This window comes from Lepus europaeus, chromosome 6, assembly GCF_033115175.1.
Source record: "Lepus europaeus isolate LE1 chromosome 6, mLepTim1.pri, whole genome shotgun sequence".
NCBI lineage: Eukaryota > Metazoa > Chordata > Mammalia > Lagomorpha > Leporidae > Lepus > Lepus europaeus.
In genome coordinates, this window is record NC_084832.1 from 101922852 (window position 1) to 102140764 (window position 217913).

The 217913-nt window shown below is 55.7% G+C and overlaps 1 protein-coding gene across 3 annotated transcripts; it reads right to left on the bottom strand.

Moving 5' to 3' along the window:
• Nucleotides 1-2027: 2027 nt before the first annotated feature.
• On the bottom strand, nucleotides 2028-195441 carry TSPAN9 (tetraspanin 9). Of its 3 annotated transcripts, XM_062194801.1 has the most exons (9): nucleotides 195368-195441; nucleotides 189726-189792; nucleotides 78215-78294; nucleotides 6176-6367; nucleotides 5806-5880; nucleotides 5229-5330; nucleotides 4383-4517; nucleotides 4126-4209; nucleotides 2666-2842 (listed from the first exon to the last, which is right to left on the bottom strand). In XM_062194801.1, exons 3-9 carry the CDS (start codon nucleotides 78275-78277, stop codon nucleotides 2771-2773), a joined length of 723 nt encoding a protein of 240 aa, XP_062050785.1. In that variant the 5' UTR covers nucleotides 78278-78294; nucleotides 189726-189792; nucleotides 195368-195441; the 3' UTR covers nucleotides 2666-2770. The 3 variants fall into 3 exon arrangements, with proteins under 3 accessions (XP_062050784.1, XP_062050785.1, XP_062050786.1); XM_062194802.1 differs by lacking the exon at nucleotides 189726-189792 and having other exon boundaries at nucleotides 195368-195428; XM_062194800.1 differs by lacking the exons at nucleotides 189726-189792; nucleotides 195368-195441 and having other exon boundaries at nucleotides 2028-2842; nucleotides 78215-78616.
• Nucleotides 195442-217913: the final 22472 nt, after the last annotated feature.

The following is a 217913-nucleotide window of genomic DNA, read 5'->3' on the forward strand; positions in this document are numbered from 1 at the left end:
AGAAAAGTGCATTGAAACCAACCAGCGTGCGTTCCCGGCTCTCCCGGGCTAGGTGGCAGCAGACCCCTGAGGCCTCACTGCCTCCAGGAGCCCATTGGGTGGAGAGGGGGAAAACGGGAGAAGGGGAGCCCAAGTGGGGCCGGCCAGACTGCAGGACAAGGGTGGGTCCCCAAGCACAGGCACCCAGCCCCTGGCCTGTGCATGTCCCTGCTGTTAGCACCTCCACCAGACGGTGGGCAGGGGGCAGGGAGGAGGGGACAGTCGCCTCCATCCACCTGGACGGCTCTTTGGCCACCAAAGCCCACAGCGGTGGCCACCTAGTTCCAAGCCAAACCAGAACATGTACAGGAGGGTCTGGCCGGAGGGAGGGGCGGGGGTCATGGGGGCTCCGACACCTGCTGCCAGCACATGAGGGCGCTCTCGGCCCCTGCCCACTCACCCCAGCCACGACCCAGCTGTAGGGAAGGGCCGAGTTCTGCAGACTTCCGGAGGCCTGGGGGCCTTCTCTGAGTCCGGTCTGCAAGGTGCCTGGGTCACTGCCGATTGAGCGCTCGCTCTGGCTTTGGCGAGGCGGTGCAGGTGATGGGATCCACTCTTCCGAACTCTGTCCCAGTGAGATCGCAACCGGGAGACACGGAGTCACAGGGCCACCCTCACTGGCAGCACCCGGTGTGGCCTTCCAGGAGATGTGGGGACCACTCTGCAGGACGAGCGAGGGGCTCAGACCACCCACCCCATGCACAGAGATGCTCCCACAGTAGACTGTGCATGAGATGAGGCCGGAAAGCAGTTTGGGGACCTGCAGATGAGGCTCTCCATCAGATGGGTGAGGTGGGGGCTGCCCTTGAAGCACTCGGGAAATGAAACAGTGCACTGGGCCTGCTGCTGATTGGAACAAAACCCAAACCTGTGCTGATGGCATCAACCACGCCCCTTCCCCCCAACGCTCGTCTCCAGCCAGCTCCCTCCATGACTGCACTGGGGGCTTCCTGGGGAGGCATAGGAGGGTGGAGGGGCCAGTTTACCCAAACACCTGCTTGTCCCCTCTTCCTGTCTCGGGGCAGTGGTCTGCACTCTGGCCCCCTGGCTGAACCACCCTCCCTCCTCTCCACTCCACTCCTCACCAGCTGGCATCTTGCGCACACCCCGAGTTCTGTACCCCTGGCCCCAACTGGCACGCTACTTGGGGTGAATGCAGGAGCTGCAGGTTGGCTGGGCAGCCCTGTCTCAGCTCTGGGAGCAGACAGGCACAGGGCAAGGGGTCAGGGAAGAGACCAGGCCCGGCTGGGGAGGCAAGGCGAGGAGCCACACAGTGGAAGGAAAAGGCAGCGACCCCCAGCAGGGCCCCCTCCAGGGCTGCGTGTGAGACCCCAGTGAGCCAGCGCATGGCCTTTCTGAGCTCAGGCCTATGGATTCTTGACTTCCAACTGTAAAATGTTAAAGGAGCTGACCCCACCGCACCTATGGCTCAAGCGCCCAGGGCTGTGTCCGTCAGGACCCGGGGGGCAAGATGCAGCTTGGGCTTTCTAGATTTCTTCTCTTTGGGATCACCACCCACCCAGGGATGCCCCTGCTGCTGGCAGTGATGCCCAAGAAAGGAGCTGGGACCGGCACGGCCATCGCTCCCTCTGTGCCAGCAGCACCATCAGGCAGCCGTAACCGGGGCGCCGCCTCCCCCTCCTGGTGGCCACGGGTCCTCTGCCGCCCTCTGAGCAGCCATGAAGCCGGGAGTGCCTCCCCTTCCAGAAGCAAGGAGACCCAGTGAGCAGCATGTGAACTAGAGAGGTATCTGTCCAAGAGTTTCTAGCAGGAATGTCTGTGAAAATACCGGGGTTTGCAGAACCTGTTGCGGGAAAGCCCGCGTGGGGTGGAAGAGGAGGCAAAAGGGAAAAGTCAAAAGCTGCTCATAGGGGAAAAGCAGGAGGACCCGGCCAGCTCCCGCTGCAGCCGCCAGCTGCCCTGGAGGGTGCCCTGCCAGCACCCCCACCCCCCGCCCCGGCCCCTCGGCCCTGCGGGATGCTCCACCTGGCCTGCTGCACCCCAGCCACTGCCTCGCCCCTTCCAGGCTCTGGGCTGCAGCCGCCAGCCCCTGCCCCCAGCACCCCGGGGGGTGCATCCTGAGGGCGGGCCTGGCCCAGCTCACGGGGAGCCTCCTGAGTCCTCTCTCCCTGACCCCCACCCTCTGCCAGAGAAAAACCAAACCATTCAAGAAATCAAACACAGTAAAAAGTTATAAATCAGAATCGCTAACCCTAAACTTATCTGAGATAATATTCCTGAATGACCGTAATCAGAGTAAAATAAAATTAAAAAAAGAAAAAGTTATACTATAAGGTATAAAAAGCCTGGGCAGGATGTTCCTGGCGCAGACAGAACCCCGCCCCTGCTGGCTCTCCCACGGGTGGCCACGGGCAGGCTTGGTGGCCTCCGCCGGGGGCCATCACCCCGGCTGAAGCGGGGACCAAGTGTCAGTGTGAGGAGGGGCAGGGGGCTTCCTCCTCGAGCCCAGCCCCAGCCCACCCTGTCTTTGGCAAATACACAGGGGCAGCAGGTGCGGGAATCCAGGGCCTGGGGTCAAGGTCTCTATGCAGCCCGCTTCCTGGACCTTCGCCCCGCCCCACACAGTCTGAGGCCTGGACGGGGGTGGGGGCAGGGCGGGCTGGGGCTGGGGGCAGGGGTCTCGGTCTGGAGAGTATGGGCTGGCCACACGAGGCACAGCTCCTCTTCCCTGGCGGTGCCCAGGCGGGGGCCGGGGGCCCGGCGAGCCGGCTCACGCGTCATACTTCTTCCCCGTCCGGTGGATGTGCTGGAAGAGGGTCATGGAGAAGGCCATGCCCAGGATCTGAAAGACAGCAGGGAGGGCTTCACAGGGGGGCCCGGCAGCCTGCGATGAGTGAGGCCTGGGCCTCGCAGGCCGCAGCCCCGAGTGCGGTGCACACAGGCCCCTGGGGGGAGCTGGGGTTCAGCCCCACAGAGCTGTTTGTACAGAAAGCCACGGAGCCTGGGTGGGGCCTCCAATAGGCCGACTTCAGAGGCCGCTGTGAGGACTGGACGCCGGAAGGACCATCCCTAAACCTTGGGTGGGAAGGAGGGAGGTGGCCGAGACCACCAAAACCTCCCGAGTCACTTCTGTTTGCTCTGGGAATGTACGAGGGAGGGGTCTCACCCATGAGGCTGTGCTTATGCCCGTGGGACTACGGAACAGTAACTTAGAAGTGGAATGAAACCATGGGCTGGGGCCGGCGTGTGGCACAGCAGGTGAAGCCACTGCTTGCGATGCCAGAGTCCCTATCAGGGTGTGGGTGGGAGTCCCAGCTGCTCCGCTTCTGATCCAGCTCCCTGCTAATGCTCCCGGGAAGGCAGCAGAGGATGGCTCAAGTGTTTGGGTCCCTGCCACCCATGTGCGAGAACTGGATGGAGCTGCAGGCTCCTGGTTTCAGTCTGGCCCAGCCCTGGCTGTTGTGGGCATTTGGGGAATGAACCAGCAGGTGGAAGTTATCTTTCTCTCTCTCTCTCTCTCTCTGTTGCTCTGCCTTTCAAATAAATGAGTAAACAAGTCTTCTGTAAGACTTATTTTGGTGAAAAATGTTTGAATACCATGCATACAAGAGATCTTCACAAAATTCATGAAAATGCATATAATGAAGAAAATCATATATAGATTCAAACATTTTTAGCACCAAAATAAACTTACTTTTAATACCATTTCCCCCCAAACTCTCTACAGTGCCCTCGTGCTTGTCTGTGTCCCTAGAAGGAAGGGGGCGGTGGCCCGGAGAGGAGGAGGCAGAAGGAAGCAGGTGGCCCTGGGTCACTGCAGATGGTGCCAGGGCACAAGTGGTGAACGCAGCGACCAGGCCGCAGTCATGCACCTCCCACAGCTCCCACCGGTCAGCGCCGGGGCACAGATGGCCTGCAGAGCTGGGTGACTCCAGCTCCAGCCTCCTGGTTAGGCCCGGTCACCCTGCGATGAGCCCCATGGCTGCCAGAACCCTGCCTAGGTCAGGCTCTGCAAACCAGCACCGCTGGGCTGGGAGGCGCCTAGGGACATCCCAGACACGGCACGCAGGGGGCATCTGGGCTCCCCCCACCCCAAGGTCAGGTGCAGCCGGACACGCCCCTTACCTGCATGATGAGCACGCACATGCCCACAGTGCCCAGCACGTGCTTGTTGTCATCAAACCACATCTTCACCTTCTCGTAGCAGCCCTGGGGAGCGAGGGCCACGGGTGACAGTCCTGCCAGGACAGCGCGCACCCTGCGGCCCAGCCCCTGCCCTCCCTGCTCCTCCTCCCCCCCTCCCCAGCCCACCCAAGGTTCCACCTGCAAGACCCGGCCACACAGCCTCACCCCCATCCCCTCCCTGCCCCACCCGGCCTCACCGTCTTCCACAAGGCGGTGGTGGTGGCATTGCGCCCGCAGCCCTGGGAGTTCTCCATGCAGCAGCGGTCGGGCACTGTGTTCTCCCCCAGCACTGGGTACCAGTCTGTGTAGTCGGTGACGCCACAGCACCGCATCTGCCAGGTGGGGACGTAGAGGGCCATGGGTCACACCTGCCCCGCCCTCTCCACGGCCGTCTTCTGTGCCTGCCTGGGCTTCAACTGGACTGCAGGGGAAGGCAGCGACCGGGAGAGGACCAAATGCTGCCCCCATACCAGGCAGGAGAACCCAAACCCTCCACCTGCTGGCCTGCCCCTCCCGCTCATGCACCACTGGCTGCCGGCCCCCCTGTTGCCCTGCCCCGGGGCTTCACACGGGGCATCAGGAACACCAGCTCGTTTCCCCCTTGGAACCGGATCCCCTCACCCAAGCCAAGCACCACAGGGCAAGCCTGGTGCTAACATGAATGCTGGGGGCGGGCATCTGGCCTAGCGGCCAAGATGCCCGCATCACACCTCCAAGTGCCAGGGGTTTGAGTCCCAGCCGCAGCTCCTAACTCCAGCTTCCTGCTAATGGGACCCTGGCCTGGGCTGCAGGATCTGGCCTGGCCCTGGCCACTGCGGGCATCTGGAGAGTGAGCCAGAGTGGGCAGGAGTCTGCCCCGCAGCCCAGCTCGCTCGGGCTACCTGCTCCATGCCCAGGTCCTGCTCCCTTCCTGCACTCTCTCCCCCACCCCTCCCCGGCTGGGTCCTGCTCAGGCAGTGGCAGTGGGGCGGCTCCCACTGCTCCCCACCCCACCCTCGGCTAAGCTCCGGAAAGGCCAGGTGGCCGGCGGGCCCGGCCCTCACCTCGGCCTGAATGATGTTCCAGGCGTTCTTGAGCCCCACGTTGTTCTCGGTGTTGTACAGCAGCAAGCCCTCCTTCAGGTCCTTCTTGGCATTCTCATTCACCTACCGGGGAGGGGCAGGGCTACAGGTTGCCAGGAAGTACCTCTTGTCCACCCCTTCCCCCAGGACCACCAGGACAGCTGGCACCCAGGAGCGGAGAGGCAGGTGGTCTGGGGGTGGGGGCAGGCTGGAACACTACAGGTGAAAAGGCCGTAGCTGTTCCAGGTGTCCTGGTCCCAGGCCAGCTGCGCACACAGCCACCACCACCCCAACACCTCCCCAGAGGGCCCCTCTCGATGCATGCTGGTCACACAGCTGTGCTCAGTGACACCCACACAGTCCACTGCCCGCCCTGGGTAACTGGGTAACGAACTCCCCCAGGCCCGTGTTCCCCTCGCTGCCCCACCACAGCCTTCCACCTGCGTCTCTCCACCTGCCTCTCTCGCAACTCTCTGGGCTCCCATCTCCTTTCCTCACACAAGGAAAGGATGCTGGCTCGCCCTGGCCCAAGCCCAAGGGCACCTGGCTGCAGGGTTACCTTGTCCATGTAGACGAAGAAGAGGATGAGGAGGATCAGTTCTGCCAGGAGGATGGCCAGCAGGACGATGAAGAACTGGAAAGCAAAGGTCAGGGCTTGGGCACCTGGTGGTGCTGGTGGCCGGGCACGAGCGCAGAGGAGCAGGGTGGGAGGCAGGGAGCATGTGGCCCCAAGCAGGGCTTCCAAGGAAACCCACACACCTTACCAAGGGGTGGGAGGGACCGCCAGGGGCAGGACTGACCAATCACGAGGAAGAGGGGCGTGGTCAGACAGGAAACAATCCAGGAGCACCTCCCCTGGGGTCAGGCTGGGCACCCAGTCAGTTGAGGGCGGGGAGAGGCAGGGTCAGGGGGTTTGGGGCCCAACTTACACTGAGGAGGAGGCACTTGTTTTCCTTGATGGCCCCCAGGCAGCCCAGGAAGCCCGTCACCATGACAATGGTGCCCATGGCGATGACCAGGTTGGCTGCAGACAGCGAGGGGAAGCTGGGGGAGAAGGTGGCGAAGTTGCCCTGGGACACGGACAGCCAGATGCCCACTCCAAGCAGCCCGCAGCCACAGAGCTGGAGAGAGAGGAACGCCCATCAGCCCAGCACAGCCCTGGCTCCACCTCCTGGGAGAGACCACGCGCCCGGCAGGACTCCAAGATGCAGACCAGGGGAGAACCGGGCTGCGGCCAGGTAAGGTCCCACACCACAGCGTACCAGCTCAGCATCCAGGCCCAGTACCTCTGTCTCTGCACATGGCACTTGACCCAGCCTGGAGAGGACGGAACTGGTGCCCACAGGTGGGGCAGATGGGATTCCAGGGGCTTCACCCCAAGGGTCAAATTCAGTGAGACACAGGCAATGAGGCCAGCGCTGTGGAGTAGCAGGTAAAGCCAACCGCTACCCATATGGATGCCAGTTCAAGTCCTAGCTGCTCCACTTCTGATCCAGCTCTCTGCCTATGGCCTGGGAAAGCAGTGGAAGATGGCCCAAGTGCTTGGGCCCCTGCACCCACGTGGGAGACCCAGAGGGAGCTCCTGGCTCCTGGCTCTGGATGGGCCCAGCACTGGCTATTGCGGCCATTTGGGGAGTGAACCAGCACAGCAGATGGACAATCTCTCTGTCTCTCCCTCTCTGTAATTCTGCCTTTCAAATAAATAAATAAAATAATTAACAATAAAAAAGGCAAAAGCCCGTGACAAACACCCGAGGGACCGAGGGGCAGCGGTTCCTCTGGGGAAAGGTCTCTGGGGTGGGAAGGGACTCTCAGGGTCCGATTTCTCCGGAGGCTGAAGGGTGAACTTCCCACAGGTAGAGAAGCACTCATCAGGCAGGTCTACAGCTGCCTCGGCCATCGATCCAAGAACGGCAGCCATGGACATGACTGGCTGGAACTCAGCTCTCCCAACAGCACCCCTGGAGCTGCCAACCCCGCCAACCTCACACGGGAGAGCTTCCGTTTCACCGGCTGCCGATGTCCACGTCGGAACCGTTTCATGCTCCGTGCAGCTGATGCTTGCCTGCCCCGTCTGCCAGCCCCGGGGCCACATGTGCTCTTAGGAGCCCACCAGCCAGTCACACACCTACATCATACAGCAGCTTGAACCACCAAAGACCACCACCACTCCGAGGCCGGCTTCCAGGCCATCTGCTCTGGCTGCATCCAGTCAGCATCTACCACAGTATACCCTGGTGCCAAATAAGTGCTACAGGGGTTCTGGGCAGAGATGCTGGCTGGAGGAAGCAGTCCCAGAAAGATGGGGGCATTCATGAGCAGCTGAGGGCCAGCTACTGAGCTCCACGAAGGGTGGAAGTGAGTGGCACCATGGGAGCCACGGGAGCAGGTTCCCCACGCGGTCCTGCCCGGCGACATGATCTGCTCTGGCTGCTGCTCATCAAGGAGACCAGTGGAGGGCGATGGGGGAGCCTGGAGAGCAATTAGCAAATGTTGCAGGCAGCGCGGAGGGGCGCGGGGGTGCCCACCCCGTACCGGTGGTTATCAAGGGCAGCAAGAAAACCATGCAATCGGAGATACACCTTGCAGGTGTTATTGACAGGGCTTGCTGAGTTCTGAAGAACAGGTGAGATTTTGATAAACGGGAGAACTGAGGGCTGGCCCAGGCTGTGCCTGGAATAAACTGAGCTGACTTCCCTATATTTCTGAGCCAGAGATGACAAGGAGCTGCAGGGGACTGGTTAGGTAAGAGGAGCGGCTACCTGGGTCCCCCACACTGTTGAGTGGTCCTAGTCCCCCTGACCCTGGGGCAGCCCCAGGTAGGATCGGGTCAAGGCTTCCAGGAGACGGGTGCCCTCAGTCCAGAGCAACACCCAAGTGGGGCATCAGCAAGCTCTGTAGGGGGAACAGGGGCCACCAGCTCTGGCAACCACAAGGTGGCGCTCCAGGCCGGCTCAGAGCCCTGTGGCTTGCAGGGGACACGTGGAGCCTTGTGTGCAACTTGTCCCTCTGACTTCCCTCACTCTGCTCAGTTTCTAGGCTGCCCGTCTCAATTTTTCTCTCATTAATCACACCCTGGGAAATTCATGATCTCCATGCTGAAGACGTTGGCTGTGGAAGCCAGGCCCTGGAGTGAGTAAGCGGGCAACCCGCTGCTGCAGACGCTCGCGACAGGTGGAGAAGCAGCCCACAGAAGAGGCTGGCTCTGGGACCCCTGGGGCTGCAGGATGGAGCCAGTCTCGGGGAGGACGTCCAGGGCACCCCAGACTTCAGACCTGGGCCCTCTCAGGATCTGGAGAAGTTCTCACAGGAGCAGGGGCCTGGTGGAGACACACTTCCGGACCTCACTCTCCGCTTCCCTGTCCCAGGGGAGATACTGCCGGCACCAGAGTGGTCAGATCCAAGGGCCAGCCACCTCCCTCCCAGCCAGTGCTCGGGGCTCACCCTGCTGTCCTGCAGATTGGTCCTCGAGCTTCCCAAAGACCCAGCCCCGGGAGGACGGAACTGGTGCCCTGTGCTGCATCCCCTCTCACTGCCTGTCCAAGGTCCCAGGTAAGATCTGCTGTCCACAGGTAGGACAGCCCCATCAGCAGCCTGTCTCAGAGCCCCCAGACTCGCTGCTTGCCCCAACCCAAGGATGGCTGCTGAGCCATGAGGCCCAGCTAGGTGCCCCGTACGCCCGACTGCCTTGCCTGTCTTCAGACGACCCAGCACCTGCGCAGCCTCCAGGCAAGAGGGAAACCTCAGCCAAAACCACAACTGGACCTTTATTTTATGGACAAGGGGACTGAGCAGGGGTGTGGCGTCCCAGCCATCCTGTGGGATGGTGCAAGATCCTGGCTTCTGGCCACAGGTGCAGACTCCCAGCCACGTTCCCCAAGAGGCCCATGAGCGCTCACGGAGCCCTTGTCCTCCTGGTGCACACCCAGCATGAAGGGACTGAGTGCACCAACCCGCCCGGCCCCGAGCCGGCACCCAGCTCCCGGCTCCCACTGCCCTCCCTGCCTCCGGCTTCCGTTTCCAGGGCAGAGTTTGGTTGTCACCATTGAGGGGAGGGGGACACGCGTTACTGGCATTAGGCAGGCGGAGACCAGAGATGCTTCATGCACAAAGGACTCCCCAGCCCCAAACGTCACTGGGAGTTGAGAGACACTGCCCTGGACTCCCTCCCTGGGCCAGGCACCCGCCCTCTGGCTGTCAACTCTGGAGATCACAGCTCCTGGAGAAGAGCCTGTGTGTCCCATGCAGGTCTGAGCAGGACAGAAGCAGTTAGGGGCTGGGGAAGCAGCCAGAGGAAGGGGGAGACAGCAGACATGGAGCTGCGGCAGAGTCCTGGGGAGCAAGGCCTGCCCTGGACAGGCAGGTGGGCGAGGCAGGAGGCTGACCTCCGAGGGCTGAGCAGACACAGGGGGAGGAAGGAGCAGGGCAGGGGAGCAGCCCTCAGGTGGCCAGCGCCGAGCAGAAGAGGGAAGCAAGGCCAGGGGTGGCACAGCCGAAGCTCGGTGCCGGCGACCTCGGCTGGTGGCCTCTGGGAAAAATTCCCTTCCAAAACCAGAGGGCTGTCTCAGCTGAGATGACCAAGCTGTAACCGAGTCCAGGGCAGGAGCGCGTGGGGCGAGGCTGGGTGACTCAGGCGACTGGGACCCAGCCAAGGTTCGCACTGCTTGGCCCGAGGTCATGAGCCACCCAGGCCTGGGGGGTGGCCCTCGCCTGAGCGAGCCTCTCCCTCCCCACTGCTCCAGTAGAGGGGGACCCCGAGCACATTTCAAAGTGGCTTTCATTCAGGGCTCTCGATGAGCCCAGGTCCAAATTTGGAAGATGAACCCTGATCCCTTTCGCATGGCCTGCGGCCTCCCCTAAGAGCTGGGACTTGGGTCTGTTTTGTTCCGGGTTGAATTCCCAGAGCTCAAGGAAGTGCCTTGGCCCTGGCCATGTCTCTGGGTTCCCCTTCTCCAGGGCTACCTCGTCTGGGCCCAGCACTGACCCTGCAGAAGGAAGAAGGGAGCACGCAGGCACAGCAGGTAAACCGAGGCAAAGCCGGGCTGTGGACATGCAGCGAGCCGGTGTTCCGGACTCGTCTTGTATATGAAGCCTGTTGTGGTGACCCTAACACCCCCATGGCACTTCCCCGTCTCTGGTTATTTTGTCACTTTATGCCTGTCCTGGGTGTGAAACACGATGAGGACCCCTGGTGGGTCAATCACACGGTGAGTATCAGACAGGGATCCTCACAGTTCCCCCTCAAGCCGCCCTCCCTCCTGAGCTTCTGGGCCCACGGACACCCTGCTTAGAGGGTGGGACAGCTGCCACCCACACCACACCCACATTCTCTCCCTGCTGCGGATCAGGCCCCTCCCAGGGCCTGCCCCTGAGCCAGGGCTGCACCCAGAGAAGCACATCAGGGGTCCTCCCCACCCTGCCCCAAACACCAGCACCACCAGGACCCAGGACCCTTTCTCTTCCTCCGAGGGGCCCAGAACGCGCCTGGAATACTACTAGCCAAGTATGTGTTCAATGCGTGAATGAACAAATGAATGAGAGGACAGGTGCGGAGGTGGGGAGCCAAGGAATAGGACCAGATGCAGGAATGCAAATACATCTTAAAAAAAAGAAGCCCCCTGTGCACCTTCCTCCCCACCCCCGGACCCCCGTACACCCCATCCGAGTCACTCACCTAAGCTGCCCTGAGCTCCACACTGACCTGGGAGAAGCCGCCTGCTCCCCCTGTCCCAGGCCCCGCCCTGGGAACCCATCACAGCCCCTGGTGTCCCTGAAGACCCCAGCGGGACACCCAGTCTCCTGGGCCAGATGCCACTGGCGGCCCCCAACCAGGTCCCTTTCCCCGCCCCCCACATCCCTTCTTTGCTCGCAGCTTTTCAAGGGCCCGGTCTCAGCAATCCCTGGTGCTTTCGGTAAGCCAGGGCCAAGCCCAACATTTCATGGCATTTAATAAATTAGTGGATGCGGAGAAAATAAGAGAAAACCAAAAGGGCTTTAGTTGCGCAGCCTGACATGCTGGCCGGTAATGAACTGGCACAGCTCTGGCCTGCCGGGACCCTCGTTGGGGGAGTGCAGACCATCAGTCAGTGTCAGCAGTGGGGCGACTGCTCTGCATTTCAGAGCCCTTTGCCTCCAGGGGCCCTCGCAGCGCCCGAGAGCACTTCCGATTCTGCACGGAAGGAGGTGAAGGGACAACATGACAAAGTCACACGCAGCAGGCAGGGGGATGGCAGCCCGGTGAGCCACTGGGGGAGGCAGCCGGGCGGGCCCCTGCGGCTAGAGGGTTCACTGTCCAACACTGCACCCCGCTCACTCTTTTGTGCAACCCTCATTAGTCAAGAACCCACATCCCGTGGCCAAGACCCGCACCAAGAACCAGCGTGATGCGTGGGGCTGTGAAGATCTGAGGCGTGGAGCTTACATCTCTCTTCCCAAGTCTCCTCGGGGCTGCATGAAGGGCCCTGAGCTGTGGCACCACTGAGCCCCCCTTCACTGCTCACCTGTGCCTCCAACTCAGAGCCAGACCCCGGCTGCAGGAGGGGCAGCCCCAAGAGCAGAGGCACCGCTGGCCCTCCCTGCTCTCGATGACCACCCTGAGCCCGTCGGCTGGGCCTTGCTGACCCACGCACACTGGGAAGCCGAGCAGCCCCACGGCCTGACTGCTCTCTCCTTGACCTCCAAGCTCTCTCCCGAAGCCTCCGGCATCTTTGCAGCTTCACAGTCCCCGACACTTGCCAGCTCACATAGGTGAGGATCACATCCATGTGTCTGGGCCTAATTTTCCTCCCAATAAACACTAGGTAAGGCATTTGCATAACGACAACCCAGTTACATCTTGATGGTTCCAGAATGGGGTAGGTTTACCCCAGGGGATGTCCACACACGGCCAAGCTCATGGGCTATCATATTTGGTTTTTTGTTTGTTTTTGACAGGCAGAGTTAGACAGTGAGAGAGATAGAAAGGTCTTCCCTCCATTGGTTCACCCCCAAAATGGCCACTACGGCCAGTGCGCTGCGCCAATCCGAAGCCAGGAGCCAGGTGCTTCCCCCTGGTCTTCCATGCGGGTGCAGGGCCCAAGGACCTGGGCCATCCTCCACTGCACTCCAGGGCCACAGCAGAGAGCTGGACTGGAAGAGGAGCAACCTGGACAGAACCAGCGCCCCAACTGGGACTAGAACCCGGGGTGCCAGCGCCGCAGGCGGAGGATTAGCCTAGTGAGCCACGGCGCCAGCCAAGCTATCATATTTGTGAGTCGCAGTCTCTGGGGCCAAGAAAGGACCCACAAGTGCCAGTTGTCTCCAGCGAGTTCTGCGATCCACTCCCCCACCCACCATGGAGAGTGGTCCCGTTACAATGCCTGTGCCTCTCACACTCCAAAATCCTGCCGAGTAGTGGGGAGACCCCATCTGAGACTCAGAACCACCCTCCAGTAAACAGGGAGGGGTGAAGTCCAGTCAGCAGCAGCCCAGGCCCTCTGTGGGCTACACAGGGGGCTTGGTGGCCTTGATCTGTTTGGGCTTCCTGGGGGACACAGGCCCTGCCCTGGGCACTTCCTTCCAGCAAGGCGTTGCTGGGTCTCTAGGGTGGCTCAGCCCCAGGGGCAAAGAGAAGCTATGTCAGTCCCTGGGTGTCAAAAACTAAAGGGCTTGGCCGGCGCCATGGCTCAACAGGCTAATCCTCCACCTTGCGGCGCCGACACACCGGGTTCTAATCCCGGTCAGGGTGCCAGATTCTGTCCTGGTTGCCCCTCTTCCAGGCCAGCTCTCTGCCATGGCCCGGGAGTGCAGTGGAGGATGGCCCAGGTGCTTGGGCCCTGTACTCCATGGGAGACCAGGAGAAGCACCTGGCTCCTGCCTTCGGATCAGCGCGGTGCGCTGGCCGCGGCGGCCATTGGAGGGTGAACCAACGGCAAAAGGAAGACCTTTCTCTCTGTCTCTCTCTCACTGTCCACTCTGCCTGTCCAAAAAAAAAAAAAAAAAAAAAAAAAAAAAAAAAACAAACTAAAGGGCCTGGGTACCAAGAGACGGCAACTGATGCCTTGGGAGCAAAGAGTGAGGTGAGCAATCGGGAAGGGTGGGCCTACCTGCTCTGTCCCGAATGCACCCCTGCATGGCTCAGGCCTCCGCTGGGAGAAACGGCTGCAGAGCAACGCAGCGCCCTCCCGACTCGCACCTGCACGCTCATCCCCTAGGCCAGGCAGCCTGCTCACACCTGACAGAGGCCCGGTCAGACTTCTCCCACTCAGGGGGACCGGACGGGTGGTGTGGCCAAGCTCAGAACCCCTAAAGGCGCCTGATGGATGGAGGGCTGAGGCCAGCAGAGGGGCACCCCACCACAGCCCACCAGAAGGACCACAAAATGACATGTGGCTGGAAAGCTAGAGCAGTGGACAATGCAGAGCACCTGTCAGCCTTGCAAAGCAGGAGGCATGCTTCCCCAGTCGGTGCCTCCCAGGGCAGGGCAGGGCAGGGCAGGCCATGCGTGCCTGGGCAGCATGGCATGCTCTTCCCAGCAGGCCATGTCATGGGCCAGTCACACACAGGATGCAAATGAAATGGGGTGTGGATAGGTGATGGAAAGAATACACACACAGGGCACGCTTGTGTCTTGGGGTCCCCAGGTGCCCACCAGCCTGTCCAGCTCCAGGACACAGCCACAAGACCACGAGATTCTGCTCTGCACCCTGGATCAGTCACAGAAGGAGAGGACACAGCTGTTTCCCACCAGACTGGGGCAAGGTCACAGGCAGGCAGGGGGAAGACCTCCTAAGAGGGAGACTCACGATCCATGGAGAGTCTGTCCTCTGTGCTGGCCAGACACGGGCCCTTGGCTGGGGGCGCGGGGTGAGGGTGTGCACACACTCACAGAAGGCAGTGTGGAGTTTCAGCCACCCATGCCCAGCGACACTTGTAGCCCGGTGCTAGTGTGGGAAGGGGCTCTGTGCTGGGGCATGGGGCAGGGGACACAGCTCCCATCATCTGTACCCCAGGGCCCAGGGAGGAGGCTGAGGGGACAGCCTGGGGCCATGTGTAAGGTTTGGTCTGTGCCCTTGGGCCCCTGCACATAGGGAGAGAAGTGCCAAGTACATCCAGGAGTTTGGCTGGGACGCCTGGAGAAAGAACTTCCCCACCACTAGCCTTGTCTCTGCCCTCCTGTGTTTGTTTTCGCATGTCCACCTGACAGCATCAAAGCTCAGGGCAGCCGAGGGAGGCAGCGTGGGCAGCCACTGGGCTCCCGAGAAGGGCCAGGGAGGGCGAGGCCATGGCACCACTCAGAGACGTGCGCTGCCCAAGGACTGTGGGAGGGAAGGCGCCTCCTCAGCGCCAGTGAGGGTACAGACGAGCAGGGCTGGGCCAGCCCCGTGCTCTGCGCTCCCCAGGGTGTGAAGATTGCACCAGGGGTCGCCCTGTCACTCCAAGCCCTGGGAGAACGCAAGGGGAGGCACGACAGATGAGGAGCACGTGCAGTTATGGGACATCACCTGGCAAAGAGGGTAACTCATCCGTGGGGACCGCGCTGCTTTAGAAATGAAGGCTTCCCTAGCGGCGCAGAGAGGTGAGCCCCTTCCTGGAAGCACCTCCTTCCTGGAAGCCTTTTGGCTTGGCCACGTGGCCAGCACTTGCCTGTCATGGAGCTCTTCGTGGTGTCCAGGGGATGAGCATCTACAGCTCGGGTTCAGTGAGTGACACCCTATAATCACACCTATAGAGCTGGGACTAAGCATGGCTGACAACCAGGGCCATCGCTGACCCCAGGACAACCGCCCACGCCTGCTTGTGCTGTAACCCTTTCACATGCTGACCCATGGTCTCCTTTCTCTCTAGGAATACAATGCCCTCTGCCTGTGTGCGCCGCCAGCCGGGAGCACTGTCCACCCACGCCAGGACAGTGGCATTTCTAGCACGCTCTGTGGAAGACACAGGGTGCTCAAGCCCAGGTCTCTCTGTCAGACATGGTCTTAGCACCAGCGTGAGTTGCAGCCTGAGAGCCCTCCCTGCCCTGTGCCAAGCTCTGCCCACCTCCTGGGTCTCCTAGAATGGGAGGTGAGTGCCCACTCTCTGCTTCTCAACGCAGTGCTACAAATGAAGGGGTTCTGCCTAAAGCCACCTGGCCACAGCGTCACCAGACAAACCTGTCCGAGGTCACAGAGCTCTTCCTGGAGGTGCTGGCTGTGCTCACAGCACCCACGCCCAGGGCCTGGCATCCCCTCCACCCTGCTCAGCTGCAGGGGTGGGAATGCACCAGCGATGGACCATGGGCCCAAGCTGCTCTGATGTATGCCCAGCCCCCACTGCCCACTTAGTCCAGTGGACACAGGAGCTATTTTTATCCTCCCCATTTTACAGGTGAGAGGACAGAAGCTTAAGAGGTTAAGTGGTGAAGGAGCCTCGGAAACCTGACTCCAAAACCACCCGTTGACCCACTGCACCTGAGACATCCCCCGGAGGCCAGGACAGCAGCAGCACTCAGACACAGCCCCACCGTGGCAGAGGCATCTGGTGTGGCCGGCAAGCCCTTGGCCTGGAAGTACAGAGCAGGGCAGGACGGGATGCAGGAGCTGCACTGGTGACAGCAGCGATGGTGATGAGGGTGGTGACGCTGACGACGCAGCTCGCACTTAGCTCGCCTGCTTCACAGGCCAGGAGCTGGTGCGAGCCCTTCCCGTGAGAGCTGGACGAGGTCATGCCTATGGTTCCCCCGACGTTACAAATGGGAAAAAGTAAGACTCAGAGGGTCAGAGAATCTGGGCAGAGCTCTGTGGCTGGCAGAGCTGGGCTTTGAATCCAATGTGTTGTGACCTCCATGCACCTCCTATAGACCTAAGGAAAAGCATCTAGGCCGGTCTGCGTTTGGGATGGTGGGACGGCCCGTCAAAACGTGGAGGGGGCAGGGGCCACCACCCCAGGGGAAGGGAGGGAAGGAGACAGCGAGCGGAGGAGATGGCCCCAGGGTCTGGTCTGTGGAGAGAATGGACGGGGTGCACACATGTGCTGGGTGCAGGTGGTACAGGCCCAGCTGAGGTCTACCTACTCGGCAGATCTGGAGCTGTGAAGATTGCTGACTGCATCTCTGCCAAAGGAACAAAGTGAACGAACAAGAGCTCCACAGGGCGCTCTGCTCCTGCATCTCCATCACAACGGGGAGTCTGGGGAGGTGAGGACAAGCCTGACAAGCCTTTGTCCTTCGTCACCCACTCGCTACTGTAAACCTGCACCTCCTCGGCCGGCCGGTCGCAGCCAACGTGGGGACATTTTATCGATGATGAGGTCATTGGAGCTCTCCGGAGTCCAGCCTTTATCTGTATGGTGCCTGCAGCCAACCGATAGGGAAAGCAGGGACATTAAAGAACATCCGCGACTCAACTACAAGGACACAAGGCCTCACAGCAGCAGCCCTGCGGCTTTTCCTGTTCTGCAGAGAAGGTCTCAGTGGAAGCCTGACTGGGAACGCGCTCGTTGGACCGCTGGCCAGTTACGTTCTCCGGGTGCATCACATACGGCCTGCTCTGAGCTCATCGTGTGCCATCTTGTGTAACACACATGTCCGGGACAGGGTCCCGCCCCCAGAGGCCCAGACAATGAGGCTACTGCAGCAGCCACGACGGCACTGGATGCCGTGCATGGGTAAGGGAAGACATGGAGAGCTCTGGCCTTGGAAGCAGTAGACCAGGTTCACGTTCCCTCACTTACCAGCTGGGAGGACCTCCAAAGACCACTGCTGGGGTGGGCGCTGGGGTGCAGTGGGTTAAGCCACCACGTGCAACACCTGCATCCCAGCGTGGGTCCCGGCTCCTCTGCTTCTGATCCAGCTCCCTGCTAACGTGCCTGGGAGGCAGCAGGCGATGTCCCCCAATTACTTGGGTCCTTGTACCCACGTGGCAGTCACAGATGGAGTTCTGGGTGCCTGGCTTCCACTTGACCCAGCCCTGGCTGTTGCAGTTATTTGGGGAGTGAACCAGTGGATGGAAGACGTTCTCCCCTGCCCACCTCGTCACTCTGCCTTTCAAATAAATAAAATCTTGTATGTCAAAAAAATTTATTTTAAAAAAAGGCATCTTCTCTAGTGCTTGTTTTTTAAGAGGGAGATTCAGAGGACCTACCACAGTTATGGCCAGGGCTCGGGGCCATTCATGAAAACAAACTCCAGAGCACAGTGCTCTACACACAGCTAGAAATGGGAGCCATCACTCACCCAGCTCAGGGACAGCCCCAAGCCTGCAGCCAGCAGTGGAGGGAGACCAAGAGGTCCCGCGGGCTGCCCCCATGCCAGGTGGCGGCTGCGTTGGCCTCATTGAGCCCTAATCCACCCAGATGAGCCTTGCTCGCTGCTGCCCCCCTGCCCCAGCTCTGGTCCCCAGCCACTCATCTCCGGGAGGCGTCTCGCTTTCCAGATTGGAGAGCATGCTTTCTCTTGGCAGGGAGCTGCTGCTGTCTGTGCACTGGACCGTAAAACAAGTTTTCATCAATAAATTAAGATAAGCGGAAAGCCGGCTCACGAGGAGGCGGGCTGAGGCGGGCAGCGGGTGGGCAGAGGTTGCCCTGAGACCCGGAAGCAGCCAGATCGAATGCATGGCATGACTGGGGTTCCGTGTCCCTCTCCTTTGGTCCCCGGTGCCTCTATTTGCCCGGGATTCTCAGGAAGGCATTGCACCTCCCTCTGGCCCTATTACACCCCGGGGCTGAGTCAGCCACAGGTCAAGGTAGGGGCTTTGCCAGGCACTGTACTGTGGGAGCTCACTCACTCAGACACCTGCTCACCCGATTACTGACACCAGAAAACCTCCTGGAGCAAACAAGGAAGCCTCCCCAGCTCCAGTGTGAGCCAGTTCCCCTGGGGTACCTTCCACCTTTGGCCTGGGACCTGGCTCACAGCACTTCCCCTACTCCACACACTTTCTCAGCCCATTCCAGGCCTCAGGGCCCAGCCGCTCCTCCAGGCACCCCCCTCCTGCTGGGCAGTGAACCTATCTGCAGCGCTGGGCAGTGCGTATTCCCCCACTGTGAGTGCTGGCCTTGGCCAGGGGCGCACTCTGCCTGCAAACAGCCGCACCAGGGTGGCGGTCTACCTGGGGAGCTCTCCGTGCCCATCCCCAGCATGCGGCAGCACACGGCCCAGAGGGGCCCTCGCTCGGCAGCCGTCGAATGTGGGCCATCTGGGCCCCAGCGGAGGAGGGACGCAGGGACACTGAGGCAGGCCAGAGTATATGGCAGGAGAAAGGCCATCTGTCTGTCCGCCAGCATCCACCAGAGGCGTGTGCCTCTGCACATGCCACCTAATGGTGAGCCCTTAGATAAAGCAGCAGGTACGGTTGCCAGGCGCTGCTCACCAGCCAGCTCCCTCCTCCAAGTCGTCCCATCTATCAAACAAAAGACGGACACCCTCCTCATCCTCCCCTGCTATGCTGTGTACACTGGCTTGGATGTCCAATGTCCCCAAAAGGCCTGTGTATTAAAGGCTTGGTCCCCAGAGTGGTACTTGGGGTGGGGAGGAGCCTTTAGGAGGTAAGCTAGCGGAAGGCCCGTGGGTCATTGGCAGGGGGAGGGGAGTGTGATCTCAGAAGGCGGTTCTTACAGGAGGCTGGTCATAAAAGCCAGTGTGGGGCCCAGCCTCTCTCTGCTTCCTGGCTTGCCAGGCCACCCTTCCCTTTCTTTCTTTTTTTTAAGATTTATTTATTTATTTGAAAGTAAGAGTTACAAAGGCAGAGAGAGAGAGAGAGAGAGTGAGAGAGAGGGAGAGAGAGAGTTCTTCCACCTACTGGTTTACTTCCTAAATGGCTGCAATGGCCAGAGCTGGGTTGATCTGAAGCCAGGAGCCTGGAGCTTCTTCCAGGTCTACCATGCAGTGGCAGGGGCCCGAGGACTTAGGCCATCTTCAACTGCTCTTTCCCAGGCCACAGCAGAGAGCTGGATCAGAAGTGGAGTAAGTGGGACTCGAACCAGCGCCAATATGGGATGCCGGCACTGCAGATGGCGGCTTTACCCACTACGCCACAGCCCTGGCCCTGGGGACCCTTCCCTTCTATGCGCTCCCCCATCCACATGAGTCTGAGCCTCTCAAACTGTGAGCTAAACAAGCCCTTCTTCACTTCTAAGTAGGTTGTCTCAGGGGGTTTGTTATGGTGGCCACATCTGACTAACCCATCTCTCCTGCTTCTGAGATGGGCAAGGTAGCTGCTATGAGGCCATTTCACAGGCAGGCATGCAGAGCCCCCGCTCCCCCCAGGGTAAGTAACTTGCCCACAGATCTGGGGGGCTGGAGCCAGCCAACCCCTCACCACCTGCTGAGGATCAACCGCACAGTTCTCAGGGAAGGAAGGAGCAGAGAGGAACCAGCATCCCCTAGGTGCCAGGTAAGCTGGGCCCAGGAGTGCTGTGCCATGTACCCTTCACTCCCCTGTGTGGTGACATCACCACCCAAATCCCCAGGTAAAAGGAAATGAGGCTCAGAGCAGCCACCAGCCTGGAGTCCGATGGTCACGGTCTCGGGCCACCTCACGCTCTGCTCGGCAACTCAGAGAGAGACGATGGCAACGATTCAGGCCACGATGACATGAAATCGAGCTGCTAATTATACCCCAACCTGGACAGCCAGCAGAATCGATCACGTCTGCGTTCGGCACTTCCCATATCTGGAAAGAGTGAAGTCACGTGAGGCCTTTGATCCAGCACAGGCTGGAGACAGAGGCTCGGGGCTCGGGGCCCTCAAGCAGACCCCTCCTTCCACCTCTCTCATCTCCCACTCCTTCCACCGGTGCCTGGAGGGGGAAACCATGCCAATTTATAGCCGGCAAATGGTAGGGTGGGGGCAGGGATCTGCCACTATGTGCAAATGTGAGCTGGGGTGGGGGGAGCCGAGAACAAAGCTCAATGAACAAAACCGAAACATATTGACAAGACCAAAAAGAAACAATTACTACGCATTTTCATAGGAGATCTAAGGAATAAATTTGCTCTTGCTTTTGCTTATTCAACAGAAACGAAAAAAAAAAAAAAAAGCAAGTGAGAGAGAGAGCAGGCAGTAGCCAGAGAGATGAGGACAACGGCGGAATGCAGACGTCTGCACTTTGTGGTCCAACATTTCCCTTAAGCTCTCAAAAGAATGTTTTTAGAGATACAGGCTGGCATTGCAGTCAGAAGAAATCACATTGTAAGCAGAGGGCTTTAGGGTCCTGCCCCCAGGGCACCCACAAAATAGACACTCCCGGGCTAGGAGGGACGGTGCCATTCCCAGCCGGTGGGCAGCCTTGCATCTCTAAAGGTAGAAATTATTAAAGGGGAAAAAGATAACTGATTTTACTTGTCACTGGCTGCTCAGGGGAGCTGGAGTCTGGCCTTCTTTCAGGGAAAGTCGGACCTCTTTTGCAAAAGCATACCTGTGAGGCAAAGCTCCGGATCCCGCCCTTCCTGCCCACGGCGAGTCACCAAGGTCCACAGGGGAATGTCCAGCCAGAGCCACGTCAGGGGTCCCTACCATCACACAAAGCATTGTGTGAGCAAGACATCGTGGGAGGGACCGGCGCCATGGCGTAGTAGGCTAAGCCTCCGCCTACGGCACCGGCATCCCATAGGGACACCAGTTCATGTCCTGTCTGCTCCTCTTCTGATCCAGCTCTCTGCTGATGGCCCTGGAAAGCAGTAGAAGATGGGCCCCTGCACCTACTTGGGAGACCCAAAAGAAGTCCCTGGCTCCTGACTTCAGAGTGGCCCAGTTCCAGCCGTTGCAACCATTTGAGGAACCAGTGGATGGAAGACTTCTCCCTCTCTCTCTCTCTGCCTGTAACTCTGCCTCTCAAATAAATAAAATCTTTAAATAAAAAATCAATTTTAAGACACCGTGGAAGCCAGAAACACAGGCTATGGTCAGGACCTCACCAGCTGCACCAGGGCCATGTACCCGAGGACACTTCAGATCTTCCTCCCGTGCTCCTTGGGGCGGGGATGGTAACCACGGTTTCCTGAACAGGATGCCTGCTGCTTCTCGAGCCCAAATGCCCCCTACCCCTCACTTGTGCTGATGTCAGTATTTCCTCCCCAGGTGTCACACACACCTGGGACAACATCTGTGGACTCGGGGTGCCACGCATGCATGTGTTTCTCCACCTAGTCTTCCAGCCAGGTCAGGACCCCAGAGGGCTCCTGCAACCCACAGACCACGGCTTGAGCTCCTCAGGACGGTCATTGAGAGCTCCCCCAGGCTCCTCCTTTTCCGTGTAGTAGCCTGCCACCCAGAGCACTCGCCCCTCTGGTCGCTTCTAGCCCTGCACCAGCAGCACGTGCTACCCTCCAGCCTGCACCCCTCTGCGGTGCCCACCACCAGCCCTGCCCCCACCCCTCCACGCCCTGGAAGCACCTGACACACTTTGCCCAACAGACACCCACTCCTGATCGGACTTGTCTGTGCCAACTCGGAAGGCAGGCCTGTGGCTCACTCCCAGAGACGTACTACTTCCAGTTGAACTCTGCTTTCAAACAACCCAAACTCCCAGAGGCAGGGGGCCACCACGTTCCAGCTTGGTCTATGCAACACCCGGCTGGCACCCGGGGGGAGGACTCCAGGTATGGTGCTGAGGATCATGTGGGCCCAGCCAGGCCCGCTTCCATGCACACCACACATATCCAAGTCTTTCACTGGCACAGACCACACTGCTGCATCAAATGGGAACAAATCCCCACCCCCACCCCGAGGCACCTGACACCAGGGCCACGGCTGTGCTGCCTCCGGGGAGCTCGGCGGTGCCACCCCTTCCTTTCTTCCCACTGTCCTTTAGATCTGCTGCCTGTGGCAGAAGCCAGAATGCAGCAATGCTGGGCAGCTCCTAGTAGGGTCCATTATGTGCGACTGCCACACCTGAGGAGCACTGGGCCCTGGGGCATCCATCGGCAAGACCCACCAGCTGCCCCCTCAATCCCATCCCCAGTCCATCTGTTCCTCCCCACCCCCACCTCTTCTCCGAGCCTCTGCAACCGGGCTGTTCTCTGCCCACCACTCTTGCCCTTCTTTGCAGGGCACCCAAAATGGTCCCTGCTCAAATTTCTCCTGTGGTTTTTCCCTTGCGTGTAGAGCACAGCCCAAACCCCTTCCAAGCCTCCTTCCTCAGCTCCTCCCTTGTCTGCCCTGCCCAGTGGCCTCTCTGAGGGCTTGAGGCACGCTCCACTGTTTGGCACTTGGCATTTGCTTTGTCCAGAATGCTCCTGCCCTGGGGTCATCGAGTGGCTGGCTCATTCTCACCCTTCCAGTGTGCCCTCCCTCCTTTTCCATCTTTTACCACAATCTGTTATTACTTTAAGTGTGTGGACTACTGTTTGTCTTCCCTGCTAACATGTGAGCTTTGTGAAAGTAGAGATCCTGGCTTGCTCCTTGTCTGTCTCCAGCCGGGGCCCTGCACCAGGCCATAGCAAAAGCTCAGCAAATCCCCATGACAGCAGGAGACAGCCCCCCGAGACCCTTTGTCCCGGAGCACTTTCCTCCACAGTGGCATCTTCCTGGAGTATCTCAGGCTCCTGGGAGCTGGCACAGGGAGCTGAGTGACAGCCCAGACACGTGGGTGATGAAGTCGGTGGTCGTGCAGGAGTTAAAAATCCCTGCCCTGGCCATGCAAGTTTCGGAAAGTGACTTCACTTCTCTATGCCTTACTTCGTCACTTGCAGAACAGAGGTACCAGCGCCAGCCTCACAGGTTGAATAAGCATAGTACAGGCCCACAGTGGACACTCACACAAAGTGACTTCAAAGACGCTGGGGTACAGACCTATGCTCTTGTTCTAATTCAATCAGCTCATCCCATGGCTCTCCTGGCATTGGTGTACCCAGGTGTCACCACCAAGTGTATGTTGGCACTTCCTTAGTGCGGGATCTCACTTCTGGGACGAGGAGCAGTGTGGGGAGAGGAGGCGGCCAGGAGGAGCCTGCCACGCTGTCCACGCACACCTTACATGGGCAGAGTCCCATGAAGCTCTGCTGTGGGTGGCTCAGGAAAAGTGGGTCATGCCAGGGGGTTATTCAGAGCTGCTGGGGCTCAACTGTTACCCCACGCTCCCTGCAGCCTTGCTGGGAGGGGCAAGAGGAAGATGTGAAACAGCGACCACGAGATTGCCTGACGCCTTAGTCTCAAGTGCCCAACAGCTGCTCCAAGCCCAGGGCAGCAGTCCAGGCCCAGCCGCTCTGCGCTGTTCCCTGCAGAAGATGACCGCTGCACCCCATGGCCAGAAATGGCCCCTGAGGACTCCAGGACCAAGGGCCTGCCTGTTCCCTCCCCATCTCAAAGGAGAGGACGTCAGGGGGACCCTGGACCCCAGGGTGGAGAGGCCATGTCCAGGACCCACAGATACAAAATAAATCCGGCCAAGGTTCTCCCTGTGTGAGCCCCCAGAGCCTGTGGGTTGGGACGGGTGGGTGCAGACTCAACCCAAGACTGACTCGAGCTGCACCTGCAGGTGGCTCGACTCTCGACTTCCCCTGAGACCCTCTGTAGTTGGCAGCACCATCCCCTTCCAGGACTCTTTTTTTTTTTTTTTTTTGACAGGCAAAGTGGACAGTGAGAGAGAAAGACAGAGAGAAAGGTCTTCCTTTGCCATTGGTTTACCCTCCAACGGCCGCCGTGCTGCAGCTGGTGTACCACGCTGATCCGAAGCCAGGAGCCAGGTGCTTGTCCTGGTCTCCCATGGGGTGCAGGGCCCAAGGACTTGGGCCATCCTCCACTGCACTCCCGGGCCACAGCAGAGAGCTGGCCTGGAAGAGGGGCAACCGGGACAGAATCCGGTGCCCCGACCGGGACTAGAACCTGGTGTGCCAGCGCCACAGGCTGAGGATCAGCCTATTGAGCCGCAGCGCCGGCCCAGGACTCTTTATACAACTGCTTTGTCATTCCAGGAGTGCCCACTGCCCTCATGGGACGTCAAACCCTCTGGCCTGACATCGAGGTCATGAGCCGACCACAGGTTCACCTCCCAGCATCCGCCACTGTGAACCATTTCAGTCCAGCAAAACAAGGAGGGGCACTTCCTCATTCCCTCAGAGAGGCCCAGTTCAGGCCACACCCCCGTCTGGAAGGAAAAGCCTTCTCTGATGGGTCCTGCAGGAAAGTCAAGACCTGCCTCCTCCCCACATCTTCCTCTGGTGAAGAACACAAAGGAACAGGAGGAACGAAATCTGATCTTCTCTGCGCCCAGGCACCTGCAGCCAAAGCCCTCTGCCTCCTGTCGTGCTGGGTGGTTGGAAAGAGCTATGTCCAGGGTACAAGAGGGTGCGAGGAGATGGCCAGCCAGCGGGCACCCTCAGGGAACCTGCAGGGACACCAGCAAGAAGAGCCCGGCGGGGGCACAGAGGGGCCTGGCTTTTCCCAGGGGAGCCTGCTGGGGATATTTATTCCCATGGGATTCAGCTGGTCACGTCTGTAAGGGCACAAGTGGTCACTGTTGTTCTTAGATGCTTCGGCTCTGTGCCGCAGAGCAAGGATGGTGCAGCGGGGGCCGCAACACTCCACAGGGACCACGTTTTACAGCCCTGGAAAGAGAAGTCTCCAAGAAACCTGTGTGCACTGCCTATACATCCCAGCGGGAAGGAGGGCAGGCTCCTCGTCTTGGGAGGAAGAGGGGTACAGCCTGGGGGAAAAGAGACCAAAGCCCCGGGCACCTGAGGGACAGGAGCAGAACACTGCCCACCGATGCCCCAAGACCCCTGCGAGTGAGCAGGGCTGAAATCTACCCTTTTCCTTTGCAAAGAGGATGTGAGGTCATGCTGCAGCAGGCCGGAATAACCTCTGTGCTTCTGGTTACAAGGCTGGAGAAGGGTATGAGCAGCCTTGGAAACTTGGCGGGGAGGGGTCTCCTACCTCCCTAGACCAAGAAGGGGTCAACTGACAGGATGTGTTGAAGGAAATCCCCACCTTCACTGTGGCCTGCCTGGTACCCTCCACCCAATTCACTCTCAATAGTCAACCAAGCCAGCTGCTCCCAGGGTCTCAGCTACTCCTCAGGGGAGAAGCAGAGTTTTTTTCTTCATTCGCTGCAGGGCTGTCTCAGAACGGCCCTCCCTGCAGGATGGCCTGGTGGGAGGGTCTGAGCCCACTGTGCATTTCAGGAAACGCCCCCCCCCCCACCATGAACCCTCTTGAACCCCAGCTCCCTGCTGGCTTCTTTGTTTTGGGCAGCGGGGAGGATAGTCCTGACTGTGAGGCTCTTCTGCAGTGCCCCTTGCAAGAGTCAACCTGGCTTCCAAAGTCAAGATCAGGGGCGCCGCTAGGGAGCTTATCTGACCTCCTGAAGGGATTAGCACCCTGCTCAAGAAATGCCAATCAGCCAACGAGGCTGAATTTAACCTCCTGCATGCCTCCCAACCCCGGCCAGGGCACTCCCAAAAACGCCGATTACGCTAGCGGCAGCTCTCCTGCTGCCCGTCATCAGCTATTTATAAGCCACTCGCCTTCTGCGGGGAACTAAACACCTCCCATTACAGCACTGTGCCAGTGCCCCGTGCCCGGCCTGGGGCCCTGGCCTCAGGGGCTCTGGCCAGGCTGGCCACCCCTGCACAGGACCCTTCGGGATGGGGGGGAGGGGGCTCTGCCAGGTCCTGTCCCTCTGCTGTGTAGAGTAACCCATTCTGCAGGGTCTTTCTCTTCCTAGACAGCTCCACTGGAGACCCCAGGGGTACTCTGGGCTGGAGCTAGATTGCTGTGGCCTTTCCAGTAAGCTCTCTGCTGGGGTTCAGGATCAGGCTGCCTGCATTCCCCTCCTGCAGTCGGCAGCCTCCACGGCTCTCCTCTTTCTTATCCCTTCATCGCCTCCTTGGCTCCTGCCAACCCAACAAAGCCACAGAAAGGATAAACACCAGAAGGGCCAGGAGGGGAGCCACATATGTCAGTGTTGGATGGGTCTGTTCCCGGGGGCAGTGGGTGCCCCACTTGGGAAAGAGGTGGTGACCCCACTACCAGCCCTGGTGCAAGGATGGAGGGGCAGGAGGAAGACTGCTCTCCAGTGCAACAAGCATCCTCCAACTATGGCACTTGATGCACAAGAGACACTGAGAGGCAGACTGGCTTGGCACCCGCATGTCTCTGCAAAGCCTTGTCCGCTCACCTGACCGTACAAAGACTTACCCCAAACCTATGTGTCCCAGGGTACCTCACCCTGTCCTGAGGGTAACCTACAAGCAGAAGGTTCTGTGGCCTCCAGGGGTACCAGCCAGATGCTCCAAAAAGTTCTGAGAAGCCCCTCGGCCATCCTGGGTGGGTCTACGAGATAGACAGAGGCCCTTGGACTTCCCTCCCCGCACCAGCTGATCCCGGCCACACTCCCGTGGGGTGGCACCAGGATGCTGTCACAAACTTGGCAGCAAAGGGCTCAGTGGAGGAGAAAGTGGAAGAGAAAAGGTTAACAGCAGAGCGGGGCTGGGCACAGGTTTCCTTTTCCAGTGGCCCTGATCGGCTGCTCCCACTACCAGGCAGCCACGGGCAGGGCAAGGCAGCGGCCTGGGACGCTCAAACCCAGGTCAGCCCCCAGGGGCCCGTCTCCCGAAGCCACCTCTGAAGAGGATCCACATGCCACAGTCAGATGAGGCCCGCTCAGGCTCGCCTAGCATGGCCTCTCTATAAAAAGCCCAGAGCTGGCGGGACAGAGGCAGGCCGGAAGCCCCAAGGGTGACCGTCGCTGTCGCTATCGGCCCTCCGGCCCAGCCATGTGCCAGCCCCTCATTGTTTCTCCTGACTGCAGATGGCTGCTATTTTGGGCTCTGGGGGACAAAAGGGAGCCGGTCACTGCAGCAGGAAGCCCCAGGGTGGGCAGGGTGGCGTCAGACCAGCTCCTCCTGGCGACGGGGCAGCTGCTGCCCTCTCTCCAGCCTCTCCCTTTGGTCCCCTGGAAACGGACAAATACAATGCACTCAACAGTCAGCTCGCACGCAGCCATGAGGCATCAACCCCACACAGGGGTTATGAACTACAGAGAAATATTTCCATGTGAAGGCACAAGCTGAATGCCTGCAGGTCGTGAGAGTCCTGCTGTCCTTCCCACTGCCTGGATGCCCCCACGCATCCGTCACATCCAGCATCCCCTCCAGAATGAACACCGGCTGAATCCCATCTCCAGTGACAGGGCCCAGCCCCCACTTGCAGCTCTGGCTTGGAAAAAAGGCAGCCTGTGTCCCCTCCGAGCTGATTCGGGGCCTGTGGGTAGCCAGTGCTGAGCTTAGCTCTGGCATCACTGCACTTGCAGGCTGGCTAGGAGGATGCTCTCTGTAAACCCCACGAGGCCACCAGTGCAGGGGCCAAGGTCGGGAATCGAATCTGTGGCAAGCACCTGCCCTTACTGCCAACGATCCCACTGCACCCGCAGCACCATCTGCCAGGTGGGAATTGCCAACATCGCCACTCACAGGCGAAGGAACTGGGGCTCGGAGAGAAGTGGACACTCGCCCGTGCGGGCAGCTCAGCAGGGCAGATCCAACACGTGGACTCTCCGTGCCAAGCTGTACCGCATCCTTCATGGACGGTCATCGTGACTTTGCTCAGGAGCCGGCTGGCAGCCTCATAAGTAATTGAAAGCTTTTATTGCCTGTTTCCTATCATCTTTTCTGTGGTTTCCGGAGGAACTTGTGTCTGCTTAGGGCAAGCTTTGAGGAGAAGGAGGGAGCAACTGTACTCACAGCAAATGAGGCAGGAGGATAGGGCCTGTGCCGGTGTCCCAGGATAAGCTGACAGCCACCCACGCTCATAGGAGGGGCGGGGCAGAGCGGATCCAAGGGAGCCCGTTCCCCCATGGAGGCATAAAGAGCAGTGTGCGGGGCTGGTGCTGTGGCGTAGTGGGTAAAGCTGCTGCCTGCAGTGCTGGCATCCCACATGGGCGCTGGTTCAAGTCCTGGCTTCTCCACTTCCCATTCAGCTCTCTGCTATGGCCTGGGAAAGCAGAAGTCCTTGGGCACCTGCACCTGAGTGGGAGAGCCGGAAGAAGCTCCTGGCTCCTGGCTTCAGACTGGCGCAGCTCCGGCCATTGCAGCCAATTGGGGAGTGAACCAGCAGATGGAAGACCTCTCTCTCTCTCTCTCTCTCTCTCTCTCTCTCTGCCTCTGCTTCTCTTTCTGTGTAACTCTTTCAAATAAATAAATCTTTAAAAAAAAAAAAGAAAGAAAAAGAAAAAGAACAGTGTGCAGCCCCCATCCAAGCACAAACAGCAATGCAGGACGGGGCAGCAAAGAGCCCTGGGACAGCCTGTGTCCCACTGCGGCCCGCCCCTTGCCCTCCTGGCTCGCAGAAGGAGAAGATGACGAGCCTCCAAGAGCCCACTCTGCCCACGCACGAAGGGTCCCTGGCTCTCTGCTCCCTTCGGTTTAAAATAGGCCATAGGGATGCCTGCCAAGATCCAAGGCTCTTGGCAAACAGGAGGGTTATATTTCTGGCTGCGCCCCGTGAAACACTGGCCCAGGGAAGGCTTCCCAAACCAACAGCTGACTGAGGCCGCGATGACAAGACGGTCCTGAGTGAGTGGGCCCCGGGCCCAGCTAGCGGCAGGCTCCCCACATGAGTACAGTAGGAGGGGGCTGCGTCCCCGCCACGGGGCTCTGCAGGGACAGCTATATTAGGGCATGGGGCTGGGGGGGAGCCCAGGGGCTGGGGTTTCTCCCTGGCCCCGCGCAGGCCTGTGCACACACCTGCCGCGGACATTCCTGCATGCCATTCCCCAGCCTGGAATGGGCTTCCCCACCTCGCTGCCATCGGATACCTACACCTGCTCCCACAGCCCGGTCAGGGGCCCCGCCCCTCCCCAGCCACGCCACAGGGGGCCAGAACTGCCCATCAGGATCTGGGATGGGGCCTGGGAGGCCTTGGGCCATGTGGCAAGGAACACGGCTGCAGGTGTTACGTGGGGGCAGGCAGGACCACCAGAGTTCACAGGGGCTAGGTTTATTCCATGAGGTGCAGTGGGGCAGGACAGGGACTGAGTGTCAGGACCCTACAGGTAGAAAAGAACCCCTCAACCTCGCTATCCCGGAGACCCAGAGCTGACCACAGCAGCGGCTGCACAGTACAGTCCCTGCCGTGAGGGTCAGGTAGAAAGCCCCAGGACCTCTGTGCTGAGCAGGGCGCTATACTATGGGGGCTGCTATGGTCCCAGCCACTTGCCACTCTGTTTCTGCATCACAGGAGCTGGTCCCCTTTCCAGGTGAGCTCTCCCACCCGCCTCTGAGTCCAAGTGTGGTGCTACCGGCTGCCCGGTGCTGCAGGGGTGGATGGCTGGTGCTAGCAGCCAGAGGTGGGGGCTCCAGGCCACCTGGAACACTCACCATCCTCAGTGCTCTTAAAACCGGAGGTGTCCAAAGCCCCCTCCCCTCCCACAGTGAGATGCTCACCCCATGGAGGCGTGGCTGCTCTGCATGAGGCACTGTGAGTGATCTTAATGTACATCCATTTGCAGCTCTGCCTCTCCCAATACCCTCCAGTGACTGGGTACCAGTTCTACCTGCAGAAGCATACAAGTGTTCAAAGAACTGACTTCCTGGCTCCCGCTCAGACACACCCTTTGTGGGTCAGGATCAGCATCCGAGTCCTCTGCCCTGCCCCCTCCTCTTTCGCACATGCCCTGGGACCCTCGCACCGGCTAGGGAGAAGTCAGAGTGCTGGAGAGGACGTCACCCACAGGGCCACTTGCCGACGTGAAGGGACAGTGCCAACAACCCGGAAATCCTGCGGTATGCTGACCTTGGGAGGGGCTGGTATGAGATGGTGTCCAGAACGGCGGAGAAGAGGAAGAGGAGGAAGAAGAAGAGAAGGAAGAGGAAATCGAGAGATGAGAGTGCAAAGGACAAGCACGGTGCCATCCCCACAAGCCACAGTGTCCGCCTCGGTCCAAGCCCCTTGTCCAGGCAGGCTGACATGCCCATCACGGCCATTAACCTGGCTGTGCCCAGGGCCTGGCAGCCGGCGGCCAGAAGCCCGAGCGGCAGGCTCTGCATTCCTCGGGCGCTCCGTCATCGCACCAGGAAAGGGTTCGTGTCACAGACCTGGCACCCGGAGCCCGTCAACCTGCAAGGCTGATATTTGTGGCTGCTGAGAAGCTGACCTCAGCGTGGGCCGCTCGGGCCTGGGTGCGGGAGCAGAGGTAGGCGTTGCTTGGGTCATCTGTGCAGGGGGGGCTCTCTGTGTGCACCGGCCACAGGCAGAACCGGGGACACGGGGGACACTGGCCCTGCCCTCGGGGGCCCGGCTGCTACGGGAACACTCATGCCCACCAGTGAGCCATGAAAGGGGCCTCCTGGAAGGCCATGGACTACACACTGGAAAAGCAGGGCTGACAGGAGCTCATCAGAGTCTGCACAATCATGAAGGATGGTGACAGGGCCACCACAGACCTGTCTGACAGATGCTGAGGCTTGACAGAAGTGGGTGAGGGTACAGGAAAAGTGTTGGGGGGCTCGTCACCCTGCAGGGTAGGACAGGATGGAGACATGGCTGAGATCGGGAGGACTCAGACAAACCACAGCGAGCCAGGATGGGCATGGGGCTTGCTGGAGCGCCCACCACCTTCATAGGTGGCCCTGGGGAGAACACCCCAGCCCTCATACCATCAGCGCCCCGATTTCTTCAGGAAAATTAGAGAAGCATTCACCTCTTTAAAATGAGGGCCTTACTTAAAGCAGAGTCCTTCAAGCAAGCCCTGGCCACGCATAGGGCGAGGGGACAAGGAGCAGGCAGCTGAGCTCAGCTACTCACACAGTAGACAGCGCGCAGGACTGACGCCAGACGCTCGGGGCTCCTGTCCAGGCTCCAGCACTCCCTGGGGGCTTCGGGTCCTTTACTTAACCTCTCTGGGGCTGCTTCCCAGTCATCAGACCATGCTGAGGGGAGTGCCCTGCAGTGCTGGTCTGCAGATTGAGCAAGCTCCACATGCTGGCCCCTCGGGGGTGCGCGGCACATGGCCACTAACCACAGCCCGTATCTGCAGAGTGAACTCTGCTCCCAAGACCAGCAGACATGCATGCCAACAACCACAGCACAGACCAACAACTCAGCACACACAACCATGGCACAGACCAACAACCTCAACACACACCAACAACAACGGCACAGACCAACAACCATGGCACACACCAAAAACCTCAGCACACACCAACAACCATGGCACACACCACCACCAACAGCATAAGTCAAAAACCATGGTACACACCAACAACCACGGCATAAGTCAACAACCATGGCACAGACCAACAACCTCAGCACACACCAACAACCATGGCACCAACCATGGCACACACCACCAACCATGGCACACACCAACAACCACGGCACAGACCAACAACCTCAACACACACCACCACCAATGGCACAGACCAACAACCATGGCACACACCAACAACCACGGCATAAGTCAACAACCATGGCACAGACCAACAACCTCACCACACACCACCAACAATGGTACACACCACCAACCTCACCACACACCACCAACAACGGTACACACCAACAACCTCACCACACACCAACAACAACGGCACAGACCAACAACCATGGCACACACCAACAACCTCAGCACACACCAACAGCCACGGCACAAGTCAACAGTCCTAAGGACTGTGGGAGAGAGAGCAAGTCTGAGAGCAGTGCAGAGGTCTGCCTACAGGAGTTGGGAAACATTCCGTGGATGATGTGGCATTCAAGAGGCAACCACTGTGCTTCCCACGGGCATGTGGACCTGAAGGTACGTGGCCCTCTTCCAGCCCCAGAAGCTGGGGTAGGGGCTGGTGGGGAGGATGGGGGGAAGGGCCTTCTGCAGGAGAGCAGAGTGGCTTCTGCTTCCAGCCCGGCAGTGTGGAGCCCGCAGTGGAACAGGCAGTCCAGGGGGCTGCCACTCCTACACCTCGCCCTGTGCAGACACTGCACACAGAGCGTGACGGTGGGGGCTGGGTCAGGTGCCAGCACGGCAGCTCACAGGACTGGGACCTGAGCCAAGCCTGTCCTCAAAACCAGGAGGCCAGTGTGAAAGGAAGACAGTAAATGGCCTCTGAGCACCTGTAAGTCCCCACAGGTGAGCTGCTCCTGCTCCTCACCACAGGCGGACATGCATGGGTCCTTCCACCCATCTGCCCAGGCCACACTCCTCAGCTCACCCAGCCATGAACACGACCCCTGCTGTGCACCCTGCCCACCTCACCCAGAACACCACGGCCCTGGCCTGGGCTCATCCCCGTCCTCTCTGCCTGCAGGAAGCAGATGAAGCCACCAGGCCGTTTCTAGTCTTAATGGCGGGCTGGCAGGAGAGCCAGGCAGCACTCAGAGAGGGGAGCTCCGGAAGACGCCAGATTGCAAGGGCTTGCTCTGCCCTTCCCCAGATGAGGCTATTATTAGGCCCGGGGACGGAGGGTCCTGGCCAGGAAGGGCACAGGCACACTGACCCAGACGGCGCAAACCTGGAACAATCAGGCTACTGTTCCCTGGCATGAGGAGGGCCATGGGCTTGGAATCCCAAACTTCCCAGGGAGAAATTCTGCCAGATGCCCATCTGCCTCCTTCCCTTCCTATCCAAGAACTTCTGGCACAGGCGGCTGCAGTTCTCCTGACCCCAGGGTGGCCGCCATGGGCTCGCTGTAGTCCTGAGGAAAGGCGGGGAGGAGGCAGCAACTGCCCGTGGCCCCACAATCAGCAGACAGGGTGAGGCGGGCAGCCCCCACCCTCCCTGCACTTCTGAGGGCGGGAAACGGGCTCAGCATCTCCTAGGGCTGTGCCACTGGCTGGCAGGTGTGAGAAACGTGTCCTAGTCCAGGAATCTGCTGGCTCACTTGGCCGCCCCAGGATGGTCCAGCCAGAGCACAGCTGAATTCCAGAGAAGGCGGCAAAATACTGCACAGCAAAAACCCCTCAGTGCAAGTCACTGCAGGTCTCCAGCAATACACAAGATGCAGAAAGCAACCTGAAACCGGCTCTGCCCGCCACACCCAGGTGGCGAGAGCAAAGGCCGTTTGAGGGTCTGGAGCAGCTTAGGCCCTCGCCAGTCCTCTCCACACTGCCACGGAGGCCCTGGCGCCAACGCACTGCGGCAAGGCCAGGTGGAGAGCTGGGGGTGGCAGCCCTTCCCTACTCAGCTTACTGATGGCTCTGTCCCAGAGCAGTGGTCCAAGGTCACGCAACAAGTCAAGGGCAAACCCTGCCCCTTGCTTCCTTTGGTTCCCTCCCTTGTGTCTAGGCTGCCACTCAGCTTGTTTCCTTCCTTTATTGCACGCAAAAGGGGTCTGCAAAAGAGACGATGGAAAAACGTGCCCCCGTCTTGGCAAGAGCCGGCTTTCCCTTTCCATCTTCAGGGTGGAAGGCCAGGAGCAGTTCCGAGGACATCCTTCTGTGCCCCCTGGGCACCTCCCTGGGCAGACGCCCGAGGGCCGGAAATGGGCTTGGCGCCTCCCAGGGCTGTTCCACCAGCTGGCAGGTGCAAGAAACGTGCCTGGGTCCAGGCATCTGCTCGCCCACTTGGCCGCCCTGGGATGGTCCGGTCAGAGTGGTGCCGAGTTCCAGAACCGGGCGCTGCCAGCACAAGTGACAGAAGTAGCATCTGCCTGGTATGGGGGTCTGCTTTCCTGGTTCTCCCCCTGGAACTCTTGACACCAGAAGAGCTGGGCTACAGCACACGGACCTGCCGTCCCCAGGGTCTCCAGAGAGAGCAGGACGGCTCCTGCTAAGGCGCTGAGGAGAGTTGGCAATAGCAGATCCCCAAGGCAGCAACATGTGGTGCCAGGAAGAGCCTGGCCAAGAAGCCCCTCAAGACTCTGACCCCCACACGCAGAAGGTTCTGGAGCCTGGCTGGGATGCCGCCAACCCAGCGGGCCACACAGCCTCGCTGCTCTGCTGTTGCGCCCCAGCAGGACCTGGCTCTTGCCAGCCCTTTCTGCCCATTACTCGGCTCTCACATCCGTGACTGAAGGGGCCCACGGCCACATGGCCCCTTGAGGAGGTGGCCGGGGCTCGCCATCTGGAGGGACCTGCTGCCACCAGTGCGCTGTGAGCCTGAAGAGCAGGGAGGGTGGGCGCAGGCTGATGCAAGGGCAAAGTCTCCCAAAGCGGACCCCATGGGCCCCTCCCTGGGGGCCCTCTGCCATGTGTGTCGCCTGCCTGCATTGGGGTGTCTCGTGCCATCGGTGGGGAGGGCTGGGACCAGCACAGAACTAGAGCCTGGCCTCCCCTGGCTGGCACAGAGAGGTAGCAGGTGTGGCTTCATGCACAGCACCTCCCAGGATAGCGACAGGCATGGAGGGCACTGTGCAGAGGCTCTGCAGGTCCAGGGACAGAAAGGGAGGCCCAAGAGGAGGTGGCAGAGGAGACCTACCCAGATCGACTCCTTCCTGGGGACCAGCATCCACACGGCTGACTCTCAAGAAGGGGCTAAGAATCTGGGCCAAGAAGAGTAAGTCCCAAAGACAGTGCCCAGCCTGGGGAGACTGCTGGGGTCAAGACCACACCACGTGAGCACCTGTCACCTTGGAGCACCCGACATGGCTCCGTGGCTAACGCTCAACCCAGCAGTCCACGACGGGCCAGATGAAGGACACAGCCTTGTCCCAGGGCCCGCGCCCCAGAGAGCTTGTGCTGAGGGCCAAGCGCTGGCCGGGAAGCCTCTGGTTCTCGAGAATGCAGAGCTGGAGGTCACGTCGGGGCGGAGGAGCCCCGGGACAGCTGGCAGGGGCAGCACAATCTGAGAAGGCTTCTCAGAGGCAGCGGCCTTGCGTTCTGCCACCTCCTGCTGCCCTGCCCCCCCATCCCAGGTCACTGGGCCTGGCTCTGCACCTGCCTCCCTGACAGCCCATATCTGCAGAGACAGGAAACCAGACACGGGCAGGGCCAGCCCACAGAGAGGGAGCAGGGAGAAGGTGGCAAGGGCAGGGGCCTCGTGGCTCCCCGCCCCCACCCCACAAATCCCCACCACTGAGATCTCCTTGATGATGATCTGTCTGGCCCTAAGCAGCTTAGCCAACGGCCCAGTCTCCACGGCTAGGGGCTCAGCTACGCGGGGAGGAGGGGAGTAGGGCAGCCGTGCGGGGAGGGATCAGCCTGGAGTCAGACAGGGGCGGTGCAAAACTTCCCCCAAAAACCCCAGTGCATTACTGACTTCCAAGAGCCTCCGTGCACAGAAGGAAGGACAGCAGCGGCCTCGCCTCCTGAGGCACAGGGCAGCCAGGCTGGCACTGATGGGCGAGTCCAGCAGGCAACGAGACGTGGAGCCCAGCAGGCAACGAGATGTGGAACGCAGCTGTCACACGTCAACTCAGGGACGAGACAGCAGGCAGAAAAGCCCACGGAAAACAAGACCAGCCCGGAGGGGCTTGGGGGACACCCTGCTGATTCCTCTGTGCACCATGGACCTCAAGGCCCCCTAGCGGGGGGATGCCCCTGCTGCCGCATCCCAAGCACGCCGGCTCTCTTAGGCTGGCCCAGAGGCTCAGTTCAGAGTACTCGGTCCCCTGCAGAGTTCCCCCTTGCGTGAAGGCTGCAGGGTCCCTCTAAGTGGGCACGGAGGATGTGCTGAGAGCAGTCCATGCTGCCCAAGATCCCATGAGGAAAGGGTCCTTGGAGATCTGCCAGAGCCAGGCCCAGAGAGCAGTAACTTGCCCAAGACTCCCGGCACAGGCAGGGCAGGGCTGAAGCTCCCACGACAGCCCGGAGCTTTATGGGCCACGCCCCTTGTCCACTTGCCTTGTCCTCTGCACAGAGCTCTATGCTATCGGGGAGTCACAGTGAGAAGGGCAGTGTGGTTCCAACTTCGGACAGCTGACAGGCAGAGGAGAAAGGCAACACCTGGCCGTCAGGGGAGCCGGATGCTCCTCTGGGCTCTGCCCAGAACCCGCCACGGGGGCAAGAGCGGGGCCATCTGACATGTCCAGGCTGCCACTTGAGAACAGGAGCTACACTAGCCAGAGACCGAGAATCTGTGATTCCCCCTGGAGATGCAGCGTTAGGGGAGAAACTTAACGCGCGGGGGCAGGCTGGCTGGCGGCCCAGGGCTCCAGGCAGAAGGCAGAAGAAGGCAGGTCCAAGGCCGCAGCCATGCCCACTCCAATCTGGAGAGCGACAGGTGGCCGACTGCCCTCCTCCACCCAGCTCAGAGCAGCTACCAAGTGCTTGGGCCAGTTACACACACGGGCGTCTCCTGCCCTGCTGGGAACCAGTTAAGAGTAAAGCCACCCCCAGAGGCCCAAGGAATCCCTGAGAGGGGACCCCTGAAGCTGGCCTTAGGATCACAGAGCTGGCAGGAAGACAGCCAGTCGGCTGGCCCTGCCCAGAAGAGGGGGAGAGCGTGAGTTTCTCCATCCCTGGGGCTGGCACCCTCTGTCTTCAAGAGTCCTGAGGCCCAAGCAGCTGCCTGGCAGGGACCAGCAGGAGGGGGCAGGGGACAGGCCTTTGCCCTCCACTGATCTGCAGCCAGGACACGGCCCCAGCGAGCAGCATTCCATTCTATACTGAGCTGAGTGACACACACCAGGGCCCCTGCCAGCCCACCTCCCCAGTCATCCTGGGCACCCTGGCAAGGCCAGGACCTGCACCCAAGGTCAGGGCCTCGTGGCACTGACCACAGCTGGGCCAAGGGCATGATGATGTCAGGGCTCCTGGGAGCAGCTTCACTGAAGCCCCGGGAGGGAAACACCTGCTGCAGAGGAGAGGGGCCACCTCTCCAGGGCCACACAGCTCCATCAGCTTCCGACGCTGGCCTTCCATGCGTGAGCCCCCATATTCACATGCATGTGGTTTTAGAATTTAGGACCAGGGGCTGGTGTTACGGTACAGTGAGCTAAGCTGCCTCCCGCCAACTCAGGCATCTCATATCAGCACTGGTTCGAGTCCAGCTGCTCTGCTTCCACACCAGCTCTCTGCTACAGCCTGGGAAAGCAGCAGAAGATGGCCCAAGTGCTCGGGACCCTGTCACCCACATGGAAAGACTCGGATGGAGCTCCTGGCTCCTGGCTCTGGCTTGGCCCAGCCCTAGTCGTTATGGCTATTTGAGGAGTGAACCAGCGGATGGAAGTCAGTCTCTCTCTTTCTTTTTATAACTCCGCCTTTCAAATATGTAAATGAGCCTTTTGAAGAAACATACTGGATGCTGTTTTTCCTCACTGACAATTACGCTGTGCGGCGGCAAGCACGTGACTGTGTTTCGGAACTCAGAGAACTGTGCATCCGAAAGAGTGAATGTTTCAGCACACAAAATGTAGCGCACTCCCCACTCCACTGCATCACTCCCAAACTCACTCATCCACACATGCCTCCGCCTTTATTTAACTGCTTCCCATAATGTAGGACACGAAATTGCTTTTAATTCCCCTTCGTCATAAATGGCCCTTTAATCAGCACTGTGACACATGACGTGTTTTCTTGGGACTGAAGCTCAGGCGCGCAGATTCATCAGACGGACGCGGCCATTGTCAAGGCTCTGGGCAAAGCTGTTTCCCACCCAGGTTTGGCCATGCTCGATGAGGTGGCCACGTCACACTGGCCATTCATGGTTTTAAAATCTGTGCGCTTTTGCAAGGCAAGAAAATAGCACTCTGCTGCTGCCGTCCTTTGGATTTCTTTGATGGGGAGCCGGTCCGCATTGTTTCTCGGTGTTTGCTGATCAATATTATCTCTAACCACAGCAACAGCCAGCACGCCCCAACTCTCACGTGCCCGTGCCATTTCCGTGCTGCTGTCGTAGTATGTAAAATACCCATTCAGTCACAGGAGCTGACGCTGTGCAGGAGCTACAGACTGGCATAGGGTAAGGAGCACTACATTAGGAGTCAGACGGCCCACTTCCTGCTCGCACTGGCTGTGTGACCTTGGGAAAGTGACATAGCCTCTCTCACCCTCCGATGTCAGTGGCTGCAGGGCCATCAAATGGACAGGGACTGCCCTTCAGGGTCCCTGTGAGAATCAGGCGAGGGGGGTACAGGTGAGGCATTCGGTCCACGGCTCACACCTATGGGAGCCTGGCGAGCAGCAACAGGGACCCTGAGTGCCACTATGGAATGGCACAAGGAGCCGGGAAAGACACCAGGAATCCTGGGAGATGCTAACCATCGGCCCAGCCACCAGAGAGGGCCTTTCAGACAGTCTCCCCACAGATGCACATCACACACACACGATACTCGCCCACCCTCTAGGGGCCATCTGCAGGCAGGCTCAGAACCCCAAGCTCAGCACTGCCGTGGGACTCAAAGGTGGCGGGGTGGGGGTGGGGGGCTCACGGGTAATGTCCCTGCTGCCCAGGAGGTTCCCAGCCTGCGGGGAGAGAGCAGGCGAGAGGGGCCAGGATGACCCTTTCCAGGGGAAGGGCAGCAAGGCGCTGGCTACTGAGAGAAGCACAATACAGGAGAAGCCCGCATGCCACCCCAGCTCTCTGGGCTGGCGCTGGCTTCCTCTCCATGTGAGAGCTGACACCAGAAAGCCCACCTGTCTCCGCCTGCCAGACATGCTGCAGCCCCAAAGCCCCAGCCGGGGGCAGGAGCAGGGGCGCCCAGTCAGCCCAGACACAGCAGATGAGGAAAGACCCCCGGCTGGGCACGAGGGCACCAGGGCCCTTTGAGCTTCAGTGTGCACGTGAGCAAAGCAAGCACAGCTCTCTCCTGCCAGGACCCCGGGCTGCTCCCAAAGCCACAGCCTGGCCCCCGAAAGGCAGTGCAACAGCAGACAGCAACGAAGACTTTGCATTCAAACCCCGGTGTCTGCGGTGCCAGCTGCGTGAGTCCCCATCCACATCCATCAACTGGGAAGGACGACAGGACCTTCTCCAGGGCACTGCCGTGACCAGCAGTGAGGCCAAGCGTGACAAGTACCCAGAATGACTGCTGGTCCTCCCCACCCCCCGCCTGCTCCTGAGGCTGGTCTCACACTCTGGCCTTCGCCCACAGTGGGGCCCTGTCACTCCAAACACGCGCTTCAGAGAATCACTACAGTAGCCCTGGGGGACAGGACATGCAGCGTGGGATCTCCCTTATGACACCCCAGAAGGGAAGGGCAGGGAGAATGTGGGCAAGTGCACAGAACGAAGCGCTGTGCCTGGCCTGCCTTGTCCAGCCGCCTCCCTGCACCTGTAGTCTCGGGGCGCCTCCCTTCTGCCCTTGGGTCTTTTTCCCATTCCCAAATCCCCGGGTGTCTCCCCCCACCCCCAGCTCCTTTCCTATCTCCCCCTCAACCCCCTCCCCATCAGTCCCTAGCAAACTCCCAGAGCCCTTTCCAGAAAGCCAAGTCCCAGGCAGCGGACGGGGACAGCAGGACACCAGGTTTCCTCTCCGCACCAACCAATGCAGACAGCCTCCACCCAGGTCACATCAGCAGGGCCAGCAGAGAGACTTACAGAAGCCACAGCCACTGCTGCTCCTAAGTGGGGGCAGGGAGGCAGGGGGCCCCTCTCTGTGAAGTGAACAGGATGTCCCTCACCCACAGAGGGGCTGGGGAAAGGGGACAAAGTCATAAAGATGACCACATTACTGAGGATCAAAATCAAAACCGGGAGGGGCAGAAGGGTCCCCTCTGCACGGCATGCGTGCTTTCCCCAGGCGGCAGGCTCTGGTCAGGGAGGCAGCACCCCAGGCAGGCCCGGACCAGCAGGGTTGTGAAAACTGAGACCCCTGCACAGCACCCTGGCGCCCACACACTGACCCCCTCCCTCATCTCCACAGGGTAGGAGGGAAAATGTGCTGCCGGTCAGACAGCAGGATCAAGGGACAGACTGGCAGCCCTGGGCTCTAATTCCAGCCACGTCCTGCCCTGCTGGGTGCCTGTGGGGAACTGGCCTACTACCATCTCTGGGCTGGGGAGTCAGTGACCTGCCCCTGCTCTGCAGAGGTCATGAGCTTTGGGGAATCAGAGAGAAAAGCAAGCAAGCAAACACCTAGGGGATGAAGGTACAATCCAGGCACAAGAGCCTGTGCATAGCCAGCATGCGAGGGCCACAGGCCATCAGCGTCCAGGCTTCCCTGCAGCAAAGCACTAAATGGTGCACCTGCTGCTGGCAGCAACCAGGCTCGGGACACTTCTCTCCAGGTGCCCTCCATGGCCCCACTGGGACTAGGGTTTGAAGAGGTCATCTCCGTTTGGCTTTGGGATCTAAACCAGGAGTCCTCACTCCCAGCCCCCCAGGAGACGTGGGAAGCCTGGCAGAGGTATCTGGGGCCAGAGCACCATTTGGGGCTGGGTTTTTCAAGCTAGCGAAGGAGAAGCAGCCAGCCCTGGAAACTCAATGACATTCACAGAGGGCACCGTGGGAACAAACCAAAGCCACAAACCGCAATTCAGCACAAAGTGGGCTGGGCCGCGGCAGCTGCAGGCTGCGCTCAGCCCAGCGCGTCCCCAGGGTGCAGCAGGGGAGGTCTCCAAGAGATGCTGGGGAAGGAGTGGGCCACACCAGCCTGATCGCGGGGGCTCAGTGGGGGCAGGCTCAGGTCCGGAGCTCGAGGCTCGGCTCATCTGCTTCTAACCATGACCCTCGGGCACTTCCCTCGGTTTCTTCGACCCTCAGTTTTTCTACCTGTAGGATGGGGCTAACGCACGTTGTCTGCAGGAGAGAGCAAAGTGCTTTGTAAACTTGAAGCAGTGTGAAACCAATGAAGGAATGTTCTAGTCCCCTCCTGAGGACAAGAGCGGGAGGGGAGGAGGGAAAGGAGGAGGGGAGGCAGCTCCCAGGCTGACACTGAAACCCAACCTCCTGGCTTCACAGCCAAACCTTTTCATCATCGCAGGAAACTCAACCTGCAGCAAATGTACGCTGACTTCATAAACATGATTAAAAAGGTTGTTTGCAAAATTCATACGAGCGGAATGAGCGGCAGATGGCAGCGTGGTGCCCTTCCACGGTAGGCGGCAGCTGGCTGTGTGGACCCGGGGACAGCTGGAGGGAGCTGTGCTCATGTCCACCTCGGGCTTTGCAGGGGGAGGGGGGTGAGACCCCTCCCCAAAGCTGAAACCCGAAGCCATAAAACTGCCATATATGCCAGAGAGCTCCAGCTAAGAGTAGGAGCTCCTGCGGTAGGAGCCCGCCTCGATGGGGCTGGGGCTGCAGCGGTCCCTGCACTCCAGCTCTGGGAGGGAAGACGGAAGGACTCTCCCAGCCACGAGGCCTTCCGAGAGCAACGGGCAGCCCTGGGACAAGGAGCAGAGGTGGGACGTGCTGGCCCGGAACCTTTCTGTCCCACAGCTCTACAGAGTGCGTTGTGTGTCATGCTCCGTGTAAGCTGGCATCGCTCTCTCTGATCACAAGCTGCAAGGAGGCAGGATCCCAGGACTGCCTATGACATTAGCTTCTGCACAGAGCACCCAACACAGCAGCCTTCAAACATGTGATGAAGAGACTGGCATTGTGGTGCCGCGAGTTAAGCCACTGCCTCGACGCTGGCATCCCATGTGGACCAGCTCGGGTCTCAGATGCTCAGCTCCTGCTCCAGCTCCCTGCTAGTGCACCCAGGAAAGCAGTGGGAGATGGCCCAAGTGCTGGGGCACCCATGTAGGAGCCCTGGATGAAGCTCCTGGCTTCTGGCTTCAGCCTGGCCCAGCCTCAGCCATTGCAGCAGCTATCTGGGGAGTGAACCAGTAGATGGAGGATTCTCTCTCCTTCCTTCTCTCTGTAACTCTGCCTTTCAAATACATAAATCTTTTTAAATAAATAACTAAAAGTCCGGGTGGGCATTGGGCTTTGCAGTTAAGATGCCGACGTCCCACATCAGAGGGCCTGGGTTCAACACCAGACTCTGGCTCCTGACTCCAGCTTCCTGCTGAAGCAGATCCTGGGAGGCAGCACTAACGGCCCAGGTGACCGGGTTCCTGCCACTCCCATGGGTGAGTTCCTGGCTCCTGCATTAGGCACTTATGGGCATTTGGGGAGTGAACCACTAGATGAGAGAGCTCCCACAAAAAAAACGTTTTTTTTATTTTTAATAAATTTTAAAAAAAAATGAGATGAGAGGAAGCTGATCAGGATCATGAGGACAATGAGCCCTGGCCAAATTTTAAAAAGAGGCCCCTCTCTCCTGTTGTATATCACATGCTAGGCTGGGCACACAGAGGCAGACACACTAGGCTCTCCTCCACCCTCCGCCCTGTTCTCTCTAGGCCACGTTCTACATCAGCTGCAGCTCCACCTCCTCCAGGAAGCCCTACAAATCCTCATGCCATAGTGCTCACGCCTTGACGGCTGCTCGCCCGTCACTGCCCGTGTCTGGCTGACAAGCAGGTGCTCCCACAGCAGGGCCGCATCTGATGACATCCCTCACAGGTTCCCTGAGCTATGAGGAACCCAGAGTGTCCACGGTGGGACCGGAGCCTGTGGCCTTCCCACGAAGGTGCAGGAGGCACTGTGGCCCCGCACCTCCTTCCCCGCTCCCTGCTGAGCATCCCCTACCTCCACCTGCTACCAAACTATGCCAAGGCCTGCACTCCCAGAGGGTTCCCCTGCAAAGGCTGGGGTGCACAGAGCCAGACATACTAGGCTCTCCTTCACCCCTGCCCACTTCTCCCAGCCCCCAAGAAAGCCTCGATTGATCTCTGGGTAAATACCAAGGGCTCTGTGAGAGTCAGATCCGGCGCTCCCCACATAGGGGCTCACTGACTGGGGAGGCTCCAGGGCGGCAGGCAGAGGCAGGTGCTGGTGTGCATGCGCTGTGCTGCCTGGGCAGGTCACCTAACCTTGCTGAATTTCAGCTGCCTAATCACACACTGGCGATCACACGGCCCCCTCCCAGGTTTGCAGCAGGGGTAATGTTTGTGTAAGTGTCGGCGAGGCCGCCAGCAGGTTCAGAGAGTACTCGATAAGTAATGATTAACATCTGATTATTGCATCGATCCCTCCAAGTGGACACGACTGTCTCCTCTCTGCTGACGGGGAGGATGAGGCACAGAGACACTAAGCTTCTGGCTCGGAGTGACAGACTTCAGGAGGCAGAAATGGGGACTGAAACCCAGCTCTGCCGACTTGAGGCACATCATTCTTCCCCCAGCACCACAGGCCCGCACGGGGCACCCCCGGGGCAGGGAGAGCAGCAAGGTGTGACCTCTGCCCTGGGGAGGTCTGCAGTCCCAAGTCCCAGGGACAGTGGTTGTGGGGCCCTGGGTCAAGCCCCTCCACCTCTTCTCAGCTTCATCAGCTCTGCAGGAATCCTGGGACACGAGCAGTGGCCTCAGCGAGTCCCTGTGGAAGAAGGCTGGCTGCTCCTCCCACGTTGAGGGCTGTTGTGGGCAGCTAGGCCAGAGCCCCCCCAGCTAATCACATTGGCACCTGCTCTCCTCACATAGGCAAACCAAGAAGCCAGCTGTCGGCCTTCACACCTCCTAGCTCACAAACTCGGGCTGCAGTGTGAACCCAGGCTGCAGGGACACCACCTGCTTTCTCAGGCACAGGAGCAGGGAGCTGGGTCAGAAGTGGAGCAGCAGCCGGGACTCAAACCAGCACCTGTATAAGATGCTGGTGTTGCAGGCAGTGGCTTTACCCCGCTACGCCAAAAGCCGGCCCCAAAGCCAGTGTTTTCCAAATTAAAACTTGCTCAATGCGGGAAATGACAAGTACACATGTTGCTTGTCATCCACAAAGACCCCAGGTACCTGAGACATGGGACTTTCCACTGCCTCGATCCCCTCCACCACCCTGGGGACGGCATGCCTTCACCCATTATACCGATGGAGAAGCCGAGACAGCATCGGGCAATTTCCCCAGTGTCACACAGACAGTAAGGGAAACGCTAGGATGCAAACCCCATATGGTCAGAGCTCTTCCCGCTAGGGCATGCTATTCACCTGCACTCTCATTCATTCATTCATTCATTCACTCACTCATGACCCCAAGCCGTTTGTCCACAACAACCTTCTGCTGCCTCCCAGGACCTGGGGGCTGCAGCGGTATCTTCCTATTCCCAAAGCTGCCACCACCCAGCTCTTCTCCGAGCCTGACCCGCCAGCACTGTCCACTTAGAACTCCACACCGGTGCTGGTGTGGGCTACACCCTGCTTCTGCTCCCACCGCACACCCAGCCTGGAACCTGCCCCTCCAGCAGCAACAAGCCTTTTCCTAAAACACACCTGAGTCTTTGAAAAACGTGGCTCTAGGAATGTTCTTTAGGGAGGCGGCAAGACGAATCTGCAGCCTGTCAGGTGGCTCCAGGCAGGTCCGTGTGGCCCGTGGGAGGGTTCACTGAGTACCTGCTGCTGGGACCAGTGCAATGGGGGAAGAGGAAGGAAGAGTCCCCACAAGGCCAGGACACATAGACCCCACCCTCGCGGGGCTGGCAGTCTGGCTGAGGGAAGGGGACAGGGACGTCTGGAAGGAGGACCATGGGCTCAGGCAGGAAGCACCCGGTCTCTCTACCACACCATCAGTGTCTGCGACAAATACTGAGGAGGGTAAGGCGCCCGCCAGTGAGGACAAAAGATTTCATTCAGACCGTGGAATCAGAGGCTAGACGCCGAGGGACGGCCAGCACTCCAATCAAGTGCAGAAGGCAATTACCCAGACTACCTTCTCAACGTCGCAGCGCGTGTGCCGGCCTGCCTTGATCTCTCCTTCCCCGATCTGAGCTGAATATTTCATCTTCTTTATAGGCGCCGGCAGAGACTTCAGGACGGGAAAGCAGGGCCGTAAATAAGATGTGCGAGAAGATCTCCGCCCGGCTCGACGCACGCGCTCACACGCACTCCAGTCCGCCCTGATGGCACAGCACGCGGAGGCCTCAGCCGGTTCCTGGTCCTCAGCCCTGGGGTTACCCCCACAGAGACACGGCTCCTCCAGACCCCAACAGGTGCACGACCTCACAGGCAACCACACGTCAGTCAGCCCAGCCAGGATGACTTTTTTTTTTTTAAGATCTGTTTCTCAAAAGATAAAACTGTCCTTGTCCCAGAACCCAGAAATGTCACTCCTAGGCTTATGGCCTAGAGAAATTCTTACACGTGTGCATGGAAGAAACGCTCGCAGCAGCTTTGCTCGTCACAGCAAAAATCTTCTAACAATGAACCCACAATGAAACATTAGGGGGCAGGGAAGATGAGTGAACCCCGAGCACTCACAGATCTCAGGGATATAACATCACTGGAAGAAACGCAAGCTGCTGAAAGCCACGTGGAGCGTGAGACCACTGCGCACAGCTCCAAAGCGAGCCACAGTCTGCATGCATTGTTCACGGACATATGAGTAGCAACAGCACCAAAAAGGGCAAGACATTGATTATTTTTTAAATGCCCATCAGGAGAAGGGTCCTCTCTGCGTGGTGAGGATGGGATGAGACAGAGTGGAGCAGGACTAGAGACCATGAGCTGGTGACCATCAGTCTCAAGTTGGGTGGCAGATTCCACAGTGCCACTTATGTCATCCTTTTTAACCTGCATGGTTACAACCTGCATGGTTGGAGGAAGTGCCATGTGCTTGCTAATTTTTTTTAAAAGATTTATTTATTTATTTATTTATTTGAATGGCAGAATTACAGAGAGAAAGAGGAGGCAGAGGCAGAGAGAGAAGTCTTCCATCCACTGCTTCACTCCCAAGTTGGCCACAACGGCCAGAGCTGTCTTGATCTGAAGCCAGGAGCCAGAAGCTTCTTCCGGGTCTCCCATGCAGGTGCAGGGACCCAAGGACTTGGGGCCATCTTTCACTGCTTTCCCAGGCCACAACAGAGAGCTGGATCAGAAATGCAGCAGCTGAGACTCGAACTGGCGCCCATATGGGATGCCGGCACTACAGGCAGCAGCTTTACCTGCTACACCACAACGCCAGCCCCAGTGCTTACTAATTTATTAAGGAATGCTATATGACTGTGAAAGCTTGAAAACTCAAGAAGCTTGCTGATGGCTACTTAGAGAAACAGAGAGAAACAGACAAACTGCTCCCAGCTCTGCAGTGAGTCCCTGTTCCCACCCTGGTCGATCTTCCTCAGCCTGTGGCAAGGTAAAGGCAGCTGAGATGAATGGGAGGTAGGAGGCATGGAGACTGCACAGGAGGGGCCAGCTCTCCCTGAATAAGAAGCCACAGAGAACAGAATGGACAGGGTTTGGGGATGGCTCTGGGGAACCAGAGCCAACAAGAAGGAGCCTCCCACAATGACAACTTTCCCCAGCAGGAGGGAAGCCCCCAGCCTCGGGCACCACCCAGAAAAGCTGGAGCTGGGAGAGGCCAGAGCCACACCAGAGCACGGAGACCAAGTCCCACTCCAGGAGCGGGAGGCTGAGCAAGCAGACCGCAGGCCCCACTGCTGGCCACTGAGCCCAGTGTGAGCAGGCAGCTGCCGACTGCGTAGCTCTGCAAGCTCCCCAGGGGTTCTGATGCGCGGCTGGGCTCAGCACCACTGGACACTGCATCCTTGAAACATTCCCTGAGTTCAAGATTCTGAGAACCAATGGCAGGGAGCAGAGAGCAGGGGAGGGAAGGGGTCAGGGTGGAGGAAGTGCTTCCAATTCTCAGTGACCCTGAGGAGCCCACCCAAAGCCTTCTTGCCACGTCCTCACCCCCCTCACTTCCTCTTTCGTATTCCTTCGTGAAAAAAGAAAAAATTTTAATTGGCTTTGTATCTTCTGGTTCTTAGGATTTTACAAAATAAATCTCATGATGAAAAGGGAAGAAAAAAATCTTGTAGCAGAGACTGGAGATGCAGAGACAAGAGTATCATGGCAGAACCGTGCAGGCCCTGAGAACAGGAAACAGGCTGTAAGAGCAGGTGCCCGGTCAGTTCACATCCAACACTGGCCGGCGGCGGAGCCGAGGGAGAGACCCAGCGGGGTCAGAGGCGCTGCAGAGACCCACCTGCCACAGCATATAGGACTGGACCCTTGTGCTCCAGACGTGGGGATGACCTGGGGACAGGGACGAAGCCGCCGGAGCCTGCAGTAGCCCCACTGAGCCAGCCCTGGGAGCAGGGAGCTCGCGGTGGCACCCGTGGCGGGGGCTGAGCAGCCAATTCCACAGCCCAGACACACTTGCCACGGCGGGGGAAGAGGCAGTGGTGGGAGGAATGCTGGAGGCCAGACGGCCCCCAAAGTGAAAGGCCCTTCCCAGAGCCAACGAGAAACCCGAGATCTTCTCAAAGTGCCGCCCGCCCGCAGCCTGGAGCGAACCCCAGCCGGGCTCCAAAACGAACATCTGTCAGCCTGGCAAGGGGGCCGGCCAATTCCACGTGAATTTCCACCCGCCCCACCCTCCCGGCTCAGGCTCTGCCCCTTCGGGTTGACCTCCTTAGGGTGGGCTGGCAGGGGGCGCCAGGGCGGCTCAGCTGCGATGCAGGATTTGGTCGGCTGCTCCCCTACTGCCCCACCAGCCCACACCCACAGCATCTCTCCCCAGCAAAGTGGGGCTGAGGCCAGACCTATCCAGGCCAAGGCCAAGGCCAGGCCCAGCCTGGAAGTGCCATCCTCACTGACTCCCCGTCTCAGAGCATGCTTGCTGTGGCAATGGTGACAGCAGCATGGGAACCTTTCACCTGGAAGGCTCCTCAGGGTCAAGTGCATTGACTAGAATCCTGAGGCCCGGAGACGGGGCTGGGGTCACACCACACACCAAGGTCATGGTGATGGAGGACTGGGGCCGGCCCCGCGTCCCTTCAGCCTCACCTGCTGCTCTCACTCCCGCACCTCTGTTCTGCTGCCTTCTGCAGGGTAAGAGGCTACCCAGGGTAGAGACAGAAACAATGTAAAGCATTCTCTGGTGAGAAATTAAAATTATTAAAAAAAAAAAAAACACAATCCTTACACACCCAGGCACACTCTCTCTTGACTAAGCACTGTTCCCAATTAGAGGCAGCCTTCACTTTGCGGGCAGGAGGCTTATGTAGGTCACGCCAGGCCCTTTTTAGCACACACCCCCCGGCCCTAGTTTCCCAGCCCTCTCTCTGCCCTGCTAGGCAGAAAAGGGACTCGCGGAGAGCCTGCTGCTTTGGGGCCTCCAGGAAAGGATCAGGGAAGCCCAGGGAGTCCTTGAGGGGTCTCCAGGGAGACCAGGGGACAGGTGAGCCTTCCAGGAACGGACTCTCCTTGGGAGAACTCTGAAGGTGGGGAGCAGGCACTGAGCAGCACAGGGAATAGGGACTTGCCGGGGCTGGAAGGAGAGCTGAGGGGCAGAGAGCGAAACAAAATGAGAGGGACTCTCTCAGCCCGTCAGCTCCCAGGCAGCCTGGGAGACCCTAGGGTGGGAGGCAGAGTCTGCAGGCGCTCAGGAAGCCCTTGGAGAACCACAGGGGGGCAGGTGTGTTCAGCTGGCACCTGTGCTGGCAGAGACGAGTGGCTTCCTGTTCTCCAGGGACATCGGTGCCGGGGCATAAAGGTCAAGTCCCTGGTGGACGCTGCCCTGCAACAGAAAACACTGCCTGGTTGGCGGTGGGGAGAAGAGATGGTGAGATACGGACAGAGGGGATGGTGGGGGAAGCAGTGGGGGCCCAGGCTCATAAGGGAGGGAACAGTTTGTCTGAGGATGCCGGCTTAGGGACAACAGGTATTTTCACCTGCTTTCCCAGCTGAACACCAGGAAGGCCCAGGAATCACACCTGCCTCCTGACCTTCAAAGATGTGCAATCCACACTTCCCATAACCTGCCCCCAGCCCAGCAAGCAGGCTGGGGCAGGGGGCACTTTGTGGGGAGCAACAGGTGCTAGGGAAGCATTTGTGGCTCAAGGGCCCAGACCCCATGCAGGGAGTCATCTTCCTGGTTCTACTTGCCACCTCTTGCTGGGAGGGCTGGTGTTCTTATAGCCCTCACCAGCCCTGGGTCCGAGATGGGTCCAACACCTGCCTCCACCATACCTGTGCAGTGGGCTGAATGGTGGCTCCAAAGACACATCTGGGCAAGGGTTTAAGCCAGCGGTTAAGACATAGGTTAGGGGGCCAGCATGTGGCACAGTGGGTGAAGCTGCCACCTGCAACACTGGCATCCCACATCAGAGTGTCTGCTCAAGTCCTGGCTGTTCCACTTCTGATGCAGCTCCCTGCTAATGTGCCTTGGAGAGCAGCGGAAGACGGCCCAAGTGCTTGGGCCCCTGACACCGATGTGGGAGACCTGGATGGAGTTTCCGTCTCCTGGCTTTGGCCTTGTTCAACCCGGGTCATTGCAGCCATTCAGGAAGTGCACCAGTGGATGGAAGACAGTGGAGGGAACACAAGAACACAGCAGAGGAGCACTGCCCCATAAGGTGAGGAGGCCCAGCTGCTTGGGAAGGTCCCAGATCCCCCTCTCATCACTTGCTACATGGCCACCCAGAGTCTCTGCACCTGGGCTGCCTTGTGGGTCAGGTGGGGGTGGTACTGGTACCGAGTCACAGGTGGCTGGGAGCAGGTGCAGGTAGAGCGCTGGGTGCAGTGCTTGGTGAGTGCCCCTTACTCAGTAAATATCAGCTTGCTCTGCTACGCCCTTGCAAAGGGGGCCATGTGGTACAGATGAAGACGTCTGCTGAACCAGGAAGGCACAGCTGATTGGTAGTCGCTGTGACCAAGGCGGGGCCAGGCTCTTGGCCACCGCAGCCCACGCCACACCTCAAAGTCACCCCACACCTCAAAGACCTGACTCCAAGTCCCCCAAGGGCTCCAGACCCCAACTGCAGGTTCCACGGCTCACACACGGTTGGCACAGCCAGAGCGAGGGCCACAGGAGAGGCAGCTAAAATGATGAGGGAGGTGGGGTGGGCCTGGCATACAGGCCAGCTGGTTACCCAGGTACCTGACTCCCTGGGGCTGCTGGCAGTGTGCTCCTGTTCTCTGTGCACTCTGCAAGTCTTCCCTCGCCCGGGCGACTCCCCACTAAAAACAGTGCTGACCCTTCAGGCGTCTGACCTTGATGTCTCGAGGAGGCCAGGGAACGGGGAGCATCTGGTGCAGCAGGGGGGTCTCTGCTGGGGACACTGCACCCCGTATTGGGGCACCTGACTCGAGTCCTGACTCCTGCTCTTCTGGTCCAGCTCCCTGCTAATGTGGACCCTGGGAAGCAGCAGCAACGGCTCAAGGTCTTGGGAGACCCAGCGTGAGTTCTGGGCTCCTGGCTTTCAGTCTGGCTCAGTCCTGGATGTTGCAGGTATTTGGGAAACAAACTAGTAAAGAATCTTTCTGTGTCTGTCTTTGTCTCTCTCCCCTTAAAAATGAAAAAGAATTTTTCTTTTAAAGGATGGAAGTGAACCGGCAGGGGCACCACCCCTAAGACAGGCAGCCCCAGGGTCACTCAGAGGCCGGCCCTGGCCAGGAGGCTCACGCAGCCCCCACAGCCTGTTGCCAGCCCAGGCGGCACATCCAGGCGGCACATCCTCGGGGGACACGTTCAGCCCCAGACACGTGCGCGGCAGATGACTTCTCACGCTGCTCTGCGGCTCAGTCTCCCTGTGTTGGTTGAAACTGCCGTTGGCTTTGGCTCTTGCATTTAATTTTTCACCACTAAACAATCGTTTGGATTTGCCCGCTGTGGTGTTTACAGCCTGTGTTTGGAGGGCCAGATACAGCGTGGCACAAGGCTTGCTGTAGCTCCAGGCAGAGACCAGGGGCTAGGATGCTGCCTCTGCTTACCCTTCCAGACAAGAAAGGCCTGTCCCCACCCCGTACTGAGAATTCAGCTTGGCAGTCCAGGGTAAGGACCCCCCTCCCCGTGCCCCAGACTCTGAGAAGCAGAACCCATGTGAAAAACACCGCTCTGCCTCCCCAGATGCAACACAATTACTCCATTTCTGTCTTCCTGCTAGCGTTGAAGGGAGGGGGGCTGTTTCCCCACCCCCTTTTTCAGCTCCGGAACGGAGCATGAGTCAGGCAGTGCGCAGGGCTACACATTGCTCATCATCCCGAGAGGATGCGACCAGGGGCCGGCATCCCACAGAGCCCGACAGCTGTCTGGAAACGGCCCCCAGACCTGGGTGGTGGTGGGGACACGTGTGCCTCCTGTTCTGCTTGGAAGCAGCTGTGCCTCCCTCCCGGGCTTCCCATCTCTGCACTCTTCAACTTCTCTAGATTTCTTTCTTTTATTTGAAAGGCAGAGTGACAGAGAGGGAGAGAGATTGAGATCCTCCCTATGCTGTATCATTCCCCAGCCAGCTCTGGGCTAAGCTGAAGCCAGGAGCCAGGAGCTTCATCCAGGTCTCCCACATGGGTGCAGTACTTGGGCCATCCTCCACTGCTTCCCCAGGTACAGCAGCAGGGAGCTTGATAGGAAGCTGAGTAGCTAGGACTTGAACCAGTGCTACAATATGGGATGCCAGCATCACAGGTGGCCACTTAAGCCGCTGCGCCAGCCCCTCTGCAGTCCCCACTTCTAAGGAAGGCACAGGAAGTGCTGTTCACCTCCAGGACCAGGGCCGGCCTTCCTGTGCGCATCTGCATGTCTGTCTGTCTGTCTCCTCTCAGCTTCCTCCTCTGCTGGGCTTCCTAGGCAGGCCTAGGGGGTGCTCAGAAGGGCCCAGAGACAGCAAAAGAAAAACACAGGTCTGGCCCCAAGTCACTCACCTCTGCTCGCCTTGGTCGGATGAAAGCCTCCCAGGGTTCCTCACTAGGCCGGGCGCCCCCTCCCCACCCGACCCTGGGTACTCCCGTGGCTTCCTTCATCGAGCTCTAACACAGCTCTCTCCCTGCCGCGACAGATGGCTGTGTCCTTGTGTGCCAGCCTCCAAAGCAGGAGCTCTCTGACCACAGGGCTCCGTCCCCTCCCCGCACCAGGATCACTGTGCCTCGCATGGAGCCAGGTCAGCGAGCAGCAGCGCTCACAGGCTGGGGGATGAATGAATGGGAGAGTGAGTGAATGAGTCACCAAGCTCGGAGAGCCCCCAGGGATGAGCCTCACTGGGCGTGGCTGATGCGTCACCCTGACCGCAGCTCTGCTGACCACATCCTGAGCCCTGCCCCACTCCCAGGGTGGGCTCTAAGGCAGCCCTGCCCTCCTCAGATGCCAACGCCGCTGCTGAAGCGAAACTGACAGAAGTGAGGAAATCTGTCAGGGGCCTGCACTGACGTCAAACCAGACCCGACAGCTGTCATTCCCCCAGCCCATCACGCGGCCATCCTGCTGTGTGTGTGAGTCTGGGTGGGTGTGGGTGGAAGCTCAGCCCCCTCCGAGATCCAGGGCTGCTGGGGCTCGTCCACAGGGGCGCTGCCGTCCCCGGAAACAGGATCCAGGGACAGCTCCTCCCCAGCTGGGCTGCTGGGGGTGGAAAACAGCCCAGAGTGGGCCTGGGTTCTAATCCTGCCTCTGCCGTCAATTTGCTGATTTCCTGGTTGCTTCCCCGACTGTAAACGCAGAAGGCCAGGCTCACTGGGCTCCGTGTGCCCCCCACGTGCTGCGGCTCTCTGAGAGCTCTGGCTCCACCTCACAGACTGGGCAGGGCAGGACACTCCTCGGTGAGGCGGCCACAACGCCCCGCAGAAGCTTCCTGGTCCTGGTCTGAAGCCCCAAGTAAGCCCTGGTGTGACCAACAGAACAGTGCTGCCTGATGCCCACCGCCCAAGGAGGCGGAGGGGCTGGCAACCCACATCTCAGCTCACAGAAGACGGGGCCAAGTGTGAAGTCGTAGGGATTCTAGTTAGATGGAAAGAGGAACTTCCTGCCTGTTAACTCAGGGGGAAAAAAAAAACGTGTATTACACTGACTAGGATGGATGCCCCCTGAAAGAACGGACCCATCAGAGGACGGAGTGGGGAACCAGGCAGTCCATCTCGGCCTTGGCTCACGCTGGAGGGTCCCCTGGGGAGCACATCCTGGGGCCCAGGACGCACCCCACACCAGGACCGCTCAAGACTGTACCCGGCATCGGCGTTTGTCGAGAGTCACCATGGGCCTGCGACGCACAGAGGTCTCTGGGAAGCATCCAGACGCCTGGCCACCCTCCAGACCAGCTCCCGCCGGTGCTGCCGTCTCCAGCGCCACGGGACTCGCACGCTCCAGCAAGGAAGAAAACATTCATTTCTCAGCCAGCACTCAACTCAGGGCCGCGGGCAGCGCTCTGAAAAAGGGAACGAATGGCCTGCTGGCAAGGGTGGGGGTGACCACGCACAGATACTCCCTCGCCCGCGTGCTCGCTCGCTTGCTCACTTTCTCTCTCTCCCCTTGGCCCTCTCTCCAGGCCCAAGCCACACTCTCGCCACGAAAGCCGGGGGATGGCAGGTGGTGGAACTGACCACGAAACACACATGGGACTTCCACCTGATGGCTCCCAGCCCCGCTCCTGATAAACCCATTTGTGACCAGCTGCAGCAGGGGCAGGCCCTGGCCGGGATGCAGCATTCAAATTAGCCGGGCACAGGGCGCGGAATTTCGCCGTAATTGGTTGCGTTTGCTCTGAGGATGACGACTATAGCACATTCCTCATGTTAATGTCGTCCAACTACCCATGTACTGCAATTACTCCACATCGATTTTAAAGCCGACTTAGCACAATAGCGGCTTCTAATTTGTAAGCAAAACCACGGTGGCATAAATCAAACTGTTAGAGGTAACGCCAGCGCCGCATGCTAATGGAGAGTTAATAGGCAGGGGAGGGCAGCCCAGACACTGTGCCTCTGCAGGTCCTGCACCTGCCCACACCCTGGCCTGATGGGCACTTCCCCATGGTGGACCCCCAGGCTTGGCTGGCTAGGGCCTCGATGTGGGGCAAACCCCACCCACAGTGAGGCCACGAGGCTGGAGGGCGCCTGGTCCTCCACCCCAGCATGGGCCTAGGGGATGAACTGAGGGGAGGGCTATAAATCATGGGGAGAGGCCAGCACAGGTGAACACCGGTCTCTGGTCCTCTGTCAATCACGGATACTGAAGACCCACCAGAGGCCCTCAGGCATGCTCTTGGCAGGAGTGAGGGCCTCTGGCACCAGGGGACAGAATGAGCCATCCATCACACGGGACCCCACCCGCCACAGATTGGCACCCCCTCTGGGCAGCAGCAGGCACAGGAGAGAAGCAGCCAGCTTTAGGGAGCAAACACAAGGCTAAAAGCCAGGACTCCCATGGATCCATGCAGACACAACTCCACCCGGGCTATTAGCCTGGCGAGGGAGGGCCTCGGGCCTGGGGACTCGTGCTGCTGAAGCCCCATCCCTCTGCCACCGCCACGTTCCTTCCCGGGGAGCAGTTTCTTGGCCTGCCAGCTGCCGCCTCTCCCAACTCTGCCGGGACAGGTCACACACCCAAGGCCGACGAGGCCTCCCCTGAGACGGAGCCAGGGCCTGATGGCAGGAAGAGGGGTTCCTCATTCATGTGTGCCCTCTTCCCAGCGGCAGCCAAAGCCAGGCCCTTCCTCCTGCATTCCAGCGGCGCCAAGCCCAGTGCTGTGCTGTGAGCCGAGTCCAAGTTCAATGCGGGTCTGCAGGAAGAATCTTCAGGAAAAGCCGAGAGCACGGCCTGCACGACTCCGGGGCACTGTGTCCCCAACGGAGACCCCGAAGCACCTGTTCACCATCGTTCCATGCACACCCCTTCCATCTGCCTTAAACATCCTGCCGTGTGACGTCAAAGGAGTGCTCCCATGGAGGGCTCACGTATATTTAACACAGAAGGGGCCGGCGCCATGGCTCACTAGGCTAATCCTCTGCCTGTGGCGCTGGTACTCCAGGTTCTAGTCCTGGTTGGGGCGCCGGTTCTGTCCCGGTTGCTCCTCTTCAGTCCAGCTCTCAGCTGTGGCCTAGGAAGGCAGTGGAGGATGGCCCAGGTGCTTGGGCCCTGCACCCACATGGGAGACCAGGAGGAAGCACCTGGCTCCTGACTTCGGATCGGCGCAGTGCGCCAGCCGTAGCAGCCATTTTGGGGGTGAACCAATGGAAGGAAGACCTTTCTCTCTGTCTCTCTCTCTCTCACTGTCTAACTCTACCTGTCAAAAAAAAAAAAAAAAAACACACACAGAAGGACCTGCCTTCATGGGTCCAGGCCACCTCGTTGTGCCTAGGGAGGAGCTGTTTCAACTTTGGTTTTTTTCTGCTCCCAACAGGAGGACACTTCCCAACAACGGCCCCGCCATCACAAGAGAGAGCCCCAGAAAGCTGTGGCTGTGCGCTGGCGGCCGGCGAGTCCCTTGGCCCCGTGGCTCCTCTCCCGGCCACCCCTCAGAGCCAGCAGGCTCGCGAAAGGTCAGCCCAGCGTGGAGTCTCCGGCGCTCTCCCGTCACGGGGCCATAAAAGGCAGCATGAAATATCGCTCTGCGTCTTTGCGGCAGAGCAGCGGGTAAAGGACGGCTCCCGACTCAGGAGCCGGCGCTGCAGAAGTGCTCCTCACCCGGGGTCCGCCTCGGGCAGGGCCCCATGCTGGGAAGAGCGGAGCTTCTGCTAAGTGGCCTTCTTCCGCTCTCTGACACTGAGACAGGCTGGGACAGCAGCACGGACTCTGCTTGGGGCCTCTTGTCAGCTGTAGCCAAAAACACACCCCGACCTGTGCTGCGGTGTGGCGAGGGTAGGGCTCCCGGCTCCTGCGGACAAGGACTCCCCGAAGCCATAAGTGAAGGGTGCTCAGAGAGCCGAGACTGAATGCAGTGGTGGCATCTGGGAGGCGGGCCTGGGTCCTTAGGTCTACAGGGCAGCTCTCAGGAGAGCCTGCCTTGGGCCCTGCTGCTCTGGCTGCTCCCGGGCCCCCACGGGATCCTTCCTCTGCAGCCGCTCCACTACTGCCATCCGCCAAACCAACAGTGCCTGCCCCACCTGCAACTGTGCATCTCCAGAACTGGGAGCTGTAAGACAAGCTCCTTAAGTACCTTGACTCAGGCACTTTGTTGCAGTAACAGAGGTCTGATACAATACAATCATTCTGGAGACCTCCTCATTCCCTCGCCCACCACCTGCCAGCAAATGGCCCAGGCTCACCCTGATCAAAGTGCCACTTCTGGCGTAGGCGTTTAGCCTGGCGGTTGATTCCATAGTCCTATATAGGAGTACCTGAGTTCAACACATGGCTCTGGCTCCTGGCTCCAGCTTCCTGAAAACACAGTACCTGGGTCCCTCCCACCCACATGGGAGACCTGAAGTGAGCTCCTGGCTCCAGACTTCGGCCTGGCCCAGCCCTGGCCACTGTGGGTATTTGAGGAGTGAACCAGGCAATGGGATCTATCTATCTCTCCCCATCCCCTGTCTCTCAATTAATTAACAGAGTGTCGTCTCCATCACGCCACAGAAGCCGAGACACTGGCTGAACTCCCCTGTGCTATACCCGTGTCATCCCACTGGAGAGACAGGGTCCCCCCTACCAGCCAGGTGCTCACCCAGCCCAGACCCACGGAGGGCATCTGGGAGGACATCTCAGGCCCTGTGAACCCAGAGAGTGCTCTACTCCGAGTCAGACTCCTAGCAGAGGGATCAGGAGCAGGAAAGGAGTCTGGCGTGAGCTGGACGAGCAAGCAGGCCGGGACAGGTCACTCAAGAGCTCAGAGTTGAAGACCTCAGACACCGTAGCTGCTGCAGGCCGCCGTCACACAGACCTCTCTCCAGAAACTTCCACATCATTCCCCTTCCTCACCCCTTGCCCACCTTCCCTCTACTGGACCCTACTCAGCCGCATTGCCAACCCCAAAGCAGGCTGCACAAACAGCAGCTGTGGTTTTCAAAGGGAGCTCGGTGTGGGGCAGCTTCCTGTCTGGCTGGTTCCTTGTTTGTTTGTTTGTTATTTTTAAGATTTAATTTATCCACTGAAAGGCAACGGCCAGGGCTGGGCCAGGCCAAAGTCAGCAGCCAGCAGCTTCTTCTGGGTCTCCCACGTGGGTGCAGGGGCTGGAGGACTTAGGCCATCATCTGCTGCTTTCCCAGGCACATTAGCAGGGAGCTGGATCAGAAGTGGAGCAGCCAGGACTTGAACCAGCGTCCACACTGGCACTGCAGGCACCAGCTTAACCTGCTCAGCCACAGCGCCGGCCCCTGGCTCCCTGCACCCTCACAAAGGCCAAATGCCCACACCCAACAAAATCATCATCATGACAAACAGCACTGCCTGCATGTGCCACTCAGCAACCCCGAGGTGGGCTGCACAACCCTGGCATCACTCACAAGAGGAAACAAGGCGACAAGTCATAGTGCCGTGGCTCGTGCTCCTGGCCACCTTCAAGGTCAAGGCCACTGCACCCCCCAGTGACCCCTGGCTGCAACAGGTGCAGAACCCCTGTCTCTGGCACGTGGCTCTCCCTGTGGAGTTCCCTTCACGGCATCATGGACACAACAAAAACCAGACATCCAACAAGAGAGGCCGGCTACACGGCCCTCACCCCTCTCGGGGTGGTTCCTGCCCTATTCTGGGGGACAGACTGCCGGAGGGTGAGGCAAGAAGAGAGAAACCAGGTTGCTTTGTAATGACCCAGATTCCAGCCAGATGCGCTTGTTACTGGCAGCGCACAGCCAGCTGAGCTGGGAACGCAGGCAGCCTGTGATGTCTTCATCACCGTGGAGAGGGGGAGAGGGCCTGGGGCACACACCCAGGCAGGCTCAGCCATCCAGGGCTGGTGACCCAGGGCATCCGCCATGCCTGCCTGCACCCCCGTGCCCTCTCCTTCCTGCCCCCTCTGCCTCGCCCTCTCTCCCATGTTCTGCTTCTCTCTTTCACTCTATCTCTACCAAGGTCCTAAGCAGGGTGGCCAGTCTCCCCGCAGGAGGGCCTGAGAAGGTGAGGATGCCCCGGCCATCACAGCTCCCTTGGCCCCAGCCCCCAGCTGGCCTGGCTAAGGCAGGCCCCAGGCAGCACCTCCTGGTCTCCTCCTGAGAGCTCAGTAAGAGGGTTCCAGTCTGGTTTAAAGAGGCAGTCCTGGGGGAGCACCCCAAAAGCACAGAACAACCCCCCTCCCCCGCTGACTTCCTCTGTCTTCCCTCCACCGGCTGTGAGCTCATCCCTCTTCTGCCCCTCTCCCTGCCCTGCAGGCAGCTGTGGCCGTGGGGGCGGGGAGGAGAATGGCTCATTCTGCCGGAGAGAAAGCCAAAACAAATCTAGGGAAGATGAGGAAGCAGGGGCCGAGAACAGTAAGCAGGCACCCACACCTAACGCTGAACACATGTTCCCCTGTCGCCCTGCCAGGGAGCGCAGCCGCGCCACCCAGCGGGTATCAGCTGCCTACGAAAACTCACACCCACCACGCCTCAGACCTCTCCTAGCGGCATTTCAGGCACTCCTTGGACCAGCCTTGGAAGCAGCCACTATTATCATCCCATTTTACAGATGGCATGGTCAAGACGCTAAACACCTTGTTCAGCATCACGCCCACAGTAAAAGGTGATGCCAAGCAAGTAATCCACCCGTTTGTCCCCAGAGCCAGGGCTCTCCCTACCTCATTACCTGTTGCTTCCCAAACCAGGCAGCCAGAGACGCCCTGGAAGAAGGGATCTGACGCTGGGGGCCAGGGGCCAGCAACGCTAGTGGGCGACAACCGAAGCCAGGGGAGTTCAGTCCCTCTCACCCAACCACACCCCTCCCCAAAGGAAAGGGTCTCTAATTTCCCAGGTACCATGCAAGGCGGGTGGGGAGGGGCTGCAGCTGCACAGCAGTGTAAGGCCTGGAGCAATGGCCCCCTTACTCCTCTCGAAGACCAGGTCCCCGCCTACCAGGGGCTCCTCGCTGCTGCTCCATTGGTAGAGGCCTCCAGGAGTCACCTGCCCAGCACATGGCGGGGGCTGGCAGGGAGCACGTTTCGCTCGTTTTCAAGCAGGATCCCTCTGGACAAAGACCCCACAGCCAGACCGGCCCTGGACAAAGTGCATGCTGGATGTGTGGGCTGCTCCGCCACCTGCCTCCCCTGGATGTCAGATCCAAGCCCAACCCCTAACCAAGCCAGCTGCTGTGGTCAGGACGGGACCTAGGGTTGCCCCACACACCCAGACCCTGGCACCAAGGGCAGGGGTGTCAGTCCCAGGGGCAGGTGAGGGCTCATCTTCCTGGTTTTGCCCTAAATTCCAGGAGGAAGAGGAGAGAACCTGGAAGGGACACAGTCACCAACAGGAGCTCAGACCCCGAGAGAGGAAAATGAGGAAAAGCAACTCCGGTCAATGAACCAGCCGGGCAGCAGCTGCCCAGCACGCGCCTGCAGCTGGCCACCCCAGCCCCTCTCCTCCCGCCCTGCCTCTGCCCAAGCTCACAGCAACACTCTAGGAGCTCGGCTCCCCCCAGCACAGTGGATCTTAGGGTGTGGCCTGGCCTGGACTCTCACACAGGCCCAGTAGAAGAACTCAGAACACAAAGGCAGAAGGCTACGCTTGAGTCCAAAGGCCAGAGACTGCGGTTCGGCACAGAAGACTCCACAGGGGTCCTCCTACCACAGGCTGACAGCCCAGCAGGCTTCATTCCTGGTGCAGCCCAGGACCTCGACCTGTCACCTTCCCTCTCTGTGACTCAGTCTCCCCTAAAGCAGAAGGCGGCAGACCCTGCATTTGACAAGTCCTCGGGGCAATTTAGAGACTGGCCAAGGACAGGACAGAGCCACAGAAGGCCTCCCGTTCGCCCCCTCCAGCCCTGCCTCCACAGGGAGCCCCCTCAGGCAGGGTGGGTTTGGACAGCTCTGGGGGGAAGGCCATAGATGTGGATCCACTGTGATGTGGACAAGGATGAGAGCCCCCCTCAACCCGCTGCCCCCTCAACCCTACTTCTGCATCCTCATGGCTAAAGCAGAAACCAGAGGATGATGGCTGGGCCAGGGGGTCCCCACAGGGCAGATAAACCCAAGCAGGTGGGGCTGGCATTGTGGCACAGCAGGTTGAACTGCCACCTGAGATGCCTGCATGCCATATGAGTAAAGGTTCAAGTCCCCGATGCTCCACTTCTGATCCAGCTCTCTGCTGTTGCACCTGAGAAGGCAGTGGAAGATGGCCCAAGTGCTTGATCCCCTGCCACCCACGTAGGAGACCCAGAAGAAGCTCCTGGCTCCTGATTTCGTCCTGACCCAGCCCCGGCTGTTGCAAATTTTTGGGGAATGAACCAGCAAACAGAACATATCTCTCTTTTTCACTCCCTATTGCTCTGCCTTTCAAATAAATAACTAAATGTTTAAAAAAAAAAAAAAAAAACAAGCAAGCAAGCAAATCTGCTCGGACTCCCCGACTCAGAGATGCTCCCCAGGGCAGGAGTGGGTTGGGCAGAGCCCTGGCCATGACTGGGGCTACTTCCCAGCCCAGGATTCTTGAGGGAGCAGGGGGAGGAGGATGGGGACAGAGACGGGCTCAGCTCTCTGGGATCGGGGGTACGGAGGGTCTTCTGTGGTCATCTCGGTAAACCTAACAGCAGGAAGGAGCCCTGTCTCAGCATGGTGTCATCTCCACTGACCAAATCCTACCCCGACCCACCCAGAACCTCAGGGACATGGGGAGGGGCCGCTGCAGGTAGCAGGAGCCCCTCCCCTCACACCTCCAGGACAGCCCTGGAGTGCAGTCTCTCTGGGTGTCCAATGTGGTGGGCAGGTGCCACGACAGACAGCCACAGAGACCGTGACCACAGAAAGTCGCTCGCCAACGGTGGCCGCCCTGTGGGGAAAACATCGGGGGACAAACCCCAGGGCAGGGTTAAGACCCTCTCCGAAGAAACAGGAGGTGACAGAAAGGAGAACGAGATGCAGTCACCCAGTCCCCATCAGCAGGGCCCTTGGCAGGGGTCAGAGATCCCTCCTGAACGTCTCTGTGTCGTGTCCCCTGACAACTCCAGATGGCCAGCCGAGCATTAGGGTTGACTCCCATTTGACAGACTAGAAGCTCAAGTCCAAGATGCCCCCAGGGAGGCACGGGCAGAGCTGGGGCCCAGGCTCTCCGGTGCCTGCTGAAGGCTCCGCCCTGCTCCCCATGCTCTGAGAGGCCAGGGGAGGTGCAGCCAGCAGTGGGGGAGAGCTGGGGTACACAGGGCCCCAACAGGAAGGAGCTGCCCTGAAATGAGTGAGCACCCTCACCCCACCAGAGGAACGGGAATGGCTCCTGAACTCACAGCAAAACAATCTGGAGGGGGAGCACCTGCCAGGCTCGGGTGCAGGAGGGGGAGCAGGAGGTTGTGTGTTTCTTTTTTATTTTTTATTTTTTTTGACAGGCAGAGTTAGACAGTGAGAGACAGAGAGAAAGGTCTTCCTTTTTCCGTTGGTTCACTCCCCAAATGGCTGCCACGGCCAGCGCACTGCGCCGACCCGAAACCAGGAGCCAGGTGCTTCCTCCTGGTCTCCCATGTGGGTGCAGGGCCCAAGGACCTGGGCCATCCTCCACTGCCTTCCCGGGCCACAGCAGAGAGCTGGACTGGAAGAGAAGCAACCAGGACAGAATCCAGTGCTCCAACCAGGACTAGAACCTGGGATGCTGGTGCTGCAGGCGGAGGATTAGCCAAGTGAGCCACAGCATCGACCCGGTTGTGTGTTTCTAAAAGGGTGCAGCTGGGGTACAGCTGAGGCCGGGGAGGGGGCTTAGGGAGGCATCCTGGATAGACAGGCAGAAGGAGGGGCAAGCACAGGAGGGCGGTGGAACGGCCCAAGGGACGGTACTGTCACTGCTCACTGCTGGGGTGGGGGGCGGCAGGAGAGGGAAGGAGAGAGCAGCTTCCTAATGATGACTGCTGGAGGGGGAACTGGAAGACTCATAATTAAGGCTTCTAACAATAGGAAGGGAGCCCAACATTGTGTGTGTAGTCAGGGTGCTAATAAAGCAGCCGCCCCCTCATTACCTGCTCCGCAGGCGGGCGTGACAGCACCCCACCCCCTCCATGCAGTCTCCAAAGGGGGTCACCCTGCCACTGAGCAATGGCCACTGAGACCTGAGTCACAGGCCCAGGGGATGTGTCCAGCCGTGGGCCCTGCAGCTCCTGGCCCACAACTTAGCCCTGCGGGGAACACTGCCCACTGCCAGGACCGGGCGGCCCAGGACACAGGCAGTCCCTGATGCTGGGCCTTAGCTCCCCCACCTGAGAGGCAGAAAGGAACCATCCCTGGTCCCTTACTCTTCAAAGGTAGAGATCTTGGTAGTCATCAGCTCGCTAAAGACAAAAGGGAACAAAAAAAAATGCATCAAGCCACAGAATGTCAGGTAGAGCCAAACTGTGCAAGTGTCTCACTTCCCAGATGTGGAAACTGAGGCCTGGACAGGGATGTGATTCGCCCAGGGTCACAGCCAGCCAGCAAGATCCACAGGACGAGAGCCCAGGTCCCCGGCCACACCCCCTGCTCTTCCCCACTCCGCTGCTGTGACCCAGGTACACCTGCGAGTCCCATGCACATCACAAGTGGCAAGTGGGGCACCCGTACTTCCAAAAGTGGGGAGGAGATGCAGGAGCAGAGGCTGGGCACCCCTACTTTGTCAGCTGTCCGTGTGGGAAGAGAGGAACCTGATCAGCCCCTGTGGAGCCCTGGCCGTGCTGCTCCCGCAGCCAGATTCCCACAGTGGCTTCTGTGCCACATGCGCTGTTCAGAGGCTACCCCTCCCAGCAGGCCGGCTGAGGAGGGGGCAGGGAGGGGAGGCAGGAAGAGGGGGGCCAGGGGCTCCTCCCCGATCTCTCTGGCTGCCATAAAAGGTAACAGACGCAGCACCTTGTGCACCCCGCGGCTCCTCTCCCATTCCCTGCCCCCTCTCCTGAGGGTCCCCAGCCTCCTCGGCAGCCTGGCCTCCAGGCCCCAGGGACCGGTCACAATGGGTGTCCTAAATGGCTCAGACACCACAGAGCTCCTGCCCACAGCCCGGGCTCATCGGCATGACAAGCTGTCACTCTGATTTGGATGTGACCAGCTCTTGCCAACAGCGCGGAGGCCTCCTGTGAGAGGGTGTGGGGCGGAGCCAGGCTTCGGCACACACCTGACCTGGCTGTGTGGAGAGCACGAGGCACAGGTGTTACCCCTGGGACTGCGGTGTCCCCAGAGGCCCTGCAGAGGCTCACGGGGCCCACCTCCCTGGCCACAGGACCTGGGTCCTCCAGACCTCCCTCCCCCTGGCAGCCCTGGGCGCCCCTCCTGTGCCACCACTCAAAGGGGTCTTCTCCAGCGAGCACTGCGCCACACAAGCAATTGCCTGCATGCCTGCCTTCTCTCTGGCTTCCAACATCACCTCCCTTTGCCCGTCTCTCCTTCTCCATGCTCCCCGGCTCCCTCAGCCTGCAAACAACACCATCACTCGCAGCATTCCTGCCCCCATCCCTGCCAGCCCCCACTCCTGACCTTCTCCTTTCCGCCCTCCAGATGCTGCCTGCCCACCCACCCCCATCCCCGTCAGACGGCAGGTGGCAGGTGCTGCATGTGCAAACTCTGACACCGCGCCCCCGTGCTGAGCAAGGGCTCCCAGCAGCGCACCTGGTGCTCACGCCTGCCACGCCCATGCTGCCAACCTCAGGCTCCCCTTCTGACCCAGGTCCTCCTGACAAGGCTCGCTCCCTCTCCTACATCGAGGATCAGCTTCCACAGAGAGCCTTCCCCTCACCTGGCCCTACACCTGTGCCGCTTCCAGCCCGTCCGTCTTCTCACCATCACGCCATGAGCCTTTGTTGTCGTGGTCATTGCCTTCACCTGCAAAATGGCCTTACAGAGAGACCCGGGCGCCACAAGCCCACCAACACATGATGAAACAAACAAGACCCTACTGACTACAGAAAACTGCTTCCTTTCAAGAAAAAACCTAGCATGGAGCCTCCCAGAGGCCAAGGCAAAAAGCGAAACACCCTGACTCTGTAAGAGTATGCAGTGCCTATGAGTGTTGCCTGTAAGAGACGCGGTGACAGGAACTCTGACATAAGCCGTCTCCTATCAAAGCCCCTCCTGCCATACGGTATAGGACAAGGAACCCAAGGATGAGACTGAGGGCCTCAGTAAAATGCACTGACCCTGACGGGCTGCAAGCACAGGGGCTTTCTGATAGGCTACACTGCCTTCCTGAACGCTTGCGTGGTGAAGGGCTGGGCCCTCCCACCAAGACTGCAAGCTCCCCCGGAGGAGGCACGGGGTGAACTCCTGCTGCCCCTGCCATGTGCAGCATGGTGCACACCGCACGTGCACTCGTCAGGACGCAAGGGCTGACCACGGACATCACGAACCCCCAGGGCAGGGCTGGAGGAAGGTGGCGGCGGCACTGCCCAGCACCCTCACCACAGGGCATCAGGGTGCTGGTCAGGAGACCCAGAGGCTGGCCCCAGGCCAGCTGTGAAGGGGCAAATGGCCCAGGATCCATAATCTGCGGCGGAGGGCTATCCTGGCAAACCTGCCCCCAAGCAGCTCTGACAGAACCTCTACGGCACAGGCAGGCATGGAGTGCAGGTCAGGGGTGCACCTGAGCCACCGTCTCTCACGCCAGAGGTGCTGGAGGGCCTGGGCCCCAGCCTCCCTGTGCACTCCTGCGGACACTCTTGCCGAGGTTTTGGGGCGGGGGACTACGCCTCAGTAGATACGCAAATTCCAGCAGCAGCAGCAGCAACAACCGGCACTTGGAAGGAAGACGCTCCAGCAGGCGTCCAGCTGCCCCCTCCGCAGCTCTTGGTCTCAGCAGCTCTGGTTTCTCTGGGGGAATTCGTCTCCCCTCCAGGCCACCAGAGAAACACTAGAGACTGGGTATCTGTGTGCCCAAATTCGTGTCCTGAAACCCAGCGCCACTCTGGTGGTGTGAGAGAGAGGAGCATGAGAGGCAACAGGTTAAGGACTAACAGGATCTGTGCCCTTATCTAAGGGACTCTTCCCCACCCTATGAAGATACAGGAGAAGGTAGCAGTCTGGACCCTGGAGACAGCCCCAACCAAAACCACGGTGCAAGCAGCCTGAACTCAGATTTCCTTCTTCCAGAACAGGGAGGAATGCAGCCCTGCTGTTCATAAGCTGCCCAGCCCATGGGGCTTTGTCCCGACAGCCCGCGTGAACCAAGACACACAGAACGCGTGTTCACACACACACAGGGCATGCATGCATGATGCATCTGCACAGAACTGTGCATATGTGTGCATGTGTGTATACACGTGTGGATGCATGCATGATGTGCACATGCGTCTTGTATGCACATATCTGTGTGCATGTATGAACTGTGTACAGTATTTCTGTGTGAATGTACATCTCGGTGTATGTATGCACGTGTGTCTCCGTGTGTGCATATGCGTGTCCCTGTAATACATGTGATACCCACACGTATCTGTGCGTGTGTATGCAAAGGCATGGGGCTTGGAAGTTCTGAGCTCTTACAATTTGGGTGTCTGAAGGGAGGGAGCAAGTGTGGAACCGGATCAGTGGGAGATGAGGGGGAGAAAAAGCTCGGGTACTCTCTCTGCCCGCTGCGCTCTCCACAGGCACTGACACACACCCCATCCCTTCTGGCTCTTCCCAACAAAACACATCTGATCTGCAACCACAGGGCCCCCGGCTGGGAGGAGAGGGGTGGGGCCAAGCGTGCAGCCCCACACTGCCCACTTCCGCACAGGACATGGGCAGCCATGATGAGTTAGGCACAGCCCTGAGCCTGCCACACGGCCGGGTTGGGTCCTGGGGAGCCGGGCAGGGGTGAGGATAGGGTCTGTGGGGTGAGGCAGTTCCCCCACGCATGGCCTCACTCTCTGACCTGGAAAGAAATCCAAGGAAATCCTTGCTCCCACATATCCATTTCCCCCGGCAGAAAACTCTAAGCCAGTCTCCTTTCCCAGTGTCTGCTTTCACGGGTGAAGTGCAGGAAGGGGAGCTGAGGCCCAGAGCAGCGGAGGGGCTCTGCCACATGACCATCAATCACAGTGGAGGGAGGGAGCACTGGCGACCAAAGGCCTGCCCCAGCCAGCTCACGGGGCAAAGCGGTCAGCCCAGTGTCCGTGACCTCCCACACCGCAGATCCTCAGCCCCTCTAGTACTGCCACGGAAGGAGACGGCGGTGTTTCCCAGACTCGCCAGGAGGGAGCTCGGGACAAGAACACACGGATGCAGGATGCCCCGCGGGAGTCTCTGCCCCCCCGGCGAGTCCGGGGCCTGTAGGGATCCTGTCTGGCTAAGTGAGGTACCACAGCTTAGAGCCACAGGTCCTCCCTCTGCCACATCGCCTGGAAGGCTTAGCCTGCCCGAGGCCCCACCCTCCCACCATGTGTGCATCCACACATGTGTACACACATGCATACATACGCACAGTTCCATGCAGATGCACCACGCATGCCCTGTGTGTGTGTGTGTGTGGACGGTGCAGTCCACAGTGCACAGCAACTCATGCTTACTCAACACACACTATAAGCAAGCAAGGCAAAGATGAACACACAGAGGCCCCTAGGCGTGCACCGCCGCTTTGGGTGGCACAGGCCTGAGTCACTGCCCACAGCCGGTCTCACTGTCCACCGGGGGGTACCCAGGGTGAAAGCGCCCGGAAGCAGCTAGCAGAGGGCAAGACGAGACAGCAAACTACAGAAGCCCAGGGCAGTCAGAAGCGCGATCCGCAGGCCTCGCTGTGGGGAGGCTGTGAACAATTTTCAGTCCGTGGTACCCTATTAAAGCCCAAAAATAGCTCCTGCAACTTACACTGAACGCCACTGAGCACCTGCTGACCTGACAACTGTGACCACTGTCATCACAAGGCAGGTACGCTCCAGGCCGGAAGTACCACCTGCCAGCTGAGTCCCATAACCCCAGTCCTGTCATCGTCACACAGACACCCTGTGCCCAGCTGAAAGCACAGGGTGAGAGCACAATCCAACGTGGGCAGGGGGAGGGGCCTGCCTCAGGGCACTCCCCAGAGAAGGGCACAGAGAGAATAAGGCCCTGGCCTCTACTTCTGGCTCCGTCACATCCTTGGGAGCAGAGTTCCCACTGCCACCTCCATGTCTTCAGGGGCAGGATGTGAGATGAGCCCCGCCTATCTGCACAGCAGGTGCGGTGGAGAGCAGACGAGGTACCCCAGGGCGACACTGACCATGGGCACGTGTCCTCCTCGCCATCACGGCACCCTGCACGTCCTCTGGGCGCAGAGAGCTCAGCTCAATCCTGCGGGCGCAGGCGGCGGTGGCCCAGGTTGGACGATCTGGAGTCTCTACACACCGCAACATGCCCAGAGACCCTCACACAGAAGGTTATGGAGTTCCCGGGAAGACAGTAAAGAAGATGTAACGTGGGGAGAAACGGACCGCGTTCCTGAACACACGCACATGAGTGGAACACACCTGGTGCTCATGGACAGAAGCACGAAGCTGGTCATGGGTTCGATGAAAGGACACTCAAAACACCCCCAGGGTTTGTGGAGAGGAGGGCTGTTGGGGGGGATTTTGATGGAACTAGACAAATTCACTCAGAAATGTATGCAAGAACAAAAAGGCCGAGACCAGACAAAAATAATCTTGAAAAAGCCTGGGGTAGGGGGATCTGCCCCACCAGACATGGAGATTCACTGCGAAGGCCTCGTCACGGAGACAGTGGCCTGGCACAGACGGTCCAGGGGTGACGCCCAGGCACGCAAGGACACGCCTGCAGGGAATGGCGGACCCGTGGGAGGGCAGCACAACTGCAGCCCTGTCTCACGTCACGCACAAATACGAAGTCGGGGTACACTGAGACTTGAGTATAAAAAGAAGGACTCAGGGGCAGGTGTTTGGGGTACCAGGAAGGATGCTGCTTAGGGACCTGACTCCCAGATCAGAGTGCCTGGGTCTGAGCTCCAGCTCCGCTCCCAATCCCAGCTTCCCGCTAATGTGCACCCCGGGAGGCAGCAGTGATGGCTCCAGTACCTGGGTCCCTGCCACCCACACAGGAAAACTGCACGGAGTTCCTATCTCCTAGCTCTGCCCTACGCCAACCCTGGCTGTTGTGGACACTGAGGGAGTGAACCAGCAGATGAAAGATGTCTGTCTCATTCTGCCTTTCAGATAAAGAAATAAATAAGTATTTCTTAAAAATGAAGACAGGGGAGCCGGCGCCGCGGCTCACTAGGCTAATCCTCCGCCTTGCAGCGCCGGCACACTGGATTCTGTCCCGGTTGCCCCTCTTCCAGGCCAGCTCTCTGCTATGGCCAGGGAGTGCAGTGGAGGATGGCCCAAGTGCTTGGGCCCTGCACCCCATGGGAGACCAGGAGAAGCACCTGGCTCCTGCCATCAGATCAGCGCGGTGCGCCGGCCGCAGCGCGCTGGCCGCGGCAGCCATTGGAGGGTGAACCAACGGCAAAAGGAAGACCTTTCTCTCTGTCTCTCTCTCACTGTCCACTCTGCCTGTCAAAAAATTAAAAAAAAAAAAAAATGAAGACGGGGGCAAACGATACAGCATAGCAAGCTAAGCTGCTGCTTGGGGCGTCCATGTCCCATAGCGCAATGCCTGGGACTGAGTCCCACTTATGCTTCTGCTCCAAACGCACACCCTGAGAGGCAGTACTTGGGCCCCTACCACCCATGTGGGAGATCCAAAACGGAGTGCCTGATTCCTGGTTTCAGCCGGGCCAAGCCCTCTGCTGTTGTAATCATGTGAGGAATGAACCAGCAGATGCAAGACCAATCTCTCTGTCTCCCTCCCTCTCTTGATCTGCCTTTCAAATAAAGAAGGAAAACTTTCAGGAATAAATATAGGATCTCCCGTAAGTCATTTACTCACTCATCCAACAATTCCTAAATGTTTTTATTGTGATGGCATTGTCCTATTTATCATCAGGATAGAAAGGCATCTATGAGATATTATCTATTTTTAATAAGGAATTTCCATTTATCAAAACAAGAGCCTATGAAGACTGTGAAAAAACAAACCACACACTGTGTTTGCAGTACATGTAACTGACAACAAATTTGTATCTAAAACATTAAAAAAAATCCTAAAAGTTAGAGGGGAAAAGCAAACAACTCGGTAGAAAAATGGACAAAAGACATAAACAGGAATTCACAGAGGCGGCAGGAATGGCGAATAAACATATGAAAAGATGCTGAATAGTAATCAGAGAAATGCAAATTAAATCCATTATAATATGGCATTTTATATCCAGTGTATTGAAGAATGCCAGAAACTTTCCATTTCCAACTGACATCCCACTGGTGGAAATGTCAACTGATGTATCCACACGGCTGAAATGCACATATTCCTACAGCCTAGCAATGAACGCCATTCCTTGTCTGTACCGGAGCAGAGTTTCTCAACATGTGACTTAACGCTTGGAAACTTCCGCAGCGGCCCTGCCGTGGCCACAGTCAGGTAAGCCACAAGTGGTCTGAGCTGTGCACTTGTCACGCACAGCAGAACCACCTCTCAGAACTGGAAACTGAAAAGTGGGTCCCTCACCACAGATGTTTCCAGAAGCAGTGTCCTAAGGACACACACAAGAACGTTCAGGGGGAATGAACCCAAATGCTCGTTACAAGAAGACACTGTGGCACATGCCAGCGACGTAATACCAAGGAGCAATGAAGATGCATGCGCTATGGCTCCGTACGTCAGCATGAACAAATTCAGCCTAATACTGAATTTTTAAAAACACATTTTGGGGGACAGGCATTTGACATACACAAATACCATTGGGGATGTCAGCATCCTGTATCAGGCCATCTGGATGCAAGTCCCAGCACTACATCCAATACCAGCTTCCTGCAAATGTGCACCTTGGAAGGCAGCAAGTAATACCTTAAGTAGCTGAGTCCCAGGCTGTTGTGGGCATCTGAGGAGTAATCAGCAGGTGGAAGATGTGTGTGTGTGTGTCTCTCTCTCCTGTCTCCCTCACTCTGTGCACATTCTTTCATAAAAATGAATAAATAAAAACACATTCAGAGATGGGTGCTTGGCCTCCCAAGTGACCATGTTGCCTGGACATCCATATCCCATACTGAATGTCTCAGTGCAAGTCCTAGCTTTGCTCTGCTTCCAGCTTCCAGACCCCGGCAGGCAACAGGTGACGGCTGCCTCCAAGGGAGACCGGGATTGATTCTGATTCAGCTGCAGCCTGGCTCGGCCCTGGCCATTGCAGGCATTTGAGAGTGAAGCTGTGGACGGGAGACCACAAGCATGCGTGCACACTCTCGCTCTCTCTCCTTCTCTTTTAAATAAATAATTAAAAACTTAAAAATGCATGCAAAACGATTCCATCTATTGAATGTGCAAAACTGCAGTCATCCCTTGCTACCCCATAGGAGACTGGTCCAGGACCTCCACGGACACCGGAATCCACAGATGCACCAGCCCCTTCCACAAAAGAGCAGAGTTTGTGCACATCCACCTGTGTACTTTAAGTTACTTAGGATGCCCACTGCAATCAAGTGTCATATAAAGAGTTGCTATGCCGTATAGTCTGGGGACACTGAACACATCCGGTACACACATAATCATTTTTCTGATGGGCGGTTGGTTGGGCACCCAAATGCGGAAACTCCAGATACGCAGGGTCAGCTGAGAGCCACGTCAAATGAGGCAGTGATGAAGCACCCCTGCCTGTCTGGAACACAGTCCATGCAGAATCCAAAGGCATGGCCCTCTCTCAGGAGACAAGGGCAGAGTCCTGGTCTAGCTCCCGAGCGAGTTAGTGGGTGTCATTTCATCCTCTCCTATGCTCTAATGAATTTGTCCATGACCAGTTTTACAACTTGAGAACAACCGCAGTGACTGCACACCTGGCTGGTGAAGTGGCCTGGACCCAGCATACCAGGCCCTTTCTCTTAGTGAGCCCAGGCTGCAGCCCACGTGGCCAAAGTCTGTCCCTATGAGGGACCTGCCAAGGGACCACCTGTCCAGGTGATCCAGTCCCAGCTAACTCGCTACACCCAGAGCAAAGTGAGCAGGAGAGTGGTGTGGACCACTCTCACCGGGAGGGCCACAGGAAATGTAGAGCGTGGCAGGTGCAGCTGCCAGGACTGGGGTCAGAGACCAGTGCCCCTCCTCACTGTCTTCTACCTGCACCCCCACTCGTCTCCCCGGGGCCTCCCTACCTCCCCTATCTTTCCACATACCCTCAAGGTCAGACGACACGCAGGACGATCCGCAGCCTGAGTGACCAGGGACTCCTCTCAGGGCTCCGAAGGCCCGCCTGGCATTGTGCTCCCGCCTCAGGCCTCTCACTTCCTGTCCATATGCTCTGGCTGTAGGACTGCAGTGACACTCCCAGCAGCTGCTGGCCACGGAGTCCAATGTGCCAGGTGCCTGGGAAGCCGCACCCCTACACCGCGCCTCCCTACGGCCCCATGAGTGCCTTGGTAACACTGTGACGCCGTGCCCCCTTCCCAATGCCTTTGCTGGAGACTGAATCAGGACCGAGAGCAGCTCTCCCTCTGCCTGACCAACTCATTGCATTAAGGGAGTGGCACAAGGGCAAGGTCAGACAACCAGGAAGACTCAGCCCTCCCTCGGGCTAACATTGCAACATGGTCTCTATGCTGAGAGCTTCACAGGAACACGGGGACCCTGAGCAAACCCACTGTGCAGGCTGGGCCAAAAAGGACCCCGATAGACCCCAACCAGATAGGAGCCCACCCTTGCCATAGAAAAGAAACACTCTCTCCGCCTTGCGGCGCCGGCACACTGGGAACTAGTCCCGGTCGGGGCGCCGGATTCTATCCCGGTTGCCCCTCTTCCAGGCTAGCTCTCTGCTATGGCCCGGGAGGGCAGTGGAGGATGGCCCAAGTGTTTGGGCCCTGCACCCGCATGGGAGACCAGGAGAAGCACCTGGCTCCTGGCTTTGGATCAGCACGATGTGCCGGCCGCAGCGGCCATTGGAGGGTGAACCAACGGCAAAAGGAAGACCTTTCTCTCTCTCTCTCTCACTATCCACTCTGCCTGTCAAAAAAATAAATAAATAAAATTAAAAAAAAAAAAAAAAAGAAAGAAACACTCTGGCTCCTCCTCACTGACCTATCAGAGGAAGGCCACGTGCACTGTGGACCAACCAGAGCCCCAGCTGCACATGGGTCGTGCACCATTCAGCCCCCTCCCCCTCCCCAGGGTCCAAGATTCCCTGCTCTCAATCCCTCGGGGAGTCCGGGAATTGAGCCACAGCTGCCTGCCTCCATGCTGAGCCCCTCCCCTCTCCCACCACCCTGGGGTCGGCAGGTACCCTGCTGCATGTCGGGTGGGCTGGCCCACTTTTGGGGGTTCTGCAACAATTTCTCTGACAAGTTTTGGGGGTGTTCTAACAGTCCCAGATGAGGGAACCCAGGTACCCAGAGGTGAGGACCACCTGCAAATCATAGGCCTTACTCCTAGAGACTCCCCCACAGCAGGCAGCGGCAAGATGAGGTACAGAAGCCATTTGTGCAGAGGCTGCCTGGCCAGACTAGATGTACACCCCAGAGAGAGACTCCTGGGGTCCAGAGAAAGCGCGCTCTCCAGGGCAGAGTCCTGCCACTCTTCTCTGTGGCCAGTCTCCCACACTCATCAGCCACTACAGCAGGCCTCCCCTGCGTGGTGCTGGGCAGTAAAGCCGCCCAAGGCAGGGGACACGATCCGGAATCCTGCCGCTCTCCCCAGAGCCTGCAAAGCTGGCGGGGGCCAGGCCCACTGGGATGCAACCAGGGGCTCAATGGACCTCCCTGGCAGTGCCCACGACGTGGCCAGTTAGGCAAGGAGTGGGGCTTGGGAGGCAGACCTTGACCTAGGGCTGCTGCCCCCTGCAGAGCTGCTCTCCCGCCTGAGTTCTGCAGGTCCCTGACAGGGGCAGCCCCCCACCCCCACCGTCGCTGCTGCTGGCAGATTAGCTTCCAAATGTGAGCAGGGACAAAGCTGGCTCAGGAGACTTAACTCTGCCCGACGGCTTTAGCTCAGCATCAAAGCTTCCTAACTGGAACCAAACAAGCAGCGGGAAGGGCAAGGCCGGAGAGGGGGCGAAGACGGGCATCTCTCTAAAGCTGGATTATCAACGGCGACAGCTTGCAGCCGTAGCACCACAGCGGGACCTGCCACGGTGGTCACCGCCAGAGAAACAGGGCAGCCATCGGAGCCACAGCAGCCGGCAGCCCCTGGCACCAGTGCACAGCCTCCGGCAGGCCAGCACCACCTCGATCTCAGAACTCCCACTCCGCAGCCCTACAGCCACTCCAAGGATATCACCCGGACCAACACGACACTGCTGTGTTCAGCTGGTTTCTCAGGTGCATGGGCTCCTACCCCTCCCCTGGCATCAGCTCGGGACCAACTTGCTCTCTCTGTCCCCTCCTCACTTGCCTGGAACCCCAGCCTCACCTCTCAGCAAACTCCTATTCACCCTTCAAGCGCCAGATGTCACTGCTCCGTTCACCCCTCGCCCTGCTGCTAGCCCGAGGTAAGGGCCCTGTTAAGCAGCTCTGTCTCATGGCTGTCTGTCTGTTGGAGGACACCTGCAAAAGCGCATGGAAGATGGACTGTGCTTGTGCACTCTCTCTCCCTCCTCCCATTCTCTGCCTTTCAAGTAAATGAATCTTTTTTTAAAAGTTGATGGAAAATGTGCATTATGAAAAAAAAAAAACTGCATGAATTTCAAAAATTGTTTCTGCACCAAAATAAACTACCTCCCGGTTTCCTTTTTATGAGTGTTTTCTACAGTACTCGCACAGGTCTCCCTCACCAGGGAACTCGGAGCGGCTCAAGCACTCTGCTTACCAGAGGTGCTCAATAAGTGCACGGGGTACACACTGGCCACCGAGCATCCATCAGCCCTCCCAACAGAAGAACAGCAGAGAACTCACAGGATTCTCTAAATCCTCGCTGCCAGACTACAGGGAGGATCCACGGGTCGTGTCAGGGGCAAACGCTGCAGCGAGGGCGAGGAAAGTCAGGACGCAGGGTCCAGGCCTGCTGCGGCCCCACCCTCAGCAGCCCCATGTCCAGAAGTTCAGCACAGGGCGGGCCAGATGACCTCTCGATTCCACGACTTCCTGGCACGAGAAAACTGATCCGGCCTGAGCGAGCCCAGTCAGCTCCTGTCCTCACAACTGGACGCTCCTGCGCACGCCGCGGGCATTCAGCGAATACTTGTGGCATGACCAGCGGCCTCGATTGGGGCCCCAACACCCTAGTGAGCCACAGAAGGCCTGGGGCCGCGCAGCCCGCCACCAGGTTCAGCCGAGGGCAGCCGGGCGGAGGGCGAGGCCCTCGCACGCCGGGAGAGGCCAGTGGCCAGGGTGCCCTGTGGTCCAGGCGAGAGCTGCGCACCCCGTTTCTGCTGGGGCTTTCTCTTCTCGGCCCTCCTCCTCCCCACCCCCTCCCGACTGACACCAATGGCAGCTCTGACATGATTTAAAAATAGATATGAAGACAAGGAAGTTTAATTTTTAATGCTTCGGAAAGGAAGTGAACACACAGCTGGCATTCCCTCAGGGCCACGTTCCTGGGGCCTCGGGGTACGCGCCAGGCCCTTCATCTGTCCCCGACCCAGGCAGAGCCACGCCTGGCCCCTGAGCGCTCGGGGAAGCTGCTCGGGGCCTCTTGCTCCCCACCCCCTCTGGCTCAGTCTGCATTGTCTCTGCCAGGAGAGGCCAGGTCTGAACCCACACTGTGGGTGGGACCCCCGGAGCTCACCACCTGCATCCAAAGGCAGTGACTGGTCTCGGCCACGGCCCGACCCCACTTACGAGAGGTAAATCAGGGCCCCAGTCCACACCTCTATCCTGCCCCGGCTCCCTGTGCCAGCCTCACCCCTGCTCGGGCAGGCACCCTGAGCACAGCCTCTTCGCCTAATTGGCCTTTATGAAAGGAGCAATCCCCAAGGGCCGGGCTTTCCGGTGGGGCCGCAGTGTCACTGCTCTGCCAGCCCTGATTAACGTGATGGGGCAGCTCTGCCAGCCGGCAAGAGAAGTGACCGTTATCCCAGGTGGCAATCATGCCAGCAATCCCAGCCCCTCCACCCCTCCGCATCACACACAACTGGAACTGGGCACAGAGGAGCTGGCTGGGATTGCGATTTGCTGCCAAGGAGGGGACAGAGGTACCCTGTCCAGCCCAGGCCTGTACACCCCCTCTCCTCTGCTCACAGTCAAAGCAAGGGGCCCAGACTCCCTCACTCTCTCCAAGAGTACTCCCCCAGCCAGGCCAGGGGATTCTGACACAGGGCTGAGCCGGGGACAGTAAGATGCCCCCATGGGTACCAGAGCTGGGGGACAGGACCCTCAGTACAGGGAAGCTCTTGTCCCGATCAGGCCTCCCGTTCCTCACTGGCCAAGCTGCCCGCATCTGCTTAGGGCCTTGAGACCCAAAGTGGATGGAGCAGAAGACAAGGCAGGGGCGGGACAAGGCTGGATGACCTCTGACTCCCTCTCCCCCACCTTCCTCCTCTATATCAGGCACCCCACACCCCCACAGTGCACTGCGGTGCCAACGCGGCTGGCACTGGCCAGCCATAGCTGAGGGTGCCGGGAGCATGCCTGGACCCCTTACCACCACCAGCAGGCAGGCGCCGAGGAGCCGAGAAGGTACTTGCCCTTTCCTTAGCAGGCTCCACTTCCCACGCTGTCCCCCAGGGAGGTCGCCTGAGCCCCCACCAACACGGACGTGGCAAGACCCCACCTGCACGTACGCACACCTCCAAGGAGGTTGCCGAGTGAGCCAGCTGCACCTCTGCCCTACACTGGGAATCCTCCCAACAGGCTCAGGGCAGATAGGGGGTGGGGCGGCAGTGGAGGGTCTGGAGAACAACGGGGGGTTGTTGGGGGGGGCTCCACTATCTACACCAAGAACTCTACTCCCTGCAGGCCTCAAGTTCAACTCCAGGGCCCCAGCAAAGCCTCCGTTGGGGGTCTCAACCACGAGACCAGATAATTCCCAACAGTTGCTCCTGGTGCCAGGGTGCTGGGCTTGACCCCCACCCCACCCCTTCACCTCCCTGTGCACACAGCAGCAACAGAGGCTTCCGGGATCCTGCCTCAGACACCCTACCTCCTCATTCAGCTCTCTCCTCTGCTCCTTCCCCCGCGCCCAGGTGAGCGCCGCCTAGCCGGCTCCTCATGCCCAAATCCTGGCCAACTCCCCAACAATCAACAGTGGCCAGCACTCCGCTCAGCCACACACCCACTTCCCTTCTGCTGGGTCACTCTTCTTCCCTGAGGTCTACGTCTTATTTCACCACCTCCAACGCCACTAGCATAAAAGATCTGGGTCTTGCAGACTCAATTTTTCCCCGCTCTTACTTGCCATGGGAATCCTGAAAATATTAAGCAATAAGAAAAATCAGAGACAAGGAGAGAGGTACGAAACCTGGTAAAAAGAGTATAGTCGGTACTTTTTAATTAGGAAGAGACGGCACGCTGTCTTGCTGTACACCTTAAAGGAAGGATGTCTCACTAACTGGCTCATTAGCTTCTGCCGGGCTTTTCAGGAAGGGTCCCAGCTAAGGGGCTGAGCCATCATCAAAGGCAACTTTGATTTCTAACTTCTCTTCCCAAGCAAGTGGGTTGTGGGGATCCCTACCACGTGGTAACACGCTGCAGATTCACAGCTCTGACCTCCCACTCACTCACAAACTGAACGTCACTGCCTGCAATGTGCAGGCAGGCTATGGAGTGCTGTGCTGGCCTTGGGAGACCCTCCCCAAAGCAGGCCAGCACCATCCTGAAGAGAAGGCTCCTACCAGCAGTTATACCAACTACGGCCAGCAGGTGGCGGGGTGGGGGTGGGGAGGAGCCGGCAGGCGCTGCCGAGTAGGAGTTGCTGGCCCAAGGCACAGAGTAACCCCAGGTCTCGCTAACAAGTGTGAAGTGTTTGCCCAAGATGAACAGAGAGGTCGGCCGAAGCTGTGAACAGGAACCGGGAAGGCAGCTGGGAACAACGGAACAGCCTCGTAGATCCAAGGGGCACCAGAAAAACGCAGGCCAGGCCTCTGCACAGATGCTGGCGAGTGAGTCAGAGGAGCAGGAGGCACTGGCCCACAGGCGGCGACAACGCCATTCCTGGCATTCCAGTGGCGCAAGGATGAGAGGATCTGCCCAGCCTCTGCAAGCCACCACCGCCCAGCAGTAACACCTAGCAGTGGGGGGCCTACAGAGATGCCGAGGCCAGGTCCTCAGCCCAGTCTCCCCGGGAAAGCAGCAGCGGCCCCTGCTGGGGTGGGGGTAGGGAGCATTCCCTCCCCAGACACCCAGAGAGCCAGAGAGCACTAGAGTGCCCGTGCACGGCATTCATGAAGCGAGGACAGCGGGCAAGGCAATCCCAACAGCCCCTGCCCCACTGGATAGGGGTGGGGAGTAGGGGGAGAGTGGGGGGCATGGGACGCGCAGTCCTTAAGGGGCCTGGTGTCTTGCCCAAGGTCTTAGGGAGCTAATGCAGAATTAAGAGCCTGGTCTTTGCCGGCCTGAGCGCTCCCTTTGATGGGCAAGTCACGCCTTCCGCACACACACCCCAAAAAGTTTTGCAGCTAAAGTGGGTCACTCTACACTCGAGCTGAACACCAACTGCTCCTGCCTACCCTGCCTCTCAATGACCATCCCCTGCTCCAGGGCTCCTCCTGGACCGTGGGCGGCGGGGCGGGAGGAGAGAGACCCTGGGGCACGGCCAAACATCTGTGCGGACTAGGTCTGGGCTCTGGTGGAGGGAGGCAGAGGTAGCAGCTGGGACACAGGGGAAACAGAGACGCACTTCAGAAGTCTGCAGATATGCCCAAGTAGGACTGCTCACACACGCGCGTGTGTGTGCCCGCCGCCTGGAGACTCCACGGAGCGCAGAGTGCCAGCCTCAGCTGCCCCACCCACTGATACCTTCTCTGGAAAACAGGCTCTCACCAAGGACTGCCCCATTGTCCCTCCCAGGCCCTGAGTGTGTGCAACAATGGCTCCAAAGCCCCAGCCACTGAGGGCAGCACCCCCTACGCCCCTCCTTTCCCACATAAGCCCCAGCTTGGGGCCAGCAACTGAGTCCACGGGCTTGGGACACCGGCTCCTTCCCCTTCTAGTATTCCCGGACAGGAGTGGGAGGCAGCGACCTCCACACACACCCCCATCCCACTCCCATAAAATGCTGCAGTGTGCATCCTGGTGCATCCAGGAGGAACCCGGCAAGAAGCTCACAAAGCCCTCCTCCACGTGCCTATCTGCAGCCCGGGGCCACAGCTACTGACCCGCTGCGGGTTACCGGGGCTGGCACGTCTAGCGCCGGCTATCTTAAAGGCGGAGGAGGTGGCGCAAAGTTTGCTGGCCGCAAGTTGGAGCCTCCACCCAGCCGCCGAGGAGAAAGGAAGAGGGCGATGCACGCGAGACCGCGGCTCTCACGGTCGTGCGGAGCGGAGCCATGCAGCTCGCTCCCGAGGCGTTCGCGCCGCGGTGAGCAAACGGGGGCCCGCGGCGAGCGCAGGGACTTACCCAGAAGATCAGGTTGAAGAGGAACATCATATACTTCAGGCAGCAGAGGCAGCCCCTGGCCATGTTGCACTTCTTAAATTCTAGGAGGAACACAAAGGACAGGTCCAGGTAAAACACCACGTACTTGCTGCCTTTGGGGGCATTGTACTTGTCGGTCTTCACGCCGGCCTCGGCGCGGCTCTGGCCCCGAGAGCCCGCGGTGCCGTAGAAGGCGCCGGCCGTGAAGCCGCGGCCGAACGGGCGGCCCGAGCTGGACGGTTTCGCAAAGTCCGAGTCCTTGCTATCCAGAGACGGGCTCCGGTGAATGGAGGAATCCTCGCTACTCGACTTCTCCATGCTCGCGTCTTTGCCGGCGGGCGCGAGGGGCGGGGGGCATCGCTCCCACGGCGGGACGGAGGGGGCGCCCCAGGCGGGCGCGGGCTGCGGGCGGGTCGGCGGGGCCCTGCCCGCCCCCTCTCCGCGCCGGGGCTCACTCCCTGCCGAGCCCCGCGCCCCGCGGCCGCTGCCGCTCGGACGGCGCCCGGCGGCTGCGGGCCGGCCGACCCGGGCGAGCTCTGCGGCGCGGCGCGGCTGTGTGTGCGCTCGCGAACTTGGCGTCTCAGGGGCGGCTGCAACTGGATTTCTCTTTCCGGGGCGTCCGCTCGGCTCCCCGTCGCCCCACGCGAGGCAGGAGGGCGCCGGGATCCAGGCTCCCCGGGCACACCTCTCCCAGCCCCGCTCCGGCGCTGAGCCCGTGCACTTGGCCGGCGCTCCGCCTCCTCTCGCTCCGCCACTTTGCGGAGCAGCTGCCGGCCCTGGGCTGCCCGGGCGCGCGGCGGGCTGTGCCGAGGGATCCGCCGCAGCTGCAACCGCGGGGCTTCCCCTGCGAAATCCCAGCCCCGACTCGCGGAGCTGAGGTCGCTCGGAGCCCCCTCCCCGGGCCCCCGGGCCCGCCCCCTGCCTCGCATCCGACCAATGGGCGCGAGGCCTGCCCGCCCGGCGGGGCGGGGGGAGCCACCCCCCTCCCCAATGACACAATATCTTTAATAGGATTAGCGTTCTGCTTGTGCCTATACAAGTGCCCGCGAACCCTAGCTAAATGTCAAGGGCTCCGGCGCTCGGGCTGAGCAGAACCCTCACCGGGAAGCGCGTGGGGAGGAAGGGGATGACTGCCGGTACCCCAGGCAAGGGCTGCGGGCTACTGCAGCGGGAAGAAGCCCGGCCACCGTCGAGCCGGCCGCCGCCCCCTCTGCGCACGGCCTCCCCGCGGTACCCACAGCACAGGCAGCGCACACGCGCACACGTGGGACCGGCTCCGGCGGGCAGGGAGAAGGGCCCGCAGGGGAGGCACGAGGTGTGCGTACACGCGCTCGGGGCCTCCGCGGGGCGAGCCGCCCTCCCGCCCCCTCCGCGCGCCCGCGCCCGCGTGCACACGCGCGGCTCTGCGAGGCTCCTGCAGCTGCGCGAACCCCCGCCCCCGCGCTCCCGGGTGGGGCGCCGCGCCGGCTGGGCTGCCCGCCAGCCAGCGAGAGAGGCAGGTGGCTTCAGGGGGGTCCTGCCTTGCCCCTTCCTGCCAGAGTAACGCAGGGGCGCTCTTGGCCGCAGGCTGGACCGTCTCCTATGAGGAGCACACGAAGGGAGGTGCTCAGAGAAACCGCGCGGGCAGCACCGGAGCAGCTCCTCACCCTGGCGTGAAGCGGGGCAGCGAGGGCGGCCTCCCTTGGGCCAGCGCAGAAGTCTGCACAGCCGACCCGGGGGCCCGCCACCCCTTGCAAAAGAAGACTTGAGGGCCAGGGGTGGGGATCCCGCCTCTCCTGCCATCATCCCTGTAGCTCAGCGGACAGTGCTCAGAGCAGGAGCCAAGTTTTGCTGGCGCAGCGCCCCAGCACCTGAGACGGGGCTTGTCTTCTGGAAGGCGCTCCACAGGGACTGCCGGATGCAGAATTCGTGCCCTGCCTGGGAGTGTGGGTGGGAACATGCGCTCTGGGCCCCGCAGGCCTTTATTCCACACCTATGCCATGTGCCGGGTGGCAAGCAGCATCTGGGGCCCTTGAGGGAGCAGGCACCCTCAGTCTTCCTGTTTTCCCCAGAAAGACAGGAGGGCATCAGGCAAGGCAGATGGACAGCAACAGAGCCACCCCAGCTGGCCGGGGAACATTATTCTCAGCCGGAGGGACTCCAGGGCCTCATCACAGGGCTCCAGCGGCGGGGCCTGCATTCTCGCTGGCCAGGGCACTAGGATTCCAGACACAGCTCAGAGCCTGCATCACTTGCCCCATTCGAGCCCCTCCCCAGCTCAGGAGGGCAACCTGCTCCCTCCTGATTCTGCACAGTGGTCCTGCTGGTGCTGTCTACAGATGAGAGGGTAGAGGTCTGGTGGGCTGCTGATGGAACCCCATGCCTCCTGACCGGAATGGCGAATTCTGTCTCTCCCCACCCGGCTCTCCTGGTGGCTCAGGAGGGGCTCACAGCCACCCTTCATCCTTCCCACCTCACTTCTGTGCTGCAGGGGGAGGCCACTTACCAGCTTTGCTGGGATTCACCAGACCCCTTCTCCCTCAGTTCTTTCCAGCGGTGTGATCGAGGGTAGGGGAGTTTGCCCTCCTGAGCTCTTTCCTCCTCTTTAACATGGGGGTGAAAAGAGCCTTGTGCAGAGGGCCATGAGCAGGCAGAGCTGGGGTGCAGGACCCCCTACGCCAACGACAAGGTGACGTCCTGCCTGGTCTCCGGCAGGGCACCAGGGCCCTCTCGGGCTGACCCCTACTCTCTAATCTCATCTCCGCGTCTCAACCCACACCTGCTCCAGTCAGAATCGTCTCTCCATCGCCCCTGGCTGTTCCACCTTCACTTCTCATTATGGATGAAACTGTGCCACCAGCTCGGTCCTCAGAAGTTGGCGGGTCTGGGGGGCACAGAGGCAGGGGGACAGCAGGCTGGTAAGAGTCTACCCAGTGTCACAGTTCTGCTCCCTCCTGGTTGCACCTGTCAGTCCACTCACACAGCTGCAGGCGGGTCCCATCAGGGTCCCTGGCTGTCACCATCAGGCTAACAGCGACTCCTGTGGTATAACTCACTTTTCCCAGGGCCCAGCCTCCTACAATGTCACCCCCATGACATCCCCATGAGCCGCTCACCATCCCTACTGTACGGGAAAGGAAGTGGTGTGCTTTCCAAGCCTACACTCTCTACTTTCTTGGACTCCACACATAGTTCCTGCCCTGGGGAATCTCCCAGTCTAACAGAATCTTAAAAAGGGGGTGGGAGGGCGGCATCCCATATGGACACAGTTCAAGACCCGGCTGCTCCACTTCCAATCCAGCTCTATGCTGTGGCCTGGGAAAGCAGTCAAAGATGGCCCAGGTCCTTGGGCCCCTGCACCCACGTGGGAGACCCAGAAGAAGCTCCTGGCTCCTGGCTTCTGACTGGCACAGCTCCAGCCATTGTGGCCAAATGGGGAGTGAATCAGGGGATGGAAGATCTCTCTCTCTCTCTCTCTCTCTCTCTCTCTCTCTCTCTCTCTCTGCCTCTCCTCTCTCTGTGTAACTCTTTCAAATAAATAAATAAATAATTTTTTTTAAAAAAAGGGGAGGGAGACCATGAAATATCATGGACTGCAGTGAGACCATTATCTAACAGAACCCCAGTGAGGGGCGAAAGGGAGAGATGCAGCCAGGTGATGTCTCTGGGCTGCTCATCAGCAGAGTTCAGGATCTCACAGAGGTCTGCAGGAAGGGAAGCGATGCAGGGAGAAAGCAGTGTGGAAGGCAGGCAGCCAGTCCTGTCTGAGGACAGGTGTAACCAGAACACAGTCCTTTCGCAGGCCATCCATGGTAGGCCAGCCACTGAGCAAGGACCCAGAAAGACACACAGGTGAACAAGACAAGGCCTTCCGTCCACCTCAGGAAGCTCAAAGACCGAACCTAGAGAAGCAGCAGGCAGTGACGCCTGGAGCACCCACTACCAGGAGAGGGCTGGCACCAGGCTGCCCCTTGAGCCCTCCCCATGTCCAGTGGCCCTTGGCAGTAGTTGGCAAGGAAGAGACAGGGAGGGTGGGCATTGCCAGGAAGGTCTTGTTGTAAGTATATCCGGGAAGCAGTGGGGAGACAGGGCTGCCCAAGTGGGAGAGTGTGCCTGGGAAGCAAAGTGAGCCGCTCTGCAAGGCCTCCTGTGACAGGTGCAGGTGCACACTCAGCCTGCAGAGTCCCAGGCAGTACCGGCACACAACAGAATCGGTGCCCCAGGTTCCTGAGCCTGGCAGCAGCGGGGAGATATAAGAGGTGCAGAGACCAGCTGCTTCAAGTGCTTAGACCTGGGGTGCAGAAGGCACACGCAGGCAGGCCAGGGACGTGAGACACTGTCTCGCCATGCCCAGGAGAGCCGGGAGGTACAAGCTGTCCTTGAAGGATCTCTGAGCATGTGAGCAAGGCAAGGCAGCCTTTGCTTTCCTTTTTTTTTTTTTCTTAAACAATAAAAAAAAAAAAAAAAAGTGAAGCCAGTAGAGAAGTCTCAGAGGGGAGGAAAAAAGTGAATCAGTGAAATCAACATGCAGCATCTCTGCTGACTGGCAACTGGGGAGATGAGGGTTTCAGGGTAAATGCCAGGCTCTCTCTGCCTCTCCATGGATTTCTCAGGCCTGCAGCGGCAACACAGCCCGGTCTTTGATTCCTCCCTCACCCACACACAATCAGAGCTGGCAGGCAGACCTGGCTCCCCTTTCTGCCCCGTGCTGAATATTGCTGGTATCTGTTATTGCGCACAGCTCGTGCCCCTGAACCCAAAGAATGCAGCCTCAGGGTCAAGGTCAGACACAAAGTGATGCTCGCTGCACAGAGGAACCTGAGAGATAAGCCCCTGCTGTCAGAGAAGGGAGAGGTTCTCACCTGGCCCTGATTTTGTTTTTAATTTTTATTTATTCATTCATTCATTAATTCATTTGAGTGGCAGAGAGGCAGAGAGCGCCCACCTGCTGGTTCATGCCCCAAATGCCTGAAACAATCTGGGGCTGGGCCAGGTCAAAGCTTGGAGCCGGGAACTCAATCCAGGTCTCCCATGCGGGTGGCAGGGATTCAAGTCCTCGCGCCATCACCTGCTGCCTCCTGGGGTCTGCACTGGCCGGAAGCTGGAATCAGGAAGGGAGCTGGGACTCAAAGCCAGGCGCTCGGATACGGAAGGTGGGCGTCCTAGCAGCGTCTTGACTGCTTAGCCAAATGCTCAGCCCCAGTTTTTTAAACTCCGAATTTGGGATCTTCTTCAGCTGTGAAAAACATGGTTTCATTGCTAAGGGAAGCATTTGCCAATGTGAAGAGGTCCCTCGCAGGGCCTCCATCTTCCGGATGCGTGCAGCAAGACCCACAGGCAGGGCCAGCGCTCTGCTTGCTAAGGAAGTCAAGCAGCCAGCGTGGTATGTGGTACATACCCAGCACGGTTCACCACCCAGGACTCAGGGAAGACAGTGACAACGATGGCGAAGGCGCTGGGTTACCTGGGATTTTGTAGCTTCTCAGAGCAGCGAAGCAACAAAACCAACAGGGTTTGGTTTAGCGGTGAGTTCCCAGTTCCCAGTGAGACGGCAGATGAGCTGCTCAGAACGTGCTAGAAAGGGTGGTCGGGGGACCGCCCTCTCTGGAGAGAGGCTTGCTCCTGCCTCCTCCTCAGCACTTTATTTGGAGCGCAGTGACAGCTTGTCCACCTGCCTCTGCTCTTGTTCCCGAGCTTCTAAAAGAGGACAGGGGCTGTGTCCCTGTTGATTCAGCCCCAGTGACCATGGCAGATACTCAGAAAGTGTGAGAGGAGGGGCCGGCGCTGCTAAGCCATCATCTGTAGTGCTGACATCCCACATGGGGGCCAGTTCATGTCCTGGCTGCTCTGCTTCCAATCCAGATCCCTGCTAATGGCCTGGAAAAACAGCAGACGATGGTTCAAGTCCTTGGGCCCCTGTACCCACGTGGGGGACCCAGAAGAAGGCTCCTGGCTCCTGGCTCCTGGCTTCAACCTGGTCCAGCCCTGGCCATTGTAGCCATCTGGGGACTGAACAGTGGATGGAAGATCGATCTCTCTTTCTCTCCCTCTCTCTCTCTCTCTCTCTCTCTCTCTCTGTGTGTGTGTCTCCTCTTTATAACTCTTTCAAATAAATAAACAAATCTTTTTTTAAAAAAAAAAAGAAAGAAAGCAATAGAGGAGAAAAGGAGAAGGAAGACCACCATGCCTGAGAGCCCCAGGCTCATTAACCAAAGGATGAGACCCAAGCCAGAAATCCACAGAATGGTTCCTGGAAAGCAAGCCTTCTGAGAGCATCAGAGCCACGCGAGGGAGCCAAGTACATACAGGCACCCAGCTACAGAGAACGCGGGGTAAATGCTGTCAGGTCAACCATGTTGTTCACAGCCGTAGCCCCAGCACACGGCATAGCCTGGAATGGATGGATAAACAGGTAGACAGACAATTAAACTAATGGACCCAGAGAGCCACTTTAGAGGAAGAGCTGGGAAAGACAGGAGATTGAAAAACAAGGAGGAGGAGACAGGAGCCAGCCAGCCAGCACCGCCCAACCTGAGGGGCTGAGCTTTGGGGGAGACTAAGGACAGGGCAGGAGAGACCTCGGGCTGTACGTCTGCATCCCCCTGTCAAAGCATGCACCAGTGCCCCTGCACAGGTCAGCTAGCTCAGCTCAGAGGAGGCAGGGTCGCAGCCACGGACCAGCTGCAGCACTGCTGAGCCAGCCAGGAGACGGAAGATGTGACTGCTTGACCAGGAGGAGCCAGGTGGGAAGTGTGGATGAACAGTGGCAAAGCCAAACTCAGCTCCCCCAGGGCAGCAGCTGGGCCGTTTCTGGGAGGATAAATGGCCAGGTTCAGACACCTTCACTGATCCTGTGCACACCCCCCATCCAACCCGACCACAGAGCCACAGAACAGAGGCTGGGCAAAAGAGCACAGTGCAAACTTCTGGGCTTTGGGATCAGATGGACCTGTGTTCAGATCCCATTTGAAGTAGCTGCCCCACTCCTGGGTAACTGAAGAGTGGCCATGTGACCACTCTAAAATTGGAGATAATAGTGCACAACTTTTCAAGCAGTATGTAAAGGGGGAGGGAGGGAGAGTGAGAATGAGAATGAGAGAGAGAGATCAAGGTCATGAACACGCTGCACTTGGCACAAGGGCAGGACCACAGAAATGCTCAGTGAACCAGGCTCTCATTATCAACAAGAACAGTTACGACAGCCAACACGGCCCCAGCCCCTGTCGAGTTGTGATACAGCTGACAGAGAAAGCAGCAAAACAAGACACATCAACAGGACATTCGGAGGCTCAAGTTCTAGGGTGAACGCCACAGCTCCTCCTCCTCCACGCCTTCCTTGGGGAGGCCCTCGTTCTTCGCTTCAGTCCCGCATTCCTGCACTTGGCCCCCTCATCCCTTCCAGGGCTGTCCGTCTGCACCCCCACGACACCTAAGCGACACCTAGGCGTCTGCCTCACCTGCCTCCCAAGCCCCGAGCACGCACACCCATACCCACCTCCTGCCGCTCTCCCCCACTTGGCTGGCGCGCCTGCAGCTCCAATTTCACATGCCCCAGAGGGACTGACCTTGCCCCAGACTTGCTCCGGTGGCACTGCCCTGTTCCTCTCCGAGAGAACCAAGCACACACTCCCATCGCTTGGGCCAATTGCCCCAATCACACAGAAGTCCTCACCAGCACATGTCCCTCTGCCACTCACCTCCTCAAATCCCAGACACTGCTGTGGCCCACCTGACCCCCGTCTCTCACCCAGACACAGCCCCCTGCAGCCACCCTGCCCCCAAGTCCATTCACCATACAGAGGCCAAGGTCACTGTCTCACTCACAGCCCTCTCGACTTTAACCTTTCAGTGGCCTCCCAGTTTACTCAGATTACAACTCTGTGTGTGCACACATGAGCACATGTGTGCATGTGTGTTTGCAAATCCACTCTTCTAGTGTAATCTTACCTCTTAAAATAACCCAGGAGGTCTGGCATGACTGTTCCTGTCCACCTCCCCAGCCCTGTTCCTGACCACTCCCCTCCTGTTCATCACCCACCTGTTAACGAACTCCCCATGGTCATCCCTCCTCGAGCCTTTGCACATGCTGTTCCCTCTGCCTGAATGCCCTAACCTGCTAGGCTTAGGTTCCCCGTGTCTTGAGGATTCTCCAGAATGATCTTTCACGGCTTTCTGGCTGTCCGCGCCCACCAGCATACATTCCCATGGCACCATGTGCCTTTTCCTCCCCAGGCACTCATGAGCACTGGGAAGCACACGGTTCTCTGGGTGACAACTTTCCGCCTGATTCTCCTACTGGACCATACCCTACAGAGCAGCAGGACCCGGGGCTGTTTTCCTCTCTACTATACACTCAGGACCCAAGTCTGTGCCAGACCTGCGGTGGGGTCCAACAGATATTTGGTGAACACAGGAACCGGAGCTCCAAGGAGGGTATGCACAGGGCAAGCCAGAGTTGTCAGGAAGGGCCTCCTGGGCCTTTAAGGAACAAAGCCTGAGGACACTGGTGACCTGTGTGACCTCTAGCTCCTCAGCCACCAAACACAGAGGGTGAACTAACAGGTCCTCTAAGATTCCCCAAGACCTGAACTTCCCGCCCTCTGAAATGGGTCATGGGGGACGGGTGGCACTAGGTGGGCAGAGGCAAGAGGGGAGCACCCTAGGCAGACTCCAGGCTCACGTGCCCAGTCCCAGTGAAGCTGCCTGGAAGATGAACTTGAAAGGAAGGAACACTGATCATGTCAGATGTTGGCTAAAACCCAGCATAGCTGCTCCCCCTACCCCCACTCCCTCCAAAAAACCCACCCCTGCACCTTTCTGGGTCAACTCTCACAGCAAAACAAACCCCCTGCAAATCCTCCTCACCTCCTGGCCTTTGCTCTCACCACTCTTTCTGCCTGAGAGTGCCTCTCCAACTCCCAGGCCAGGGAGCACCTACAGCCCAGTCAGCATCAGTGTGAACATCACTTCCTCCCCACCGTCTCCCTCCCTGGAGCACCCTGATGCTCCGTGTTCGCCCCCTCCCCCCACCCCATAACCCAAGCCCCTGAGGGCAGGGATGTGCCCATCGCCCTGTCTCTAACACCCAGCACTGTGCCCAGCACACGGGTGCTCTAACACCACTGCTGAAGGCATGAATGTCAGCAGGGAGGTCCTCTGAGTGAGTCTTCCACAAGGCCAAAGTAGGTCTTTAGAAAAGGCAGCCAAAAAGGAAGAACTGCTACTGCTACCAGATAATCACCTCCTCTTCAAGCAGATTGGGGGGCAGGGAGGGGATGTGAGGGTGCTGAGGGCTGAGGGACCACCTGGATGCAGGGCTTGCAGGTCGCTTTTTCCAGAAAAGTCCTAAAGCAGCCCATCTTTCATCCCTAGGCCAACCCGCGTACCTCCTGGGTCCCCAGGTCCTGGTGTGCGGGATGCTACACTGAACACAGACATACCTGCACCTGCACACATGCACACACAGCCATTCACTGGTGCGCAATGGGAGAAAGCAAGCATTTGTACTTGGACTTATCAAGGAGGGCAGGCGGCTTCGGGAGGATGAGATAAGGCGCCTGCCGGCACAGGGAAGCACGATGGAGCCTGAGGTTTGTGGCTGAGCGCTGTGTAAATTCCTGACCCAGCAAATCAAATATTCCTAACCCTCCTTGGAGTGCCTTGGCTTGCCGGCAGGAGCCCACACAGCTGGGACCCCCTGCCGACTTCAGGAGCTGGGCCTGCTGCCTTCCCCCTCAGATCCTGAAGTGGAAGCGCCATGGCAGGCAAGGGCGGCGCCTGGGTACCCCAGAGGTGCTCTACACTTGAGGATGGAGAACTGCCCATGTTGGAGAGAAGCCCGTTCCTACACCGCCCTCGCTTACAGGGGGAGGGTGAGCATGGGCGGCAGCGAGACGAATCTGCACATCCCTACTGGGTATCCTATGACCCTCAAGTCAGAGTCACTGTGCTCCCTGACCTGCAGGGGCTACTCTGCAAGATGAGGCAGGGGTTGGGGCCAGCGCTGTGGTGCAGCGGGCTAAGCTGCCGCCTGCAATGCCAGCATCACGTATCAGAAAGCAGGTTTGAGTCCTGGCTGCTCCACTTCCAATCTAGCTTCCTGCTGATGTGCCTGGGAGGGCAGCAGGAGGTGGCCCAGGGCAGAGTTCTGGCTCCTGGCTTTGGCCTGGCCCAGTTCCTACCACTGTGGCTATTTGGGGAGTAAACCAGTGGATGGAAGATATTCTCTCTCTCTCTCACTCTGCCTTGCAAATAAATAAATTTTAAAATAAAACAGAAGACGAGACAAGGACACCAGCCATACCTCCTTTAGCCTCTCCTTCCACCTCGGGCAGGTCCAGGACCAGAAGTCCCAGTCATTCCAGCTGCCTCCAGTTGCAGGAGGTCTCCTAAAAGCACCATATCCAGCCCAAACTTGGAGGCATCTCTGCTCATCTCCAGGGCCTCGGGCTACCAAAACAGTTACAGTTCTAGAAAGTTCTTGCTGAAGTCTCTCTTCAGCTATTCTGGCAGACTCAGTCCTGCTAGAACGCAACCAAACCTGATGTGCAGTTCACAGACCCACACTTCCTACACATACACATGCATGCATGCAGCCCGTGGCCGGGACACACATACATCCCCCATCGCAGTCTCCGTGCTGGCTGCCCTGCCCTATGATGCCACCATGATGGTCCCCGAGACAGATGCCAGGACATACCCCACAGTCTCCCTCATCAGCAAAAGGCTTCACTGGCTCCCCGGGGATTTAAACACAAAGCTCCAGCCTGTCATCCGAGACCCCTCCACGCTGCACTTGTCAGCCTGATTCCCTACAAATCCCTGACCTGTGCCCTCTGCTTCCGGCAACTGGAGCTGCTCACTGCTCATTCCCACCCTGCCGTGGCCTCCTGCATCCATGCCTGCCTTTAAGGCTCCTCTGTGAGGGGCCCTGTTCTTGTTCCAAATGTCTTTTGTGGGTGCTGATTTGACTCTGCCTGGGATCATGGGTATTTGCATAAACGTCTTTCCTTCACAGAAAATGGGAAGAAGCCCCACGAGGCAGAACCCACCCACGATCCTCTTGCATCAGCAAGCCCGGCTTCAGAGAGGCAGATGCATGAAGACCGAAGGGAGTCACCTGGGGTCTCCCACAGCGCCCAGACCCCCAGCCTCACCTCCACCCAGGTGTAAGACACCCCCAACCCACCCACTAGGCACTCACCCACCACTTGTCCTCACTGGAGGCCCTCTCCAGGGTCACCCACCAGATTCAGCCAGCTACCAAAACCACGGAGGAGCTCAGATGCCCAGCCCAGCAGAGCTCCAAGAATGTGGCCAGGCTCCGTGAGGCCCAGTGTGTCTGGGTGGCATGTGTTACTCATCCCCTGAGCTCCGGCCCCAAGAGGTGCTTCCATATCCCAGTCGGGCTGGGCGCCAGGGCACACCTGCTCTTCCCCTCCCCCACACTGTGGCCAGAGGAAATGCCAGCCCGCAGCCTGGGCAGGGATAGGCACGGAGCTGACCCTACCCTTCCTCTACCACCCAGGCCTGAGCCAGACCAGTACGCTGGCCCATGCCCCATCCTTCCATAAACGCACATCCAGACGAGGCAGAAGGAAGAGCTGGGGTCCCAGCCCCCATCTATGTGACCCGAGAAAGAGACTCACGGTTCTCGGAACACAGGACACATCTGCCGAATTAATGAATGAATGAATGAGCATTTTTCTGTTTCCACTTCTGTAAAATGGTGTTAAGATGAGGCAGAGTGAGGCCAGAGAATCAAAAGGCAGAGCAGATGGGGTCAGCGTGTGGCTCAGTGTGGAAAGTCACCACCTATAGCGCTGGCATCCCATATGGACGCCAGTTCAAGTTCTGGCTGCTCTGCTTCCAATCCAGCTCCCTGCTACTGAGCCTGGGAAAGCAGCAGAAGATGGCCTGGTACTTGGGCCCCTGTCACCCACATGGGAGATCTGGAGAGGCCCAGGCTCCTGGGACTAAATGGAGTCCCAGCCCTGACCACTGGATGAAAGATCTCTTTCTCCTTGTCTTTCCCTATCTCTGTCACTCTTTCAAAGAAATCCTTTTTTTTTTTTTTAAAGTGGGATAGGGGTGGTGGTGTGGGTGAGGCAGCCAGGGTGACAGAGGGCCCAAGCCTTAGAACAGAGCAGGCAGACTCCACATCACACCTGCATGGGGTAAGCCTGCCAATCCTGGGAAACACGGCACTGCTTCCTCATCACACACACTCCTGTGTTCGCTTTGACTGCATATAGCATGAATGTAGGTGCTTTGCCAAATGGAAGCAAACAGCGTTCCTGCCCTCAGAAACCAATGCCCAGGTACCCCAGCAGTGGGCTGGGGAAGGTCTAACCACCAGCTCTCTGGAGGGGAAGCCCTGATGTGCAGTGCTTGCCAACTGCCCTGGTATAAATGCCCCCACCACAGCTGATTTCAAGCCACCCATGGCTTAACAACTGGCTGGCAAATTTTCTGGTTATTTACTAACAGGCCAAAGCAAGAAGGTTCCAGCAAACCACTGTAACCAAGCCAGCTCCCTTCCCTCCAAAAGCAAGTTGGAGACAGAGAGCAGCAGCCCAGCACCACCCTGTCCCCTACTCCGCTGGGCTTAGCACCGGGGATGGGAGCAGATCGATGCTACCACAGGGCAAGGATGGGGCAGCTCTCTGGCTCCCGGGCCTTCCTAATAACCACGAAAAGGGAACAGGAATCAGCTCGTACACCACGCTCATCCTGTCATGGAAGTCAGACAGTGACAGCAGCCTGGCAAAGCCATCCAGCGGCTTCCAACCCCTCCAAGGGAAGACGAGGCTCTTAGAAGGTTCTGCACAATTCTCACATATGCACACAGACACACTCACACAGTCTCATCCACACACACACACTGATCTCATACCCCTTCACATATACACACAGTCACAAACTCACTGACACACTCACATGTATATACAGTCTCATACACACATCCCTTCACACAGTCACACACAAACTCTTGACACTTTCACACTCACGTGCACGCACACATATACACTTAGGCACACAGTCTCATCCACACACACTCATACTCACATACATCCCTTCACACAATCACACACATTCAAACTCACACTGACACCCACACTCACACATACACAGACATGGACACGCACTCACTCACACACACCCCTGAGCCACCCGCTCCACTGCAGACACAGCGGCCTCTTGGCTGTTCCTTACACAGGCTCCTCTCCTCGGCAGCCCCTCTCCCTGGAAAGTTCCCTAGAGGGCTGCACTGCACTCTCTCGTCTCCCTTCAGCCCCTCCACGAGGCCTCACCACCACCCCACTTAACACTGTACCTCCCCAGCACAATCTCTTACCCTGTTCTGTAACACACACCCCACCATACAACATAATTTACTCCCATGTTATGTGGACTTGTAAACATCTTTTAAAACTATTTCTTTGAGAGACAGAGAATAGAGTCCCCACCTTCTGGTTCAGTCCGCCAAATACCTACAACAGCCCTGAGCCAGGGGGTGAAGCCACGAACTCAATCCAGGTTTCCCCATGTGGGTAGCGGGGAAGGAACCCAGACACTTGAGCCATCACTGTTGCCTCTTAGGGTCTGCACTCATGGAAGCTGCAGTCGGGGGCAGGGCTCGGCATCAAACTCGGGCATTGTGACTGGGGACAATGGGCATCTCAGCTGGCGTCCCAACAGCTAGTCCAAACACCTGCCCCTCATCTGTCGCCTAGGAGGTCTCCACCCACAGGGTCAGGCTTCCTGAAGGCGGGGTTTTGTTCTGTTTCATTCATCGATGTACTTCCACGGCCAAGAACAGGGCTCACATGTGGCAGGTGCTCAGTAAGTACTCTTTGAATGAAGGAAGGAAGGAACGAATGCCTGGAGGTCTCTGCAGACTCCCTCAGGCGACATCCTGGGTCTCCTAGAGGAGGCAGCTGTGCAGCCTGAGTGCCCAGCGGCTGGTGCCCATCCGTGTTCTCACTCTGGCCGTGTTCTCACTCTCGCCCTGCACCTGTGACCTGGCACGGCCGCACCTCCACCCCAACCCTGCACTTAATTTTCTCTCCTGGTTTAGTCTGTAACAGGACCCTACACGGCTAACCCCGGGGAAGTACCACGGCCCAGGGCTAAGGCGGAGCAACGTGCCAAGTCAGAAGGCCTCTGAGCTGTGCAGTGGGAGGCTGTGAGGTCAGGTCCGAGGCATTCCCTTAAAAGGCCTAGGAAATATTAGCCGTCTGTGTCCCCTGTGCCCCAGCCGCACCTGAACTTCCAACCACTTCGACGGTTCCCCAGATTTGGGCCTGGAAGAAACCCCCCAAGGAAGGTGCTCCACCAGGTGGTATGGGGCCTTGCAGTGGAGCCCCAGCTCCGGGCGGCCGCCTCACCATGCCTCAGGAGGGCTCCCCACAGGCAGGGCGGCCAGATCATCCTGCTATTTTAAGCTCTGTGGGCCAGGCTGTAGCACGTAGCAGCCCGAGCGGGCTGGCGGCCCAGGGTGGAGGTGAAGCGCTCACCCGCTGCTCTTCGCTGACCTGGGGAGCTCCAGAGGGGTGGAGGGAGTGGCCATCCCCTGATAACCAGCAGGGACGGGAAGCCCCGCCCGCCAGCCTTGGGGAAAGTGAGTCAGGCACCCCGCTGGGCGTGCCCAGATTCCATTTCTGACCATGACCCCCTGAGTCTCCGCAGCAAGACGACTCCTACCCCCACCCAGAAATTCCAACAAAGCCAACTCAGTGCCCATCCTCCAGGTCCTGCAACAATTCTCAGGGCTGTGCACTGGGCAAGGCACAAGGCCACGCTCCAGCCGTGCCCCCTGACACTCACCACCTTTTGCCCTCCTCCTCCTCGGAGTTACGACAACAGTAAAGGCCTTGCCACGTGCAGGGTGCAGGATCCATGCCTGGCACACCCCACACTTAATAAATAGTAGATAATAGTTCTTTTAATTATCATCAGCAGCATTATTCTGGCTCATGGAATTTGTTCTTCCCCACGGAGCAGTAAAGTAGAGGCCTCATTTCCCTCCCAGGTGCTGCGTCTCACACATCAGGAACCAGCGTCTCGCACCCTCCCCCTCTCCCCAACAAACACTGCCACCTCTCTCCATGGTCAGCCTTGACACGCAGCCCACGAGGCTTCCCTACCACCCCTGACACGCAGCTGCAGACCTAAACACAGAGCCCTGGCCTCCTCTAACTCCACCCTGCGGCAGCTCCAGATCCCACATCCACACCCAGCACACCACGGGTGTGCAGAAACACCAGGGGCAGAGCAGTCAGTGAATGAGCTGGAATCCGAAGACTGCCGAAGGCGACCGGCTGGGTTGTTGTATTTCTATCACCACAGCCAGCTCCACAGCCCTACAGCTCAGGCCCACAGACATCAAGCCAAAGTTTGCCTGCAGCCAGAGCTCCGTGCTTTCCTAAACCTCGGTCCAGGACTTCAGCAACAGGTGCACCTGGAAACACTTGCCCTTCGCCTTGTTTTGCTCTATGATTACCATGCTTCTGTGTTTAGCTCTTTCTCTCAACTTACAGATGATCATGGGAATCTGGCACTAGGATGCATGGGAGAGGTTATCAAGTTCAATGCCCTTGCTCCTCTAAATCCAAACAAGGAGACTGACACCCATGGTCCCATGGTCAAGATTTTATGATTTTGTGGCAAACCCAAGGCCTGAGCCCTGGGCTCCTCCTCCCAGCGCAGACTATAAACCTGCACTGAGCACTCACCTCGTGCAGGACGCTAGCATCACCTATCTCCAGTCCTCAGAGGAACCCTGAGGGACAAACCCTGCCCTCCACGACGGACCGGTGAGAGAACAGATGGTTTAGGGAACTCATCCCAGGGTGCACAGATCCTGAGGACTTGGCCAAGCCAGGAATACAAGGGCACTTCAACATGCTCATGGGAAAACAGAATTAAAGACGCATTTATTTTGGTGCAAAAAATAAGAGTGTCTTTCAAATCCGTGCATTGTTTTTTCACCATTCACATTTTCCAAGAACTTGCTGAAGACCCCTAACAGAACTTGCTGTCTTCCTCCCAGAGCCCAGGCCTGTGGCCCCAAGTCCAGAGACCATGGGAATGTCTCCAGCCAGGTGGCTGACAGTGCGCCCACAGTTCTAAAGCTACAGTCATAATCTTCTGCTCCTGGTACCCGCCTGTGCCTCCTCTGGTGTTTCCTACTCTGTCAGGAGCATCAGCCTCAACTTAGAACCTAGATAGAGTTCTCAGACTCTGTCCCCACAGAATCACGCAGGTTCCATGCCCAGAATCTCCCCCACCCCCGCCTCAATGCCCTTTCCTTGGCAACACCCCTCACTCCGTCTCCTTCTGACTTCTACCAAAACTCCTGCCTGCTCTCTTTCCCCAAAATTCGCCAGCTCCTGAACACCTTCTACAGTTGCCCTTGCACTCATCTTTCTAAAAGGAATCTGACCTGTGTCACCCCAATTTAAAAACCGTGTTGGGGGGCCGGTGCTGTGGTGTAGAGTAAAGCTACTACCTGCAGTGCCGGCATCCCACAGGGGAGCCAATTCGAGTCCCAGCTGCTCCACTTCCAATCCAGCTCTCTGTTATGGCCTAGGAAAGCAGCAGAAGATGGCCCAAGTCCTTGGGCTCCCGCACCCATGTGGCAGACTTGGAAGAAGCTCCTGGCTCCTGGCTTTGGATCAGTTCAACTCAGGCCACTGAGGCCATTTGGGGAGTAAACTAACAGATGGAAGACCCCTCCCCCCCCCCACTGCCCACTCTCTTTGCCTCTGCCTCTCTGTAACTCTGCCTTTCAAATAAAAATTAAATAAATCCTGAAAAAAAAAAGTGTTTGGAGGCTGCTACTGTTGTACAGCAGTTTAAGATGCTACCTGTCAACTCTGGCATCTGGACTACTCCACTCCCAATCCAGGCCCCTGCTAATGTGCCCGAGAAAGCAGCAGATGATGACCCAAGTATCTGGGGCCCTGCCACTCATGTGGTACACCTGGATGGAGTTCCAGGTTCCAGGCTTTGGTGGCCATTTACAGAGTGAACCAGTGGATGGAAGATCTCTCCCACACCTTTCTTTCTCTCCCTCTCTCTCTCCCTCCCTCCCTCCCTCCCTTCCTCCTTCTCTGCCACTCTGCCTTTTAAACAAATAAATAAATCTTTTAAAAATTAAATAAAACAGAAAATACCAGAATATAACTCATATAGGAAGAGTATCATTTCATGAAACATTTTTTCAAATACAGTTATTTGTGTGTGTGGACACAAAATTAAGAAACACAGCCTTGGATCTTTAATGGTGACGTGGAAAGCCCACAAGAGTCTGGGGGTAGGGGGTGGCACTGTGGCATAGCTGGTGAAGCCGCCACCACCTGCAGTGCTGGCATCCCATAGGGGCGCCGGTTTGAGTCCCTGGTGCTTACTTCCTATCCAGCTCTCTGCTGTGGCCCGGGAGGGCAGTGGAGGATGGCCCAAGTGCTTGGGCCCTGCACCCACATGGGAGACCAGGAGGAAGTACCTGGCTCCTGGCTTTGGATCGACGCAGCTCAGGCTGTTGCGGCCAATTGGGGATTGAACCAACGGATGGAAGACCTCTGTCTTTCTCTCTCTGCCTCTCCTTCTCTCTGTGTGTAACTCTGACTTTCAAATAAATAAATACATCTTTAAAAAAAAAAAAAAGAGTCTGGGAACAATGGGCGACTTCCCATGAGAACAGGTACCTTCTAGACAAGAAACACAGGGCTGGCTGCTGGCTGCTGGCTGCAGGGGGCCACACCTGGCCAGAGAGGTTTACCCAGCTGCAGGAAATACATTTGGATTCCCTCTCCAGAATGGAAATGTGCTGAGAGGCTGCCAAAAAGTTACGTGCACCATGAGAAGAGACAGAACAACCCCGTCCGCACGGCACCGTGTCCCCGAGGCACGTGACCCAGCAGCATCACCCGTCACGCGTCACCCTGGCTGGGAACCAGGCAGAAACGGGCAGAACAATGCCCCAGATCGCATGTGGACTTAGCACGGACTCTTTATTCATGTGTTCATCTCTTGATTGCTGAAACAAATCAAAGTTGGTTTTAAAAAATGCATGATGTTAGCTCAGCACAGAACTATACCTTCCTAACCTATTAAACGAGAAAACCAGTCCTAAATTGAGCCAATATTTCATCCGTTACAAATGCTGCTCGGCTGCCTGCCTCCCGTGCCCCCACCCCACCCCCACCCCGCCACGTCCCGCTGGTCGTCCCCGGCTGCAGGAAAACACCAGGTCCTCACGCACAGAAAGGCCCTGTGCAGGGAGGGCGATGACCACATCTCTCATTTCATTTAGGGCAGAATGAGAGGAATGGGCTTAAAATGCAACAGGAAGCCTGCAGAAGAGGCTGTTAAGGATGGGAACAGGTGACTGAAGCAGGTGCTAGCTAACCAGCTCCCCCCACCCTGGAGCCGCTCAGACCCCGCCCCACCTGGAGTGCACGCGGGGCCCAGTGTCAGGGTGTGTAACACAGCCAGCACAGGCCCTTCCTTCCTAGATGACTTTGGGAGGTGCCTGCCTGTCTGCGGCATCCTCGGTCCCAGGATGAGGCAGGATGGTGGCTGTGGGGTTGCCACAAACAATCAGGCTCCCCCAGGGGCCCCACGGCCTATTTCCAGCTCCTGATGGTTCCTGTCTAATGCCAATGTCGACGGAAGAATCCAGGGCATTCTGGGTCCAGCATTGTTCCGATCGCACATTCCACTTCATAAAAAGCTACTGAATAACTCTCATTCCTCCGCCCTCCCAGGGGAAACCACATCAGAAGACGAGCAACCAGATCGCCGTGCATGACGGGGACAAGCAGGACGGCCAGTGGGAGCCGTCTCCACCACTGTCCATCTGATGGCCTGCAGTGGACGTGCAGGCATGCCCAGGAAGCCACCTGCCCCTGGCCACCAGCACGTGTGAGCTTCGCCCTCGGCAGGGACGTGCCACTGTCTGGGCACTCATGTTTGCACATCACAAACCTCCCTGCAACTCAACTCTCAGGGACAGGGAAAGTGACAGCTGAGGACAGCAGTGCAAACAGAAACAGCTCCAAGATTATGCTGAGCACTGCGGGGAGAGGTGGGACAAAGGGCCTGGGAAGGAGGAAAACTCAGGAAGAAAGATGAGAGAGAGAGAGAGAGAGAGAGAGAGAGATGCATGGGAACTGCAACAAATGGAATTTTGATGCTAAGAAGTCTGAGGTCCACAGGCACATTTTTCAGAGCACACTCTCTCCTTGCACCCTGTGAAGAGGTCCTCCCGCAGTGCTGGAGGCTGGCGCTGCCCACCCCTACCAGACGCTACAAGGAAACACCAGGGCTCCATGAACCCACGGCACTGAGCCACCTGCAGAATGAGGCCAAGCAGACAGAAGCTCACACTCTGCCCAGAGATACCCCAGGGCCAGACGCCGTCCAGATACAGGCCCCCCCCATACTAGGACATTTCCCACCCATGGGGGCTCCCCTAACCTCTCACTCCAGGGAGAGGAGGGAATCTCACAGCTTTGTTTATTAGTTGCAAGAAACCTTGGAGACATTAGAAGTCCATCACTACTTACCTATCAGACTGGTCAAAAATGCACCCACAGCTCTCCGATGCTGGCCACAGCGTGGCTCAGGTCAGGGTCTCCACACCTGCCCCTAACTGGCCCCACACCCTCTCCTGCTCCGCCCTCCTCTCCTCTCCAGAGTAACTGTCACACAAATGTTGAATGTCTTCCTATTTTTAAAAACATTATTTATTATTTGAAAAGCAGAGACAGACAGACAAGCAGACAAAGACCTTCCATCTGCTAGTTCACTCCCAAAGTGCCCACACACAAAGTGGCCAGGGCTGGGCCAGACCAAAGGCAGGAGCCAGGTACTCCACTGGGTCTTCCACATGAGTGGCAGGGGTCCAAGTAATTGAACCATCACCTGCTGCCTGCCAAGGTGGGCTTTAGCAGAAAGATTAATCAGAAGTAGAAGAGCCAGGACTCGAACTCAGGTCCTCCAACACAGGATGGTTAAGTGGCAGCTTAACCAGTTCCCCAAACGCCTGCCCCCAATGCCTCTATCTACACTTAGGTGCGCTCATCGCACTGCACGCCGAAACACCCTGACAGCAGCCAGCCTTCACGGAATAGTTGGAGAAAAGCCGGGGCAAGGGAGTGTTCATTAGAAGATGGAGCAAGACTCAGGAATGCACAGCCGCGGCTGGAGGGCGGGTGTGCTGTAACCGCGCGAGGAGCCTGGCTTCAGCTTTCCTTGACAGATACCCCCTCCACCACGACTAGGCCCTAGGCCCAAGTCCAACTCACCAAAGGCGAAGGAAGGCAGTCTCGGCGGTGCTGAAGTTAAATTATTTTGTCTTCTTTTAGCTTTTAACTGTGATCAGGCCAGAAAACAAAGTATTTTAATCCATCTGCAGACATTGATTGAGTACATTCTCGTACCATGGGAAATGGAAAGCAGAGCCTTGCACCTTACCACCCACCACCCCCAGCACACGCCAGCTGCTTGTACGTGGCATGCGGGACACGCTCCCTCACGCCTTTGCACATTCTGTTCCCTACATGGAATGCACTGCCCTCCCTGGGTTTTCTCTGGGAAGCCTCTTTCTGCCCCCTCCCTCCAAGAGGGGAAAACTGGACATTCTTTCTCCACACTGGAACTCTCCGTCTGCACCTTGTGGTGCAGGTCCTGCTGCTGAGGCCGGGGAGAACTGGGGACAGGGCCAGGTTCCTAACAGGTGACACCTGAATGAATGAATGAGCTCACTCTGGGCAGAGAATGCGCACAGAGGTGAAGGCTGGGCCAAACCCCATCCCGCGGATCCCGAGACCCCCCTGAAGGCTTGGGTGGGCCGTATGTGATCAGGAGAGAGAGAAAGGAGCGGCGAGCAGGGCCTCTCCAGGAAGTGGCCTGGGTCTCTTTAACATGCAGCGTGTAGACGCCCAGAAATCAATGCTCATTTTTTAAAACACTGCTGCCCAGAGCCGCCCTGCTCGCTTGAGTCTGGGCTGGTGTTAAGTATCTTTCTATTTATAAAGTGACTCCACTGCAGTGCTGCAATGCCAGGCCCACTCTCAGCCACAGGGGCAGGGCAGAGCGGGGCGCAGGAGAAACTGAGGCCTGGGAACAAGACGCCAGCAATGCAAGGGCTCTCTGCACCAAAGAGAGACTTTCCCCGAGAGCAGAGCTTCTCCCAGGATGCTGGGGCCTCTCCCAAGCGGGCCCCGGGACCCCTAGGCAGGGCAGCTCTTTCTCTCAGCTCCCAGACAGGCTGGCCCTTTCAAGGCAATTGTACTCAGTACTCAGGGAAATGAGCCCAGGGAGACAGGAAGCACGAGGAGTCTGGCTCCCCGCACCCAGGCTCCTGCCTTTCCTGCCACACGCCAGCTCCCTGTCCCATCCCTTCTCCCGGACAGCCATATGCCAGCTCACAGGGCTCCCCAGCCTGGCAGGCCCCTGCCTTGGCGCTGACCTCCCAGCTCCCCTCTAGAAGCCCAGGCACCCTCAAGGTCAAGGCCGAGGAAGACTCTGATGCCTCCCGTGCTACTCTTGGGTCTCCCCTCCAGCCACAGAACACCCTCAGGACCAGCTCCATCTAGCAGGAGGCAGAGTCAAGAGCACAGAGAAGTCCCAGGCTTGTCCTGGGTCCCCCTTCACATCACACAAGGCGCAGGCTGGTGACTAAAGCCTTCCCACCCCCTGGCCACTTGCTAAGACAATAAAGAGGGTGGAAGAGGGCCAGGGGCAGGAGGCCCGGGTTGCCCGCAGCCCCAAGGATGCTCTTTGGGGCTCGCACGAGTCGATGAAACCACAGCTGAGAACGCAGAGGGCTGGGTCCATACTGGAAGAAGGCCCTGTCCCCAGGCACAGCAGGACACAGACACGGGGCATGAAAATGGACACACAAACTCTGCTGCACTTGCCAGCACAGAGAGGCACAGAATGTCAGACTCAGAAGGCAAGGTGGATGGGGCCAGCGCTGTTGTGTAGTGGGGAAACGTGCCACCTACAATGCTGGCATCCTGGCTGCTCCTCTTATAATCCAGCTCCCTGCTAATGGCCTGGGAAAGCAGCAGAAGATGGCCTAAGTGTCTGGGCCCCTGCATCCACGTGGGAGACCCAGATGAAGCTCCTGGTTTCAGACTGGCCCAGCCCAGGCTGTTGAAACTATTTGGGGAGTGAATCCGCAAATGGAAGATCACTCTCTCATTCTCTCTGTAACTCTTTCAAATAAATAAAAAATAAATCTTGTTTAAAAAAAATAGTAATTTATTTTTTAAAAGAAGAAGAAGAAGGCGGCAACCTGGAAACCACTCAGGAGCCAACTCTCTTCTCAAATGCGAAAAAGGGGTAGGCACTTGGCCTAGTAGTTAAGATGCCTGTGCCCCACATCAGAGTGGCCAGGTTTAATGTCCAGCTCTACTCCTGACTCCGGCTTCCACTAAAGTAGACCCTGGGAGGCAGCAAGTACTCGGGTCCCTGCCGCCTATATAGGAGACCCAGATCCAAGTTCCTGGCTTCTGGCTTCAGCCCAGCTGTGGCCATTGTGGGCATTTGGGGGCGCATCTGCCAGGTTCTCCCCAGGGATGGCCGGGAGCCACTGTAGTTAATCCGTGCAGGTGGGGTGGGCATTCCCCACAGATCAAGAGCGTGTGATGAGGTGAATGAGCACGGCCACTCTGTGGAACAGCACACTCAGGCAGCTCACAGCAAGACTGGGTAACACGACCAGACCCACGGAGAACACGGCAAGACTTGGGAAGCACCATGCCAAGACTCACTAACACACGTCAAGACTAAGGTAACACACGTCAAAACTCAGGTAGCACATGTCAAACACCTACAATTGGAAAACAGGATCAGAAGGCAACAGGAGGGCCAGCGCTGTGGTGTAGCAGGTTCAAGTCCCAGCTGCTCTGCTTCTGATCCACCTCCCTGCTAATGCACCTGGGAAAGCAGCGGATGACAGCCCCAAATACTTGGGTCCCTGCACCCACGTGGGAGCCCCAGATGGAGTTCCAGGCTCCTGACTTTGGCCTGGCCGAGCCCCGGCTATTGTGGCCACTTGGGGTTAGACCAACAGATGGAAGATATCTCTATCTATCTATCTATCTATCTATCTATCTATCTATCTATCTTTTTCTCTAACTCTGCCTTTCAAACAAATAAATAAAATAACAGCACCTGGGTGTGGGGGGCAAGAGCAACAGCGGAGAACACCTGCTGAATTCCTGGCAGCCCGGAAGGCCCAGCAGGTGCTGACGCACTCCCCGAGACCAAACTCCATAAAATGGAGCCGCCAGCCTCGTGCGGCGGATCCACGAGCCGAGCCTCTGTGCCTCCAGGGCCCCAGCCAACATCTGCAGGGCAGAGAAGCACACTCCCAAATCCAAATGAAGCCACGCACAGGGACAGCGCCGAGGGATATGGTATGGATATGGCCCGTCTCACCGCCTAACCCACGGCCCAGCTCGCGCGGCCTTTTGGACACCAGTGGTTCTCAGCCAGGAGCATCAGGAGCCTCGTGGGCAGGGTCTGTGAGACCCGACTCCTACAAGGCAGATTCTGCACACCAGGCAGCGACTGTTAAGTCTCCTGGGAGGGTAGGCGTGTGGCCCAGCAGTTAGGTCTCCTCTTGGGACACCTACATCGCACACTGGAGTGCTTACTCGAGTCCTAACTCTGTTTCTGACCCAGCTTCCTGATAATGTGCACCCTGGGAGGCAGCAAGAACTTGAGTCCCTGCCACCCACCTGGAAGACCTGGATCGAGTTCCTGCCTCCTAGGTTCAGACTGGTGGTCCAGCCCTGGCTGTTGCAGCCATTTGGGAAGTGAATCAGTGGATGGAAGATCTCTCTCTCTCTCTCTCTCTCTCTCTCTCTCTCTCTCTGTTTCCCTCTGCCTTTCAAATAAAATGAAAATAAATAAATTTTTGTTAAAAAATCCCCCGAGTGGCTCCAATGCTTACATCAGACTATGAACCACCAATTATCATATCCTCTAGCGTCAGAGACAGAGAACCAGATCTGCAAAGCTAAGCCGTGGTCCACAGCTGAAAACGGCCACAAAGGTGAGGCCTGCCCCTGTCCACGCTGGGCTCCCCACAGAGCTGGGCAGAAAGGTGGGGTAGCACCTGCATCCCACAGCCACTGTGCATCCCGCATGCCACAGCAGTGTGCAGACAGCAGGGCCGGGGCGAGGGAGGGCCGCATGATGGATGGGTCCTGCTTTCCCGGCTGCTACCAGAGGGCCTGGGAGGACGAGGAGCAGAGAACAGCCCGGGAGATATTTTCCCTGTGATTTGTGCCGCTTGAGATGCCCTGTAGCAATATTTATCCTGCAGCTCTGTCCCACTTTCGTTTATTATCCAGCTTAGTCTGAGCTATCACAACCAGGGCAGGGCCCATAAACTAACCACCCGACAGCCTCAGGACTGGGTGGTGTATTTTAAACATCTCAAGATGCAGCTTCAACCCTCCATGAACGCATAAAGACCTATGTGTGCTCCTCCTGCCCCAGGGACAGGGGCTATCTGGATGAAGATGTGGGGGCCCCATCCCACAGACTGCTGCCCTCAAACAGGCTCCCCCAGGGGCCCGCACTGGCCACACCCCCATGCCCAAGCCACCGGTACTGGACCACCATCTGGCCAGCATCCTTCCTCCAGGCCCATAAGACACACCTTTGAAAGGCCCAGATTGGGACTAGATTCTGGTCATCTGTCATCAGCAAACCATTAAAACGCATATGAACGAATTCCGGAAGTTCTGGGCATCCTCTCTCACCTACTAGGTCTACACTGAGCGAGAGCAGGTTAGAAGTACAAAACAAAGCCCCCAGTTATCTTGTCTATCAGGTCTATTCACAGGGTCATGGGAAAGGGCAACCAGCAATACAGGAATGACAGGATGGCTCTGAAGGGCTCAGTGAAGAGGGAGCTATCAGGACACCGGGGCCAGGGGAACCCTTGGAGTTGGGTCTGGTCTCAAGGAGAACATGACAAGAGTGTGGACGGCAATTCCTAGACTGACGATTACAGACTGGGGTAGGCGTCATGGAGTAGCAGGTTTAGCTGCTGCTTGAGACACTGGAGTGCCTCTTGGAGTCCCAGCTACTCCGCTTCTGGTCCAGCTTCCTGCTAACGTACCTGGAAGGCAGCAGACACCGGCCCAAGGATCTGGGCTCCTGCCACCCTCATGGGAGACCTAGATGGTGCTCCTGACTCCTAGCTGCGACCTGCCCCAGCCCCAGCTGTTGTGGACATTTGAAATTTAGGGAGTGAACCAACAGAAAATATTCCTCTCCCTCTGTCTTTCAAATAAATTAATAAATCTATTTTAAAACAATGAATGTTATGGATTATGTGATCTAGTTACCAGGTTCATGAGACACAAAACCAGAGGAAGAAAAAAAGGCCCTCATGTGGCTTACATCCTGGTGTGAGGGCTTAGAGGTGACAGTGAAGAAAGAAGCTTAAAAATACCTATGCCTGATGTGCTATGAAGAAAAATAGGGAGCAGGAGGAGCAGGAACACACAGGGTGGGGGCAGGGCTGCCACTTTAAACAGAAAGGTTAGGGAAGGTGTCAGTGGTACCCAGGAGCAAGGCAGAGCAGGGAGGCAAGCTGGGGAGCTGTTAGGAGGATCCGAGTGAGAGATGAGGCGAGGTGGCTGGGATGCAGGCTGCAGGAGCACTAAGATGAGGATGAACCCGGCTGGAGCCGGGCTGGTGCAGAGACCAAGCACAAACAACGGAACGCGTGCTTCCAAGCCACGAACACCACTGCCGGTCATCCAAAGGGCAGGTGTGGACCACGTGGTCTTGTGAGTGGAAGAGCTTTTGATTCAGAAGAGATTGGAGAGAATTAACTCAGAAGTCCTCCCCTGGCAGAGAGGGATGTGATGGGGCTCTCGGAGTCCCCTTGGCAGCTCCTCAGCAGATGCCCTGGTCATGCCGGCCCTTGCACACTCCACAGGGGCTCACATCCTCGTCCCCAAGACTCCTGGCTGGTGCTGCTGAGGTGGCCTGAGCTATGCAGACATCTCGGTCTCCACGTGGGGTTCCCCAAGGTCAGGGTAAGCCATGCAACTGGCCCAAGGCCACTCCCCACCTGGCAGCAGGGCTGAGCTTGTGAGCTCTTCCCCACATCACACAAATCCACCAAATTAGATTTTGCTTCCAGTAATGTCATTTTGATGACATGGGGGAGGGAAACAAAACTCTGTGCTTACAGGTGTTCTCATAAAACTTGCCTCTGGAGTGTGAGCTTTTTCTAGAAGTGCCTACTACATGCTATGTGATGCCTGGATGCAAACTGGACCCTGACAGATATGTTCAATACAGAAATGGAGATCACAGGTATAAACACGGGAGAAGTACAAAGTCTGTCTTCCTTGAACAAGAAGGAAAACACTGAGCCTGGACCTGGAGCGATGTGTATGTGTCCAAAGTCTCTGGAATATTCCCTGCAAACACCGTGAGATGGATGGGAGAGAAATTCAGATTTAAGTGGCGTTATTGAGTACCTTCTATTTCCAGGCTTCACTCAATCCTCACAGTAACCCAGCAAGACAGGTATTGTTCCCGGATGAAGGATGTGGAGCTCACAGGAGTAAAGGAACTCACTCAAGGTCCCAGCAGAGATGGGGCTCAGGACACCTCCACCCCATCCCAAGGCACTGACTCCTAAATCAGAGCTCTGCCCATTGCCACGCTGCCTGGGCTGCTGGAGGGAAGACGGGACCCCACAGTCTGGGTCAAGGGCTTGAGTCTGACTCTCCAGGCTGCCCTGTACCCTGCACCTCCACCTTGCTCTGGAAACAGGAAGTCACCCTGCCTGCCGAGAAATCTAACATGGTCATCTTCCTTCCATCAGACAGCATTCAAGAACAGTAATATCCTTCATCCAGGCTTCCGAACTCACATGCTTGGCTGGACCTCTTTCAAGGAGCTCATGGACTCGGAAGTACCCCCTGGATGCTGGGCTCTGCACACCCTGAGCCCCGACACCTGCATCGACAGACGTTTCCAGCAGCAGTTCCTCACATCCCACTGACAGCTATGTCTCTGCACTGTAGGATTTATGATTAACAACGATCTCCTCCTGTCATCCTGCACACTGCACTTTCATACCAACTCACACGGTCCTTACCGCCACGTGGGTGGCAGGGAGGGCAGGCACACACGTCACCAGCTGATAAGCAGAGAAACTGACCGATAGGGATAAAGGACTTTTTATAAGGACATCGAGCGAAGGAATTTCTGAGCCAGAACTAGAAGTCACTGCTGGACCAGAGGTTTCTCCACCAGACCACACAAGGTCCCTCTCCCCGCACCACTTCCCACAGCAGGGACTTCCTCCACGCCTCTTCCCACAGGGTGCCGAAGTCAACAGGACCTCCCCCACCCAGGCGAAACAAAGTGAGGAGCCAGTGCGCGACACAGGCAGAGGAGGCAGCCATCTGTGGAGGGTCTCTGGCCCCCACCAATGCTCCAAGTCTGGAGGCTGGAATGGCAGGTGGAGACGGAGCCAGTGTTCTCCTCTCTGACGACACCCCATGAGGAGTCCGTCCAGGAGGACGGTTGCCAGGGCCCTGGATGAAGAGAGAATGACAAGATAAGCGTACACACGCTGCATGTTCCGGCTCCGTTTAATGCCACATGAGATCACCACCTTCTATTTCTCCACTACCTTCCTCCTGAGTCATGGCCAAACCTGAGCTCATCCATCTGCACGCCAGCACTGGCCAGGAGAGGGGGCGGGGCGTCCGAGCCCACATCTTATTCATTCACTGGCTCCACAAGTACTTTATCAAGAGAGAGAGAGAGAGAGACAGACAGGGAAGAGAACCGAGGTTTTCCAAATCCAACTCTTCCCTAGTGCTCTGAACCTCTCACAAGCCAAGCATTGGCAAAGAGGTTGACCAGCACCTGAGTGATTCCCAGACAGAAAGAGGGGGGCAGAGACAGAGAGGAAGCCTGTGCCTCCTGCGCACCATGCTCCCCCCTCAGCCTCTGTCTCGAGCCAGCCCCTGCACTCATGGATTCATGGATTCTGTTCTGTGCGCTGGATGCCCACGGGCAGGCCCCTGCAGCACGTGGCCCACAGAGGAGACTCCTCCATGCTGGCGCCCCTCTGGCTCTGCAACTGAAGGAGGCACAAGAGAGGGCAGACCTTGTCAATGGAGGCAGTGGAGCATCTGGAAGGAGCTGGTGGAGCACAGAGGGCTGCAGATGTTTCAGGTGATAAAGAAGAGAGAGAAGGGTGACTGCTACTACCCCTGCCTTGCAGGATGCCGGGATCAGTGGGGTTGCAGAGACCCCCCAAGTCTGGGCTTCCATGGCACTTAGGGTGTCCTCCATGTGACAAAAGGGCTGCCTCCTGCTACGGCTCTTCCCCTGGACTACAGGCCATGCCTTCATCCACAGGGGCCTGCAACCCCCAGCTGCCTCACTCTCCCCAGGGGTAGACGCTCATGACCTGGCCTTACAGAATCAGGCCCAGAGCTCCCAAAGGAGCCACTGGGATGGGCCAGGTGGGTGCAAGTGCGCAACCTGCCACAGATGAGGACTCTGCAGGTCCAGCCCCAGCCCCTGTTGAGTCCTATCAGCCAAGGCCCCTGGAGGAAATCCATCCAGCCCCGGCCCCTGTATTCCAGGCGGATAGCCTCATCTGCCACGTGGCAGCTTCCTGGCCATCCTGAGCTTAAAGAGAAGCCCACAGGAGGCCACGCTCACATGACTTAGGCAGCAGCTGCCTGGACTTGGAAGGGCTATGCATGCCCCAAATCTGGCTCATTGTAGGCTTGAAGCCCCCACATGCAACCCAGCCCATATCCATCATCCCTCTCTAGCTGCACCTTGGGTTGACCCCACCCTCCCCTTAATGGAGCACCTATGTGCCTAGTATTACCCCAAAAAGGAAGGTGCAGAAGTATGCCAGATATAACCCCACCACTAGGGACTTACAGGTCTTCTCATTCTGAGCTGACCAACACTGCACTAAAGTTACACGTTTGCTCATCACCCCTAAAATATGTCCTAGGATATCTGTGTCTACATTGGTGGGCACACAGCAGCTCCCTTGATAGAAACACTAAACACGCAATCTGTGCATTCCTGGCACTCAATTTCACTATTCACCAGGGAAATCAAAAGTCTAACTAGGGTTCTACTATACCCTACGCGGATGGCTAAAACAAAAATAACAGAAAATACCAACTGCTGGATCAACACAGGCCGCCCACAACTTCCACGTATCGCTGCTGAGGAGTGCTAATTGGTACAATCAAAAACAGGTAACAGCTATGAAAGTGGAATCTATCCACATTCTATGTCTCAGCAATTTCGATCTCCGTTATAAGACAAAATAACTTGGTTTTGATGAGAAAGTGTATCAGAATGTTCACAGAACCATTACTGTAAAACAACCAAAATCTGGAGACTACCCATCAACAGGAGAAAGACTGAATCGGTTGTGGGACAGCCTCGTGGTGGAATACTGTTCAACAATAAAAATTAATGAACTATAAGCACTTCCAGAGACACAGTTTGTTTTTTTTAATATTGAGAAAAGTAAGCCAAACACAGACGAGCACATACTGTACGATTCCGCTTATGTGCAGCTGAGAAACCAGCCTTGCCGACCAGGAGTAGAAGCAGCGGTGGGAAGGGAGGAGGCAACGACTTCCGAGGGGCCAGCAGCGCTCTGCTTCTCAACCTGGGGGCTTCTGCCCTGAGAGGGTCCACTTTCTACACATTCACGGCATGCCGCATTCTTAGGTGTGATACCCACCAGCGGAACTTTCCATTTCTGTCCACCGAGGCACCCTTGAAGCTCTCTCAAACGCTGAGACAGGGCTATTCGTGAAAAATACATCACTGATCAGGACAAGCGCCTGGGCTTGCAGTAAGAAGCAGGTTGAGAAGCCCATGGCCCACATCGGAGTGCCTGGGTTCAATTCCCGGCTCCGGTTCCTGATTCCAGCTCCCCGCTAATGCACACCCTGAAAGGCAGCAGACAATGGAGCAAGTAGCTGGTCCCTCACCACCCATGGGGGGATGGGAAACCTGGATTGAGTTCCTGGCTCCTATCTTTGGCGGGGCCATTCCTAGCCACTGCAGGCATTTGGGGAGAGAATCAGTAGATGAAAAATATTTCTCCCTCCCTCTCTCTCCCTCCCTCTCTCTCTCTTTCCCTTCCTCCCCATGTGTGTGTCTGCCTGTCTCTGTCTCTCTGCCTCTCAAATATAAAAAAAAAAAAAAAAAAAAACACTGATCATCTGTATGTGCAATAACTAGTGTTTTTTCATCTCTAAAATGAAGAATATGAGATCATCTCTAAGGAAGCTTCCAGCTCTGGATAGTATGATGCTTTTGATCCTATTCTTAGTAAAACCTCATTAATGGGTAATAAGAAATCCTCCCCAAATTAGTGAGAAGTGCAAAATATGGAACATTTGTTTAAAGAAGTGCAGTGTTACTGCTTTCAAGAGCTAAGCCCATTACAAATTAAAATATAAATGTCTACTGAATCGAAGTTAATGAGAGAAAGTACAATATACCTTGGGCTGTCGCTACTTAATATTGCTGGGGTATTATTGCAATCCAGTGTCTCGCCCATGTGAGGCCCTTATTTCAACCATTTTCATCAAGAGGAGTCACGAATGCCAAATTACGACCTCTGCTGTATTACAAGTGGCCGAATTACAGAGCAGGGAGGATGACATGGACTCAGGCACCAGCCACGCCCACATCCCCGGCCACCCGCTGGACTGCAGTCTCAGGCCCACACTTCGGCCCCAGCGCCCGCCCCACTCCTCAAGACGGTGCCCCGCAGGGCGCTGCCTGCAACCACAGCTGGACAGTGGCACACAGAGTATGCAGGAGACGGAAGGCACCCTTGGGAGCTGAGCAGCACCCGGGTGGGCAGCAGAGCCCAGCAGGCAGCAGGGTGGGGAGTCTAGATGCCATCGTAAATAAAACCTCTGCTCAGAGGCTGATCTCACGGGCGCCTCACAAACACACAGAGACGGACTCAGGCTCACTCGTGGCCTCGAGAGCTTAACCGACCCAAGGCACCGCCCTCCCAACTGTCAGCAGAATCACGGCTTGGCGGGCAGCTCTCTTAGGGCCTCTGCCTCCTCCTGTACAATGGGGGGAAGAGCTCCAAGACCCTCACCCTGCTCCATAGTGGAGACTAAGGAACCAAGTCGCCAACATTTTAAATGTTTCTGGGCACCACCCCCGACCCCCAAACAGGAGAGCACAGAGAACAGCGTCTCCAAGGAAGGCACTTCCTGAGGGTTGTGTTGCAAGCCCCAACAGCAGTGACTACCCAAGGCACTGGCCTTTGATGACGTGTACTGAAAAAGGAGTGAATGGACCAATTCCCTGGCAACCCCCCTTCACCAGTAATAAGACCCCCGTGCCCCCCACCAACAGGCTCAGCGGCCACAGGGTTGACTGGGGAGAGAGCATTCACAGGGTTGGGCTTCTCTGCTGAGCCCCAAATGCACTTGAAGCCTGAAGACCTTCACCCCAACAGGAAAGAGAGAGCAGCTGAGTTAGGCCTCCCTTCCCCCAGCTCCAGGCTGAGTGAGCTCCCCTCCTCCAGGCCCTGCCACCTGTCTCTGGACCAAATATGGATCGCAAAGAGGCATTTCCTGAGCTCTGCAGGCTCGCTGACCCTGGGGGTTAATCCTGCCCCTCTGTGGACAGCCCGCAAGACCATGAACCTCTCTCCCCCAGCCAAGGGAGCCACAGAATCCTAGAATTTCAGGACCATAAGGGTCCTTAGCAACCAGGAAGTTCAAGGCTCCAAAATGTCTAGGGATTATGCTGAGGTCTCAAAGCAGAAACAGAGAGGCCAGGATTCAGGGCTGGCCTAAGGCTTGTTTCCATACTCAAACCAACAGCTCACTTGGCATCTTCCATGCCCTGGTTGGCTTACTGGGGTGGCGGCCAGGAGTACTGTATGGAGCATGTCCCACGGGAAGGGTCTGGGTGACCGAAGCAAGGGTGCTGGGACAACCTGCAGAGGAGGGAATGGCGAGAGCATTTGCCCCATGCCACTAAGCCGCCAACCATCCCAAGAGCCACCATCCAGAAATCTCTGAGTGTCACTCTCCCTGTGCAGGCCTGGGCTGAATGCAAAGGCCAGGGAGAGTAGCCTCTGGAGAAGAGAAGAAGTGGAGTCAGAGGGGCTGACCTGCCACCATGGGTTAAATCACCGCCTACATCACCAGCACCCCACATCAGAGCACTGATTTGAGTCCCAGTGGCTCCACTTCTGATCCAGCTCCCTGCTAATGGACCTGGGAAAGCAGCAGAAGAAGGCCTAGGTGCTTGGACCCCTGCTGCCCATATGAGAGACTCAAAAGAAGTTCCTGGCCTCAGCCTGACCTAGCAACAGCCGTTGCAGCCTTTTGGGCAGGCAACCGGTGGATGGAAGATCTCTCTCTCTCTCTTTCTCTGGCTCTCCTTCTCTCTCTCTCTCTTAACTCTGCCTTTCAAATAAATCAATAAATCTTAAAAAAAAAAAAAAAAAAGCTTATTGAGGGTGGGTGTTTTGGGGTAGCAGGTTGAGCCACCCATCCCATATCAGAGTGCTGGTTTGAGTCCTGGCTCCGCTTCTGGTCCAGTGGCTAGTTAATGCAACCTGGGAGGCAGTGGATGCTGGCTCAAGTGCTTGGCCCCTGCCACCCACATGGAAGCCCCAGAGTTCCAGACTCCAGACTTTGGGCTGGCCCAACCCTGGCCACTGTGAACCAGCAAATGGAAGATCTCTTTTTCTCTCTCTCTTCATCTCTCTGTCATTCTATAAAATAAATCTTTTTAAAAATGAAAAAGAAATGGAGTCAGAGAGTGAGAAAGACTTGAGTGAGCTGAGATCCAACTCCAGAAAACTTCACTTCTATTGCAAATCAACCATTAGCCACTGAGTGCCCACTGTCCACATACCAGCGACTAGGTATGACACGCGCACAGAGCCTCTCCTGCCCCGGGTGTGACCTCAGTCACGTGTCACCTCCCTGTCTACACTGCAGACTCCGAGTCTGAAACAGAGACAGACACCCCTCCCAGGATGGCGAGAGAATGAAAAATGAAAAGTCACGCGGCGGGGCACCAGGAAGGAGCAAGCCCTAAGCAAGGGCAGGGCACGGCCATCGTTTGTGTCCCCTTCTTTTCTCCTTGAATGCAGTGAAAACTGCAGCCTCAGCACCCCAAGTACAGCCTGGCCTTCCAATGCCCCCCCTCCCATTGCGCCTCCCACCCACTCTGCCCCAGCTCCGGGTCAGGGACCACGGTAGGGGCACAGCAGACAGCAGAGAGGATGCGCCCAGCGGATGACATGATGACAGCAGCTGAGGCTCTCCCAGACCCGGGCAGTGCCTCACCGTCCAGGTCCTCTGCCTGCTCCAGGCACAGCCAAGATTACACTGATGTGCCTGCCACAGGCTCCGGTCCCTCCCGCCAGGCACCGAGCACGATGCCTTAGTAGCACCCGGCACGGCACGGCACGGCACGGCAGACACCCAGAGGGAGGGAAACCACACCACCCAACAGACAGGGAAGGCCACACGCTGCCACCTGCCTCTCAGAGACACCTCCTCCTACAGGCTGTGAAGCCCAGAGAAGCCGCTGGGCAGCGGAAGGCGTGGGGCAGAACCCCAGCCCCAGCACCGTGCCCCAGATGCTGTGGCTGAGCCGACTTCACAGAGCAGCAAGCATCTGTAAAACGCCACCCTCTGGGTGACAGAGAAGGGAGCAGACACAGAGTCACACACGGGATGAAGTTGTGGTCCCTCTCACGTGCACAGTATCGAGGTTCTGGGGTGAAGACACAGACAAACATTTTGGCACTGGGCAGGCATGAGAAGTGGCAAGATAGAGGGAAAAGCAAAACAGCAGATGCAAAGAGGTTGGGGGGCCGGCACTATGGCATAGTGGATACATCTGCTGTCTGCAGTGCCCCCATCCCATATGGGCGCTGGTTCGAGTCCCAGCTGCTCTGCTTCTGATCCAGCTCTCTGCTATGCCCTGAGAAGCAGTAGAAGATTGCCCAAGTCCTTGGGTCCCTGAACCTGCGTGGGAGAACTGGAAGAAACTCTTGGCTCCTAGTTTCAGATAGGCCTAGTTGCGGCCATTTGGTGAGTAAACCAGCAGATGGAGGACCTTCTCTCTCTCTCTCTCTCTCTCTCTCTCTCTCTCTCTGCTTCTCTGTAACTCTGCCTTTCAAATAAATAAATGTTAAAAGAAAAAGAAAAAAAAGAGGTCGGGGTGGGTGTTGTGGCAGAGCAGGTTAAGTCACCCCCATCCCACATCAGAGCACCAGTTTGAGTCCCAGCTACTCCATTTCCCATCCAGATTCCTGCTAATGCCACTGGGAAGGCCATAGGTGATGGCCCAAGTATGGGGGCCCCTCCCACCCATGTGACAGAACCACATGGAATGCTAGGCTCCCGGCTTCTGCCTGGCCCAGCCCTAAATGTCGTGGGCACTGGGATGGAAGATCTTTCACTCTGTCTTTCCCTCTCTGTCACTCTGCCTTTCAGATAAAATATTTAAATTTTTTTAAAAATAAGAGATTGGGGTTGAGCATTTGGTTTACAGGTTGGGATACTGGCTAAGATGCTCACAACCATGGTTCGAGTTCTGGCTCCATAAGCTCTGGGCTCCAACTTCCTGCTAATGGGGGGCAGCAGGTGGCTGTGCAAGTTGCTGGGTCTCAGCCACCCATGTGGGAGACCCAGATGGAGTTCTTGGCCCCCAGCTTTGGCCTTGACCCAGTCCTAACCATTGAGTGCATTTGAGAAATAAACCTAGAGAATGGGAGCTCTGTCTCATTGCCTTTTAAATAAAAGGGAGGAAAAAACAATTATTTGTTTTAAAAGAAGAGACTGTCATATTCAATTATGGGGCTGATGGATGAGCTATTTAATCTGGCCCTTGCACTGCTGGCAGGCTTCTGAAGACAGCCAAGGGGGATGAGGAATGGGGTGAAGGGAGCAGCTTCAGTTAAGGGGAGAACAACATTAATTCACCCATTCACACACTCAGCAACCGCTGCTGGTGTCAGGCAGGCGGGAGGTGCAGTGAATGAAACACGCGAGCATGGGAACGGTTTGGAGCCAGGGACCCCCAGCGGGGATGGGAAGAGAGGGTTGGGGCTCCTAGGGAGGCTTTGCCAACAACCAGCATGACCCTGCCCCTCCCCACCGCTCACCAGGGAAGAGACCCTCCCCCTGAAGTGCCCCTGCCCTCGCACTGGGGCCTCCACCCCATGGACCGCCCTGTGCCCCAAGGTCCGCCTCAGCTCTCCCAGTGGGGAGATGACAGCCTGGGCAGCAGGGGGGCTGTGACGCCCAGACCCTGGGCTAAGTGCAGCTTATCTCAGTGACTCCCCTTAAATCCTGCCAGGGGAACCATCAGCTCTGCTGACAAAGTGCCGAGGGAAAAAGAGCCCTCACCGAGCCCCGAAGCAGCACTGGACAGGAGGAGGCGGGAAGCTGAAGACGCTCTCTTCTCGCCTCTCCACACCCTCACTAGCTCGGGCCCCAGCTGTCACGGGTATCTCCTCCCCCGCCCCTCTACAGACTCGGGCCTGCAGGGGAGCAGAGGACCCCCCCACTGTTGGTCACGCAGGTCTCTGGAGGGTGGACCACCCCTGCCGTGATGGACGCCCACATCCTCTTGTTCTGACCTTCACCATCACCCGGATCAATTATTCAGCATCCAGCTGCACACAGCACCGTTCTGGGAGTTGTGAAGAGCAAGTTAAACAAATGCAGAGCCGTAAAATCGCAACACAAAAGGCCGTCTGGCAGAGGGGGCTGCTGCCACAGGACATCGAAAGGCCTCCAGGAGCTCCTTTCCCAGGGCAGGCCCAGGCCGGTGTGCCCCACCCCACTGTCCCCGCAGATGGTGGATTCAAGGGTCCTTTACAATCCCATCCATCAGAACAGTGGTCTGCAAATCCACACATGCAAGAAATGAAGTAGGACCCCTACCTCACGCCACTCAACTTCAAATGGACCTAAAGGTAAGAGCAAAACCCATACAACTCATAAGGGGCTGTTGGTGTGGTGCATGGGTTAAGACATTATTGTCATTTCAGGCATGCAAAGCCAAGACACTGTGACAAAAAAATGTCCTACATGAAGGACCTCGGTGGGTGAGACCCCAGTGGAAAGAAGTGGTCATCAAAGAAGGAGGTACTTTTCTCTGAAGGGAGGAGAGAACTTCCACTCTGCTTATGGCCATGTCTAAATACTGATGGAGTCTGTGGATTCAAAAAGCTTCCATAGCCTAGGCAGCTCATGTCAAGAGCCTCAGGTGATCAATGACTTAATACATAAGAGCGTTAATTATTAAAGTAATAACAGGAGTCACTGTGCACTAACTTCCTATGCAGGACCTCTGTCCTCAAAGAGTTGTATTATAATTATGTCTAAGTACTTCCAAAAGACTATCATTCTTGGGTGCTTCTTTAAAGTTAATTAAGTTTCTAAAGAAAAAAAAAAGAAGTGAAATTAACTTCAAGATGCAGTGACTTTGAACAGCCCTTGTCTCAACTATTGAGGAACAGGGTTTTTTTAATACAAATTGTTTAACTCTTTACTTAGTATAGAGTTGGTTTTCTGTGTATAAAGATCATCGAAAATGGATCTTAGTGGAGAATGGGAATGGGAATGGGAAGGGGGGGGTGGGAGACTGTGGGGGTGGGAGGGCGGGTATGTTGGAAGAATTACTATATTCCTAAAGTTGTACTTATGAAATCCAAAAAAAAAAAAAAGAAAGAAAGACACTGCTTGTGACATCGACATCTCTTATCAGAGCACCGGTTCAAGCCCCAGTTACTCTACTTCCAATCCAGATCCCCACTAATGCACCCAGAAAGGCAGCAGCAGAAGACCCAAGTCCTTGAGCCCCTGCCACCCATCTGGTCGCCCAGGGCTGGGGTGGGAGAAGGGCTGGAGGGCAGTGGGGAGTGACTTCTGATGTATACAGAGTTTCTTTTGGGGGATGATGAGAATGTTCAAAAAACCAATGGTGGTGACGGTTGTGTGACGCTGAACTGTAGCACCAAGCGGTGTGTTAAGGAGGGGCTGCCATAACCAAGCCACACAGCCTGGGAGGCTTGAACAGCAGATCTCAATCTCACGTGATTCCAGAGGCCCACGTTCAAGTGTCAGCCGGACCTGTTTCATACTCTGTCCTTGGCTTGGGGGTGCCCACCTCCTCCTACGTCCTCCCGTGGTCTCCCTCTGAGTGTGTCCTAACACCCTCTCCTTACCCAGACATCACTCATGTGGCTCAGGGCCCATCCTGGCGACACTGTTTAACCTCCATCACCTTGTTAAAGATCCCACCTCCACACAGAGTCACATTCTAGGGTGCAGGGGTCAGGACATCCAACACAGGAAGTGGGGGAAAGTCAGGTCTAACTAAGAATTTCTTGGTATACAAACTACTCAATAGAACGTCTTTTGAAAAACCCCTTGCTGTGCAGGTGAGGAACTGAGGCCTAGAGAAAGGGAACTATTTCTCCAAGCACAGTCGGTGAGGCGGAGTGGAAGCCAGGACTCCTACTTCAGTCCACGTTCTTTGTCCTAAATGTGACTGCTCAGAAACTGCACAATGATGGGAAAAGTAAGAGGACTTTAAGCTGCAGAAGAAAAATGCCTAAGCACTTAGATCATGTGCAATTAAAGTGTGAAGACGTTCCTTGGTTGGGGGTTGGGGGGGCATGCTCAACAGCTCTCAAGAGGCCCTGGAGGAGATCCATGCATGGACACACAGGGGGTCCGGGAGCAAGTTCAGCATCCATCCCACGTGTGCCCCTGCCAGGTACAACGGGTGCGTGCTCCTCAGCAAGACGTAGTCCACACCAGAGCTGGCACCTGGGCTAACCCTTGAAGAATGGGCTTAATTCCACCAGGAGGAGAACCTTCCAAGAACAAGGGGCCACGTGACCGAAGGCAGGTAATTTGCAGATCTGGTCAGGAAACAGCAAGTTGGCCGGTACAGTAGAAGCATATGTTTGCTGCAGGGGACAGTGGGGGGTAACAGAGCAAGGCAGGCTGAGGTCTGCAGAGCCTTCCATGCTGCACTTAGAAGCGTGGCCTGGCTGTGTGTCACAGGGAGCCCCTAAAGGTTCTGGAGCATGAGGGTGACCTGGCTCTACCCACAGGCAGCTGCTGCTTCCAGGCTCTTTCTGAGGCATTAGTAGGACAGGGGAGGATGCTAAAGAAGAGAGCTCCAGCGCGAGACAGCAGTGCAGGAGGCCCTCTGTTCCAGGGTGTCCAGATGTACCTCACTGCAACTTAGCCACAGAGAGCGGGATCGGCGATGTCTGTGCAGGCACTGAGAAGCCGCCAACTCCCGGAGCCCGTGTTGTGATCGGCGCTGACAGCCCATCATCCCTTGCCGTGCCTTTTTCTCGGGAGATAAAGGGAGGGCTGGGAAGGGGAGACAGACACAATGGAGCTGCTCGGGGAAACAAAAGCCCTGCTAGGTTTTCGCTCGAGGTTTTTATCAGGGTGTGCAGCTCTGTCGGCACCCCGTAATCATATGCGAGGAGGCGGGGACTCGGCCAAGATGTACAACTCAGCGGCCGCCTGCCGACGTCTGCCAGAGTCCACCAGCCTGGGGAGGTGAAGGAAGGGCCAGGGCCGCACGGAGGACGGGAGGGCATGGCCTGCAAGGCTGGGGACCTTGGCTCAAGTCCTGGCCGTTTCCTGTGTGACCCTGAGCGAGACCCATGCCTCTCCTGGTCTCTGCGTCTCAGTCTGCGTCGACAACACTGCAGCTGCATTGAGTACTCACGGCCTCCTGTGTGCCAGGAACGATGCTAGGAGTGGGTGTTTTCCCAAAAAAAATTTATTTATTTATTTATTTGAAAGAGAGATGGAAAGACAGAGAGAGAGAGATATCTTTCATCTGCTGGTACATTTGCTCCCCAAATGGCCGCAACAGCCAGAGCTGGGCCAGGATGAAGCCAAGAGCCAGGAGCTTCATCAGGTCTCCCACATGGATGCAGGGGCCCAGGGACTTAGCCCATCCTCCACTGCTTTCCCAGGAGCATTAGCAGGGGTCTCGATTGGAAGTGGAGCAGCTCTCATAAGAGATGTCGGTGTCACAAGCAGTGTCTTTCTTTTTTTTTTTTTTTTTTTTTTTTTTTTTTGGATTTCATAAGTACAACTTTAGGAATATAGTAATTCTTCCAACATACCCACCCTCCCACCCCCACAGTCTCCCACCCCCCCTTTCCCATTCCCATTCCCATTCTCCACTAAGATCCATTTTCGATGGACCTGCTGTCCAGATCTGGAACGCTGGTGTAACAGGCAGCAGCTTCATCTCCTGTGGCACACCAACCAGCCCTATCTCTAGGTCTTTCTCCCTTACAAAACATTGCAAAAGGGAAAGCACCGGTTGTTCACTCTACTGATATAGAAACCGGGGTCCACAGAGTCAAGAGATTAGTCAAGGTCAAAAGGTCATAAGTCTGTGCTTGCATCCAGTTCTACCTTGCTTCAAAAGCCACGCCTGCCTGAATGAAGTGGAAATCAAGAAATCTGCCCTGCCCTCCTGGCTTGCAGGCTACGAGGCTCAGTGGGCAGACTTCACATTTAGTACTCCAAGGGGATTGTGCTTATAAATTCTGCAGCTACACAGGGTCACAATGTGGTAGTCCATGGCTAGCACTGTGGCACAGTCAGTTAAGCTGCCACCGGTGATGCAGGCATCCCATATGAGCGCTGGTTCAAGTCCTGGCTGCTCCACTTCTGATTCAGCTTCCTGCTAATGAGCCTGGGAAAGCAGCGGAAGATGGCCCAAGTACTAGAGTGCCTGCCCTGATGTGGGAGACCCAGATGGAGTTGCAGGATCTTGGCTGCAGCCTGGCAAAGTCCTGGCCGCCGTGACCATTTGGGGAGTGAACCAGCAGATGGAATCTCTCTCTCTCTCTTTCTGTCTCACCCTCTCCCTCTGTCACTCTGCCTTTCAAATAAATAAATGAATCTTTATTTTAAAAATTATGACAGTCCGTAAGTGAGGTAGACCACACAACTGGGGCCCTGGATCAGGCCTGTCTCCACCATGGAGCCCAGCCCCCCACCCTGACCCACTGTCACCTCCTCCACCCACCATCAAGATTGCCTTAGTGCACACACTCCGCTCAATCCTTAGAAACAAAGTCTGAGGTTGCCTTGATTCCCAACTCCAAGAGCCTATCAGGAGGAGGCGGGGCGTCTCCATGAGCACCCCACCTGCTGGCCCCATCCAACCAGTCCTGGAGGGGGTCACAGGGAGGATGCAGGGGCCCTGACACTGGGACAGCCGCTTCCCCTGACTGCTCTTCACAAGTCCTGGGCCCTGGCACTGCCTGCCCGTGCCAGTCTTCACTCCCATTTCCCCCTTCCTTGAGGAGTCATCCCGGGCCCCGGGCAGAGAGGCTGTCGGCCTGTTATTAATGGAGGAAAATTGGACCTGACGCTGTCAGTGATCTGAAACCTCCCAGCTGAGAAAAGCTTTGCTTTTTAATAAATAATAAATAAGACCGGGTGTTTATTTCCCCAGCAAGTCGTATTTCCCAAGTGTCACCGGGCTGGCGCGTGGAGCCAGGTGACATCTCCGCTGACTCCGCCCCTTCCGGAGGAGTCCCAAGCACTTCCAAGGGCCCCCCTTCACCCTCCCCAGAGCTCTGGGCGCGGAGCAGGCCGGGGCCTGTGGTAACCACCTGCTAACTGCCTAAGGGGTGCAACTGCCTCACTGTACAGACAGGAAAGTGGAGAAACCAAGATATACTCGCTGCCCACCCACTCCCCACTTTTGACTCGGGGCGTCTCACGGCTCTCATTCAAAGCCCAGCTCTCGCCAAAGGGATGAGAAGAGGAAGATGTGGTGTCACACTGGGTGTCACAGACCCAGACACCCCCAGCTGCTCACTGATCACAACGGCGTACAGCGGACACTTGGTAACATCTCATGCTGTTCTAACAGTGCTGCAGGAGCAGCCTCCACAGGACGATTTTCCAGCAGCTTAGGAGACAATCAGATGGCCCTGTCTGGGCATTCCCAGGGCAGCCTGTCTGTGTCTCGCCAGTGCCACTGAGATGGACTGTGTTATGCTTTGCGTAGTAATTCTATTAACTGTTATGGACCATTGACCTTTGAGAAATTCCAACTGTCTCCATCAGGGCTGCAAAGGGCTGGGGAAGACCAGAAAAGGGGCCCACTGTGTCCACGGTCACAGCAGCGGCACCCTGAGTCTGTGCGTTGATTACTGGGGGAGGGGATAATGATGCCATTGCAGGTGCAGGGTGAGGCAGACTTGGGAGTCCAGGAGCTCGTAGGATGGGAGCCACAGAGCTGAACCGTGTTAAGTCTTTATTTATGGCAAGAGCTGTGACTCCCATTCGTACGGCAGCACGAGCTCCTCTTCCACACCAGCATTTGCACCTCTGTTCCATGTTGGGTCTTCTACTATGAAACAATAAAAACTAGGCAAGGTTGGGGGCAGGAGCTGGCCAAATCAGGCTCATGCGCTGCTGTGATAACAGCCAGCTGGAATGTGTTCAGGTGGGAGACACAGCCTTCAACTTGTCACAGACCCCACTAGGCTGGCCCACGTCACTCACCTGAGCTGGCAGCCTTGCGTAGGGCTCACTGAATGCCATGGAAGGCATGGTCACCTCAGATCACATGCTCCTGAGTATAAGAGCCGAACCTATTCTTGCTGCTTTGAAGGGGGCCAGACGAGGGAATACACACAGGAATCACTGAATGAGTGACAACACACCGGACACCTGTGGCCAGCAGCTTGCCAAGCCTGAGCCATGATGGACACGCAGCCTCAACACTTCCCGAGGATAGTCTGTGAGTCTGACAAACCGCGACCAAGCTCTGAGCAGAGTCCCATAAATGGGTCTTATTTTACTTAGTTGTTTTCACTTTATTTGAAAGGCAAAGAGACAGAGAGAGATCTTCCATTCATAAGTTCATTCCCTCAAAGGCCCACAACAGCCAGACTGGACCAGGTCAAAGCTGGGAGCTCAGAGCTCAATCCAGGCCTCCCCTGTGGGTGGCAGGGACCCAGTGATGTGGGTCATCACCTGTTGCCTTCCAGAGTGTACCTCAGTAGGAAGCAAAGGAGCTGGGACCAGCATATGGGATGCAGGCATTCCAACCAGCATCTTAGCCATGCAAGCACAGCCTCCTGTGAGCTTCCTGAATTGTCCAAAGGACATAATACAAAAAAAGGAGAAGACAGGTACACAGATACACACACACACACACACACAACACTAACACAACAACATATATTAAGGCAATTTCCCACATGATGATTTAAGTAAATAAAATTATGAACACAGTAAATGTTCAACAATGGGAAAACTGACAAACATTCAATGATTCCTTCGTAGCCACTGGAAAGTTTAATTGTGATGATTATGTAGCTTGTAGTAGAATATTAAATAAAGCAAAGAGAATGCAAAGTCTCATCTACATTATGACTACAATTGTGTGAAAATTATGTTTGCAAGTAAATCTAGACCAAAGGCATCACAGAAAATGCAAAGTTGATTTGTGGTGATGGCAGGTTCCTGGGGTGTTTTTTTTTCCCCTCTATTCCTTTGATTTGTATTGTTATCATACAGCATTTTTTATACGATATGCATTTGTTTCGAAGGCCCAGCCACTCCTGACCCTGAAATACACTGGCACAATCCAAAACCAGATGACAGGAAGGGCCAGGTGGGAAATGCCAGCTATGGGAGTCCCACGGGGTCAGGCACGAAGTAACTCAGTTTGTAGACCTTGGGGGGTGGGGGAGAAGGTGCTTGCTGCCCCACCCTCACTCCTGGCACACGCACACTGTAAAAGGAAGCCCAGCATTCCTCGCTGGGCACAGACGTGGCCCTGTGGCCCTCACCCACTGTGCATATGGGACCGTGTGCTGCTCCGTCACCTGTGCAGTGGCCCAGGGTCCCCATCCTGTGATGCAGTGTGAGGGAAGGTGGCTCTGGTCATGGCCCCCAGGCTGGACACGGCCCAGCCAGCAGCCTCCCCCAAGACTATCCTTCACTCACTCTCAACACACGCTCCATCGTGACCATCACTGGGGACCGAGGGGCCTTTTCATGCCCAGGGAGGCAAGACTCTCCCCAAGAGAGGGCTGGGGGATGCTCTATCCCAGCCACCATGGCCAAATCCCACAGCAGAGCCCAGCAGGTAGGGTGTTAGGGTCACAGGGACAACCGGAGGCCGTGACCCCATGGCGGCCTCCCCAGCACCAAGCAGTGAGGGCTGTGAAGTGGCTGTTGTGCCGGAGAGCTGGTGCTTGAAAGAGAGAGGGAGAGAGACTTCCTTGCACAAGGCTTCCAAGCACATCAGACTCCCCAGGGAGTGATTTCCTGCTATGAATTCCCCACAGGAGGGAGAGCCGGGGAAGGAAAACCCTCCTGGGAGAGTTGCTGGAGCCAAGCAGCCGGATCATAGCCCAGGCCCGGCAGGGCCTCCTTTCCGGGGGAAACTCACTTACCCTTTGCTGCTGGGTTTTACTTTTCAATTCCAACACAAGGGGGAGGGGAACGAAGGAGAGAAGGAGGGAGGGGGCATTTCATTGATTGCTGTCCCGTTCTGCTAAGCGTCAGGGTTGGCAGAGGGAGCCCCAGGAACGGGGCCACTGTGGCAGCAGGCAAGGGTGGTGGAGGGCAGCCGAGCAGTTCAGGTCCAGAAACCACCGAGGGGCACGTGCAGCCTGCGGGCTGCCCAGCTGGCCGCACCTGCCTTGAGGGAGGGAAACGCTGGCCATGGCCAAGAGGGTCCAAATGTGCAGGCCCCTCCTCCCAAAAGCAATCCACAGCCACGGGGTTATTTCCAGGCACTTTTTCCTGTGAGAAAAGAATGGGAGGAATGCAACCCGGCCATTACCCAAATCCACCCCACGGCGGGCATGGAGCCTGATTATATAGGGTGGGTGCGGGGAGCCCTCCGCTGCCTGGAATCAGAAAAGCCACTTAAGAAATTCAAACTGGCAGCCAGAAACCAGCGACATAGGTAATGCAATACGAAGGCCTCCCTTAAAGCCAGAAGCACACAGTACACACAGAGACACATGTGCAGATGCACAACTACACACGCACACACACACACACACTCTCTCTCCACGGGCATGTGACAGTGCAGTCCTCACGGAAAGGTGGCCAGAAACACTCCTGGATTTTTATAGCTCTCCGGGGACCTGATCTCCAGGAAGTGCTAGCAATTGCAATGCAATTGTGTCCCTGGCTGGAGACGCTGGCTGGAGACTGGGGACCGTGCAGGGGAGGAAGAACTTCATTGGGAAAAAATGTTGACGGAGTTGAATGTGAGCGGAAGGACAAAGGCTTGGATGAAGGAGCCTCACTGAGGAATCGGGCATGCTCCAGCGATGTGCGTGGAGCTGGGCAGGGGGTATCGAGTTAAAAGGCACAGGAAGGGGGGGCTGGACTCCCCAAGGCCAGGACCAGCGAGGGGTGAGGAAGGGGTAGCTGACACGCTCTCTCTCCTGCAGTGCCTAGAACTTGGCAGGCTGACATCAGCCCTTTGGTGGGAACTGGCTAAGGCAACCCCCAGCTAGAGGAGAGCTCAGAAAGTCTAAGCCCCCAAAAAAACACATGCTCTTCACTAGAGACCAAACAAAAGAGAGAAGAAAAACTAGCATTCACTGAGCACCAGCACGGACACAGCATAGGATATCTGAGAACCGGCAGCAAAGCTGGCAGATTAGCTCGGACTGCAAAGAAACCTGGGAATCAAAGAGACTCAGCCTTGGGCTCATGGCTGAAACCAAGACTGTGGGCACCCCAGGGTCCAGGTAAACCACACTCCATCTGGGGTTTCATGATGTGGATTTTCCAAAGTGAACCCTGTCCATCTCAGGGAACCCCCCCCCCAAAACAGCAGCAACAGAAACACCAGCTCACTGGGTGGCCTGTCCCTTAATCTCTCTGGGCATCAGCTGAAGCCCTGAACAAGAATAAGGGGTGACTGAGGTCCTGGCTAACGTCCCTTTTGGTTCAAAATAGCTTTCCAAGTAAGCCCGTGACTCTGACAGAGGGGCTGAAATGTACCGGATGGTCTGGACACAGCACAGTCCTCGGAGCCCCAGGCAAGTGGACAGTCCCAGCGAGGGTGTCCCACCCATCTCCTGCCACCTCCTAACCGCTGCTCCTCTTGCCTGTCTCCCAGCCGGACCGCTCGCGCTCCTCTGCTTAGCCCAGTGCCGAGTACACCACAGACGCTGCGTGGCGGCTGGCTGGATCAATGAATCAGTAATGAGCAAACGCTCCTCCAAGCCGGGCAGGCTTCAGAAGGAAGCTCTTGTGAAAATCTGTCCGCCAGCAGATTTCTCCTCCAAGGTGCGAGCGCTGCACCTCCTCAACCCTAATGGTGCAGGCAATCAGTCTGGAAAGCTTCGTAAAATACAGATTTCTACTCCCAATGCCAGAGCGCCAGGCTCTGAAGACCTGGGGCAGGGGCCCAGGAGTCAATTATTGAAGAGCTCCCCAGATGTCTCTAACTCAAAGCCGGGTCTGGAAGCGCTGCTGTGTGACTTGGCTAACACGCACTTAGCCGGTGTCGGGACGAGATGAAGCTAGAGCCTCTATCATACACACCTGCTTTGCACACCGTGCTGCTGCTACCTGTCGGGTGGCAACAAGTGGCAGCGCTGCTCCCATTCTGCAGGCTGGCAAACTGAAACCCCACCAAGAAGGAGTTCTGTTTTCCTCTTTTCATCTCTCCCTTGAGCTCCTGAAGAAGGCAAAGTAACCAGAGCCTCCAAGGACTCTGCAGGATCTCAGAAGAAAGTGAGCACAGGGCCAGGCACACATCTGGATGTGGACAATGCTGATGCCCGGATGGGCACCTCTCTACCTGCCACACAGAGCCCCACAGAGCACGCTTGTCCTTTCCCAGCTGGTACAGCCCACGTCCGACCCCCCACAGACTCTCACCAGACCAGGAGGAAGACACCCCCGCCCCCCCCCATGGGGTAGCTGAGGGGCCATTCATCGATTCATGCATGAAAACTACATCAAGGCTAAGACACATTAGTAGAGCTGGATGGAAATGAAGGCAGAACTTCACGACTCTTTTCAATGAGAGAGGGGGCCAGGACACCAAGGCCAAGGGCTGAAAGCTGAGCCGCCCACACCCTGCGATTTGCCCAGGAACCAAAGTGGGTGGCAGATACCACCCTGAGCCCTTCCCTCAGCAACTGGGTGCACCTCCACCCCAGCCAGACAAGCCCAAGAGGCCCCTGCTCTCCCCACCCCCCTCTTCTCCCCCAGCCTTGGACGAGATTGATGGAGCTGGGACAGCTGCAGCAGCGGGGGGAAGGGGGGAGGCGGAGGGAGGACAGCAGCTGGACAGAGGGAGGCCCTTCCCCCGCCCGGGCAGAGTCCCAGGCAGAGCGGAGAGCAGGGAGTGGCTCAGGTCTCCTCTGCGCCTTCTCTCCTGGGCGTGGAATGAGAACGCTCAGCTACCCCTGACCTTGCTCCCTGTCCCTCCTGGTCCTTTTCAGGGGTCTCTGAACTCCATAAGCAGCAGGGCCACTCTGCAGTGTGCTCCCCTAGTCTGGGCCTTGGACCAGCAACCCACATGGCCATGGCTCACGCCCCCACACACATTCCACACCCCTACACATGGGCCTGAGACCCCACCAACACTCCCAGGCCCCGGTACTGGAGGAAGCAACCCAGGGCCCTAACCCAGTTTAGGATGGCAGAAGGCGCTGGCAGTGTAGACGCTGGCCTGAGGGTCCGCGGACACAGTTACATCACAAGATGAAGCTGTGACTCTTGACAGACTTGGGACCAAATCCAGGTCCGACTCAAACGCTTCGTCCAGTTTTGTCTGCAAAATGAGGTAGATGGTACCTCTCCTTCACAGTTCTCAGAAGCATCGGTACCGTATGCTGGTCCACGATGGGCACCTTTGAGTCTTCTGTCCTCCCATTCGCCTATCCAGACCCAACTCTCAACTCCCAAACATGCCCAGATCTGACCGCCAAGGGCCACCAAGCTGCACCTCCCACGTCTCCATACTCCATGCAAACAGCTCAGCGACCTCCTACTAAGAACAGACCACTCACTCCTAACACATCTCATGACAACAGTGACCCCCAGTGTGTGGGCAGCATCGCAAGTGAAAAACACTTGTCTGGGACAGCACCATCCAATATGGCAGCCCCTTGCAGTATGTAGCCATTTAAATGGAGATGTCCATCAAAAACTAAATGAAATGCAAAACTCAGCTCCTGGTGCACTAAGCCACACTTCACCTGCTCAATAGCTTCAAGTCACAGAGACTGCCGCCCTGGACAGCACAATGGAGAAGATGCCCATCCCCACAGCACTAGGCTGGCACACACCCTCTCTTCAGGGGGCACAGCAGGCCCTAGGTGGCTCCAATGGAATCAGGAAGGGGATCGAGAGGGATGGGGTAGTGGCAACCCTGGAGGAAGAAGGGACCACTGCCTTGCTCTGGAGAGATTTCGGGCTCCAGCAGGCCCACCATCCACACCTCTCAGTGAAGCTCATCCCAACACCCGGAAAGATGCAGCAGGCAGCTGTCACACCATGCTTCATTTCTGGGATGCATAGGATGCTTGTCATTCTCTTAGGCCCCTAGTGGACTCCTGGTCCTTCCTAGCACCTGGCCCCAGGGAGCACTGCCACCTTTTTGCCACCCAGCAGCTCTCCACACCCAGCCTATGATTCAGGCTATAGAGGACCTACACAGGGCCAGGCCTCCCCAGCTTCTAGCCCAGATTCAGACACAACCAGCTGCAGAGAGGGCTTCTAGTGAAGACACTCACGTCCATATCGGACTGCCTAGGTTTGATTCCCCGCTCCAACTCCTGACTCCAGCTTCCTCTCAATGTAGACCCTGGGAGGCAGCAGTGGGTGGCTCAAGTGATTAGATTCCTGCCATCCACAAGATGATGAGACTAGGGCCCAAGAGGGGAAAGGGCTTGCCTGGGGGCAGGATTTCACTCCAGAGTGAAGCAAAGTTTCCTAAGCTTGACGACGGAAGGCACCACCAAGGCCCAGGCACTGTGGCTCACTCACGGGGCCAGGGCAGTACCTGCAGCCCATCTGTCTCTTCGGTCTGCCAAGAGGCCTCCTGTCCCCTGTGCCCCGCGTTAATGAGGTCCACTGCAGGTGATTTCGGAACATTGCACCAGGGGGAGGCTTTGCTGGCCACAGCACCAGACCTTTAATTTCCGATTTCCCAGCCTGACACCCCTAATGGCCTGAGCCCTCTCTGCTCCGAGCCCCATGTGGGCATACATCACCTTGGCCGATGCCAGCTATGCCTTCCCCCAGCCATCTGGACAGAGAAATGAGGAAAGAGCAGGACAGGATGATCCTGGCAGAGAGGACTACTGGGAGGCCACAGACACCTGCTCCCTACCTTCCTGGCCCTCGCTCTGTATGTGCTGTTGGAATGCACTTTCTCTTTTCCTGGGTCTCAGTTTCCCCAGGGATCTTCTGCCTCCAACTCAGCAAGCCGCGCTGCGTGAGATGGGTGTTCCTGTGCCCCCAGGTATAAAACAGAGAAAACCCCTAACCAATCCGAGTTGAGCCAGGTCTGGTAAAGGAGCTCTCAGTCAAGTTGGTCCAAACAGATTCTCAGGAAAAGGCCACTTCCTAAACAAGAGCATGGCCAAGTGAACAGGCCAGAGCAGGGGCACCAGGCCTGGCCTCTACTGCAGACACACAACAGGAGAGAGCCTTCAGCTGGGGCTGGAATACAGACGTGACTTCAACAACAGAGAATATGAGACAGTGTGGGCCCTGCACACAGGGTAACTGTGGGTCTAATTGGAGCACCTCACCATCCAAGGTTTACCCACCATGAGTAAACACGCCACCAACAAAGGATGCCCAGGCTGCCGCATGGGCTGCGCTCACAGGGGAGTCAGGTGGGAGATAGAAAAGGAGCCCTAGGGATGCATTTGATGTGTGGAACAAGGAGGGCCATCTGCAAGGAGATATCTTTGAGCTAGATCACCAGAAATCCTGGGAAACAGAGATGAGGCCTAAGTAACGTTATCAGCTATGGCTCAAAACCCAAGCCCTTTGGCTGTTCATTTGGCCCAAATACAAACTGCCCTGCAGGGGAGCTCTGGCCATAGCTGGCCAGCTGAAGAACCTCTGCCCCTACCATGCCTGGATGCTGCCAGGGCAGCTGGGGTCAGAGGGGATGGTCTGTGCCTCAAAGAAGCTGAGCACAGCTGGGCGGGGGTTGGGAAGCCACACCCACCAGCAACTCCAGCGAATGAACGAGTGTTCCAGGGCTGCCACACAGACAGCTTCCAGGAGAACCTGAGGCCAGAGGTGCAAAATCAAGGTGCCAGCAGGGCCATGCTCTCCGCACAGGCTCAGGAGAGGGTCCTTCCTGGCCTTGTCCTGGCCTCTGGCAGCTGTGGGCCCTCCCCGGCATGTGCATCACTCCGGTCTGCCTCTTCCATCATGTGGGGCTCCCCCTGTGTGTTTCCGTGTCCCATCTCCCTCTTTGTGGAAGGAAAAACCTCACCACGTTGGGGCTCAGCAGGACTCCATCCCAACTCGATCACATAGCAAAGACCCTACTTCCAAGTAAGATGGCACTTCCAGCACTCAGGCAGAAGTGAATCAGGGAGTAGAGGGGAACCATTTAGCCCAGCACATCCACCCATGGCCAGAAGATGCCCTTGGAATCCAGGTGGTGGGGAGAAACCACAGCGGCCATCCAGAGTGCTGAGTTCCAGCCCCAAATCCACCTGTGACCAGCTGAGTCCCCAGAGCCAGGTCCCCAGGCCTCTCAGTGACTGTCCTGAGTGATTCCACAGGGTCCTCCCAGCCAAAAGACCACCAACCTAAAAGCAAACGAAAATCAGTGCTAACTCATAATTTTAAAAACAAAGGCAGAAGTAAATGCAAGTGTATATGCTTGTGTGTGTGTGTGGGTGTGTGTGTGTGGGTGTGTGTGGGTGTGTGTGTGTGTGCAGGCAGGCATGCATGAACAGGCATGTCTGCTTTTCCTGGCTTTGTTCTCTGAGAGCACTAGGAGGCAATGAGCACATCTAGCACCTGAATTTTGGGCTCTAAACACCATTCTCCAGCAAAAGGAATCAAGGATCCTTAGAGAGCCAAGGAATCCAAGGCTGGAACAGGAAAAATAAGAAGAATTCACAAGAATCTGGAGCATTCTGTGGTCCCAGGAAGTAAGGGATGCTCAAAAGTAAAAGACAGGAGGCATCCAAAGGGCCTGGGAGCCCAGCTGAAAGGAGTTCCAAAGGCTAAATGTGGAGGAATTTCAGTAAAACATAGCTCTGAATTGTGACTAAAATCCATAAAATAAAACAAACAGCATGTTTGTTATATACCATGGACCCACACATTCATTTTCTAGTGTACGTTTTCTGAGTTGTTAACGACAAAATGTGTGGGAAGGGATGGCTCGTCCCTCCAGGAGAATCACAACAACGCAGAAGAAATGAGGGCAACAGGAATTACTGTTAGACAGACACCACAGCTACCACTGCTGCAGGCAAATCCCACAATGGGGACGGTGGGTGACGCGCCGGTGTTCCATATGGGCACTGGTTCGAGTCCCGGCTGCTCCACTTCTGGTCCAGCTCTCTGCTGTGGCCTAGGAGAACAGTGAATGATGGCCAAAGTCCTTGGGCCCCTGCACCCCATGTGGGAGACCCAGAGGAGGCTCCTGGCTCCTGGCTTCAGATCACCCTGGTCTGGCTGTTACGGCCATTTGGGGAGTGAACCTCTCTCTCTCTCTCTCTCTCTCCCTCTGCCTCTGCCTCTGCCTCTGCCTCTCTGTAACTCGGCCTTTCAGATAAATAAGTCATATATATATATATATATATATACATATATATATACATATATATATATATATATACATATATATATACATATATATATAAAACAATGGTTCTTCTAAATTATAAAGCAAAAGTTGTAGGGGAAACAAGATATCTGAATAGTCTCAAAGTGCCTACCCTCAAAACATTTTACCCACAAAGAAAAAAGTAGTAACTTCACAGTGGACACACCTGACTGAAATCACCTTCTCGGAGCCATCAGGTGTACAACCACCAGAATAAGCTACACTGAGGGGAGGGCACTGGGCACAGAGGTCAGTATGCCACTTGGGATGCTGCGCTCCATCATCAGGGTGTCTGGGTTCAAGTCCCAGCTCTGCTCCTGATTCCAGCTTCCTGCTAACGCACAACCTGGAGGGCAGCAGTAGTGGCTCAAGTAGTTCGGTCCCTATCCCCCAAATGGTAGACCTGGAACGAGTTCCTGGCTCCTGGCTTTGGCCTGGCCCAGTCCTAGCTGTTGTTTGCATTTGGAGAGTGAACCAGAGCATGGGAGATCTCTATCTTTCTCTCTGTCTCTCCGCCATTCAAATTTTTAAAAAATGAACATGAAATTAAACATGAGATTATTTTTTTAGAAAGGGCCAGCATTGTGGCACAGCAGGTTAAGCTACTGCGTCTTGTAACACCAGCATCCCACGTGAGTGTTGGATTGAGTCGTGGCTGTTCCACTTCCCATCCAGCTCCCTGCTAATGCACCTGGGAAAGCAGCAGAAGGTGCCCCAAGTGCTTGGGCCTCTGCCATCCATTGTGGGAGACCTGGATGGACCCCCAGAATCCTGGCTTCAGCCTGCACCAGCCCTGGCGGCTGTGGCCATTTGAGAAGTGAGCCAGCAGATGGAAGAGATCTCAATCTCCCTCTCTCTCTTTTTCTTTCTCTATCCCCCTTCTTCCCTCCCTCCCTCCCTCCCTCCCTCTCTCTCTCTCTCTCTCTCTCTCTCTCTCTCTCTGTAACTTTGCCTTTCAACTAACTGACTAAATAAATCTTCAAGAAAAGCAGACACACTGATGTCACATACTCCTTGACACAATGCGCCAAGCAGGTCACTTCGATGGTATTCTTGCCAAAAATACCTCACCTCAGTTTAATCGTGAGAAAACACTGGGCAAACCCAAAGGCAGGACAGTCTACAAAGCGACAGGCCAGTGCTCTTCAGTATGGTTAAGGCCATGAAAGACAAGGGAAAGCTAAGGAACCGTCACAGGTGGGAGGAGCCCAGGGAGACAGGGTAATGAAATGCAACGCAGGATCCTGCAGCAGCAAAGGGACACTCCTGAGGCATGTGGGGGCAGCCTTACTACGACACCACGTCAACGTCTTGCTTTTGACGTTGTGCTACAGTTGTGCTAACATATGATTATGTTATGATGCTAACGACAGCCCCAAAAAGCACAAGAGAGTGTGTATGCCTGTGTATGCCACACACACGAATATGAGGATATTTTAAAGAGTTGTGGAAAATATCCATACAGATGAAGAGCCTTCAGAAAGTTCATGGAAAGTGTGTATCATGGAAAAATTTTATGTGGATTTCAGAAAAAAAAGTTTTCACACCAAAATAAACTCATCTTTTGGAGCAGGCTCATGGCACAGCAGGTCAAGGCGCTACGTGGGACATGCACACCCCATTATCACAGTGCCTGACTCTGCCTTCTAGCTTCCTCCTAAAGCATCCTGGGAGGCAGCAGGTGATAGCCCAAGTACTTGGAACCGTGTCACCCATGTGGGAGACCCGGATGGAGTTCCTGTTTCTGCAGGCATTCGGGGAACAACCAGTGGATGGAAGCTGGCTTCTCTCTCTCTCTCTCTCTCTCTTACTCTCTCACTCTCTCCTGCTTCTCTCTCTCCCTTTCAAACAAATAAGTAAACAAAACTTGTAAAAATTTTAAAAATAAAAAAACTCATACTTCTGTCTTCCATAAGCTTTTTGAAGTCACTGCATTCAAACTCCCTAGGCACAGCAGTGCAGGTCCTGGGAACACCAGGACGCTGGAGACAGCACGGTGGGTGGGGGTGGGGGGCAGGGAAGCGGAGGGCGGGAAAGGGCCCTTGGCTGCTTCTGGCTGCGTGCTGAGCCTCGGATCCGATTCTCACAAAAGGATTACTAGATTACATTCTTTACCACAGGCAGCTGTCCCTGTCAAATAAATAATCATCGCCTTCCATTTATATATCACCTTTCATCCTACAGCCCTTTTCCTACATCTAGGAGCAGCCTGGGAAAGGTTTCAGGCCTTCCCAGGCAAGGGGGCGGAGGGAGCAGCAGGGGACGAGGCCAGCCCATGCAGGGGAGACTAACCTGAGCCCCTGCAGGCTCCAAGAACCGGAGGCTGGACCCTGGCCAGGGTGAAAAGGAAACCCCGTCGCAAGAGGGGAGTTCAGTGGCGCAGGCACCTGCTGTGATGAAATCATGGCTGAGAAGGGAGAGGGCAGTAGGCAGCAGGCTCCCCAGCTGGGCACCTGGGCTCGGCAGCATGACCAGTTCTGACTGCCGATGATGTGTGTGAGGCTGGCCAAGTTCCTCACCCTTTCTGTGCCCTTGTCTCTTCCCCTGTGAAATGCACATATCAATGGGGCTAGCACTGTGGCAACACTGCGACACTGGCATCCCAATACAGAGCTGCACTCCCAGTCCAGTTCCCAGCTGACACACCTGGGAAAGCAGCAGATGATTTCTCAGACTCCTCGCTTTGGCCTGGTCCAGCCACAGCCATGGTGGCCATTTAGGGAGTGAACCAGCAAATGGAAGCTCTCTCTCTCTCTCTCTGTCTCTCCCATCAATCTGCCTTTCAAATAAATAAATAATTTTTTTTTAATGCACCGATCTCAAGATTCTGGTGAGAAAGCTCTGAGCATTGTTGCTTACCTGCTGGCCAGGTGGGAGGGGATAAGATGGAGAAAGTGAGCTTTGGGGTACTGTGAAAAAACATTTTCCTGTGTGGCCAACTGTCCCCTGCTGGGCAGCCTGGGATGGAGTCCTCAGGTCCAAGCCCTGGGTGGCCCCGCTGGCCTTTGAGGGGTGTGGGACTCAGGGAGCAGAGGCAGTGCTGGGAGGAAGGGGCTGGAACGGAGGCCAGGAGATCTCAGCAGGCTGCAGAGGCAGGCAACACATCCATCACCACGGCCGTGAGGGCGAGCGTCGCGGGGAACGGCTGGAAAAGCCATCTGGAGTTGTGCAGAGAGAGGCTGGGCCTGCAGGCTCTCGGAGGATGCACCCGTGGGCACCCACAGCATGGTACAACTGCTCTTGGGTGGGCAGAGCTGGGGCACATCAGGGAGATGGAAGGTTCTAGTATCGAGGAGCAAGTTCTAAGTGGACAGCCTAGGAGATCTCTTTAAACTTCCAAGTTACACAGATGTGTGCAAGTCAATGGAGACTGCAGAGGCCTAGGTCAACATGCGTAACACACAGCAAGCAGACCCCCTTGGGCCAAGAGCCCAAAGCCCCTGAGTCACCCACCTGACTCTCACAACTCCCCTCGGGATCCCACATTTCTCCCTGGCCTCCGCAGGGAACCCAGCAGCCCTGGGATCCCTCCCCCCACCGAGCCCCAGAGCTTCCCTTCGGCCTCCCCGGTAAACCCGAAACCCCCTTTACCCCAAACACATCCAGATTTCCTTCTAGGCTTCCGAGCAAAACCCCAAATTTCACTTTGGCCTCCCTGATGAACCTCCCACCCTCCATCAGTGCACACCTGAACTTGCTCTTCCCTCTCCCTCCCTTAGAAGCCCCATGCTTCACACGTCCCCACCTGGGGGAGCCCCAAAGTTGCACCTGCCCTCCATAAAGACCTCCTTGGGTCTCCCATACCTATCCCCAGACCACCCCTCTGCCCTTCCACCACAGGCTCGAAGCCCCTCCAGCTAGCTTCTCACCTCAGCCTGAAGCCACTCCTCAGCCCAGTGCCCCCACGAAGTCCCTGACTCCCCCATCCTCCACCAAGCCTCATCCCCAGCCCAGCACTCCCTCCAGTTTCTCCTAGGGAACCCTCAGAAGCCCACGGCTTAGCTGCCACCTGCCCCAGCCCCACACGTGGCCCTGTTGTTCCAGATCAACCCACACGTGACTCTCCGGGAGCTCTGAAGGACACCCACGCTGGCCCGCACCCTGGTCAGGACGACGAGGTGTTCCACGAAAGGGCTTCCTGTTCTCCACCACCAAATTCCATGACTGCCCTAGAAACACAGAGCAAGCGAGGCCTGCGGGACTGCACTGGCTACGGAGGCACCGCCAGCTACCTCCTCTCCCCTCCAGCGCCCCTTGCTGCAGGTCAGCCACGTGCCGTCCACAGCTAGAGGCTGCCCAGCATGCCCTCCCAGGTGCCGGGTGACGAGAGCGAAGGTGCCACATTGCAAGTCCTGCAGCGGGGGAGGGTGGGCCCAGCCAGGGACCAGCTGGTGCCTCCAGGTGTCACACTTCAGGGTGGGACGGTGAAGGGACAACGGCCACTGAGCCCCCAACTGAGTGAAGGGTGAGGGGATTCCTGAGGTCAAACGCTGCAGCCGGCGCCGTGGCTCAACAGGCTAATCCTCCGCCTTGCGGCGCCGGCACACCGGGTTCTAGTCCCGGTCGGGGCACCGATCCTGTCCCGGTTGCCCCCCTTCCAGGCCAGCTCTCTGCTGTGGCCAGGGAGTGCAGTGGAGGATAGCCCAAGTGTTTGGGCTCTGCACCCCATGGGAGACCAGGATAAGCACCTGGCTCCTGCCATCGGAACAGCACGGTGCGCCGGCCGCAGCGCGCTACCGCGGCGGCCATTGGAGGGTGAACCAACGGCAAAAGGAAGACCTTTCTCTCCGTCTCTCTCTCTCTCACTGTCCACTCTGCCTGTCAAAAATTAAAAAAAAAAAAAAAAGAGATAAAAAAAAAAACAAAACGCTGCATACACGAGGATGGGGCTTCTGAGGATGGACACAGGGGCTGGCGCTGTGGCCTATGACAACGCCAGCATCCCATAATCCCATATGGGCACCAACTTGAGCCCCAACTGCTCCATTTCCGATCCAGCTCTCTACTAAAGCACCTGGGAAGGCAGCAGAAGATGTCCCAAGCGCTTGGGTCCCTGCCACCCATACGGGAGACCCGGATGGAGTGCCAGTCTCCTGGCTTTGGCCTGGCCCAGTCTCGGCCACTGCAGCCATGTAGGGAGCGAACCCGCAGATGGAAGATCTGTCTCTCTCTCTCACTCTGGCTTTCAAACAAATAAAATAAATCTTTAAAAAAGGAAGGACATGAGGCAGGGCAAATTAGAGACTCCCATGGTCTCCCCAGGGATAAAGCTCCCCACACACACACACACACACACAAGCACTGCTAAGTGAGGTGACATGGGGGCATCCAGCCTTGAGGGGGTGGGGGAGGAGAAGGCGGAGGTGTGAACAGAAATGCGGGAAATCAGGCTGGCTCCTGCGCAGCCACCTGCTAAAAACCAGAGCTCCCAAGACAGAGTGAACGGATGGTGAGCAGCCCTGCCAAAGCTTCCCCTGCACGGCCTCAGATAGATGAAGGCAGGGAGGGACGAGCCGAGCCTTCCAGGACACCCCCAGCCCCGGCCCCACCCCCCAGAAAAAGGCCCGGGAAGCCGAAACCTGGGAAGACGCCAAGGGGAGAACAACGCAGGCCAGCTGTGGGCAGGGTGGGGGCAGGGCCTCCCTCCTCGGGTCTGGTGCTGTCCTGGAGACCCCCCAGCTTCCTGGCTCCCCAGAGCAGGGGTCAGGGGAGTGGCTGTAGGGCTGAGAACTCCAGAGTGGCCCAGGCGAGAAGGATGGAGAGAAACCACCGCGAAGGGAGCGGGGAGACGGAGGAAGGCAGGACCAGGGAGGGGACAGCAGGCACAGGGCCTGTGACAGCAGCAGCAGAGTGGCACAGCCCGTGTGAGTGACATGGGGGGGGGGGGGGCACTGTCCCTGTCACCACACATGAACAGCAGCCCAGCCCAGAGTGGAGGGACCGGCCTGGAGGTCACACCTCCAGTGAGGGCAGAGGCAGGACCCGGACACCTGCGTCTCAGCTCTGTGCTCTCCCCACTCCCACACCACCTTCTTCGGAGGCCTGCAGCCAGCCGCAGCCCCTCCCTCAAGCACCAAGGGGGCTGGGACAGGAAGAGGAAAGGAAGTCAAGCCCCCCAAAGAGCTGAATGCAGAAACCCATGTGACAAGAGCTGGAATTATTTCCCCTGGAAAAAAAAAAAAAAAAAACCTTAATAAAAAGCCCTCCCTTACCAGACCCCAGGGGTATTTGGCTGTGGCTGACGTAATAGAGAAAGGAGAGGCCAAGGGAAGAGCCCCCCCCACCCGGGCCCTTCCCTCCCTCCCCAGCAAGCCTACTGCCAAGGACACAACAGGGAAGCTGCAGCTGGAGCTGGGATGGGGAGGGAGGGCTGGCCCAGCCAAGCAGGATGCTGGAGCCTGGGATGCCGTCCCTGACCGGCTGCTGGCCAGAGAGCTGAGGCCTCTGAACTGGAAAGCCAGGGCAAGGAGAAGTCCCCAGGGGCCCAAATCCTTGGGCATGGGGTGCCCGGAGCAGGGTGCATCGGAGATACCCGTTGGGGCTCTGAAGGCAACACCTGCTGGGAGCCAGCCAAGCAGGCAGTGGGAGGCGGGGTCCTGGGAGCAGCAGGAACACAACAGTGACTTGGGTTCCAGAGGCAGACACTCGGGTCTTCTGGTAAGAGGAGGTGGGGACCTGGGGCAGCCAGGAGACGGGGACCCAAGGCAAGGTCACCCAGTGCTGGAGCTGCAGTGAACCGCTCTTGGAGAGGGAAAGAGACAGGGAGGGGCCAGGAGCCGTCCCCACAGCCCTCAGTTTGGAAAGCTCTGCACCAAGGAGAACTCCAACTGGGAAGGGAGGGGGTCCCCGGCAAGGACCCCTGGCCTCAAGCCAGCTCTGAGCAGCAACAGTCCACCCTGTTGAGAACCACCCTGCCCTTCCACACCCAATGTTTTCAGGACACAACTGGACGGTGGAAGGTTCTGGCAGCCGGGCCCAGCTGGCAACGCCCAGGGCACAGTGTGGGTTCTTTCTCCAGCCCCAGCTTGGGGTCCTCAGAGGTGGGACTCAGGGAAGGGGGTCCCAGCCTCAGGCTACCTCCTCCCCATTCTCCTCCACTCTCCACCTCTCCAGATCCTGTCCACTTACTGGCTGGAGGCTCACACAGGCACCTGCACACACATCCCTCTCCTGGAGAGGCTGGGCAGAGACCAGGAAAACTCGGGACAGATGTTCCAGCACCTAGGAAAGTGATGCTCTCCCTCCTGCCAACCCTACAACATACCAACCTGGTGCTCTGCAAACAGCGATGCAACGAACAAAAATGCCAGCAGACTCAACACCTAATGAAGGGGCTGAGCATCTGAGCCTCAGTTTCCCCACTGTGAGACGGGGACACCAAAGTCCCCAACACAAGGGGTATCCGGAGGACTGAGTGAAGCCCAAGAAGGTGAAGAGGAGCCGGGTAGACGGGGGGGGCAACACACCTGCCGATGACAGTGACGGCACCAGCCTGCCTGGACTGGAACCCGGCTGGCCATGACCGGCTGTGCGAGATGGGGCTGCAAGCTCCCCGATACAGGGGCTGCTGAGAAGTGGGGAGGGAGGGAACTAATGTCAGGGAAGGAGCCATATCTCCCCAGCCCACATGGTGCTTCAGAAACCTGCTGCTGGGTCTCAAGACCGATGGGGGCCCACCCCTGGGCTCATGCTGCTGTCCCCTAGCAGGAGCCCTCCTTCCCCCTTCTCCACTACCACATGCACCAGGGTCTGCACAGGCTAGAAGCTGGAGACTCCTGGGAAGCAAGGGGACAATCCTCAGTGACACTGCAGCTCAGATCCTGGTCCCTTTGCGGCACTGAGAGGCCAGCCGGGCCTGGGAACAAGACTGTCCTAGCAGGCAGTTCTGCCCCAAGGCTCTGGGCCACTTCACAGGCCCTGCGTCTGAGCTGAGACAGCTGTCTCTCCGGCATGTTGTAGGAAGATCAGCTACTGGGGGTCTCTGGGAGCTGCCTCGGCACCCTCCCAGACCTTCCTCACACCCATCCTGGAATCAGGGCCACATGGGGTATGAGGCCCCAAGCCAGTCAGGAAGTGATGGCTGATTCCAGGCCAGAGGGCTTGACAGGAACAAATGCAACAGGAGAGACATTGAAAGGGTTCCTAACGCCATCTAGTGGCTGCCATGAGCCAGAGCAGCCAACAAATCCACATCTCCGTGATCAGGACCCCAAACTCCTACAAACCTGGACCGGGGCCAAGCTGGGCAAGGCAGAACGTTGCAAAAGAAGGATTAAAAAGGTGCGAAATGGGGCAGGCATTTGGGACTATGGGTACAATAGCTCCCATCCGACGTGAGAGAGCCTTTTAGAGTCTCTGCTCTGCTTCCTATTCTAGCTTCCGGCTACAGTGCACCCTGGAAGGCAGCAGATGATGCACGGCTCAAGTCGCTGGGTCCCCGCCACCCACACAGGTGACCCAAGTGGGGTTCCTGGCTCCTGGTTTTAATTTGGCCCAGGCCCAGCTGTTGTAGGTTGTGGGCATCTGGGAAGTGAACCAATAGATGGAAGATCTCTCTCTCTCTCTCTCTCTCTCTCTCTCTCTCTCTCCCTCCCTCCCTCCCTCCCTCTGTGTGTGTGTGTGTGTGTGTCTGTCTGTCTGTCTCTTTCTCCCTGTGTCTTTAACTTTCAAATAAAACTAAAATACACAAAAATTTTTAAAAGTGCAATAAGATCCACCAAAAACTGCCAAGGGAGGACCACAGCCACCTTCCCGGGAGCCTTTCCTCTTCCCATCCCTGCTGCCTCCACAGCCGTGACCCATCACAGACGTCAGCCCCTGGGCCTGCCCTACTCATCCTTCCCTGCATCCCCTGCCTCTTCCACACCTGGACCATTTCCTACGCAAGTAGCACCACCTCTTCTACAGCGCACACTGTCCCTGTACGTCCATCTCCCTACTACCCCTGCTCTCGGCTAGCGGTGGCAGCCACAAGGAGGCCTGACCAAACTGGACCCCAGAGCCCCAAATGGCCACCTGCCACACCTCTGTCCCCAGGCCCCCCCCCCCAGCCCTCCAGAAGGCTTGTCCGTGAGCTGAGGCAGCACACCCAAGCAGAGGGACGCAGGCCCCTCACAGAAGTTAGGCTGCTGCTCCGGTCAGATCAGCAGGACATGCAGAATTGAGACACTAGCTCCAGCCTGGACCAGCCCCTGACCAGCTGAGTGACACGCCCAGCACATTTCTTCCTTCCTTGAACCCTGTACAATGAAGGATCACCTCTCAGATCCCTCTAAGGTCCAAATACCAAGAACACTAACTACAAGGCATCAGTGAGCACCAAGAGCTAAGTGTGCGACCACTGCCATCAGACTGCCACCTTGCCAGGGACCAAGTCTCGGCCGTTCCCCTTGTTCGTTCACACAGTGGGGGCAGCATCTCTATTTTTAGCAACGCACTTGCTCAGCTCTGAGCCACAGCCCACAAGGGAAAAGGCCAATGGGGAAGGCCCAGGAACAAGGGACAAGGCTGACCTGACACAGGACGGAAGGCACCGGCCCGCAGCCCAACACCCAGCGCGGGGCAGGTGGCAGCTCTCCAACGACACCTTCTGCCCCCCGCCACCACCACCCCGTATCCACCCCTCCCAACAGCCCTGGTCTTGACCCTGTTCTAATGGCAGAAGCTTCAGTAACCTACTCTTGCCCAAAGTCAGGAGACCAGTGTGCTGCCAGGAACTGAACCCAGGCAGCTGTTTGGCTCTCACCTTGGTGCCATAGGAGGTGACCCCAAACACCAGTTCCTCCTTTCCTCCTCATGGACCCATTTTTCCTGGGCTCTGATTCTTGAAAAGCTCCCCTCCGGCTCCGGCATATCTTTGCTGCCCCTCTCACTTATTCTGCAGCCCAGATTCCCTCAGCACCACCTGGGGAGAAGCTCCCCACCCCTACCCCAGCTTGTCCCATCTCAGGCAGCTTCCTGTCTGGGCATTGTCTGAACTGCTATGGGGGCCACACTCAGCATGATGCTGTTATCTGTCTCAGAGCTGCCCTGGGAGGATGCATTGGCACCAAAGACCCTGCGGGAGAGACAAGAGCCCACCCCAGCTCTCCCCTGTCATTCCCTCGGGGCTGGGCCGGGGCTGAGGCAGGGGTGTGCAAAGACGGAGAGCCACTCCCATTTTACTCTGTTACTTTGATGCTATTTGTTGCTGCAAGGACATGTTCGTGTAATAACCGAGTTGTTACTGTAAAGTAAACTAAGCCCTTCGGGACAGATCAGAGGCAGAGGAGACCCTGTCCTTGCAAGAAAGTGCCTGGCGAAGCAGGCCAGGGCCCAGGAAAGGAGATGGGGCCGTGCGCTCTGCAGGATGGGTGGGGTCTGTCTGGGGCAGATGGCGGAGAGGTTTTGGAGCACAGTGCCAAACTCTCTGCCCCCCAAATACCTTCCCCATCTGCTCACTCATGCCTGGGATTCCTTCACGGAGAGGCAGGCTTTGACTCCAAGGTCAGAAATAGGCCTGAAACCATAAACCCGGCAGAGAGATGCAGAACGGTGCCTCCAGGCACACTCGGAGGGGACCAGGGTGCTGGTCTCGGGGAACCAAGGCGCTCAGGGTAATCCCACCGACGAGATGGGAACACTGGAGCCAGAGCCGCTGTCAACCAGCCTGGATGGAGGTATCCATCCTCATCCCGACAGTCCACTCATGCAGAGTGCACCCACTGACGGGCAGCAAGAACAGGGCTGAGAGCCCCACGGCCACGATGGACGAGACAGCCAGAGCCTGAGGTCGGCAGAGAGGGGCGATGCCAGCAGGAGGCACACGAGCAGCGGCCGCCTCCCAGCCCCGAGTGCAGTGGGCATCTCCCAGCCCCGCCGCTCCCAACCCAGCGGGGATCTGGGCCTCTGAAACAGGATCCAGACAAACGCAGCCAGAGTCTGAGCAGCGTGAGTAGAAAGATGGAAGAGACTGAGAAGCGGGTCAAGAGAAAGCAGGGACGTTAACACGGAAGGAGGGCGGTCCCGTGTCACGAATCACCGGGGAGGTGCAAACCAAAGCCACACCGAGACACCACTGCACACCTGGGATGGCCATAAAAAAGTTTTGCTTCTGAAAATGAAAAATAAGGGTTGGCACAGATGTGGAGAAATTAGAGCCTCGCACCTTGCAGGAGGGAGCGCTGGGCTGTGGAAAGCACTTTGGCTGTTCCTCAAAATGTGAAACAGAATTACCATAGGATCCTGACTATTACCCAAAAGAACTGAAAGCAGGTGTCCAAACAAACACTTGTACATGAGCACTCGCAACAGCTCCCCCACGAGAGCCAAAAGGCGGAGGCCATTCCGATGTCCACCAGCAGATGAAAGCACACACAAATTGTTCTACACACGCACACGGGATATTACTCAGCCCCTAAAAGAAAGAAGTCCTGGCACGTGCTCCAACAACGGGTGAACCTGAAGATGCTACGCCAGTGAAATTAGCCAGACACACACGTTCACGCATGGTATGACTCTGTCAACATGAAATGGCCAGAAGAGACAAGTGCACAGGCAGAAGGCAGGTTAGTGGCTGCCAGTGGGGACGGGGGACAGGGGAGTGACAGCCAAGGGCTACGGGGTTTCTGTCTGGGGTGAAGAACAAGTTGTGGAATGAGGCAGTGGTGACAGTTTCACACCATGGCAAACGTACTCAGTGCGTTAAAAGGGTTCTGATAGCACATTTTATGTTATTATGTCATTTTATTTTTCATTTTTTTTTTTTTTACATTTTTCACTTATGTATTTTGTGTGTTTACTGGAAAAGCAGAGAGACAAAGAGAGGTCTTCCATTCCCTCACTCACTCCCCAAATGCTTACAACAGACAGGGCATTTGAGCCAGGCCAAAGCCAGGAGTCTGGAACGTGGCCATTAGGTTCTCTAACGTGGGTGGCGGTATTCAAGCACTCGGGCCATCATCTGCTGCTGCCCAGGGTGCACATAGGCAGGAAGCTGGATCAGAAGTGGAACGGGGGGGGGGGGGGGGGGCAGTGCTGTGCTGTTGCTTGTTAAGCTGCCGTCTGCAACATCAGTATCCAATATGGGCACTGGTTCGAGTCTAGGCTGCTCCACTTCCGATCTAGCTCCCTGCTAATGCACCTGGGAAAGCAGCAGAAGGTGGCCCAAGTATTTGGGTCCCTGCCATGCAGGAGACCCTGATGAAGCTCTTGGCTCTTGGCTGATTCTGGCACCCCCGGTAACCACTGTATCAAGAGCCAGCCCCTTTTTTCATTTCATTTGGAAGGATGGACAGACAGAGACAGATAAAGAGATCTTCCATACACAAGCGCACACCTCAAGTGCTTACAACAGCTTAGGCTGGGCCAGGTGGAAACAGGAGCCAGGAATTCAATCCAGGTCTCTCATATGGGTGGCAGGACCCAAGCACTTGAGCCTTCACTGTGGCCTCCCAGGATGTCTGTTAGCAGGAGCTGGGACCGGAGGCAGTGCCCGGACTCACACCCAGATGCTCCAACACGGGACTCGAGTGTCCTAGTGTCACCCTGAATGCCAGACCAAATGCCCTCTGCTGATATGTGTATATTACCACAATAAAGTGAAATGTTTTCAAAAGTGGAGCAGATTTTGGGAGGGACATGGTATCTGACATCGAGTATCTGAGGGGCTACCCCACAGTAGTCAGGGTACAGAACCTCCTGGAACCTCACTCCCCTATCACCACATCTTCATAGCCACCACATGTCGGGCACGTGTCAGAGCCTGGCCAGCACCACAGCACCTTCCCACGCTATACACACAACAGCGCTGCTGGTATCCCCATTTCCACGTGAAGAATCTGCGGCTCAGGGCAGGTGGGCCCCCGGGCACGCAGTGAGTGCAGGAGCTGAGATTCAAACTTGAGCACCTGTGTAACCACGCCAACCAATGAGCCCTTGGCAGAGAAGGTGGGCTGCAGCTGCAGTGAGCCCACGCATGACCCAGGCCCACACATGACCTCTGGCTACCGACTCCAGCTTGCAGTGCCTCAGTCTCCTCCTTGGTGACAACCGGAATGACACCGTCCACCTCCAAGGCCTGACCGGACGATGAAAGCAGACAATGGAGGGGCACAGCAGCTCCGGGCACATAAAGGGGCAGAAGAAACATTTGTTTCTATTACTTTTTCCCAGAGAGTGGAGAAAACGACAAAGATCAGGTCAACAGTCTCAGCAGGTGAAGAGCACCTGCCAGCTCAGAGGAGGTGGGGAAGTGAAGGCCGATGAGCTGGTCCAGAGGCAAACGCCACCTAGAGGACCTGGAAGGTTCGGCCGTGAAACCTGATGTGGCCATCGTGTTAGGACCTTCCCCAAGCACGGGTTTCACGAGAGGACACTGGGGAGCAGTTCAAGGGCACCAGGATCCTGAAGGAATCAGAGTTACCAGGAAGAAGGGAAGGTATAAATAACAGAAGGCAGGGATCAGCAGAAATCACGACTCCCCACTAAAGGAGAAGCAGCTATCACTCCTGGAGCATCCTCACATGAGCCGGACCTGTGCTAAGCATTTCACATAGGTTTGCTCGTTATCGCACTTCCCCATGGGGCAGGGCTACCATTATCCCCATCTTACAGCTAGGAAGCAGAAGGAGCTTAAGAAGCTTGCTCAGGGGCCGGCATGGGGGCACAGGGGGTTAAGCCACGGCTTGCAGCACCAGCAACCTCTAGCAGAACACCAGTTTGAGTCCAGCTATTCTGCTGCCGATCCAGCTCCCTGCTAATGCACCCGGGAAAGCAATGGAAGACGGCCCAAGTGCTTGGGTCCCTGCGCCCATGTAGGAGACTTGGAAAGGAGTTTCAAGCTCCTGGCTTTGACCTGGCCATTGCAGCCAAGGTTGAAAAGCTAATGGAAGATTCTTTCTTTCTCTCTCTCTCTTTCCCCCCACCCTGCCCCCTCTCCCTCTCTCTGTCACTCTGCCTTTCAAATAAACAAAATAAATCTTAACAAAAGAAGCTTCCCTATGGTCAAGTCCCTGGACATGCCCTCAGTGCCACCACGCCACAGGCCAGTGCGCATGCCAGTTTAGAGAAGCCCGATCACCTGACTGTGGGGGAAGACACCTGCAGATTCATCTGCCCAGCCCCAGGGCCTCTGCCCTCAGTCTCACCTGGAATGAGCCCCTTCCCCACCCTCTGCCTCCCTGAGGCCAGGAAACTGAAGCTATAAGCTGACAGTAATTGTATTTATGGAAACCATAAAGTTTGCATTCCTTAAATAAACGATTTCTTGGGGTGCGGGGGTGGAGAAGAAACTGTGAGAGGATACAGTCAGTATTCAGGAGATGCTGTTAAATAAAGAAACAGGAGAACCTCCGTGTTCACCAACCCCAGTGGCTTCAGGCAGAAACCACGGCCGCTCCGCACAGCTGCCACCTGCTGGGCTGAAAGCCACTGGAGCGTGCTCGGGTGGGCAGGAGGGGCTCCAGTTTGCAAGATGGCCACCAGACACATGACTGCTGGTGCAGCAGCCTGTGGAGCCAGGAGCAGCAGGGCAGGGACCCCCTGGCCACCTGACAGTCACTGCCGCTCGAGGCCTGCCGTGTTGGCAAGCTCACCCCGCCGCTCAGTGGCCCGTGCAAGAAGAGGCCGCAGGGACGGCAGCACAGACGTCCCAGGAGCAGGTGTCTGGCACAGTGGTTAAGACACCCCTTGGGACACCTACAGTCCATGTCAGCGGAGTGCCTGGGATGGAGTCCTGGCTACCTTGTGTCGGATGCAGCTTCCTGCCAAGCACCCTGGGAGGTAGCAGGTGATGGCTCAAGTCGTTGGGTCCCTGCCACCCATGTGGGAGACTTGCATTGAGTTCCAGCCTCCTGGCTTCAGACTGTTCCAGCCCTGCCTGTTGCCGGCATTTGGGGAATGAACCAATGGATGGAAGTTCTCTCTGCTCCCATCTTGCTTTTCCCTCTGCCTTTCAAATAAAGCAAATATAAATACATAATTTGAAAAAGAAGTCTTAGGAGCCCAGCACACGCCAGGTCTGCCCACCTGAACAAGGGTGGAAGGCACTGAGGGAGACAGTTCGGGGCTAGCAACGAGCAGGGCTCTGACTGCCTGGTCCCCACTGCTGCTGCCCGCGACCCTGGGATGCTAATCCATTCAGTGGGACTCACTTGCCTTCCTCTTCAGCCACCCAACAAGGAACCATGGGGATGAGAGAGGCAAATTCAGAGACGTTAAGATCTTCTTTTTTTTTTTTTTTTTTTTTTTTTTTGACAGGCAGAGTGGACAGTAGAGGGAGACAGAGAGAAAGGTCTTCCTTTTGCCGTTGGTTCACCCTCCAATGGCCGCCGCAGTAGCGCGCTGCGGCCAGCGCACCGCGCTGATCCGATGGCAGGAGCCAGGTGCTTCTCCTGGTCTCCCATGGGGTGCAGGGCCCAAGCACTTGGGCCATCCTCCACTGCACTCCCTGGCCACAGCAGAGAGCTGGCCTGGAAGAGGGGCACCCGGGACAGGATTGGTGCCCCGACCGGGACTAGAACCTGGTGTGCCGGCGCCGCAAGGCGGAGGATTAGCCTAGTGAGCCGCGGCGCCGGCTAAGATCTTCATTTTTTTAAGCCAACATTTCAGGGCTGTCAGTCGCTCAGTTACTATGCTAAGCCTGCTATGTGGATTCTCTCATATCATTTTCCTGCAATCCTCCAAGGTAGTTGGCTCCATCGCCATCATTTCAAAAGTGGACAAATTGCAAGTCAAAGGGTAAGGGAGGGGTGGCATCAGGACACAAAGCTGCGTGGTCTGACTGCAGAATCCACACCCCACACCGATCCTTTACCATTTCCCACAGCAGAAAGGAGCCACAGCGAAGGTCATTAACAAAATCCCCAGCCTCACAGCACACCCAGCCTCCCAGGAGAAACGGAGAAGTGGATCCATGAATAGGAAAACCACCTGTGAGTATACACGCATTAGCACTGCAGATGTTCTCCATCACCTCAATTATGCAAAGCCATGCACGTGTGTGTGCGTGTGCTGGGTCCACACATACACGTGACAGCCACTGTATGATGGGAAAGAGGACAAGGGGTTTCATTCTAAAATACGATGGTGCACAACAGCCAAAGGGGGGATCAACCAACGAACAGATGAATGCATAAGTAAAATGAGATCTACACACGCAACAGGGTATTATTATTCATACCAAGCAATGGAGTTCTGACACCTGCTACAACCCGGATGAACACTGAAGAGATTATGCCAAGTGAAATAAGCCAGTCACAGAAAGACAAATACTGTGTGATTCCACTTCTATGAAGTGCCAGAAATAGACTGATTCGTAGAGCCAGAAGGTAGGAAAAGAGTTAGAAAGGGCTGGGGTTCTGGGAGATGCAGAGTTACTATCTAATGCGTGCAGAGCTTCAGTGTGAGTGGTGAGAAAGTTCTGGAGATGGATGGTGGTGAAGGTGAACAGTGTGAATGCACTTAATGCCACAAAGCTGGCACTTTTAGAAATAATTTATTTGAAAGACAGAGTTACTGAGAGACACACACAGAGAGAGAGAGAGAGAGAGAGAGGCCTTCCATCTGATGATGGTTCATTCCCCCAAAAGGCTGGGACTGGGCCAGACGGAAGTCAAGACCTGAGAACTACACCCTGGTCTCCATGTGGGTGGCAGGGGCCCAAGCACTTGAACCATCCTCCACTGCTCTCCCAGGTGTACAAGCAGGGGACTGGAACAGAAGTGGAGCAGGAGGGACTCAAACCAGCACCTATACAGGATGCCAGCATCACAGGTGGCAGCTTAACTCACCAGGACACAATGCCAGCCCCCAAGCTGGCACTGTAACCGACAAGGAACAACACAGTGGACAAGAAACCACAGGAAGCCAGGAAGGCACTGCTTGGCAGAGGGGTTCTTCTGTGTTTAAGGTGCCCTTGAAAGACCATCTGAAAACAGGCCTTGTTAAAAGTGCACCCTAGGGACTGGCACGGTGGTGTAGCAGGCTAAGCCTCTGCCTGCAGTGCCAGTATCCCATAAGGGTTCCGGTTTGTGTCCTGGCTGCTCCTTTACCAATTCAGCTCTCTGGTAATAACCTGGGAAAGCAGTGGAGGATGGCCCAAGTGCTTGTGCCCCAGCACCCACACGGGAGACCCAGAAGCTTCCGGCCCCTGGCTTCAGCTCGGCCCAGCTCCGGTGATTGCAGCCATTTGGGAAGTGAACCAGTGGATAAAGGACCTCTCTGTCTCTCCCTCTCTGTGTAACTCTGCCTCTCAAATAAATAATCTTTTTTTTAAAAAAAGTGCATTCTAGACTGAGTTCAAATGTCCATGAAAACAGATGGGGCCAGGCCTTTCTGTGTCTACAGATTCACAATGAAGAGCAATGGGACCCACAGGCAGAGCTGGGAGAAAAAAAGGGGGCCAGGGGCCTGGATCCAGGAGACAATGGGCCACGGAGCCACACTCCTGGCTCAATCTGCCACCCACGCAGTTGAGAACTAAGATGAGATGGAGACACATGCCACCAAAAATTATACCATTAATATTTTAGTATCAGTAGGGTATTTACTGATCCCTTAATAAGCATTTCATAAGTCCTATGTTGTTAAGATTTATTTATTTGAAAGGCAGAGTTACAGAGAGAGAAGGAGAGACACAGAGAGATCTTCCATCTGCAGGTCCACGACCAAATGGTTGCAACAGCCAGGGCTGGGCCAGCCTGACGCCAGGAGCCAAGAGCTTCTTCCAGGTCTCCCATGTGAGTGCAGAGGCCTAAGCACTTGGACCATCTTCCACTGCTTTCTCAGGCCATTAGCACGGACTGGATCAAAAGTAGAAGAGCCAGAATCCGAACCGGCACCCATATGGGACATCAGCATCGCAGGGGGCAGCCTTACCTGCTATGCCATGATGGCCCTTTTCTATTTAAAAAAAAAAAAAAAAAAGATGGATTTATGTATGTATTTATTATTTCACAAGCAGAGCAACAGACAGAGAGACAGCAGGGGAGAGAGATCTTCTATATGCTGGTTCACTCCCCAAATGGCCACAACAACCTGAGCTGGGCCAGGCTGAAACCAGGAGCCAGGAGTTTCATCCGGGTCCTCCACACAGGCAGCAGGGGACCAATCATTTGGGCCACCTTGCACTGCTCTCCAAGTCACATGAACAGCAAGTCAGACTGGAAGTGGAGCAGCTGTCACTCAAACCACCTGCTCATATGGCTGCCCATATGAGATGCCACCATGGCAAGCAGTGGCTTAGCCCGCTACACAACACTGGCCCAGGCCCTGGCCCACTTAATACTTCCAGCGTTCCTATGAGGAACTATTCTACAGAGAAAGAAAGTGAGGCTCCACGTCGTTAAGTGTTCAGGGCCCATGCCTTGGTACAAATGGAGCTGTCGCCTGCAGTGCCTACATCCTGTATCTGAGCACCAGTTCAAGTCCTGGCTGCTCCACTTCCATCCAGCTCCCTGCTAATGCACACTCTGGGAGGCACCAGGTGATGGCTCAAGTACTTGGGCCCCTGCCACCCACATGGGACACCAAAATGAAATTCTAGGTTCTTGGCTCTTGCCTGGCCCAACCCTGGCTGTTGTGGGCATTTAGGGAGTGAACCAGTAGATGGAAGATCATCTCTGTCCCTCTGCCTTTTAAATAAAAATAAAAATGTTTAAAGTGCTAATTATAATAATCCATAGAACACTAATAAGAAGGTTTCTCTTGAATGATCACAGGAGTTCTCTGGGCTCACTTGAAGGTCAGGTGCAAACTTACCAAGCTTCATTAAGACAGCGAGCTTCATCAACCCTTAAGGCATTCTGGTCTGGCTGAAAAGTCCAGGGGAGCATTTCAGGCATGGAAAGCCAAGACACTGGCGCAAAAAATGTTCTACTTGAAGGACCTCTATGGGCGAGACCCCAGTGAAAAGCAGCAGCCACCAAAGAAGGATGTACTTTCCTCTGAAGGGAGGAGAGAGCTTCCACTTTGCCTATGGCCTTGTCTAAATACTGACGGAGTTTGTGGATCCAAAAGGTTTCCATAGCCTAGGCAGCTCATGTCAAGAGCCTCGGGTGATCACTGATGTCATACCTAAGAGTGTTAATTGTTAACAACAGGAGTCACTGTGCACTAACTTCCCATGCAGGACCTCTGTCCTCCAAGAGTTGTATTAGGAGAGCTAGTAGCAAAACTTGCTCTTAAAGAATTACTTCATCTTAGTGTATTAAGTGGAGGATATTCTTATAGCTCATAAATTATAGTTATGTCTAAGTGCTTGCAAAAGATGTATCATTCCTGGGTTCTTCTTTAAAAATAATTAAGTTTCTAAAAAAAAAGCGAAATTACCTTCAAAATGCAATGACTTTGAACAGCCCTTGTCTAGACTGTTGAGGAACAGTTTTTGTTTTTTTTTTTATGTTTTCTTTTAGGTTGTTTTGCTTTGTTTTCTTTCTTTTTCTTTTCCTTCCTCATACAAAGTGTTGAACTCTTTACCTATAATAGAGTTAATCTTCTGTGTATAAAGTTAAATGAAAATAGATCTTAGTAAAGAACAAGATTGGGAACAGGAGAGGGAAGAGGAAGAAGGGTAAGATTGTGGGTGTGAGGGCAGGGATGGTGGGAAGAATTACTATGTTCCAAAAGTTGTATTTATGAAATGCATGCAAATAAATAAAAATAAATAAATAAAAAGACAGCGAGCTCCCAATTCTGCTGCGGTGACACCAGACTGGCCTGGATGACACCCAACAGGCACAGCAATGAAGCACCATGAAGCAAGTGGGCTTTCAGAGGGCATTTAAGGCAGGAGTAGAAAACTTTTCTACCCGACAAAGCCCATCTGAATCAGACAGAAAAAAATCAATTGAGATTGCATGAGTGGAAAGGAACTTAAACACAGGAGTGAGAAATACAAAATGTGCCTCCTGTCACAGTATCCAGGAAATGCAGCCAATAAAAACAGTGCATATTTTTTAAAAATCATTCTTCAGTTGCAAATTTACATCCAATTAAGGGAGAAAACTTGAGGGAAGAATGTGCTGGAGAAAGGAAGGAAGAAGCAACTTTAAGGCAGAAACACAGCCTCCCTGGACACACGGGGATGTCTGTTTTGAAGATTTACTTGAAAAATTTGGGGAGAGAGAGACAGAGACAGAGAGAGAGAGAGGAGAGACATCTTCCATTGACTAGTTCATTCTTCAGATGGCTGCAAAAGCCATAGTTGAGCCAGGTCAAATCCAGGAGGCAGGAGCTTCATCTGGTCTCTCACATGGGTGGTAGGGGCCCAAGCACTTGGGCCATCTTCTGCTGCTTCTCCCAGGTTGTTAGCAGGGAGCTGGATTACAAGCATAGCAGCCAAGACTCGAACCAGCGCCCATATGGGATGCCAGCACTGCAGGTGGTGGTTTTACCCGCTACGCCACAATGCCGGTCCCAACACAGTTTTTTAAGTTGTGGCTTTCTCTTTTTTTATTTACTTTAATTTTTTTTTTTCAAAGGCACAGAAACAGAGAGCTCCTATTCCCTAGTTCATTTTCCCAAATGCCTGCAATAGCTGGGGCTAAGCCAATCTGAAGCCAGGAGCCCAGAACTCCATCCAGGTCTCCCATATGGGTGGCAGAGGCCATTATCGGATGCCTCCAAGGGTGTGCATTAGCAGTAAACTGGATCAGAAGTGGAGGAGCCAGGACTCGAACCCAGCTACTCTGATATGGGATGCAGGAACCTCAAGTGGCATCCTAACTGCTCGTACAATACCCATCCCCTGACTCCAGAACACATTTAATCCCTCCCTGGAAAACACTGGAGCCTCACTTTGCAAGGCAACAAAACACCCAGCATCCTCTGAGACTCCCAAAATGTTTCTAATTCCTTTGTTGTTATTGTTCACTAAAGATATCTTAGGAAGTACATAATATAAAAAGAAAATAAAAATCACTAGTAATCACTAACCACTACTAACATTTCTGGCGTATTTCCTCTAGCCATCCTTCTTTACCTTTTAAAAAAATTAGGATTTAAGGTCCAGCATTGTGGTATAGCAGGTTAAGCCACTGCCTGTGATGAGTACCCATATGAGTGCTGGTTTGAGTCCCAACTGCTCACTTCCAATCCAGCTCCCTGCCAATGGGCCTGGGAAAGCAGTGGGGGATGGCCCAAGTGCTTGAGCCCCTGCATCCACATGGGAAACCCAGGAGTTCCTAGCTCCTGACTCTGGCCTGGCCCAGCACTGACCATTGCAGTAGACGGAAGCATTCGCTTGCTCACTCTCTGTCACTCTGCCTTTCATACAAATCAATCTTTTTTTATAAATTGGGATTTAAAGTATATATGGTTTTTTATCTTATAGTATTTGCCTGACATTTTTCATAAGCATATTTTGAGTCATTATATGTAATGTTTGAAGACATGATTGCTTAAAAGGCCATCATATGGATGCATGAAAGTTTATATAACTAACTTCCTATTGTTAGATGTCTGGTACGCTTCCAGTTCTTAGCTATTATAAATAATAGCTCAATGAAAATATATAGATATGTACATAGATGAGCACATATAAATGGAATTACTTCCTTAGTATAAATTCCAAGAGACATCATTATGAATGAATATTCCTAAGGTTCGTGATATAAATTTCCAAATAACTTCACTAAAAATAATTCACAGCCATGTTGCATTTTTTTTGCAACTCGAGATGTAAATGGCATTGTGGCTCAGAGTTTCCCACATGGACCAGTTTAAACCATGCTGACAGCTGAACCAGTCCTGTGGGCCAGGAATTTCCCACTTCTGATCTGAAGTGTCTCTTCAGCTAGCTGCTCATCTCGGAGCTGAAAAGCGGCCTCCAAATTGCTCTGGCAGTGCGACTGTGAGCCCCCATCACACCCGCATCAGCAGAGTTAACGACGACAAGCCCGTCTCCTCCACACTGCTGTATCTCAGGGAGCCCCGGGCCAGGCCCTGCCCCCTCCCCCACCACCTCCCTGCACACCAGCATTGTTGGTTTTGGTTTTTTAGAGAAAGTTTATTTATTTGAAAAACAGAGTGATAGAGAGAAAAGGAGAGACAGAGAGATCTTCCGTTTGCTGGATCACTCCCTACATGGCTGCAACAGCTGAGGTGGGGTCAGGCCAAAGCCAGGAGCCAGGAGCTTCATTCAAGTCTCCCATATGGGAGACAGGGGCCCAGGAACTTGGGCCATCGTCTGCTGCTTCCCCAGGGGCATTAGCCAGGACCTGGATAGGAAGCGGAGCAGCCAGGACTCAAACCAGTGCTCAGATATGGGATGTGGATGTTGCAAGCAGCAGCGTCACCCGCTATGCCCCAGTGCCGGCCCTGCAGCCATCTTTTCAAGTAACTCTTCCATACACGGCCGTGTCCCAGACTTTGAAGGGAGAAGAATCTGAGGCTCAGGGCAAATCCCTTAGCCTCTTGTACTGCAGCTTCCTCATCTGTAAAATGGGGGTACGACAGCTCCCTCCGAGAGGAGCTGGAAGGATGAAGTTAGATCATGCACGCAAAGTGCTGAGTAACCGTGACAGAAACCTAGAAAACACACACAATAAACAATAGCACTTTCCTTGGGGAAGAAAAATCATAACACATGATAACAAACCCACCAAAAAATTGTTTAATCCTGTCCCCACTGGGGGGGATTAAAGAATCACACAGCTGCCTCGCTCTCATTTGAGGCTCATCCAGGCCCTGTGTGCCCTGGGAGACACTCAGAACCTTCTGGGACTGCGCCAGACCCGCTGAACCTCAGACCGAGGGCAAGGGAGGGCTGGCAAAGCCGGGCTTGGATGGCAGGCGGGCAGCTGGTCAGCATGAGGCCATGGAAGCCACACGTCAGCTGTGCCCAGAGAAGGGGTGAGGACTAGCCAGAGGGAAACCAAACAGCAACAGCCTGAAATGAACGCAACCCGGGCAGGGCTCTGGGGCACCAAGCACCAGCCAGGAAGTGGTCCAAGGTGCCACAGACTCCTCCCGACTGGGAGCCTGGGAGCAGGTGACTGCTCCGACAGCCACTCCCTCACTGACCCTGGACAAATGTGCTATTGTTCATAGATGGGGCTGGAGTTGAGTCACCGTGGCATTGTCCACCAGCTCTATCAGGAGGAAACAGCTGGACAGACCAGCACCAAATGCAGGAAACCTCAGCCTCCACTGGATCTCCCCTGGGGGCACCCCCTCCCTGTTCAGGAGGCCTTAGTATCCTGCCTGCCTATCCCCCAGGCACCCCGACCAACCCCCAGGCATCCATACACAGAGCAGATGCCCCCATGGCTGCTTCCACTTGCCTGCAGCATTTCAGCAAATTCTGCCAGGGGTGCTGTGTTCATTTTTCCAGCATGCAGACATCAAGGTGCCAGCAAATGGGCAACCATCAAAAACAGTGAGGTTCAGGAACACAGAAAGCACTCGGTGAGGAGAGAACTTTCTGTATATGAAATCCCAGGCAAAGGGAAGCCACCTCACTGCACAGCGCATTCCAAGGTGGAGTGCCCTGGAACGTTCCGGAAAATGGCATCCTTGCAACTTCCTTGTCTGGGGACTTGACCCAGTCTCCTGTGCCCTAGGACTTGGAAGCACTCAGAAAAGCTGCAGAGCGGTTCACGGATCTAAAGTTAGAGCGACCCACGTTTGAATAATCCTGCCTCTCTTAACAGCCATGTGAGTGACTCACATCCCATCCTTCAACCAAGGTTGCAAACTCCAGTGCCCACAGGAGCCGTCAGGGGTCAACTCATGGAGCCAGCTGCACAAGGACAGGTCCCTACACTGTGCAAAAACCCAGGGGTCAGGAGAGTCCATGTGACCGCGGTGGCTGGGACTCGGATCCGGCCAGTTGCTGCTCCGAGCGCTGCAGGCTCAGTGTCACAGGACCTCCCCAGCTCCCTCCTTCTGTAAACCTCTCCAGTGCTTCCATGTTGGCGCTCATCACCCACAGCATTAGCTGGGCCCGGATGGGAGCTGGGGGCCCCCAGATCACAGGCTCAGCTCTAAGCTATGAAGCAAGAGCGAGGAAAGAGCATGGGTGCTGGGAGGAGCCCGTGCTTCAGGCCTGCCCAACACACAGCGAGTGCTCGACAGGTGGCAGTGCGCTCGACAGGTGGCAGTGCGAGGCTCCCCCCCACCCCGCCCCAACCTCATTCTCCAGAGGAAAGCTCGGCAGCAGCCCCAAGTCGGAGCCATGAACTGCCAAGGAGCAGGGGGGCAAGAGTCACCTGGGACCCAGGTCTCACGTCTCCATCCATAAACCCAAGCAACCGCTCCCAGCAACAGCCTCAGGCTATCACGTGTCCTCAGGAAATGGCACTCAGGAAGGGTTGTGCACACTTCTGTTCCAGGCATGAGGCAGGTGATGAGGGCTCAGTCAACATGACTGACTGACCCGAGGCAGCGCTCCCCACCCCTGCACTCCCTGCAGGCTGTGTCAAGCGTGGCCTCCTGTCCCAGCCAGCCTGGACGATAGAGGACACAGCAAAGGAGGAGGTGACACCAACACCCAGAGGACAGGGAGGGCCACAAGGCCAGAGTGGGGGACTAGGGTGGCTAGTTGGCGGGGAGGTGGGAGTGTGGGCTGGGAAGTGAGGATGGGTTGCCCAGGAGAGGGGGCTCTGGTCCTGCTGGCCTCCCAGGGAGGGGTGGGGTCCTGCCAAGTGGAACCAGCAGGTTTCAAAGAACCAAGCTGTGATCCCCAGGATCCGCTTTGAATTTGTTCTTACTCAGAAACTTTCCACCCTCGAGGGCTGAGTGAGTTATGGCCTTGGAATACTTGGAATACTGCGTGCTCGCTCCAAAGCATACATTAACACTTTCTCATTAACACCCGCTGAAAAGTAAACATCAGCCGGGAAGAGACCACTGGGGAGAGAGCGAGCAGTGCCTACCCTGATGCAGCCATTTCTCACACAGAAGGAACAAACCCCTCAGCTTACAGGAGGCACCAGGCCTACAACAGGGCCGTGACGTGCCCAAGGCCACACAGCCAGTCAATGCAGACGGACCCCAGATCCCGGGGCCCCAGGCTGCCAGACAGGGCGCCATACCTCCTCACCACAGCTTTCCACTGAAGAATCTTCTGGAGCCACAGCATACAGGTGTCTCACTTCCCTGCCCTCCAACCCGGGTCTCAGAAAATCCACTTCTAATAAAAGCCTGAGGTCACCCACACCTTGTGGCACAGGTGCCTCCTACCTGCTGATGGTTCGGCCTCCTCCCCATGTGGCAAAGGTAAAGTGAAGGCAGGGAGGAGAGAACGGGGTGGTGGTCGTGGCAGAGAGATTCTCAGGTCACATACACAGCCCTGCCAGGCAGGGGCTGGGCACAGGGAGGAAGGGCCAGGGAGAGCAGACGGACTCCCCGCAGCAGGAAAAGTACACACATGCCAAGAGGGAGAGGGCTCTCCCGACACTGGAGAAGAAAGGCAGAAGAGGGCCTTGGGAGGCCAAGCAGCTCCCCAACCCGTACTGCGAAGACAGAGCCTTTGGAATCCCGCAGATGTGAGCTTTAAGCATCTCCTGACCAGATGACCTTGGTAAGAAGGTAATGAGCCCCTCTGAGCTTTGTTCTGCTCATCTGTAAAGTAGATGCCTCGCGCGCACCTGCCCCACAAAAGGTAGGGCGCCAGCTGCCGCCCCTGCGCATCAGCGACTTTCTGCCCCGTGTCCACACCACCGCCTGCCACCTCCCAAGCACCCAGAGGTCAAAAAGCACAGCTCCAGCTCCTGTCTGGGGTCAGAGACTAAGCTTCGAGAATATTCATTTCTAAACAACACCCCACCCGTACTCAAGCGGGCTGTCCAGACCAAGCGTCTGCACCTGCTAACAGTATAGTCCAAGGTGGGGAAGGTGAGGCTAAGACCCGTTTTCATCCTGCTCTGAACCGTGCCCCAGTTCTCCTACACCGCCCACCAGGTCCGCCCATCTCTGTACCCTGCCTGCTATGCTGTATGGACATCCCCTGACCTGATTCACAGCCCTGCAGGGGGCTGGAGGGGAAGGACAGAAGAGAAGAGGTTTCCCACAGCTCACAGATGAGGAGACTCAGGCAGGGGAATGAGATCTTCCTGCCGCCCAGCAATCAGCCCGAGGCTTGCTCTCACACGGTGGCTGGGAGCAGACGTGGCAGTCGGAAGCGGCGGTGGGAAAGAGATGCTGCAAAGCCTAAAGGCTGCAGGTGCAGTCAAGATGAGCCCAGGGGGAAGTGTTCCCAAGTCTGTCAGTAGGCACACACCAGGTACTCTTGTTCCATTCAACAGCAACAAAAAGTCGGGTCAGCAGGAACTTGGCACAGTGATGAAGACGTTGCTGGGGACATCCACATTCCATAGTAAGAGTGCCTGAGTTCAAGTCCAGTCCCCTCTTCCAATTCCAGCTTCCTGCTAACGTGTACACTGGGAGGCAGCAGGTGATGGCTCAGATGCTTGAGTCCCTGCCACCCAAGTAGGAGACCTGGATGGAGTTACCAGCTCCCAGTTTTGGCTGGCCCAGATCCAGCTGTTATAGGCATTTGGGAAGTAAACCAACAGATGGGGGATCTCTCCCGCTCTCTCTCTCTCCCTTTGAAATAAATAAAAATAAATTAAAAATTTGTTTTTGTTTTTTTTGTTTGTTTTTTTGTTTTTTGACAGGCAGAGTGGACAGTGAGAGAGAGAGACAGAGAGAAAGGTCTTCCTTTGCCATTGGTTCACCCTCCAATGGCCGCCGCGGTTGGCGCGCTGCGGCCGGCGCACCGCGCTGATCCGATGGCAGGAGCCAGGTGCTTCTCCTGGTCTCCCATGGGGTGCAGGGCCCAAGCACTTGGGCCATCCTCCACTGCACTCCCTGGCCACAGCAGAGAGCTGGCCTGGAAGGGGGGCAACCGGTACAGAATCCGGTGCCCCGACCGGGACTAGAGCCCGGTGTGCCGGCGCCGCAAGGCGGAGGATTAGCCTAGTGAGCCGCAGCGCCGGCTGATAAATTTAAAATTTTTTAAAGAATGACAAGGATCAGGGATTCCATCAGGAAGGACAAACCGTGATAACCCCTTCCTCAAGCCCCATTCCCCCACCACCAGCCACGCAGAGCCTTCTCCATGCCAGGGAGGGTTCCGGATGCTTTGACACAGGAGCTCGTTTGCTATTCAAATACCCTTGTGGAACGAGCCCTCTATTTCCCCAGGAAGCTTCCTGTGCCTCCAGGTCACCCCCTCCACTGCCCAAGCCATGGGGCGACAGCCTGGCAGGCTGGCTCTCACTCCACACGTTCCAGAACCCACAGCGCCTGCCTCCCAAGGTGCCGCCACCGACTGCCCGAGTCCTGAAGCTCACATGTGCCCCGCGAGCTGTGCAAGTGCTCCGGCTCTGGGTCCTGAGTCCAGGGCGGGATCCAGCAGAAGGATGAGAATACTCAGAATCCCAGAAGAACGGATGGACGAGGGCATTTCCGAATGAGTAATTAACCACAGAAGATTAAGTTACATACATCAGCCAGGAACATGGAATGAAACCAGGCACCGGCTTCACAAACTCGGGCTGAGGATGTGGGAACTGGCCCAACAGTATGTGTCCTCACCACCCTTGCCTGGAGACTGGCATGGGTTTCTAAACTGCTCCCAGTGACAGAAGTACATGGTCTGTACCCCAGAGGCAGCAAAGGGACTGGGAAACACACCACAGATTCTTCCCACTGACAGGGGAGAGGGCCCTGGATACAAAAAGCAGACCAACACAGGAGCAAACTCTGCTGCCATTCTTTCCCCTTGTCCTGTTTTTGGCAGCAGGTTGTGGGCCACCATCTCCCTCCAGCAGTGCACCAGACGGGACGCAACAATGGGTCAGCGGCTCTGCCCCATCAGGATGGGAATCCACCTTGGAGAAGACCCTTCCAGGCATGAGCTGCCCCAGCGACATCATCAACAAGGCCAGAGTCGAGGGCCTTCAGCGCGCCCACCCGGCTGAGCTGGAACACGGGAGGGGAGACTGGACGGCCATGCTAGGATTTCAGTTTCTCTTTCCTGCTTCAGCACTTCATTCCATGGAACCACCCTGCCAGGACAGGGGACCACGTGGCACCCACAGGCTTACAGGTCACTGCAATACCAGGTCACTGTCTACCCCCAATGGGGACGTCAACCCCCACTCCCACCACCAACGCACCAAGAGGCTGAGTCCAGGAAACAAAAACTGGAGTGTGTCCAAAGACGGCCACAGGGCAAGAGGCCTAGAGGTGACAGTGAATGACAGCCGACAGAGTAGTGTCAGATACTCCTGGTGCTGCTCGCTCTCCTGGGCCCTGATGGTAGAGGCCTGGCCACAGAACAGCTCCAGAAGAGCATAGCTGAGAACCAGAGCAGCCCAGCAATGGAGCCGGGGGCAGGGGAGGTCTTCTCAGTGGAAACTTCCAACAGGGACTGGTCGCCCGACTGGGTCCCAGTACCACAGGCACATAGCAGGGGCAACCCATGAGAGTTGTGTGTCTTTGAAAAAAAAATTATTGCTTTGAGAGGCAGAGTTACACAGAGAGGGAAGGAGAGAGAGAGAGAAAAAGAGGAAGGGGGAAGGAGAGAGAGGGAGAGACACAGAGAGAGAGATCTGCCATTTGCTCGTTCACTCCCCAAATGGCCACAACGGCTGATGCTAGGCCGATCTGAAGCCAGGAGCTTCTTTCCAGGGCTCCCACGTGGGTGCAGGGGCCCAAGCACTTGGACCATCTTCCACTGCTTTCCCAGGCCATTAGCAGGGAGACGGATTGGAAGTGGAGCAGTCGGGACTCAAACCGGTGCCCAAATGGGATGCCGGCACTGCAGGCAGAGGCTTAACCTACCACACCACAGCACCGGCCCCCAAGGGTGTGTCTTTAATCCACAATGGTTACAAGCCAGAGGCACTGGTGGCCTCTGCAGGGAAGGTGCTCTTCACTAGATTTTGTTGCTGTTATGTGTGAAGAGCCCATATTACATCAGCAGATCACACGACCCTATACAGAGGGAAACCAAAACACTCTGCTAAGAGACTACTGGAACTCATAAGAGAATTCAGCAGAGTTACCAAAAATTTTAGGTATCTCAGGATAAATTTAACCAAGGATGTAGATACTCTCTACAGTGAAAATAACAAAACATTAAGGAAAGAAATAAAGAACACACATGCACACACACACAAACAAAATGGAAAAATCTTCCATGTTCATGGATTGCAAGAATTAATACTATCAAAATGTCCAAAATATACAAATCAATTTACAGATTCAATGCAATCTCAAACAAAATACCAAGGGCATTCTTTCCAGATCTAGAAAAAAATTATCCTAAAATTTATATGGAAACACAAGAGACCCCAGTTTAGCTAAGGCAGTTTTAACAATAAAAACAAAGCCAGAGGCGTCACAATAGCAGACTTCAAGACATGGTACAGGGCAGTTATAATCAAAACAGCCTGGTACTGGCACAAAAATAGACATGTGCGTAAACGGAACAGAACAGAAACCCCAGAAACCAATCATGCTTCTACAACCACTCATCTTTGACAAAGGAGCTAATGGAGAAAGGACAGTCTCTTCAACAAATGGTGCTGTGAAAATCGTATCTTGGCCGGCGCCGTGGCTTAACAGGCTAATCCTCCGCCTTGCGGCGCCGGCACACCGGGTTCTAGTCCCGGTCGGGGCGCCGGATCCTATCCCGGTTGCCCCTCTTCCAGGCCAACTCTCTGCTGTGGCCCGGGAAGGCAGTGGAGGATGGCCCAAGTGCTTGGGCCCTGCACCCGCATGGGAGACCAGGAGAGGCACCTGGCTCCTGGCTTCGGATCAGCGAGATGCACCAGCCACAGCGGCCATTGGAGGGTGAACCAACGGCAAAAAGGAAAACCTTTCTCTCTGTCTCTCTCTCTCACTGTCCACTCTGCCTGTCAAAAAGAAAAAAAAAAAAAAAAAAGAAAAGAAAAAAAGAAAATCGTATCTCTGCATGCAGAAGTATGAACAAAGACCCCTATCTTACACCCGATACAAAAATCAAACAACCCAGTTAAGGAAAGATATGAACAGGCATTTTTCTAAGGATGAAATACAGATGGGGCGCCGGCATTGTAGTGTAACAGGTTAAGCCACTGCCTGCCACACAGGCATCCCATATGTTCAAGTCCTGGGTGCTTCACTTCCAATCCCAACTTCCTGCTAATGTGCCGAGGAAAGCAAATGAAGACAGCCAAAGTCCTTGGGCCAATGTGGGAGACCTGGATGAAGCTCTAGGCTTTGGCCCGGCCCACCCCTGGCCCTTGAGGCCATTTGGGGAGTGAACCAGCAGGTGGAAGATCTCCCCCCCCTCTTTTTATCTCTCTCCCCCACAACTCTGTCTTTCAAATAAATAAAATAAATAATAAAAAAAGAAATACACGGGCCGGCGCCATGGCTCAACAGGCTAATCCTCTGCCTAGCGGCGCCTGCACACCAGGTTCTAGTCCCGGTCGGGGCACCGGATTCTGTCCCGGTTGCCCCTCTTCCAGGCCAGCTCTCTGCTATGGCCTGGGAGTGCAGTGGAGGATGGCCCAAGTGCTAGGGCCCTGCACCCCATGGGAGACCAGGAGAAGCACCTGGCTCCTGCTTTCGGATCAGCGCGGTGCGCTGGCTGCGGTGCGCTGGCTGCAGTTCGCCAGCCACAGCGGCCATTGGAGGGTGAACCAACGGCAAAGGAAGACCTTTCTCTCTGTCTCTCTCTCTCTTACTGTCTACTCTGCCTTTCAAAAATAAAAAAATTAAAAAAAGAAATACAAATGACCAACAGATACAAGAAAAAATGTTCAAGATCACTAGCCATCAGGGAAATGCAAATAAAATTGCATTGATGTCTTACCTCATCCCAGTTAGCCAAAAAATAACAAATGTTGGTAAGGATGTGGAGAAAAAGGTACCCTGATACGCTGCTTGTGGTAATGTAAACTGGTACAACCATATGGAAGACAGTATGGAGAATCATAGAAATCTAAATCTAGATCTACCATACAACTCAGCCATCCCACTCCTAGGAATTTACCCAAAGGAACTGAAATCATCTTATGAAAGAGTTACTTGCACCCTTATATTTATAGCAGCTCAATTCTCCATAGCTAAGATAGGCAGTGAACTCAGACGTCCATCAGCTGATGACGGAATAAAGAAAATGTGGTATATATACATGATGGGATACTGCTCAGCCATAAAGAAGAATGAACTCATGTCTTTTGCAACAAAATGAATGCAACTGGAGATCACTATGCTTAGTGAAATAAGCCAGATACAAAAAGACAAATACCAGGTTTCTCTGATTTGTAGTAGCTAATATATAGAATACCAAAAAAATATACTATATATGAGTGAAAATTGACATCTTAGGATTTGAAGAATGTTTACAGCCCTGGGCTATATTCCTGTTGAGCAGTGGGCTTTTTTTGTTGTTGTTATTGAACTCTTTCTATATTTATTTACTTATTTTTACTTGCTGAACTCTTTAGTGCAGCATTAAACTTACAATTATAAACTAAATTAAAAATGTTATTACAAAAAGAAGAGGAGCGGGAAGTGGAGGGGAGGGGATGAGTGGAGGGGGGAGGGGGGAGGGGAGAGGAGGAGGAAGACACTTGTGAAAAGGCACTGAAGAGGGAGGACACGCGGTCCACACAAGGACTAGAAGGAGCCGCCAAGGCTGCAGTGCAAAGTGAAGGCTGGGGCTTGCACGGCAGCTGGCAGCCCTGAGTACAGGCCACCCCTTCCACCCTCTGGAGTGGAGTCACTGGGCAATGTGGACACAGAGCCAAGAGCACCTGAGAGTGCTGACTGTGTGCAAACTGTGCACCTGGTGCCCCAAGAAGATGGGATGTGGGAGAATCCAACACTCAAAAAATATGCATGGTGGCTGGTGCTGTGGTGCAGATTAAGCCACCACTTGTCACACCAGCATGCCCTGTCAGCATGCTGGTTCAAGTCCCTGCTGCTGCCCCACTTCTGATCCAATCCAGCTCCCTGCTCATGCATCCAAGAAGGCAGCAGAAGACAACCAAGTACCTGGACCCCTGCTACCCATGTAGGAGAGCAGCAAGCAGTTCCTGGCTTCTGGTTTCCACCATGCTGTTGCAGTCAAGTGGGCAGTGAACCAGCAGGTAAAAGCACACTCGCTCGCTCTCTCTCTCTCTCAGTGTCTCTCTCTCTCTGTTGCTCTGTCACTGCTCCCAATGTCTGGAAAGTGTCTCCACAGCTACCCTAGGAGTGCTCCCCAGCTCTCCCAAGGTCTCCACTACACAGAACTTACCAGAGGAGCTCTCCCTCGCCAGCACCCCTCCCCCACTCTGCCCTGCACACCCTGAGCCTCCACTCAACTTCCTGTGATGGGCAGGTACGTGCTGCTAACTGGCTGTCACACTAGCAGAGACGCTCAGGAGGGCAGGAACTTTGCTTCACCGCCATATTCCCAGTGCCAGAGCTGACGCACAGTGAGCTTTCTGTGAATATTCATGGAATCTACACGCACACAGAAGACCTCCAGGAAACATCAGGTTTAAAGGTCCTTGTGACCTTGGGCAAGTTGTCCCTCCATGGCTCTGGATCCTTATTTGTGAAATGGAAATAATAAAAGTGGGTACATAGGTAACAGCATGATTGTTAGCATCATCTTTGTGGGTTACAGGCTTATGTTGCAGCATGCATCCAAGGAGCAGTTCTTAAACACAAGGGGCCCTCCATATACTCAGGTCCTGTACCCATGAGTTTTTGCACCTGCAGACTTAACTGTGGATCAGAAATATTTTGTCTGTATTCAACATGGACAGACTTTCTTTCTGGTCATTATTCCCTACACAACATGGTGTAATAACGATTTACAAAGCATTTACACTGTACTAGGAGTTGGAAGTAACCTAGAAGGGCCAGCACTGTGACGGAGCAGGTAAAGCCACCACCTGCAGCCTGAGTTCGAGCTGCTCCGCTTCCGATCCAGCTCCCTGATGATGTATCTGGGAAAGCAGTGGAAGACTGACCCAGTCCTTGGGCCCCTGCACGCACGTGGGAGACCTGGATGAAGCTCCTGGCTCTTGGCTTCAGCATGGCCCAGCCCCAGCCATTGTGGCTATTTGAGGAGTGAACCAGCAGGTGGAAGATCTCCCCGCACCCCTCTGTAACTCTGCCTCTCAAATAAATAAATAAATAAATGTTTTTTACAAAAGAAGTAAGCTAGAGATGACTGAAGCATGCAGGAGGACAGGGTAGCTTCCATGAACGAGGAAACCTGAGCACCCAAGGAATTTAGTGTCCTCGGGGTGGGAAGCCATCCCTGCAGACACTGTGGGACCACTGCACGGGTCTCATTTCATCCTCATAAACCCTGAGCTGGGACTATGAATGATAAAAAATTCTCATGGGGACATATAAGGAAACTGAAACTCAGAGACACTATGCAAAGTGCCCACAATCACACAGTCAGTCAGCAACAGAACTGGAATTCAAGCCTGGCAGTACGAAGCCTCTGAGGTCTACGTCCCTTCCTCCATACCTAACTGCAAACTACAAACGCCATGGGCAGCAGGAGAGAGCAGAGCTGGCCTTACGCTGGGGGCATCTGGGAAGCGTGCACAAGGAAGTGGGGTCAGGACTGTGTTCTGAAGAAGCGGAAGGACTTAGGAGGGGAAGAAGGTCATTCTAGACCCAAAAAAAAGTGGAGGGCAAGCCATTCTTCCCCCTATCACAAGATGGACAAGGACAGACAACAGCAGAATCATGGAACTCATGCATATGAAACCTAAGATGCATCAGGTCCAACCAGGTGTTTTACAGAGCAAGGAACTGAGGTCCAAGGTGCTGGAGCAACCCAGGAAAGGCTGTGCAGGTGCTGGTGCATCCCTTCTGAACTGGACGCTTCCTTGTTCTTACTTATTCCATTCCTCCTTAAAAACTAGAGAGGCAGGGGCAGGTGTTTGGTGCAGCAGATAAGACACCATTTGAGATGCCTGCAGAACCAACCACATTAGAGTTCCTGGGTTCAGGTCCTGGCTCCACTCATGATTCCGGCTTCCCCAGAATACACACCCTGGGAGGCAGCAGTGACGGCTCAAGTGCTTGGGTAACTGTCACCCACAGGGAGACCTGGATTGAGTTCCAGGGTCCTGGTTTCAACCTGGACCAGCCCTGCCTGTCACAGGTTTTTGGAGAAGGAACCAGCAGACAGAATGTGTATGTGTGTGTTGCTCTGCCTTTCAAAGAAGTAAAAATAGGCCGGCGCCGTGGCTCAACAGGCTAATCCTCCGTCTAGCGGCGCCGGCACACCGGGTTCTAGTGCCGGTCGGGGCACCGATCCTGTCCCGGTTGCCCCTCTTCCAGGCCAGCTCTATGCTGTGGCCAGGGAGTGCAGTGGAGGATGGCCCAAGTGCTTGGGCCCTGCACCCCATGGGAGACCAGGAGAAGCACCTGGCTCCTGCCATCGGATCAGCGCCGTGCGCCAGCCGCAGCACGCTACCGCGGCGGCCATTGGAGGGTGAACCAACGGCAAAAGGAAGACCTTTCTCTCTGTCTCTCTCTCTCACTGTCCACTCTGCCTGTCAAAAATAAAATAAAATAAATAAAAAGAAGTAAAAATAAATGAGTAAAACTGAAATATAATTAGAGAAGTGGGGTAGAGGTTTAGCTGGTTAAGACGCTGGTTTAGGTTAAGATGCTGGTTAAGAAGTCCCCATCCCACACAGGAGTACTGGATTCAACGCCCAGTTCTGGTTCCTGGGTCCGGCTCCTGACTCCAGCGTCCTGCCAGTGCAGAACGTGGGAGGTAGTGACAACGACTCGAGTAACGGGCTTCCTGCCACTCATGTGGGAGACCTGGATTGAGTTCCCAGCTCCTGGCTTCAGCCCCAGCTGAGGCCCAGCCATTGCAGACATTTGAAAAGTGAACCAGTGGATGGGAATGCTCTCTCACACTTGTGTTCTCTTTCTGCCTCTCAAATTAAGAGAGAGAGAGAGAGAGAAAGCTCACTACAGCCAGAGGAGGCCAATGTAGCCAGGGTCCACACCACTAGTTCATTAGTCTCACATGGAACAGGTTCAGTCGAGAAAGGCTGACACAGCAGAACGGAGCACGACCCTGCTTTGTGTTTAACTTTTGTTCCTTCTATTCAGCCATCCTAGTGTGTTTTTTAAAGATTTACTTTATTTATCTGAAAGGCAGACTTAGAGAAAGAGAGGGAGAAAGAGAGAGACCTTCTATCCACTGGTTCACTCCCCAAATGGCTATAATGGCCAGGACTGGGTCAGGCTAAAGCCGGGAGCCCAGCACTCCATCTGGGTCTCCCACATGGGTGGCATAGGCCCAAGTACTTTGGTTGTGTTCCACTGCTTTCCCAGCCACATCAGCAGGGAGCTAGATCAGAAGTAGAATAGCTGGGACGAGAACCAGTGATCATATGGAATGCAGGCATCAGAGGTGGCGGCCTAACCCGCTGCAACACAGCACTGGCCCCAGCCGTCCTCATACTTAATGGGCACAGCTATAGGTACAAAGGGTCCTGCTGCAAACACACCCCACACAGTGAATGTCCCTTCCTTCCCCACAGCAGCTCAAGCAAAACACCCCCGTCTGTTAAAAGCAAGAAGTGAGGGCAACTCAAGGAACCAACTGTGTTCTGGCTAAAGCTGCTCAGGAACAGGGGCACTCACCTCTGCTGCCACCCCACACCTCGTACCCCAGGAGACTTTTTAAGGTATAAATCCCTATTTCAAAGACAGCAGAGGAGGCCGGCACTGTGGCATAGTGGGTAAAGCCACTGTCTGCAGTGCCGGCAGCCCATATGGGCACCAGTTGGAGTCTCGGCTGCTCCACTTCCCATCCAGCTCTCTGCTATGGCCTGGGAAAGCAGCAGAAGATGGCCCGAGTCCTTGGGCCCCTGCACCTGTGTGGGAGATGCAGAAGTTCAAAGCGTAGATCGGCACAGCTCCAGCCACTGCAGCCATCTGGGGAGTGAACCAGCGGATGGAAGACCTCTCTCTCTCTCTCTCTCTCTCTCTCTCTCTCTCTGCCTCTCTGTAACTGTGCCTTTTAAATAAATAAATAAACCTTAAAAAAATAGCAAAAAGATTGAGAATAGCAACATGACTGCAGAGGTCGGAAGGAAAGAGGACTAATGTTAACTGCCCCTCAAGAAGCTGAATCCCAAGACATCACAGCCCTGGTATCCCCGAAAGGACTCGCCCCAGGAGGGGCTGCCAAGGGGAGGGTGGGTGGGAAGCCTGCTGTCAACCCAGGCCCACTCCCAAGCTCTCCCCGCTTCCCTCCCCTCCAGTGGCAGAAGACCCGGAAGTGGGATTTCTCTGGGGAGCAGAGGTCTGGGGGCAGGAAAAGCGAGCCCAGGGAAAAGAGGGCTTCAAGGTTAGGTGCAGAAGGCAGGGACCCCTGCGCGGCCCTGGCCCACTTCCTCCGCCAGGCTCCAGAGCACAGGGAGTCCCTCTTGGATCTTCTGACTGGATGAGAGGAGCCTTCTCTAGGGAATCCCAAGAGCTCAAGAAAAAAACACCTAAGATCCTAACTCAGCGGGCTCCTAACCTGAACAAGCCAGCCAGGAGACCCTCCCCGAGGCCCATCCCTTCCAAAGACCTTCTTAATTTTTTAAAGAAGACCTTAATTTTCTATAATGCTTTCCTTTTTTTAAATTTATTTATTTGCAAGGCAGAGAGATGTTCCATCTGCTGGTTCACTCTCCAAATACTCGTAATAGACAGGGCTCAGCCAGGCCAAAGCCAGGAGCCTAGAACTCAATCCAGGTCTCCCAAGTGGGTGGCAGGAACCCAATGACTGGAGTCATCATCGGCTGCCTCCCAGGATACACGTGGCAGGAAGCTGGAATTGGGAACAGAGCCAGGACTGGAACTCAGACATTCCAACGTGGACGTGGACATCCCGAGTGGCATCTTAACAGATGCACAAAACACCTGCCCCACATCAAAGATCTTTATGCTGCTTCACTCAAATGAAAGACTTCCAAGGATTACTAGACTTCAGAAGAAATCCTGTCACAGGGAGACAGAAAACACACCCGCCCACATGTTGTAAGAACTGTGAGAAAGAATGCATCCTTCCAAAAATAGACCTATCATTACTATCACAGAGTAGTAAGAGATGATATTGTAGCCATGAAACCAAACAGGTGCTACACAAGAGGACTATGTAGGAAACATGAAATCTCTTAGAAATTGAAAATATGCTAACTAAAAAACCTCCCAGAAGTCAGGAAGACAGAGCTGAAGAAACTTCCCAAGAAAGGAAGGGAGAGGAACAGAAAAGTGTGAAGTCAAGAAAACCTTCCTGGGTGAAATAATGTGTGTTTCAAGATGAAGGAATCCACTGGCTAAAAGTTCATCCACACCAAGGCACGTCACATACGTGACACATCACACAGCAAAGGCAGAGGGAAGACTTCGCCAGAGTCTACTTTCACTTTTTATTTTATTTTTTTAATGTCAGAGAGAGAGAGAGAGAGAGATTCACTCCCAAAATGCCTGTAACATCCAGGGCCTGACCCTGCACTCCATCCAGGTTTCAAATGTGGGTGGCAGGGACCTAAGTCCTTAAGCCACCATCTTCTGCCTGCCCGGTGTACATTAGCAGGAAGCTAGAACCAGAAGCAGAGCCAGTATTCAAACCCAGGCCTCCAATATGGGATGCAGGCATCCCAAGTGGTGACTTAACCACTAGACCAAATGCCTGCATCTAGATGTCTAGCTTGAGCAGAAGCAGAGAGAAAAATCATGCTGCCTACAAAGGAATTAAGACGAATGGCACTGAGGCTTTTCAACAGTAACCCAGGAATTTAAAAGAAAGTTAAACAATATTCAGCACACATTCATATACACATGAACATGAGAGGAGAGACAGCTAGAGCTAGGTCCTGGGGCTGGCATTGTGATACAGCAGGTTAAGTCATCCCCTGTGGCGCTGGAATCCCATATTGGAGCACCAGTTCAAGAACCAGCTGCTATGCTTCCTTCCTGGTTCCCTGCTAATATGCTTGGGAAGGCATCAAAAAATAACCCAAGTACTTGAGCCCCTACCACTCACATGGGAGATCCAGATGGAGTTCCTGGCTCCTGGCTTTGCCCTGACCTAGCTCTAGCCATCGTGGCCACTGGGGAGTAAACCAGCAGATGGAAAATCTCTATCTCTCCTCTGTCACTCTACGTTTCAAATAAATAAAATAAATCTTAAAAACACCTTAGATCCTATACCAAGCCAAAATATCAATAAATGTGAATGTATGAAGAATCCTAAGATTTGCAAGGCCAATGAATACAACTAGTGCCTCACTATGCTACACTGCCTCACCCTGTGGTGCACTGCACACACTGGGTTGTGAACACCAGATCCCTCACTGCCTATCCCAGTAGATTGAAGCATAGAGGAGGTGTCATTCCTCCCGATACCATCAGCAGCTACTTAAGAAAGGCCCCCAGCCCAGCAAGGTGGGGCGGGCAGAGTGGGACGGAAGGCGATGGCATCTACACTGAGCTCTCACAGGTAAGTGAAGGAACACAATGTTGGCCCAGGCAGCAGACATATGTGTACAGGCCTGGGCACCCAACAATCAGACAAGAGTCCCAGGTGGCATTTGACACTCAAGCCAGGAACAAATGAAATTCACGCATGAGCAGCACTTGTGGGATTACCAGGTAGCACCAGGCACCAGGGTGCATGTTAATCACCTTCCCTGGAACAAGGGATAAGCAAATAAATAAAACACAACACATCTGCACAGAAAGCATGGGGAGACACTGAGGCATGAGGCTGGCTCTGGGTGTGACGTAAAGGGCTTTGGAGCAGCCTGGTCATCCCACAGGGCACAGAGCACCAAGAAGTCAGCACCCTAAGCTGAAGGAGGAGCCAAACCTAACAAGAGGCCCCCCCAAAACTCCTGGGATAGAAGGGCTGGGCTGGGATTGGGTCTGCTGTACTTAGTCCCTTCCTCCCAGCCAGCCCTGTGGCAGGTAGAGCTTTAAGGCTCAAAAAGAGTGTGGGCAACTGGGCTGGAAAACACAATCTAAGGCTCTGGGCTGCCCTTCCCTGCTCAGCCTGCTGGGCCGGCCTCCGGTTGTCATGCAGAGTGTCACCTGCTGGATTTCAAGGTCAGAAGGAACAGTCAGGAATGAGGAACAGCCAGCCCTCCCACCACCCTAACTCCAATGCAGGGAGGCAGCTCTGTAGACAGAACCCCCTGGGGCCTCCATTCCCCCACCCCCCTCGGAGAGGCTCCAGTCCAATTGGATTTGCACAGCCCCGTGATGATGTCGTGCTCTGCTGGTGGTGCAGGCGGCGGAGGCAGTGAGGTTTCTGAAATAGAAACAAAGTCAAGGGCCTGTTTGCTTTGCTTCTGTGGCTGGGAACCCGCTGGGATCAGAGCAGCCAAGGAGGAGCCCATCCTTCCCCAAACGGCTCCCTTTCCAAGGTGCTGAGCGACGCCTACCCCGTTCTCAGGGCCCCCGCGGCCCCACAGCCAAGGTCTTGGTTCTGCTGATGGTATATATCCAAGGTCAGGCTAATTCTCAGCTCCAGCACGGGGACCCAGGGCCTCGCTGGTGCAACACAGCCCCGGAACCCAGCCGGAGTGCTGCCTTCTCTCCCTCTAGGGCTCTCCTCGCGTCCCACCACGGGTTCCCATCTTGTTCATCTCACAGACCCAACACCTCTCAGGCTGAGGACCCCAGAATACCGGCCCCTGCCTGGCTCTCACATCTCTGCAAATTCTCTCTCCTGTATATAACACAAGGTGGGTAAACTGAGGCACAGGGTGGGGAAGGCTGTGTCAGGACCGTGAGGACTCCACTGCTGTCAGGAGCTCTCGTGCCACATCAGAAGCTGCCAGCTGCTGGTGCCTGTCTCGAACACAGGCACCCCAAATATCTCCCTGTGGGCCTGGGAGGGCCAACACGGGGGTGATCTGGGCACAGGAGCGTGTGTGAGAGCCACAGTGTGAACAAGCACTGGTGTGTGCAGGAGTGTGTGAGGGGGCAAGATGGAAGGGAATGAGGGCGTGTGTGCAAGTGTGGGCACTGCAGGCATGGCTGTGCGTGAAGGTAGAAGCGCGAGTGTACACAAGCACACTTGACAGCACGTGTGCACACGAGCTGAAGTGTGTGTATGTGCATATGTGTATACATGTGTACATATGTGTGCGTACACACGCCTGTGCCTCTAAGTGTTCACAGAGCAGACCCGGGGCCCCCAGGGACCACATTCACTCCTTGAAGGCTCCCAAATCAGACACTACAGAGTGTGGTTAGTATAAAAGGAACCGCCCCTAAATCCAGAACTCCACAGCCCCTAGCCCCCACCCCCGTCCCACCGCCCACTCAAGGATGCGCCCAGGTCTCAGCTCCTGGGGTCCCTCCCTCGCTCCAGTCCAGCCGCACTGACCTGAATTTCTAGACCCTGCAGCTCTTTTCTTAAAAACAAGGGAAAAGCCTGCTCACTTCCTCGGGGAGCAATAAATAAGAGGATTATGGAAGAGACGATCTGAACTACTGGGAAAGGGGGCAGATAAAATATGGGACGCGTTGGCCCAGACTTCATGCAGAAACAGAGGGGGGCTCTGGCCCCAGGGAGGGGCAGGCTCGCCGGCAGGGGTGCAGGGCCCAGGTGGGTAGCAGAAATCTCGGGTCTCTCAAAGACTGAGGGTCTCCATGGGCCCACGGGGCTGCTGTCTGCAGATGGGCACACATTCCACTCCCAAGCAGCCTTCCCTCATCTGGAAGCCATTTGCTCTTCCTGCCACCAAATGAGCGAGCTCCAGCAGAGAGCCTAGCCCTCCACCCCCGTGCTGGTGACCAGCCCGACCCCCGAGACTGGCCACAGCACAGGGTCAGCCGGGGCGTCACACACAGACACGCACTCACTGCTGTCCTCAACAATCACTCCCTTGTCCCTGAAAACGTGAACGACAGGCCACAGCACAACCCACGCCGGCTGATGGCCAGGTCCACCGCCTTCTCCCTGTGCCCTTGCACAAAATGCCCAACTCCTCCTAACCTCCATCTCCTCCTGAATAACATGGAGACAAAGCCATCGTGAGGATTCGATGAGAGTCCACCCTGTGCTGGGCACACCCTAAGCACCTGACAGGCAACACCCACTTGTGCTGCTGGCGCTCAGTGGCTTCTCCACAGAGCAGAGACCGCAACCCCTCAGACATGCAGGGCAGCTCTGCCAGCCCTCTGCCCAATCCCTCCAGCAGCTCCCACCACAAAGCTAAAGCCCCAAAGATGACTGCAAGGTCCCCCCTTGTGAGCTGAGTCCTGTGATTTTCCCCCGGCTCACTTCACTCCAGCTGGACTGGCCTTCAATGAGCCCGGCAGGCTCCTACCTCAGGGCCTTTGCACCTCTTGTCTCTCAAAGCCCTGGGATCACCTCCCCCAGATACTCACAGGGCTCACTCCATGGCCTGCTTCCATCGTCCCTCCTTGTGTGTCTCTTCAGTAAGGCCTCTGACCCCGCCCTCCCACCGCCTCCCCTGTCCCATCACCATCCTGCTGGTCTACACAGCACTTATACCACCTGATACATGTAGGTCTTCCCCACTTGCAGTCTGTCTCCTCCGCCCAAACATATGCGCCTGGGGGTGGAGACTGTTGTTCCCTCCTCCATCCCCAGAACTCCCCACAGTACCTGGCCCAGAGGAGCTCCTCCAACACCTGTGGACTGAATGAGCTGTGGGCCCCCGAGAGTGAACACAGCACAGCTAGAGGCTCGGGCGCCTGCTCTGACAAAAACCATCCTCAGGTCAGTGCCAGGGGACTGCACCACTGACACGACCTCTTGGGAGATGCTGGGGTCCCTGGTATGGCAGGCAGCCCTACAGAAATGGGAGCCCTCAAAACTGGCTCACATACGGGCACCCCCCAAGGCCAACTTCCAGTCCCAGGGGGAGGCCCAGAGTAGTAAGAGGAGACCATAGAGAGAGGCAGAGACACAGCTGCAGCCTGGAAGAAGCCGGCTGGGGGTGGTGCGAGATCCTCAGATGGGCACACCCTGCCCTAGTCCCTGCCCCCTATCCTGGGGCCTGGGACCCACCATACACCATGTGTGTTCAGTAAATGACTGGCAAGAGCACAGAGGAGCACGTCCCACGCAGAAAACCATGCAGAGAACAGGAAGGTAACCACCACTAACGACCTGCGTAAGATCGCAGATGACCCAACAGAATGCAGACAACAGCTACCATGGATAACGCTGCAAAAACAGGGCATGTGTTTCCATCATAGTCAAGTGCGTTCTGGGGCTCCACCGAGGAGCTGGTGAAGACAGCCAAGGGGAATGGCGGACAAGTTTCAGAAATTTCTTTCCAGTGAATGCATTTAAGACATAGGCCAGATCACTACAGACCATGATGGAATGCACACAGCTACAACACAGTAGATCCTGGCCGAAGGCGTGGGTCCTTCACTTACGATGGGTTACATCTCAATAAACCCACTGCTGAGATCTGAGAACATCCTAAGTGGAACATGCATTTAGAACTCCCAACCTATCAGGCTGCAAAGCCTAACCTAGCCTTGCCTTGACCATGCTCTGAGCGCTCATATCAGCCCATCGGGTAAAAAGGCTGTGTCTAATGTAATCAATCCAACACTGAACTGAAAGCGGAAAACACAATAGTTGTATAAGTACACTTTCACACCATCATAAAGTTTAAAAATCCTCAGTCAAGCCATTCTAAGTTGGGGACTGCCTCTATCATTGTATTCATGAGCGTTCTGACACCCCCAGTGGAACAAGCTGGAATCCAGAAGGTACAGCACTTAGGTTCTGGGAGAGTCTCCCCTCCAACAACACTTGGCCTTGGCTCGCTGCTCTGCCATTGCACCATCCTGGCCACGTGGATGCTGGGACCCATTCAGTCATTCGGCAAACACTGGCTGGGTGATGGCCTTGTACTAAAGGCCCTTCTAGACCCAGCAGTGCATCCAGTGAGCAACGCCCTTACATTCCCAGAGCCCCTTCCCCGTGGGGGCCCTGATCTTGGGAGCCCAGATGCATTCAGGCTCCAGCCCTCTGGACACAACCAGCTCTCAAATAACACAACCTTGACCTCTTACGCCTATGGGGAAGAAGATTCTCGCCTGCAAAGGCCTCTGAGCGCTTGCTGAGGAAGATGCCAAATCCACACCCTTCAGGACATGCAAGCGTGTCCAGGAAGTCAGAGGCCTTGAACACGGAGGAAGTCCTGCGAGTGAGCCCTTCCTCCCGCTCCCCTGCAAAGTCATTATTCTTCCCATTCTGCAGACGGAGAAACCGAGGCTTCGCTCCCATCAAACTTGTCTGGTTAAGAGGAGCACAGCACCCTGGGTCCCCGGCTCAAGAACACTCCCATCCCCATATGCACAATGGTGCCTGGCTGGGCAGGGCTCAGGGGTCGAGAACACACCAAGAAGGCTCACAAGAGCTTAAGGTCACAGCCCTAGCCCCAGGGCCCACCCCACACTGTGACTCACCCCTGGGCTCAGCCAGGCACGGCAGAAACAGTGAGGGGGCCAGGCTGGAGCCACGGACTTCCAGAGCAGACAAGAAGTGACCCTTCAAAGGCTCCTTCCACAGAGAGGCTGCGCACCTGTGCTGGGGAAGCCTAAGACTTGCCCCCGCCAAGGAGGCCTCTTGGCTCATGACCCCCTACTCTACCCCCTTTGCAGGAGCTGCAAACCCACCCATGCTTCCTAGAGAGAACTCATCTGCAACTCCCTCGAGGCCATCTTATAAACAGGCAAATCCGGCTGCCTAGTGCATCTCTCAGGGTGGGAATCTGGCCCAGCAGCCAGGACCTCGTCCCACATCCAGGTGCCTGGGTTCCATTCCCACCTCCAGCCCCTGACTCCAGCCTCCTGCTAGCACAGGACCTGGATGCAGCAGTCATGGTTCAAGGAGTTGGACTGCTTCGCATGGGAAACCTGGATTGAGTTCCCAGCTCCTAGCTTTGCCCTGCCTAGCCCAGCAGATGGGACTGTTCTGTCTCTCACATAAGTAAACAAACAAAAATGTAAATAAAATAAAGAGTCTCCCAAGAAATCTGCAAGCACCACCAGTCATGAGGCCTCCACGGTGTGCAACACCCTGTCCCAGACCCAGTGGGACGACTTCTTAGGAGCTTACAGTCCAGGGACGAGGGAGGCTCCAGAAGAGACAGCAGGAGCTGGCACTGTGGTGCAGTGGGTTGTGTGGCACAGTGGGTTAAGCCACTGTCTGCAATGCCAGTGTCCCATACAAGTGCTGGTTCAAGTCCCCCTGCTCAACTTCTGATCCAGCTCCCTGCTAATGTGTCTAAGAAAGCAACAAAAGATGGCCTGAGTGCTTGGGCCCTTGCCGTCCACATGGGAGACCCAGATAGAGTTTCTGGTTCCTGGCTCTGTCCTGGCCCAGCCATGACCAGGAAATAGCCATTTGGGGAATCAACCAGCAGATGGAACCTCTCTCTCTTACTTTTTCTCTCTGTAACTCTGCCTTTCAAATAAACAAAATTCTTTAAAAAAAAAAAAAGCAGGGAAAGGAAGACACAAGACCCAGAGCATCAAGTAATGAACAGGTCAAGAGTGGCCGTGGCTGTCCAGGACAATGTCCACGAGCACTGAGATGGCTGCAGCAAGGCCGCTATGCAGGCAGGCAGGAGGCAGGGGGACAATGAGAAGGCCAGAGTTCTCTGTCTCAAAGGCACTGTGTGTTCAAATGCAGGAGACAGGACAAGGTCACAACATAAGGGGCCAGCCCAGACCACTGGGGAGCCAGGCAGCCTACAATCAGCATGACGAAGACAAGCACAGACCAGAGGCGGGACAGCAGCTACTCTGCAGGGTCCCCAGGAAGAGTGTGTGTGTGTGTGTGTGTGTAGGTTGACAAGGGGATGAATCATGGGTCTCAAAAGGAAGACTAAGACTTCAAGTAGAATTATATCTAGGAGATGATCTCACACAAGATCATATCTGATCTCACAATCCATAACTCAACAGACACTGGACCAACAGACACAGGTCTGTGCCAAAATCCCACCACCAACAGGGAGCTCGCACCTCCCCAGGCGCCCAGGTGCCCATGCCTCTGCTGGTTGACACTGTTAGAAAGCTCATGCCAGCCCTGGATGCAAGTCTGATCCCCTGGAGTCCTCCCCCACAGATCCTAGGTTTGGTCCTCAATCCTACCTCTGTTGGAAAAAAATACTACTATGCCACTCCCATAGCACTCCATGAAAATAAGTCCCAGAAAAAAGGAACATTCCCAAATCATTCATCTAAGTCCCACGTCACGTAGCTTCCGCCACCCTGCCAGCCTCCCTGCTCTGGATGAACTCTGATTTGCCAGCATCCCAACCAGAATTCAGTAAACCCAGTTTCAGTTGGGATCTGAACTCCTGTACACCGGGATCCCCAACCAGGACCTAGCAACCAGGTAGCATGGTTAGCCTCTGTTTCCTTCTACTCACTCACATTTACTTATCCTGTCAACAAATGTTAGCTGCCTTCTACATTCCAGGCACTGGGCCAGGTATAAGGGATACTGAGAAAAATGGTTTCTCAAGTCAGGTGTTTGGAGTGTGGGTTGAAGTCTCAGCTACACTCCCCAGTTCCAGCTTCCTGCCAGTGCACACCCTCAGAGACAACAGTGGTAATGGCTCAAGTACCTGGGTCCCTGACACCCAAGTGAAAGACCCGGATGGAGTTCTGGCTCTGGCTTTGGCCTGGCCCAGCCCTAGCTGTGGCAGTCATTCCGGGAAACACAGAACCAGAGGATGGAAGAACTTTCTCTCTCCCTGCCTTTCAAGCAAATAAAAATAAACTTTTAAAATTGTCTTTAAAGATAAAGAAAAATGCCTTCTTATCTTTGTACTTAAAGAGACAACTAATTTGGCGGCTCACTAGGCTAATCCTCCGCCTTGCGGCACCGGCACACCAGGTTCTAGTCCTGGTCGGGGCACCGGATTCTGTCCCGGTTGCCCCCCTTCCAGGCCAGCTCTCTGCTGTGACCCGGGAGTGCAGTGGAGGATGGCCCAAGTGCTTGGGCCCTGCACCCCATGGGAGACCAGGAGAAACACCTGGCTCCTGCCATCGGATCAGCGCGGTGCACCGGCCGCAGCGCGCCAGCCGCAGCGGCCAATGGAGGGTGAACCAACGGCAAAGGAAGACCTTTCTCTCTGTCTCTCTCTCTCACTGTCCACTCTGCCTGTCCAAAAAAAAAAAAAAGAGAGAGACAACTAATTTGGGAATATTAAAACAAAAGCATAATTTAAACTATGGGGAAAGACCATGCTGTTCACAAGGTCTTGTGGGAGAGCTTTGCAGGGACACTCACCCCAGTGGGGAAAGGTGATGCCCAAGCCGAATCTTAAAATAACGCAGGACTCCTGCTGACAGTGGAGGAGAAGCAGCAGGCCCTGGGTTCACCTCCACCCCCCCCAATTAAAAACCTGCAAAGAATGCATAAAACCACTTCAGACACTGGACAACAGGCAGCCAGGACTGTAACTTCTGAGAGGGGAAACAAAAGAGGTGAATCCTGTGATTGCCCAAGCACCTGCCTGGCTGCAACTTCCAGACAGCGGCTCAGAGAGAAGGAATCCAAGCGGAGTACAGTGCTCTCGCCAAGCGAAGGAGACAGAAATCAGAGCTCACCCAGCCCAGATGTGCAGTGCAGGACAAAGGAAGGAGGGGAGAGACAGAGACATTTGCCCAAGAGTCCCCGGCATCTGGGCTGCTCTGTATTCTTGCAGGGTAAAATGCCACCAGGCCAGGAAAAAGAACCACTGGAGAGCAACAGGCCAACAAGGCCAGAAAGAGTCCACATTGCCACCAGCACGGGTGGAGAGAACTCACCAAATACGAGGCATTCAGCAGTCCTTGAAGGGTACTGCCTTTGGAGTGAGGCTAAATCAGCCCCAAAGTTTGCTCTAGATCCACCATAACAAAGCTTAAAAACAAACCTCAACACATGAAACTGATCCCAAGTGATTTAAATGCATGTCAGGATGAAGTACAATCCTATTCAGAGAAACACAACAAAACCCAGCACCCTTCAACATTAAACTCACAATGTCCAGCAACCAATCAAATTGGCAGGCTCTCAAGGAAGCTGAAAAGCATGGCCCTTGGCTTAAATAAAAACACGGCGCAGTAGGGTTAAGCCGCCACAATGCCAGCATTCCATACGTATGCCAGTTTATGTTCCAGCTGCTGCACTTCTGATCCAGCTCCCTGATAATGCACCTGGGAAAGCGGTAGAAGATGGTCCAAGTGCTGGGGCCCTGCACTCACACGGGAGACCCAGATGAAGCTCCTGGCTTCAGTCTAGCCTGAATGTCGCCACCATCTGGGGAATGAACCAGCAGACGGAACATACCTCTCTCTCTCCCACCCTCCCTCCTTCCCCCTCTTTCTCTCTCTGTGTATATGTGTGTGTGTGTGTGTCCCTCTGTCTGTAACTCCACCTTTCAAGTAATCTTTTCTTAAAAAAAAAAGGGAGGGGGGGAGCAGCGCTGTGGCATAGTGAGTAAAGCCACTGCCTGTAGTGCCAGCATCCCACATGGGCTCCAGTTCAAGTCCCGGCTGCTCTACTTCCAATCCAGCTCTCTGCTGTGCCTGGAAAAGCAGCAGAAGATGGCTCAAGTCCTTGGGCCCCTGCACGCACATGGGAGACCCGAAGGAAGCTCTTGGCAACTGGCTTCAGGTTGGCCCAGTTCCAGTCATTACAACCATTTGGGGAGTGAGCCAGTGGATGGAAGATCTGTCTCTTTCTCTCTTTCTCTCTCTCTGACTCTCTGTAAGTCTGCCTTTCAAATAAATAATAAATAAATCTTTTTTTAAAGGCTCATAACCAGGAGAAAAATAAAGCAGAACTTACCCAAAAATGATAGTGACAATGAAATCAGTAGACAAGGATTAAAAAAACAGGTATGATAAGTAGGGTCCTATGGTCAAGCATATAGAGGAAAACATAAACATAATGATGAGAGAAATAATCAAAAGACAAATGGGACCTTTACAGGTAAAAATTCAGTATTTTAAAGTGAAAAATATACTCAAGGGGATTAATTAGCAACTGATTCAGATGCTGCAGAAGGAAAGATCGGTGCCCTTGAAGACAGCATTAGAAACGACCCAAAGTGAAGCCCAGAAAGAAAAATGATAGAAAAAAAAATCAACAAGACACAGGCAACTAGAGGACAATAGGATTTGTCTGTATAACCAGAGGAGAGGGGATGGAGAGACAGACACCAGATAAAACAATGCAGGATGGGGGGGGGGGGGGGGCAGCCTGCATGGTGGGAGAGGAGGAGGGGCTACAAGGAGTCTGGCATTACAGGCCAAGGGGTGGACACCATCATCACGAACAAGTGCAGCAAACAGAACAGGGACACTTGAGCCCTTAGGCTGCCCCCTCTGTGGGGTGCGGGTGAACGGTAGACCTTGTCAGGACTGAGACAGGGGCAACAGAAACATCCAGTCCATCTGAGGAGGGCCTGCATCTCCCAAGCCTGCAATCAGTTAACCCTTGGTGCAGAAAGGGCCACAAACTCCTCACCTTATGTCTGAGAACCTCTGACACCCAGAGAGGTGACACCTGCCTGGGGCCAGCTGGGGCCCTGACTCTTCTCACGGACCCACTCTGCCTGCCACAGTCCACCTGCCCCCTGGCACTCTGCACTGCTCTGGACGGTGGCTGGAGTATGTACACCCATGTCCACTGCAGCTCCTCCAGGGCAAACAGGGCCTGAACCACCACAGAGTGGCTGCTCCCCTGGCATTTCCCTCATATGCACTGCACAACCAGGGAGTCTGGGACGAGAGCTCCCTGAGGTCTGGAAGCCAAGCCATGGGGTCCTTGCCTAAGACAGAGACCACCAGACAACTCCCCAAGAGGCAGGGACCGGGCTGGAAGAGACATTCCTCTGGGCTCTAAATCCTGGTCCCTATCAGATTGGCCCTGGGCCAGGCACTGTGCTTGCTCCCACCTCCTCCAGGCAGGAAGGAGAGGAAGAGGAAGTTGTTTTGGACTTTCCTTCTCCTCCTCCCCCGACAGTCACCCTCCCTCAGCCCCATCTTTGTGTGGGCTCTGGGTAGGGCAGCACCTCTTCCTAGGGTTAAGAATGAGCAAATTCTTGGGCTATTCCTGGAGCCTCGATTCTTATCGTCCTTCCATTCTGGTCAGTTCTGAGAGGCCAGTGGCCAGGAATGCCAGAGAAATCTGAGCCCGGCCCACCTGACCCAAAATAACCCCACACGTGCCTCTCCCAAGTCCGCACAGATCTGGCCATTTTGGGTGCGTGTTTTCCTCCAAGGCCGCCTTATACACAGTGTGCGGGGAACTCTGAGACGCTCCTGGGAGTGGCTGGGTAGGGGGAGCGGGCCCGGGTCAGGCAGGAGAGAGAAGAGGAATGATCCAAGCCAGGATCTAGGAAGCCTGCATCCGGCTGCCTCTGCTCACTTCTGGATGTACTAGGAAATCTGCCTCAGTTTCCCCAAGTGTGGAACTTCCAACCAGTGGGCTCCTCTTCCTTTGCCTTCCTCTATCTCTTTTGGGAAGGTAGCTTAACTCTCACTCCCAAAGCCAAGAGCACTTTCATAAAAAGCTCCATGGAGCCGGCACTGTGGCATGGTGGGTAAGGCCGCCGCCTGGAGTGCCATCATTCCATATGGGTGCCGGTTTGTGTCCTGGCTGCTCCACTTCCGATCCAACTCTCTGCTATGGCCTGGGAAAGCAGAAGATGGCCCAAGTCCTGGGGCCCCTGCACCTGCGTGGGAGACCCAGAAGAAGCTCCTGGCTCCAGGCTTTGGATCAGTGCCGCTCCAACCGTTGCAGCCATCTGGGGAGTAAACTAGGGAATGGAAGACCCCTCTCTCTCTCTCTCTCTCTCTCTCTCTCTCCCTCCCTCCCTCTCTCTCTCTGACGCTCCTCTCTCTGTGTAACTCAAATAAAAAAAAAAAAAAACTTTAAAAAAAAAGAAGAAAAAGCTCCAACATCCCTGCCTCCTCCCCTAGAGACTTCAAACCCCCACAATTACAAAAGTGGATTTTTTTTTTTTGAAAGGCAAAGATACAGGTGGGCAGAGATATAGCAATTTCCTATCTGTTGGTTCATACCCCAAACACTCACAACAGTCAGAGCTAAGCCAGGCCAAAGCCAGGAGCTCAATCCAAATTTCCCATGTGAGTGGCAGGGACCTAGGCACTTGAGTCATCATCTGAAGCAGGAAACTGGAACAGGGAGCAGAGCTGAGCCTCACAGCCTAGAATTCAGACATGGGATGCAGTCATCCCATGCAGTGTCTTAATGGTGGCACCCAGCACCCACCCTGTGAAAATGCAAGGTGTTAAACCAAGCACATTGGGGCCGGCACTGTGGCGCAGTGGGTTAATGCCCTGGCCTGAGGTGCCGGCACCCCTTTGGGTGCCGGTTCGAGTCCCGGATATTCCTCTTCCAACCCAGCTCTCTGCTGTGGCCTGGGAGGGCAGTGGAGGATGGCCCAGGTCCTTGGCCCCTGCACCCACGTGAGAGACCTGGAGGAGGTTCCTGGCTTCAGATCCGCTCAGCTCTGGCCGTTGCAGCTATCTGGGGAGTAAACCAGCAGATGGAGGACCTCTTTCTCTCTCTCTCTCTCTCTCTCTGCGCCTCTCTCTCTCTCTCTCTCTCTCTCTCTCTGTGTAACTCTGACTTTCAAATAAATAAATAAATCTTTAAAAAAAAAAAAAAACAAGCACACACTCTCAACTGTCATGAGGAAATGGTGGCGATTAGGGACACAGTTCTTTTCTGGTCACTAAGTGCAGTATTCATTCTTTAAGAAATATCTGTGTGCCCAAGAGATGCCAGGTGATGAGAAAACAGAAAAAAACAGCAGCAACAGGAACAGCAAGGCCTCAGCTCTCCCAAAGGAAGAGAGACGATGTGCAACGAGAGGTTTCACAAGTGAGGTGTTAGTGACAGCCCTGCCCATCAGAGAACACCAGTAAAGGCTGCAGAAGTCCTGAGCCTGGAACTCAGCTCTCTGGGCAGCACAAACACAAACTGTTTGGAGTCCTGGGGAGTAGGATGCACGGGGATGGCTGCACAATCTGCCACAGGCGAGTCCCTGGACCCCTGGGTTTAGAATATGGTGGCACCTATGCCTTGGTCCTGACACGAATCAAGAATGCATTAAGGGGGCCAGCGCTGTGGCGTAGTAGGCTAACCCTCTGCCTACAGTACAAGCATCCCATACAGACACCAGTTCAAGTCCAAAGCTGCTCCTCTTCTGATCCAGCTCCCTGCTAATAGCCTGGGAAAGCAGTGTAAGATAGCCCAAGTCCTTGGGCCCCTGCACTCACATAGGAGACTCAGAAGAAGCTCCTGGCTTTGGATCGGCCCAGCTCCAGCTGTTGCAGCCATTTGGGGAGTGAACCAGCAAATGGAAGACCTTTCTCTCTGTCTCTGCCTCTCTCTCTCTGTAGCTCTACCTCTCAAATAAGTAAATAAAAATCTAAGAAAAAAAAAAGGAAGACTGCATTAAAGGGACAGGTGTTTGGAATAACGGTTAAAACACTACTTGGGACACTCGCGTCACACATTGGAGTAACTGAGTAAGTCCCAGCTCCGCTCCCAATTCTAGCTTCCTGCTAACACACACCCTGGGAGCCAGGGGCAGTTGGTGATGGCTCACCTGTCTGGGTCCCTGCCGCCCATGTGTGAGATTCAGATTGAGCTCTTGGCTCATGGGCACTTGCGGAGTGAGCCAGCGGGTAAGATTCCGCCAATCCCCCACCCCTCAAATAAATAAGTAAAAACTTTAAGAGTAAGACACTTGATTTAAAACAACCACTGACACGAAATAGATCTGGGCTTCTCCGGTGTTCCGTAAGGCTGTGCCACCCACCCTGCAGAGCGATGCCCATGAGGACTTCTTAGCAAAGACTGGCGAGCACTGGTCAGGGAGGGCAACCCTTGGAGCCTTCTGCTCCGCAGAGCGTTTGGAAAGGTTTGCAGAAGGAAAATGTATGGGAACTCCCCTTTGGAGGCAGTGCCTAGCGGGGAGAGGCAGCCAGGAGCCTGTAGTTGGCTCAACACCCCGGCCTCCCCAAAGATCTCACTTCCCAAATGTCCTGCAGGGGTAGCACCACAGCTGGACAACAGGCCACCCCTGCATTTCAAGAGAAGATGCCTTGGGGCTGGCGCTGTGGCATAGCAGGTAAAGCCACCGCCTGCAGTGCCAGCATCCCATATTAGTGCCGGTTCGAGTCCCAGCTGCTCAACTTCTGATCCAGCTCTCCGCTATGGCCTGGGAAAGCAGTGGAAGATGGCCCAAGTGCTTGGGCTCCTGCACATGTTTTGGAGACCCAGAAGAATCTCCTGGCTCCTGGCTTCAGATCAGCACAGCTCTGGCAGTTGCAGCCATTTGGGGAGTGAACCAGAGAATGGAAGATCTTTCTCTCTTTCACTGCCTCTGCCTCTCTGTAACTCTGCCTTTCAAATAAATTAATTAGTTAAAAAAATAAAAGAGAAGATGCCTGAAGACGAAAGAGCATGCACAAGAACAAATGTCCCCCGAGCATCAGGCAGCCACGCTCGAGGTGGGATGAGTTCCCCACAGTCCCTCAAAGCGTGGCTGACTCGGGTTTCTTTCCCCACGTGTGACTCACCATCGCCTTCCTCCTTACCATCAGCAAATGTCCCTGAGCCTACCATGCGTCAGGCACTCCTGCAATCTGCATCCGATACATCCCACATCTCCCTTCCCCACACACGCTCACATCAGGTCGAGGGTGGCCCTGGGCAGCTGCAGCCACTGTTCCGCTTCTGCAGCTGATCCCTCCCCACCGGCCTGCAGGTGCCCAGGGACTGACTGTCTCTCACTGGGGAGCTAGAGAGCTGACCCCACCTGCCCAGTGCTCTTCCTTCCCCCACAGAGACAGCAGGCCAGGAGCTTGGCACACCAGGCTCATGCTAACCACTCAAGGACAAAGGCCTGGCAGCCCAAAGAATCACCTTCCACTTTCTGCCTTGCCCCTGTGTCAGGGCTTCCCACTACAGAGCCTCCTTGCCCTCCCCAACAGCCCTCGAGGACAAGGTCCACTCTGTCCCCATCAGCCGATGGGCACAGCCAGAGCCAGGAACAGTGTGCACCCAGGAAATGGGGCTGTCATCCAGTCCCCCAGAACTGAGGACAACTCCGCGGCTTTCCCTCTTAATGCGCGCAGCTCTTACGACTGCTCTCAGCCTCCCAAAGGCCAGGGGCCTCCAAAGCATTCACAGAGAAGACAACGTGTATGACTTGGATCTTCCAACTCCAGGACTGAAAGCTTCTCCCTTGTGTCGGGGTCAGTGTGAACGGGAGCTGCCCAGGGTGGGCACTCCTCGGAGGCAGAGGCCTGCCCTGCCTCAGCTGTCCCAGCCTGCAGTGTCCAAGCCAAAGACCAGCCATGAGCATGCAGCAGCTCCCCCAAGCCTGGACGCGGTGGTGGTGGGGCCGCTCTACCTCTTGCTCACTCTGACTTGGCCAGAGAATCACCTCCCGTCACCTCCGGCCCTGGGAAAGCCAAACACATAGTCCCGAGACTGATGCCGCTGTCCTCTTTAAAAAGCTACCCCAGGAGGCCAAGGCACAGGCCAGTGAGCACTCTTTGGGGAAGACCATCCTGGTCCCTAGAAGGACATCTGAATTTGCCACACAACTGAGGATCATCGGGATAGGCAGTAGGTAAGCAGATGATGAAACTGGGGAACATCATTCTTCATGTCAAATTCGGTACATCTGGGAGGCAGTGAGACTTCCCAGTGGAGTCAAGGCAGGCCCATCGGGGCTGGCACTGTGGCGGAGCAGTTGAGCCACCGCCTGTGACACCAGCATCCCATACGAGCACTGGTAGCTGTTCTGCTTCCAATTCAGCTCCCTGCTAATACGCCTGAGAAGGCAGCTGAGGGTGGCCCAAGTGTTTGGGCCCCTGCTATCCATATGGGAGACCTGGATGGAGTTCTAGGCTCCTGACTTCGACCTGGTCCAGCCCTGACTGCTGCCACAATTTAGGGAGTAAACCAGCAGATGGAAGAAGATTCTCTGATTCATTCATTCATTCTCTCTCTCTCTCTCTCTCTCTAACACTGCCTTTCAGATAAATTAATCTTTTTTGGAAAAAGCAGGTCCCTCTTTCAAGTCCTAGACAGAGAGCTCTGGCAGCACCTGTAACAATCTCATCCCCTCTTCCTGCTTGGCTTGCTGCCCTCAGAGCCCACTCCCGGGTGCTGTGGGATGGAGTCCTGGGGGAATATGAGAGAACGGGACAGAACACAAAAAGGCAGTCTGCAGCCACAAATAGAAACAGCGGAGGGCGCACCCATCCCTACACTTGGCCGAAGCTCTCTCTCCTTTCGGCCCAAAAGATGTCTCAGCTCCCTGAGGAACCAGAGTGCTCGATAATCACATGTTATTAATTGATGCTATGACTCGTGAGCATACAGCCACGGGCAGCCAGTAACAGAGCAGGGGAGACAGGAGCAGAGCAATCAAGGATCAGAGCTGGCCTGCAGGTCTCTGCTTAGAAGGAGCTCACCTAGCGTATGCCCCGAGCTAGCAAATTCTGTAGGAGCAAGCTGTGGACCTCCATCCAGTTTTTCCAATTCCTTGACCAAAAGGAGTTGCTGAGTTTTCTTGTTTTGTCTGCGATGCCAGATTTCTCCAGGGCCTGCAGAGGTGGCCCTGCACGTTTCCATCAGCGCAGAGCTCTGGCAAGCATTGAGCCTGTAAGCTGATCAACCCTCAGGAGCCCACAGTAGCACGGCGCGGTGCCCTCGAGTCACCCAGATGCTGCAGAAGCACTGTGGGGGGGGTGGGGGTGGGGGGCGCCCTGTGACTTGCTGCCCTGGAGCCAGGCCACGGTCCGCTCTGCTCTGGCGACGCCAGGTCTCCCAGGGCAGAGGGGAGGAGCTGGACGGCCGAGAGGCCGAGCTGCAGGCTGCTTTTTAGCCACAAAACGCTGCTTTTCCAAGAGCTGTTGAGAGGGAGCAGGGAGAAAAGAAAACACCACGGGGTTTTCAGAAGCAAAGGCCCACTGGGCCGCTGTTCCGAGCTGATGAATGCACAAACCACCCGGCAGGTGTCAGGCGCAGGACGCTGGCGTGCCAGGAAGGTGAGGCTCCGCGGGGTCAGCCCGTACCTCAGGCAGACAGACAGCTGATGAATGAGCCAGGCTGGGGAGACAGCAGCCTCCAGCTGGGACCCGGGGATTCATGAACAGCCCAGGGCTCGCTCTCCCCCTGCCTCCTCCTGCCTCCTTGTAATTTGCGGCAGTTCACAAGAGGGAAGAGCTATCAAGGCAAGTGATCAGAAAACTATCAAAACAGTACCTGCTGGGCAGCCCAAACATCAAGTGCCCAAAAACAAAGGGCATGGCCCGTGCATGGCGCAGACCCAGGCCCGGGGAGGAAGGCTGGTGGACAGCAGGTGCTGTATTCCTGGGGCAAAGGAATGAATGAAATCCTAGCAGAGGCCTGGACTTGGACTGTCCAGCTGGCTTTGTGCAAGAGCTGTCACTCACTGGCTCGTGTGTTTCAGAGATGCCCTGAAAACTAGCAGGGGGCACCACGGTGCCAAGCGCTGGGGCGGGAAGGGCTGACCCCTCTAGATCCAAGAGCTATCGACTACAAAGTCCAAACTGCTTTGCCACACAAACACCCTGAATCCACCTCAAGCCACATCGAAACCCTATAACAGGAAAGACTCAAGCGTCCGGCCCTAGCCCGTGCTGACCATCTGGAGCAAACTGAGGGCAGGAGAAGGGGGAGGGGTGCTATCTCCCAGCGATCTGTGGGATCTGTCACCAGAGTTTCTCCTTCTGTGTGTAGGGAGAGCTTGCACATCCACCCCCTGCCGTGCCTGTACACACGTCCCTTTGATGAGACAGCCAGAGGTGGGTGGAGTCTCTTCCCACCATGGCCTTCCTGCTTCTGGCGCTGTAATTTGCTTTCACCAGAGAGAAGATGATTATTGCATTTGGGCAGCTTCGGCTCCTAGCCCACAGAAGGTCTCACAGATTTCATTTTCACCTCCAAGGCTAGATTCCTCAATAGTGAGAAACCATGTGGAAGGGAGGGAGGCCCGGCCAGAGCCAGCCTGGACTACTAGGTATGTGAGTGAGGCTCCTGTGGGCCACCCAGGCCCTGCATAGCTACCGGCTGACTGCCACTGTGTTAATAAGCTCAGGCGAGCCCAGCTGGGCCCGATCCGCACTGCTAACCCACACAGTTGCGAGTAAATAAGTGGCGGTTGTGCTAATCCAGTCCATGTTAGGGTCGTCTGTCACGCCGCACAGATAATGGGTGCAAACCCGATGCAGCTATTGAAAAGAATGAGGTCATTCCGTAGGCACTGATGTGGAAAGAGGGCCTAGAGAAGCTGCAAAACAGCAAGTCTAACACAATTCTATTTGTGGAAATTGACAAGATAAATAGGTGGACGGCTACATGCTAGTCTAGCACAAAAATTTCAGGACAGGATACAAACCAAAGCATTAACAGTGATTATCTCTGAAGGGCGGGATCCTGGGTGATTTTCCCCTTTGCACAATATGTGTAATGCTTGAAAATTATAATGAGTTTGTATTGTTTCTGCAACCTTTTATGAAAAGACCTTTTTCAAATATTCACCTTGAAGGGCTAGCGTTGTGAGGCAGCAGGTTAAGTCGCCACCTGTAACAGTGGCTTCCCATTATCAGAGTGCCTGGTTTGAGTCCCAGCTGCTCCACTTCTGATCCAGCTCCTTGCTAATGCACCTGGAAGGCAGTGGCAGATGGCCCAGTGGGCCCCTGCCACCCACATGGGAGCCTGGTTGGAGTTCCTGGCTGTTGCAGGTAATTGGGGAGTGAACCAGCAGATGGAAGACCTCTCCCTCCTCTCTCTGATACTCTGCCTTTCAAATAAATAAATCTTTTAGAGAAAAAAAAAAAAAAACTCCATCTTAAATTCTGCTACAAGCTGAATTTTCTTAACACATCCCTTTCAACTTGCCACTCCTGGCTCCCCACTGCCACACTACTTCCACCCCTCCCTGCAGCAGTGCAAGGGAAGTAGAGCCAAGACAGGTAGTTCCAACCCTGCGTCCTCTCTGCCACTCACAGCCAGGCCAAGCCACCACTCGGTGGGGGCTGACCAGACCGGGCTGCTGACTGTGAGTGACTCACGTCAGGGGTGATGCTGCAGGCAGTGCCCTCCCCAGCCGGCTCCCACACACCGCACGCATATCCAATGGTCAAAAGATATAACCCTGGCTGCAGACCCAACTGCCTCCCTGGGGACCCACAGCTTTTCCTCACTTGGGGCTCTGCAATCTATGCATCCAGTGTTTAAACAAAGCTGCTTAGAATCTCTCAGGATTAAGACAAGTGGAAAATCACATGCCCAGTCCTGGGCCTCATTTTCTCTAAACTAAAACATGACTTTCCGCAGGTTCACACACCCAGAAATACAGTCCCCTTGTCACCTGCCACCCGCAGCCCTCCCATCAGGCTCCACCCCTGGGACTTGACGGAGAGCCTGGGACCCTAAAACTCTGGCTGCTCACAGCGGCAGGGGGCCAGGGGAGAGGATGTAGGTCCTATGTTCAGACGCTACCCTACCCTCTCTGGAGGGGACATTCCCACCACAGGCACACACACTCACTCTTGCATGGCCACATCCTGCTCCAACCCCGCTCTGAGTGAGTCTCCCCACCTGACCTCTGTTTCAGATGCCCTCACGCCAGCCCTGAACCTGACATCCCTGCCCTGGGAGTGGATGAGCTCAGAACAAGTCCACTGGCAACAGGCCTACCCCGTGACATCAGTGTACACACTGCCAGGGCCACGGCCCCCAGGGCTTGGATGCTACACTGTGTGTCTGATTTGTTTTGAACATGAGGAAGGGGCCTTTTTCAAATTCGTGGGAAAGGGACTATATGGGTTAGCAGTGGTCCTAAGTTACTAAGGCTGAGGCCAAGGCCTTGCCAAGATCCTACACCGGAAACCACGGGACCCTCGGTGCTTCCTGCAGTGCCAGCCAAGCCTCCCCAACAAGGGAAGGGGACTCTCCGGGGCGTCCACTGAGCTTCCTGACCCTGGAGACCCCTGGACTGCTCCCCACCCTTTCCTGCTCCCAGCACAAGACCCAGCGTTTGAACAAACGCTGGCCACTGATGGTAGAACTGACCATGAGACTCTCAGAAAGTGAATATTCAGTGTAGGAGGGGACTTCAAAACGGAACTAAATAATGTTTATTTGGGTACAAAAAATGTTGAAATCTTATATATAATCAACTTCCGGCCAGCCACTGTGAGGGGAAGGACAGTCCCAAAGGACTCCACGCTTGGCTCCAGCGTGCAGGCTGAGCCGCACAGGGAGTGGCGCTCAAGAAGCCCCGGCCAGACTCAGGCTGGGTTTTTTTGAGTGTTGTGAGAGCTGAACTGCACCCAGAGTCTCTTCATTATGCTGCGGCTCTCATTGAAGTTGAAATTATTAACCTGAAGGGCTGGAGAGCAGCCACGGCGCCCTGTGGCTCCTCACTGCATCAGTCAGAGCAGGAGGCGGGCATTTAACCCGAAAGACGCAGCACAGCGTGGAGTCAGGCGGCAGAACCCTGGCTCCAGGGATAGGCAACCACTTCTGTTACCAGCCTCCACTGCCAGCCGGCTCCTATCAGAAACCAGGGCCTTGGTTTACTTATTAACCCCATTCGCTCCTCTGTAGGCCTGGGAGCCAAAGCCCAGGCCTGGCTCCCCCGCTGGCCCGTCCTCCAACGCCAACCTGCAAGCCCAGGTCATCCCACCTGGGAAACAGGTCACCCCACCTGGGAAACGTCCTGGAGCTATAAGGAACCTTAGCCACAGTCACCAGACCCCCTGTCCCGCAGGAAAGAAAAGAAACTTGAGACAGCAACTCCCTTGCCAGAGGTCACACAGACCCAGGAGTCAGGAATGAGACCACCCTCACCCCACAGCTGGGCATCCCTGCAGAGGCCCAAGCTGACGACAAGGAATGGCCAAGCCACACAGCCATGAGAGGGGACAGGGCCTGCACAGACCTGCACGCAGGTGTCCCTTGCTTCAACACAGTCACACAGAAGGGGAGACAGCCTCAGCCTAAATGGGGCTGGAGAAGCCAGAGGCTGGGTGTCTCCCAGGGCCAGGCAGGCCTCCCAGCCACCTCCCCCACCCCCAACAAACACACACACACACACACACACACACACACACGCTCTGTCTGGCAGGCAGGATCTGTGCAGGGCAGGATGTGCGCACAGCAGGGCCGCCGTTCCCTTGTCCGGGGTCCTCCCTTCTCTGCAGTGTGACCTTCACCACACTGCTTTCCCTCAGCCCAGGCCCCTGCGCCTGGCTCACTGCACAGAGCAACCATAGGCAGTGCCCCAAATCCCAGAGCTGCGAGACTGAAAGCAGACACCCCTGCAGGCCCGAGGAGGCGGGAGGGAGACTTAAAACGGGAGCGCACGCATTCCTGCCGCCAGCAGGCTCGGGGAGGGGCCTGGAGAGGGCTCCCGGAGGCCAAGCCCAGCAGGCCGCAGGTCTGCCACACGGGGAAGGGCAGGTGCTGCCGACTCGGAACACCTGGGCCGCAATCCCTGCTGCACCCAACTCGAGACCGGGGCTCGCGGCCGGGGTTGCTGCGCAAGACAACCCACAATTGCTGCCGCACGGCACCGTAGTACAGGCTAAAAGAGACGTACACCACAGTCTAACAGAACGAAATTAAAGCCACTGTGGACATACATAAGGGTCAAGAACTGGGGCCGATAAGGACAACCAGGATGGACACCGGCGTCTTCAGTGTCCCGCACAAAGTATAGCAGGACAACTCGAGGCTCAGGGTCACTGTAGGCCACCAAAGGATCCCTGCTGGAAGCCCAGCCGCCCCTCCCTCCTCCACCAACCACGTGGCTGAGTTCACAGAAGGTAAGAGATTTACAAATCACCCAGCAGGGAGAAGCCACGGGATAAAATGCACATAAATTAAAACATAAAAAGGCCCAGGTCTGTAAGCAGCACCCCCAGGGAACCTGAACCAGCAACAGTGCACACAGCACAGTGCACACCCTGCTGCCTCCCAGCTCCTGAAGGCTCTGGCTCAGCAGGGGCATCCTGGGCAAGTGCTGGGAACAAAGCAGCAGCCGTCAGCAAGACTGCAGGAGGCTGGAGGCACGGAGATGAGGATAAGCTGAGGGCCAGGGGCCTTGCTACCTCCGCCCCGCAATGAGGAATGGAGACCCACGAGGATTCCCACTGCTCCCTGTCTGGCCTGCTGAGCGGGAGGCCACGGGAAGCAGGAAGCTACAGGCCTCTCCTACTTCCCTAGGCTTCCTCCCCCATAATCAGGGTGGCCAAGAAAGAAACTAAGAACTCACAGGGTCCACTGCCAATCAGAAACGCTGGGCACAGGGTGGTTCTCTCCAGGGCCCCAGAGCCCACTGGAAAGAGCTAGGTTCAAAGTCAAAAGGGAAGGCAGAGAACCATCTAGAAAATGTCAGCAACCTAGTCCGTCCTCCTCAACCCACAGTTAAAGGGCAAGACCCCAGATTTCAGAACACACAGACTTCCAGAGGCCACACCACACCATGAACCCAGACTAACCACCGACCTGTGTTCTTTGAACTGTCTTCAAACACCTTGGCTGCTGACGGGGAAGAAGAGGTTCCAGGATACTCCTGCAGAAAAATTAAAAGCGGGCTCATCACTTTGCTATGCAGCCACCCATGGGAGAATTTTGTCCAGCAATGATGACTACCCTTTGGGCAGCAGTCTCCCACTGAGAACCTGCTCGTTCCGCAAATGGAGATAGCCAGAAATGGCAAAGAGCTGCCAGCTGTTGTGCCAGTTCCACTCAGCTGGTGGTGGGTGCCTAAAGCATGATGAGCAGAACCTAAGCCCTGGCCCAGCAGGGCTGACAGCTGTGATCGATTAGTGATGTCTGCCATGAGCAGTTAAAAAAGTAACAGTATCCATGCAACATATTTGCCATCCCTTGGGTAGAGGCTTGGCATCGGAAGATTTAACATTTACAATTTTGACCACTCAAAAGTGGCCCAAACTTCACTGAGAAATGAGCTTGAGTCACATACAGGACGCCAGGCTGCTAGGAACAGGCCACTCTGTTGTTTTCATTGCTACCCCACGCAAAGTTACGTTTGTGGAGCAGAAACACTCAGTGGGAAACTGGCATCAAACGACAGATAAAGCTGCAGCAGAAGCTGAAAGGGCAATTAGCTCAGGGTGTGAGGACACATAGAGGAAACATGTGATGTGCCACGGAAATATGACTCCGGAGAAAGCCAGGCCCGTGTGCGAATATTGCTGGGGGTACGTGCTTGGAGTCTACACCTGCAAGACTCATTTCCAAAGAACATTCAGGCATCCACCCTGTGCCTACCCTGTGCCTCTTAGCAGTGAGTTCAGGGTCTAGGCACACCCTGGGGCGGCTTGCTGCCTGTCTAGCTGGAGAAACCAGGGCACCCGCAGGAAACAGCAAGTAGCATCGCATTTTCCCAACCACCCCTTCTTCCTTCCCTCTTGGCCCCATCCAACCAATTCCCAAACGCTCTCGGGCTAGTTCTAACATACGTCATTTGTTCCCTCTTCCCCAGGCCTCACAGCTGCCCAGCCGCTGTCCTCACCATGATTCCCCTCTTCACAGACCCCAGAAGCACTCTCCTTGAGCCCAGCCCTGCTTCGTGGCCCCTGCTCTAAACCTTCCCCATCCCCAGGCTGACTGTAGGCTCCCCAGCCCAGGTCAGTGTCTGCACCCGGTGGGCACTCAATTTCTCTTAAATGCATGCATGGATAGACAGAATTCCTTGGCTGCACATTTGAAGCCACCCACAATACAGCCGCTGTCCACCTGTCCAGCCTCTCTCCATCAGCTTTTCCATACGCAACCCCCACATCAGTCCAACAGGCCTGTGCACACACCCCAGCACTTTCCCAGGGCTCGTCCTCGAACAGCCTTCCTGCCTCTGCTGAGGGCGGCGTCTTCCCCAGCTGCAGCAGAAAGCATCGCCCCCTGGTCAGCGTGCCTGATCCACGTTTGAACCCACACAATGGTCTGCTCGCAGAAGCCACTCACTTTGTGCTTTTGTCATTTGTGAGCCCCCTTTCTGATCTGTCACTGGACTACATAAGCCCCATGAAGACAAGCACTTGTACTTTTTCTTATGTATCATCAGAACTTAACACAGCCATGTATATGTGACACAGAGGGCACTTGGTGGAATTCACTAAAGAATCATCCAAGGCAGTGTGGAAAAGCCAGGAGGAAGGAAGACAGAATACCACAGGAGGAGCGGGCACTTGGCGTGGTGCTGTAGATACCTGCACCCCACGTGGAAGTACCTGGATTCAGTACTCAGCTCCAGCTCCTAATGCCAGCTTCCTGCTAACGCAGACCCTGGGAGGCAGTGATGATGGCTCCAGTGACTGGACTCCTACCAGCCATGTAGGAGACCTGGACAGAGTTCCCAGCTCTCAGCTTTGACCTGGCCCTGGCCCAGCCTCAGCCATCGCAGGCATTTGGGGAGTAAACCAGCAGATGGGAGTCTCTCTTCCCCCAACTCCCGCATTTCTCACTCTGTCTCTTCAACTAAGAAATTTTTAAATGCCATAGGAGTTCCGAGGAAAAAGAGGCTCGTCTGTGGTGGGCAGCCAGGGAAGGCTTTCGTGACCGGAGTTCCAGCATGAGCAGGGTCTTGAGGAAGAATGGAAAGGGGGAGAACATTCCAGAAAGGGGGGACAGTATGAACAAAGGGGCAAAGAAAGAATGAGCGCAGCAGGCTTGGGAGTTGAGTCCGGCTGGAACCAAGGGTTCCTGGAAGGAGAAGAGTGGGAGATAAAGCTAGACCGACAGGCTGGGCTGGAGAAGGCTGCCCAGTGCCACGCTAAGGCACCTGGATTAGATCCACACTGTCTGAGTCAGTGGGGATGGCAACACAGCAGGCCCAGGCTTTCACGGCAGAAGAAAAGAAGTCTTGTCCTCTCTTGTTCCAAGCCGATCAGGCCAGTATCCCTGGCTAGGTTATAAATAACAGCCACCGTTTACTGCACACCTGCTGTGTATGAGGCCCTAAGCTATGTGCTTCCCATACATTATCTCAGTGCCCTTCCCACAGCCTTGAGAACTTGGTATTGTCAGCCTTGTCTTGCATGCAGGAAGCTGGGGCCCAGGAGGTGAAGGCACTTGCCCAAGGCCTTACCTACTCACACATTCCTGCATCAGTACCAGCTGGCACTGGGGGCACACACAGGGATGGGGAAGGCTCGCCAGTCAGCCAGCTCAGGCCCCGGGGCTTCCCACTGCTGCTTCTCTACTACTCTCCTTTATTAGTTCCTGAAGAGCGGCAGTGAATAAAGCTCCTACTGTGTGCTTAATGAAGCACACTACACGGAGTGAAGAACTGTGGTTGCCAGAGGCTGGGAGGAGGGGGAGACAGGAATTGCAGTTTAATGCCTATGGTTTCAGTTTTGCAAGATGGAAAGTTCTGAGATCTATGGCCCAGCCACGTGAAAGCAAGTATTTCAAGACATTCACAGAAGATGGACTTGAAGGTGGGAATTCATCTGGCTGCAATAAAATTTTTGAAATCCATATACCTTTTTCATACTACACATTTTCCACGTAGGGAAACATTTTTGCACCAAAATAAACTCATACTTTTAATCCCATTTTTCCACGAGCTTTTTGAGGTACCCTCCTATACTTAATCCTACTGTACACTTAAAAATGTCAGATGGGGCCGGCGCCATGGCTCACTTGCCTAATCCTCCGCCTGTGGTGCCAGCATCCCATATGGGCGCTGGATTCTGTCCCGGTTGCTCCTCTTCCAGTCCAGCTCTCTGCTGTGGCCCAGGAAGGCAGTGGAGGATGGCCCAAGTGCTTGGACCCTGCACCCGCATGGGAGACCAGGAGGAAGCACCTGGCTCCTGGCTTCAGATCGGTGCAGCACCGGCCATAGCAGCCATTTGGGGAGTGAACCAACAGAAGGAAGACCTTTCTCTCTGTCTCTCTCGCTGTCTATAACTCTATCTGTCAAATAAAAAAAAAAGTCAAAGATGCTAAATGTTACATTATACTTTTTCTCACAATTAAACTTTCTTTTAAAATGAGGCACATTTGTTAAGGGACTGACTGGCTGCTGCTATCATTCATCTTACACTTTTAGTTATCCACTGTTGGAAGAGATTCTAGAAACATCTATGTTTTTTAAGATTTTATTTTTTATTTATTTGAAAAGCAGTATAGTAGAGAGATAAGGGGGGAGGGAGGGAGAGAGATCTTCCATCCGCTGGTTTACTCCCCAAATGTCCACAATGGCCAGGGCTGGGCCAGGCTGAAGCCAAGTCTAGAGCTTCTTCCAGGTCTTCCACATCAATCAGGGGCCCAAAGACTTGGGCCATCTTCCACTGCTTTCCCAGGCACATTGGCAGGCAGCTGGATTGGAAGTGGAGCAGCCAGGTCTTGAACTAGTGCCCATGTGGGATGCCAGCATGGCAGGCAGAGGCTTAACCTGCCGGTCCCTCTAGATACATCTTATTCCAGTGTCCCTCCAAAATGGAGAGTTGGAAAGGGCAGTAATAGCCCAAGGTTGCACACATAGGTGGGAACAGGGCTAAGACCCGGAGCAGCAGACACTCGGGATGAGGGGTCAGGAGCAAGCCATGGAGCCAAATTTGCTTATTGCACTTTGTGAATCTTGTAACCACTGAGGGAATATTTATTCTCATTTTCCTCATCTATAAGAAGGCAATTCAAAGTAACGTACACTTCACAAGAATACGTACTAATCAAACCAAATTATATGCAGCATATGGCCAGCTGCAAATGACTTTATACACATTACTTACTGTTAATATTCAGTATCTGTTCGTCAATTTAAAGAGTCCTACCAGATGATTAAAATCTGATTAAGTCAGACAAAAAGAAATAAACCATCTCACTCCGTGCGGGCCCATTCTCAGCTGTTCAGGGTCTTCTGAAGAGGTCTTCCATGAGGGAGAGCAGAACTGAATCACGCTTCAAGTGTGACCCACCCCCCGTCCTCTTCCTGCACTCATCCCCAATCCACAGCCCAGCTGCACGGGCCGGGCCAGGACCAGGCCAGCGGTAGGAAGCCGGTGTGACCCTCTCTCTCTCTCTCTGGCTGCATTCCTCAGCTAAATATAAATGATTTGTGCAGTCCATTGTTGGAAATTATGCACAATTCCTCCCCACCCCACCCCCCAACACTGCAGAACGGCAAGCTGACTGCCCATCTCACGGCACAACACACAGGTGGAACACGTTCCCCAGGGCTGGTTATCAGGGGCGGAGTGGGGCTGGCAGGTAGAGAGGGATCACAATAGGGGTCCCTGGCTTTCTCCACCAGTCCAGGAAAACTTTCTGGAGGAGGCAACACCTGCATCACCCCCAGAAAAGGCATCCTCATGTTATGACTTTGTTTCTCTGCATGGAGACAGGTAGGTGGCTGAACAGCTTAGGAGACCCCACAACGCCTCAACACTTCAAATGCCCACCCTACAGGCCTCTCCCACACAGGAGAGATGTAGAAGAGACCCCTACCTTTATCAGGGAGAGAGAGGAGCTCCAAGACTCCAGTTCCCAGACCCACATGTACAAATACGACTCTCAGAACAAGCCAGTTTCTCGTCCGGCTCCCCGCCCCCCCCCCCCTTTTTTTTTCCTTTTAACCACAAGAAAGTTTTTTAAAGTCCCACACTTGAAGGCACAGATGGGCTACATCTCCGACCTCGGAACGTGCCAAAGCCCTGTCACTCGAATGCTCATTAGCCAGTGGCGGTCCCCGGATGGGGTCGAAGGGGGGCGGGGGGACTGTAGCCCAGCCCTGCTCAAAAGCCCCCCTGCCCTCTCTGGGGGTCCTTTATGGGACCACACTGGGCCACACACACAGACACCCTAGACAGCTCCGCGGGTCTCCCTGGCCTCTGCCTCATCCCACAGACTGCCCAGCCCCTCGCCTGGATTCCGGCCGTCCACTCTCCCGCAGCCCCACTCCCGAAAGGTCTTCCCACTGGCCGGGCCCGCACCCACCGCCCCTCCCCCGGCCCGCCGCCCGCCCCCTGAGCGCCCCGACCCCGGCGTCCACAGCCGCTCTCCGCTCTCGGTACCGTGTCGGGGACCGCCGCGCCCACCGGGGGTCGGCCGGAGCCCCTCAACTTTGCACGCCCCGGAGCCCCGCCCCGCGCCCTCCCCACCCCGAGGAGGGCAGTACTCACCGCACCCACAGGAACGTGGGGTCCCCGCTCCGCTCGCTTTCGGGCACCGCCGCCGCCGCCAGCGGAAACGGGGGGCGGGGCCGGGGCTGGCGGCGGGGGCGGGGCCTGCCCGGGAACGGCGGCGCCGCGGGGTGGGGCTGGCCGCGGGGGCGGGGCCTGCCCGGGAGCGGCGGGGCCGCGCCGGGGGAGAGGGAAGAGCGCGTGGAAAAGGGGTGAGCGGGCCACTGGGCAGCGGGGACGCGGGGCCTGGCGGGCCTGAGGGCCGCCCCCGCCCCCCGACTGGATCCCCAGCCTCAGAATTGGAAGGAGCCCCAGAAGCCAGAACGCGGCCCGCGGGGCACGGGCGCCCTCTCGGGATTCAGGAAGCCTCGGTCCCCTGCCCTCCCCGCCGCGGGGGCCCCAAAGCGCTGGCCGCGCCCCCTGGGCTGGGCAGGGGGAGGTCGCGGCCTGGTAGATCGCGCTCCGGAGCCGGCGCCCACAGCTCCGGGGCCGGCCTGGCGGGGGTCTCGGCTCTCCCTGTGGCGTCCCCAGTGGTCTGGCTTCCCCAGCGCCACCCCTGAGCAGCCTTCCCCGGTGTTTGGGGCGGGCCCTTGGAGCCGCTCACTTCCCGGGAGCTGGCGGCCGCCGAGGCTTGTAGAGGGCACCGCGGGCGGCAGGGCGAGAGGCCGGCCCGGCGCTGCCCGGGGGCGCTGCCCTAGGCCCGGACAGGATTCGACGCCGAGTGCCTCCAGCCTGACGCTGCTCGCGTCCTGGGCGATCTTGTCTGTCAGACTTGACCTGTAATCACTGCTTCCCGACCGTCAAAGTCGGGAACCCCTCCTCCTCCCATAGAGGCTCCCCAGTCCCTCCAGGCACCGCGGCAGGTGCCCTCAGCACCCGCAGCCAACCCTGCCCGGTTTCCAGAAGAGAGGCCTGGAGCACAGGGGCACAGCTTGGCGGTGACGGCCGCCGTGCACCTGGAGATAGATGCAACCGCACAGGCCCGTTCGAATCCTGGGTCTGCCTCTCAACGGCTGGAGCGCCCTCCGCCTCAGTTTCCCCACACAGGCTGACCAAGGTGATGGGCAAAAAAAAAAAAAGTTGATGCACGGTGGGTACTCTGCAAGTGCCAGTCCCTCCCTGCCCTTTCAAGAAAGAGGGGAAGCCTTAGATACAGGCAAGGTGACGACACCAGGTTCTTGGGGGCACATCCCATTTACTCCTCTTGTCCTGGAGTGGTGAGCAGTCTTTTTTCACTGTCAAAATATCCTGGTTTGGACAAGAAGTGCATGCCACTTTAAGAACAAAAGCAGGATTGCAGCTCTCCAGGGATTTCTGGATCCCCAGGGACTTCGGAAGATCAGGTGTCAGTTTATTCCCTTGAAATCACCGAATCAAATCAAAAATGTTCAAAAGCAAAAATTAAATGTAGAGCCAGCCAGCCAGCCAGCCACAGCGGGGCAAAGCGCCCGCCCGGACTGTCCCTGCTGAACTGTGCCACCTAGTGGGGAGAGTTGTTACTGCTGGCAGCCCGGTTTCTCCACATTTGGATTCAGCCACAGATTTCAAGCAGGGAACAGCTAGCATTTACCAAGTTTTTATGTGCCGGGCACAGTTCTAGTAACTGCACATGTTTTAATTCCTCGAACCTCATAACAGCTCCATGAGGTAGGTACTATCATTATATGCCATTTTTTAAAAAAAAATATTTGTTTATTTGAAAGGCAGAGTTACAGAGAGGCAGAGAGAGAGAGAGGTCTTGCATCCCCTGATTCACTCCCCAAATGGCCGCAATGGCCGGAGCTGCACCGATCCGAATCCAGGAGCCTGAAGCTTCTCCCGGGTCTCCCACACAGGTGCAGGGGCCCAAGGACTTGGACCATCTTCTACTGCTTTCCCAGGCCTTAGAAGAGAGCTGGATTGGAAGTGGAGCAGCCAGGACTCGAATCTGCACCCATATGGGATGCCAGCACTGCAGGCGGCAGCTTTACGCACTACGCCACAGGGCCGAGCCCATTATATACCATTTTACAGATGAGGAAACTGAGGCTCAGAGGTTTAGAGCACTTTTCCCAGGTCAGATAGCCAGCAAAAGACCTGGTCTAAGGGGCCAGCATTGTAGCGTAGCGGGTAAAGCCACCACCTGCGATGCTGGAATCCAATATGGGCTCCTGTACAAGACTCAGCTACTCCATTTCCAATCCAGCTCCCTGCAAATGTGTCTGGGAAAGCAGTGGAAGATGGCCCAAGTCCTTGGGTCCCTGCACCCACACGGGAGACCTGGAAGAAGCTCCTGATTCTGCAGCCATTTGGGGAGTGAACCAGCAGATGGAAGACTCCATCTGCCACTCAAAGTGTCTTTTTTTTTTTAAATAAATGTTTATTTGAAAGGCAGATTAACAAGGAGAGAGGGAGAGACAGAGAGATCTTACATCTCCTGGCTCACTCCCCAAATGGCCTAAATAGCCAGGGCTGGGCCAGGCCGAATCTAGGACTCACAACCTCCATCCTGGTCTTCCCACATGGGTAACAGGGGCATAAGCACGTGGGCCATCCTCTGCTGCCTTCCTAGGTGCATAAGCAGGAAGCTGAATCAGAAGCTGAGAAGCCAGGACCTGAACTGGTGCTCAGGGGAGGCCAGTGTTGCAAGGGGCAGCTGAACCTGCTGTGCCACAGTGCTGGCCCTCAAGCCAAAATTTGAATTGCTAACTCTGGCAACTTGACTTGTTATTGATTGCTGTTAAAATAATTTTAAAATGTGGATTACATTACAAGTGGGCAAATTTTTTACAGAGCTAGAGCGTAAAACTTTAGGCTCCATCCCAACTACTCAACTGTGCCATTGGAACACAAACATTATAACAAAAGTGAATGACATACAAAAGTGAATGACAATGTGTTCCAATAAAACTTACAAAAACTGGCATTGGACCATAGCTTGCCAAGCCCTGGATCACACTAGTGTGTTTTCCAAATTAGGACCTTGGGACTCCTGGCTATCCTCAGATGGATGGTGGGAGTGAGAGTGAGCTGGATCCAAGTTCTCAAGTATGAGAAATATCGACTGATCAAAAGCACGGAGCATAATGAATACCAGGAGTTCTACAAGTGGGTGTGTGCAAGTGTGCATGTGTGTGACCCACAATGAGTTAGCACCTGCAGGAAGCAGGCACTGATGGAGTAAGTGTGGGGTTGGAGCTGCCTGGGTTTTTACAAGGTCATGGTCAGATCCTGCTTGAAGAAGCGCAGATTCCTGTCTGGAATTGCTGGTGGTCAGCAGGTTGTCTGCACAAACAAAGAATACAGAGGCCAAGACAGACAGAGGCTGTTAGGTAAAGCAAAACTGCTGGCATTCGTCCACCTGATGTAGAGTTCTCAGAAATGCAGGGCGATTGCCTGAGGATGTACCTGTGTGCCTGGACACGTCCACCATCTAGCTGAACACGTGGGTAGCTACTGAGGAATGTGCTGGGTTAGTTGGAATCAACAAATATAACAGTGTAATCGCTGAATCAGCTACATTTGTGTCAACTTCCTTTACTGATCCTGGAATATTCCTGTATGTTGACCAAGGGCAAATCAATGGTTGAAAATTGTCCTTTCGATTCTGTCCTGTATCCCCAAGCCACATATAAAAGGACTAATTAAAGATTTTATTTATTTACTTACTTACTTATTTAAGAGGTAGAGTTACAAATAGACAGAAGGAGAGACAGAGAGAAAGGTCTTTCATCCTCTGGTTCACTCCCCAAATGACCCCAACAGCCAGAGCTGGGCTGAACCAAAGCCAGGAACCAGGAACTTCTTCCGGGTCTCCCATGTGGGTGCAGGGGCCCAAGTTCTTGGACCATCTTCTACTGTCTTTCCAGACCATAAGCAGAGAGCTGGATCAGAAGAGGAGCAGCCGAGACTTGAACCAGCACCCATATGGGATGCCAGCCCCGAAGGTAGAGGCTTAGCCTACTGCACCATAGCGCTGACCCCAGGACTGACTAATTAAAAGCATTAAACCTAAACATGAACTTGTCACAGGATAGAAAATGTGAATGTGGGGCTGGTGTTGTGGCACAGCAGATTAAGCTACCACCTACAATGTTGGCATCTCATAGGAGCACCAGTTGGAGTCCCAGCTGCTCTACTTCCAATCCAGCTCCCTGCTAATGTGTCTGGAAAAGTACCTGGGACTCTGCCACCCACATGAGAAATCAGGATGGAGTTCCAGGCTCCTGACTTTGACCTGCCCTAGCCCAGGCCATTGGGGAGTGAACCAGCAGATAGAAGATATTTCTCTGTGTCTCACTCTCTCTCTCGCTCTTTCTGTAACTCTGCCTTTAGAATAAATAAACCAGAAAGAAAGAAGAGAGAGAAAGTAAGTTATCAGTGAAGTGTTTCAAATAAATGACATGATCACATTTGCATTTTTGGGATCATCACTTTGGCTATCATATAGAAAACAGATTAGAGGGACAGGTGTACAAGGCTTTCACAGTGGTGTAGGCACAAGATGAAGTCAGCTTCATCTAGGGTGGTGGTGGCAAAGAAGGAGCGGTATGCATAGACCTGAGAGAGAGTCACACGGTGACATTCACAGATCAGCAATGGTGTGGGGGACCAGGGCCAAGAAGGCATCAAGGATGACCGACGGTGGGTGGGACATGGCGTTGTGGTTAAGCCATCACCTACAACGCCATCATCCTATATCAGAGTGCCTGTTCCATTCTCACCTGCTCTCCTTCTGACCCAGCTCCCTGCTAATGTACCTGGGAAAGCAGCAGAAGATGACCCAAGTGTCTGGGAGCTCGCTCAAGGCACCATGAGAGCAGCCGATGACTAAGGCTCTTGGCAGGGGAAGGGGGTGGCACTGCCGTATGGCTGAGGCTCAGAGGACTGATGGCAGAGGAATGGGAAGTGAAGACAGTGACCCTACCTCCCAGCCTGTGAACTACAGCGTGGGAGAAAATAACGCAGCACAAGTGGGAGGGCTACCGAAGACTCGTGTCTGGGTGGCTACTACTTATCTACGGCTGCCCAACAAATCAGCACAGACTTGGGGGCATAAAACAACACAGGGTCAGCATCTCACCACTTCTGTGAGTCAGCCCCAGCCCAGCTTCACCGGGGTCTCTGCTCCAGATCTCACAAGGCTGCGCCAAGGTGTTGGTCAAGCTGCTCTGGAGCTCCACTGACATTAAAAAAAAAAAAAAAAAAAAAAAAAAGTCAGCTTCCAAGTGCACTCAGGCTGAGGGCCCTGGCTTCTTGCTGGCTGGCTGCTGGGGGCTGTCTCCGGTGCTTAGCCACACGGGCTTTCCGAGCGTGCTGATTATGTCACCAAGTCTCTAGAACAAGCCTGTTAGCAAGAGAGAGTCAGGGAACACAGAGTCACAGGGTGCCGTTAGCCATTCCTGAGATGCCAGTCACAGGTGCCCGTGCCCGCAGGAGGAGGGCGCTGCACAGCTGTGAGCTCCGGGAGTGCAAGGTCAAGGGCGCTCTGTGGGGTCCACAGGAGAGGAGATGGAGCATCTGCTGGCTACCCTGTGAGAGCAGTGTGGACGGAGGCAGGAGGTGGGGAAGGGGGCAGCAGGCTCAGGGCGAGGAAGTGCTGAACCCTGAGGATGAAGGTTCTGCAGAGGGAGACAGGGAGAGGCGCTTAGATTTTGGTACGGGCTGTTGGAGATTTGGCCTTTCTGCTTTTTTCACCCTATGTACTAGAAAAAAGAAATCTGCTCACTTATAGAAATATGAATGTCAAACAGATAAACTTTGTTTTATATATATATATTTACATATGTAATTGAATATATTTCCTCCAAAAGTGTGATCTCTTTTTTAAGATTTATTTACTTATTTGAAAGGCATAGTTAGAGAGAGAGAGAGAGAGAAAGGTATCGATCTTCCATTCACTGGTTCACTCCCCAAATGGTCACAACAGCCAGGGCTGGGCCAGGCCAAAGCCAGGAGCCAGGAGCCTCATCTGGATCTCCCACATGGGTGCAGAGGCCCAAGCACTGGGGCCATCCTCCTCTGCTTCCCCAGGCACATTAGCAGGGAACTGAATCAGAAGTGGAGAAGCTGAAACTCCAACAGGCACCGATATGGGATGTCAGGGTCACAGGCAGCAGCTTAACTAGCTACACAACAATGCCAGCTCCAAGCCTGGTCTCTTTAAAGAACAGATGGTTGAGGTACATACACAGACACTAGTCTGAGTGGAGTCCTGAAGATAACAGAGAGAAACAAAATAATATCTCCATTTGAAAATGCAGAGGATGCTCTGATGGCCAAGATTGTACCAGGAGAGAGGAGACAGCCAAGGCTGCCACTCTGAAATTCCAATCACAGCCTAGGGAATGCAGTAGACTTGGGTGAAACAAAATCGTGCTACTGTCAATAAAATGACCAGAGGATGATGGCTGATAAGACACTCAAGGACTAGACAAGTGAAGAAAGCACGTTTGTAACCTTGGCCGCGGTGGCTGGGATCTGTGTAAATATATCTTTATTTGGGACACAGAAACATTCGTTCTTATTATTACAGTTAAAACATATGGAGCCTAGTATAAAGGGACTTCAAAAAGCTTGTGGAAAATGGAATTTAAAGACAAGTTTCTTTTCTGATTTATTTATTTATTTGAGAGGCAGAGTTACAGAGAGAGAGGCGGAGGCAGAAGCAGAGAGAGAGAGAGAGAGATTTTCCATCCTTTGGTCCACTTTCCAAATGGCCACAATGGCCAGGGCTGGGCCAGGAGCCAGGAACCTCATCTTGATCTCCCACGTGGGTGCAGGGGTTCAAGTACTTGGTCCATCCTCTGCTGCTTTCCCAGGTGCAATCGCTGGAAGCTGGATGGGAAGTGGAGCATCCAGGACCAGAACCAGCACCCTTATGGGATGCCAGCATCATAGGCAGTGGCTTTGCCCACTATGCCACAGTGCCCAACCCAACAAGTTTATTTTCATACAAAAAATTTTGAAATTCATGTATATGTGGTGAAGTCTTCACAAAGGTCATGGGAAACACATATTATAAGAAAATCTATGAATGGATTTCACCTTTTTTTTTGCAGCAAAATAAACTCTCAACTGTCTGCTTTAATTACTTGAAAGGCAGAGAATGAGAGAGCACCTACATGCTGGTTCACTCTCCAATTATCTGCAACAAATGGGGCTGGACCAGGGCCACAGTCAGGAGCTGAGAACCCATCCAGGCCTGCCATGTGAGTGGCAGGGGTCCAAGTCCTTGAGCCATCACCACACCACTGCCTCCCTGGTGTGCATCAGCAGGGAGCTGGAGTCAGAAGTCGGAGCCAGGAATCAAACCGAGGCACTCAGGCTCATCTTTCATTTCCGTTTTCCATGAATTTTTTGAAGTCCTTATATATCTTAAAGTTGTTTTTATGCAAGAAGAAGCGATTGCTAGCTATAAGGAGAGAATAAAAGTCAGGAAGCTAGCAGTTAGAGGGGAGCAAAATGCAAACCTTTTATAGTAGAAAATTATTTTTTGAAGTAGTAGAGCTGGAGTTAAATTGGACGCAGCGATGTGCACTCATTCTCCGGCTGTCTCACGGGAGGGCATGAGAAGCGCTTGGAAGCAGAGGTTGCTTGCTTCACAATTTCTCATGTGGATAATGTGATTCACACCACGCACACCCAGACATGGGTCCCTGATAACATCGCTACTTAAAGAAACCAGGGCTCCCTGGAGAGCAGCTAGCTCCATGCCCAGGTCCAAGAAGAAATCAAAGTAGACCTAAATCTGCTAACTGATGCTGGCTGCCTGTTGGTTTCCGAAGATGTCTGTGGTAGTGTTGAAAAGGGACGGGGCTGGCACCGTGGCATAGCAGGTAAAGCCGCCGCCTATGCATACGGATGCTGGTTTGTGTCTGGCTGCTCCACTTCTGATCCAGCTCCTTGCTAATGGCCTGGGAAAGCAGTGGAAGATGGCCCAAGTCTGTGGGCCCCTGCACTCACATGGGAGACCCAGATGGAACTCCTAGCTTCAGCCTGACCCAGCCCTGGCCATTGCAGCCATCTAGAGAATGAACCAGCACTCTCTCACAGAACTCTCTGTCTCTCTCTCTCTGTCTCTCTTGTCTCTGTGTCTCTGTAACTCTGACTTTTAAATAAATAAATAAATCTTAAAAGAAAAAATGGAGGGGTCGGGGCTGTGGTGCAGGGTGGTTAATGCCCTGGCCTGAAGTGCCGGCATCCCATATGGGCGGCGGTTCGAGACCCGGCTGCTCCACTTCCGATCCAGCTCTCAGCTATGGCCTGGGATAGCAGTAGAAGATGGCCCAAGTCCTTGGATCCCTGCACCCAGGTGGGAGACCCAGAAGAAGCTCCTGGCTCCTGGCTTCGGATCAGGGCAGCTCTGGCCATTGTGGCCAATTGAGGAGTGAACCAGAGGATGGAAGACCTCTCTCTCTCTCTCTCTCTCTGCCTCTCCTCTCTCTGTGTAACTCTGTCTTTCAAATAAATAAATAAATCTTTAAAAATAAAAAGAAAAAAAAAAAGGAAAAGGGACACAGTCAAGAAAAAACAGTACTTTGACGATCTGAGGATCGTGGAAAGCCTTAGTTGGTGATATATTGGATATGGGTTACATTAAAAAGAAGTCTATGTGACTTCCCCAAAATGTTCACAGTTCAAACCATGCTCAAACCACAGCCAAGGCTTGGTCAATACCTAAGCTGTGAACTTCTTGTCCTTCTACCAGGCAGTGGATTTAAGAGGCAGCAGGGATGAAAGATGCACTCATTTGTACAGTCCTCCCTCAGTGTCCATGGGGGTTGGTTCCAGGACCTCCGCCTCTCCCCTACCACCACCCCTGCCACCTCACACATCCAATCTGTGGATGCTCAAGTCCCCTGTGTACAATGACAGAGAATTTGTAGATAACCTAGGCACACATTCTCATATATTTTATTATCAAATTTTATATGAAAGGTGGAGAAAAAGAAACAGACAGACAAACATCTTCCATCTGCTGCTTCATCCCCTAAATGCTCACAACAGCCAGGGCTGGGCCAGAAATTCAATCTGGGTCTCCCTCATGGTTGGCCTCCCAGTGTGCTCATTAACAGGAAGCTGGATTGGAAGTGGAGCAGCCAAGAGTCAACGCAGGCACGTAAGATACAGCATGTGGGTGTCCCAAGTAGCATTCAAGATGCTGCACCAAATGCCAGCCCCAATCTACTTTCCAAGGTACTGAGAAATATAGCAGCCTGTCACATTAGACAAGGAATTTTTTTTTTTTTTTTTTTTTTTTTTTTGGACAGGCAGAGTGGATAGTGAGAGAGAGAGACAGAGAGAAAGGTCTTCCTTTTTTTGCCATTGGTTCACCCTCCAATGGCCGCTGCGGCCAGCGCATCTCGCTGATCCAAAGCCAGGAGCCAGGTGCTTCTCCTGGTCTCCCATGTGGGTGCAGGGCCCAAGGACTTGGGCCATCCTCTACTGCCTTCCTGGGCCATAGCAGAGAGCTGGCCCGGAAGAGGGGCAAGCGGGATAGAATCCGGCGCCCCAACCGGGACTAGAACCCGGTGTGCCGACACTGCAAGGCAGAGGATTAGCCTGTTAAGCCACGGCGCCGGCAAGACAAGGAATATTAACTTAGTATTTAGATGAAGTTTGGTGGCCAAACACTTAAGGAAATCGAATTAGATGTATAAACTGAGACTTACACTTTGTGATTAATATTTAAAATCTTGAGTTAAATGCTTAGTGTCTAAGATTTTGTTAGATTCCTAACTCTGCCCTAGACAGATGTTAGATGTTTGAAGTGCTTAATCACAGTTGAAACAGCCTAAGCTAATGTAATTAATCAAGCTTGTAAGTGATATGAACTGTTTAGAGAATGTGTAAGCTCACTGAGCACGCAGCAAAGAGCAACTGAAGGAGAGCTCACATTCGTTCTGCGGGCTGAGTAACGGGATGTGTATACTGAGTGTAACAAACTAGTCTTTAAAATTTACAACTTCAATAAGTAGAAAAAGCTAGGAAAATACACTTTTTTTCATGCCTAAAATTCCATTCAGACCTTAAAAATTCAGTGGTGGTAGTGGGCTCTGTGGTTCGGGAGGTCAAGGTATCACTGAGGATATCCATATGCTAGGTGACTAGTTACTCGGCTTCTGATCCACCTTCCTGATAACGCGCCTGGGAAAGCAGGGGAGGACTGGCCAAGCACTTGGGCCTCTGCCACCCACATGGGAGACCTGGAGGGAGTTCTGGGCTCCTGGCTTCAGCCTTGGCCAGCTGTGACCATTGCAGCCATCTGGGGAGTGAACCAGCAGATGGAAGATCTCTCTCTGTCTTTCCCTCTTTCTCTGACACTAAGCCTTTTAAATAAATAAATAAATAACAAATAAAGATTCCATGGTAGACATGGAATGAATTCTCAGCTCCCAATTTCTGCCTGGTTGTTGGGGGCTTTTGGGGAGTGAACCAGTGGATGGGAGCTCTGTGTGTGTGTGTGTGTGTGTTGCAGAGACTCTTTGAAGCCGCCTAGTCCATGTGTCTCAACCCACGCCCCCTCTGCTCCATCTGCAGAAGGGAGCAATTCATAGGACTGAGCACGGCCTGGGAGTGGAGCTTTGCTCTGCACCTGCTCAGAAAGTCTGTGTTAGGGGTTGGTGCCGTGATGCCAGTGCCCCATGCGGGTGCCCGTTCAAGTCCTGGCTGCTCCATTTCCGCTTTAGTTTCCTGCTACTCGACTGGGAAAAGCAGTTGAAGATGACCCAAAGGCAAGACGCAGCTTCAGCCTGGCTCAGTGCTGGCTGTTGTGGCCATTGGGGAATGAGTCAGCGGATGGAAGACCCCTCTCTCTCTTTCTGCCTCTGCCTCTTTATAACTCCGTCTTTCAAATAGATAAATAAATCTTTTTAAAAGATATATATAAATATATAAATTTTTTACAAATGTTCAATCCTATTGCTTCTCAAACTGTGATGCGCATGGCAGTCGCCTGGTGTGCAGGGCCTGGTGTGCAGTCCTCCCTCGGAAGCCCATGCAGTGTGGTCTTCACACGTGGGCACCATCCAGGGCCTCTTTCCCATCACCCCCATTAACGAGCTGGGTCAGTGCACTCTCTTGCTTCCTCTCTCCTCGGGCAGCCGGGCTCTGATTTAAGGAAGCTCTGGTGGGGCCACTGAGCCCCACGTTCTTGACTCTCGTCCTCCCTCTGCTGATCTAGTGTGTGTGGCCTTATTCTCCATCACAGGGGTCAGGTCCAAGGTCCAAGGCCAGCTGAATAAAACAGAAGGCTGACCTGATTTTATTCATGTTGTGTGTGACGCCCTCCCCTACAATACAAGCTGCTGAGGGCAGGGGCCTTCGTTTTATCCCCTGGCACATTCCAGAAGCTAGAACCATGCCAGACACAATAGTGCTCAGTAGGTGTTTATGGGATGCATGAGGCCTGTTCAGGCTCTGGGCACTGGAGCCAGCCCTTGCAGGATTCCACAGTGGGGTCCAAACAGCGGTGAGTGCCTCGCTTCATCTCTTTGGTGCACGCACATCCTCACAGGCGGTCGAAGGCAGGATCTGGTGCCCCTTCCAGCTCCAGCCTGGCCATGGGACCACACAGAGTCCAGACCAGAGAGACTGCTCCTTGCCTAAGGCCAGCGGAGGACATAAAATCAGAGGAGGGAACAAAGCAGAGGGCCAACAAACAAAATCCGGACGCCCAAGAAGCCACAAGGGGAATGCGATCAGTTGCCAAGGCAGAGAGCAGAAGCAAATATCAAAGCCAGGGACTACAGCCAGGAATCCCAGACCCAGCGAGATGAAGCAAAAGAGCAAGTGGGCTGATTCTATCTGGGGAGGGGCCCGGCGTCCCCGGAACAGGCATTTGAGGCTTGCTTTCATGTGCCTCCAGGGCGGTCTGGGGTGGGTCAGGGGGATTAAAGAGGCCACAGGTGGGATGGGAAGGACGGTGTTTCCTGGGGCTCTTGGTTTTCTGTTGGGGAGGCAGCATGTGCTCTTAGAAGCCACAGGCAGGCTCCAGCGCCCAGCTTCCTGGCTATGACTTGCAGCAGGTTACTCACTTATGCTTGCTGTTAGAAGGCGCAAAGCCTTAATAAGCAGCTTAACATCAGAAGTCCGCTTCTCTCCAATCAAGGCAGAATGGTCGTTGGCACGCACCAGCCACAAAGGGTTTGCGTCAGAAGTGGTAGGGATTTCGAGAAATAGATTGGAAAGAAGTCAGCAAAGTAGCTGGAGGAAAAGCAGGCTGAGAGACCCGTGCCAGACTTCAGAAGTTCTCGGCCTGGCCTCCAGGGAAAGGAGCTGCGAAGAGAAGCAGATCCCTTTGATACCAAGAAAACAGAGCTCCACGGTCACAAGACACTCAGCAGACTTGTGACTGCGCCATCTGATGACGACCCGATTACTGCTAGCAGGGGACGGCTCGCGTGCCAGCTGGCAAACTCCTGCTCCCTCCGACATCGCAACTGTCTAATTCGGACTTCCCTTTATTCTCTACACTCTCCTGGAGCTCCCAGCACCCCCACAGAAATACAAGTGTGGTATGCAAAAGGTGAGGGTGCGTTGATTGCTGCAAAACATTTTCTCCTCGATGCCCGTACTCGCTGGGACGTCCTGGAGCCAGCTGCCAAGTCTCCTAGCAGCATCAGGCAGAGCCTGCACTTTCCCGCCCTGCTGTTCGGCCTGCATCCAGCTCATCTGCATCCATACTCTCCTCCTAAGTAATGGCACCAGATCCCAGGAATCTAAATACCAGTCTGGGTGCCAGTGAATCCCGACTCCAACTGGGACCTCTCCCTTTCCATCCAGAGCCCTAAGTGCAGCTGCTGTGTGACCTGTCCACTTGAGTGTGTGACAGATAGCTCAGCCTTCATGTTGATCTCCATCCACAAACTTGCTCCTTCCCAGGCCTTTCCCATCTATCTAAATTGACTGGAACCAAGTCTGAGCCAGGCCAAAGCCAGGAGCCAGATGCTCCAACTGGGTCTCCCGCATTTTTCTTTTTCTTTCTTTCTTTCTTTCTTTCTTTTTTTTTTTTTTTTTTTTTTTTTGACAGGCAGAGTTAGACAGTGAGAGAGAAACAGAGAGAAAGGTCTTCCTTCCATTGGTTCACCCCCCAAAAAATGGCTGCTACGGCCGGCATGCTGCGCCAATCTGAAGCCAGGAGCCAGGTGCTTCCTCCTGGTCTCCCACACAGGTGCAGGGCCCCAAGCACTTGGGCCATCCTCCACTGTCTTCCCGGGCCACAGCAGAGAGCTGGACTAGAAGAGGAGCAACCGCGACAGAATCCGGCGCCCCAACTGGCACTAGAACCTGGGGTACTGGCAGAGGATTAGCCTAGTGAGCCATGGCACCGGCCGAGAGCCCAGGTGCTAAAAGGGCCATCTTCTGCTGCTTTCCCAAGTGCATTAGCAGGAAGCTGGATCGGAAGTGGGACAGCCAGGACTGGAATGGGCGCTCTGATATGAGATGCTGGTGCTGTATGCAGTGCCTAACCCACTGTGCCACTGGTCCCTGCAGTTAAATTCCTCACTCCCACACCCCAAGATGAAATCCCACAGGACAAAGAAAACAGAAGACAGTCACAAAAACTCAGTTGAAGGGCCAAGGTTGTGGTGCAGCGGGTTAACCCAGCACCTACGACATGGGCACCCCGTAACAGAGCTGGTTCCAGTCTCGGTGGCTCTACTTCCAATTCAGCTCCCTGCTATTGCACCTGGGAAGGCAATGAAGATGACCCAGGCACTTAGGCCCCTGCATTCACATGGGAGACCCAGATAGAGTGCAGGGTCCTGGTTTCAGCCTGGTCCAGCCCTGGCCATTTTGGCCACTTGGGGAGTGAACTGGTGAACACAAACTCTGTGTGTTTGTGTGTGTGTGTGTGTCTCCCTCTCTCTCACTCTGCCTTTCAAATAAATACAATAACTCTAAAAACAAAAACAAACTTAGCTGAATCCTGACCCAGCAAAAGCCAAAAAGGTGACTCATCTCAGCAAAGTCAAGAACTGGTGTCACAAGGTGTCTGAGGAAAAGGAGGGAACCTCAGGGCTCACACGGGAAGGTTGCCCCAACTGAGTCAGGAAGAGCCAGGTTTCCGCATGCTCACCTTGCCTCCGTGCCCTGGGGCCACCCCCTCCCAGCCCAGGCCGGTGGAGGGGGGTCTCTCCAAGGGAGAGGGCACAGAGTGCCCGGTGGGGGGACACCAGGAGCAGCTAACAGGAGAGGGTTGGTGAAGGCCCACCTACTGAGCGTTGAGATGCCCACAGCACTTTTCTATTGCTTCGCAGAGTACTGGCTCCCCAAAAGCTCCCCCAAGCAAGGAATGGGGAGCCCTTTCCCTGGAATCCAGGGAGGGCACTCCCTACAGAAACCCACTCCCAAAACAAGCTCACCAGGGGGCCAGCGTGCAGCCCAGCTTCCAGCACCTTCCTCCCATTGCTTTTACTTATTTACGCTAAAGATTTGTTTTATTTACTTGGAAGGCAGAGTTACAGCAAAAGAAAAGAGGGAAGGAGGGAGGGAGGGAGGGGGAGAGAGAGAGCTCTTCCTTCCACTGGTTGCCTCCCAGTGGCAGGGGCTGGGGCTGGGCCAGGGTGAGGCCAGGAGCCTGGAACCCCATCCAGGTCTCCCACGTGGGTGGCAAGGGTCCAAGCACTTGGGCCATTACCTTTTGCCTTCCCAGGTGCATGAACAGCCAGTTGAATCAGAAGCGGAGCAGCCAAGACTTGAGCAAGTACCCATATGGGGATGCCAGCACTGCAGGCAGTAGCTTAACCTGCTACGCCACAATGCTGGCATCTTTTATTTACTTTCAAATATTGTATTTATTTATTTATTTGGAAGGCAGAGTTGCAGAGAGATCTTCCATCCACTGGTTCACTCCCTAGATGTCTGCAACGGCTGAGGCTCAGCCAAACTGAAGCCAGGAGCCTGTAACTCCCTCTGGGTCTCCCACATGGGCACAGGTCCCCAAGGACTTGGGCCATCTTCTGCTGCTTTCCCAGGCCCATTAGCAGAGAGCTGGAACTCGAACCAGTGCCCATATGGTGATGCCAACATTGCAGATGGCAGCTTAACCAACTGTGCCAACACTAGCCCTCACTATTTTTTTAATATTTATTTTGGGCCAGCTCTGTGGTGTAGTAAGCTAAGCCTCCACCTGCAATGCCGGCATCCCATACGGGTGCCGGTTCGTGTTCCGGCTGTTCCTCTTCTGACCCAGCTCTCTGCTTATGGCCTGGGAAAGCAGTAGAAGATGGTCCAAGTGCTTGGGCCCCTGCACCCATGTGGGAGATCAGAAGCTCCTAGCTCCTGTCTTTGGATCAGCTCAACTCTGGCCATTACGGCCATTTGAGGAGTGAACCAGCAGATGGAAGACCTTTCCGTCTCTCCCTCTCTCTGTCTGTAACTCTGCCTCTCAAATAAATATATATATATATTTATTTATTTATTTTGAAAGTCAGATATAGAGAGGGAGAGACAAAGAGAGATCTTCCATCTATCAGTTCACTACGCAGATCACCACAATGGGCGGTGCTGGGCCAGGATGAAGCAAGATCCTAGAGCCAGGAGCTTCTTTCAGATCTCCCAGGTGGGTGGCAGGGGCCCAGGTACATGGACCATCATCTGCTGCTTTTCTATGCCATTAGCAAGGAGCTGGATTGGAAGTGGGGTAGGAATCGACGCCCATATAGGATGCGGGTGTCACAGGCAGCGGCTTTACCAGCTATACCACAATGCCTGCCCCTATTTATTTTTTAGAAAGATTTATTTGAAAGGCAGAGTGACAGAGAGATTATCTCATCTGCTGGTTCACTCCCTAAATGCCTGCAACAAACCGGGCTGGGCCAGGCCAAAGTCAGGAGTCGGGAATTCCATCTGGGTCAGCCACGTAGGTGGCGGGGTCCAGGTATTGAGCCATCCTCTGCTATCTTCCCAAATGCATTAGCAGGGAGCTGGATCCAAAGCAGAGTAACCGGGACTCGAACCAGGCCCTCTGATATGGGGGGTGGGCGGCATTGGCCTGCAGCTCCCATTGGCTTTTAGGGCCCCCTCTTAAGGACTTTTATGCAAGATTTCAAACATTTTCATACAAAGATAAATTTACCTTTGAATTCTGTTTTCCATGGACTTTTTGAAGTCCCTCCCTATAAGCAGACAAGCAGGGATTACCAGGCACCCAAAGAAAGGCTGGAATGTGCACAACAAAAACCCAAAGGAACAGAGAAAAACAGCTGGGGCAGAGGTGGGAGAAGAACCAACCGCCTGCCCAGGGTCACTCCCATCCTCAGGTCAATGAAGATGCTACCTCCAGGCAATGACAGTATACACCTCCAGGAGCCCACTAGAATATTTTTTGAAATTTATTTATTTGAAAGGCAGAGAGAGAGACAGACAGACAGATACACACACACACACACAGAGAGAGAGAGAGAGAGAGAGAGAGAGAGAGAGACAGAGAGAGAGAGAGAGGGAAGAGAGAGAGAGAGAGAAATTTTCCATCTGCTGGTTCACTCCCCACATGGGTACAATGGCCAAGGTTGGGCCAGGCAGAAGGCAGGAGCTTGGAACTCCATTTGGTTCTCCCACATGGGTGGCAGGGGCCCAAGTACTGGGCCATCTTCTGCTGCCTTCCCAGGTGCACCAGCAGGGAGCAGGGTTAGAAGTGGAGCAGCCAGACTCTCTAACAAGCACTCCAGTGTGGGATGCCGGGGGCTGCACAACGCCAGCCCCTCAGATGTATGGAATCATTTCCCAGCTCAGCACCCCTGTGATTGCTCGGGAGGCCCCTGCCCCAGACCTTAACAGAGAGGTCTTTGATGACCATCCATCCCAGAAGGCCCCTGCTAGGGGCTGAGCAGGATTTATCCCCAACAAAGCTCACATTACAGTTTGGTCCCTGATGCAACCATATTGAGAGGTATTAGGGGCCTTTACAAAGTGTTTGGGGTCATGAGGGTTCTACCCCCATGAAGGGGTTCTCCCCCAGGACTAGGTCAGCTCTGCCAGGAGTTCAGCCCCCTCTTTTTTTCCAGCGGCACCTGCTCGCCACACTCACACATGCTCCCACCATTCGACACCAGCCACCATGTTGGGGTGTGACACGAGGCCCTTGCCCAATGCAGGTGCAGAATCTGAAGCCTTCCAACCTCCAGAACCATGAGCTACGAGCAGGTCCTTACCCAGTGGTTAGGCTGCCTGAGTCCCACATGGGTGGGTTTGAGTCCCAGCTCCGGCTCCAGCCTCCAGTTTCCTACTAATGCAGACGCTGGGTGGCAGCAGTGATGTCGAAAGTGATTGGGTTCCTGCCACCCACAGGGGAAACCTGGATCGAGTTCCAGCTTAGAGCTTTGGCCTGGCCCAGTCGCAGCCACTGTGGAAGTGTGGGGGAGTGAACCAGTGGATAGCAACACCCATGCGCTGTCTCTCAAATAAATAAAGAAAATTTTACAAGAGAACCATGAGCTAAATAAATGTCTTTTTTGTGTGTGTATAAAACACCCAGTCTCCAGCACGGTTACAGCAACAGAAAATGAAGCAGCAAACCTTTTCTGTAGAGGGACTTAAAATCAATATTTGAGGCTTTTCCGGGCCATCTGTGGTCTCTCTTGCAATTACTCAGCTCTGCCCTGGTAGCACAGAAGCAGCCACAGGAAATGTGTACACAAGCAACTGTGGCCGCTCCATTGATGGACACGGAACCCTGAACATTATATCATTTTCATGGGCCACAAATGTCATACTCCTTTTGATTTCTTTCCAATCATTTAAAAACACAGACACCATTCTTGCAGCCTAGCACAGTGGCACTGAGGGTTAGCTACAGTTTGGGATGTCTACATCCCGCAGCAAAGCCTGGTTCAGTACCAGCTACTGTGCATCCCATCCAGCTCCCTGCTAACGTGCCTGGGAAGGCAGCGGTGGATGGCCCAAGTGCTTGGGCCCCTGCTGCCCACGTGGGAGACCCGGATGGAGTACTTGGCTCCTGGCTTTCCTAACAGTTACAGCCATTTGGGAAGTGAACCAGCCCATGCAAGGTCTCTCTGTCACTCTGCTTTTCAACTCAATAAATCTTCAAAATTAAAAAAGGGGACCAGCACTGTGGCACAGCAGGTTAAGGCTCTGCCTGCAGTACCGGCATCCCACATGGGTGCCAGTTTGTGTCCTGGTTGCTCCTTTACCAATCCAGCTCTCTGCTAATGGCCTGGGAAAGCAGCAGAAGATACCCAACTGCTTGGACCCCTACACCCACATGTAAGACTTAGAACTTCCTGGCTTCAGCCTGGTCCAGTCCCAGCTATTGTGACCTTTTGGGAAGTGAACCAGCAGATGAAAGACTCTCTGTCTCTCTTCCCTCTCTGTTAACTCTGCCTTCCAAATAAATAAAAAATTAAAAAAAAAAAAAAGGCCGACGCCGCGGCTCACTTGCCTAATCCTCCGCCTGTGGCACTGGCACTCCAGGTTCTAGTCCTGGTTGGGGCGCCGGTTCTGTCCCAGTTGCTCCTCTTCCAGTCCAGCTCTCTGCTTTGGCCTGGGAAGGCAGTGGAGGATGGCCCAAGTGCTTGGGCCCTGCACCCGCATGGGAGACCAGGAGGAAGCACCTGGCTCCTGGTTTCAGATCAGCACAGCCATTTGGGGGGGATGAACCAACAGAAGGAAGACCTTTCCGTTTCTCACTAACTCTGCCTGTCAAAAAATAAATAAATAGGCTGGCGCCGTGGCTTAACAGGCTAATCCTCCGCCTTGCGACGCCGGCACACCGGGTTCTAGTCCCGGTTGGGGCGCCGGATTCTATCCCAGTTGCCCCTCTTCCAGGCCAGCTCTCTGCTATGGCCCGGGAAGGCAGTGGAGGATGGCCCAGGTCCTTGGGCCCTGCACCCTATGGGAGACCAGGAGAAGCGCCTGGCTCCTGGCTTTGGATCAGCGAGATGCGCTGGCTGCAGCAGCCATTGGAGGGTGAACCAGCGGCAAAAAGGAAGACCTTTCTCTCTGTCTCTCTCTCTCACTACCCACTCTGCCTGTCAAAAAAAAAAAAATTAATTAATTAATTAATTAATTAAATAAATAAAACAAACCATTCTTAGCTCCTGGGCTATACAAAAACAGGCAGTGGGCTGGATTTGGCCAAACCGTGTTCTGACACATCCTGCTTTATTTTCATCACAGCAATAATCCACTTCCTGTTGTCTTCTTGCTTATCTAGCTTTGTTACTTGCTAAGTTACAAGCATTCGTTCTAAGTCCCCTGCTAGAATGGAAGTCACAGGAGAGCAAAGGCCCTTGCACTGGGATGGGCATTCTCTGTAGTTATAACACCGCTTAGTACGCCTACATCCCTTATCAAAGTCCCTCGTTTGAGTCCTGCTTCTGCTTCTAATCCAGCTTCCTGCTAACGCACAGAGGAGCAGGTGATGTACTTGTGTCCCTACCACCTACTTGGAAGACCCAGATGGAATTCTGGGCTCCTGCTTTTGGTCTGGCCTAGCCCAAGCTATTGTGGGCATCTGAGGAGTGAACCAGCAGATGGAAGATCTCTTTCAAAATAAAATAGAAAAAGACAAAAGACCCTTGCACTCTTCTCTGGCCTATGAGCACCTAGGATGGCACTTGGCGAACAGTACGTGCTCGATAAATGGTTGTTCACCAGGGACAACAATGGCATCCCGCACCCCGTCACTCCCCCAACCTTTCTTCTGGCTCCTGTCCCCTTCCTTGCCTCCCTCAATCCCCAGTCTTGTCTGCTCAGGGCCACCCAGAGAGCCACAAGCTCCAGTCCAGCAGGCCAGTTCTTCATGCTCCTGACCTAAGAGTGAGGGGCAGTGTAGGTCACTGGTGCAGCCCACAGCCCAGGCAGAAGGTGCTAAGGCTGTCACCGAGTCCCCTCTCTGATCCCCAAACTAGTCAAAATCGGTGTAGGAGAGCAGCTGACAGGTATCAATAAGGACTTCTGGCTGCATACTGCATCCTATTAAGTATCACTGTAACTTTTCAGCATAAGGTAGTAGGGTTGGTGGCAAAAAGAAAAAAAAAAGTCACGGTTAACAGAAGTCCAGAAAGGATTTCTTGCTCCTCCAATGGGAGAATCCAGGTCCCTGTGGTGGAGACGGGGATACCAACCTTTCAGGTCACCCAGCTCTCCGTATGAACATACACATAAGCCCCATATGCAAGGGACCAGCTTCCCTGCAGAGGGAGGGTGCCCACAGAGGAAGGAGGAGTTGGTGGGCAGGCCCACGTGTTCCTGGGCCATGGGACGGTGTTTGCTGTGGCTAAACAAGCGGTACTCACTGTTGAGTCTTCGGTTTGCACGCTGTTCCCATGGCTGCCTGTGAGCAGGCCTGCCCCGCGGGCCGAGTGCTAAAATCGAGGTCCTGGGACACCTAGGGAAAGACCAAATCCTGCCAGCCCCTACCGGAAGGTGTCCCTCTGCCCACTCTTCAACTCCAGGGTTTTTTGTGTTCATTGGTTGCTTCTCAGGTATGCAATTCTATGCTTCCCGAAACGCTGTGCTCACAGCTCCTGGAGCCCAAACTGGGAGATGCCAAAAGACTGCTCTAACCAGAAGGGCGCCGAGGCACTTGTTCTTGGATAGCCCCAAGGATGCTAGCTTGAACTTCCTGTTTGGAGGCACGCGAGTTGGGGGGGGGGGGGGGGGCGGGTTGGCTGGGTGGTGAGGGGTGCCAATTTTGGCCTGCCTTGGGCCCAGGTGTGACCCCTTTGTAATTTCCAGCCAAGCCCACTAGGCAGCATGGGTGGCCCAAGCTGCCCTGCATCCCTGGGGTGAGCAGCTCAGATGTACCCAAGGCGTGGAGCTCTGTCCTTGCCATACAAAGAAATCACTCACACCAGGGCCTTTGTGTCTGTAGCAGACTTTACTGAAGATCTGGAGAGACGAGGGGGTTTACAGAGCAAAAATACAAAAGCCTTCAGGCTGAACACAACATCGCGAGCTCAGAAAGACCCCCGGCCACAGCCCCCTCCCAAGAAGGTACCCGACCGCCTCCCCCGCCCCGGTCCTTTCTCAGGAAGTAGCACAGAAGTCAAATTCCTGACAGTTCCTTCCTCTGAGCCATTCCTTTCCAGAACTTTCCCTGGGCCTGTCTGCCCCTAATGGGCCACAAGGTCATCTTCCCAATTCAGAAACTTCCTCCTAGCCTCTGAGACAAGGGTGTGGCTGGAGTCTAAAAGCCGCCGCCCAAGGCCTTGGCTCACCTCCTGGGAGGGGCCCACAGGAGAGCTTATGTGAGTGCCTCAGGGCCCAGGCTCAGACCTCAGGGCCAGCCTGCCCCTCCTCCTAACAGCAAAGTCAGAGCCACTTATTCCCACGTCACAAATACAATTCTGAAGGTTTCCAGAGGGTAAGTCATGCCCCCAAGGTCACGTGACACAGAAGAGGCCAATTCGGTCCTAAATCGGCCTGGTTCGTGTTCTTGAGAACTCAGATGTACGTCTTTGGTTTTCACTCTCAGAGCTAAGGAAACAGATCATGTAAGAAGGGGTCAAGCACAGTGACAGGGACTACACCTGCCCCCGAGGTGAAATCCTACGCCGCTGCAGTCAGGTGAGTGCCCCGCACCTGCACAGCCGCTGCCCGCTGTGCCCAGGACAGGGAGCAGGTGAACAGGATACAGAAGCCTGAGCGAGGCCACATCATGGCAGCCCCTCGCTCCCCACTCAGCTGGCCTCGGTCCCCAAAGAATTACACACACATTCAGCCCAAACCCCTTGAGGTTCGCTGGTATAATCTACTTGGCCATCCTGAGACCCTAGGAGAAGCTATGTCTTCCTGTCCCTGTCTCCACCCCCGCCACCACATGACCTGTCAATCATGGTGAGGGTGGGGGTGTGGGTGGGGAGAGCTGGCTATCCCTAGAGGGCCAGGGCCCTTCCCCACCTGGCAGATCCGCAGAAGGCGGACTGCACTGCCTTGTGCACACTCTCTCTATCTCATCAAGTGTTCGCCGAACACCTGCTGGGTTCCAGACATGGTGTTTGGTTTACGTGAAGTAGCAGGAAAGGAAAGGCAGACCCCGAGGCACAGTCACAGGTGCTTCTCAGCAGTCCACGGCAGCCCCAGACCACAGGCAGGCATTTGGCCTGGTGGTTAAGATGCTCCACATCCCACACTGGAGGGCCCAGGTTCAATAACTGGCTCTGGTTCCTGACTCCAGTCTCCTGCCAACGCAGACCCTGGGAGGCAGCGGTGAAGGCTCAAGTGATGAGCTTCCTGCTACCCACGTGGGAGACCTGGACTGAGCTCCTGGTTGTCTTGGGTGTTTGGGGAATAAACCAGTAGATGTAAGTTCTCTCTCTCTCAAGTAAATCTATACAATTTTTTGAGTAATAAAACCAAGACCAGATCTACAGATCTCCCCTGCTCAACTTCCAGGACTTGCGGTGACACTGAGTGGCCGAGGGACACCTGCTTCTTGCCTGCATCTGAAATGCTGATCAGGGCACATCCAGGCCCCGCCCACCTCAACCCCTGCCTCACTCACTCTGCATCCCACCTGCTCACTGCACCCAGGACACAGCTGTGCCCTCCCCTCTCAGGGCTGCCTCTTGTCCTTCAAATGCCATCACGGCTGGTA

Excerpts from the sequence above, each read along its gene's own strand:
- TSPAN9 (XM_062194800.1), bottom strand. The coding sequence starts at position 78,550 with ATGGAGAAGTCGAGTAGCGAGGATTCCTCCATTCACCGGAGCCCGTCT. Across the intron at positions 5,331-5,805 it reads TCTTCGTCTACATGGACAAG|GTGAATGAGAATGCCAAGAA; the intron begins GTAACCCTGCAG and ends CCTCCCCGGTAG. Across the intron at positions 4,210-4,382 it reads CCACCGCCTTGTGGAAGACG|GGCTGCTACGAGAAGGTGAA; the intron begins GTGAGGCCGGGT and ends CTCGCTCCCCAG.